Below are 219,973 nucleotides of genomic sequence, written 5' to 3'. Positions count from 1 at the left end.
TGAGTAGAAAAGGATCACGAACGCAGCGTGACAAAGTGGGGATACTCTGTGCTCTTTTACTGTCAGAGATGAGGATGTACATTCGCAAAGAACAGAGGTGTTTAGCAAAAGTTTCCCAATTTTCCCTCAATCTTTAAGGCAGTTACATAAGTGACCACTGGAGCTCGATATCATTTTTTTTCATGCTGATGTGAATTTTGATATTCAACATTTCCAAACCTTTTTTTTTATTTATCAAAGGAAGCAAATATTCTCAAATGTTGTCTAAACCAGGCAGCAAGCTCTGAGTCTGAAAAGTGAAGCCAATGCTGAAGTGCCTTAAACTTGCATTCTTTCTAACAGCCAGCAGGGGGCGACTCCTCTGGTTGCAAAAAGAAGTCTGATTGTATAGAAGTCTATGAGAAAATGACCCTACTTCTCACTTGAGTTGTTACCTCAGTAAACATTGTAAACATGAGTTTATTGTCTCAATCTCTAGGTTCAAGTCTTCTTCAATACAGCATGATGTTCATTTAGTAAATTATGGTCCCATTTAGAGTCAAATAGACCATAAAGCAGGGGATGCTTTAGGGCGGGGCTACCTTGTGATTGACAGGTTGCTACCACGGCGTTGTCTGGTCTGGGAGTTGTCTGTGTTTTCGTCTTAGAACTTTAACCCTTTCACAGAGTGTTTTCAGTTCATGAAAGTCAATTATAACATTTTTGGTTGCCTAAAAATGACTTATTTAGCGTTCGGTTGTACTTAGCTCCACCCTCTCGTGTCACTTCTGGTTGCAAAATACCTAGATGGCGACATCCAAAAACAAAGATGGCGACAACCAAAATGCCGAACCCAAGGTTTCAAAATGCCACTCCACAAACAGTGGGTGACATTACGGTGACTACGTCTACGTCTTAGACTACGTCTTATATACAGTCTATGGTAAAAACACAAGAAGCTATAGAGCTGGGCGACTGGAAGAAAATATCTAATTGAGATTTTTCTGACCAATGATGTAATTATTTTTAATGAATTTAAGCCAAGGTCTGTATACGTAATCTACATCATATTAAACCTAACTCTACTGGTGACCATAGTCATTATAGTCAGTGAAATGAATGGTTGCTGTTCGAGAATTGCACTCTTTTCAATAGCACTCATAAATAATTAATCATTGCCCTGAATTTGAGTTGATACATGATAAAGTTATAACGCACTTCAGACACATTTCAGTTTGTATCAAAAGATGTTTGATACTCAGCCATAGCGACCACGAAAAAATACATCTTTTAAAGGTGATCAGCTTTTATGATAAATACAACCTGGATCTCAACAGTGGTACAGTATGTGTCTTATACGGTTTCATAAAAATAAAGACAAACTGTATTGTCAAAAACAAACAAATGTGAAAAATAATGGATCAAAATGTAAAGAAGAAAAAGAAGATAAAACGCCCTGAGCTACAGCTGTTTAGTGAAACTATGAGTCTTTAATGTTTCACCTGGTCCAGGAGAGAATCCCCCACAAGAACATGAATCAAAGCTCCTGTTACTAGAAGAAGATTACACAGAAAACATGTGAGAGTTTGTGCAGCATGCAGGTTGTTTACCTGAATCATATCATCAAGTCTAAAGACTGGAGGCATAACCTCCCTCTCTCTAATGTGGGATTTCAGCTTTACTTTGCCCTCAGCCTTTCTATTGTAGCAATTTAACTTCTAACAAAAAGACACAGGTTGGATGTGTGATCCATGTGGAAGATAAACAAGGATTAAAACCAGTTCATTTTAGAGATGTACAGTAGCTGCTTGTTATTGTGGATGATGGATTAAACAGATGGACGTGATGGTGGAACAGAAAATAGAAAAAGGACAAGAGAGAGAAACAGAGAAGCAGATATACAGAGAGAGACATTATAAAACTGGAACATGTGAGTAGCTGCATGTTACCTTCGACCTAATACAACTATCCTAACACCCTTAATATACAGCGGCATGATGGTGTCAGATTCAGGCTTGATTCATTGAGATAGAGAGAATTCATTAATTGTTAATAGATCTCATATGAAATATATTGCACAACTGAAACAGCAAAAAAATGACACACAGAAACTAGAAAAGGGTGATGGAAAACATGAACTGCTAATAAATGCATAATAAAGTATGAATTAATCTTTATTAAGGTCAGTAAAGGTTTAACAATGATATAATAGGTAAGGTAGTTAAACTCAATAAATGTTTGTAATGCTATAAACAATCAAAAGAAACTCATAAGGCTTTTATTAACATTATTAAGCAGTCTATAAACTAGAGCTGTCAAAGTTAACGTGACAATGACGAGTTAACGCAAATTTGTTTTAACGTCACTAATTTCTTTAACGCATTAACGCAACTTGCGATTTTTAGATTTTAGCGGGCTCAGTTTTAAAGTGAGAGTGAAGATACTGATATTATATGTAACTCGAAAACATAAGGAATGCATTGGTCGCCATGTCATACTTGCTTGTCGCGAAGGAGGCTAAATAATGCTCCAAACTTACGCTAAATTTTGTCGAGGAAAAACTTGCCATCTCAAAGGGGTCCCTTGACCTCTGACCTCATGATATGTGAATGAAAATGGGTTCTACGGGTACCCACGAGTCTCCCCTTTACAGACATGCCCACTTTATGATAATCACAAGCAGTTTGGGGCAAGTCATAATCAAGTCAGCACACTGACACACTGACAGCTGTTGTTGCCTGTTGGGCTGCAGTTTGCCATGTTATGATTTGAGCATATTGTTTTATGCTAAATGCAGTACCTGTGAGGGTTTCTGGACAATATTTGTCATTGTTTTGTGTTGTTTATTGATTTCCAATAACAAATACAAAAATACATTTGCATAAAGCAGCATATTTGCCCACTCCCATGTTGACAAGAGTATAAAATACTTGACAAATCTCCCTTTAAGGTACATTTTGAACAGATAAAAAATGTGCAATTAATTTGCGATTAATTGCGATTAACTATGAACATGCGATTAATCACAATTAAATATTTTAATCAATTGACAGCCCTACTATAAACTCGTAAGAAGTTTTTATTAAGTGCTTATAACTGTCTTATAATCTTACAATAAACGTGTTTATAATGCTATAGTCTTATTAATACATATTAATGTTAATAAGCATCTCATAAGGATTTATAAGGGCCTTATTAACTATTAACTAACGCCTATTACGGAACCTTAATATAAAGCGTTACCAGGCTGTTTTGTTACATATATAAGCATGTATCCATAGGATGTTCATAATGATAATAAAAATGTGTAATGTGTGATACTGAATAATATAAAAACGTTTTTTAGCGTATTTTTGTTTTAATAATTTCTACGCCTCCGCGCTGGCGATAGCCCTCACTATAGGCATCATGTTTTCAGTCTGTTTATTCTTGTGATATCTAAGGACGCCTTGAGGGAATTTCTTTAAGCACAAATGTCCAATAGGACTCAAGGATAAACAGATTTTTGTGGTCAAGGGTCACTGTGACTCACAAAACACATTTTTGGCCATAACTCAAGAGTTCATCTGCTAATTATGACAATTTCACACAAATATCTAGCATGATAAAATGATGAAGTGACGACATTTTGGACAGAAATGGATGCAAACTGCAATTCGACTGGTTAGTGGAGACATATAACTGTGAAGCGGTAATTCTAGTTAATTAATATTCCTAAAATTCATTCAAAAGAGATGATGGATGCAATACGCTTAAAACATTTGTGTTCAAACTACACACACAACACATACATGTAAATGATATGCACACGGAGCACATGCATCAGCTGAATTTCTTCAGACATTTAATAACAACATGTGCACAAAACCTAATTAAAATAAAACTCCTCACAAACAGACAAATGTTACCACACACAACAAACCGGCGCATTGCTTTCTGTTCAAATGTACATACTAAATAAGATATGGGGGAAAATGAACCCATTTCCCCTCTTGTTACTTTTAAATGCAAATTGGGTCCTTCATTAAAATGTGTGGCTAAACTTCATTAGCAGCAGATATTGATTTTCAGGCAGCGACGATCTGATAGGCCCTATAGGCAAGTGAAGGTACAAAGGTTTGTCTAAATGCTAACTGGTAGTATGTGGCTCGGGGGCTAGTTGGAGTTCTTGCTCTGAGAGCTATAGAACATCTGGAGAGGTAACATTTACATAAGCTTCTCTTTGTACATGGGAACCTTCATTAACATCACGCTGCTTTGAACTCAGGATGAGATGGTAATACAGACGAAACAGAAGTTAAGCAGAGAGGCGCTGTGTTGGATTGTTGCAGCCATGTGCTGTTTTCTCTCATGGTGTTTCCTGTTTTTGCACAATATTTCAGGAAAAGTGCAAGAGCTTCTGGGTAATCCCACAATAACACAAACTTTCTAGAAATTAATATCAAGATTTTACACATTGCATTGATGAGGACTGCACAAAATCCAATTGCAAAAGACCTGTTATCACGACCCACTGATTTTGGCTACAAGTGGCTCATTCAGTCTCTTTTAGCCACAAATCAGTGGGTCATGATCAATATTGTTGCAGGTGACTAATGTGAACGTCAGGCTCCACTGTACACTGTAAAATGTCATGATCAGTAGATAAATATTTAAAAATTGAATAATGGCATTTCATTGAGAGAGCGTTCCTATTGGCTGTGCTCCGGTCATGTGAACGGTATTTGGTGTTCCTTCAACAGATTTTACAATGGCGGCATCGTCACTAACTTTCTCATTTTACAGCTAAACCGTGCACTACAAGACGATTCTGAAAACATAAGAGTCAAGAAATAGACATTAACGTAACAGAATATTGATTCATATTTGATCAGCGCTGCCTAGTTTGACCGTTTGGTCGGAGTTTGCGAGTGATTGACAGCCGGCTCTCATAGACAACAGATGGACAGCAGATCTCAGATCAGCTCTTACTGCTTCTTTTCCTCCGGTCTGTGAAATCTTGCAGATGCCGTTAGGAGCACCGGAGGACACAGAGGCACATGATTTTTTTTAGGTTACGTGTTTCATGTACTACTGTCACGATCTAGCGACCGTATTATAAAAATAACCTTTTTTAATCACATTTACTCCAATCTCGCCTACATCAGCTTTAATACCGTCCATAAACCAGCTAGTTGCTACCTGTGTCTGTTGTCCGTTTGGTGCTACGCAGATAGCGTCCAGTGGGTTTATCAGAGCTTTTCACTGAAAACAGCAGCTGCTGGAAATGACGTTAATGAGAGTGAACCAAAAGTTGCCGGCTGCAAAAACCAAAACAATGAACTGAAAGACGCTAAAACGTTCCACAGAGCTTTGAAGAACTGCAGAGTTGGGTGATAATTCTCTGTTGGTTTATGAGTGACCTCTTTCACATCATAGTTATTCAGGATTAGGTTATGTTAGGATTTGGCGGCATCTAGTGATGTGGTTGCAGATTGCAACCAACTGAGTACCTCTCTGCTCACTTCTCCCTTTCCAAGACCGAAAACATAGTTATAAATATTATATTCCATCTCTGCTAATAGATCCCCGAAATGTTACACAATGTCCCTTTAATATCAACGTATTGATTAGAGCAGCTTTAAGTTCTCAGTGCCCTGACATCCATCAGCCTCCAAACACACAAATCATATTAACCTGAGGTCATTAAGAGTAAACTCTCATTCTAAAGCAAACTTATATTTTCAAGTTGAATAAGATTTTTTTTACCGCTGTAAAATAAAATGCAGCATCTTGGCATGATAGGAGGTTCACATGATCACAAATTCACCTTCCCTGCTCTCACACAGCTGGATCGTCTTCTTGCTATCCTCCGTCTCTTACCCGCTCTTCTATTTTCCACCACCCCTCCTCTCTCTGGTAAACCCGGGTCTCCACCATAGACTCTCTGTTAATTCAATCTCATTATTTTCCCAAACATGGTCATACTGTGTGGCTCCCCCTCAATCACTGGCCGGCCTAACCCCCTGATCTCTGGCAAATGGGGGCCCAGTCGTGTGCCACTCCTCTCACCGTACGCGGCACACAAAGGGCCATGACCCAAATTGCGGGGGATTAGGCCCTAATCTGTTTTTACTCTGCAGAAAAATGGATGGCTTGGATAGAGACTGGAGGAAAAGAAGGAGGCGGAGAAGGAGGCGAGGAAGGGGGGAGGTTTTTATAGGATAGGTATAGAAGCATTAGGAGCACCCCCAGTTGGGAAAACATCTGCTCTTCATCATCTGGGCGCTCATCTGGTCCACAGCTCTATGTGTGTGTGTGTGTGTGTGTGTGTGTGTTTGGAGGTTGTGGTCGGTGGGCAGAGACTAACATGGCCTGCTTTACATTTTTAAAAAGCAACACACGAGGCGTCTCCTACAATCACGTAGAGTGTAAATTATTGAAATTATCCCCTGTGTCAGTGGTCCAAGACAAGCTCAACATGATACACAGAAACACGATGTGGCTCTACCTGTCAGGCCCCCGAACACTCTTGTAAACAACTGTAATTCTCTGCAAAGCAAGCACAAGTACAGTGTGTCTGTGTGTAATTTATTTATCATTTATCTTTCCGCCTCCCAACAGGCGGTTGGAGGTGAGAAATGTTGTATGTTTACCCCTCTGCGAACATACACTCAGGCCTCATATGCACTTACACACACACTTACTGTCTCAAACACAATTGTCAGAGCTATGACTGACTTTCCATTACAGATTACGCCAAATCTTTCCTGACTTTCACCCAGGAAGACAGCAGTTAAAAGTCACCGTTCACTTATAATAATTTACATCTGTAGCTAAATAATAAAACAAACAGAGTCATTTTAAGCCAAAAGGCGAATCGAGGCCTTTAGAGCCTCGATTCGGATGAGGAAAAACGTCCCGAAAAATATCCTTTAACTGGGAAACCTGCAGACATGCAGTAGGTGTTGTGTGTACAGAATAAATCAAAATAGGAAAATTAGAATATGGAAAATCAGGTTTACAAAATTATAGATACATTGTGAAGAATATGATCCGAGAGGATGCTGAGCAACATGCAGGTGCTGCCAAACTGACCAAAGAGGACAGACTGCACAAACACACACGAGACAAAACAAATCCATCTTTTAGTGATGTTGCCTTGACTCCCACACTTAAGCAATTAATTAATAAGATCTCAGTTGTAAAGAAACTACATTATCTTTTAATAGGAGACATTTTCTTTTCTCGTTATCAACTACCGATATATTCTCCAGTCAACATCTCAGACGTGAACAGTGAGCAGATACAAAGCCAGGTGTCTTTAAGACAAAAGACGTTGAAGAGAAGTTGATCAGCATCATAGCAGATGAAGGTGAAAACAAGCTACTGGTCATATGAGTTCATTACGTGTAGACTATATATCGCATGCTACGCTGTCCTGCCCGAGCAGGAGAGTCAAGCTTAACCAGCCCCGGGGAGCAGGATTATGAAGAACAACCATCTGATTTCTTCCTCCTCCTCCTCCGACCCCCTGCCTTTCCCCAAAACCTCCCATCTCATCACCGCCCCTCACTCACCCCAGCCTCCTCTCGCTCGTATGATTAAGGGTCAAGCGTGCCACCTCGTCTCCAGGCCATCATTAAAGGGGCGACAGAAAGGAGAAAGAGAGAGAGGGAGAAAGACACCCTGGCACACGGGGCTAATGAAAGCCATGAATCACAGTGTGGTCTTTAAAGAACATATTAGTGGCATCATTAACTCTGCACAAAGGCCAGAGCCGGGGTGAACAGACAGGTCGCTCTACCAGCAAAGCCTGCTGCCCCACCCCCTGCCACCCGGCCCTACCGCTCTGCCTTTCATATCCCCTAGAGCCGCCCCTCATTAGGGAGGCACCCATACTGCCACATACGGTACGGCTCTCAGGCCTCCACTATTTCCCCAGACGGATTTGAGAGATCTAAGGTGCAACATGAAATAAATGACACGGTAACAACTGGCTCAGCTTAATTATTAGTAAAACCCCCAAACAAAAGGAGGTGTCGACACATGAGTCAGTGGCAAAATGTGCTTTCAGAGTATCCTGGAACAAACTCCAAAAACATCTACTTCTGTACGAGCAAACAGCAGACATATTTTTGATGGACACGCTCCTCTTAACCTGCCACTTCCTGTTTGAACAAAAACAACTCTCCCTCTAGACGCCCTGCAGCGGGGGCCTGTGGGTACTCCTCACGGGCAGTGACCTTTTCACACAGCCTCGGGACAAAGTGGGTCTCCCAGCTCACCCTGGAGCAACACCCACCACCACCACCACCACTTTCCCTCCACATGCCCCCCTTCCTCATCGCCCCTTCAGATACCCAGGACCTGGTGGTGTTGCTGGTAGAGGCTGGAGCCCCTCAGTACCCTCCATCAGAGGTGTGTGTGGAGCCCCCATGCTCAGGCAGTCGGCCCAGGCCTCATTAGGAGCTCCATGATGAAATGAGCTGAAAGGCCCCAGCCTCAGCCAGCACCATCCAGCAATCACAGCAGCCTGAACTGGCAAGGCTCATCTCACGGCCCCATAGGCGTTAAATCATGGATAACCCTCTCGTTTCTCTCGCTATCTAACTATCCGCACCCCCTAACTTGCTCTCTGTCTCACTCAGACTATGTACGGTTTCGCCTCTTCTTTCTGTTACTCCGACAATGCCCCCTATCCCCCCATCCCTTCCCCTCTGTCTATTACTGCTACTCACAGACCACACTGTACTTTACTGCTTCACTCACTGGAGGCATCAAAGTTTAACACCTACAACTTACAGCTGTCACTCACATCTCATCTCTCACTTTCTAGATTTCCATGTTTCTCTGCCGGATTGTTTCTCCAAGTTTTTCATCATGCGTTATAATCGGAATACTTTTTTTTTTCTTTCTCTTTATTCCAAGTCTGTCCTTTCTTGACCTATCTCTTTGACTCACTCTGACTCTTTTCTTCCACTCTTTTGTTTCAACTCTTTTTGCATACTTTACTATATTAGGGGGGGAATCGATACAGCACAGTATCGCAATATTTTGCATGGCAATATTGTATCGATACACAGATGTCAAGTATTGATCTTTTCTAATATAAACTATTAACCTGTTAACAATCTGATGGCCTGCTGGCGGGCCCAGTCACTTTTCTTTGTTTCAGAGGTTGTAGGAGTGAAGATACTGGTACCATAGGAAACTAGAAAAACCTCTAGTACTCAAGTATCGTGATAATATCGCATCGTAGCGCCTCAGGTGATTCCCAGCCCGACTAACTAACTAACTAACTAACAAATTAACTATGTATCTACCTATCTATTTATATAAATATCTACCTACCTACCTATCCGTCTACCCGTCTATCCATCTATCTATCCATCTATCCATCTATCCATCTATCCATCTATCTATCTATCTATCTATCTATCTATCTATCTATCTATCTATCTGCCTGGCCCTAAAGATGCTGTTCCTGCTTTGAAATTATAATGATAACTCCCTCAGCTGAACTGTACTGGTGACATGCAGGCGTTAGTGCCTGGAGGTATGTAGGTACGAAGCGCAGTCTGCTCTGCATGCATCGCTGAAAGAATCAAAGCAACGGCTCGCTGGGAACCAGAGCGTTTGACGACCTATCAGAGTAAAGGGGAATGATTTTACAGGACTAAAAAGGACAGCGAAGACACCTGTGACAGAGATATTAGTGCCTCGTTCTCTGTCCGCAGAGCTGTTAGTAAAAAATCTAAACATTTCAGTGACTCAGTTGTGAGCGGCGAAGGCATCCCATGCAATCCAAAACGGAGTATCTCCAGAGGAGTAGAATGCCAGGAGCAGGTGATAGCGAGCATTATACAGCCTTTCTTGAATATATGTTTGAATAATTGAAAGCCACTTAGTCCCATTTGAATGGTTGAGTGTTGTGGATCAACTACACCTATGGAGGAACGAGGTCAGTATGGCTAGCAGGGACAGGCATTTATGCTAAGGCCTCTAATATATTCATGAAATGTGAGCGTATGAATTTTTCTGAAGTCCTCACGTAAGTCACAACACACACAGAGCCATGGATAATTAAGGATTGTCGCAATGCTTTATTTCTGCAGGCAAAACATCGCTCCCCCGCCCTCGACTCCGCACCTTGTATTAAAAGCATAATTCTATGATAAAGCTAGTTTAGGGAAACCTAATGTTATATTAAAGCGGAGTTAATCAATGCAAGGCGAACCTTCTTACCATATATTATTATGCGCTACAGAATGCTTTAATGTGCAAAAAAGACGTTTTTTGTTGGCCAAGAGTAGACATTATATTACTACAGGTTAATAAAACTTTGGATTTCTTAATTTTTCATAGTGGTTAGTGCATATATGTAAATATTTAATGAGGTCTTTATGCTCCAGATATTCCAACAAAAAGGTTAATAAGCTCTAAGATGGAGGATAGGGTATATAATCGCTGGTCTGTCCTACAGAGAGAGGAGGAATGGCGAAGCAGGAATAAAGGACGCCAAGAAAAAAGAGAGCGGGAAGAGAAACGACACTTAACCTGCATTATGAAGTGAGAAATATATATATGAATAATTGTTGGCTTTATTAATCTTACAGTGTGTTATAAAGGTATGTTTGTTGATAATGAAGAATGTAGGGCTGCAACTGATGATCATTTTCATTATTAATCATGTCAGTTATTTTTTTGATTAATAAATACAACATGTTTACTATAAAAGGTAAAAAAACATATTGAAAAATAAATCATTACATTTTCCCATCTTCAAGTCTCATTTCAAACTAAAAGAATTTACAGTGTTATAAAATAGAGAAAATCTGCAAATCCTCACATTAGAGAAACGGACGTTTGTGCATTATAAACAACGTAATAATTTATTAAAATAGTTGAATATTATTAATTCTATGTCAATCGATCCGTTGGCAGCCTTGAGTTCTGAGAAGTGAGGCCAATGCGGACGTGCTTTAAACTTGCATTCTTTCTAATGCGGGACGCAGTCTACATGAGAATGAAGCCGATTCCTCCCTCCCGACAATCATGAGCAAAGCCCTGATTTTTTGATGGTTCGAAAGATTATTTCTCCAGATATTCGTGTGGTGTGAGGTATGTTAAGAGTGTTTGTTACGTCCCCTGATCGCCTCGGAAGTCCATCCTGGTTGCATCGATTTCAAATAGTAAATATTAAACCTTTTCAATATTTACGATCGGATATCCTTTTGTGTGTGGGGAACCCTGAGGACAGCCAATGATGCTGTCACGTGGGAAAGAACGATAGCCAATTGGGAAGCAAGCTGACCAAAGAAGGAAGGACAACAACCGCCATCATGGCGATTCTTGGCGGCGTTGGCAAATGCAAACGCAAAGCATAAAGTAGTAGTTAGATGGACTTGTTGATTTGTGGCAACAACACAAGTGTTTATTTAACGTGTCTCCATGATTTCATCCATCCATCCTTTGTCATTTTTCTAGTACAAAGTAATTTAAAAACTAATATCGCTAATTCTTCCTGCCCGTTGTCCGCCATGTTTGTTCACACTAAAGTCGCGTTTCTTTGCGTTTGTAAGATCTCCGGTTCTGAGAGTCGGGACTCTTGCTGTTCATGAATGGAATCTGTCAGTGTGTGGTGTGCTGTTCTGGCCAAATTGTTGCTCTCCACGCACTATAGGAACAAAACTGATTTTTCAATTCATGAAAGTTAATTGAAACATTTTTGGTCGCCTGAAAATGTCATATTCAGATTTCAGTTATACTTAGCTCCACCCTCTCGTATCACTTCTAGTTGCAAAATACCAAGATCGTATTCAAAACTGTAGCCCACAAACCAATGAGTGACGTCATGGTTACTATGTCCACTTCTTATGCAATCGATTAAAATCGACTACGCCTTACAATGATGTCACATAAATGGTATATAACTGCAAGCTTCTTTTTATAGTACTCCATTAACAGACAAATCTGTTGTTAACCAGTAATACTTCTATCAGTAATAGATAGCAGCATAATAAAATTAATATGATAAAGAGAGTAACTGACATTGACTGCTCTACGTGTGACTTTGGCATTTAATTTTTACTAACATACAAGCACCTTATAAAATAAAATCTACATATTGACATCAGCCTAGAGCTGGGAAACCCAAATGTCACTTCCATTTAACTCATCTTCCACCATTATGGTGCGTTGAAAGCCCTGTCCCATCCAAAGCATATAGCTCTTCCCTTAATTAACACACACACACACACACACTGTGGTGTGTTGCAATATCAAATTAATATTTCAGTGCCTGCTTCGTTTTATGGCCGCTACCATTTGAATAGGCCTTAATAGAGTGACAAGACATTCCCACCGACCACTGTCCCATGAAAAATGCACAAGCCACTTAAAACCAATGGCCAGTCACAAGAAGACACTTGGCCCCCGAAGACAAACCATGACTTCTTTCCTGATGAGGGGAAAGCAGGCATATTTTCAGCGCCTGCTGTGGAAACTAATGCCTTCCCCTGCACACACATCTGTTATGAAGATTGGATGAAATGGTTTGATAGTGAAACATTAGCTTCTTTTAAATCTCACGCCTGGTGAGCATTCTTCAAATGTAACGCAGAGTTAATAATTAAAGTGCCCCATTCGCCATAATATTAATCGTCAGAACCATCTGATAGTCTTCTTGCCCAAAAAAAAAGAGCCTTTGACTCAGAGGTTGCTTTAACATATTTGAACTGAACATTTGGCTTCAGATGAGCTCATTATGAATAGAGATACTATATGGAATAGGAAAGGAGAGCTTTTAGAGCCTTAAAATAATCAATAGATCAGAAAGAAAGCAGAGCTTAAAGGTCAAAAGACTTCATCTGAGGTAGCTGAAGGTCAGTTTATTCACTTACTAATGTATGATGAGAGCTACTGAATGCTGTTGACCTCATTGAGATGAATCTGTCTCAAAGTGCTGCTTCATAATATTTAAAGTTCCCGAGACACTCATACAATCAGCATTAAAGAAACATGTTTCTGACTTGTGCACCTTTCCCTCTCTTTGACCCTTTCAGTATAGTATACTGCAGCACACTGATATTACAGTATAGAAGAGAGGATCACGCTTTACTGTCCCTCTGCATCTCTCTTTGTCTCTTTGATTAGCCAGCATTACCCCAGTGTGATTATGAGACGTCAGTGAATACAACAGTGTTTACAGGGATGTAATATTATTAAGGCGTGCAGCGAATCCAGCCCTTCTAACTGTGCAAACTGCTGAAATATTAAAACAAAGTAGAGTCAAATAACATCTGGGGAGGTCTGGAGAGAGAGAGAGAGAGAGAGAGAGAGAGAGAGAGAGAGAGAGAGAGAGAGAAATGTTATTGACTGTACTGGACTGATTAGGTAACAAAGCAACTGTCAGTATACATATTTTCCCTCTATATGGTGTTATAAATATGGACCAAAATACATGGAAATTGGTAAAGATGTTACCGTATGGGCCTCATGCAGGAAACGATATAAGAACAGGTTTCCTCTTATTTTTGTATGTCTCCATGATTTGTTCTTATTGTCTATATGTTAGTACCCCTTGATTTCTGGGATTCTACAATGTTTGCTTAATTTTGTTCTTCTCTTAGGTAAGAAAACATTTTACGAGTGGTCAAGAGCACTATTACCAAGATAAGAAAAAACAAAAATGTTGTCCACAAGGATATAATAGTTTTGAATTTCCTATTATTTTTGATTTCATTTTAGTTTTCGGAGTATATTTGCTAGTTTTAGTTTAGTTTCAGTTTTCCAGAAAGGTTTAGTTAGTTTCGTTTTTATATATTTAGTGTTAGTTTTGCAGTAGTTTTAGTTTGTTATTAATACATGGTTGGAGTACGGTGTAGGAATGGCCATAATGCAATTTGTCCAACGCAAGGAAACATACGTTTTAAAATTCAGGAACATAAAAAAATGCATATCATATAATCAAATTCAGATTATTGTATGTTTTAGAGTAATTATAATGGTTGGATTATTAAATTTGTGGGCTAAAGAAATACTATTGGTTCATTGATCCCAATTAAGACTATAAAACCCTTGGATGTTATTACATGTGTTCAGCTTCTGAATAGCATACATACTGCTCTTCAATGCTTTTTGATTTTCCTGTAACGTCAGTACTGACGCTCTGGACAATCACGTTTACTTTGTTTAAATATATTTAACAGTACCTCAGTTTCACTACTGCTGACGTTCTTCTTCTTTCAGTCTTTTTTTAGTGGCATCTCTCCAATTCTTGTGAATGTGCCAAAGTATTTGCACACAGCACAACACCTGCCCTTATATAGTGTTTAGGAGGTGTTATCTGTGTTAATAATAAACAATCTGCCACACGTCTCCACTTTATGATCAAGTAGGATTCATCATTCAGCACACCTGGGTAAGAGCAGATCTGGATGGTTAAGAACATTTGGTGCATCTGGAGTTGACTTCTCTTATTTTTTTTTCTCTTAACAGGAAATTAAGAGAAAATATGAGCAAAATTTGAGCCCCAATATGACACGGCAAATACAGGCAATAATTATACTGATGATATATGAGATGACAAACTATCCACATGCTTATGCACACTATAGGAACTGATGCCTCCACCGTCAGACTATCATAAAGATTTGATTACATAGAACCAAGTGAAATACAGACTAGATACAAACTGGTCTGTTTCTGGTCTATCTTAAAACTAACATATGAAATGAGAAGACGTAAAATTACATGGAACATCGTTATTTGCTTTGTAGATGACATTTCATCCTGGCCTCTTACGTATTAAAGACACATTAAAATGGGCTGCCAGTTGTGTTTTGAGTAATGAAAATAAAGTCACTTTTAGTGGCAAACGGAACTGAAATATGTTCAAAAACAGAAAATGACCTACATGAATGAACGGGTTCTTGAAGGAAGATCGTGATTGAGCCAAAAAGGATCTGTTGCTCAAAGATTTTCTTGAATCGGAATTTATTCAATGAAAGATCTGCACTGCTGTCTCTCTCTGAGAGAACCAAGTGTCAAGACATTTCCTGCACCATTAACTTAAACTTTTTGATCGAGTACATCGAAGGAAAACTTTAGGAAAAGCAAACTAGTAACCATCTTCATTATCTGTTTCAAAATTCAACATATAAACAGAGAATATAAAGCACTACTGTGAGGACCAAGAGAAAAATAAATTTAGTTTAAAACGTTTCCATTGAGGACTGGTTGTATTTTTGTAGCACTGTATCAGAATCTGACTGCTATTTTTGTACAAACTCTCTATGAAAACATATCCAACAATATAGCCTATATTTATAGTTAAGTTAATATACACAGTATATAGTGATAATGAATCTGAATAACTATCGTATATAGGTAATTAATTCCATAGATATGTCCTGACACTATTTAAATGAGGGCTGTCACAATATCAGATTTTCACTACATGGTTATTGTGGCCAAAAGAATTCAGTAAAATCCATCTTTCACTTTGTTTATTGTGTATTTTATCTCTGTTTTGGAAAATGAAATACACTTTAATTATGAGTGTGGGAGGTGCAGATAGAGTCTGTAAACATTTAAGAGGCGCTGGATTATTTACATCATATGTGTATTATTAACATGATATCAATGTTTTATTTTTCTAAATATCACGATCATTGTCAATACCGGTTTATCGCGACACCCCTAATTTAAATATATATTTCTTATTTCTGATCCGGACTGCTTTAACATGTAACATGTTGCAAATTATATTAAAATTTAAAAAAAGAAATGTGAAAAACAACATTGCCCATAGCAGAAAATCTGCATAAGCAAAATTTGCCCACATCAGCATCATGAAGATATGACAGCAAAATATGCCAATATACTGGATTTTATATCACAATTCATGCACAGAATTGTGCAGCATGCCTGACACAAAGGAGATTTTAAGTATGAAATGTTTCTCTGAAAATAAATGATGATGATGATTGAGGGAATCGCGGGAGGAACAGAGGAAGAGATGAAAGGAATCTGGAATGACAGGACGAGACAGGAGAGGAACAGGACCCCACGCGATGGGGGGCTTGAGAGGCCGTCTACAGCGCTGCCTGATTGACACACAATCGCAGCGCTACTGCCAGGGCCCCTCCCAGAGTTCGGAGAAACAGAACACAATACGCTCCGACTATGAGCAGACAAATACACCTGTTCAGACGCTCAAAATGACAGGTAGAAATACACAGAAAGACATAAACACACACAGGCATACGGCGAGGAAGAAAGGTATTCCATGGCATGTCATGTCTGAATCAAAGGTAGCTGAGGTATTTATCCATGTATCTGCAACAGGAAAGAAGAGCTAAAACTAACAGATAGCTTTTTAAAGGAATAAATAACCGTCTGAAGGAGAAGATTAAAGTAGATGCTGGTTTATAATTAGCCGGCTGGCCCACAGCTAGGAATCACTAGTACATCTTTGCCACTGGTGATAGAGTGTGTGTGTCACAGGGTTGACCGGGGGAAGGATTGAGCAACCTGTCACCCATAATTCACACATTAACTGTACAGTGAGGCTGAACATGGACTGTGTACACCCTCACAGTCTCTATCTCAGTGGTCCACTCGCAAAAATACAAATACACATCTCGCTTTTGCACACACACAGATATTTTGGGGTAAACAAAGATAACAACAGTCTTTTTTAAATATATGTTTTACCTGTTTCTAATCATTTATTATTAAATTTATGTTTGAATAATGAAATTCTTTGTTCTGAGAGTGTATTTTTCAGGGCCCTGAAACAATAGACATTTGTTTTTGGGAAAACTGTAGTAGGCTTATGCACACTAAATACTACAAAGATTTTTAAGCCATATTTGAGGCGTTTTTCCTTTTGGCCAATATCAGCACGCTTGGCTTATTTATTTCAGGACGAAGAGGACATTTTAATATATATAAGACCACAACTAACAGAGAAAATGAAACTGCAGATGACCTTTTGGCCTTTTGGAACAGCTGCTGAGCGTCCAACCTCGTCCATCGCAGCCAACATCGCACTGCTGATCCTGACACCTGTCAGCTGGACGGAACACTCCTTCAACACCTGAACATCGGTGGGATCAGAGGACGAGCCTGTCCAATGGGACTTTTTTCGGACTATTGGTGTTTCTGAATAACAATGGACCGTCCCCTTCTCAATACACAATAATATATGACAAACACCACTACCTCAACAACCAAATGAAGGACAATATATGGCTTGAGATCGCCCAGCAGCTGGGATACGATGAAGATGGTAATGAAGCTGATATGCACTTGCTAACGTTATATGTTGGTCGCGGAACGAGGCTAGCCACAACAGCTAATGTGAGTGTTAGTATCACATTTGGGGTCGGATTAGTTTATGTATTGTGTAGTTAACATTAGCCCCTTAGACATTCTCTGCTGGATAGGTTTTTGTTGTGTGGCGTAGACACGGCACTTTTTAGGAGGAAACTCATTGCAAAAATGGAACACAACAATGCGGATAATTCGCACCAGACACAGTGTGCTTAGTTGTCATTTCCTTAGCTATTTCTCCATCATTCATGATGTCGACCCACGCTCTCTTTTACAGTACTGTCATATGAACAACGTTTTAACCATAATCTCTGCTGTGTTAAAACGTCTCTGCCATCCTGCTATTGTTACAGCCATGTCTGGACTTGAGAGACTGACACGTCCATTAAGCCAGCCACTTGACTGAGTCTGTCAACATGGTGACATTTAACCAGTGACAGTCTTGGGCTTGTGGGAGATGGTGTTTGTAAAATATATAAACAATTTATTCACTGTCCCACTTTGCTGAGGAATATGAAGAAACTGTGTTATTGGGTAAAATCAGTTTTTGCACATATTCTACATAAAAACACCAATTTATTGGCCTAAGGTTTTTTATTATATATAGCTTCTAACTTAGATTTATTGCATGTTTTTTGTACTTATTGATGCTCTGCGCTTCTTATTTGTTTCTATTGTTTATAACTTTCAAATTAACATTTTTTTTTTTTTTTGGTCTGTCCTTTTTGTACACCAAATTTCCTCCCTGAGGATCAACCCAACATTATTTCATATAATCGTATCTTAAATACTGCTAAAAACAGTTATATTAAAGGTGCAGTGTGTAGGATCTGGCGGTATCCAGCAGTGAGGTTGCAGATTGCAACCAACTGAAACTTCTCTTGTGTGCCAAGCGTGTAGAAGAACAATGCTGGCTGACGTGAATGGTCCTCTCTGGAGCCAGTGTTTGGTTTGTCCGTTCTGGGCTACTGTAGAAACATGGCGGTCGGCTCCGGTTGGCTCATTCGAAGGTAACGAAAACACAACGACTCTTATTTTTAGGTGATTACACACTAAAGAAAACATACTTATTAATATCATATTCCATTTCTAATTACAAATACATTAATACAAACATGAACATACAGCACCACAAGTCAACAGGTTGCATCCTTTGCATTCAGGAGACAAAAGGAGTTGGAGGCCTCGGCATGTAGACAGGAAGTCACTGTCACACCCCTACCCTTGTTTTACTACTGTCATGGGAGAAGCCTAATGTAATCATCTTTCAGTCCGGACCTGATAATGAGCATAACCTCTCTCTTTTCATTCACATCAGGTCAGCTCTGTGTTGACACACTCACGCACACTGGCACCCATTAAGGCTCCCAAAGGTCCATGACGACTCCTTTGTCTCTAATGGAGGAGTCGACAAACAATCTGGGAGCGCGGGAGGCTCACAGAAAACACTGATGGAAATGCAAGAAAGCGGCGAGAGTGAGAAGAGCGGGAGAGAGGGGAGACAGAAAGACAACAACTGACATCTCAGGGAATTTCACAGGGATGGCTAATCCAATGTGATCAGCGGAAGATTTTAATATTTAAATAGCTAGCAACGCACCAGAAGTTTCTAATTAAATTATAACTCATGCTTGAAAAGCAAAAGTGCATGTGTTGTGGGAGCTTAAATAATTCAGCCCGCCCTATATCTCGTCTTTCTGCTAACCCGGAGACAAATGGCACTTGCTAGGGCTTTTAGACAGGGGGCTGGCACTGTCAGAAACATGAACAACATCAGCTTGTAAAGGGCCTCACCCATCAGGGCCCAAATCCAAACTGACTGGCCTCACTACTGAACAACGTTTCTAACCTAGGAATTAATTTGGTTAATTAATTCATTATTAATTACCTTAAAGGCCACACAACATTGGCACATTGTAAAAAGATGACAGGAAAAAAAAGCCTCTTCCTAATGAACCGGGGATGTTAATGAGGCACCAGACAACTATGTTCTGGCTCCTCTCACTATATCATCCTACCTGCTTGCTCTTATTACAAGTTTCCAGCGAAAAAAAGTATCAGAAAAGAGTTTATTAATTAATACACTCTTGAAGGATATATGAGACGCTCACAATATCCACGAGAAGCGTAAAATATTTAGGGTGGTAACATTCATATTAATGGCAAAATTACACATACATCTCAGAAATTAAATTAGAATTCGACCCAACATTGATGGCAGAGTCATGTCAAGCATATAAATGTACTTATGGCTCGAGGTTAGAATATCTCTGTTCATTCATTATTTTTTTTTTTTTACATCCACCAGGTATCTTCGCTTTTGGCTACTCGGCCCTCGCGGCGTAATTCCAGAAAAGAATTACATTTTTGATGGGAACTAATTAGGCAGGCCTTTACCTGAAATTCTTCCAGACTGTTGCGTGTTCCTGAGTTGGGATGATGGTGGTATAACTTATTAAGGGGCGCCAACTGTTCTAACTTCTGCTTAGGAACAGAGGGAGAGTTGAGAGCGCAGAGGTCTGTTTCACAGAGCTTGTACTTTGCACAACAGAACAGAAGAGACTCTCATAAACAAACTCCAAAGAGACAGAAAGTCAATCACTCCACAAAAAGCCCATCAGTCTTTTCACATACAGTATACTAGACCCTGAAGTCATAGTCTCTCGCTCTGTCCTGCGAGGGAAAGTCAGTGTTCCAACCCCTAACTCATCAAATACCGCCGTTTGGTAAGTGCCCTTCGGCATTGGAAACTAACGCACGGAGGCACCCTTTATCAACATTATGTGATGAACTGGGTTTTCAACTAACTCCGATGTAAACCCACCCGCAGCGTTATTCGACTGTCGGAGCAAGCAACATGGGAGTGGCGGTGGATGGGTCAAACACAAGACTTTCAACCAGGAGACCGTTGTTTGTGTCTCCTGTGAAACTAAAAGTAGTGCTTACTTATTTTGTCACGTCAGTCTTTAGTCACGTGAGTCGTTAGTATCGTCAGTCCTGTGAGTCACGTAAGTCGTTTAGTATTGTCATTTCCATGAGTCACGTGAGTCGTTAGTATCGTCAGCTTTCTGAGTCACTAGTAACCTAAGTCGTTAATATCGTCAGTCCCGTGAGTCGTTAGTATCGTCAGCCTTGTGAGTCACTCGTAACATAAGTCCTTAGTATCGTCAGTCCCGTGAGTCACATGAGTCGGCAGTCACGTGAGTTGTTAGTGTCGTCAGTCCCATGAGTTGTTAGTTACGTGAGTCGCTAGCCATGTGAGTCGTTAGTATCATCAGTACCATGAGTCATGTGAGTCGTTTAATATCGTCAGCCCCATAAGTCGCTAGTCACGTGAATTGTTTAGTATCATCAGTCCCATGAGTCACGTTAGTTACGTTTGTCGTTAGTATCGTCAGCCCCGTGAGTCGTTAGTATTGTCAGCCCTGTGAGCCACGTGAGTTGCTAGTCAGTGACGTTAACGTCAACCACGACCATTTCCTACAGTAAACCTAACTAAGTGGTTGTGTTGCCTAAACCTAAATCCCTCTGAAAATAGAAGTTTATTTTGAAAGGACACTATGCATGTAACGAGCGTACATTGACACACCGTCCCTGGTCAGTCCAAAAGTAACGTAAGAGGGGTACCCCGTGCGTCGGTCTCTGATGCCGAGGGGCACTGACCAAGCGGAGGTATTTGACGAGTTGGGAGTGAGAATGTGTTGAGCGTTCATATATACCACGCATATGAGACAGCCAGAGAATTACAATACAGATACTGAAGCACACATCCGAGAGAATAACAGTCCCTGCTGTGATTACGGCATTTGATGGCGAGTACACCTTAGACGTTTTGCTGAGTATTTTTTTTTTTTGCTTTACCTGTTCCTTTTTTTCCCTTTATTACCATGTGAGTGCACACACAGACACAGACACAGACACAACTGGCAGAGGATGGTAAAGTGGTAAAGAGAGTGTGGGTGAGGCAGGCAGTATCGTGATCTGAGATGATGAAATAAAACAGTCTGGCTGCTCCGCCGTCTCTTCTCTTGCAGTTGGCAGTTGTAGAAAAAAGCCGCAGAGGATTTCAGGTAGGAGGCAAGACGCAGACATGAGAGATGTGTCAGCTCCGATACAGTTCAACACAAAGGAGACCAAACACCGCAAACTACCAACACAAATTTGTGTCTTGTCCTCAACAACAAGAACAGAAGTGGAGGGTTGATTCCAGACTTGGCTGTAGGAAGGAGGGGTGGCGGCGGCAGCGGCGGCGGTGGAGGGTGAGCTAAACTTGGGGATGTTTATTCTACAACTTGGCGAGCACTTTGAGAACATGGAACAAAGAAGTGTGGTTCTGTTCTTTTGTGCTCGAAGTTCATACAGCCTATGGCCTCAAGTCTTCTCAAGTCCCCTGTCATGACTGATGCGAGCCAGTCAAGACGTATAATTCAGATAGCAGCTACAAGAAAGCAGCAGAGTCCACCCCAGGGGTCTCTCTGTCTCTGACACACACACACACACACACATACTGTATATATGTATGCATGACTTTGTGAGCAGCCCCTTTATGATTGCCGTTAAGTTTGTAATTGTTCTGATCATAAAGAAATACCTTTCAAGAAGCTTCTGTTTCAGACTCGCAGCCTGATTAAAGAATGCATGATACTTCAGTGACAAGACTGTATTATTAATTCATTGCAAACAGTGGAATTTGGGTGTGTTACTTTGAAAAATGTTCAAAACTGGCGGCCTGTAATAAAAGCACTGAGAGAAATTCCAACTCATTAACATTTAATCACAAAATTCTCTTTCATATGAAATACCCAATATAGGCTGTCAGAATCAATCAGGTGTCCAGAAAAAAGGAGATGACATGCCAAAAGGATGGGGAATATGTCAATTGTGGCACTCACTGTTTCTTCTGGCTGTCATATTGCCAGCGCTGCCTTTAAGCCGACGCTGTTAGGAAATGTGGCTCCGCAGTGGAGAAGAAGAAGAAAAAAAAAAAAACAGGCTTCTGTTGCAGAACCGTTCCCTGACAGGAGCCAGCACTGGAGGTTGTGTCATCTCTTGGTGTGGGAGAGGTGTTCAAAGCCAAGGCTTCTGGGTAATGGGGTTCTCTGGGGCGATAGGGGATCTAGAGGAACTCTTCACTCATAATTTTATAATTGGCCTGCCGTCCCGGGGATCCATGCCAGTACTCTTGCCTACACCTTCAACTTAACTCTTTGAAAGCCTGAGGTTCATGGCCCTCGTGTAAAGACCGGTTGCAGGGATGCAGAACAAGGATCAGACCAGATTTCCCAGGATGCTTTTGGAGCAAGGTAGAGGCAGAGAGCTGCTAAGCTCAGAGAACAAAGTTTAAAGTTTAAGACAGTGACTACTTTCACATGCACTAATATTCCACTATTATTCACAATTTGATACGGGACATAAAAACAGCATATTCCGTTTACATATTCTGAATTAGGCCTTGTTCCGAATGGAGCATTTTCTGATTAAGACATGTGGGATATGCTGATATTATTCAGGTTTTAGGAGCATTCTTTGGACATGTATACAGCATATTTGGATTATGCATCTCAATTGTTTTTTTTACGGCAGCTTGCGACACATGGCCTCTTGCCTGTTTGCGGTCAGCTCTGTGCGTTGTACACAAACCAATTATCCGACAGTTTGCAGAGATGCATGCCCAAAAGAAAAGAAGGAGAAACACACCTACTTTGAAACATTATGAAATACTTGGATAGCAACAGGTTTTGGGATATGCCCAAATATCGCAACGCCGGCATTTTGAAGAAGGTGGTTGACCGAATGAAAGAGGGAGGCTGTTTTTGCACGGTCGAACAAGTCCGCCACCGGTTACGTTAATCAGAGTATGCACGGCTGTATGTGAACGGGAATATTAATGGAATATTAATTTTCATTAGCCGGGTACACAGCTTAGTAGGAATATTGTCTTTTTCGAAATAAGGGCAAAAAAAGTTTAATTATCATTCACACTTATGAAATGTTAATGAAAACAACATCAAGTAAAGGATGGAAAGGCTACAAACTGAAGAGCAATGAGAAAACTATCTTCTACAATAAACTTATTTTTTAGCTTTTCACTATGTTAGTTAGTTAATGTCTAAGTCTGTGTCACAGCAAACATTTGGCCTATCCAACATGGGATTATAGAACGCTGTTGTGTGTCAAACATTAAAAATATAGCAGGCCATTTTCAAGTAGCACATACCTGTATATGAAGCCAAATAAAAGACACCACTCACAATATACATACGGCTACAAAAAGAAAGGAACCACTTTTTACACCCATATCATTTTATAGGCTTTGACCTGCGACATCTGTTCTATTAAATACACAGTATTGCCATGTCTGCAGTGATATACAGTCTCACCGTATAGCATGATTCAACACTTGAAATATTATTTGTTTGGAGGATCACTTTTTCACAACAACGCTTCGGATTCACTGACCTCCGTCTGACTTCTCTCAGAATATGAACATGTTCTTTTACATGTCAATCATCTAAATATTTATGATTTAGGATAAAAACTGCAACATTATTGTATTACTGTATCGCAAAATATCACAGGAGTTTAAAAAAATTGGTTCAAAGTATGACATGTTGAAGTCCAGCATGATTGAACATGATTTAGGACATTAGTATACTTATTTTAGTATATATTTTAGCACAAGGCATTTATTTAATGCCATAAATGATATAGCTTCAATTGTATTTATTTTCTAAAAATGAATTTCTTCTTCTGCAAAAGAAGAGCTGCAGTGTAGGTTTTCCTCTCAGCCAGAAACTGGAATACGAGTTAATTAAACCGAGACCCACCAGCTTCAACATTAGAAGTAAGCTCAGCAGCATTTGTGCTTTTGTCATTACTTTTTCACTTTTCCAAAGCATCTTGGAAATGTTGTGGCACGTTGCCCCAGATAACATTCAAAGAGACAGTATAAAGCTTGTTTATGTGTGTCCATACAAATAAATGGCAAACAATACAATATTTGGCTGTAAATTATACCTTCACACACAGCAAGTTAAATGAGTGATAGCGTAACTGAGATTCAGGATTCATGGTAACTCCCTTTATAATTAGTGGCTTCTACATTAACTTCCAAATGCTCATTTTTGAAGAACCAGCAAGACATTTCATTCTCAAGTAAAAAAAGCAACTGGAAAAGGATTGCTGCTGTCTTTTTATGAAAATGTGATTTTAGTTTTTGGTTGAAGATAGATGTTGACAGAGGTCACACACCATTTACTGGTTTGCATCAAGTTTGGTGGAAAGGAAGCATCTGGAATCTTAGCGATACTTTCAGCAAATGTGATGATTGATGGAGAAATATTTTGCAGCCTTCAGTATCCGTCCCCACGGTGTTGCCACCTCCTGTGATTTTATGTTTTGACTTCATTGCCTTCATGTCATTTTGACAGACACGTCACTGCCTCTGGAGGGCACGGTAAGTACTGTGTCTGTGACACTATCAAAATGGAAAAGAGAAATTCAAACTGGAGGGTCTAGAGGGACAAAGGAGTGAAATTTCCTTCTTGCCTCTTGCGGTGCCAATTTATGTCTTCCTGTCCAACAGCAGCTATGTTTAAGTTGACAATGCAGTTCTGTGTCAATTGTGATTATTTCCCTTGTTGAGTATTGCAGAGCTTCAACCCAAAGAGCTAGGATAGATTTAAACACAGAAGGGAACACTTAAATATTGAAATGATAAAGTTGGGGAAGTTGTTGAATCCCTCATCACTTTAGCTCAGGTCTGTGTACATATAACTGATTTTCTACGTTTATGAGCAAATAATCACACGTTTCCTCGTGTTCTACGTGCACTTCAGTGTTTTGAGTGATTTAAAACAGACCTTTTCAGTATTTTCTTCTTCTGTGGACATCCATCCACCTGCATATCCTTAATAGGGTTGAGGGGGGCTGGTGCCTATCATACTATTTCAACGTTTAATTTTTCAAATCAACATTTATTCTCTCATACTGTCTAAGTTGTTTTACTAATTCTGTAAGACTTTGAGCTTTTCCTTTAAATGAACAGTGTGTTAAAAAGTATTATCATTATTATTATTATTGATCACACCTGTTTTTTTTACCTGTAGGATATTTTAGTGTCTTTTCTGGCCACCTACGGCCATGACGTAAAAAACCTCCCACGAATGTCCCTCTCTAGAGCCATCTGGAGCAGAACCAGTGTGTAGTGTGTGTGTGTGTGTGTAAGTGGGAAGTGAGTGGTGAAGCAAGAGAGAGAGAGCTGCAGCGACGGGATCGAGTAACATTATCGACTCCGGCCCAAACAGGAAAAGTTAACAGAGTTTGGTTTGTCCGTTCTGGGCTACTGTAGAAACATGGCGGTGCAACATGGCGGACTCCGTGGAGAGGACCCGCTCCCTATGTAGATATGAAGGACTGATTCTAAGCTAACGAAAACACAACGATTCTTATTTTCAGGTGATAATACACTAAAGAAAACATATTTATTAATATTTTATTCCATTTCTGATCCGCCTAATTGTTACACATTGGTCCTTTAAACGCTGCATGAAGCAGCAGACAGCAGGATGTTGATTCTCAATGAGATCTAGCAACCATTACATCCATTTGATTCAGTGTTAATATTGACAATATTGCTTACCAACGCTATGAATTCCTCCCAACACCTGTACACTTTCGTGCCTTGGTTTTTCCATCCTGTAGCAATCCTGATAAAATGCATTCAAGAAATTAAAAAGAAAATAAAAAAATCCTGAACAGACATTTCCTGAGCTAAGGACAGACATTTTTATTGTGAAACTAAAATACATGGATTCAAGCTTGTGTCAACAATCATCCACCCTGCTGAAGTTCCCTTGAGCAAGACAATGAAATAACAGCATACACTGGTTACACTGCTGTGTAGCTGACTGCGCACTCTGAACTCCCTTTGGAAGAATAAACGATTTCCCCACGGGGATCAATAATTATTATTATTTAACTAGACGAGCTTGGACAGATTGTAAACAAGGCTGTAACACAGACTGTACTCCTGTAGCCCAACCTCAGTACTAACCTACTTGACCTCAGTGAGAACTTCAGCAGCAGGATCATGCAGCACAGAGAGGCTATAGGTTAGTAGACCCTAGAGCTATGTGAGGGTGCTATTACAACTGTATGGGCTGTTGATCTCTAATGGCTGTGTGCTGGGCTGTAATGGTGCTTGGAGAGAGTGGAAAGGAGAAAATAAGAAGAGGTAATCTCAGAAAATGCTGACCTCTGAGCCACAAAAAGTAGGTGGGAAGTGTTAACGGCTCCTTGGCACTACTCCGAGGTTTTCTTTATAACCTTTGGCCTCTTCTCTCTGTAGACTCTGGAGAGCAGACCTCCTCTTATCCACCTCCTGTACTTACTACCGCCTTTTCACTGCCCTTATTTCAGGGTTAAATGAAACCAAAGATAAAGCTTTTTCAGACACGCTCTCTGTCTTCCTCTGACCAGAGGCTTAATTTTTTGGCCCGGTAATTTTGTTTGTGCGTGTGTACGTGTCTCTGTCTGACACATAGCCTGGAAAAAGTACTGAAATTTAAGTAGAAAGACAAGTTTCATTTAAAATTTCTAATATCTGAAGATTTCTGGTTTCAAATTATCAATCATTAAAGGAGTGTGTGTAACATTTAGGATTGAATATAATATCAATAAGTATGTTTTCTTTAGTGTATAATCATCTGAAAATAAGAATAGTTGTGTTTTCGATACCTTAGAATGAACCGTTTATATCTACATACAGAGCCGACCGCCATGTTTCTACAGTAACCCAGAACGGACAAACCAAACACTGGCTCTAGAGAGGGCCATTCGTGTTTTTACGTTTTCGTGTCGGCCACTGTAGTTCTCCTACTTGCACATGGTTTGAGTTGGTTGCAATCTGTAACCTCACCGCTAGATGCCGCCAGATTATACACACTGCACCTTTAATTTTGTTTTTCTTAACTGCAAATTTCAGATTTTTAGAAAACAGAAATATTTGCGTAAGGGTGACACAAACTAAAAATTACACTCTAAATATACCTTCTTACTTCTGGCCTAGAAATTACAAGAAGTAAATGCAGATGTGGATAAATATAAAGCAGAGGTAAAATAAATGTAAAAGTTATGCCGCACTAAAATGAGTTTAGGGCTGGGTGATATGGCCAAAATATTTTATCACTATATAATTCATTTCATATCTCGATAACGATATACAGTATATCACAATATAGCACGTTTTCTGGTAAGTTAAAAATAGTCTACAACCACATGGTGAAGTCTCTTTTTGTATACTCCTGTGTGAATTAAATACTTGACAAATGAAAATTATTTTCTCATTTAATTAAGAACTTTAAAGCAAAATTAACTTAAACAGTTTCGAGTGAAATTATTGAGAAAAAATAAATAAATATTTCCATCCATACACCGTTTGCTGAGTGGTAATGTTAAGGGTGATGTAAAAACAAAAACACAATCTTCAAATGATATTCCCTCAGAAAAAAGAGAAATTTGAGTTAGTATGAGCTTCTTATTATCAATTTTAATGACGTAATTGTGTATCATGATATTTCTATACATGATTTCATCACGATTTGATTCCATTGAAAGACAATAAATTATCATATTGAATTATTGCCCAGCCCTAAATGAGGTTGACTTAAAGAAAAAGGGTTATGGGCTGCCAAAGTTAACGCGATAATAACGCATATTCGTTTAAACGCCACTAATTTCTTTAACGCATTAACTTGCAATTTCTAGGTTGTAGCAGGCTCAGTTTTAAAGCTAGAGTGAAGATACCGGCATCATATGAATACCAGTACCATTTTCATATGATACCAGCATCTTAAGGAATCCATTGATACCAACCATATCATACGAGCTTGTCGAAGGAAGACTCTAAATAACGCTAAACAATGCTCCAAACTTACATTCAATTTTAGTGAGGAAAAACTGGCATGGTCATTTTCAAAGGGGTCCCTTGACCTCTGACCTCAAGATATGTGAATGAAAATGGGTTCTCTGGGTACTCACGAGTCTCCCCTTTACAGACATGCCCACTTTATGATAATCACATGCAGTTTGGGGCAAGTCATAGTCAAGTCAGCACACTGACACACTGACAGCTGTTGTTGCCTGTTGGGCTGCAGTTTGACATGTTATAATTTGAGCATATTTTTTATGCTAAATGCAGTACCTGTGAGAGTTTCTGGACAATATGTGTCATTGTTTTGTGTTGTTAAGTGATTTGTAATAATAAATATATAAATACATTTGCATAAAGCAGCATATTTGCCCACTACCATGTTGATAAGAGTATTAAATACTTGACAGATCTCCCTTTAAGGTACATTTTGAACAGATGAAAAATGTGCAATTCATTTGCGATTAATTGCGATTAACTATGAACAATCATGCGATTAATTGTGATTAATATGTTAATCGTTTGACAGCCCTAGTTATATAATATTATAATGTATATAAAGGCCTTTTTTTATCAGGAAAGACACAAAGTATCAGGCTATTTGGCTGAAGAGGACAAATGACAGATGTCAGCTCTAAAGTTGGTGTTACCTTGTCACCAATATGTCGTGACCCACTCCCTCCCCTCTGCGCCTCCATCACACCCCTCCAGCCATTAACGCAGTTAGAGCCCGGCCAGGGGAATACGCCTGCATTAGTACAGACAAGTCTGCTGGTGTGATATTGATGGTTGTCACTGCCATCGGTTGTTTGGACCGTGACAGGACGGTCACACAGGAACATTTTCAGAGCAGTGGAATCACATGATACTCTACTACTACTGTACTATAGTATATTAACCCTTTGCACGGGATCTGATGTTACAATCTTTTCTTTAACAGCAGTAAAGCAGAGACAAAATGAAGATATCTACATGCACAATATAAAACCAATCAGGACCACACACACACATACACACACACACACACTCACACACACACACATGCTCTCACAGACCTCCTGATTAAGACTGACTCAGTGCTTGCACACCTCATCAACCCTCAGCGACAACTCCCCGGAGAAAACAGGCCTCATTATGCCAGAAAAAAAACAATGACACTCAGTGGTAGCCGTGACTCTTTTGCTAATGGACGAGCCGAGCGGTGAAGAAGTAGGCAGATCTGGATCTATGGGTAACGGCTCGTACCGGGAGTGCACGAGCATGAAACCTGATGTGATAGCGTGCCTCGTGGGCAAGTATTATTCCAACTGTATATCATTAGCAGGGTGCGTTTTCTAATTAGCAATAGGGCAGAATAATGAATACAGCTCCATTAATCAAAAGGTAATATATGTAAAAGTACTGTTTTATGGCCGTAGGGGAAGAGCGTGAAAGGTAGGAGAGAAAACACAAAAATGAGATGGAATGTGAAAACAGCTATCATTGCCTCGCTGAGAAGAACATTGCTTTTCATATTCATTTACACACACCCTTTTATGCAATTTACGGTGCTTGCTCTTTGGATCCCAAATACAGCGGATTGGAAGTAGGGAGAGTCAAATGAGAAGGGAAATTTGAGTCAGCATAAGCTCTTCTCCTCTATTTAAATCACCGTATAGCACCAATTTGTGTTACATTATAATTCAGGAGGTGCAGTTAGTGTATCATTCGTCGGTAGGCCGGGTGTCTTCACCCGTTTAGAAGTCACCAAACTGTCAGAGGTAAGAAAAAGGGATTTTGACGGAGCTGGAAGGTTCAGCTGTCAGCTTATGTCAAGAAAAATATGAACAATGGTGACGACCTGATCATATCAATCACGTTATATTCATTGCTGCTCACAGTCACAAAGAGGGATACTTAGGTCAAAGGCCGGTGGGCGGTGCTTGGTTTTGGCTCGACTGATGTCAACATGGCAAACGTTCTAATTCTACAGCTAAACAGTACACTACAAGATGTTTCTGAAAACATTTGAGGTGAGAAATTCAAAGGCATTACAGTAACAGAATATTGATTCATATTCGTTCAGGACTGCCTAGTTTGACAGTTTGATCGGAGTTCGCGAGTTTCGCGAGAAGTGACTTGCTGCTCTGGCTCTGATTGGTTGTTTTTCTTCGGACGCATTGAAATTTTGCAAATGCCATTAGGAGCACTAGGAAAAGAAAACACGAGAAACACGATTTATTTTACATGTTATTTATCTCATGCACTACTATAGGATATTGTGATGGTCATTTTTCTGATATCTTAAAATCACTGCATGTCATATTAATAGAGAATAGAAAATAATAGTTTTAAATGATAGTTGCAGCCTTACTCCTGCCTTAGCAAGACTAGCTGTTTCTCTCTGTTTTCCAAAATAACTTTTTATCATATTTGCTCAAAGTTATCGACTGCAGCTTTAAAAGATATTACTGGTGCTAATTTATGTTTTCCTTATTGGTAGGAGAGGCCATGAAAAAAGTAAACCAACAATTAATTAGTTGCACTTCTTTTTCTCTCTCTTTTTTTTACTGTTAATTTCAGATGTCATTGTTTAATTTGATTTAGAGAATCTGTTCTGGACAAATCAACTCTTCATAATTAAGAAACAACAATTCAAATCCTTTACATTCACAATATGACAAAGTAAAGCATTACATTAAAAGTCTTCCATTCAAGTAAATACGTATTACTAATTACTAAGGCTGTGTATTGGCAAGAATCTGGCGATACGATATGTATCAGGATACAGGTTACTATTCAATATATTGCGATTTTTTTTAATCTATTCTTAGGAAAACTGTCAGTATAAAGAACACACCAAAATATGCATAAAATCACAAGAACCAATACAGCATCACAAAACATAATATCGCCATACTCGAGTGTATCAATATTTTCTTACGCACCTACTAATTACATGTATCCAGTTATGAAAAGCAAGGTATTACTCTAAAGAATGGCTCCCCGATAGCCCAGAGTGTTAAAATGTTGACTGATTAACATAAAAAGCAATATTTTAGTGCTGCAAACAGGGACAAAGATTCAATATGAAACCCTTTTTATTTTTTTTATCTTGCTCAGGCTCAGCTAACAAAGCATTTGTTTGTCTCAGAACTTTCTGACCTCCCCATACTATCCGGACTCAACCCCACACCCATTAGTTTCTACTGATGATGTAAATCTGTAAAAATTGGTTATATAGTTTCAATAAAAAAAATAAAAAAGAAGAAAAAAAAGACTAAGTAATTTCCTAAAACAGCTGGGCACTGTGGTTTTCAGGAAACGTTACTCAACCAAGAGTCAATGGTGCATTTTCTGGGGACTATTTTCAGTGGTGGATTAATACACATTTGGTGTGCGAGTGAGTATTTACAGCAGCAGGATGGTGAAAGTGGGATTGAGTAAAAAAAAGATACAGTACTCAACAATGGAGGTCCATAGCACAGACACAATTCATTGTTGATTTTGGTCTTTTCATTGACTTTGTTGACAGTCAGAAAAATAAAGAATATCACCAGTACGATCCTTTAAGTTGAGGATTTGCATACCATTTAAAAAATGTATTTTTCTTTTTCCAGTTCAAATAAAAAAATCCAAATCTGAATAAATCCACCAAAAAAAAAAGACGTAACGGTCAGAATAACACACTACTGATAATACATATCACCCTTGACTGAACAAAAGAGAAGAAATAAATGTTGGAGACGGAAAAATAACACAGAAATTATTAATCATCGCACTAGTGTTATTTATCTTCTGGTCCCTCAGGAGAGGGAAATCTGTGCAGATGCACTGCAAATGAGGTGTGATTTTTAGGGATGGAGGAGAAAGTGAGAGAGATAAAATTGAGGCAGAGGGATAAAAGGAGGAAAAGATGGAGAGAAAAATAGCGAGATAAAAGATGATCTTGGTGCCTCTTCAAGAACTGTTTGAGGAAGCATTTAAGTGATCTGATATTTCTGCTGCCACAACACTCCCGGCTACTTTGCGCTGAATCTCCAACTCGAGCCTTTTTTCATACATTTGCACCTCGCAATCCAAAGTGAGCAAAGCCATCTCCTTGTGACAGCAGCCCGGGCTTTTAAATGCATCCTAAGATATAAATAAACTTTGCTGAGCGAAAGCTGCAAATGCATTTATCCATCCCTACAAAAAAAAAATATAAAGATGAATCGTGAAGTCTTTCTGAGAGGAGAAAATAGAAATGTCATTAAATTCCTCTGAAATATAGATCACTTCTCACAGCGAGAGACACTTGGCACGCTGGAAGTCAAGCTTATTCACCTCAACTTGAAATAATTTGATAAAGTTCTCTGTATGATTTTAGGTTTAGATGCTGAACTTATTACGACTGAGATTTAAGTAAAACTTTAATAGAAATATAAAAGCTTGCTATTTGGACACATTTTCAATTCACCCAAAGGAAAACAAAACATTAATACACACTTATTCAAATATTACAAATTATTTAAATGTTACATATGTCTTTATTTTTGTCTTATAGCTGTTTTAATTGGCAAAAAATAGGCCTAAAACGTAAAAGAAATAATGTTTACAAGGCCTGCTCTTACAGCCACATCCTTTCTGAAATCGTTGAAATCAACCAGAAATAAAAAAATATGAAAGAGAAATTATAAGAAGCGTAAAATGCTGTAAAATAATCAAACTTTGTCCACGTTTGTAGACTTCAATGAACAGAGAAGGAGTTCAAATTTCAGAAAGGGGGGGAAAAAAAGAGAGTTTGTTCCTGACATGCATAAGATTCCCTGTGATTTGACGTGTTGTCTCAACCATGATTTGTTGCCACTCCCCAGAGAGCGGAGTTAAAAGACTCGGAGTGACTTGAGGAAGACGTACACTTTAATCACGTTAGCGAAGTTTCATGAAAATTTCAGCTCAAGACGCCAACATCTGCTTTCCATTATTAATCACTGTTGTCACCACAAAGAAGATCCCAGCGACATGATACACTTGACTTCTGAAGTTACTTACTTTTGACTGTAACACAGGTATTACTGTCACACACACAGATTGTACATGCACACGCTTTCTTGCACGCACACACAAACATATAGAAGCAGGATTGGTACGGGGGAGAACACACATGCACAAATACACACAATTAAGTGAAAGATATATGGAAAATGGTTGAAAACAGGCCGTATTAAAGGAGTAAATTGGACTGAGAGAGACTGACGACTTAGTGAGACAGGCATAATAAAAGAGAAAGAGATCAGCTGGCTTTTTTGCATTCTTCTCTTCACTTAAACATCATGCTCCTCCCTGCACTTAAAAGGCCTTGTGTGTCTATTTCCCTATTCTATCTTATCTTATGGCATTTACCTCCTAACGAGGGTGAGGATATCAGCAATATCAAAGTAGCACTTTTGTCATGTTGCATTAGAGAACCTCCCCATCTACCTGCTTACACACCTCTGATCAGCGATTGTTTGCAGAGATACCGAGTGAAAGACAACTATTTATGTATAAAAGAGAGCGCAGCCTGACGTCTACTTGGCAGCTGATCATTCTTAAGCAGCTCACCACCTCCTAACCACCTGCATCTCTTTTCATTCTGCCTTCTTCTTTTTTTTTTTTTACTTTGCTCAGGCTGTCTTTCACTCGTCTCTTCATGTGGACTGGGTTATCCGATCAGACTGTGAAACAAGCCAGCGAAGGGACGCCTGACAGCGCCAATTAGAGAGGACAGAACAGCGAGCCCTTTCTACACACATTACTGCAAATAAGTCTTTTGTGTACAAGGAATTGCAGTAAAAAAAAAAAAAAAAGCGTGGACAGGCTTCACTGGCTATTTTGCAAACACAATGAGCTTCGCCGCTTGTTGTGATGCCGAAACATGACAGATTTGCTTTGCACTTTGCATGAGGAATTTATTCGGATAGAAGATAATTCAATTTTAAACAGAAGTAAAACAAGTGCACGATGTAGGTACACAGATATGAATTAGTGTTATGGATGTAAAAAATAAACTCGCAGAATAGTGGACTGAATTATCTTTTTAGTATCATGCAGCCAAACTTCAGCTATATTTTTCAGCATTTCCAAATTTTCTTACTTGACGTAAAGTACTGTTCAAGAGCCACCGCACTAGAGTTGCAACGATTAATCGATTAGTTGTCAACTATTAAATTAATCGCCATCTATTTTGATAATCGATTAAACTGTTTGAGTAATTTTTTAAGAATAAAAGTAAAAATCCTCTAATTGCAGCTTCTTAAATGTGAATATTTTCTGGTTTCTTTACTCCTCTATGACAATACAATTTTGAATTGAATTTTTGATTTTTTTTGGAGTTGTGGACAAAACAAGACATTTGAGGACATCATCTTGGGTGTTGGGAAACACTGATTAACATTTTTCACAATTCTTTTACATTTTATAGACCAAACAACTAATCGATTAATCGAGAAAATAATCAACAATGAAAACAATCATTAGTCGCAGCCCTACACTGCACTAAAATGAATGGAAAATAATTACAATATTTGTCAAACAATAAAACAATAAACTCTGGCCTGACCTAAAAGCACCTCTCAAGAAAGATTTGTCAGTGACAAATGTGCTACAGCTTTCACCCATGAAGTGTTTGGAAAAAGAAACTGCTATATATTTAACTGTAAAACCCCAAAGTTTCAGAGTTATCAGAGTCTCAGAGTGAAGTTTCATACCCGCTCTCTGCAGTTCTATCTTAACCTGGTGATGAAGGATTATCAGTGGATGCTCATTTCAGCAAGTACAATGCTACATCACCACCAGATGGCGCTTTAGCCCTTTAGATCTCTCTTACTTCCTCATGCAAAAAGACACACACAGAAACACACACAGCATGTATGAATGAATAGATTAGGCCCCATGTAAACAGGCTGCATCTACAATAACATTAGATTCATATGAGAAGCTCTGTGGGTGATGTTACTGGACCTCCCATTCATTTATCTATAAGGATGCATGTAGTTGTTAATGAATGCATATTACAATTATTAGTATTCTGTCAAATATTTAGCATTATTTATTGGGTTTGGTGTAGACTTCAATGCATAGCTATGTTTGGTGTAAAGCTATGTATACTTCTGCTTTAATGTCTGTCTGTGCAGCAACATTAACAAATTATATTCTTAGTCGAAATCAATTTAAACCTTGTTCATAAATATAATATGTTATTTTTAAGGTACAGGTGTAATAAATAAATGGTCTAAAAATGGTTAATTTGATTCCATTGTATTTCTTTTTGTGCTGGAGTAATTCAAAACAAGTATATATGAGAGCGCACACACACACAGACACATGAACACACACAGCAACACCTCACTTGCAGCTTTTCATGACAGCACATTAGACTACAGCGAACCGAGGTGCAGTGCAGCGAGAGCACAAAGCACGCCGAGGCAGTCGGGGTTCAAGGAAACAATGCGAGATCGATATGCACGCGCCTCTCTGCCTCTCCGAGGTGTGCGGGGCCTGAATGCCCGGCGGTGCTGCTCTCCTAACACGGGCTTCATTACCACGCTGCAACACGGGGTCTCTTATCAGATACAATAAGAGAGGGAATGAAGTGAGACAACGGGGAGAGAAACACTGGGGAAGGCCACTGAAAGGCAAGGCTGATCCCCTTTCAACGTCCACACAAGGAGAGCAGTGTTTTATCTTAATCTAAATGATGTCAGAGCAGCCGGGCTCACATGGAGACACACAAAAAATAAACTACCACACATATGCAGGAACAGACAAAACACATAATGTCATATTTAGAACAACGTGACTCAAAGAAAGTGGATAAAAAAAGGTAGAATTGTTGTATAAGTAGCTGTCTGATTCCAGTTTGTGCTTCAGCGTTGCTACACTGACTGGCTGACTGAAGGACTGATGGTCTGTGGGCAAGACCTGCCTCAGCCCTTCACGCTCCCTTGCTCATCGCTCAGCCACCCAGGGAGCTGTGTCCTTCATGGGACCTCCACCTCACACTGCCCTGATAGCGCCTCTCTACCTTGCTGCCTCTCCACGCTCCCACCTCTGCATCCGCGGAGGGAAAAAAGGACTGGCCTCGCTAATTGGTGATCAGGGGATGGGTGTCGCACCGGGGGGTCGCCTCGTGATGATGGGGAGGCCAAAGGGGTTGGGGTAAATGTGAGGGGAGCAGGCAGTGGCTGAAAGGTTGAAGCTGAATGTGGATGATAAGTCGGAAAAGAGGAGACACATGAGTGCACACACCTTTAGATGAATGATTACTGGGTAATTCACATGTTTAGTTGATGCTTTTACAGGTTTGATCCTGTTGATTGATGGACACTGGCTAATTGCTGCAGTCTTTCAGAAGAACTGATCAAAAAACATAAACACTACACCTGACCTCCCCGTGCACCTCCTCGGTTGTTTAGCTTGCCTTCGCCTGTACTGCAGGTAGAATAAACATTTGAATAGCGCAGGACAGCGGAGAAATGAAAACCCTCCTGTGTCCACGCTTCAAATGAACAAACAGCTGTGTTGCTGCTGGAGCCGACCAGAGGCATCGAGCCGTGTGGCCAGCCCCCTGCCCTTTCCCTGTTGCCTTGGCTGGCTGTAAACAGACTGAGAGGCAGGGAGGTCGAGGCACGCTGCCTGGGAGCCAGGGCTCCACCGAGGCACGCTAATTACAACAATAATGGAGCCTGATCGCAGGTCCTCGCAGGCCACGTCTCCCAGTAAACTACCTCTATGTATACTCGCTACCGATGTTGCTTTTTCCTGTTGTTTGAGATTAGCACGTAGCTGTTCTCTGCACCCCACTAGGGGGATGCCTGGGCTGGTTAGAGCATGTTAAAAAGGCCCCCAGCTCCGGCTCAGGCAGCAGGCTCTGGCCTAGCATAGTTAGTCCTAATGAGCAGGCGTTAGCGTAAACATGCGTTAATGCTGTGGGGAAACAGGCAGGGTCGGGTCAGGGAAGTGATGTTACCGGTAGGGTGGCTAGCACACCAGAGCTGGGATCCTGATTAGTGCTCATAAATAATGCAGCAGGCGAGGCTGGATGGAGAACGGGATTGGCTGCAGCGGGGTGAAGCTGCATAACGATGACAGCGAACCTGTGTGAGGTCGCAGCGAGTCAGACTCTGCTGGTAAAGCTTATGATTCAACCAGAACCGCACCAGCTGTAAAACAACTTCCCGTTTACTTTGTGTCATCGTTGAGATTGTGTTCCTTGATGGTATTAACCTTAACGTGCATGCCTGTTCGCTTAGATGACATATGCCACTGCAGAGCGGATCATTAACCCGTCCGTGGCAGGGATGTGGAGCGTAATGTGGAGGACACGGCTGCAGGCTACTGCCAGTAGGGCTTCACACTTGCCTATGTGTCAGTTTGAGAGGCAGTGAGGGACAGAGGTCAGAGGTCAAATCCATTACGGAGGATTGAGAGGGAGTTTCTGTTTGACGGTGACATGTCATATGTTGCTATGGGAACGTGGGGTATGAACTCTGCCCTCTGTGAACTTCAGCTGAGACCAGAGGAGAGAGTGAGACTCAGGGGCAACGCAAGTCCATTAAACCATGAATCAATCGAGACACAAGGAAGAATGACAGATGGGTTCATTATTCAACTACTGGATAAAAATTAAGTGATTAAATAAATTTTGAAAAATCAAAAAGATGCTTCCTGATTCTGTTACATCTCCACATAGCTCAGTTTTGAACGTCAGCACAGTTCACAGTTGAATATCAACACTTCAACAGTGAGCGGAAAGGAAATTCGGGGCAACTATTTGGCACAATCACAAAATCAAACAGTGCATATATTAATGTTTGTTTGTGACAACATCTCAACATTAAACAATAACAAATAAAGTTGAACACAAGTTTCACAACAACAACAAAAAGACAAGAATCAAACTGAAGAAGTTGCAGTTTGTTACAATTAGTTATTTTTGATAATGGTGCTTTGTTTCAGTAGTAGGGCTTGCAACTAACAATTATTTTCATTGTCGATTAATCTGTCGATTATCTTCTCAATTAATCGATTAGTTCAGTCTATAAAATGTCAGAAAATGGTCAATCAGTGTTTCCCGAAGCCCAAGATGATGTCCTCAAATGTCTTGTTTTGTCCACAACCCAAAGATATTCAGTTTACTATCATAGTAAAGAAACCAGAAAATATTCACGTTCAAGAAGCTGGAATCAGAGAATTTAGACTTTTTTTATCTGAAAAAATGACACAAACCGATTAATAGATTACCAAAATAATTGCCGATTAACTTAATAGTTGATAACTAATCAATGAATTGATTAATTGTTGCAGCTCTATTGTTGCATGTGATTATGACACATTGTCCTGAATTCATAAATGTGTTGCCATCCTTTATCCTGTGATTTGTTGTGGAATGTGTCATCCGAGTATTAATTCATCCCTGAACACTATATATTTTACATTAAAAACACTACCTGCTACCATATTATGATGAGATGTAATTGTAATTGTGTTTCTGTGCTCATCCTACGCTCACTTGTGTTATTTAAACAGGTGTGTTTTAAGTCTGAAATAGTTGTTCAGCTGTGAGTGACACAGCAGAGGCAGCAGGGGTCCAGAACCAGCATTTATGCCGTGTTAAACTTGACAAATTCAGGTGCAAATCACAGAGAGCTGAAAAAAACATGAACATACAGAAGTGTCTTTGGTGTCACTCAAAGGTTTTTTTAGGGGACACAAACAAGTGAGAGCCCTGCAGCTCTTTATTCCTATAATGGAGCACAATAACTGTGACTGGGCTGAAGGGCTACATGACTAAATTTACAATGACTGTGACTATAATCATTTTATAATAATTTTGCGGTTATGGAACAGGTTTTGTGCTAAATACAAGATATTAAAGTTAGAACAAGACTTGGTCGTCATTATTTACTGAAAATATTGACCTAATATTTTTACTTACTTAATACTTTACTAATATTTACCTACTGTATTAACCTAGCACAATGGCTAAACAATGTCATGTGATTGATGATATGTAAGGTCTGTCTGGTAGTTAGCTTGACTAAAAGCCCTGACACACCCAGGCCGTCGGTGAGCGTCTGTCGTCCCTAGTTTTTGCGTTGTGTACTGCACCGTTGGAACTAGTCGGCCCTTGTCTGCGGCTTTTCGGGCGATTTAGCATGTTGAATTGTCGGCGGAGAAAGTCGGTGAGAGAAATCACTCTGATTGTCTGTTCAGCTTGAGCGAATCAGTGCAAGAGAAGAGAAACGGAAGTGAGGAAAGCAAGCCAACGAGTAAAGTCAAGAGTAAAAACACAGAAGGCTCTTCTCATTTTTCATCTTCATCTCATCTGATCGTTCCAGTACACGGATATTTTGACAACGACATTGTCATCTGGGATGGAGCTAAGTGGTGAATGAGAGTGCTATGAAAATAGTCGTCAAACGCTGCTTTGTTTCATGTACTTATCATAACAACAGCTTGTATGTCCTCCGTCCTCGGTCTTCCGGTTTCCCTTTTTGAATGACGAACACAGACTACTGCTACCTGCTGGTAGGGAGAGTTATTTCATCTCATGCAGGCACAGAACGTACAGTACGTGGTAGTTGGCCATCGGCTGTAGTCTTTGCGGTGTGTTTGAGTGCAACTTTTTGGCCAAGACAAAGGCGACGCAACAGCCGGCCTTCGTTGTCGCTAGTTCTGTGATGTCGGTTTGGTGTGTCTGGGCCTTAATAGCAGGTCATAGCGGGTTTATTTGGTACTCAGTTGTGGTGAAGGGTGTGGTAACACCATAACCTCTATTTGCTCGCACTTGTCAATTTGTGAGCAGTTTGAACTCAACCCTAACCTTAACTATAATGCGATAATAAGACTTAAACTGCACGTCTAAGAGTATCCATGACCGGGAAATCATTTTGTAGCTTTAATCAGTCCAAAAGCTCCTTTATGTCGCCCTTGAAAAGCACAACTACCAGCAAACCTCAGGACAAAACCATGCAACTAGGTTTGCTGCTATAGGACAAACCGTTTTAGATGGTTTGTTTCTGTCAAGATTTTTTTCACATGTATAATAATTGTTAAGGCTTTCTCTTTTTTAGTGATTCATCAGCAAACCCCCATACAGACACATACAATACTTGAGAGGCCTCATGTGCAGGCAACTCCAGTATTTTTTACACATTAGTCTGCATGTTCTGCACTATATTCAAGTTCTTTATGATGGCAAAGGCAGTTATACACATGACCCTAGTCTGTTATCGACAATTAGAGCTTAGCCCGACCTACTATGCTGAAAACCAAACATTTATCCTCATCTCCCATATGAATTTAGCACTGTGGAAATATTACACATGGTAAGACTCACAGATTAGTGGATCACATCAGACGCAAGGCCAAACAGATCACCAGGGATTTGATAAAACAAGATGTTCTCAAATGAAGCTTCACTGAAATCTGGGAAAGCAGTAAGGTGAGACCAAACAAACACCCCAGGACTTGGATACCTGATCAATTAGTCCCCAGGAATCCACAGCTAACCCACTGTGCTTCTATTTATTGTGAAGGTGCACAGGAACCAAAAAGAGTAGAATGAAGAACTTGTAAGAAATCATATTAATATTTCAAAAAGTGGAAAATTGGAAAACCAAACCAGGAATTAGCAGTCAAAAACACAAGCCAAACTGGAGCGGGAAAACACAAGGTCGGTCCATTACAGTTTTTGGCTGCAACAACCGTATCACACACACAGTCACATGCACACACTTGCACATACAGACACACACACACTCTCATATACACCATTCCCTTTCCACACACAATGATGGCTCAGAGTCAAGTCCAGACGAGGGCATGCATCTGAAACCAAGAGTGAATCCATATTACATGTGTAGTGTGCTGTCTGTCTGGGTCCAGGTCATCAATTATGAATAGAAATATACAGCCTCCACAGCCCGGGCCCTGGTGTCTCACCACTTGTAAAGGATTTCTTAAAAGGGGGACAGACACACAGGTTTGTCATTCAGATGCATGCCCAGGACTTAAGAGACAGATACAGAGAAGGTTTCCTTTTCTCTTACACTTCCCGCCGGGGGAGCTTTATTCTGCTTTCATTTAGGACATTCCCTGTTGCGCTGAACTTAAGTGAGGCATCAGAAACTTGTACTGTAAAATACTAACAGCTACAGTATTGAGAGTGAAGTCAGACATACATAATAATGTCATGATACAGGCCTGCATGGCTTATAGGCCTCAATCCGGTCTGGTTACAATTGTTTTCTGTCCCAGTGACAGAAAAATCATGACCATCCTCTAATGTCACTCCAACATGAAATACAACAACGTATTCTCATACAATGGTTCCTATGCAACCTGCAAAAAGTTATCCCTCATTTTTCGTGCGTTTTCCTACGAATGTCCCGCGTCAATTTCCGCTCCAGTCTATTCAAAATAAACTTCCATCTTAACAGGAAACAACTTGGTTAAGTTTAGGCAACGAAACTATTTAGTTAGGTATAGAAGAAGAAGATTGTGGTTAGTTACGCCACACTGAAAGTGGCGTAACTAAAAGACGGAAGATCCATGACAAAAACTACTTACTGTGCGTTACAATACCCATTCTACCATATTCATTTATGCCAGAAAAAGATTTAGTGTGTCCCAAATACATAGTAATAATACCAAGGGCTGTCAAAGTTAACGCGGTAATAACGCGTTAACACAAATTAGTTTGAACGCCATTAATCTCTTCAGCGCATTAATGCAACCTGCGATTTTTAAGTTGGCGCAGGCTCAGTTTTAAAGCTAGAGTGAAGATACTGCATCATTTGAAACTAGAAAACCTAAATAATTCATTGTCATACTAGCTTGTCACGAAGGAGGCTAAATAACGCTCCGAACTTGAAAACTGAAAAAGGGTTCTACGGGTACCCACGAGTCTCCCCTTTACAGACATGCCCACTTTATGATAATCACATGTAGTTTGGGGCAAGCCAGCATGCTTTTCTGGCTATTCTGACCCGCAATCCTCTGTGCAGCAGATATCTGAGCAAGAGAGTCAAAGTTCAAGGCGCAATGTTATGACGAAGTAGTATGTCCCAATTGAATGCATGCTGTATGCAACAGTATGTACTTTGTAAGGGCAGCTGTAGTATGTACTAAAAGGAAAAAGAAAAAATATGCGATCTGGAACGTAGCCTTAGTTAGGTTTAGGAAAAGGTCGTGGTAGTGGCGTAACTTAAGTATGGAAGTTACGTGACAAATAAATCAACGTTGACTTCTGGTTTCACACGGGACATGAACACCGGTCTCCTGGGTGAAAGTCTGTGTTTTTTGACCCACCCATCCACCGCGACTCCCTCCTTACGTGGCATTCGCCGCTCTTTATACTCGTTCACAATTACCTGGATTACATACAAAATAGATTTTGTGGGATATATACGAATTACAGTGCATTTACTTTTCGTAGGTATACCAACGAACGGTGTATGAGAACAGCCTGAATACAAAAACCTGTTACGCGTGTTCTTGTTGCTCTGTAGCTGTTCAGAGGAAAAAACAACAACAAAACAACACAATGGTACATCATATCTACTGACTGCATAATGTTGCTCCTGTGGAGAAGTCATTAATCATAACTAAACATCCCAAAATCTTCTAAGAATTAAACAAAACATCCCACCTTTGTGCGTGTTTATGTATAAATCTAACACACTCTGCTACAATGCAGCCGGCATGGAATTACAGAGCACATGTAGCTGGCAAAACAAATTTGCAATTCTCCTTGTCTATTCCCAAACCCCCAGTGTACTGCTCATGCCCTCTAGAGACAGAACAAACAGCGGTTAAGATGTTTAAAAGGCTTTGCTTTCTTAGATACCTGTGCAGCTGAATACCAATAGACTGCTCTTACATTAAGGGGGTGTGGTGACAAGGTACTACATTCAGAGCTAGTGGGGAAATGCTAACTCCACTGGTTTCCTCAAGGGCAAAAATGTGCTTAATGCCTTCGCGTGATGTTGTGTGAAGGCGTGTCTTGTGCATGTGTGGCTCATTTTGTCAGCCTGTTTAGTCTCTGAGCTGAGGCATAAACACTGAGGCCCCACAAGTGTGCTATAGTGTGTGCTGTAGTCCTTTGGACTGGTGGGACACATCCCACTGATTTCTAAAAGGTCACTGTCATTATTGTTGCTTAGCAACCTCGTATGGGGAGCCATAGGTGTACACTGTACAGTAATTGTGGATGCTGAGACGCAGAAGATCAGGGCACAACAAGATGAGTGTATGATGAACGAGATAGATGACATTGATCTATTATGTTAAACACACGCTGCTGAGTGTATTTTGTGTCGAAGTATGTTTCCATCTGCCTGTTTTTTTTTACGGGTTTTCAGAATTTGTGTTAAAAAAAAAAAAAAACAGGCATTAAAGGAACCTCCCATGAACAAAGGAAGACAAAAAACTAAAAATGTAAACAGTTTTTCACTTGGCTGAAGTGGACAAAAAGAAGAAAAAGAAGCTGTGAAAAAGCGTGAGAGAAAAAGTTTTTTTCAAATAAATGATGATGTTGCAGAACCTGCTTCTGCTTCACTGAGGATTGTTTTTAGGCACTAGTGTGTAGATGTAGCATCTGTGTATTGTTGCAGACCACTGTTTTATGCTTCTTACACCAAAAGGCTACAAAACTACAAAAAAATAAAATAAAAATGGCACAAAAGAAAGGAAAAAATGCATGTGCGGGCACACAGAGGAAACATATTATGAAGTAAGTTCATGAAGATAACACAACTGCTATATGAGGTGGGAAGCAGCAATGAAACATCCTACAGTTACTGGAGCTATTTATAGTTTAAGTTCAAATTTTCATTATATCAAACAACAATATTTGTGATACTGTTTCCCTTACATGTTTGCATCATAAGCTAGTTGATATATTGGCATTCTGTTATTACCTCTCTTTATGGTAGTTTTCCCTTTTACCAACAACGTTACTGAGTTTTCTATTGTTGCACACACTCGACACGTAACCAAGTATCCTGACAAATTATGTCCATATTGGATGATATTGATGTGACCATCATGTAGGGATGCAGGAAGTAAGGGTGTGGAGGTCGGGGTGATGGTGGATGGGTGAGTAGCACGAGTTTAACACAGGAGACCAGAATCTGTGTTCCATCACAGAGCTGCAAATCACATTTGCCTTTTATTAACTGTAACCACGATCTTCCTCTAACCTTAACCGAAGGTTTTAGTTCCTTAGTACCTTAACTGAAGTTTATTTGTCACAACAATGATCCTTCCCCTACCATACCGTAGTTGACATGCGCAGATATTGTAGAAAGCAAGATTCTTTTCAAATGGACATAAAAGACATTATTATATCACCCTCTTTGAATGTTATCAGCCGATTGAATGGGTGTTATCAGTGGTTATCAGGCTCTTAGATATGGGTTAGAAGGTACACCTACTAGTAGGTTTAGAAGGCTGTTATCATCTATTCACATGTTTGATCACCGATACGAATACGAGAAGACGAAGTTAGGCGCCGACCTCTAGTGGCTGTAGTAATTATGACGAACAGAGGACGGGAGCAGGAGGAAGTCAGGTAACGTAATATAGAGTGACAAAGTCTGCTGTCTAGGGAGGCTGTCGGGGTGGATGGATTGGTCAAACCAACACAGTTGAACAGTGAACACAGTGAAAGTAACGTAACTTAACGTACGTAACGTAACTTAACTTACGCACGTATGTAAGTAACAAACATACTTATTTAAACAAAAACCATGATCTTTTCCTGAACCTAACCAAGTAGGGTTTTTTTTTTGTTTCAATTCACAAAGTTAACCACGTGTTAAAAACTGACTGTTTGGCTTTCACAACATGCGGGTAGGTGCAGTTTGCCCCATCTGAAGCATTACAATGATAGCGATAACAACTGAAAGTGGACATTCAATGGGCTGATAACATTTTAAATGTGTGATTATATTGAACTCAATCTTTGGTTTTGCAGAATCTTCAATATTGACGTTCTTGTCTGGCGATAGGGTTGGGACGTAATGCAAAAGACAAAAACCAGGCCATACGCACATGTCCCATAATGTGGACAACACCTTATCATGAGTTCAGTATTACCGAATCAGTCTTCTTCTTTATTAAAACAATGTGACCGTTTCCTGTCAGCTCTCTACTCTCACTACCTAATACAGTTAATTTAACATTTGCACTGCACTAACAGATTGAGTGTACTTTGTTAAGGATGTGGACTTTTTTCACTGGATGTTTTTGCATCTTGTACGATGATGTCCACCTGGGCCCAGATGGAACTTGGTCAGAGTTATTATACAATGATAAAGCCAGTGTAAGGTATGTACAGAGCCCAGTATAGAGGCAGAGTGATCTCTGAGTCATGTCCCATTTGTGGAGGTTGATGGATTTCCCCCTTGCTCGGCTCCCTCAGCTCAGTGGGGAGAACGCAGGGCTGATAAGGTGATTTATCTGCACCTTTCCACCTCCTGTAATGGATGGCACATCCACCTTTCCCTGAAACTTCATCATCTCACAGCTGCACCCCCTCTCTCACCAAGAAGTGTGAGAGAGAAATGAAACAGACATGCTACACACATAAAAAAGGAAAACAGACTAACCAGATAGCGACTTCTTTTCCACACTTTCTCATTAAGGTTAGGAGAGTGTGGGAACATGACACTTAGCACTGTGAAGCCACTAAATCACTCGCCAACGTCAAGCAGAACCAAAATATTGGATAGGTCTCGGCTTCAGTTCATTGCTACCGGTGCTTTGATTGATTCTTTAATTCCTTCATCTGGCCTCGGTCCTTTGGGCTCCTGCTCTGTGTTTTCATTGCATAGCTACAAGGGCAGGTGAGTTTCTATAACACCTAAACCACAAAATAGCTCAGTGTCTTTCAAAACAACTCACATGACTTATGCAAAAATTATTCAGTGTTTTCTGATCTGCCACATAATTTATGTTGAACCTATTAATCTTGCTATGAAGCTACGAGGAGGAGCTACACAGCAGTAGTGTATTTAGCTATGTTGTGAAGCAGCGGTTACAAAACGTTTCGACCTGCGTCTAAAAAACTGTACTCCTGTTCTCTCATCACAGGTTGCATATGTCTACAGGTGGTAAACAAAATTGTTATTCTTCCTTGTCAGATGTAAAATTATGGAATGATTCAGACAAAAAGCAAAGAAAAAAAGTCAAATGATTTAGTAAATTTTGTGTAGCAGAAAGTTTTTTTTTTTTTACTGCTTTTCTATCCTGTGTATCATCTCACAACCCCTCTCATGCAACCCCTTGAGAGGTCCCTATTCCCATGTTGCAGAGAAGTTGAGTTTGAAAAGTTTCGATGACACAATTTGGGTTGCGAGCTGTTAATCCAAGATGACTAAAACTGCCATTTTATGCAAAGGAGAAAGCTATGAACTTCCCAAAGCCACCTTTAAAGCCAGGAGGGGCTGAGTATTTGATACTTAATGATATATTTTTTATTAGAGTACTCTTAAAGTGACTAAACGTATTTGGTTTGGGTTCAACGGAAGATGGTGGTCAGGTTATGGTCAGGGAGAAATGTTGTTTGACACAAACTTCAGTCTCTGTTGGTGTGAAATTGATGTGCTTTGTACATCCATCCATCCACTCTGAGCTCCTGTAACTGTGACTGTACAACAGCTTCATCCTACTTTATGCTACTTACTGAATGTTTTTTTTAATAAAGGTCCACTTTGGAGAACAGTAATTATTCTGATTTAGCTTATTAGCAAAATGTGTTGTATTAAGCGTTAGAACCAGGTGGCAACTGCCGGGTCTGAAAAGTGAAGCCAATATGGAAGTACCATAAACTTACATTCAGCCAGCCAGCCAGCCAGCAGGGGGCGACTCCTCTGGTTGCAAAAAGAAGTCTGATTGTATAGAAATCTATGAGAAAATGAGCCTACTTCTCACTTGATTTATTACCTCAGTAAACATTGTAAACATGAGTTTATGGTCTCAATCATTAGTTTGGTCACATTTAGAGTAAAACAGAAGATAAAACAGGGTATGCTTTAGGGTGTGGCTACCTTGTGATTGACAGGTCACTACCTCGGCGTTGTCCGGTCTGGGAGTTGTCCGTGTTTTCATTTAACAACTTTAACCCTATCACAGTGTGTTTTCAGTTCATGAAAATTTTGGTCGCCTAAAAATGTCTTATTCAGCGTTTGGTTGTACTTAGCTCCACCCTCTTGTGTTACTTCAGGTTGTAAAAAAACTAAATGGCAACGGCCAAAAATCAAGATGCCAAACTTGAGGCTTCAAAACAGCAGTCCACAAACCAATGGGTGACGTCACGGTGACTACATCCACTTCTTATATACAGTCTATTGTTAAAACATATTACCTATGCTGTAAACCTTTCTAATGAGGACAGTCTCCCCTCTATGCAAGTATAAACGTATCTCCAGCATGTTTAATGTGTAACTATAAACTATAAAATAACATTAAAGTGCTATTTCTGAGCCTTTAACATCAATCTGGAGGCAGCACAGCATCTCCACAGGGAGACGAGCCAATGACTCCCTGCTGATATCCAACCTGAAGAAGCCATTTGAATGAATTGGAAAACTTTTTCAACTCTACAACAGTCCAGATTATATTCAATTATTAAAACATTATTAAAACAATTATTAAACTATTATTATTGTTTTGACTTGGCCTGCTGAATAATTCTACACCTGCACCTGCGCTTTCAAAAAGGGCACCAAGTTACCAACTTTACTGATAACTGCTTTGAGGTGTTTTAAAAACTCATAAAAGTGATGACTGCCACATTTTCTTCTAAAAGCTCACATATTCTGATAATTGACTCTTGAGTAACATGACTCACCAGCATTGATGATAAATACATTTTGATGTAGTTAACGTCTTTTTCATGTAATGTTTAAATTATTTTGTCCTTGCCCTTTCCACACATAACAACCCCAATACTTAATGGATCTAACGTTTAACAAACACAATCCAACCCCACTAATGGAGCCAGTGACGGTATCATTCTGTATCTGAAGCTGTATCTGTATTCTCCTCTGTAAACAGCTCCCCAGCTTTCCTTAAACATAATTATGATTTTTACACCACAGAGAGGACATTAATTAACCTTGGTGGTCAGCAATAGAAACACAGCAGCGTGCCGCTGGTTTCTGCTTCGGCGCCTCAGGCCGCTGGCTGACTCACCTATGTTTTAACAGTAGCGAGGAAAGAGGGCGGAGGGATGAGGAGGAGGAGGGAGACAATCAATAGCAGATCAAAGTGTTTTAGCTTACCTTGGGCTGCAGAGAGAGAGAGAGGCGTTGTAATCAGCAAAGACACTGTTTACTCGCCAAGCCTTCCCAAGGCGGAGGGGAGGACTCAAGGCGCTGGGTTTGGCAAGTTGTGGTTCTTTCAACAACCTATCTGAAATGAGAAAGAGGAAATAGGAGAAAAACAACGAGCTGGTTTATGCTATGGCCTTTCACAGACCAGTACGGCATTTTCCACATTTTAAAAGATGTATCTAACATGTTTACTTGATTAAAATGTAGAGTCTTGCATGCTATGTTATTCACAATGTTATACTTTATCCATCTTAAAAAGCTGCTGCTACCTGAAATTGAAATGCCAATTGAGTCTACAGCCATGCTAGCAGCTCTGTGAGGCTGTACAGCAGTGCTTTGAGCTAAATGATAACATGAGAGCATGCTCACAATAACAATGTTAGCATGCTGATGTTAAGAATGTGTGATGTTTCATTTCTACCATCTTAGTTTAGTGTGCTTAGTGTGCATGCTAACATTTGCTATACAAGGATTTAACACAAAGTATTAATAGTAACAAATAGTTGTGACCCCATGGTTGCGCTACATTTAATGTCATGGGATCGCCAAAGTGAAAACAATTCATCCTAAGGGACATGAATGGGTGTACCAAATTGCATGGCAATACATCCATTTCACTAAAAACCACAAATATCAACCTCATTGAGGTGCTAGAGGTAAAGTCAGAGGATCAATAACGTCATTAAATTCATCCTCTGAAAAACATAATTGTCTGTACCGAATCTTGTGTCAATCCTATCGAATAGATGTTCAGATGTTTCACAGGATAAATGAAAGCTTTGACCTGCTGGTGGTGCTAAATGAAGGCAGGGGATCATCAAAGTCGTTAGGATTCATCCTCTGTAGTGCATGAATGTCTGTACAGAATGTCATGGCAAGTGGTGGACTGACCGACTATATTGAAACTGTTCATTGCATTTATGAAAAGGGATGTGTGTGGTTTGTATGAGGCAGCGTTACAGAGTCGGAGGTCAGAATTTTACCAGTTGAAATTTCCAACTTTCGACCTCCAAGCGTTCCAGATGCACAACGCCAAACGTAAACAAAAACCATGGCTGGCCATGACAAAGTGATGTTTCTCTGGCATGTGTATCCCCAATTGTACTCTCAGCAGTGCAGCCTCCACATTGTTTTGGGGGCATTTTCTTTTAACATTTTTCCGAATAACTTTTGTGTGGAGAAGATAACTTTCAGAGATTGTTTACTGTAATCAGCTATCTAATAACATCGGCAAGATATTTTGACATAAATTTACATGCATAGCAGGTTTTACTAAATGATAGTATGTTATTATCTTTAAAGGCAAATATACGCTGCCTTTTAGTTGATGGTATACCACGCTCTTCCACTGTTGTGTGACGTCAGGCAGCTGGTTCTTCATGAAGTCGGGGTAGACGGATTTGCCCCGAGTTTACAAGTAGGAACTCCGACTTTTTCTAGTAGGAGGTTGGGATTTTTTTCCAACTTGTCTGGAACACAGCATTAATTCATTTGAAATTACATCCAGGACACAGGACCATATTGACCATGTAACCTCAATTTCGAAATCAATACGTCATTAGGCTCCATCAAATCTGGAAGACGTGGTGTTCCTTTGTGGTCCTCACTAACTTACATTCCATTGTGAGCCAATCAGTTCTTTAATGGTGCATTTAAGAACTCCTCACAAACTCATGAACCTCATAAATATCATGTAACCATTTTGTATTTCAAGTAATTTGTGTTCAGGTGGTCATCAGTCACTGGTAAATACATAAAATGAACTAAATGGAATGGAAAAGCCAGAATGTAAATGAACCAAAGTTATGACGTATGTTGAGACCAACGTGTTATATTCATTTGTTCATTTGAGTGAAACTCTGAGATTTTTTGCTTTTACAAGTTCACAGAGACCACCTCATTGTAGCACACATGAATTATTTGGGGTCTCTGTGAGGCTAGAAGAGGTCTGAAGGAGCAGTAGCTTCACTGTTGCTTTCAGGCACTCAAAGCTGAAGTGGGCGAGTTTGGGGCAAATATGATTTAAAAAAAGTTATTTTTATAAAACGGTCACTATATCCTGACAGTAGTACATGAAACAGGTAACCTGAAAAAAAAACATGTGCCTCCGGTGCTCCTAACGGCATCTGCAAGATTTCACATACTGGAGGAAAACAACCAGTCAGAGCTGATCTGAGGTCCGCTGTCCAGCAACCATCTCTAAGAGCCGGCTGTCAATCACTCGCGAACTCCGACCAAACGGTCAAACTAGGCAGCGCTGATCAAATTTAAATCAATATTCTGTTACTGTAATGCCTATTTCTTGCCTCAAATGCTTTCAGAAACATCTTGTAGTGTACAGTTTAGCTGTAAAATGAAACAGTTTGTGATGCCGCAGCCATGTTGAGATCTCTTGGGGATAGCAAGCACTGCTCACATGACGGGAGCACAGCCAATAGGAACGCTCTCTCTCTAAAGTGGCCTGTGATTGGTCAAAGTCTTCCGTCACGGAATAGATTTTTTAAAGCCTGAAAACAGAGCCATGATTAGATGCAGAGGTCTAGTTTTCTCTCAGAACACTTGAATTACAATACGCTGAAAGATTATAATGGAATTTCTGCCCAATGATGCCAAAAAGTTGTTGCCTACTGCAGCTTTAAGGCCCTAACACACAAAGCCGATGGTCGTCTGTCGGACAGTTTAAAGCCATTGGTGAGCGTCTGTTGGCTGAGTTTTTTCGGTGTGTCTCGTACTGTCGGCTCTTGCGTGCCCGTGTTGGAAGTTTTTCTGCCGAGTCAGCATGTTGAATCCGCGGCAGAGCCGGCAGAGCTCGTCGGTGAGAGAAATCACTCTGATTGGCGGTTCAGCTTCAGTGCATGAGAGGAGACGTGACGAAAGCAGGAAAAAGAGTAAAGTCAAGGCGAATAACACAGACGGCTCTTGTCATTTTTCATCTTCATCTCATCTGATCATTCCAATACACGGATATTTTCACAACGACATGGCCATCTGGAATGAAGCTGAGCGGTGAGTGAGAGTGGTGTGAAAATGGTCGGCAAACGTTGCTTTATTTCACGTACGTATCATAACAACGGCTTTTATATCCACCGTCCTCATTCTTCTGGTTTCCCTTTTTGAATGACGAATACAGACTACCGCCACCTGCTGGTGTGGAGAGTTATTTCATCTCATGCAAGTGCAGAACTGCGGTATGTTCGATTGCAACTTTTTGGCCAAGACAAAGGCGACGTGAGGCGACTCAACTGGTGGCCTTCGTCGCCGCTAGTTCTGGATGTTGGCTTGGTGTGTCCCCAGTTGACCTGGCCCAGTCCCACTGTCCACCTCTATGCCTTAAGCACTGAATGAACCTTTGCAGACATTAATTAACATCACCTGTGTGTTCAGTGAAAATGGTAAACTACATATTTCATTCATGTAAGCAGTTTAATAAAAATCAGATTAGTAGTAGTACTACTCAGATTAATAGCCTACTTGTTATTAGTATGCGTGATTAAATGCGATGAAAACAAATCATTTTTGAATTCATGTTTGAATCTCTCACACAAGTGAGAATCATCTGGGTATTGTCATACAACATAATTCAACTTGTCAGTTTTTCATCATTAGCATATAGTCTATTAGTTAAGGTCTGTTGTTTATCTTTTAAAATGGCGAAGGCGGGACCGGAAGAGAGAGCGCAAGGAAGCAAAAGTCAGCCACTGAGAGGTCACATCCTAGCGATCCACTGCTGGCTGAGTGACATTGACCCATGACACCAACCTCCCTCCACTGCCACATCCTCCAAGCTGTAAAAAGCATGTCTGAAACCAGGGGGGTGGTGGCAGAGAGGGAGTGAAATGGGAGCGAGGAGGAGGTGGAGGAGGAGGGGTGTTATGCTGAGTGTCCATGGAGGAAAGAACCAAAGTGCTAAGATTTGTGAATGAATTAAGGGATTGATTCCTGTTTTTGAGAGTTTCATCATAAGCGGAAACTGTTAAATTGTCTGGTTTCTTATTGTCATTTTTAACTTGTGTCCTCCTCTGGTCACCAGTGTTGCACCATCTCTTCCCTCTCTCTCTTTCCAAGCTGAAGTGACCACACACCACACGTGTCACAGGCCTACCAGACGGGGGAAACCTGCAGTGATTTAGCAAACAAGCGCTCAATCAATGGTGCAGTGAAGCGCGTAACACATGCCAGTCAAAACCTATTACGTTCAAACAGCCCTCTTCAACTTCCACTCCACTGGTCCGACCCTTGGGCTGCTAGCCGAAGAGACCGGCCAGAGGACAGTCACAGTGTTATGAAGTCATACACTTATGACATTTTTTTGATTGTTTGCCAGTGATTAGGGCTCATTCATTTAAATTTTTAAACTATAAAAAACAAGAATCTGGTAATGTATCCGGCGTAATTTGACACGTGTGAAAATCAGTACGAAATATCACATTTTGCTTGAATATAACAATGTAAGCATAATGAATAATAGGGCAAAGTGCTTGCAGAAGAATGAATTTCAACCCTACCGGGTACAATTGTCTTTTTAGCTTCTTAAATATTTTTTAAATGTTTGTTTTTTACTATTATTTTTAAATCTATCTCATCCTTTGTAATGATAAATGTTTTGTATGACATTGATAAAGGCCACAAGCCGAAACGCGTTGGTCTTATAATAAAATGTTTTTTCATACTGCATTTTTAGGGACGCTAATGTTTCCTTATTGTACAGTATATGTTGTTTTAGTCCATACTAGGGGTGTCGCGATATACCGGTAGTGATGATAACCCAGATATTTTAAAAAGAAAATATTACAATGGTTCGTATGATATCTTACGAAAAATCATTCCTCATTATTTGTACATTTTCCTACAAATGTCCAACATCACATGATGCACGTGTCAATTCCACTAGTTACATGCAGACAGTATTTTCAAAATAAACTTCTGTGTTCATAGGAAACTAATTAGTTAGGTTTAGGAATAGATCGTGGTCTGGGTTAAAATAAATACGGAAGTGGTGTAACTTAAGTACAGAAGTTACGTGACAAATACATCAACGCTGACTTCTGGTTTCACACAGAGTACGAAAACCTGTCTCATGGGCGAAAGTCTGGTGTTTTCTGACCCACCCGTCCACCCTGATCTCCTCCCAACGTGGCGTTTGTTGCTCTTCATCCTGTTTCACGATTACATGGTTTACATACAAATTGATTTTGTGGGTTATATACGAATTACAGTGCATTACAGTACTTTTCATAATATGAGAACAGCCTGAATATTGATATCATATTACTAATGCACATATGATGATATCGTGTTGGCAGATGTTAGGACTTGTGGATATAATTTGATTATGATATTATTATATTTGATATTACTATTTTTTTTTAAATTTTCTATAGATATCACAATAATATCGTTATTGTTATTATTTTGGGCACAATAAAACATAGTGAAAATTTGATATTGTGACAGTCCTAGTAAACACCACGTAATCAGTCTCGAGTCAATAACAACCAGAATCTGAGAAAACCAAGACAGATGAGCCTCAATTACCAATGCTCTATACAAGTGTTTCCAATATTTTAATCTCCTCACACTTATCTTATCCATTGGGGAGTCTGGATCCCCAAGTCGGGAACGATGACTCTACACAGAAGAGGAGTGGACACGTTATCGAGATCCCAATATAAAATGTATTTTAGGAATATATCCCAGTGAAACCCAGCTGACTGTTTCTTCAGTTAAAAAGAGCTAGCCTACAACTAATAGCGCCAGAAAATGGGTGGTGATGTACTCGGTTCTCTGGTCTCACTGTTGCTTTTTGTCTGCAAATAGTGAAGATCCTGACATCACCTTGTGATTTACACACATGCATGTACTCGTGCACTTGTGCAAAAACACACCCACCCACACACACACACACAAGAAGGATTTGAAACACACACACACACACAGACACACAAGTTTACACAGACACAGACACACACACAAGAGGCAGGCTGCGAGCAAGCCGGGTTTTTGTGTAGCGCCACATGCGAATGAGGCTAAAAGAAGTGAAATGAACCCTTTGAGTCAAAGAGGAGCTCGGGGCGTGCTGCAGGCAGAGAGCTCAGTCAGAGAGGGAGCTTGGCAGGCAAATGTGCCTTCTGTTGACAGCTTCCACTGAACATCTAATGGCGAGAGATGGGGGCCCGCAACCGCTTTCTTCCACGCCATTGGTTTCCCATTTCATTGCATTTAGTAGGGCGCCTCTCAGCGCATTTGTAAATATGTCAAGTCACCATTCATATTTTACAGTTATTAGCATTGTCTCTCCATTTTTGTTTTGTTTGAGCAATGGTGTTTTTCTTCTTTTTCTTTCCAAGGAAAGTTCTTTGTTTCAGCTCTTTTTCTGTTTCAGAGTTGGAGAACAGGACGAGGCACTGATGCCTTGGAGACTGGGTAGTTTTTTTGGAGAAGGGGTTTATGTATTCTTTATGATGTGATATACAGCCCGGGAGAGGGAACATTGGATAAGAACATACCAATGCCAGGCTACGTTCTCAGCATGATATGAGGATGAAAATGATATGAGAATATCTGAGCACTTGCTCTCTTTCTGTCAATACCTGAGGCTGCTATTGTATCTCATTGGGTTATCAAGGTTTTCAAGGTGATCTTGAACAATATGCTTAAAAAACAAACAAACAAACAGCAACAACAGAAATGACAGACATGTTTAGGGTCAGAGCTGTATGATGTAATACTCACAAAAGATTATATAGAAGATTAATGATGTAATTTCCATTGAAACAAATACAAAAACAAAACTAATTGAAATACTTTAACTTTAAAACTTTAGTATTTTTCGTGAAAGAGGTTGCTCATGATGAACCCACAGCAGTTCCCCTCAGCTCTACAAAGATTTTTAGTGTCTTTCAGTTCATTATTTTGTTTTTATGGCTAGTAACTTCTCTAGCCACAGCTGAAACAATAAAGTTGTTGTTTATACTGCAAGTGTTTGTATAGTTTTTACACTTTAGGGATGCCATTGTTTCTTTATTTCACAGTACTTGTGCAGTGCATGCCTATCCAGAACAGGCCAGCTATATATTTATTGTGCTGTTTATATGAAAACTATTGATTTATGCTACTATTCTTACTTGTTGTACCCCAAAATAATTGCAAAAAGACCTTCAAAGCACTTAAAAAATATACAACTCAACTGTTTACTACTGACTGTGTTCTTCTACTTCAGAGGAAAACTTTGTAACACTACATTTACCTGACAGAGAAATGATACTGGTTATGTTGCAGATTCAGATTTGATTAAAATAATATATCAATTAAAATATGATGCATTATTATTCATTAAACTATCCAGCATCATATAAGAACTGAAAGCTCCACCTTGAACAGATGTTAAGTAAATTTAAGTACATTGTGCTAATAATGCCTCTTTTTCACTCTTCAATTGAAGTAGAAATATTCTAATGTAGGTCTTTTAATGTGCGGTATTAATAGTTTTACTATTAATGGTTAATAGTTTTGGATATACTTTTAAAAAGTTTTGGGGTACTTCTTTTACCACTGCCAATACCAACAATAATACAACACAAGAGAGAGGGTGAAAAGTAAAGCTAGACGATGTTTGCTTGGAGCCCCAAATCACTGAATCCGCTCCTGTAAAACACACCCAGGTCGTGGTTACTCGCGTTCACAAACATTGGTGAAATACACTTAGTGGAGGTCATTTCCAAATAGGTGTATTCGTTACTTGCTTTCACATAACCACTGCTGCTGTAAAGCACAGCATGGATTTAATTAGCGGAGATATTTTGCTGGCGGTAACGTTATTAGTGTTATATGTTAGTATCAAGTCCGCACCGGGGAAATACAGTCTTACTCACGGGAAAAAACACACCCAAGTCGCGACTTACTCATGGTCACTCCGGTGAAATACACACTGGTTCGATTCTACTTCCAGTTGGCTATCCGCTTGTGTTGACTCCAGGGAAGTGAAGAAAAGTCAGGTTGTAGCGTTAGTATACCCAGCATCCATGTAACGTAGTGTCAAAAAGGGCTCCGTACTACATAGTAGTTGCAACACGGCTTTAACCAGCAAATCTATTTTGCTAATTGTAAAATTGTTGCACAACATAAGTCGTGCTTGCTATGTGTGCACAACAATAATATAAGTTTGCTACGCAACTGGATATTCAGCCATCATTGTTTCAATGTCATTTAAATCCCCTCTTGCTGCTGTAGAGGGCAACAATATTCAGAAACAATTCTCAGCTTTAGAGGACTTTAAAGGACTTAAAAACAGTCAGTTTCACTGTGTGTGTGCATGGTAAAGAATGACATCATTACGTGGAGGTGCCTTACACTCAGCTCTTGTCCTCTGTCTCACAACCTTTAGAAGAAAGGCCACATCTCTGGCTATATTCCAATTAATATTTCCCCCTCTATGCTGCACATACATACATCACCTTGATGTGCCCACTGCTTTGAATGCACTGAAGGAAATGAAGCAAGAAAGTACTTTTCTTAATGCTTGGAAATGATAAACATGTTGCTCCTTGGCTATCTAATTTGCTGTGATGGCATTAATCAGTGTTGCACGGCGGGCGACGGCAAAGCGGAAAGGACAAAATGAACCAGGACATTAGTCAACGAGAAGAATGATGCATTAGCTGTTCACTCATAAAGTCATTGAGTGGGGAAATTAGACAAAGGGCTTATTGTTCACATGACTTAGACTCCCTGTGTAAGTATTAAACTACAGGACAGAACGAGGTGCAAAGACACAGGATTTAGATGCTCTGACAAATGGTCTTGTTTACTAGTGGTGCACGTCATACAATGAGACAAAAACTCCTTCTCTTACCTCGTATTCTTATTAAACAGTGTGGGAGACTTTTGGGCTTATTCAGCACTGAGCTGATTTCTGTTCAAAGCACTGAATTGATGTTAAAGTTATTCTTTTAATTAGGAAAATTCTGTAAGCATTACAGACAAATTGAATATTATCTACTTCTGTTTCTGTTACATACACTTATAAGCCAATTACAAAATCTTAGAAATCAAGGTTAACTAATGGGTTTAGATTTATTATAACGTTCTATCAAATATAAACCTACATTGTATCATTATCTACAGGGTTGCCAACCTTTGGTGAATTTTTAAATTAATGAAGAGATTTGTTTTTGCCTTGACAATTCATCAAACTATAGTTAACATATTCTTACCATGGATGAAAAAAAATGACTCACCACAGTTAGACAGCAGCCTATCTCAGACTTCATCACCAGGTGGGTTGGACTTTATATGGCATCCTCCCGATGTCGGAATAGTTGGAAGTGGGATCCCTCAGTTCATGTTACTGTGTAAAGACATTAAAACTGTCAGGACAGTGACTCTATCTTTTAAAAACATTAGTATAAGCATGTCATATTATAAACCTATACTTTAGATAACGTAAAGCTACTATGAGGAACTTAAATTTTGTGTTGATTTTGGCAGTCCCTGTGGACAAAAGCGGTAGTGTGTCCGAGCACCAGAGTCCTGGTTCTGGTTATGAAATTGAGTTTCATAACCCGTTAAAAGTTCCTCACAATAACTTTAATGATCCAAAATGTAATGTTAGGTTCAATGTAGATTTAAAAAAATATATAAAGTGGAAAAATATAATGGACAATGGAATAAAATGGAAAATTGACAGTAGAATATGAAAATATTTCATCACACAGCAATTGTAGTTTTTTAAATTGTTACAAAGCAACTTAATCTATTAGTCAGATGGTATATATAACCGTTTAATTTATCTAACAAGCAAAATATTCATAGTTGCCTTGAAACAGTGATCACTTCACAGCCAAGGGGCACATGCCAGTTTAATCATTTACATTTAGCAAAACCTATACATTTTTTTCAGATATATAACGTATCCTATTGGACAAAGTATCAACTAACCAAACAATATATGAATTTTAAGGAGCACATATGACCCTGCTGTATATGCCATCTTATGTATTGTGAAGCATTCAGTTATCATTAAATTGTGTGGTTGGATTGGTGGTCATTCTTTTGCTTTTTAGCGACAGTATATTTAAATAGTAATTCAATCCTGTCTGAGATTTGACCTGCAACCGTTGCACGTTCTCCAACCACTTTAAATAATTATGCAGTTTTTCAGACTGATACCACAGAAATTTGACCTCTTTAGAACTCTGTACTTCATACCGTATTATTTTTAAAACCCACGAACAGAAGTGGCGATTATCACACATATCTTAAAGCTGACATATTCAGCTTATCACTATATTTTGTTTTTTTAAATTGTTTTTAATTTAGTTTATTGGTCCTTCAAACTTTGATTACTATACCTTGATTAAGATAATGCTTTCTTTCAGTAATATAACACAAACATGTCACTGAAACTCTTTCAAATCTGATTACTAACACCTAATTGTTCCTATTATACATAAAGTGTTACTGCCGAACTGTAAAGATGAAGTTCCAGAGGCAGAAAGTTGCAGAAAGTCAGCAAGAAAAACAGGCGTTTAAAAAGACAGAGGAGGAAGAGGAGCAGACATACAGGAAGAAGTGGTGGGGTAAACAGAGAAAGAGATACTGTACAGATTGGTGGATGGACAGAACGGTTGGAGGAGGAGTAAGGAGGTTGAGTGGGGGGACGGAGCCAGACCTCTAACAAGTGATTATACTGAACCCCCCTCTCTCCTCTCCCTCTTTCTCTCCCCCTCAGGGCATGGGGACAAGAGAGCAGCAGGCTGGCAGTGTCTGCATGTGTGTGTGTGCATGTATGTGTGTGTGTGTGTTTACGTGTATATATGTGTGTGTGTGTGCACCCTGCCTGTTTCAGCATATTGTGCCCTCAAACACAAAAAGATGATTAGTGGGATTTTCTGTGGGCTGAACAGCATGCCTTTAAGACTGAGACAGCTGGTAAAGGATGTTCAAGATGAAATGGTCCTGGGGTCTCCTCGCAGCCATTCCACTTGAAGAAAGGACGGAAAATAAAAACGGTTTCTGGCCAACTAACAGTGGCTCTATTCATTCGCAGTGTTACATATTCCAATGAAGTCCGCTCGCCCAGGTAGCTGAGCGTTATGGCTGTGATGGACAGGTTGGGATAAATGTAAACATCTCTCCATTTCCCCTCACTTTCTCCATCCCAAACACACACCGTCACACACACACACACTAAGGTGTCCCTTTGGCCCGGAGGTTAAACAAACATATTGACTTTAATCAAACTAAACATATAAACTGGGGCTTATATTAAAACAAGGGGCGAACCTCTGCATTCCCTCAAAGCTCATATAAATCCAACCAACAATATCTATTTATTCCTTTATGCAATATGCCTTTAATAAACATAGTGTCAGAGGGAAACCAAATCATCCGCGGCTGAGAGCATGTAAGAAAATCAATTAAAATGAAGTCACGGAGCTGGCTGCCCAATTGTCTGTGGCAGTTATTTGATATAATATGGTTAATACTACTGGCTGGGTAAATTAACACAATTTTGCCATAGTAGGCTGTGTGTGTGTGTGTTAGTGTGTGTGTGTGGGGGGAGGTTTGAGGGAGGGCACTGGGCTCCCAAGGGACCTCTGGGAGTCAGAGTGATACAACACTTGAAGTAAACAATAGCAGTGGCTGACCACAGAGGACCTCAGATGCTCACTGAATCTACCAGGATGTAATTAAAGCCCGGACAAATTTGCACTTGTTCTACACGTGCGCTTTGGTTGAATGATTAATCGTTTTAAAATGACAAGAGCCACAATTTTAATGGTACTTTTACCACAATAAACAGCGTTTGAACAAGCTGTAGCAGGTGAAAGGTTGCAGCTGAATTTACTAGTTCAACGTTTTGGGGAAATACGCATATTCACTTTCTAGTGGGGAGTTAGATGAGAAGATCATTACCAATTTTGCCCATTAAATATAAAGCTCAAGCTCAAGAAAGGTAAAATAAGTCAATGTTGACTTATTTTACCTTTCTTTTGTTACGTAACTTCCGTACTTAACAAAGTAACATAACCAACATACTTATTTTAACCCAAACCACAATCTTTTCCTGAACCTAACCAAGTAGTTTTGTTGCCTAAACAGGTTCTGCACTGCAGGGGCTTCCGCAGGCGCACTGATTGCTTGTGTTGCTGGACATTCGTAGGAAAAACACAAAAAAAAAGAAAAATAACTAAGGAAGATATAAAGATATCATACAAACCGTTGTATGAGGAAACGTTGTAAAGCTACAGCCAACAGTCGGTTTGCTTGGCTTAGCACAAAGACTGGAACCAGGGAGAAACAGCTAGCCTGTCAGGCCACCAGCGGAGACTCCAGGAAGTTACTGTTCCCAGCCAAGAAGTAGTCCAGCACATAAACCCGTGGAAAACAGAAAAGTCTTGATGTTACATTTGAGTTTAAGTACGAAACATAGTTTAAGTATCATTAGGGAGCACAATATCCCTGTCAGTGTTGTTGTAAATAATCTTATCGTATTATTATTACTAAAAACATGCAAGCAGAATCCTAATGATGTAGCTGGTCAGGGTGGCACTCATTTGAACTTCTTTATATACTGTTAGGCAGTTTAATTCTTAACAATGTATAATTTTTTAAACTCATCATAGGTTGTCTGTGTAAAATCTGAAGTAACTAATGACCATATCTGTCAGATAAATATGGTGGAGTAAAAAATACAATATTTACCTTTTTGTAGTTGAGTCGAGGTATAAAGTCTAGCATAAAATGGAAGTACCTCAAAATTGTACTTAAGTACTGTACTTCAGTAAGTGTACTTGTGTACCACTGGTAACATTAAGTATTGAATATTGTACAAAATGTCATAGAACAACAATATACACATAACACACTCCAAAACCAGCTATTTGTCAACTATATAAGGGTTATCAATTATTATTACACGGCTTTGTTGAATACTCGATTCTGATTGGTCAATCACAGTGTTCTACGGTCTGTTATTTCTTTATGGCAGACCGTTGATATGTATAACAGACTGTTGCTATGGGCGCAGTTCTGATGTTGGACTCTGGCGGACCATTTTTGTGTCAAATTATTGAGTAGCTGTGTAATAAGCGGGATAATGTACAGCTAGCGGGTCATTATTATGAAATAAACCCCTTCAGGGTGATGCGGGTGGACCCCGACACAAACCCCGTCTGGGTTTATTTATTTATTTATTTTTTTAATGTAATGATTGAATACTGTGAATAGTGTATATGTAATGTTAAGTATAGGCTACCGCTTATGCAATATCTTAATAATTGTGAGCTATGTTGGTAAGTTTTATAGAAAACTAGGCAAGTTCACTTAGAAGTTGACTTCTCTCTATGTGACTGGTTTGGACCCTGGATGACCTCAAAAACAAGCAACTGCTTAATTTTATCTGATTCTATTCATGTACAAACAATATAAGATGCTGGATATGCTTGATACAAATATAGAAAAAAAAGTACACCATCATTTTGTAGAAAATAATCACAATTTGATTCCTAATCACAATAAAAAAAACATCACAATTAGACACTCTACTCGAATCGTTAAGCCCTAAAATGCGCACAATGTTTCTATTTCTGTTTTTATTCTCCTTTTTCTGCTTCCATGTCGCTCTCTTTTCACTTTCCTTCCTTCCATTTCATATTTCATATTTACCCGTAATAACTGTCCATCTTATTCTCTCTCTCAGTCCTGAACCACATGGCTGGCCATTGTTGGTGGTGCATTGTACTGTGATGCATGGACTTCAGTGGATCGTTTGTATGGTGTCGCAGAGCGATTGATTCTGGAGGTGGTGGAGGGGTGGAGAGGGAGGCGGGTAGAAGGGCGGCGGCCCGGCCCCCCACGGCCTGCTGGGAGAAGGAGTTGGAACCAGGCGCTGAGCTGGAGGGCAGTACTGAGGGTCACAACACATTGTTCTCCCCTCTCAACCCGTCTGGTAGCTGTCACACACTTGTAATGGATGGTGAAAGAAAGACTGCGAAGAAAAGAAAAGGGGGAGGAAGTGGAAAAAAAGAGCAGTTGAGGTACTTTTGGATTTTTTGTCTGTGACTGTGACAAATGAGGGATCAATCAGGCCTTCAGACAATAGAAACAAGATGATACCAGTGCATCTGTTTTCAGGAAGGTGTGACGCAGAAATAGTAGTTTTTCTTCACCTTTTTTAGCTGGATTTGTATTTACTTTTTGTACAAGTAGTTGAAAATTGAAATCAAGCTTTGAATCAAATTTGAAATCATCCTTTATCCCATTACAACAAATCCTGCATACTTTACAATATTGCAAACTATTTTCAAAAGCATACAGTGTAAGTTTTACTCCAGCTGTTGCTTTCCATTTCTTTAGTCAGTTTAAAAATCACAATTTAGAGACTTAAAACCTGCTTGAGATAGACAATCTCACTGCAAATATCAGATTAACTTTATTTTTCAAAGAGCAGCAATGCAGCGGAGAGTAGGAACTGCTTTGAAAAGCCTTTCTTTGTGAGTTCAGGTGTTTGAGACATGAGAGTTGTCTGTTGATCTGCAACCTTTATAACGCAAGATGGAACCAAATTGGCATTATTGGTTGATTATGTGCGAATGCAAGATGTTTGGCAGTCATCTCTCTGAAAATTGTAAAAAATCACAAACCTAATTAAAAGAATGACAATATTGGACAATTCTGCAAAACTTCGGATTACGTTCAACGACAACATGTTTTTAAGACTAATAGCATGGTTTTTAAAATTCTCACTTGGTGGTCACTATGGTTAAGGTATGGTTAGAGTTAAGCAACTAAAACACTTTGGGAAACACCATGGTTATTAATAATATAAAAGGCATTAATTGCATATCTGTGACAGGGCACAAAGTCCGGTCTCCTGCATGAAAGTCAGATGTACTACACACTCATCAACGTATCCTCATACAGCGATTCGTATGATATCTTACGAAAAGTTATTCCTCATTTTTCGTGTGTTTTCCTACGAATGTCCAGCAACGTGTGTCAATTTCCGCTCTTCACAGGAAACAACTTAGTTAGGTTTAGGCAAAAAAAAAAACTACTTAGTTAGCTTTAGGAAAAGGTTGTTGTTTGGGTTAAAATAACTGCATTACTTTCCGTAGGTATAGCTACGAACGTTGTAGGAGAATAGCCTCCACTCATCCACCAGCCTGACTTCCACACTTTCTGGCTCACTACACATCAGACACGGCGCTTCTTGCATTTTGACTAAATGTTGGCACTGGATATAAATCGTGAGGTGTGAAAATGTCCAACACAGTTGATGATATCTCTAGGGATACTGGACTAAAACATCCTGATCATTATCACTTTCATTACCACACTCCATGTAGATATAACACCTGTATGAATAAGTTGGTCTCAAGCTGGTAACTGCAAGTTGACTTTTCTATAGATGTAAACTGAAACCAATGGCAACCCAGAAGGAAATCAGCTAAAAAAAAAAAAGGTGGACTGTACCAGCTGAGAGCGAGTGTTGTAGTACGACAACAGTCCTTTTCCTGTGGATCAAAAGGTGATGAAGGCTGAACAACCACTGACAGATCTGAAGGTCCTGAGAGTATCCCTGACACAACACGTCTCATCAGCAGCCCCAAAATGAAGACATGGAACAGGACACAGGATGACAGAAGCTCCCTTGGTATGTGTGTTAGTGTGTGACCGTGTACATGTGTGTGTGTTTGTGCGTGGGGTAACTTTGGCTCTCCGGACCTTGCAGCTGTGGCACATCGCCGAGCCAGTGTTTCCCGTCAACATCAAGGAGCTCATGGGTGTGTTCAACATGCAAATGATAGCAGATCAGTGAGGCCTACACTCTCCTGTGAGCCGCCGAACAAAAACAAAATCCCTACAGCACAGCCATTTCATAGAATGACAATATCTGTCAGATTATGTGACACGACTCACTGACATACATCACATGGCTCGGTGTGTAAATATTACAAGTCCAGCTCTCTCTTCCCTTCCTCTTTCACGTGGCGATGTTCACTGGGCGTTTTCTGAGGTCCATTTGAAAGGGGGCATACAACACAAAGGCAATGAGGCTTAATTAAGACACTTTAGCGAGCGATCACAGTGGGCAGATGGCTTTCTGTAGTGGATCCAAGCTCAACCACGGGACACTGTGAAGTTGAAAAGAACTGCCAAAGGGGGCACTGCAAGTGGGCTTCCCTCCTCACTAGCCATACGGGTGGAGGGTCGCGGGAAGGATGGAAATACAAGATATGTGGGTGAGAAGGGTGAAGTGTGAAAAGGACGACCACCCTGCCTTGTTTTATTAAAGGAAAATGTATCCTTAAGGGGAGGTGTGTTAAGGATTGAAGAAAATAAAAGAGTCCTGGACGTGAGGAAGGACCAGTTTGATGCTCTTTTTGTCTGACCTCGTGATGCTGTGGGATTTCTGTTGAGAATAGGCATCCGTGTAGACAGGGTTTCCACGCACAATGTCTCTCTCAGCCCTGTAAGACAGCATGGCATGTCTCATTTCTAGCTCAGCGTGTTTGTCAATCCTCAGCTGGCCCTGCTCCAGCAGCAGGCAGATCAGAGGATTATGTAAGCTGGAGGGGCCTTGAGCTAAGTGTGCTGAGAGTTACTCAGAGGTGTGATTTGACAACGTACGTGCCAAACCATCGCCCAGCCCTCAATACATGCAATAGATGTTAGTGATCACATATCCAGAGGGGTAGAGCGAGCAGAAAGAAAGCAAACCAATATTTTTTGTTGTGTTTACTCTCAGCGCTCTTCTTCTTTTTCTTCTCCTGTGTTGCCGTTTCATTTATGGGAGTCGAAGGGAGGCGGGATGAATGGAAGACGGATAGAAACAGGTAAAAAGCGATTCATCTTCAAGGAAACTGAGCTGAGACGGAAAAGAATAGGGTTATGGAGTGATAAAATAGTGTAGATGGCTAGTGGCTATTCTTTATTCACAATCTACTGTTAGAACAAGACTAAATTGTCAGAGCAAGGATCAAACAGGTGAATCAAATTATTTGGAAAATATGTAAACGTAAGTGTAATAAAGTGTGTTTTGCATACATGATTATTTAAACCATGATATTGTAGCTCTATTTTAGTTTACATGATCAGTTTTACTAACTAAGGAACTATGTTTTAACCATTTATTACATACACATGTTAGTTTGGCCTCTGCTCACGTGATGCTGAACAAGTTTGACACCGACTGCCTCTGAGCTCAAGAACCCACCCGGCAGAGCCTGAGATACACAACATCTGATAAACATGAACACATATTTAACACAAATAATCACCTACACCTAAATGCTGATTCAGGAGGGGTCTGAGGAGGTGGAGGCAGTTGCATTGCTGAAAGCAGGAAGTAGTAGAAGTAGACAATGCAGATTTCAGCATTGGTGTCCATATAGAGCGGCAAATGTTTGTATGGACTGCCTCATGTTAGAGGTAGGACCAGGGCCATGCAGAATTTTAGAGGTCATGATGTATGTCTAAATTCCCCTAAACAACCCAACCTAAGAAATTATCAGACTAGACTAAAAAAAAAGGAAAACTTATCCTTGAAAAAAATCAGAACATTTAACATTTTATTCATTTATTTAATTTTTCTATCATATCTGCCTACATTATGGTTAACATGGTGCTTCTCTACACTGGTACAGGTATAATATGTAACAGGTGGACACTAGATCCCAGTGTTGTAGTCAAGACCACCTAAACCGAGGCCAAGTCAGACCAGAGTATATCGAGACCGAGACAAGACCAAGACTTTGAGGGGTTGAGACCAAGTCAAGACCAAGGCAGGACGAGGTTCAGTCAAGACCAAGACCAGACCAGCGCGAGTCCCATTCTGCATGACACACTTATGATAAAATGTAGAACATGCAAACCATGAGCACTCCTTAAATTGATCTGAAAGATCCACGTTCCCACACCCACAGATAACAAATTAAGATTATTTTTCATTCACCTGATTTATTCCCATATATCTATAGCAATTTAGTGATATTTTGTGGTTTTTCAATAAATCCCTGAGTCCTGTTGGTCTGAGATCAAGACAAGACTGGATAAATCGATTCTGAACGAGGCCGAGACATTCAAAAAGTGGTCTTGGACCAAGATCGATCTTGAGTACAACAGTAAAAGGTATTTCGGCCTTATAACAGTCACAATTTAAGATATTTAGACTAACAAATGTCAGAATTAGCCTTAAAAAAATCCCAACACGTGCAGTATGTGTGGAAAAGTAGAAAATGTTTACTCCTTTTGATGTCATGTCACCAACCTAATTCCAAGAAATATTAGTGGGTACATGACCTCCGTGTGCTCAATGGTAGCTACAAGTAGGACACTGGACAGCATGTGGAGATATGACAGGATGATATATGGAACAAGTGATTATGAAACTGCTGGAACTACTTATTACTAGCAGTATTATATCACATATTTGATTAGAGAGTTTGCGTCAATGGCGAAAAATCAACAGAGTGACCCTCAGACAGGTGTTTGGTGAATATTTCAACTGATAATCCTTGTAAATATTAGAGCTAATATGATTACTCGATTAAACAAAAATGAATCTTCAACTATTTTGATAACTGATTCATTGTTAAAAACATTCACCAACAACTGTTTGCTGATGTTTGACAGACTTAATGATTAATCAACTAATCAAGAAAATAATTGACAGATTAATCAATAATGAAAATAATCGTTGAGCCCTAGAAAACATAGACATGCATTCACAGGCACTGCTAACTAACCTTTTATCAGAAAACATTAACAACATATTAATCCAAATAAATTCATCAAATAAAAACTATAGTGTTTATTTACATCACAGATTTCTCCTTTAAGGCCTTAATGCATCAATTGATAGAGTTAGCTGTGTAACATTATGTATAACCATTGTGTTTTCCACCGGTGAAGGTTGATGAGCATCTGAGTGATCAATCAAAACAAACCATATATATTGTGCATATGCATATGTGTATGTCGGTACATTGTTTGTTGATGCAGAATGACTGCTATGACTTGAAACTCTCCCTTGAAGCTTCTGTGGTGACAAGCCCCTGAGCTGCAGATGAATGGATGAACATGGGCATCGGCAGCCCTGCCAGCGTGGTGCCCGGGCCTTTGAAACAGCCAAGGTAAACGTATGCAGCGTGCTATTTTCATCCCTCCGTGCGCCTGTCAACCTAAATCTGCCTCTCCGACTGGTCATTTTTATCACTTGCCAAAACTGCCAACTGGTGGTAAACTTTTAAGTTAGTTTTTAAATTTCATTTCCCTAGAGTCAAACCGAACAGGAGTCAGCCAGAATTTGCAATGAATTGCCCAGGGGCAAAAATGTTTTGTTTTTTCCCCTGCACCCACTCGCAGAGAAAAGAAAACAAATACACTGGAAAAAAAAAAAAAAAAAGAATAGGCGAAGAGTCGTACACAGACAGCAAGGCGAGCCGAGCCTACAGACATCCAAAGACACAAACACATACAGTGCATACTACAGTTCTTTCACACACAAAAAAACCTCACGTAATGCTGTATCTTTCGACCCAGCTATCTACCTATCTGTCTGTATGTCTGTCTGTGCAGGAAGAGTCAGGCAGCCGTAATGGCAAGGCAGCACTTGTTAGAGAGGTAATATCAGGGTATAAATAAATCCTCTGTATCACAGATGGGGGAAAGAAAGAGAGTGAGCATAAAGAGAGCCATCCATCAGTCTCCCGGGGGAGCGGGACAAATTAAAGCCCATAAAAGGGCCTCATTACTGGGGGCAGCTCTCCTGTCTCAGCCTCCCTCATCCTTCCACATCACCTCTCCAGCTCTCTCATTCTCCTTCTATTTCTCTCTCTCTCACACACACACACACACACACACACATACACATAGATACACACACACACACACACAAAACACCATAACCACCACTATCAGGGGGAAATTATACACATAAAACACTAAGGAATCCAGTGCTGCTGCTAATATGTCCATATGACAATGTCCACGGGCACTCGCTGATTCATTCCACACTATCGTGGCAAGCACATACACACACACACACGTACACACACACACACACTTTCTTTGCATATTGTATTTTAATTGATTGTTATAGCAGGTGATGAAACCACTTTATGACTGTTTTCGTGCTTGGTGGTTAGAGCACCTTTTGATCATTCGGACTTACGAGGGCTTATACATTTGCATTTTAATTATTTTTTACTTAGTGTTGTGGAAAGGTGCAAAACACAGAGCACTTTATACCTACAGGAAGACTCAATGAAAGGGCCGTTTTCACATATACTACACTTGTATAACATCTCGTTCAGGACTGAGCCCGGTTCATGAGCCCATAATGCTGCTGTTGCCACGTGAAAACCTCATAACATGGCGAGTTTTCAGGTTGTAATCAGCTGGAGGATTACATTGTTCTCAATCGGATTAAGAAATCCTCACTTCAAAACTAAAACTGAAACAATGATTGTAAAATGATACAGTACATCTATAACTAAGGCTGTTCCCCATAAGCTGAGATTTTGGTGATGCAAAGTTTCACTGAAGTGCGATTAGTTATTGAACCATGAGCTGATGCATGACCTTGAATTTTCTCACTAAAATTGACCCTGTCTCCTCAAACTTACATCCATCTACAACTACAGTGCAATTTGCATCAGATTTGAACACGTTTTGCTGGCAACATAATGCAGCTGAAACAAATAGAATAATATATTAATCCATTTCAGTCATTTATTAAGCAAAAATGCCACCAACCACTGGTGGGATATGTGTGAAGATATGCTGCTTTTCTAACTTTTACATAATTGTTAATTGAATATGTTTGGGTTGTATCTTTGGCTTAGAAAACTATAATAATAGAGGATAATTTCCTCTAGTTAAAATAATCATTAGACACAAAGACCCAAACCTGGATTAAGTTCCGTGTTGTTTTACTGTAATATGCTGTACTTCATTTGTTTTCCTACAACATCCACTCCTGGCAACTAAAGCATGATTAACATTTGTATTTCAAGTGCTTACTTTGGAAGATATTGCAGTCTTGGTTGAATAAAGACAAAGTCAATGTAGTCTCAGCATGCAGCATGCGTTGATTTTTTCAATATTTAACGAAAACCACAATCACTCCTTAACCTTAAATGTGCCCTGTGCAGCTTCCTTGTAAACAACCATTCAGCATCTCTCACCAAAATGAACTGTGTAAATTCTTGAAGAAAATAAACTATTTTAAAACCGTCATTATTTACATGAGCTGCCAGTCTTCTGCTTCTTTGCTGCTTTTGCTTGCAAATGTATGTTTTTAGTGCATTACTACAATCAACATAGATCAGAGTGAAAGCACTATGGGTGGGAATGTCTGTAGTACCAACGCATGGGTACCAGCTCACGGAGACATTGCTCTATAAGCACTACTAGTTGTCAGTAAGTCATAGTTTAGTGTAGTTTCTTGAAATAAATGTTTTAGAAGCCTTAACGTAAAAACACATTGGACGCATGACGAATGCTTTGTGCGCCCAATCATCCACCCGACCATGTCAAACATAGGTAAAGCAAATTATTACTACATCTGCATTAGGGGTAGGGGGAAAAAAAATCATCACAGCATAGTATCGTGATATTTTGTGTGTCGATATTGTATAGATCTTTTATTATATAAACTATTAAAACCACTTAACAATGGCCCGGCCGCTATTCTGTTTTTCAGAGGATGTAGCAGAATCAGTCTTAAAGTTAGTGTAACGATACTTGTATCATATGAAACTAAAAAAACTCAGGTATCGATTGATACCGACCATGTCACTACCTTCTGGAAGAATGCAAAATAACGCTCCAAAGTTACTCTAAATCATGGCGAGGAAAAACTGGCATGGCCATTTTCAAATGGGTCCCTTGACCTCTGACCTCAAGACGTGTGAATGAAAACTCGGAGATGAACAGAGTGAAAACTATCTTATTAGATAAAACAGATGTTGACAAACTGAATAATTTGCAGTAGAAAAAAGGTAATAAATTGTAACATATCGCAATACTCATATCGCAAAATGTTTAAAATTGCAATAAGATTGTATGGTGACTTAAGTATTGTGATAATATTGTATGGTGAGGCCTTTGATGATTCCCACCCCTAATATGCATATATTTTTTTTTTAGGAGACAACATTACTAAAATATATCTGGATGTAGAAAAAGCCAAAGTAGAAAAGTTTTGCTCCATGGCATACTGTAGAATTACAAACCACCAGCACCCGCCGCCACACAAACACAGAGACGAGGACAAGGATGAAGAAGAAAAGAGCGACCTGTAATGAGAGCGATAAGCAGGGAGGCTGAGGAAAGCAGCTCTGGGACCCTTAGCACAACCAAAGCCCCATCGGCTCTCTTTCCCTCCACAACAACACCACCACCACCAATCCCTTGTTTTCTCCCTCAGAAATTAGCCTACAGACTAAGTACAGAGTTATGCGCCGCTTCTTATTTCATTACAGGCCCCGTGTAAATAAAAGAAATTTGCCATCAATACGGGCGAAAGTATCTACTGAATCCCATGAAATCCCTGACATGAATTATTGACAATCTAATGGGACTAAGGGAATGGTGCTGGAGTTGAAGCCTGAGAGCAACCATGGTGAGGAGAAGCTTTAATATAATATCTATTTCTGTGTCTGTGTGACGTGTAGCACCCCCGCCCCCCCGCCCCCGCCGAACCTCCACCCACCCTATACACAATCATAAGCATACACCCAGCGCCAGCACTGCCTAATCCAGCTCGCCGTAAATTTAAATCACCCCAGGTTGAGTTAACAGCTGGCCAGGCGGACTTTGAGGGCACAATTAAAAACGTTGAGTGAAACTCAGTGCCTGTTTACTCTGAGAAACCTTGTCAAATTACACTTTGACATCTCGTATTACGGCAGCGTGAAATGAGAAGGGTTGATAGGATCTAAATCAGAGAAAGCTAGATGAGATGGTACGGCTCTTGAGGGGATTCATTCCAGCATTCACCCGCGGAGACGCTAGAAAGAGGCCTGTGTAACATCTCACTTTATTTTCCTCAACGCAATGTGAGGCCCCACTTTCTACTTTTGTCTTTCAGCTCAAATTCGCACACAAACTGCATACTCAATGATTATTTGCATTAAATTATTAATATGCCAATGGTAACTGTGCTGGGCTTTGGAGTCGGTGCAACCAGCGCACATTCTTTCAAGATGAACATGGCAAGAAGGAACTTCAGAGCTGGTAGCCCTCATTTAAATCAAGTAAGAAAAGAAGACACTATTGATTCCATGCTCTCTCCCGCACATTGGTTTGGCTTGCCTTCCAAAACATTATTTTTTTGCAAAGGGGGGTCCCCATAGAGCTCAAAACAAAGAGGACAGACGTGTTTGAGGGTAATACTCTTGTGCACAGCGTGAGGCATGCACTAACAAGAAGGAGCAGACTGGAAAAAAACAGATGTTGCAAACTTCATCCACAGTTGCGAAGCTTCTACCTATGTGGCCGCACAATCAGGGACATACTATAAACAATTCAAACAATGACAGGACAGACATATCTGAATATACGCCGTACACAGATGTCTCGCCGAGAACCTCCCGATTTGGTTACAAACTTCAGGTAATTAAAAAAAACAACTTCCACCCATCAACATGGCAGTGTTTGTGATTTAACCCCTTCAGAATTCAACACTTTTCAAAAACAATCCGCGTTCATTTCTCCATCATCTTCACAATAATGTAAACAGCCGAGTTTGAAGGTATATGGTACAAGACAAAGCAGAGTCTGACTCGCTCGGCTCACGATCAGTAGAAAGACACAAACTCTGGAGTCTAATTGATGGTGCTGCTGTGACTGCTGCCCTTCAGAGAACAAGAGCTTATTATTCGCCCGTTGATGATTTGACACAGTTTGATCTGCACATACCCAATTGCAGGGCTTCTGCATCAGGGTTTGTTTACGGGTTGACTGATCAAAGGGCCCCCGCATGCCTCTTTGTTTGTTTCATGTACGCGTACAGAAGGACAGTTTGGCTTTTATTACCGTAGTGTGAAAATTGTAATTTTTGAGTCCATTTGATAAAACACTGAATAGATTTATAAAATACCTATAGCTGCGTGAGAGGCCTGACCTTGACTTCAAATGAGAAAAGCAAGTTTACGCATTGAACTGAGGAATCATAGAAGCTCTAGACCTGGTGTCCATGTGTGTTTATCAAAAAAAATTCAAGTTTGGGTTAGAAAAAATTAAATCCACTACTGCAGGAGCTGATGTAGAGATAATGGCTAATGAAGAAACACACGTTACAACTCAGGTCTTATTTTTATAGCTTTGTTTCTATCGGTTATGACACCTTTGTAGTTACCAAGTAAATTGCTAAGATCTGGAAACATGGTGACAGGATGAGATGGGGCAAGAAACACCAGAGACAGGTTGTAAACAAGCCAACAGTTCGGTCAGATTAACTAAATAACTTCTAATATCTTTTTTACACCCAAATTAGCGTGTATAAGCAGGTTTTTTTCAAGCAAACCCACTAAAAATAGTCAATAAACTCATTTTCCATTGCCAGTCATGGATGTATAAATTGCCAGTAGACAAGTATGCCTTTCTGTTTTTTCTCTGGTGTGTCACGTTCAACGTCACAAACGTGCCAGAGAGCAGGTTAGTAAACGATAAAAATGTTATGGCGGTACTTCTTTTTTATGTCTGTTACTTTCAGCCTCTATTTCAAACTCTCAAACCAGAGCTGGTGATTGTTGGAATAGTGGAAAGATTAACAAAGACTTTTGTCGAGTTGGAATGAAGTGTGTTTTACGACCATCAGCGAGGTAAAATAACTGTTTCTGTCAAAAGAGTCTGGTGGTTTTGAGGAAAGCATATTAATTGTGTTTTTTGTACGTTAATAAATTAGAATAGTTGTCCAAATCCCTGATGATTTTATTTATTATATATTCACTTCAACGTGCATCACATTAGCTAAAATTAGAGTGTCACCGGGGTGTCATGTTTCCATCACTGCTGATCGGAGCAAAAGCCGATAAAATAGTTATTTGTCTCAGGAATTAATGCCGATTGTAACCTTTTCCACTAAAAACAAAAACAAGTGTTAGTGTTTTTTTTGTCCAGTGGGAAAGGGGCTTAACAGACAGTTTGGGTGATGATTTCACCATTCACCTTCATTTTCTCTTCTGTTTAAAACCCGTCTGACTGCTCATGTTTCTTGCAAAGCCTCTTCCCCATATCTCAGCAATGTACTTGTTGGGTACAATGTTATCATAGCCAATAGGAATGACGGCCAAACTGCAAAAATAAGATCCAAGTTGTATTAAAGCATAATTATCACACCAAGCACGGATTTTAGTCCGAAAAATTTGCACAGAAATTTATAAACTGATTTTGTGAGTTCTTATGAAGGCTGGCACACCCATGTGGAACATTTGTGCAGAGGGAAAAATATTCAGACGGACTTTGATTTCAGTAGATTTCTGCCTGCTGAAATATATATTTGACCAATGAAATCCTTTGTTCCAACTGATCGCCGTCATTCTGCATAATAATTAGCCTCAAGCTTCTGTTTGTTGCATGGAGAGTGTGTATTTTCGGGGCTTTGGAACAATGGGCATTTGTTTTCGGGGTAACGAACCGCGGACAAATGGGCTTTTTGTTTTGGTCCAATGAGCCATTTTTCGGACTATTGGTGTTTCGGAATAACAATGGGCCGTCCCCTTCTCAACACCCAATAATGTACGACAAATACTACTACCTCAATAAGCAAATAAAGGATAATATATGGCTTGAGATCAGCAGCTGGGATACGATGAGGACAGTAATGTAACGTTAGCTGATAAGCATCTGCTAATGTTATATGTTGGATGCAGAATGGGACTAGCCACAACAGCTGATGTTTGCATCAAATTTGGGGTCCGACTGGTTTATGTATTGTGTAGTTAACGTTAGCCCCTTAGACATTGTCTTTCTGGATAGGTTTTTGTTGTGTGGAGTGGACACGGCACTATTTAGGGGGGAACTCATTTGGCCTCAATGACAAAAATGGAACACGGCAACGCGGATAATTCGCACCGGACCCGTTGTACATATGTCAATGTAGAAAATTTGGATGCAGATTTTCCGTATCACAATTTTGCATCGCACTGGTGAGAAACGGCTGAAAACTGAAAACTGGTCACAAATACAATCATTTTGAAATAAGTCTTAATAATGTCCCACAACAGCTGACCACTGTGGATTTCACTGTAGACCATTCATTGATCAAACAGGAGTGAAGAGTGTATTTGTTGGGGACTATTTTCAGGTATCCATTAGTTGCTCTAGTGAGTGTTTACGGTGGCTGTACGGTGTATGTGGCATCAACTCAAAATAAATGAAAGAATACATTTCATGTAATGAAAGAACATGTAACCCAGTACAACAATGTGTATCACTGATGTGTTTTTAATAGTTTTTGGACACCAACGGAGGTCTATGTCACAAAGGAATAAGCTGTATCAGGCTTTGGCTACACAGCCAAATTATTTTTAGGATTTGTCCATAATCACACACAAACAACAAACAAACAAGCATGCTTGAACAAAGGAGCAGACAAACTGTCAGTTTCTGTCTGAGACATACACACACACACACACACACACACACACACACACAGACACTGTACATTCACAGTACGGTACTGCATGAATACTGCATGTACAGTATGTTTAAAACACATACGGTTTACAGAGGATCACAACCTACAGATGCTTCCTGTTGGCAGGGCTTTGGGGAACTGCAGTGGCATGATTTGTACAACTGGCACTTCATAAAGCATTTACCAGTCAACATTTGTGTGAACTGTATATTCACAGGGAGAAAACACTTGATAGACGGGGAGAAGGGTTAGAGGATGATGAAGGAGCAGAGGGCAAAAGATCCCGGCTCAGCCGCTGACAGCTGGCACAACTGCGTCTGTGTACAGGTAGGTTATGTGTGTGCATTTATTCATACATATATCTTATGGGTTGCGGTTGCAGCCGTGTGTGTGTGTCTGTGTGTGTGTGTGTGTGTGTGTGTGTGTATGTGTGTGTCCTGGTCCAGGTCATTAGAGGCAGCTTGCTGTGCCCTGATTTGTGCACTCACAGTATGTGAACACAGCAAGGGATCGATTAGTACCTTGTGTGGCATTTCACACAGGTCTCATCTCTCTGCCTTCATTTCCTACTGCCACTGGATCAAATCTACAACATATATGGTGTGTGTGTGTGTGTGTTGAAAAGAGAGAGAGAGAGAGAGAGAGAGAGAGAGAGAGAGAGAGAGAGAGATAGCAGTGACCTTTTGTTGTGCTACAAACCAGTTGAGATGCAACCAGCTGGTGTGACTGCCAGACATAAATAATATCATTTTGCCCAAGTAAGATGATAATCTTCGCACAACATTAAAATCTTTTCATAACTCAAAATGTTTAATAGTAATGTACATATTGGTAGAGATAAAGATGTGTCATTATGTTTGTAGTGTTGCTGCCTTTGGCTATCACGTAAACACTAATAGTTTTCTGCCAGCAACTTTTCCAAAACACATTTAACTAAAAAATCTCCGTACCTTTAATCAGATCCTCTTTGACAGGCGATGTCAACAGGAATAAGTGTGAATAATTGTTGCCACAGCATGGTGGTTTAAGTAATTTACATTATTGTACAATTTTAATTATGTTATTTCTTCTTTTGCAAAACTTCTGATACAGAAATTAATGAGGCCACTGGGCAAAAGCGTACCGCACACATATAATATCTTCTAAGGATTTAATTGCTCACATTAATTAGTAAATCAAAAACCAGAGAGCTAAAAAGCCCTAATAACTAGATATTAAAATCGTTGTCAGGATTTCTGATCTGCCGACCCTCTGGTTAAGGAATGTTTGACTTAAGGCAACTAAAACTACTTGGTTAAGCTATGGACAAAATCAGTCATTTTCAGTTAACCCCATGTTGGCCAGTTAAGGGGCCAGTATATGTCATCAGAAGTGCTTGTCGGATAGTTGAAACCATCCGACACCCCCCACCTTTAGGACATCAGAATTGGGGGAGCTGTGTCCAACCGTTTCTGTAACTTTCCAAAATCGACAATCCGACATTTAAAGGAACAGTGTGTAGCATTTAGGGGAATCTATTGGCAGAAATGGAATATAATATTAATAAGTATGTTTTCTTTAGTGTATAATCACCTGAAAATAAGAATTGTTGTGTTTTTGTTACCTTAGAATGAGCCGTTTATACCTACATATGGAGCGAGATTTCTCCACGGAGCCGGCCGCCATGTTTCTACAGTAGCCCAGAACGGACATACCAAACATTGGCTCTAGATAGGGACATTCACGTTTTTGCGTTGGCCATCGTAGTTCTCCTACACGCTTGGCAAACGGCAGACGTTTCAGTTGGGTGCACTCTTGACCTCACCGCTTGATGCCGCCAAATCCTACACACTGCACCTTTAAGCCTACTTCACACAGGTATTGGTCAGCAGTTTGCACCTGACTTCCGATGAGATCGGAAAACACATCGTACAAACCAGTAGGGCTGTCCTCGACCAAAGAAATTCTTAGTCTAACACTCATACGATTTTGTCGACTAATCGAATAGTTGATTTAATCGACAGATCTGGAGTTTCTCCACAAAGAATCACACAAAAGCTCCACTTTAAATCTTGTGTTTACCAGAGATGTGCTCATAAGTTTCTTGTAAATATAATTCAGCATGAAAAAAGCATAAAAAGTGACTAACTGACTAAAGAAATCTTAATCAACAAAGTCCAAAATGACAGATTAGTCGACTAATTAACTAAGAGGGGGCAGCCCAACAAACCAGTTCTGTTAGAGCATAACCCGACCCTCAAGTGTCAAGTACTTCGCTATATACCCACCATCAACTCCAACTTCCTCCAGCAGACATTTGGCTCAGTTTTAATAGAGAGGGCAGTTATCAAATGCACCCAGGACTTTACACACTGCACTTATCATGCCCCATCCCACCAACTGTAGTCCAAGATTTCCATCTCATTTGTTACATTACATATGTAAAGTAGATGGCACAACGTCTGATCACCGTGTAACAAATGACAATAGCTTGTAGACAAGGATGATGTTGAGCACACAGCACAGATGAAGTGGGTACTTCAGGAGGTAAGAGGCAAGAGGAAATCAAGTGTGTCTGCTCAATTAACATCCACTGGTCTATTTACATACACACATCCAAAGTGAGTGGCCCTTAACACGGCAAGGTGCTCAGGAGGCTGCTGGAAGCAGCGAGGGTGGAAAGCTGAAATCAGCACCACATGCACAAAAAGAAAATCTGGCTGAAACTACACAAGAAACAGAACATGTCTTTTAATGAAGCAACCGTGGTCCTCGGTCATAATTTTCAAAGAAGCAGCCAAGATTAAAGTCAAAGGAGTCTCCCAATGGCTTCAAGTCTGCACTGCTTTGAAAAATACCCCCAGTGTACAAAGCACCCCCCCCTCCCCTTCCTCCCCCCTTTTTTCGCCCACCCCATCTTTCTCTCTTTCACACTCTTCTTGCTCTATGTTTCTCTTTCTTTTCTCCTCTTTTCAAATAACTGGAGCTGCACTTTAGCCACCAATTCTCGCCCCTGATCCCATCATTAAAAAGGCTCAGGCAGAACAAGGGCTTTTTACGTGTGTGTGTGTGTGTGTGTGTGTGTGTGTGTAAGACAGAGGCAGAGAGAGACAGACCGAGACAGGCTGACAGACCTGGGCCTGCCAAGCGACGCGGCGCTCACTCTTTAAGTGCAACAGACACCTCCTCTCCGACTACAGAACTAACACTATGCCACGCGCACGCACAATAGGATGAATAATTGATCGGCCTGGGGCTTCACGTGTTAAGAACAGAGGAGGCGTGCCAGTAGCGTTTTCACTTCAAATTTGTATTGTCTTTAGTCTCCGCCAGCCATCTACATTTCTAACACCTGCCTCAGTCAGATGTGCGCTGGTGCACTAGCCCCGGAACTATCTTTCATCTCGTACACACTGTTACTGGAAGAAGAGGAAAAAACACACACTTTCAAGAGATCATTATCTAGTAGGGAAACCAGGACACAAGTTCGATAGCTTCCCTCTTTCCTCCCGCCTCCACCAGCGGTAACCTTTGTTAGATCATTTCAACACCTGCAATGTTTTTCAAAACAGAATAGAGGCTTCGCACTTGCAGGTTAACTGTAAAAAAAAAAAAAAATCTACTAATGTTAAATGTACTGTAGAGTAAAAATAACACTTAACAGAAAATAAACACACATCAAAAAGGCCCAAAATGCCTGAAATGTCATTGCATGTGCACTTTTGAAATAGCTTTAGTATGGTATTACCCAGTATTAGCCAGTTAATACTGTGAGTTGACACACAAAGTCTTGTAGAAAGCTGTACACAGGCCTCTCTGAGCTCATTATACAGGAGAAAAATATTATTTGGTGGCATTGGATTAAGTCAGAATTATTTTGTGGACTCTTATTTACACATCATGCACATACTGTATAATGTAACTCTGTCTACAGGAAGGTCCTCTCTGGAGCCATTTGGTGTGAGTGGTGAAGCAAGAGAGGGAGAGCGTCGGCTACGGGAGCGAGTAACGTTATCGACTCCGGCCCAAGCAGGAAAAGTTATCAGAGTTTGGTTTGTTCGTTCTGGGCTACTGTAGAAACATGGCGGTGTAACATGGCGGACTCTGTGGAGAGGATCCGCTCCCTATGTAGATATGAACGGCTCAGTGATTCTTATTATCAAGTGATTATACACTAAAGAAAACATACTATTCCATTTCTGCCAATAGATCTCCCTAATTGTTACACACTGACCAATTAAACAGTTTTAAACACGTGGTTAACGTTGTATATTGAAACAAAAAAGCACAACACTACTTAGTTAGGTTTTGGCAACAAAACTCCTTGGTTACATTTAGTAAAAAAAACATCATAGTTTGGTTTAATATGACTACATCATTGAAACAAAACAAAACAAAAATGCAACAAAACTACGGTTTTTCATTCGGTTTTGGCAACGAAAATAAGTCAATGCTGACTTTTAGTTTCACAAGGGACACGAATAGTAGTCTCCTGGGGGAAAGTCCTGCGTTTGTTGGACCCATTCTCCACCCCTCCCAAACCCGTCAGCAGTAGACTTTCTTACTTGTTATACTCATTATTATACCACGTAACTTTCATTAACGGTCACTTGATCTACTGCGCCATCTGCTCTACGTGCCGCTCGTTTTAGGCCTACTGCGGCCTTTCACGGACTATTATAAATGTATTTGTGATACATAAAAGACAAACATAATCCACAATAAAAGACGTTTCCCTCCAAAAGTAATTGAGAATGCAGTTTAGTTGTATGGGAAAATCATTTTTAGGATACAGGGCTATATATTGAGATACATACAGTGCTGTTTGTTTGGCTCTTATTGTCAGAAAAAAAAGTTACTTTGCGACACAATTTTCCTGATGACATTTTTTTTCCACTTTAAATAAAGACACACTAAGACTTGGAAATAAAAGACTAGAGCTTGACTATGGTCTCTAGAGGTTAAATCATACCAGATAAGTAACATTTGCTGATTTGAAGCAAGGAAATAATACAATGTATAAACATATCCTGAATAAACATCTGGAGCTACAGCAAATGAGCATCCTGTTTAACATCTGAGCACACTGACATGTTTACTGCCTTTGTGCAGAACCTAGGGAAGTGAGTTCATCAAAAAAACGTGTTGTGAAAAAGAAAACCGACAACACAACCTGATGCTTTTGACTTTCATGCTTCCCCTCCACGTTTTTTTTTACCCTTGCCGAAAAGAGGAAATCCCTGAGTAAGTAATGAGTCAAATCTTCCGTCCATATGCATTATACATTAAGCAATTAAAAATTCTAAAATCTTCACTGTGTCAAACCAACAAGGGGTCATTTGGTTTTTGAGGAAGTGGTCCATCCTCTTCTCTTGTCTCCTGAATAACCAAATCATCTGCGTTTCACAGTCGACCTTTTTGAACTCTTTGAAAGCGCATTTTTCTTTCAACTCCTTATTTTTCATTTCCTCCGTCTCTATGCAGAGAGTTTAAATTTCCTCTCGATTTCTAGATGGTATATACTCAAGAATATATTTTATCCTTCCCAAAACTGCTTCCTTGGTGCTCACTTTTCTACATTGTATATGACACATTTCAAGTTTAACTTTTAAAGGGATAGTTCAGATCTTTTGAAGTGGGGTTGTATGGGGTTCATACGGTAGATGACGGTCGGTGCGCCCCCAGTTTGGAGAAACAAACAGGAGTTACCGCACGGGAACAAAGTAATGTACTGCAGTGGACGGGGCTGGCAGCAAAACTTATTTTAGCTACCTAAAAAAATCAATATCAGTTTAAGTGTACGCTATATTGAGAATATTTTCACAGGTTTACCTTGTTGTTACAGCTTTATCTAAGTCTATATTTCCGACAGGGAACTGAAGCTGTTATGCTCTCGCCAAAATCACACCAGACTCCATTGAAAAAAACCTGTAATTTTACCTTGCAGAACACAGAGTTGCTGGAGGTAAAATGTTATTTTGTTATTACTGTTATTTTTCAATGGAGTTTGGTTGCTTCGGCGAGAGCATAGATAACGGCTTCAGTTCCCTGTCGGAAATATAGACTTAGATATAGCTGTCTTATGACAAGGTAAACCGGGGAAATATTCTCAATATAGCAGTACATTGCTTTGCTTTCGTGCGGTAAATCCTGTCTGCTTCTCCAAGCTGGGGGCGTGCCAACCGTCATCTACTGTAGGTAATACACTGACTATGGATAAATACCTCATACAACCCCACTTCAAAACACCCAAACTATTTAAAATGTTAGTAACATCCTAATCCTAATGTTCTGAGATATTGAATAGTGAGGATATGATGTGTATCTAGCAAAAGAAATACTTTGCATCATGAGAAAAATTCAGAGAAGATCCAAACCAAAAGATCATAACCTCTAACTCAAAAAGAGACCTTATGAACTTAAAGTCACAAAAGGATAAAAGCATCTTTGGTTAATACATTATGAGATGCTAAAGCATAGTTTGACATCTTGGGAAATGCTAGTTTAGCTGAGCATAAAGACTGGAAACAGAGGGAACAGCTAGCCTGCGCTCTCAAAAGTTAATAAAATACTCCTACCAGAACCTATAAAGCTCACTAATTAACATTTTGTTAGTTTAATCTTTACAAAAACCAAAGTGTAAAAACAAAAAGTTGTGGTTTTACAGGGTTTATTCGGGGACTTTTTTATTCGCGAAGCGTAAGGACTTCCAAGTGTCTTGTGGTTTCGATGTTTTCATGTCTAACTATTCCTTTAACCTGAAGGTACGTTGGAGAACATGAAGTTTTTTCTGAAAGTGTCTAACAAGTTCCATCGCTGCCTCGACTTGCCTGCCAAGCTGTTCATAACTATGTAATGTCCTCATGCATTATAAAAACCTGGCCACGATTGAAAACAGCACAGTCAAAAACAACAAGTGATTAAAGATCCTGAAGTTGACTGAAGAGGAACGGAGATGGCTTGACCTTAAACATACTTGGGTTCCCTGGTGGACACGAGAACCAACTCCCTCCCCAGTAAACAGTCCTGTAATATTAAACACAGAGGACGTCAAAGGGCTCTAATGTTTGCTCCTCTCTGCTGTGGATTGGGATGTTTTGCCCAGGGTCGGCTTCTCACCATTATGACATCACTCAGGACCCGAGCAGGAGACTATCAAAGGCGCCGCGGCGGTGTATCATATTCATCAATGGAAAATATTCATATGCATATACACCCTTGCCACCCTGGAAGGGAAGCGTCTCCTTTTTAAAGGCCGCAATCCACTGGCAACACATGAGAAGTTACAAAACATCAAATGAGGCGCTGGGAAAAGAAAATTAAAAATACAAAAACGCTGGGGCGAAAAAGGAGACGTTAAAAGAAGAGGAAATTCTTTAAAAGAGTAATGATTGAGCAGCGCCTGATTAATCATCGATGGCGTTCTCGGGTAACTGTCCAACATTACTTTTGATTTAGCGTGCTGGGCGATCAATAGAAAGAGCTCCGGGGGGCGTTTCTAATTAAGGTAATTCATGGTCTGGCTGATATGGGTAAATTACAAATTGCTTTGCACGTGTAGATACACATCATGTGCAACTCTCATCAATTAAGTTCAGTTTGCCAGTTTTATGTTTCCTGTATCAGGAACTTCATCTGCAGTGCAGAATTGTGATCTAACTATATACTAGTCAGTCCAGTATGTCTAGATTGTTAATCTATAAAAGACAAGTGAATGATTATGACTTGGCTGACTTTACACTTGTTCTGATTAAACCACAGAAGTTTAAAGCTTAACGTTTAAAGAATAAGTTTATGTTTGAGTTATTGGTCGCTGTAATCATTCCTTCGGTCCATGAAGAGATCCCCTCCTAATGTTTTTATAAGTAATATAATATTACTATAATATATAATATAAATATAAGGGAAAATCTACAGCTCCTCGGTGAGATGTTTGGAAGACAAAAGGAGACAATTTAATGACCTCTTGATTGAACTAACTAAGTCCAGCACAAAGTCGGACCTGCAAGAGCATCAGCTGGGTGGACTGGAGGGTCGTCAGACACAACACACCCCCAACTTGTCAAATACCGCCGTTTGGTCACTATCTCAATCAGAGACCAACCCATCTGGCGTTACTTTTGGACGTGTCAATATACGTTTGTTACATGCATACTATCCATTCAAAATAAGCTTCAGTTTTCACAGGAAGTTAGGTTTAAGCAAAACAACCATTTATTTAGGTTTCCTGTGGGAAACGGTCGTGTTTGACGTTAACGACATGGAGGGCTCCCACAGAGCTGTGTCCTGGATGGCTGCACTGAGAGAGCCAATCCGTTTGGACCGCCCCGCGTCTATGAAGCTGGTTAAAAGAGAGACATTCTTCTGCATTTTATCAGAAAGCCGGCAAATATCGTCCTTCAGGTCAATGACCTTTGTGTTTGTTTTGAGCAGTACTCACAGAGCATATTTGGCTTAGTTGTTTGGTTAGATTAGAAACTAGGCTAAAAAGAGCCTGGCTAAGCAAGTAGCCGGAACAGAAGCAAAGTGTAATCTAATAGGAAAGCAAAAGGTAAAAGACTAGTAAAACTTCTAAGATCAATTCCGACTAATGGGTCAGCACGTTAAAATATAAGTTAAAAAACACAGACAACGTTAAAAACAAGGAGGGGATCTCCTCACAGCCACACAGTATGGACAGAAGGAATGATTAAAGAGACCAATAACAATGTACATATTGTAATGTGAGTGTAGTTTTAAGACGGACAAATGTGAATCTGTTAAATTGTAACATACTGCAGTAGAGAAACCTTGTGTCAATCTCATTGTGAGAGTGAGAGAAGGTGTGTTTGTGTGTCAAGGTGTTAAGGGGCCCAGTCCTGCAGGTCTGGGACATCACTCCTGAAAAGCCCGTCTTTTTATTGGCAGCTCTTCCAAAAACAAGATTTAATGGAAACGGCGGATGTTGAACCAACTGAGGATCAAAGAGGCTTGACAGCAAGCGGATAATTCTTCACCAGAGAAACAAAACCTCATGAATCCATCGGTCAAGAGAGGGAAAAATATATGTTTGTCTCTCCTACAGGATAGCACATGTGGAAAATTACTACTCTACACCTAACTACTAGTGCTTCTGCATAATGTCCTTTTCTCTGTCTTTTAGTAAAGAAAGAGAATTTCAAGAATTTCATGATGCAAGCATTCGATTTAACATGTTGTTGGCTAAAATAAAGGTGCAGGGGAGTCTGGAGAGGTGATGAAATATAGATGTCTGAGTTCAGGGTGAGCGGGCTGGTTTGTGTGTGAAGCGTGCTCTTTATTTTCAGAGTGCAAAGACAGCTGCATTCAACATCTGTAAGATAAGGCAGTAAACACCAGTTCACCACCGCAGCAGCGACACACTAATTCAAAGCAGTCGTGTTTGTCCACCGCCACTCCACAACAAAATGACGTCAATTGAATAACTGCAAATCTTGCTGTTTAGTGTATAATCGGGAAGCGTCTTGTGTTACCACAGGCCTCCGAGCCATTATTAAACCCGAAAGACTTTACTGTGATGGGGCCGCGGTGCAGCGCAAGGCATCAAAAAAACAAGGTGCCACGTTCTCAAACACAGAGGTAGGTTAAGTGGCAAAGAACGGCAGAAAACGACAGTCATTTCAGAACACCGCTGCTGTGCTGCATGCTTATGCCAGCAGAAATGGCTTAAATACACCCCCATGAATATGCGATTTCTGTATGAAGAATTTGACAACAAAGGGCCCACCACATCATTTTTGATGAGGCTAGATTGTGCGTGTGTGTGTGTGTGTGTGTGTGTGTACAGATCGGCAGGTTTCTGTCCTACTTATATATATATGATTATGTTCAATTAGAGAAGTGCAGAAAAATGGTGTAACAGCTGATTTGCTTGTTTTTTTACGTGATGCAATGGTATAGTCAGTAAATTTGTCACAGCATTATTAAGAAAATACATAAATGAAAGAACAAAAAGAAAAACATCTTTTCCGTTTCTGAGCAATAGTGGCTATACAAAAATTGGTGGACCTTTAATGTCATTTAATGTATATAAGTATATATATTATAGATATATAATTATATATAATGTATACATATAATGTATACAATACATACATTATGAGACTTATGATACACATTTTGTCAATCAAGATGAACACTATGGTATCACTGTCTAATACACCCTTTATAAAGGGTTTATTAGTTGTAACTGATGGTTTTATAAATCATTTACCAATGCTTTACAGATCAGTTGTAAGCCAATACGAAGAACAGTTATGGTAAATGGTAAATGGACTTCCAACCACTCAAAGCGCTCTACACTACTTGTCAGTATTCACCCATTCACACACACATTCATACACTGATGGCAGAGGCTACTAAGGTGCCAACTTTGCCCATCAGGATCTAATCTAAATACTCATTCACACACCGATGGCTATCCCGGGTTAAGTGTCTTGCTCAAGGACACATCGACATGTGACCCGGAGCAGCCGGGGATCGAACCACCGACCTTCCAACTGGTGGACAACCTGCTCTACACTCTGAGCCACAGCCGCTCGGTTATGGGGTTGATAGGTTGTGGTTGGTTTGGTTTATCCTCCTTCAGCATGACACAATAGCCCGCTCCATTGGACCATTTACCTTCTGAAAATATGCTGCTGAGCCTTTGGACAATAATTCAATTTATTAATAAGATATTACCATTTATAACTCAAGACTTGATACATTATTACAACCCTTAATCAATGACTTAATAACTTTTCTTGCGGCTCGTTTAAAAGTGAGAAAATGTATTAATGACGTTATTAACGAGTCAAAAGCCAGAAAGATCTTTCACAACCTGGCAAACCCAACGTTGTTTCTTCTTACTGGCTGATAAATTGGTAAATGATTTGTTAACATTAATAAAGCAAATTAGTTACAAAAGAGTAAGCTTTTATAATGGTTGACTAAAGGCTTTACACATCGGCAGCGTTTTTTTGTGCATCACGTCAATATATTTTTTCCAAATGTTGTTTTTGTCAAGAGTACTTTCACACAGAACGCTTTCGCAGGCATCAACCAAGCAGGTTGTGCTGAACAGATTGAGTTGCGCCTATATTTATGAAACAATAACACGGAGGCTCCGTAGTCCGAACCAAGACGGCAAACATTATTCCTTTCAACCTTGACAAAGGAAATTAAATATATAAGTAAACATAAAGTTAGCATTGTACAGCTTCAAAATGAATTATTAAATGTTAACAATTACGTGCAGTTACAAACTGTAACCTTTGTATCTAAGGCAGTTTAGGCTTTTTCTGCCTACTTCAGATTTGGGTTTGACAAAATAGAGAACTCAGGCCTACAAGGATACAGATTATTTTGATTTGTTTAATTACTGGTTACACCCCTGCTACGTTTTAAGATCTACAATTGTTCTGATCTGTAAACGTAAGCCTATGATTAGATTTTAAATTTTACATATGATGAGCCAAAATTGCATTTGTGCCGGCCATTTGTTTAGAACAGCTGAAACAGCCAATGAGTGATGACGCGTTTAGGTCTCTGTGACTGATGTGGTTAATGTGACTAAAGCAGTGACATGATGAGGGATGAGGGTGACCCAGGAGAATTATAGGAAGAAACTCATGTCGTGAATTTTCTACCTCACTCCAACGCAGACCTACTGGAATATGACTACGATGTGCTAGATATTGTAAAAAGAAAAGAAGAAAAAAATGTTTTAAGATGATCACATTTCAAACCATTATACTGCTTACATTTATTCAAACTGGCAATTTTAACACACCAGGTTGTGCCACATTTCATAAAGTTGATTGCTAATATCATTCTTTTTTGCAATATTATTTCCAAAAGACTTTTTTTCCCCACATCATCTAACCCAAATTACTCCACAAAATCTCTCCGTGCTTCTCCCTGAACTTCATTTCTACATTTATACTATACTTTGACTTTTTTCTTACTTTAATTTTACAGTTCACTTCCTCTCCAAAGCCCTGGTAAAATAGCTCTCCTTATGACTTAAGCAGAATTGACAATTAGCCTGCTAGCTGGAGCAGAGGTCTCTGCAGTGGGTCCCTGATGGTACTGTACGGCAGATGAAGAGATTGAACCACCACCATCAATGGCTGCCTGTCTGAGATTGGCTGCTGTAATTGGTACCCTCTCTGTAACACTCACATTCCATCACACTTTATTAACGCCCGTCACCCAGTCAAAAGCTAATCTTTTATTCTGTTTTCCAATTATTGTAAAGTGGCGGGCTTTAAATGAGGAGGAGGAGATAATGAAATTAACTTCCTAACTTAGAGCAATTCTCTATGGCACAATGATCAGATATTCTCTTGGTCTGGGAAATGTATGCTAATTTTATGCATCTATCATTAGTTATTACCATTGCAGCAACATAAAACACAGTTTTCTTGAACAATTAGACTTAAAATGGTGCATTTTAATCAGTCAGGGGAGACTTGCATGCATATTAAAACGGCTGTAATTGAAAACCCTGAACTTTTGACACTTCTTGAAACAAGTGTTTGACAGCAGTGACAGTTTGTTTACATCCTGCTGCGTCTGTGCTCACTTTCAAAGATTCGTTCGTAATACCTGGGAGCATCCGTGGGGAATACTCCAGGGCTTTTCTTCCTCTGCTTGTCTATTGTTGGTGCTTCAACATTATTTTTTCTTGTCATGAGTAAAATATCACACATTTTAAGCGTTCTGTTTGTTTGATTTTTTTCTTATTCTCATTTTTGGGATCAGGAAAACGATAGTTCGGTCTTTGTTAATGAAACAATCAAGTATGCTGAAACCTTATGTCAGGCTTGCAAAGAATAATTTATACTGCCACAAACACTTAATAACAATAAAGACATACAAGACAAAGCTCTGGGAAAGCCATTCACATAGCAGAATCAGGCCAGATGAATAAATGGGGCTTTTAAATGATGCAATTTCGGAGCAAATCTGTTTTGTTTCTACTTTTCTGGTAATTTGTGCTGCCAAATTACTTGCATGTTAATGGATAACGAAAAACTGTACACGTGTACCTCCCCTTCTACCAGAAATTTAAAATCATCCCAATGCCACTGAAGCACGACTTTTAGGATAAGAGGATCATGTGTTCAATCTGTCTCCTGACAGATGAATATTATGTTTAAGGTACGGCTGTCAAAGTTAACGTGATAATAACATGTTTATGCAAATTCCTTTTAACGCCACTAACTTCTTTAACGCATTAACACAACTTGCAATTTTTAGGTTGTAGCGAGTGAAGATACTGGTATCATATGAAACCAGAAAACCCTCTTATACTAGGAGGGTTAAATAACGCTCCAACTGTGCACTAAATTCTTGCGAGGAAAAACTGGCATGGCCATTTTCAAAGGGGTCCCTTGACCTCTCACCTCAAGATATGTGAATGAAAATGGGTTCTATGGGTACCCACAAGTCTCCCCTTTACAGACATGCCCACTTTATGATAATCACATGCAGTTTTGGGCAAGTCATAGTCAAGTCAGTACACTGACAAACTGACAGCTGTTGTTGCCTGTTGGGCTGCAGTTTGTCATGTTATGATTTGAGCATATTTTTTATGCTAAATGCAGTACCTGTGAGGGTTTCTGGACAATATTTATCATTGTGTTGTGTTTTTTAATTGATTTCCAATAACAAATATATACATACATTTGCATAAAAAAGCATATCTTGCCCACCCCATGTTGATAAGGGTATTAAATACTTGACAAATCTCCCTTTAAGGTCCATTTTGAACAGATAAAAAATGTGTGATTGACCCACGATTAATTAATAATATATTTTTTTCCAAGCAGAGAACAAACTAATGTATATTTGGTAGTAGCAGCTCTGTTGCACTGCAAATTAATTTGGCTTTGCTTAAACTAATGAATCTAACACTCAATAAGCAACCCCCTCCCCTCTCTGCTCTGCTACAGGCCCACAGCTCCGAGGCCCCCAGACGAGCTACCATCCCCATCCGGCTCATCAGTCACCCTGGGCAGTCTCTCCCCTAACGGGACCCCCTGATGCCCAGTAATGGCTGTTTGATGACCCTCATAAAAGGAGTCAATGTATTGATGGAGCCCTTTGAGGACAGACCTAATTTGTATGAGGATCAATTCAGCCAATTCATAAGAAAAGAACCAGCGGACGGAGGGTGTGTGTGTGTGTGTGTGTGTGTGTGTGTGTGTGTGTGTGGGTGGGAGGGATCAAGACTTCAAAACATAACATTACACCTGTGACCTCGCAGCTCCGGCTGTGTGCTCGCGTTGACACACACAATTTGTTTTAATGATAGTCTGTCGTGTTGTTATTAAATAATTGAATCCCTCTCAGATCAGATTACCATGTAAAGGACGGCACATTATATTACGTGTGTCACTGTCATGCACGGTGCTTTGTGTCATCAATTTTTATGAGAGGGCTACATGCATATATGGGTGATCTATTCGGGGGGTATTATGAAGCTCCAAAACCACGGGCCAAGTCATTTGGTTTTGTTGTAAGCTGAATTCAAGCAAATAAAGTGCTCACAGATAATTACTGTATCTATCAAAATGGCAGAACAAGCATTTAGTGCATTCGTCTACAGATAAATGAAACAGGAAGGCCTCACCAGAAGAGAGCAGCTGGGTGAGAAGAGGAGTGACTACGAGGAGAAAGAAGAATGTTAAATACTCTTTCATGCTTTAGAAATAAAGAAATCTATGCTTAAATGCAGTAAATTTCAAAGCTCAAACCAAATCCCACACAACAGACAAGATGAATTCATTTCCCAGAGTCAAAGAGGGCTCTGAACTATAAGAGACAGTAGCTCTAATCAGGTGTATAGCTGGAGTGATCCTCCAGATATTGCTCTCAGAATAATCAGTGTGTCTAATCAGGTGTATAGCTGAGGTGATCCTCCAGATATTGCTCTCTGAATAATCAGCGTCTGGGTGAAGCCCTGCTGCCCTGGCCTCTGCTTACCTAATGAGACCCCATGCCCGTGATTTCTCAGCGTGCTTCGGCTCGCCAGACCACTCCTGCTCCACCCAGGGAAAAGAAGAAGAAGACGAGGAGGAGGAGGAGGAGGAGGGGGCGATGAATCCAAACGGAGGAGCCCCCACCTCCTCCTCTCCCTCCCATATCATTTGCATGTGCAGAATCAGGATGATATCCACAGAGAGGCAGTCAGGAGGGAGAGCTGGAGAACAAAAAAAAGAAAGAGTAGGCAGGGAGAAGAGGTGTGCTCTTTGACCACGAGCACCTCCAGAATCAGGTCAGCTTTTCTCTCTCTTCATCTTCAGGAAAAAAAAAAATGATAAATGAAATTAGCCACCAAAGAGTTCCCGTCTTCTGAGAAGCGATGAGGGTGGGGGTGGCAGGTGGCAGGTGAAGTAATAGGGAAGACAAAAAAAAAAAAAAATAGGCAAAAGAGAAAAAGCAGAGCGGTAGGGGCGGAGGGACTGAGGGAAGATGGGAGTTTTTTTGAATGGAATCCAATGGCAGGTCCTGATGGTGAGGAGAGGAGAGAGTGGAGAGCCCCAGTGTCTGCAGCTCCAAAAGAGGATGTGATGAGACTGCATGGCTAATGAAGCAGCGCTCCTCTCCGGCTCCACAGAGAGCCCAGCCTTTTCTTATTCCCATTCATCATTAATTCAACAACGTTGATAATTTCATTAGGTTTTTTTTTTTTTCCCGCGCATTTTCCAGGGCCTTTATCAATAAATGATGGGCAATGGACCAGGGGCTGCCCCTGCTTAGCTAAACACACACTTCTCTCTCTCCATATCTTTTTGCCTTTTTCCTTCTCTTTCATACCAGCAAATGTGAATTAGTACAGTATAAAAGAAAGTGAAAAATTGGGGGACCTTGCCTCAAATTCAGTATAAGCTACAAGCTCCTGTCTTCAGTAGTCCAAGCATTTAAATCCAGAGTTAAGGTGGGTGACAGCTCTTCTATAGGACTTTTTAATGAAGACATTTTGACAGGACACAGAGGGAAAAACACAAGTGTAAATAATAAAATGAATGATGGCTGAATTCCATTTAGCTGCTTCAGTTTCAGTGTCCTGGTATTGTGCGTGCTGGCTCACTGTCACACTGTCATGACTTACTGGGACATTTGAATATAACGGAGCCATCATTATAGCGCTTTAACTACTAAGACCAGTCAAAATGTGTGCTGTGAAAAAAGGCCCATTGTTGTCTACTGGTTGGCTGCAGAACAACTCATCTACTCATCTCAACAGAAGTCACTGGGACGAAGGTCTGTATTTTACAGAAATATCATTTCAGTATTATTTAGCAATATACAAAATTCATGATAACTAATTTCATTCTTCTAATATCGCCTATTTTTAAATGAGCATCCTATTAAAAGTGGTATTCACATGAATTTAAGTGCATAAAAATGCATGTACATATAATCTGATGAACAGAGGCATCTCACGAACTCAAACTATTTAAAGTGTGTTTACTATAGTACAGGGTACAGTACAGGGTTTTTGAGGCATATTTGAATTTAAGAAATGAGATAACGATATATTAAATATAGTAATAAGTTGATAGTAAATCTTTTTATACGTATAACGTAAGCAAACAATCTTGATAATCTTGCCGACATATACTGATACCATGTATATCTGCAATAAGTTAATATTGGCGAATGTATTGGCCTAGTATGTTTTTTCTTAACCATGTAAAATAAAATATTAACCATATATACTGTATATATAAATATATTTTATTTTTTATTTTTTATTTATTCATTAATTAATTATTAGGTGGTGAGTCCTGTAGCTATGGATCTCATCTGATCCAAAGTTTAAAAAACAAACCAAAATCCCAGGTTTCAAACAGGCCAGGATAAAGTTAACACAACTTGTTCTGTCTGCTTTTCTCAGTAGTTGTTGTTTTCATTTTTTATTTCTGTGTTTGCCCTTTGTTTCCCATTAACACTTTTAAAAAACCAAGGAACATTTCAAAAGAGAATCTTTTTATTAAAAAAAAAAAAAAAGGCCTCAAAGATCAAAGATTAATTTAATGAGGCGTTGTACGTGACTAAAATTGGGAGAAAAAAAATGGAGAGGGTGCATTCTGGGACCAATTGTCCTGGGATCTAACATATGGCACTTGCAGTGACACAGGGGGCATCTCAGGTAAATAAACCAGTATCTGGCACGCTACAGTAGAGTCTGCCTTGGCACGGTTGTAGTGACATAGGGAGCTTGGCCAGGGTATGCATGTATGCACACACACTCAAAACACACACACACTCACACTGAGCTAGATCGGGGGCTCTGAGGGGCTGGATCCAGGGATTACTCTAACCACATTTATTTATTAACTCTCAATTAAGTATGGGTGTCCCAGGGCTTAAAGTGGCTTAGTGAGCAAGTGGGACCCCAAGCACATTTTGATGACAGTCAAGGCCCCTGATCTCAGTTCACTCCATTTTGCTGATTAAATATAAGCTTTTCATCTGTGGATACAATGCTATTAATTAAATCATTAGACGAGTGATTCACTTATGAGCAAAGGGAGCAGTGAAAAGAGAGACTCACACGAGTAGCTCGCTGCAATAACTACTGAAATATTCATTATAAAAAAAAAGATTGCCTAAATTCATTGACAAGGATTACATGTGTAGAGACCCTTTCCCTTCCTTCATTGGGCCAACCCCCTTCAGCATGGGCACACAGTCCCTTTTTGATCACTAGATAAAGGGATCGAACAAATGCAGGAATCACACACACTAGTATAATGGGCGTGCGCTGCTTAACACACACACACACACACACACACAAAGTTGCGATGAGCCTATTAAGAATGTTGCATTTTAAACAGTTCTTTAATGAAATATGACCACGGAGTTGTAATAGCTTGCTCGGGGGAAGTAGGATCACTGTAAATGAAGATGGTAAAAACAGAGCTGCGTTTTCTGTTTCCCCGCTGAATTACAAACCAAACATGATGCAAAGTGTCCGTATTTGTAGTGCATCCCTCGGCTGATTAAGGGCCCGTTCACACACAGTCGCAGGAGAAATGCATCTGAAATCCATGCATTTCAACTGCAGAATGCGACTCATAGCGTTCAGCAAGGGGCGGCGAACACACACAGGTGAATGCATTTTTTCAAGTAGCAAAAAAAGTTGAATATAGCTCAACTTTTGAAGAGGCATTGAATATTAAACCACAATGGGCAACCAATGAGTGATAAACCATGGGAAAGACAGATTTGCGTTCCTGTATATATGGTCGCAACTCATCTTTCTTTCTCCCCATCTTCATTTAGCGCCTTGCATTTCTCTGTCAATACGAGGGCCCTTCTACTGACTAACAGCCTTAACTGACAGCATTCGAAGAATATTTTATCAAAGATATGTGTTCCCAAGGTCAAGAATGAATCTTCATGCTCATGACTTCACTGAAGGCAGAAGGAGCATGAAGGGCTGAGAAACAGACGCATTATGCAAAAGTGGCCCAAATATCAACACGCTCTCACTCCCAACTTGTCAAATACGGCAGCTTGGTCAGTGGCCCATACGCTTCAAAGTAATTTAATAAGTAGGCTACGTATCCAAGGTAGTAAACCATTACGTAACTTTACATAACCTACGTCACATAGTTAAGTATGATACGTTACGTAAGAAATGTTATGTAATGCAATGTAATTTAAATTAGTTGACTTTTGGTTTCACACAGGACACAAACACCGGTCCTGTGTTTTGGAAGTTTTGGACTTTATCACGCTTTACACTACGTAATTCCTTCTTTACACCCACCATAATGAAAACCATGTAGAGCACCATAGTTTGACGCCAAGCGCCAATGACCAAGCTGCCATATTTGACGAGGTGGTAGTGACAATTGTCTGCAAGTATTCACCCCGTAAGCCTTAATAACTTAATGAAAGAGTAAAGTTCAATACTGCCACGAAAACAGATGATGTACAAATACTACTAAATTGCTTGCTGTAAAGAAAATAACATTGGCAGTGTATTTTAAGAGTAAAGGGGTTTTCCCTTTCACTTCACTACGGTTTGAATTTTTGTAGATTCAGAATCTAGTGGCAATTGGAGGAATTGCAACTACGTACTGGCTTCAGCGTTTACGGTTTTACGATTATAAAAACAATACCTCTAAAAACATTTAGGATTTGGTTTTCACATCAGTAAAATGCCATTTTATATCTGGTTGATTTACTTAAGGTTTAATGGAAATTATTTTACCTCACAATGTAATATACAGTATATCCATCCCTATGCCTACTATTTAATTATACAATATACATATGATAATGTCCTAATTTTTATATCAAATTCATGCATCTTGAAATCACTGAATAGATGGATTAGGAGTGCACCAGCAAGTAATAGAAAGGTATTTGTGTGAGGTGGAGAAAGGGTTTTGTGGGAGGCAGCACTAGAGGCTGATAACCACAGACAGCTACAGCACTCTGTGAGGTGTAATATAAAACAAAGCTGCAGGTTCTTCTTTACTGTAAGACACCTCTTTCACCTCTCGCTGACATGAGAGCGCAGGAGTTGGGAGAGGAGTTGGCTTTGATAGATGGACAGGCAGAGTGAAAGAGATACAGAGAGGCAATGGAAAAAATTGGGAGAAGGAAAGAGATAAAGAATTAAAGAGAGAGAAGGAGAAAGGCTTGTCTTTCAGGAGCCGATGTTCGGGGAGGCCTGTCGGAGGAGGTGAGGGCTGTCGAGCAGATAGAGGCAGACTGAACGAGCAGGTGGAGTGCTGCCAGACAGAGCAGGTCAGAGCTTCAGTGCTGCCACCCAGGAAGCTAAAGGCCAGACAATCAGCATGGCATGGACCACAGCTGTGTGATGTTATGATGGCTGAGCAACTGCAAAGATCCTGACAATACAGTGTGCCTCTTTGTGTTGGCAGCAAACAGTATTAGAGTTTATGTTCTTGATGGGGGAAAAAAACAGTATGACATAGAGAAGAAACCTCATCCAAGTCTACATGTGTCTGTGCCAGATGCACTCAGTAACATGCCTCTTGTTAAAAGGTTCACAAAGATTACTAAGAAACATTTTCACACATGGTTTCTGGCCGTGTAGATACGTTTGGTTTTATTTGTCCAGGTTTTGAGATAGCCCACTCTCTGAGATCACTGCAACCCTAGCAGCTCTCTGTGGTTATACTGTACTGCAGTATACTGTATTAGTTAAGTACTGCACAAAGTTTTGACCTGGTGATGTCACTAAAATCATGAAAAGTTAAGGATTCACCAACAATATTACAATACATCCATTGGAGGACATGAATGTCTGTACAAAATGTCTTGGCAATCCATCCAATGGTTGTCAATACATTTTACTCAAAACGTCAGTAGGCTTCATCCTCTGAAGATCCTCTGAAATATTTGCACAAAATGTCATGCCAATCAATCCAATCATTAAAGATATTTCAGTCTGGACCAAACAGGTCCCAACGACTAACAAACCGTCGCCATCCCTAAAGCTCCACTGCTAGTATGGCTAAAAATTCAACTGCAACATGTCTATCCAGAAAAAAAGATATCCTGGTCATACCTGATAATCAGTCCCATATGGTCTTGCGGTTAGGATTACTGGTTTTCACCCAGGCGGCCTGGGCTCAACTCCCGGTATGGGAACAGCAGTTTTAGGACACGTTGAAAATGAGATAAGGTGTTATCCAGTAATTGTCAGGATATTTTATTCAAAACCTCAATTCTGAAACTCATGGTGGTGCTAGAGGGAAAGCCAGAGAATCACTAAAGTCAGAAGGCTTCATCCTCTGAGGACAATGAATGTCTGCACAAAATGTCATGCCAATCCATCCAATCATCAAAGATATTTCAGTCTGGACCCAATCTGATTTCATCGGAAGATGTATAAATAACACAACTTTTCGCGTGTCATTTGTATGACACGCAGCAAAACTATGGTAACATCCACGGTTAGGTTCAGGCAACAAAACACCTTAGTTAGGTTTAGGGAAAATGTCATGGTTGGGCTTAAATTAGCACGTAAACTAAGTAAAATAAGTAAGGAAACAAAGTAACATAACTACTGAAAACACATCATAAACGTCACTACAAAACATGTGACTATCATAACTTACAAAACAAAACAACGGTTTTGAACATCGGTCTCCTGCTTGAAAGTCCTGTGTTTGTTGGACCCATCCACCTCCCCTCTATCGTAAGCAGTCTTTCTCACTTTTTATTCTACGTCACTAGCTCTGAGCATAGCATATTTATGCGGATGTGTTCACACTTGACTCAGTACTGACTACATGCCGTACAAAATGACACACCAAAAGCAAGAATGGCGTTCTTATTGCACGCTAAACGCCTTGCAATTTATCGTGTCATCCATACGCCTTTTCGTGCGACCAGGCTGCTGGACCAAAGAGGTCTGAATGACTAACAAACCGACATTGCCATTCCTAGAGCTCCACCGCTAGTATGGCTAAAAATTGAACCACAACATGTATTTATCCTGGTCATTCTAGATAATCAGTCCCACATGGTCTAGCGGTTATGATTCTTGGTTTTCACCACTGCGACTCCCGGTATGGGAACGGCAGTATTATGGACCCCTTGAAAATGTAACCATCTATAAGGTGTTATCCTTCAATTCTGATACACAGAAATCTTGGTAGCACCACAAATTAAAAATGGCATAAAAACCAAACACCTTCATCTCTAGATACCACTAGAGATAAGAGAAGTGCAAATCAATCCATAAACATACAAAACCAAGAACAAACATCACGACTGAAGGATGCAGTGTTAACGCAAGAATGAACATTATCAACTGATTGCACAATGTTATGTGCGAGAATCTAAAAACGACAATACATTTGAAACTAATGTCTGGTTCACGGCTGCAAGGGAAACCAATGGCAGGGGTACAAAAGCAGATGAGAAGGATGCTCCTCCCGTCTAGATAGAGTTGTGTGGTTTGAGCATCTGCCAGTTCACCACCCATAGGGGAGTGTCGGTGGGCTCTTCAAACACCCTGCGTGGGTCCTCCTCCTTTTGATGCTCCTGGAGAGGGAGAGGACAGGGGGAACAGGAGACACTCCTCCACACACGCTGCTGAGCTCTACTGGACCAGATGGGGGGAAAAATGTAGGAAATAAAGAGGGAGAGGAAACTGGAAAATAAAGAAATGCAGCAGAAATAGAAATGCACAGAATCAGCTGGTGTAAATGCGAAGCAGAAAGAGGAAATGGGAAATCAAAGCCACAAAGAGAAACTTGGATGATCAGTGTCTAGATTGTTGTCTAAAAACATGCAGGTCAGGTGAACCGAGAACTGTAGCTACTGTAAATTGCTTAAAGGTGAAAATTTGAGCATTAATGTGTGTGTGTGTGTCTTTGGTTACCCTGCAATTGACCCTGTGATTGACTGCAGATTTGTCCAGTATTCATTCATCATCTACATACATGACATTCAAGGTACCATATCTGTCCACGCCCCGCTTTTCATGACAACAGTTTGCCCTGATACACCTTCTGGTACACTTATGCTTTTGTAGAAGAGGACCAGCTCTCTTAGTCGTAACAGTGAAAAAATGAGAGAGAAAATAACCGTCAAGTAAAAATGTCATTTTGTGGTTTTACGTAGGCTTATGTGTGGGATTATTTCTTGGCTGAGAGCCCTGACATCGTGGAGACTTGTCACCATGAGGTTGCCAGGTATTAGGGATGCAAAATATATACTGTATATCGATCCGATAAATTATCAGCCCATAATGGGAAATTAATAATATTATTTATTATTCCGATAATTAAATTATAGCCGATAAATACAGCCGATAAATCAAAGCCAAATTGATTGTTTGCTCGCGGTCAGAAACACAGTGAAATACACTCTGGTTCACGGGAAAAAACACACAATCCGCCCAACGTTACTCGTGGTCTGAAACATATCCAGCAGATGCATTACCTCTGGGCGTATTAGTCGCTTGACTTAACCACCATTGTTATAAAGTAGAGCATGGATTTATTTTTTTGCCGCCAGTAATAAGTTAGTATGGCAAAAATGTACACAATTTGGCAGAGTGGCACTTTTCACTCTGGCTCGCCGACTCCAGGGAAGTGAAGGAGAGCTTAGCCAGTATCCAGCATCCCTGTAAAGGTCCACTGCAGACGACTAGCTAGTCTCGCTAGATAGAGCATTTGAGATCATCAGTAAGTTGGTTCCATCAATGTGAAGCTGCAGCATAATACTCTTGGACTTTGTGTTATACTTGACATCTTTGTAGTTATGCATGATTTAATGTCCTCCTTTTCATAAAGTCAAATAAACTAAATAGCTAAATAAAACTTGCAGCATTTGCAATTTACAATAGGGTCATTTTGCCAATACTGCAAAGCATAAGAGCAAAGCATAGACACACACACAAACCCATACAGCAGGATCAGAGGGAAAGCATCACAGGAAGGGAGCAGTAAGGGGGAGTGAATAGCTTCTATAACTTAGAGGTTTTTCTCTGTGTTTTATTGGCTGCCGAGAACAGACCCATACTCAGCAGTTTTATATCTTGGAGGTGTCTTCTGGATAGGTTTAAGGCAAAACCTCTGTGTGTGTGTGTGTGTGTGTGTGTGTGTGTGTGTGAGGGTGGTTGGTTGGTCTTAATCTCTAGTTCTATTCAGAAATCACAACATATAATACAAAAAAATGCACACAGACACCCACACAATCCTATTTGGACGATTGGGAGATCAAAAATGATTCCTCAAAGGAGAATTTTTTGGGTAATTGACAGGATGCTTGTAAAAAAAAACACAGAGAGAACCATAAATAAATGAAAACATGAGGCTTTTGTGTGGTTTTGGGTGAGCATCTGGTATCAAACATACTCACACCTTGCGGATAAAAGCCATGACAGAAAAATTACAGCAACAATCAGTTAAAGCCTGTACAAGAGGAAAAGCTGTTTCTCACCGGTCTCCAACGGCTACCGTTTGACTGACAGGTGTAGGTGAGAGGTAAGCTATGGAGACCAGCAGTCAAATGGACAATGGAAGTAGTCTCACCTGCGCTGACGTACAGATAAAAACATCTTACGCTGTGTGATGTTCAAAGACAGAGGACTGAGGAGCAGTCATGTTGAAATGGTTCAAAAGTGTTTCTGAATTATTGAAGAGCTCCGGGTCTTTTGATGACGTGTGAACGAACCAATGAGCTTCATAATCAGGTGAGGAAGAATTATCTAGTTTAAAAAACACCAAAAATCCACATGGATAGATTTGAGATGTTAATCAGTATAAAAAACTAGAAGTCCTCGTCTTCACATGTTACTATCTGAACATATAACACAAAACACAACACTGATGATATAATATCCACAGCAGCTGAACCAGCCCAGCTGACTGGAGCTACACCACCATTCGAGCTAAGGGCGTTGTGAGGGATGGATACTGGGAGGCAGACATGAATCATATGTCTGGGAATTATGTCCCCAACATTTAATATAGTGGGAGTGTATTTCTCTCCACAGCCATGTGGTCCCAGCAAGGCCTAGACGGGGAAAACAAATCTGTAATGGGCGCACAATTGAATCAGGTGTCTGGTCCTCTTAAGGAAATTAAGTTGTCGCCGGAGCGGGGCCACTTAATGAGAGGCAGGCTTGCGGACAGTGACGAATGGATGGTGACACTGGCGAGAGTGTGAGGCCGCCACAATATCTGCATTTGGACTGGTGATGATTTTTCATCCGTGAACCCCCCACCATTCTGTTTCTCTCTCTCTCTCTCTCAAACACACACATATACACACCGCCTCGCCTCCCTCCACCCTCCCATTTAGGCTACATCGGGGACACATTTGCTCCCTGTGTGATACTAGCCATTTATTTGCACATATATTCATGGAAATGATGACAGCTAATAAAGAGGGGAATCTTCTCTCCATGTGTTTTTACTTCATGGTTCATCTTGATGGTGGCCATTATGTGATTTTGATAGATGTCTCTCCATAGTCACAGTCACTGGCAGCAGAACATACACAGCATGCCCTCCAGTGTGAATGCAGAGATATACAATACTATTAAGTTGCCAGGGAACCCCATTTTAATAGAGAGGTACTGTAATGTTTATTTTTATTACATGATTTGATTTGGTCCATTATTATACATTCGTAAATGAATGCACCAAGGATCTTATCTACTCAACCTTTGCTCATAAAATATTCATGGACAATTATGACTCAGTAATAATATAATTTGAAACAGATGCTGTATAAAAAGTGCCATTGTAATTTAGGTTCATTTAAAGTTATACTCAAAAACCCCCAAAACTATTTTAGTATCAAATACTCTGCAGGATTAAAAGGTCATAAAATGTCACAAATAATGGATTCCAATAGTGACAAGTTACCAGTGGTGGAAGTATTCATTTACTAAGAGTACTACACAGATTTAGCATTGCACTTCTATAACATTGTCAGACTCACGATGCTACCCTGTCTCCTACAGAATTACGTTCCCATACAACTAAACTGCATTCTCAATTACGTTTCGAGGGAGACGTATTTCCTTCCAGATTACGGTTGCAGTTTTAAACAGTTTTAAACACGTGGTTAACGTTGTCAATTGAGACAAAACAAAACAATAAATGCAACAACACTACTTAGTTAGTTTTACGCAACAAGACTTTAGTAAAAAAACATTATGGTTTGTCTTTAAATTACTATGTTTGTTACGTTATTTAACATAAGTTAATGTTGACTTTTAGTTTCACACAAGACACGAACAGCGGCCTCCTGAGGGAAAGTCTAGTAGTTTTGTGACACAACCCTCCCGCCAACCCGTACAGTGGACTTTCTCACTTGTTATCCTCGTTATTATACCACGTAACTTTCATTTACGGTTGTTCGATGTACTACGTCACCTGATATGCGCATCACTCGTTGCACTACATCAGTTGCTGCGACCTTCCGCAGACTTACAAACGTATTTGTGAACGTCAAAGACAAATTCGCAACACAATACGTTTCCCTCCAAACGTAATGGAGAATGCAGTTTTAATTGAACATACATTTTAGAAGACGGGGCTGTACGATACACAGTTGTTGTTTTTTTACAGCAGGACCAGAGATATCGTCCTTTTTATTCCACGCATTCTTCTTCTTTGTTAAAATCTGGCACCTACATTACCCACAATGCAACTTGACTGCCAACAGATCAGCCAGCGATACGGGTGTTTTATGCTGCAATGTGGCTTAGAGCTCCTGGCGTCAAGCAGAGATGAGGAGCGGCTCTAGTTCTAGTAGTTATTGTTGTCATGATGCAACCTACAGCGTTGCCCAATCATTTAAAAGCTGATTGTAAGTTTTATGTAAAATTTGAATCCTCAATATAACTTGTAACTACAGTACAGCCAACAAAGAGTACAATATTAAGTAATTAGTAATAAGTGGTAAAAAAAATGGAAATACTCAAATACCTCAAAAGTAAATGTACTTTGTTACTTGCCATAACTGCACATTACGAAATACAAAAAAAAATAGTTTAGTATATATCAAACTGGTCATACACACTCAAATTGCTGCTGCAGTAGTGTAAACAGACATTTTTTCTGTCTGACTGGAGACTGGAAAACACCAACAAAATTGATAGACAACAGAAAAGTAGATTATGTTGCAGGAGTGAGACATTTCTACGGATGTTTTTATGATTTTTCTTGGTCACATTGGAATCCAATTAAAAGCAACTCAAAGCTGAAGACGACAGACTTTCCACCCTACAAGTTTTGACTGTTTGACACTCAGATCTTACATGGATCGTCACTGCACATACTCTGATCATCTGTGTAGATACAGTAAGAAGTAGATTTGTTCTTCCCCTTGCACTCGTGAACTATTAAAATGCAGACCGATATGCAACTTGTGAGTGAAAAGCTCAGCAATCTGTCACCTAAATGGATTATCCTGACGTCAGAGATATTGCCACTAAACATGGAGACATGGAAATTTCTGCTGTGGCAAAGTGGCCTTGAGAGGAGGAGTCGTTCTCGTTCCCATGGGTTGCTCCATCAATGTCTTCAATCCCGTCTTAAATGGATGTGAAGGGGAGCATTTCAATGGGTTTGATCCCTCAATGCTGCCATGCCAATGATCAAGTGCTCATTTGTTTCTGACAAAAAACAAGAAAACTGCCATCTCGATCCCCTGCGATGCTTGAGGAATATTACGAAGCATTTCCTTTTGTGTTTGACCTCCCCCATTATTTTCAGCACCTACATGAAGCATCTACAATGCTAATTCAGTAACATAATCTACGCATGGCACAAACAGGCAAGACCAATAGGCTCTCCATGTTGAGTAATTCCCTTTGATAACTGACCCGACATGGTCTACTGTATGCATAATGACGGTACTTGGAAACAGCTGTAGTGTGTTGACGATCAATGTCTGTCCTTTCAACACAGTAATTGTGAGGCCAGAGAATGGCTGAGTAGCCAAGGCTACTGCTGCAGGATGGCCACTGGAGTGAGTGGCCACTCCTGTATGCCTTTTAAAGTTACACTCCATCCACCCGGACAAGACTTAGATTTAGTTGTGTGGATGGAGGCAGCGCTGCAACAAAAAAAATCATTGCGGAGTGTGGTAGAATTGTAGGATTCGATGAGGCTTCAACACCCCTCCTCTCTCGCTCCATCTCTCCCAGCTGACTCGGTATGAATAATTGACCCCATAGTCTGGGCCCCTGCTCATTACTGGGGGAAGTGTCGGCCTGGTTTGTGATGCTATGAGGGAGGGTGCGGGCGCCCACCGTCCGCAAGCCTGGCTTGGTTTTCCCCTCTACCTCTGACCACACACTAGTTCTTCATCTTTAATGGCCTGTGCCGTGATCGGACATCCAGCCTCTCCAACCTTCCAGCCTTGCCCACTTCATCAAGCAGGTGAACGGGTTGGCTGTAACACATCTACTGCCAGAGAGGAGTTTTTCAAGAATTCTTAAGAATTCTCTTGTGAATTTAAGGAGTTTTGGGCAGGATTATCAAAGGGTGCAAGAGGTAGATGGGGGGCTGCGAAACACTGACATCCAGGAAAGTTCTGGGAAAGTTTGCAGGTACACACTCAAACTAGAAGAAAACTCATGGTCTTAAGGTGAGTACTCTACTTGCAATGGAGACATGACTCTTTTGATATGGAAGTTGGGAAAGTCATCCAAAGAAAAGTTGCGAGGGGCAAAGCCGTGCATCGACTAAGATACAAATGCCCAACAAATTCACAGAACTTAAATCTTCACGTCAGACAAAAGAAAAGTGTGGCTTCATTGTTGTTTAGTTGCTGTGTTAATAAAAACAACATGTGAACACACAAACTGGTTGTCTGCACACATGAACACAGTATCGTATATGTGAGATACAAGCAGATCTAGTGTGCTTTAGTTACTGCTCATAGGCTACGGAAATTCTTAGGACGCCATGACGACCCATTTCTCCTGCAGTACAGTGAATCTGACACATCCGTATCCACATACTGTAGGTGGGACAGATAAGGCTCGGTGAGCGAAGCCACCGAACGCTGGCGAGGAAAACAATAGCTGACGAGACGCCCCCCAATACATCAATCAGACAAGTCTGTCAGCTCAGCTCCCTGCAGAGAGATCCATGGGAAGCAAAAGAGGGACCACACAAAACACAGAGCCTGCAAATGAGAAGCCACAGTATGGATCGCTGTGTGTGATGAGCAGCCAAACTAGACTGAGACAAGGGATGGATGAGGAACATGTGTGGGTCACGTCTACAAGGACAGTTAAATAGTGTGTGGGCGAGTATGAATAAAATAGAGACATAAACTATGCTAATTTCTAATTGTATGGTAATTATGCTTGCTGAGTATTTGATTTTTGCAACTGAATTCCAGTGTTTAATATCTTTAGTACTTAGTGATTATTGTTTGAGATTTCTAGAGCTTAATTTACTTCAAAAACCCTTTTGGCAACAATTGCAAGCAAGTTGCTGCCAGTAGTATTTCCTTTCTGTCATAGAAGCATCTTTCAAGCAGTATATGCCTCAGCAACCACACGGTATTATGGCATGTACTATATTAAAAAAACTTTACAGTGATAACATTGTCCACACCATAAAAACAACAAATATTAAATATGACCTATATTTTCTAATAACTGACCTCTTGCAGTCGTGAGAGTTGTTAGTTTCCTTTCTAGGTGGCAAAGGTGGAAGAAGTAGCACGATGTTTTTATGCCACTGTAAAACCTCTCAGGGAGGAGGTTGGGGTGGATGGTTGGGTCATCGGGAGACAGCGTCAGTCAACTTTCTTTTAACCATGACCCAAACCAAGTAGGCTATAGGGTAGAATAAATATAATTAATAAAACATTATTTAAAAGTTGTTTTGAATCTGCTCTATTGATTTACAGAATATGATTTTACATGACACACGTTGCCAGAAGAATGAAATGTTCAGACGAAGGCTGTGATATGTGTATATAATAAAATAATTAGGCTGTGATATGTGTATATAATAAAATAATTAGGCTGTGATATGTGTATATAATAAAATAATTAGGCTGTGATATGTGTATATAATAAAATAATTATTCAACTACAGCAAGTTTTGTTTTGAAGCTTTTTGGCCATTATCTATAGGAATAATAATGGTCCAAAATGATGTAAAATTGCATAGTTTTAGGTCAAAAACTAATTTTCTTGGGGGAGGACCCCCAAACCCCCACCCCGAAATAATACTAGTTCTTTGCCTGTGATGTTTGTGTGTTTTTAATTGAAAAAATTGATCTTCTTGTGTTGCCACTGTGCACATAGGACTACTTGGCTCAATAACCTAACTTTGTCTTGACTTATTGTTGACGTGTAGTCGTATAATGATGAGTTTAATATTCTGTTTACTCATAAGGAGGGCACTACATTTAATATTTGTCGCTGTCCATTGATGGGGGGCTTCAGAATTAAAGTTATCATATTGTGAAGGGAGGGGAGGACCCTAATCTTCCCCAAACCAAGTAGTTTTGGTTGCCTAAAGTTAAAGGTACTACGTGGAGTTTCTGACCACTAGTAACGCTATTGAGCAATGTTTTATGGGTCCCTGTTTTGTTATTATATGTGTGACGTCATACACAAAACAAAATGAGGACGAAGAGGTTTACTGAATGTACAGTAGAGCATGCATACAGTGGCTTCCTACACACTTCTTGAAAACTAACCCTTTTTTTGTTACTGTGCATGACGGCAGACAGCCACACTCACTGTCGCACACACTCTATGGTGTCGTACACAGTACACACTGTAAACAATACACTATGCGTGATCGTTGGTGGCGGTTAAGTGCCAAGAAATGCAGAATGTGCCATTAAAGGCAAGGAAGAAGAAGACCCAGAGGGAGAAAACATGAATTTAAATAAAGCAGGTTTCAAATTCTTCCAAAAGGATTCAGCTCTGCAAATGTTTTATCGGGGAAAAAAAGGAATTCAACACATTTATTAGTCCTCAAGGATACACATACTATGGCTTCGATGAGAAACTGATAGGAAGCGTGTTTACAAAAAAGTCCACAGGGTCCTTTTAACCCAATGTTAACCGTAGAGGTAATGGATCAGAAAATGCTCATACATATGAGTCAGTCAGGTATTTTGTCATTTACATATGAGGACTTATTGTTCAAGAACGCTACAGGTAGCAGAAAAAAAACAATTAAAACCATTGTAAAATATAATTTTGCTGCAATTTTAGACAAACTGGAATGAAAATTGAGTTCTGGGAGCTCTGATGCAGCAACAAATGTACGTCATTTCAGGGTATATTCTATCATTTTGCTTAAGTGTTCAGTAAGAACTTTACAAAGTCATTATACTCATAATATAACTTACTCAATGACCACTTTCCCATGTGATTAGAGATTGGCACATCCTGGAAATGGCCAGTCCCATCAGGACAGATACAATACGTTTCTCTGTAGGATGAAGGTGATGAATTGCTTTCCATTTATCACCATTTTTTTCCATCTTAGAGCTTAAAACAGGCCTCTATGACAGGAAAATTGCATTAACAATATAAAACAGCTACCAAATGTTAGCTCTCAGGGCATTTTGTATATATTCTGTATTCACATTATGTTTCCAGCAAAATGTCGTTAAAGAGACATCATTTCTATGGTTCCCGGCGACTATGAATGCTATATAGGCCTTCTTTATGTTCATATTAAGCTTCTTTTGATTTCAAGTCAACAGCAGGTGTCTAATACTGAGTGTGGACAAACATACAACCGTGCAAACAAACGGCACCAATGCATAGCTCAAAAAATCACCGAATTCATTTCCAAGCATCACACCCAAAATTCTGAGCACGCTCAGTGCAAAGTGTGTGAGTGGCACAAGTTTCAGTCCACAGAAACAAAGAAGAAGAGAGAGGTGTCTTACCCACAATGTGGATGAAGGAGATTATCAGAGCTGTTCCTGGTTGTTTCATTGGTCGCAGGCAGCCAAGGATTCTAGAGGAGAATAACGCAGAGCTGTCATTGTGTTTTCGGGGAGGGGGAGAGCAGCGAGAGAGATTGTTTGAACTGGGAGTAAACGCTGTGAAAATGGTGGAGCTGGCATATTTACACCCAGGGTCTGCACAGGGGGATTACATGCAACGTTTTTATGTCACCCATTTGACAGCATCATCTCATGGAGGTTTTGAAGGCTCCCCCTCATTAGTTGCTGGGCTGGGGCTGCATTTAACACAGCTTTGAGTTTATAAAGACAATGGCTGCCAAACCTCGAGGCCTTTAACAAATAACAAAGGAGAGGGTAACAATCAAAGTGCCCCTGTTCCCTTTTGCCAAACTTGAGTGAAAAGTCACCTGCTTGTAAAAAAAAAAAAAAAAAAAAAAAAGACATGACAACTTGAGAGATCTAAATGGATATAAGTGAAAAGTTAAGTCAATCTAATTGTGCCTCAGAGGGCTTGATAAGTATCTGGAGTAAAGGCATGCCACTGATATATGCAGCTCCAAAATTAAACTGGTTTATCAATTTTCATTCCCCTGACGGTTGCATTTATACTGGTCAAGAAATTGTATCCCAATTAGCCCATGATGAAAATAAATAATTATATGAAAGTGAAAAAACAGTGAAAAATAAAAACAACAAATCCCATTAATACTTCAGAAATATGTAATATGTGTTTCCAGAACAAACTGCACTCCAACCGACTTTGTTTCTATTTTTGTTGAGTAAAATCACATTTGACATCTTTGATTTGATGCTGAAGTAATGCTAGGAATGCACTGATACCGATATCAGGCCGATACGTACTCAAATAGCTGCATTGGGTATCGGTGACAATGGGGCAAATCTAATCAATTCAATGCTATGTTTATATACTATATACATTATATACTGGAATTTTAATTCCAGAGTTTTGACCAATTTGTGGCGGCATTGAAAAAGGTTTACACTTGAATTGTAATTCCTGTTAATTTTGAAGATTTTTTACCAAGTTGCAATTCAGTTCATTTATATCTACGTATTTATTTGTTACATTTTGTTTTACAAAGTTAGGGGACTGAAAAAGTCGGATCAGTGAATCCTTAAATAATGGAAAGTATTTTTGAGGATATCAGGGACTCAGAATATTTTATGTTATATTATATTTTAAGACAAGACTGTATAAGAAAACAATGATAACAAAAATATAAAAAATAAGCTGCAGATGTCTATAAAATGTAAAAGAAAAAGAAAAGAAAAAAGAGATAATTAGTGAAAATGCCCTTCAAATGGTTTATTTTGTTCGACCAACAGTCCAAAATCCATAATCAATTACTTTTCAAGCAAAAATGACAAAAATGTTCTGGTTCCAGCTTCTCAAAAGTGAGGATTTACCATCGTTCTCTGTTTTGATCAGGCAAAACAAGACACTTGGAGATGTTTCCTAGAACTCCTGGAAACTGGAGTGGCCAATTTATTTACAACCCTTTGACATTTTATTGACTAAACAATTGAATGAGAAGATAATCAGCAGATTATTTGACAATGAAAATAATCATTAGTTGCAGCCCTAATCAATTTACAATGGTCTAAAACTGTGAAAAGCAGCGGCGAAGTGCAACTCGCCAAAATAATTACATTTTTCTGTGATCGGGAAGCGCGTGTTCATGTGCTTCAGGCGGGAAGAAATTATTTGTAACTTAGGTCAACATGTCACAGGAGTCACAGGACTCTGTATACTGATTGGCTGCGGGTATTCTCTTCTCAGTTTCCCGCCAAAAGTTGAACTATTCCCAACTTTTAGTTTGCCTGCACTTCACGGCAGAATGAAACGGCCGTAGCTCGCTGAGCTCAGAGCAGCCGCCGCAGCTGTAATGCATGGCAGCTCGCCACAGGCGGCACTTTCCATCGTAAATGTTTGGAGTTTATACTACTGAAAATTATATAAATGATCAATCGCTTATCACAACATTTGACGATAAATATTATGTCAATGGACTAGTTGATTAATGATCTAATTGTTTTAGCTCAGTCAATATAAAATGGATGTAGCCTGAATCCATCACATCTTCAAATGGTAGTGTTACGAGATACAGTATATAGTTCATTTTTTTAAATAAGTTCACGCAGTCAGATCTTGATATAAGAGAAGCCAGAAAAACAATGATTCAAGATATTTTGTTTGATGCTCTGGAAGGAAATCAGATAAAAACACAGCTTAAAGGGCTTCTCCATTTACTCTTTGTCTTTCTCTGCCTTCTCCTCAGAAGCAGCACAACAACCTGCTTGTGTTACAAACTCTCTTGCTCTGACGTTTAGTCACAGCAAAGTATTTACCCACCAATTACCCATAGATACACCCTTCCTCTCGTTACAGCTGGGGCCCCGTAGAAGAGGAACAAACAATAACAACAGTGAAGGCTCCTCAGCAAAAAGAGACACATTATAATCCGGGCAGACGTGAGGAAGAGGGGTGTGGGGAAGAGCTCGTATTGATGGAGACGAAATTGAACTTGATTAAAAAGCAAACAAAACAAACCCCCTACACAACACAAACACTCCACACACTTTGTGAATGGGCCCACACAAAGCTAATACGGAGCAACCCGAGCACTCCTGAGGAGGCGAGATGAAAAAGGCGAGTGTTTAAAAGGAGAGATCTTCCTCTGCTTTGGCTGACGTTTTTACACAATTATGTGCAGGATCCAAAGCAGTGCAACCGGCGTTTCTCCTTCTCGACAAGTCACAAGAAGTTTTCTCTTTCTCTCACTTCTCTTTTAGCTTTTGTGTCAAGTTGATTAAATCAGTGTGACATAGATCTGCAACATTAAGCCTTCTGGCAGAACAGTGTCATCATTTTTCCTGACACTGACTTAACCAGCTCTCCATCAATTAATATTAAGGCTGTCACACATTAATGCCCCTAAATGACACGCAGACACCAACTGAGGCTCTTATGTAGCATTTATGACACCTTAAAATACGAGTTTGATTGAATGTTTTCACTGACATTAGAGCTCACCTAATTGCTTTATTTACATTATGAACTATACATTAAACTGAATCTCCTCTTAGTCTCATATTGATTCCTACAGGATGATTAAAAGCATCACACACCGTGGCGTGTTCGGTGGGAGCCGTTATATTTACAGGTGGATGTGTCACGGGCTCATAATGAAAGAGTCCATGCAATAAAAGTACAATAAAATACATGGCATGTATGAGATATAATGCTATGGGCAATTAAATTCAGCTGCATAAAAAAGGACCACACAGCCCTTATACATATTCACTCTCCCACTGAAATCCATAGGAATTGCTAAGTCATCCTCCGTGTCTCAGAGGCATTGGCGTACAATGGCACTTTTATCATATGCTTATCAGTGGTGGCCCCTCTCTCATAGTGCTCGATCTTTTGGCCCCTCAATCACGGAGCATATTACTCCTCTGTCAGAGCAAAGCACTTCCTAACGACAGGGAGGCCAGCTGGGACTGAGGAGAGGGCAGGAGGCACACACATTAACATAATAATCCAACCGCACTCCCACAGGCCCCGGGGCCAGACAGCATATTAGGTAGGCCCCCCTCGTGAAGGTCCTTGCAGGAAATAAAGCTGCTTTACGCTGAGCCTGTCAACCTGTGGTGAAGGCTAGGCTTTACCTGTGCTAATTGTTCAGGCTGATCTCATATACTGTTCGTAACTATACTGTACCTACGAAAAATAATGCACTGTAATTCGTATATATCCCACAAAATCAGTTTTTATGTATTCCACATATTTGTCAACCAGGAGATATGAATAGCAGCAAATGCCACGTAGGGAGGAGTTTGGGGGGAATGGATGGGTTCAAAAATACCAGACTTCCACCCAGGAGACCGATGTTCCTGTTCCGTGTGATTTGTTGCCTAATCCTAACCAAGTCGATCTTTTCCTAAGCCTAACTAAGTAGTTTTGTTGCCTAATCCTAACCAAGTCGATCTTTTTTAAACCTAACGAAATAGTTTTGTTGCCTAATCCTAACCAAGTCGATCTTTTCCCAAACCTAACTAAATAGTTTTGTTGCCTAATCCTAACCAAGTCAATATTTTACTAAGCCTAACTAAGTAGTTTTCTTGCCTAATCCTAACTAAATCAATCTTTCCTAAACCTAACTAAGTAGTTTTGTTGCCTAATCCTAACTAAGTCAATCTTTTACTAAGCCTAAGTAGTTTTGTTGCTTAATCCTAACCAAGTCGATCTTTTCCTAAACCTAACTAAGTAGTTTTGTTGCCTAATCCTAACCAAGTCGATCTTTTCTTAAACCTAACTAAGTAGTTTTCTTGCCTAATCTTAACTAAGTGAATCTTTTCCTAAGCCTAACTACAATAAGTAGTTTTGTTGCCCAAACCTAAGGAAGTTGTTTCCTGTCAAGACGGAAGTTTATTTTGAAACGACTGTATGTATATATTTTCCTACGAATGTCCAGCAACACGTGAAGATTTTCCGCTCGTTACATTGCGGAAATCTACATGTGTTGCTGGACATTCGTAGGGAAACGAACAAAAAAGGAGGAATAACTTTTTTTTGTAAAATATCATATGAACCGTTGTATGAGGATATGTTGAATTGTTGACTGAAAAAAAATGCTGTTAATATAGCACCATATGTGTAAATCTTGTTAAATGCTCGAAAGGGCTAAGTGTTGGGTAATGTGAGGTAAAACTTAACCTAGTTCTGAATATCTCACGATGGATTAAAGAGAATAAGTAAGGCTGTTTCTTTCTCTCTCTCTCTGAGCGCACTTGCTTTGTTGCCTTCTACATCACATTGCAACACAACATAACCCAGTAGCCTGACACATATTTCTGAGTGTAGGAAGCATCTCCTCGCCTCCTCATATTTATTGAAGTGAAATACGAAGAGACATAGGCTTTGAGGACAAGAGAGAGACCGAGAGGGGAGAGAATAAGGGGGCTGGGTGTTGGTTCCGCAGCCTTCCCTGTGGCATAAACTGAAGAGCGTTAGCAGCATGCACTGAGGCCTGTGATCCTTTGCACTGGGGTCCCATGGTACCTTGTGTGGCCTGCACATCTCTAACCACAAGAGACACTTGCCATCATCGCGTCAAAGCCGTCGTAATAAAGCCATGCGGCTATAACACGCTGCTTACGCCTGGAGACACAACAACAAAAAAGCCAATACACTAGCAACAAGAAAAAAAAAAAAAAGAGACTCAAGTTCAGCAATTCGGAGAAACTTCAGCTTCTGCCACTGGTGGAAAATAAAAAAAGTTCATATGGAGAAGAGAGCAAGTAATGTATTAGGAAACCAGCAGCAAAGAGCCATGTGGAGCATTTTTCATTGGGAAGGCTGTCTGGCACAGCCCGACTGTCAGAGCACCTCTAATGTGAATGTCCCACTGACTGCTACTGTAAGGCTGTCAGTCGCTGGTTGGGGTCCTCGACTGAAGACTCTCACTAGCAGTTCGCACACAGTAACACCTCAGTGGCGAGAGGAGAGGCAGGCAAGGAGGAAGAGAGGAGTGAGGAGAAAAAGGGATCTCCACAAATCATTTTGATCAAGAGACAAGGTAGCAGCGAGGTAGACCTCCCCCAGCCCCCGCCCCACGAGGAGACAACTCTCTAATTGGTGGAAAGGGCAGCCTGTCCGTGGCCGCGTGCACCCTCAGATCTCTCCCAGGACAGCCGAGGCAACGTGCCAATTACTGCCAATTGTTGGCCTGTGGTTGAGATGTGGACAGTTGTCCGCATGGAATAAGAGTGAAGGCCCGGCAAACGCTCCTGCTGATGCTGATATCAGACAACAGCAGGATAATATCGTACCGTTAGCCCACAAACTTTCATAAAACAAGCTATTACTATCATTTTTAATACATTCTGTTTGACTCATCATGGGGAAAAACTCCAAAATATTGAATACAATCCTTTCAACACCTGCAGCCATGTGGAGTGTGAGCCATGCGCCTTTAACACCACCTGACGGAGAGTCTGCTCTTTTAACAGCCCAAATATAGCTCGTGTTTAGTGAGGCCAGAACACCATTATGGGGGTCCTTTCAGCGGAAGTTGAGCATATACTACTTCATCCATTATCCATTAGCCGCTCATCATGGTATAGGTCAGAGCTGGAGCACAACCCCTCCCAGCAGTCAGACAGCAGCAGAGAATAGCAGGCCTTTACAGCCCCGCTCACCCACAGCTCATAACAAGGAAGTGTAGCAGAGAGGAGGGAAAACAGTCATAATTCTTGTTCAACTAAAAATCACTATAATGCTCTTTAATTGTGTAGGCAAAAATCTTTTCAAAAGAGCATGGTAATTTTACCCTGTTAAATTATTCAGCGCACATTAATAACGGTCGGGGCCGGGGTGGATGAGAGCGGCTGTTTTAGGAGTGATGAGCTGCCGGAGCTGGGAGACAGGATCTCACTAAGGCAGTTTTAAGCCTCGTTTTAAAAGTTACATTCTCCAAGTAAACGACATTAAAAAATGACCCAAAGTAACCCTGAAAGGTACCGGGACTGGATGTGGGTGCAGGGCCTTAAATGCTCTCACAAAAGATGACTTTCTGTAGAACAACTTTCCAGTGAGACGCAATGAAGATATGGACATAAATTGATTATTTAATAACAACCGATGAATATTTTTGGTTCATTTTTGCTGTTGGCATGTTTTAACCAGCAGGTTCAATGGAACATTAAAGATAGACTTGTGTAAAGGTTGTTTAGCATCTCTTGTCTAAAATGTGGATATACAGTGAGCAGTACGGGTTGAGGGAAAAAAAACCATACAGCATAGTATTGCGATATTTTGCGTGGCAATATTGAATGGATACACGGACGTCAAGTATCGATCTTTTATTATATTTCGGACGGCCGCTATTCTGTATTTCAGAGGTAGTAATGAGCTCAGTCTTAAAAGCTAGAGGAATCGATTGGTACCAACCATGGCATGTTAGCTTTTTCGGGCAGAACGCTAAATAACGCTCCAAATTTACGCTAAATTTTGGCGAGGAAAAGCTGGCATGGCCGTGTTCAAAGGGGTCCCTTGACCTCTGACTTCAAGATATGTGAATGAAAACTCTGACATGAACAGAGTGAAAACTGTATCTTATTAGATAAAACAGATGGTGACAAACTGCATAATTTGCAGTTGAAAAAAGATAATAAATCGCAATATATCTTATTGCAATACTCAGCATATCGTAAAATGTTTAAAATTGCAATGAGATCATATCGTGATAATATCGTCTCGTGGGGTAGAAATATAAAAAAGGTGATCGCCTCGGGAAAGCAAGGTAATCAAGAATTACATATCTCCATTAAAAGCCAATAAACAATAAAACCTCAATATGGCGCTTTTTTGCTACTTAATCGTCTGTGCACTTCAAACAGTGTGAGCCACAGTAGAATAACACATGCAAAGAGAAGAGGTCACAACCAAGATCTGATGAAGGGCAGTGTTCACTATGGGCTTTAAGGGATTCCAGCCAGCAGATAGCACATTCAAGAGAGCGATGCAAATGAGAATTTGCATGAACCATGCACCAGCAAAGGTAATATACATAATTGGGGGAAGGGGTGGCGGGGTTTGAGAGGGGGGGATCTCCATCAAATACGGACATGAAGCAACACTTTCTATACTTAATAATTAATGCAATACAGTGCATACACACCCACATTGCATGGGATGCATATCATCCATCCGTTGAACAATGACTTTTAAGTGCACTAGAACATAGTGAGCCTGACAAAATATGCACAAATGTGTGCGAGATGAAATACGCCTCATCCCCCCGTAAAGATGAAAAAAAGGCAACAAACGCCGTCCCAAAGCAGAGAGAGCTTAACTATTCTTCTCAGTTCAAAGTCAGGGGTCTACTCTAAATATTTGTGTATTAAACATAACACATATAAGATGGAATAAATGGAGGACTGTAACAGAAGTGCAGGGCCTGCAGGAGAAAACAACATGGAACTGCAATGCTTCTTAATGTCAGTCTGACTAGCACAAACAACCACGGTGAAAAACAAGCCAAGGCTTCAAATCTTGTAGGAAGAATAAATCTAGTGAGAGTCAGATGTAGGGCTGCACAATTAATCGGTTATTAATCACGATTGCGATTTTGGCTTCCCACAATTAAATGAACATGATCGACAGCAATATCGACCTTTACAATGCTCCACTCATAGAAAATGCAGCTGCATATCAAATCAAGCGCTTCCCAAACTAAAAGCCAGCCACCAGGGGGCGATTAAGATGTTTTAGCTTCACTTTTAGAATATTTTATTGTTCAACACAGGCCATTTCGGTAGAATATGACAATAGAATTAAAATAATTTTGTTTTCCGGTAGTCGCTTTCAGTTCAGAATGGTGGAAACGTAGCTTTGCTGCTGGGTGCTGTTGTTGCAATGGGTCGAACAATTGACCTTCACTGCTTGGCAATATACGATCTTTGCTGTCACGCCGCAGCGTGCGCACCCTGCCGCGTCAGCCTGTGAAAAGCTTTCCTCAATGTTGTGGCTGCAGTCCAGAATAGAAAAATAATATGCTGTATATTAATTGTTTGGGCTGTCAAAACAAAAATGCACTGAATTCAGGTGAAGAAGAACCTTATTTTAAGTCTTGTTTTGATGCAAAGATTTGTACATTAGAGGGAATGTAGCACAACAATAAAGTGAAAGCAGTCTGTGAATGAATAATAGTGATAAATAATCGTGATCTCAATATTGACCAAAATAATCGTGATTATCATTTTGGCCATAATCGTGCAGCTTTAGTCAGATGATTAGTGGCTACAATTTGTAATTGTACTGAAAATGCTGGTGTAACTTTTAGGTCAAAATTAAAAAAATAAAAGAGCCAAGAATTAAACCGCTAATGACGTTTACACCTCAGTTGAATCAGTTCAACGTCACCACTTAAAGCTTTCGAGGTATGCATCAAGGGCCAGTCTACGGAGGCACCATGCAGCATGATTAATTCAAAATACGCTGACTCTTACACTGTTTGTTTGTTTATTGAGGCAAGTCAGGGGGTGTTCGGAGCCTCAGAACTGCATTTAAAGCTGATCTGGCTCCTTCAGACAGCGCTGCATCCGACTTCCTGTTGTCGACTCGCAGTTGCCACAGAAAAAATTGCTGCTGCAGCCTTAGACAACCTACAGCACTTTGTATGCCGAAAGAAAAGAGTTAATTAGAAATACAAATTCTCCCAGATTGTTATTAATGGGAACTGTAGAGTAAGCAACACATATTTTGTGCCCATAAGTAATTCTCAGGTATCTTTGATCTGTGGCCCACAGCGGATGCTGCTGCGCGCCGCTGTCTGGCTTCTGGGACTCTGCCAGCGCCAGACATCTGGCTACTTTGTTATCATTGGCTGATCTGCTCCCGGGAGGCCACTCTTGTGACACCAGGCAGAGAGTGTCCTGGCAAGGAAAATTATCAGCACATTTTGAGTGGATTAGAGTTCCAAAGTGGTCTTCAAATCTCTACAGGGGTCTGGTGAGCCACGCTCTACTGGGGGTTCCTCAGGGCTCTGTTTTGACAACACTGTCGATTTGAAAGGCAGCGAGGGTACGGCTCCCACTGTTGCATCACAGGTTTCAGGCAACATCTTAGGAAGTGGAAAAAAGCCCCCCAATTATGATCTGTCAGATGTAGAAGCACCAAAGACTTCCCTTGATTAGTGCGGAGATTCTGAGTAGCAGCAAATGTTTGTACGAGAGTGCTGTATGTCGTTTATACTCTAGTGTCATATCTGGCAGAAAATGTATTAAGCCTGCATTCGTTTTTACCGACTAATGCAGTTTTGTTGTTCTTCAGATTCTGCAGCTATGAAATTTTCAGTCACGTTCATAATACCTTTGCCTTGAGCTTTTTTTTTTTTTTAACTCTAAGGGAGTTAAATATGACTCCATCTCAAAGGTTGTGTCTGACAATCCGTCATACAAAACACTTGTTTAGAGGTCAAAGAAGAGAATGCTGCCTAAGCACCGGCTTAGTGGAGGGGAAAAAAAGCCATGATGTGACAATCTGAACCTTATTCACGGGATTGATTGAGGTATCGTGTCTTCTCCCTTTTTTCTCTTGGCGTTTCCATTTGTGAATACAAAGCTGCGGTGACCCATAAATATTACATGGTGTGGAGATGCAAAGCAGGAATTAATGACTGGTGTGTGTGTGTGTGTGTGTGTGTGAGAGACAGAGAGAGAGAGAGAGAGAGAGAGAGAGAGAGAGAGAGAGAGAGAGAGAGCGTGTGTATGGCAGGTCCCTATGGGATTCTGCTTAGACAGGCGGGCATGGTGAGGGTGTGGTCTCTCTTTCTCTCTCTCTCTCTCTCTCTCTCTCTCTGACTCTCTCTCGCTCTCTCTCACACACACACACACACACACACACACACACACACATTGCAGACTGTATTTCCTCTCCACGTCTCTACTGGGCTGCATGAATTTTGGCCAGTATGCTAACCTGCCTGTCAGTTGCTCTGTGGTCGCCCAGTGTTCAGCATTGTTTTCACTTAGTTACTCACTAAACTCTCACCAGTTATTCTGCACAGAAAGACTCCAGACTCATGCTTCAAAAGGATCGTTGGCTTAGAAATAACTGGAGCCCAAATGATTAGTTGGTTAATCAATTATTTCATTATTTTATTATTATTATTTTAGATTATTTTAGCTTCTGATTCCTGTATGTTTTGTGTCTGTTATTGTCGTTTAGTGTGTTTTTCATTGGGATGTTATCTCTCCTCAGTTTGTACTCGTATATGAAACTTTTTACTTGCTGCTCATCTTGTCCAGGACTTCCTGGCAGAAGAGATATTGCATCTCAATGGGACCTTTCGGATTAAATAACGGAGAAATACAAACTAAATAAATAAATAAACATGAACAGAAACTTTTGATAACTTACAGTATAATCATTTCAGACATTTAAAAATAAGGACATTTTCCCCTATTTTTTTTGACATTTTCTGATGAATCAGTTGATCTGAAAAATAATTGAGAGGTAAACTGATGATGAAAAATAATCGTTGCCCTGGTATTGATTATTACAATTCCACTGCACAAAGTTCTAACATCTAATGTGTCTCGAAAGTAACTGAATTAGTAGATTAATCGATTAGCTGAGCATAGGGCTGGGCAAAATGACCAAAATCTTCTTTCACGATATAGACATTTCATATCTCAATAATGGTATATATCACGATATAGCATTTTTTCTGGTTATTCAATAAATAAATAGTCTATATGAAATAACCACATGGTAAAGCCTATTTTGTATATACTCCTGTGTGGATTTAATACTTGACAAATGAAAAGTAATGAGTATTTTCTCATTTTAAGGACTTGAGTGTGAAATGAACAAAACAGTTTTAAGTGAAATTGTATAGAAAAAATAAATAAATAAAGGCTTATAGCCTATATCACATAGAAACGATAAAGAAAAACATATAAAATAGACATTTTTATATCGTTTTGACAATATATATCATCATATTGCCCAGCCCTAGCTGAGCAACAGAAAATTAATCGGCAACTATTTTGATAACTGATTAATCGGTTATGTCATTTTCATGTAAAAAATCAGGGCTGCTCCCTCTTAGTCGATTAGTCAACTAATCGGTTGTTTTGGGCTTAGTCGACTAAGATTTCTTTAGTCGATGAGTTGTTTTTTATGCTTTTTTCATGCTGAATGACTTATTTCCAAGAAACTTATGAGCACATTTCTGGTAAACACAAGATTTAAAGTGATGCTTTTGTGTGATTCTTTGTGGAGAAACTCAGTTTCACAGATCAATTAGTTGACAAAATCTTATGAGTGTTAGTCGACTAAGAATTTCTTTGGTCAAGGAGCCCTAATGAAAATGAACAAACATTGTCTGGTTCCAGCTTCTCAATTATGAGCATTTTATGTGATAGTAAACTGAATATTTTTGGACTGTTGTATGGACAAAAGGAGCAATCTGGAGACATCACCTTGGGACTTTTGGGAATTTTGAGGAGAATTTTTGACTTAAAAATATAACTGGCAGTTAAATTAATATTGAAAGTAATAATTAGTCGCAGCCCTGCTCTTGCAAAAACAAAAACATACACACCGTGTATTAATTTGCTCCCAATAAGCACATAGTTTGTTGTTCAACAGCATGACTCAAATTGTGGACCGAGCTCTGACTGCATCCCAAACACTGTCGTAAAACAAAGCCAACATGTGATCAGGGCACTCTGAGGTGATGACAAAGTAGTTATTTGAGGTTACAAGAAAGAGACAGACAAGAAGAAAAGTACAAAGAGAGAGAGAGAAAGAGAGAGAGAGGGAGAGACTGAGATCGGCTTTTCCTCTCTGCTTAGCATGATGAATCGGTTGAGGAGGGGCCACTTGACACCTGTCACCTAACCAGCCAGGCACAATTACCTCCAGGGGGAGGACGCGGGACTTGCTAGGGAGTTGTGCATAGCTCCCAGTGAAATAGACGAGCGTTTGAAGATCATTAGTGTTACAGGCCCTGTCTTCGTGGCCCTGTCCAACCTCCTGAATGGCTCGCTTTGATCACCGTGCTGCGTTTTTGTCAATAGTATGGGTACACCGCATAAATTATAAAGTTATACACACAAAGTCAGCAGGTAAAATGTCACACTCAATTTCTGTTTCGGCCACAGATGGGGCGGCTGATTGCAGGTAATGAGCGTCATCGCCGCCCTGCAGCCAATGATGTGCGGTGGCCGAGCTCTCGTGATGCTATCATGTTCAGGCCAATGGCTTCGCAGAATGGCACTCACATGTTTCAAGGAAGAAATTCAATGTGAAGCTTAGAGCTGTCACAATATCAGATTTTCACTACACGATTATCATGGCCAAAAGAGTATGAATCGCGTTACCTACTCGGCAAATGAATTACACTCATAATACAAGTGTAACAAAGTGGAGAGAGAGTCTGTAATCATAGCTGTAAATATAAAATGATTGAAGAAGCGCTGGATTATTTACACAATGTTATCATATGTGTATTATTAACATGATATCAAAATTTCATTTTTTTAAATCATGGTAATCGTCAATACCGGTACATCGTTCTAAATTAATATATAGTGTGTTCAAATATATCCTGCGCTTGTCTAAATGTGACTTTAGATTTCTGTGATTGAGAATTTAGGCTGATGTCACTGTTATGTATAACATTTGTGTATTTCTAATGAACAAAATTGAAGACTTTTTTTGGGTGACTAAAAGCATCTTTCACAGTTTGACAGCGTGGGGCAGGTAAATGTGACACATTTTAAATAATCTGACGCTGTTTAAGAGGAGGTTACACTGGTAAGGTTTTTAAGCCTTTAAATAAAATATAAACTACTGTAAATTTGGATTTGTGATAAATAATAAATGCTGCATATTTTCCATATATATGTAGAACTCTTCAGAAATGTATGCGAACGTAAAATTGACTTGAAATCAGAATTGGAAATTTCGAGAGACAATCCATAACTTAGCACAAAAACTGAATTCTTTATAGAAAAAAAACCTAATGTATAGGTTGAAGGACAGATTATTGAAGATTTCACAGATGACAAACATTCAGATGTGTCACACAGCTGCAGCAGCGTGCCCTCTTTAAGTATTGTGTTTGGCAGTGCACTGCAGTGGTTCCAGCGAAGAAAAAAATGATCATTATAGCTGATGAGGCAAGGGCTTCGAATGATGACAGTGTGACAGCAGAGAGCTTTTTAATTTGTCGGATCAGATTGTGACATGCTCCATCACAGGACGGAGGAAATCTTTTCATTTGTGCAGAAGAAAGGGGGAAAGGAGGTCAATTAGCATCAACCATTAGACAACCCAGTGACAAGCAATATATTACGGCGCGGGACAGTCAAACTAATGAGAGAGGCAGAAGAAACGTTCATTCAGGTTGGACAGAATTCCGCAATCATCCTGCTACATTAATCACTTGTATAGCACCTGACGTACGCATTCTTTATAGTCACACGCTCCAGAGGTGTAACTCCTCGTATACGCTGCCTTCCTCGCTATCGTTTGTTGTCATATGAGGTCAGGTTTACTCAAAGGAACGTCTGTCATGTCAAACGTTATCCTACACAACCATGTGCATCAGCGCTACATCAGCTGCACGCAGTTTACACCAATTCATGCTTTACTACGTAGTCAAAATTTTAAAGTTTTATTCCCGTCATTCAAGGTTGATCAGTCAAATCTGGAGGACATTTTATCAGACCACATTGTTTTAAAGATCACAAAGGCTTCCACCAATATGATCTTTGCCAAAAGCAGCGTGAGAGGGGATCTCATTTTATCAGAAGAGACAATCTCAAAGCGAGTAATTTTTTTTCCCCTTTGCCAGGCAGGCTTTATTTGACTGGCTGTCAGGTATAACTCTCTCGATATTGATCTGAAGTACCTAAAGGTATGTGACATCATTATGAGGCTTGACCTTATCATCTGCTGCCCTGCAGCCAATAGGCAGGGCTGGGACAGAATCTAATGCCTCCCCTCCACCCCCCGTCAAAGGTTGGTACCTGGTGCGTAATAGGGAAATTGGTGGTGGTGTTATTTGTTTTCCTGACCTCATGACACACCTCACTCTCAAGACCTCTAATCAGTCATGGCCTGAGGTTGGCTTCGCTACTAGACCAGGTTAGCTGGCTTTGCTGTTGGTTATCATACTGTAGTCCATATAAGCAATGATATTGGCAATATGGTACGGAGAATATATGGACAAATTGTCTGTGTCTAGCCAGCAACAACCAAACAGAGATGATCGGCATTATCACCAGACTCAATCATGGATGTATTAAAAGAACTGGATCCAGCGTTGGAGGCGGGGCTCCATTCATTGAGAGTTGCTCATTGGCGCATGAAGCCTAAATGGCTCGACTTCCGTCTGGAAAAGTACCCGAATCTTGGGCAACTGGGACATGAGCAGTAGCATCCGCTTGGTCACATGACTCGGTCATGGGGTCACGGCGTGGCGCTCCAGGTTCGTTCTGTGTCTCACTCACATGAACGGAGGAAGGGAAATAACTCTGGATTCAGCTATTAGTGCGTTTTACAACTTTAAAAATGTAATTTTTTTAATAAGGGCTGTTAGAGTGTTCGTACTGGGATGTTGATTCACTTCAAAATAAATTATCCGCTGAGTTACAGACATCTCTTTCCCAATGGAAGTCTGGGAAAAAGTATTTTTGGGCCCAACGGCATCACGTGACTGACACGGAAGTTGCAGTATCGCCGTTTGGCCACTACGAAAGTCCGGATCGTCGACCGGCGCACTTCCTGGGGGCTTGGACTCAATGCTGATATTGGGTGATTGTACAAAACCCTGAATTACATTCAATGCCAACATTTTTTATAGATGCAATGTGCAATGCCTAGCCTACTGATCCAAAGCTTAGGGGGCCACATTTTACCTCTACTACTGGATCCATACAATGATGTTTTTACAGTCATCAAATACTTAAAAAAAAAAAGCCAAATAATAACTAGGGCAAGAATACGCAAAATTCAAACTGCTATCTTATAATCTTCACATGTGGGTCGGCCTATAGTTAAGCCATCTTTGTGCTTGCGGTGCCACTAACCGAGGGCTGTATGTATGTATCCGTGTACGCTTTGATAGTTTGTTAATTGGACTTAATACAAAATGGCAGAAACGAGAAAACAACCCGCACCATCATCTCGTCCTCCCTGTGGCCAGGAGACCACCCACCGAGAGGAGAGCCGTCGGGTCCAGGAGACGGACCCCCAGTCAGCTGCTGCAGCAACTTGAATTCAGCCACTGCAGACCCCGGCCCGGGAGTCACAGCGGGTCACCTGTGTAACGGCAGCAACAGAAAGTTTGCTGATCCGTCAGGTAGTCGGGGTAATCCCCTGGCATCAGACCCCTGGAGCTGATCGGTTTGCACTGGCTAAATTCGAGCTAACTGATAACTGGGGGTCCGTCTCCTGGAGCTGCCGCACATGGATGCATTATCGAGAAGCCCTCGGGGTAGTTCTACTATTCGTGCTCTCATGCTGGACTGAGCTGGACACACTGCTACGTTCACAGCTAACAACCCCACACTCATTGCAGGCACACACACAGACACTTGTCGGTTATCGGTTAAGAACATTTTTCAAAATGAGCATCCCTAGTTTAGGTTCACCGCTCTCATCAGCATCGTTAGCAGCAAGCGGCTGTTTTCAGCGCGACAGCTCTGATAAACCCACTGTGCGCTCCCTGCAGAGGGCCAAATGGCAGACAGAGTAACCTTGCTACTAACTGGTGGGACAGTGGCACATTTAGACACTAAGGAGCCTAAGATTTCCCTCGGGAGTTGGTGGAGACCAAAACAGAGCTAAATGAAGAGGGAATATTGGACTTATATTTGTCAGGTGAACACAAAAATGACTCCAAATGAATGGTAAAATTGCTCTCAAGTGTAAACAGGCAACTTTTGCCATATAACTTTATAAGGTGATAATATATCAATGTTGTATTTATATCTTGTTTCACTGCCCCCTAGTGGCCTAAAAAATAAATAAATAAATATATGCCGAGGGCATATAAAGTTATATGGCAACTTTTGCCATATAACTTTATAAGGTGATAATATATTAATGTTGTATTTATATCTTGTTTCACTGCCCCCTAGTGGCCAAAAAAAAATATTTAAAAAAAAAAATATATATATATATATATATATATATATTATGCCGCTTTAAGATTAGGGAAACATCACAGGTTTTAAAAAATAAAAGAAAGCTACCATTAATTGTTGGACTGCAAAGACACGCAAACTCTATTCTTCTGCATGATGATGGAGTTCACTATACGCCCATCCTCAAGGCTTCTAGGCTGAGGTATTCCAACTCAGAGGTGCTAAAATTTTACTTTTATGAAGCAATTTAATGGTTGCAAATTGTGGCATAAGGGGTGTTGTTCGATTATTAGGATTATTATTTGTTGTTTGATTATTGCATGCCTTTTCCAGGTCTAATATATATATATATATATATAAATAGGCCTAATATAGGCCTAATATATCATCATAATCTGCCTTAACACAATGCTCAACCATTTCAGGTCTTATTAACTATTTTAGGAAAAGTGTCTCTAAATAAAATGTCACAGACAAACAAGCAGTTCTGTATCAGTCGATAAAAGGTAATTAGTGTATCCTGAGAACTGTTAATGCTTTTATTTAGCCCCACGCAGAGATCAAATAGAAAACCGTCTCACAGTTTGTATACCAGTTGAGCTGCAATCCAAGTGCAGTTTTTTGAAACATCTTTCATTATCTCGAGTGGTGAGCCACTTGTTCCCTCTGAGCGTCTGCAGTACAGTGTGTGACATTTAGTAAATCCTGAAGGCTTCTACCTTTTGTTGTATGCATTTAAACAACACATTAAAGCCACAATGTTCCTTGTGGAACCTGTCACATTTCCCAGGTAAAGCAGATGAATAAATAAAGTGTAGCTGTTAGTGGCTGAAACAGTCCCCCCCCACCCTTTCTTTGTGTGATTTGCTGTTGCCTTGAGTTAGATCCTGATCTCTTTGTAGACCATCTCCCAACAAGCATTGACCTTCTGCTCCGACATGTAAAGAGCTCCACGAGATCAGAAGAGGGAGGGGGAAGCTGTGAATAAAGGCATCACCACTGCGAGCAGCCAAGAGACTTCATCCACTTCACTCCACACTTCTCTCCCTCTCCCTCTCCTCTCCTCTGCCTCTCAGTGCAGCTTCGTCTCTGTGCTCAGTCGAGGAGCCGGAGATACCTCGTTGGCGGCACAAAGGAGCGGCTCTGTAATAAAAACAGCTGTCTCTGGTGGTCTCGGTGTAATTGGGATTGTTAACGTGGAGAGCTCCTGAGGGAGGCTGAGAAGAGTATGTCTTTGTGTAAAGCACACAGACACCTCTGCAGCACTCCTTGATTCGGATGTAAGTAAGAGAGCGAGGAGGAGGAAAAAAAGCAAACAAGTCACCTGAGTTATATCAAGCCTCGCTTGCATGTGCGCTCTCTATTTTACTTGGGCTTTACTTTTATTTTTAGACAGTGCCGGTTTATTTATACGTAGTAAAAGCTCCTTGAAGTGAGAGAAATCTTTTTTTCTTGCACAATTCTACTGAGGGTTTATGTTTTTTAAAGGCAAAGTGTGACTGCACCTTCCAGTGTTGAGACAAGTGTATGATATTACCTCCAATTACTGATGACACAAATTGAGGCCAAAAATATTGTTAAAGTGGAAGGGCATTTAGCAGACGATACAGTATAACATTTTAAAAAGTGACAACAAAACCAAGTAAATAAAAATGTGATAGGGTAGCACGCCCATGATTTCAAAATCAAGGAGGACAAAATACTAGCATTACATTTGTTTAAATGGCTCACATCACACCAATTGAATAAGTGAAATGCTTTGTCGTCCTTGATTTTGAAATCTGGGATGTGCTACCCTATCACATTTTTATGCTTATTGGACTCTGGGTCTATAGCACTCCACTGTGAATCCCATTGTTGAACCTCCTTTATCAAAATAAAAACCAGCACAATCTCAAGAGTGTGATGTTCCTCATTTTGGAGGCTTTTTTTATATATTTATATATTTGTTATACAGTAAAATAATTCGGAAGTGCCTTTGTGATAAATGTATTTGGCTTTCCTCAATAACACCTTGCCATTAGTTAGACTTATTTATTTATTTTTGCTAATAAATCATTTAAAATACTAATTTAAAATGTGCATATAATGTCTTAAACAAAAAAATAAATAATTAATCATAACAAAAATAAATCTACATTGTATGTTATTTAAAACCATTTCTATATTAGCCAAAAGCAGGTGTGTGATTCTTCCTGAAATATCCAGGATTTCCCACTTAATTGTGTTTCTGTTTGCCATGGCAGACCCTTCAAAGGTGATCCTGTTAACCACTCTGACAAACTGTCCTCCCTCAAAAACGTGAGAAAAGCTGCTGGCACAGATAGTAAAAGCCTTTAGGTATATACCACAGCGAACACACTCAGGAAAAGTGTTGAAAATGTACTTCAAAGTCAATTGCTCGGGAGCAGCTCCGGCTGATTTATTTGACTTAAGATGTACTTTTTGTGTGTGTGTGTGTGTGTGTGTGTGTGTGTGTGTGTGTGTGTGTGTGTGTGTGTTTCATTGTGGATGAAAATTTCATACACCAATTTAGAGGTGGTGAAATATAAATGATTTCTTTAAAGTTTCATCATAAATCAGTCTGTCGGTATATGTGAGCAGACACTGATTGCTCCTTGATGTCTCCTGAGCCTGATCTCTGGTGTCTCCATGGTGTCTCCTGGTGACTGGAGGTGGCTCCAGCAGCGCCTGTTGGCCAACATCCTCCTGCAGCTGGATGGCTCTCATGCAATGTAAAAAAAAACGCCATGCATGCAGCAACCAAGCCAGACAGGCTTTCTGTCGCATTAAATGTCTGCGTGCGTCAAAACAACAAGAAAACGAGAACTGACATGGCGACGTATTGAGGAGAGCGCGTCTAAAGCCACGTTAACGCGTCTAACACCGGGAGCTCCATGCGCAGGCTGCGGCCACATACCGAGGAGGCGACGTGGAGCCTATAATTAAGATCATAACACCATATTTAATAATATATCTAGTGAAACCAATCTTTAACTTTAGAGCGATTTGTATTATTAACACATTTAAGGTTATTAAGGGGTCAACCCAACTGTCTGTCAAAGACATTGATCAGTGCTTCATACAAGATGTCACACCTTCCTCTCTGTGTGTGTGTGTGTGTGGTTGTGCGTGTGTGTTTGCGCGCTATGAGTGTGTGTGTGTGTGTGCGCGCGCTGAGTGTGGTTGTGTGTGTGTGTGTGCGTGTGGAAAGAGAGAGAGGTGTTTTGAAAAATTAGAGCCATATAGGAAAAAAATATATATATGTTTTCCATACCATAATATTTTCTAAGCTCGGTCATCATAACAATTATCTCATATAGGACTTGACCATATTAAACCAATCAGACACCACCTTGTTAATTACAACCTGATTACATGTTTTAATTACGTTACTGATGATGTGGCTCAATTAGAGGAGAGATAAGATAATAACCTGCTATGACGAGCATAAAGATTTGCAATTAAATTATTTTAAATATCCATTTTTTTTATCGTTAAGTGACTATACTGACATTTTTTTGCATGCAGAAAACAATACAAAATAGTACAAAATATGTTGTAATTTTCTCACTAAGTTTAGTCATTTATTTCTGGTATTTTTCCACAAGTTTCTTCAACATTAATAAAAAATCGTCACATGCAACAAAGGAGGAGAAATTGCAGGCGATGATGTGAAACATTTGCTATATAGGATATAGATTTAAATAATAATCTGAACAGTTGTCAATCATTTTAGATTATTTTAGTTTTAATTGTATTTTTTTTTTTTTTTACCGTAGGTGTTATAATAAAAAATAATTTTAAGATAATAACTTATATTGTGCCCTCTGTGTTGTGGAGCTGTCCATGGTATTCATGAGAGATTATTTGGCACAAGCGGAAATCTATTTCCAATATTCAGCAATAAAATATTTTTCAGGGGTGCAATAAATCGGAATAAAAAAAAAAAACAGTGTGAACTTCATATGAAGACGTGGTGGTGGTAACAAGGTGTTGGTGGTAAAGAAGTAGTCATTTTGAAATAAAATGCCTTGTCGCACACTGCCCATGCGCAGAGTCCCCAGCGGCGGAGCAGTGTGGCTAATGAAGAATAATAAATCATGAAAGGGTTTTTCAGGTACAGCTGGAGAGAGTGTGTGTGTGTGTGAGAGAGAGACTACAGAGCTGTAGAGAGAGAGAGAAAGGATGTGTGTGTGCATGTGTGTGTGAGAGAGAGAGAGTGAGAGAGAGAGAGAGAGAGAGAGAGAGAGAGAGAGAGAGAGAGAGGAAGAGGAGGAGAGAGACTCAGTCTGCCCTTCGCTTCAGAGCTGAGGCAGTTCGTGTCCCCGCAGCATTCAACCTAGTCGAAGAGGTGTAACAGCACAGAGACTGTCACCGACATTACTTCTCACTTACGGTCATTTTCAGGACGGAAACTTTTCACAAAAAAAACCCAAAGCAGGTCAACAACAACGAAAGAAAGCGACTTGAAGTATTTTGGAAAATCCTAGGAGAACGGAAAAGAAACTTTTTTTTGTTTTCCTTTTTTTTTCCTCTCTCTTCTCTGGCGTCGTCTATGAGGAGTTCTGTTGGTGCCACCAACCAACAAAAAAAAAAATCCAAGGCAAAAAAAAAAATTCTATAATACAAGGTGGAGCAGGAGAATTGTTTTTTTTTTTTTTTTTTTTTTTTTTAAACAATTGCTCCACAACAGGAAAAAAAAACCAGGTATACTAGCTGCTCTCAGTTGCGCATGGCTCGTCGGTGCCTCTCATAATAATAAATAGATGTGATAACTCCACTGTTGGACCGTCTTCTTCTTTTCTGACTACACTTTTTATTCGACAGTGACTTGAGATTCCTTCGAAGCAGCTGAAGCAATTGGGCTTCTTCAAAACTCACCGAACCGAGGAGGGCGGAGTCTTAACTTATTTAAAAGGAACTTGCCTCGGCTCGAAACGCCCGCAAATATGATGATGATGTCTCTGAACAGCAAGCAGCCTTTCGCTATGGCTCACGCCAGCTTGCCCGAGCCCAAGTACTCGTTGCACTCCTCGTCGTCCAACTCCAACAACGCGCCGTCGTCCTCGTGCTCGTCCTCCCGACACAGCAACACCATCAGCAGCAGCTCGGAGGCGATGCGCAGAGCCTGTCTCCCAACCCCACCGGTACGTATTCTGCATAATCACTTGCTTAAAGGCACACATTTTTTGACAGCCCACTTTTTTTTTTTTTTTTTTTTTTTTTTGCTTGATGTTTTTTTCATGTCTGCACAGCAAATCACCCAACACCTCCATATTTTTTTTTTCCCTCCTCTCCTCTGCACAACTTATGTATTCAGTTGGCTTTGCCTTTATGCGTATTAATTTTTATGACCTGGGATGTTGCATGTGTCTTGTTTTGTGTGTGTGCTCCTTTTTTTGGGGGGATTTTTTTTCTCTCATTCTGGAAATGTTTTAAAAACCAGGAGGAGTGGTGGAGGATAATTCCCTTGCTGACAGCTATGTGTGCTTTCTATTTGCAATTGCAGAGCAATATATTCGGAGGCTTGGATGAGAGTTTGTTGGCCCGAGCTGAAGCTCTAGCTGCGGTGGATATAGCCTCGCAGACCAAGAGCCACCACCACCCTCCACACCACAGCCCCTTCAAGCCGGACGCCACCTACCACACCATGAACACTCTGCCCTGCACCTCGTCTTCCTCCTCCTCTTCCGCGCAGCCTATCTCTCATTCCTCCGCATTATCCGGCCACCACCATCACCACCACCATCACCACCACCACCAGCCGCACCAGACGCTGGAGAGCGACCTGCTGGACCACATCACTCCGGGTCTGGCACTAGGAGCCATGGCGGGCCCGGATGGCTCCGCGGCCGCACACCCTGCACACATGGCCGGCATGAACCACATGCACCAGGCGGCCATCAACATGGCTCATGCACACGGGCTGCAGCAGCACATGGGCATGAGCGACGTGGACGCAGATCCCAGGGACTTGGAAGCGTTTGCAGAGAGGTTTAAGCAGAGACGGATCAAATTGGGTGTCACCCAGGCGGATGTAGGGTCAGCTTTAGCCAGCCTCAAGATCCCCGGTGTGGGCTCCCTCAGCCAGAGCACCATCTGCAGATTTGAATCCCTCACTCTCTCTCACAACAACATGATCGCCTTGAAGCCCATCCTGCAAGCGTGGCTGGAGGAAGCGGAGAAATCGCACAGGGAGAAACTTAATAAACCCGAGTTGTTCAACGGCGCGGAGAAAAAGAGGAAGCGCACGTCGATAGCCGCGCCGGAGAAGAGGTCACTGGAGGCCTATTTTGCCATTCAGCCTCGTCCATCCTCGGAGAAAATCGCAGCCATCGCAGAGAAGCTGGATCTGAAAAAGAACGTGGTGCGCGTCTGGTTTTGCAATCAGAGGCAGAAACAGAAACGAATGAAATACTCTGCATGCGTCTAAAAACAAAACAAAAACTACACCCAAAAAGACTTGGAGACAATTTGTATCATATTTCCTATCTCACACACCTTTTTTTTCCAATCATCGATGACTTTGAACTTCGAAATATTCCTTAAAAAAAAAATGGACTGAAAAAGAAACTCCCCCATGCACACAAGTCACACAAGTCTTTTGACTCAAGCTGAGAAGGAGAGATGTTGGAGGAGTCCAGTAAAGAAAGCATCGTTTGACAGACAGAGCAAGTAAGAGACCACATGTTTCCACACTTCACCTTTCTAATGTCAACGCAGCAGCAGGACTCTATATAAGCTTTCATTTGTATTCATGATTTCAAAAATGAGGACTTTATATAGTTTGCAGAAAAACACCCCCAATGAAAATAGCATTATTTAAACTCAAAGCACTTCTTGGTTGGTGTTTATATTTTTGGCTTATATAGGATAAGCTATTTTTTTTCCACACTTCACCTTTCTAATGTCAACGCAGCAGCAGGACTCTGTATAATAAGCTTTCATTTGTATTCATGATTTCAAAAATGAGGATTATATATAGTTTGCAGAAAACACCCCCAAACGAAAAAATAGCATTATTTACACTCAAAGCACTTCTTGGTTGGTGTTTTTATATTTTTGGCTTATATAGGATAAGCTATTTTTTTTTTCCTCCGAGTTTATATAACGATGCAGTCAAGACATTTTATTCAGGGTCCATGAGGAGGATTAAGAGGATAACAACACTATTATCTTGGAAAGCTAATATTAATATTACTGCCAAATAATCCCTCTGTAAATTAATAATTTACTTGTCACACACTTCATTTTGTGTCTAAATGTGTAATTAATTCCACTTATTTTGTTATACATGTGCAAGTGAAAGGGATCTGTTTTCAAGATGCCCAAGGGTTTGGATTAAGGTAGGGTTGTTTATTATTATTATTATGATTATTATTATTATGATTATTATTAGGCCTCAGTATATGTGGAAATATCGAAATAGTGACTCACGTGTAAGGATTTCATAGAATGAAATGAAATGAAAAAAATATGATTTCTTGCCCGGCTGCAATAAGTTTACAATCCAGCGTGGGCCGGTGTCTTATGAACTATTTATTGAGTGAGGTCATGTTTACTTCATTATATATTTATTGGGATTCCCCCCACCACCTCCTCGGTTTGCTTGAGAAAATCAAATCCTGACAGCAAGTTAAGAAACGTGTTGTTCTGGTTTTAAAAGGGAAACGACTGTGGAATAGAACAGTCACAAATTTATTTCTAAATTCTAAATTCTACATTCTAAATTCTAACATTTGAGATGGTACAATCGAGATATATATGAGATAGTATTCTCTTTTTAAAAATGATTTTATGTATGTTTTCTGCTATTTATTTGTATAAATATACGCGCATCATTATGAAGTCGTTGCTTGTTAAAAAAAATCACCTTGTTTAAGTAATGTTTTTTCTTGAAGACAAAAATGAAAAACAGCTTCATGGAAGTATACGTGTATACAATGTAAATATTTCATTGGAACCAGTCGATGCACATAAATATATCCGTACAGGTTTTTGCTGTATTGCTGTTTTAGCTGAGGTAACTTATTTCTGTAATGTATGTTGCTTTTTTGGGTTCCTGGTTAAAATTATTCTATTAATTTATTATACATCCATGTAATTTTAATTTATTTAATTATTGAACTGCAATATGTGTTTCATTAAAGAACAAACTTTAACATTTAATTGGACGTTTTTCCATGACTACACTGTGTAATGTGGCTCACCCAGACATATTAATATTCTTTTATTTATTCATCTATTTATTTATTGATGAGGGAGGCTGGGAACGGTTTAGCTGTGGGGCTGCACAGCTTTTAAATAGACATTTTTGTGGATTCTTTTTGGCTTTATTTGACTACAAATATGGCCATTTTGATTTTTAAAAAGGTGACTTTTGCAGTTACCAAAAAGGTGTTGGGTTTGATCTTGCACACTGCCATGAGCCCTGTTGCCCATGAGCAAGATACAACCACAAACACACCCACAATCTGCTCTCCCACTGTCTGGGTAATATTAGAGATGAATAACTATAAATGTAAAATGTAATTATAATAGCTATTTTGCCTCAATACCATCCTCCTCCAGGCCTCATAATAAAGCAGGGCCTTATAAAGGAGCCCCCTTTTCCATCAATGTTAAAGACACACGTGGCTCCTCTGCTCACTTTGCTGCCAGCTTATGCAGCTCACTGTTGCCTTACCTGAGAGCAAATGCTAATATTCTATTAGAGTCTAATCAGGGGGTCTGTGGAGAGCTGGATGGGTCCCTGGAGCTCAGACTTGCCAGATGTCAGCCAGCCAGAAAAACAGCTCGCCTGCCAACGTGCCCCTCTCTATTTAAATACACACTCAAACATGCTTCATGGGCTTTGAAGAGAAACCTTTGGTTGGAAGTTATGGTTATAGATATGAGGAGGAGGAGGGTAAAAAAGAAGAAGAAGAAGGGAGCATTTTGAATGTCATGTCCATAGCAGAGTGGCTGTTTTTTGGGAGGCTGACTGGTTGGTTGGTTGAGAGCTGAGCAAGTGTTTCAGCACCATGGACAGAGACCTGGGAGGCTGCAGCAGCCAGACATTAGCATTCCTCAAACCTGTTCACACACCTTTACACTGATTATTTACAGCACCTGGAATACATCTGCATGGGATTATTTTTGGGGGTAATTTAAAATTAGGGGAAGAAAGGTGCCATATAAAAAAGTATTAATTTTAAAGAAAAAAAATAACAGTCAATTAGAAGTTTTTTTTTTTATATATTCAAGGTTGTTTTCATATATGCAATCCACTGTTTGTAATTTCAACAGTCTATAAACCAACTTTTAAGTAGATGAGCTCTATAGACAAACCCATCAAGTACACTATAGAGAAAACAACCCCAACATTCAAAACCAAAACAAAACCAAGAAAAGAAGTAATAATAATAATAATAATAATAATAATGACAAAAAGAAAGAGTAGAGTACAAACAACAAAGCAAACAAAAAAAATAATTAGAAGTTTTTAACTTCTATCAAGTCTTTTTATATATTTTTTTATAATATAATCATGAAATATTATCAGCACTTCCTTTTCTAAAAGTGTCACATGACAATCAATTAACTTCAAATATTTTTTAAAAATATTCTCAATTAATTCCACCTATATCCTGCCTCAATATTTATCCAGCTTGAAACCCTTTTAATAAAAATGGCAATAAACTGGAGAAAAGACGACGCCTCCATAAACCAAACATGCTCAGCCCGCCATCCTCGTGACAAATTAAGAGTATCAAAACGAGCCTTATTAATGAGACAGCGGTGATGGTTCATCAATTAAAAGATGCTCCTGGTGAGTGCTTCTAATTTCCCCTAAATGAGCCATTCACTTAATACGTTAATAAGAGCGAATTATTAAATTACACATCGAATTATGAAAACCCAGATAATTATGAGGAGCGAGTTAAGTAGTCATTAAGCTCTCCCTGTTAATTACCGCTGGTCAGGGAGGGCTGCCGAGTGGTGAGGGTCTCATCGGGAATTGAAATTAACTTTATGCAGTGAGCATCGCTGCTGCAGACACACACACACACACACACACACACACACACAGAGAGAGAGAGAGAGAGAGAGAGAGAGAGAGAGAGAGAAGCAGACAGACATACAGACAGCAGCAGCTTCTCCACCAACCAGACTGCCTGCTTTCACTTTCACATATTGAGAGAAAATCGATCTGGATTCTTTGATAGTGAATCAATGTGGCCCTGCATGCTCTGAAAACACACATATAAGGCCTGAGCAGCACAATGAAAGAAAATCGAAGGTCTTTTTCTTTTATATATATATATATATATATATATATGATAAATATATGAAGCAAACAGTTTACTTTAAAGGTCCCATATTGTAAAAAAAAGTGAGATATTCACGTTGTTTTATTGTAAAGCAGGCTTAAATCCTATATAAATACTATGAAAGTATCGAAACACTCAATCCACAGGGAAATACACACAGCCTGTATTCAGAAACTCTGCAGTTGAAACAAGCTGTCAGGATTTTTGCTCATTTGTGATGTCACTAATATACAATATTTAGACCCTTGACACAATTTTAAACATAAACATTCTAAATGTGTCCCAGTTTATTTCCTGGTTGCAGTGTATGTAAATAACATCAGCTGACAGGAAGTACACATGGACCCAAGCTGTTATCTAGCAATGCATTTCCATTGCAGTTCCATCAAAATACGCTAAAACGGAGCGTTTCCGACAGAGGGTAAATACAGGTATATTCAGACAGACAGTATGAGGAAAATAAAGGTTTTTTTTAACATTACAGCATGTAAACATGTTCTAGTAGAAACACAAAATACAAGTATGAACCTGAAATTTAGCATGATATGGGACCTTTAAAGCCACACATGTGCTCCCATGCATCGTGCTGCTCCATCCATATACATTGAAACGTATACATAATAACACCATGGGAGCTTTCTACAAAACGAAAAGGGCAGCCCTGTTTCCTTTTGTTATAATTACGCCCTCTGTTTTATTTTTTCTCTTTTTCCCCCCTGAACATTTCCCCCCTCTTTCACAGGGATACTGATGAAAATTTAATGAGGCCAGGGACTGTCGGAGCTCCGCCTGGGGACCCGAGAGTAGAATATTTTAACTGTACATTTACGCCAAGTGTCTGCCTTCAAAGACGCGCCTCATGCTCTCGGATTAGACGGAGAGTGTGTAAAGCCATGAATTGAAACGCGCTATAATACAACAAGCCCCTTTATTTATCATCTGTTGGCTCTGTGTCTGTCTGCACCGACACTAGATTGTGCAACACCCCGTCAGATGATGGCTGCATGCGTGGATGTGTTAAAGCCTGCGATCGCCATTTGATACTGTCGCCAATCAGTTGTTGTTGATGTAATATTAATCAGCCATCAATGGCCATTAGTTTGTTAAGTGTTTTCCCACAAACCAATCGATGCATGGAGCAGCTCTGGATGGCTAGAGGAGGAGAGATTTTTTGGTGGGATACTTTTTTTGATGTAGGATGCAAAAAGGAGGCAAAGCCACACTGGATCTGCCAATGAAACAGCTCCATCTCTCTCTCTCTCTCTCTCTCTCTCCTCTCGCGCTCTCTAATAGAATCGCACGCGCGTAACAGCCACGCGTGCACTCATAATAAAACATAAACATGAGAGTTGATGCCATGCATGCAGGGGTACAGCATATATACTTCTTGTTCAAATACAGTATTTCACCAACGAAAAACATTTAAAATCCTCGCTTTTTTATGCTGATTGAAGACCGAGTCGTTTTTTTAATGAAACCACATGACTGTGTTATTATTATTATCACATGGGTTCATACAGGATACATGTGAAGTTTGAGTCTGAACTGGAAAAATGAAAAGTTTTGGTGATTCCGTTGCCATACTCATTTACGCACGTTACTTTATAAAAATTCTGAAAATTGTAATTTAATGCTGAGGTTAAAAAGGTGAAAGATTTGGGGTTTTTTTCTGCTATGTGTTGCAAAAAAAAAGATAAACGAATATTGTCCAGAAATATAACTTATTAATGCGTTTATGTGAGGAAAAAGAAAACAATAGTTTTTAGAAAAAGGCCTATAACCTTTAATTTGAAATGTAACAGAATAAATTCTGCAAACATTTGAAAATGTCCAGACACGCAGAATAATAACGTCCTTATTAAAAATGTATGACATCGATGTATTCACAGTGCTTTCATTTTGAGTTGTGAAATTTAACATCGCGTATTTTTTTCAATGCAAGAAATAAAAAATAAAAAAATCAAGTTTTTTCAGGTGCACGTAGCCTGCATCAAATCAAAACTTTAACATACCGAAAAAAAATATAATTTACCGAAATTTTGAAATTTTCATTATGATTCAGAAAATAAGGAATTACTAAATAAATAAATAAATAAAAAAGACCCTGTTAATTTCATGCCATTGGAAACGTTCGCAGCCTTCATAAGTGAAATAGCTCAGGGGCGTGATTAGAGGGGGGGAGCTGAGAGGCCACATCACCCCTGACATGTGGCTGCCACCAAAATAATGATTTGGATGCATAACCAAGTTTCTACCTTTTCCCCGGAGCCTTTTCATTCATTTCGTACATTTGTTATAAATAGAAGAGTCAAATTTTGTTTAATTTCTATAAAAAGCCAGCATTATAATTCTTGGTTTTGGTAGATTATTTATTGTCTGTACAGTTGATGTCATTTTGTGAATTTGTAAATTTTATTTTTCAACGTGAATCTAAATGAATATTCAAATGCTTTTTGCTTGAGGGGGAATACGGTCTACAACCCGGCTAGACTGTTGCAACACAGCTATCTCCAACATGGCAAAGGTGTGTTTTAGACTTTATCAAGGACACATTATGTGTGTTCAGTAAATTTAGTTATTTGGATGCCAGTGGGGTTTATCAATATAGATAATAGTAAATAATTCAACATTAAGTCCAGTCCAGAGAATGGGACTGGGACCAGTTGTGCTGCGAATTATAGCTTTTTTGGATGAAGTTTATTATGAAATTATGATTATTGTGAAAAATAAAACTGACCTCTCTCCCCACCACCAATATTAATAACCTTTTGCAATACTTTTTCTCACAGCTAGGGGAGTGTGAGTGAGGAACACATTGTACTGTTACACTAGTGTCCATGTAGGCAAGAGGAACAAATGCCTTTCAAGGAGAAATATTTTGCAGACATAATTTTATTCGTATATTTACTGAATTTGTCATTTGGTGCTTGTGCTTGCGTGTTGTTTAGACTTACAAACAGAAAATGCCTGTCCATGAAAATAAAGAATTAAGTCAGATGACGTCTCTTGACTTCTCAGACGGAGGAACAAGAAGGTTGGTTCAGTTCAGAAAAGTCCAAAACATCTTTGCATAATTTAAACTTTTTTTGCTCTTTCCACGCTTACTGTTTAACTTAATGGACCAGACCATTTTAAATCAGAACCAGCAGTTAATTATTCAAAGAGGGCAAGACGATCAACTTTACAAGAATTTGCATAGTGACAACCAAATACTCATCAAAATAAAAATAATTCAGATGATTTAATCATGTGATTCCCATTTCTTTTTTACCATAACACATTCCTTATTATTTAACATTTTTAAAATATTGTATTGATTAATAAACAGTATTCACTGAAGTTTTAATGACTAAAAAGTCTTAAAATTATCTAAAGGATCATTTGAATAATAAATGATAAAGTTTTAAACAGTTTTCTGTTATTTTCACATTCTGCAAAAGCCAAAAACAGTGTATGTACTGTTCCACTTTATACTTTATATCACAAATTCACACCGTGCTAAAAAAACTTGCAGCATCACAGAAACACCGGTTACCTTAAGACTGCAAAAACAAGATAAAGCAGGATAATCTCATATAAGATAAATATGATTAAATTGTGTTTTTATAAATGATAAAATTAAACTCCATTGTGAATTACTTGGTACAGAATTGAAACATCTATTTGGCCTTGTTTATTAAAGCATACTGTGTGTCAAAAATATTTATGTTAAAGATATTTTATATTATAAAATTAAATAAAATATTATGAAAAATCCCAATGAATGTGTCCTATTAACAGCAATATAACATCTTCAGTCACTCAGACAGGATATTCAATCTGAATGCTGTTTCCTGTAGAAAGATTACATGGGCGTATACACCAGGACCTTTGACATCAGAATGACAGATCTTAATCTGTGGATTCTTCATAATGTGTATGAATATTAACTAAATGTGTTCATCATTTAATTCAGCCATGTGTACTCGGTTATGTATTATGACCTAATGTGTAAATTGATGGCATCAAAGTGCCTTCAGCCATCAAATATTTAACAACATGGGATACACGTTTATGAACAGCGAGGTCTCCTCCTTGCATTCCCCTTTTCACCAGATCTTCCTTCTCACAACCACCGAGTGTTCAGACTCGCTCTCGTTCTCAGAGGCTGTTTTGGTGTTCCGAATGAGTAAGTTGTAGACCTCGTAGAGATTGGACCTTAATGAGAAGGTGGTAGAGCTGTCTAGTGGATGTGTGTTCATTGGGTTTTGACAGCCGTGCTCTGTTGCAGATCTATTAATCATACCCACAAGGAGTGCTACTCCCTCTCTCTCTCACTCACTCACTCTCTCAGTTTTCAGTTTATACAGAACAGAATCATTTACATAAAGTCCTTAAGGCAAATAACTGTTGGGGGCTCTAATTTATATCTGATCGAAAATTAGCCGTCATTATGCGCACCATTAGCTGCGTCTTTAATGTGCTTCTAAGCACCATTTGTCAAGCAGCTTGTTAATATCCTTCAAGTCTTTAAAGTTGAGAGCTCATTAAAGACTGCTGTGGCTGCTCTGGATGCTGTTTCATGAAATTCGGTGGGAAGGGACGGATCATTTAAAAGTTTTTTTGCATTGACATTGTCCAAAAATAAAAAAAAAAAGAGCAGATGATATACAGCATGAGCATCCTGCTTCACGTATTAGAAAACTGAAAGACAAAATGCTCAGTTTTAGAGTAAGAAAATGAATTTAGGCAAAAGTCTAATTGAATATTTGTTTACAATACGATCACAGCAGCAGAAATATCTATAAAACTGCTTATTATCAGGAAAACAAATTCTCTTTTGACCGTGTAAGACTTTAAAGTGAAAATAAATTGTTTTCACAATTGATAGTCAAATAGACCTGCATGTAAACCCTGCACTGAGAAGGCTTTCCATAGTTGTCTTGCCCACAGCCCATAACAGGAGACCCTCACAGGCCCAATCTTTGCCTATGGGTAATGGGAGTTATGCTGCTTTATTATTGGTTAAAACTCCAGTGTCCTTAGTCTTTTTTCCTCCCTCCAGTATAACAGATTCCTCCAGGCTAAAGCAATAAAGAGAGTAATTAGAATGCTAAAGACAGATGTAAATAAAGGGAATGAGACAGTGGTGAGGGATGAGGCGTCTAGGTCACACACTCTCATCAAAAACCCAGTTGGTAGCAAATGACACAACGTTCAGTGCCAGAGGCCTGGGGCTACGACTGCAAACCAGAGGACATAATGGACTAAATTATGGCCTCAATGGCTATGCATCTCAAAGCACCAATAAGGACACACACACTCACACGACACACACTCACACGACACATATACACACACAATCTCAAACACCAAACACAAACACAGATCTACTGTATGATCGGATTAAATCTATCTAAAGCATTACGTGATGCAATGATTTAGAAAGACGGGGTCGAGACCCACAGGTGGGTCGAAGGAGATTTTATTTTGGTCGCCAAATAAATTAGCAGAATTTCTTCCAGTCTTTTATTTTAACATTTATATCTGCAGTTCACTTTTGAGCCACATGAGGGAGCCTGGATGTTCGTATTGTTCTGATAATTGTAGCCTGCTTATTACATTGAATCTAATAAGGCGAATATTTCGAAGCTTTGACCGTTGCCACGGTAATCGACCTCAAAATCGGTATTCGAATGCTTCGTTTTTTAATCGAAGTACGTTATAATTAGCGATGCACCGATGCCGATACTGATTCAAATAGCTGGATCGGGTATCGGTGACAATGAAGCAGATCTATTAAATTCAATTCTATGTTTATATACTATATACTGTACATCATATACTGGCATTTTAACTCCTGTTTAAGCTTTGACCAATTTGTTGCCGCATTAAAAAGGTTTACATTTGTATTGTAATCCCTGTTAATTTTGAACAAAATTTCGCCAAGTTGCTGGTGTACGATTTGTTATTTTAATGATAAATAACAATTCACTAAATTTATATCTATCTAATTATTTGTTACATTTCGTTTTACAAAGTTAAGAAAGCAATATTTAAGTCAAGCCTGATGTTGCCTTACACATAAAAGAAGGATCCCAGTCACTTCCACACAGTGAGGCATACAGCTTATTAATTAAACACTGGTATCAGATCGGTACTCGGTATCGGCCGATACCTAATGCCCTGGTATCGCTGTCTGTATCGGGACTGAAAAAGTGCAATCGGTGCATCCCTAGTAATAATAAAGTATAAATCCCCAATAGTCCATGAAATAAGGAATTATTCTTTATTTATATTCAACATTAAATATTATTATTAGTTATTCTCATATAGATATCGCTGTTTGTTATATGTAGAGGTGCATGTGTGTAACCACGGCCGCAAAGCTTCAAATACCTTTGAATATTTCTCACCGAAGCTTCGACGACCCTAGAATCTAAAATGAAAAGCTAGCTTAGAGGAAAAAAACGACACCTAAATGTATATTTGTTTAACTGATGAGAGGAAATTAAAATAATGAGATAGCCTGTTAACTCCACCTAAATGTATTTATTTGGTCTCATTTATAAAGTATTTAACATGTGTATTATGTTTTCAATAACACGTCCATAAAACAAAGTTGTGATTTATCAAACGTATGTCTTCGAAATAGCTGGTTTATCTATTCAAAATAATATAAGGTGATGCGGAAATGGCAGTAAATTGGTCAGAAATGTTCATTTACGCCCAAATTCGCTCACGATTTATAGATAAGGCCTATTGTGAATTGGGTCGTGATGGTTTGTCATTTTTAAAAGGTGGGTCCCCTGAAATAGAGCTTTGGAAGCACTGATGTAAAGTATGCATATTATACGGTATATCATATAACAATATGCTCTTATTATTCAGTGCTCAGTCACACCCTCAGAGAAACAGTGTAAACTGACCCCCATCGATAGTCCACTTAGGTTATGAACTTCCATTTTTGAAGCTTCTGTCCGGCAAAATGTACTTTTTGTAAAAACAAAGTATTTGCAATTTTGCTCTGACACAGTTTGAGGCTTTAATTTGATTTGTGGTTTACTTGTTTGTTTATTCAATTTATTCAGAGAAACACAATTTGGAAAATAAAATGATCAGTATTATTTTGGATGAATAGGAGGAGGAGATGTGTCAGAGTGTGTGGAGGCAGACACGAGCAAACATCAACACTAAACACTATACACTTGAGATTACATGCATGGAGAGGGGGTTGGGCTAATTAAAATATTTGCATTATTAAAAATACATTAAGTACCAGAATGCTATCATATTTAACAACATGAGACATGAATAAATTAGCCAACTTTTGCTGATAAAATAATGGGCTTCAAGGGGAATTCCTGTAAGTCACCGACACAACGATCAGGTCGGCAAAGCCGCAAGAATATTGAATATCCAAATGAATCATTATTAATCATTAAACTTAAATCATGTCAAGTCCCTGTGGTTGGCGTGAACTCCACACAGAGTTTTACAATACGGATACCGAGGCTAGAGAGGACAAAAATCACAGACACTCAGTCTCCCATTAGACTGTTTTACACACTTTGGATCTCGCCTCGTTAATGAGACGCTCTATAAGTTTCCCAAGCTTCCCACACACGGTGCTTTATGTCTGTTCATCTCTCTTTTATGTGCCTCAGTTTGTGTGAGCCACAAATCACTACACCACGCTCTGCACATTATGCAGAGACGCATACTGTACATGGATGTATTGTAGCGCGGGATATCAACGTTACAGATTTATGATACGCTTTGTTAAAAGCCAGATGGTGGTAATTGCTATTAGCTCTGCTACCTTGCTCTCCTTGTATAGGCTCCTGTTCTGCTCTTGTCGACTCTATCATACTTCCAGAATTTAAAGTTGTAAATTCAAATGCTTAGAGAGCGCTGGGTGATATGGATAAAATATCTTATCTCTAATCTACTTAAGTTTAAGGTTTAAGGAAAGATCGTGGTTTGGGTTAAAATAACACCGGAAGTGCCGTAACTTAAGTACGGAAGTTACATGAAAAAGAAATCAACGTCGACTTCTGGTTTCACACGGGGTATGATCACCAGTCTCCTGGGCGACAGTCCGGTGTTTAAAGACCGGCCCATCCACCCTGATCTTCTCCCTACGCAGTGTTTGTCGCTCTTTATACTTCCTTGTTCACAATCCAAGGATATGAATTTATTTCATGGGATATACAGTATATGAATTATGGTGCATTACTTTTCGTAGGTATAGCTATGAACAATTTATGAGAACAGCCTGTCATGGTACAGATCATTTTATCATTATGGTACGTTTTCTGGAAATTCAATTGAGAAACCTTTTAGAAATAAAATAACCACATGATCTATTTTTTTTGGGCTCATCCAGTAAATTAAATACCTGACAAATCAAGGTGCTTCATCAAATTGATGAAAAACCATGTAAATTCAACATTGTCATAAAACAGTCCTGCTCACTGAGTTGCAACGTTTCCCCAACCAGAGATATTAAATTGATAGATGCTTCAGTATAAATGGTACGGAAAGATCTCTGATGGTTGACCAACTATGAAACAAACTATGGTCTCCGTATCTACCAATTTGGGTGAAGTATAGAAAAAAATTATAAAAATATTTTTTTAAGCGGTGTTCATTTAGGCAGAAGAATACAGAGGAGGAAATCTGTGTCATACATCTAAGTAAGACACTAAAGGCCTAAACAATACGTGAATAACAAAAACATGGAACGCAGAACAGTTACATAAATAATTAATTAATAGACATACAGTATATGTACAATCCTGTCTACTTAGAATAAAACAATATTTCACCCACTCAGGTCTTACAGAAAATCTCCAATCTTCTCCTGTCTTTCTGATTTTGCTGGATCATTTGTGTGTACTAAAACCATAATTGCAGTATTTCTGACAGCACTTGAAGGCAGCATTTAAAGGCATTATCCAGGGTACAGATTGTTAGCTGCCAATCATGCTGGAAATGAGCCACCAGACACATTTCAGCCAGACATTCCCATCTACGGACTGCTACCAAAATGCCACGGACTTCGTACAAATATGGAGCAACTCTAGAAAGGACAGCGTTTCCTGGACATAATTGTAGATTTCTTTATTTTACTGAAATTATTACCCATATATAATGTGTCAAAAATGACAATGTTTCTGCTTGACCATCAAGTCCCCATTACAGGCAGTATGTCAAATGTTGTAATGGAAATGAGAGGTATATTGCATTTTTATTGCCTATGACAAAAGTTACATGATCTTGCCATGCAAATTCTTTGTTGGAAGTAATGTCTCAGCAAAGCAAGTTGATGCCACCCGCTATATTAGATTACACTGTGCTGTTGAAATGTGTGCTTCTGAGGTGCCTTTGCAAAAGGTTGATTACTGTGCATATATTTCACCTGCCGCTCTGGGCTATTATTGCTCGAGATACAGACTATAGTCAGCACCCTGATGGAGCAATCCTAAATGGTCAACGTCCCTAGTAAAACCATATAAAGTGATTCAATGCGAACATAAAGAAATGTTAACGATCGTCAAAGACCTTTGTGTTGGATGGCTTTCCTTCCAGTTAGTCTCTCTTTCTCACTCTCTGCTGTCCTTTTTATTCCCGTCTCACTTTCCGTGACCGTGTGCAGATTGCACTTTTTCTGAGAACATTTTGAGGAAAGCAATAACTCTGAAACTGACTAAAAGAATAAGAATCAGCCCCCAAAAATAACCATGTTGCTGAAAACCTAAAAAAAAATATATTCCATCGTCATGTTTCTTTAAAAATGCTAATATGGATGGTGAGCTTTGCCGGGTAGATGCCTGTGTATCTCAGTGGCTGTGCTGTGAAATGTGGCAGACAGACATAGTTTCTGACCTCTATATAGCAGTGTGGAAGGACCTCAACAGCTGTAAACAACACTGCAATCAGTGTCCCATCTGCTCCCATGTCCCACTTGTGTGGATGCCTTTTTGCCATTTCTTTCACCCTCTGCCAAGTGGCTGCCTCAGGACATCTAACCCAGAGAAAAGAGCTCATTTACCCAAGGAGGAAAGAAGCAAACTAGATTTCTGAGTGCGTTTGCTGACAGGGAAACTTGGTTGTGGCAGAACTGAACAGAGTTAGACGGATTATAATGTGCAAAATATGCCATTTTACAAAAACAACAGTTCATCAAACTGCACTAAAACGTCACTTCTGTGATAAATTAAAGGGGGCATATTGTGAAAAAACTCACTTTTTCAGTGCTTGTGTACATACATTTGGGTATCTGGAGTGCCTACCAACCCACAAACTGTGAAATAAAACAACCCAGTCGGTTCTTTGTGGGCTGCGTGGATCAGAAAACATGCGATTCAACAAGCCATTCAGATTTGGCTCCCCTTCCTATGTCACATGCAGGCTCATTAAGAATATATCGCCCACAGCTTAAAGAGACAGGCGCTAAAACGGAGCTTTTCAGATAGAGGGTGAATACAGGTATGTTCAGACAGACACTATGAGAAAAATAATGTTTTTTTTTTTAACATTAAAGCATATAAACATGTTCCAGTAGAAACCCAAAACACAAGTATGAACCTGAAAATGAGCATGAGATGTCCCCCTTAACATGGAAATAATCAGTGATCATCTAAGACCGAGCTGCTAACCAGCTATCACAGCAGCTTTTATGTGTGGATTTAACCTCCATTAACCCCTGTTCAGGCTAATGATGCTTCACCGGGATTTCATGAAGTGGATACTTGAGCTACACCCACTCCAAAGGTAAGTGGTGTGACTAATGTTTTGTATCAGTAATAAAAACCCACTCAGTGAATCTACACATTTACAATGATAGTGATCATTTTCTAGAAAATACTGATTATAAGACTATTTACGTCTTTATGCATTTTTGTACGCAGATAGATTAACTAATTTCAAACCCTGAGTTTTTGACCACTGGTCGCGCTAAGGAGCAATGTTTATATGAGTGGGGTTTTTTTATGTCGTGCATTCAGACGCACATGTACTGTATGGGTGCAAGTTAGTGGGCAAAGCAATACACATTCCTGCCAATGGTTGCAAACTATTCCACTGATCTGCAGTTGGTGGAGGGAAGGAAGCCACAAAGAACCAAAGCAATGAGCCAGCAAAGACTGTGAAGAAGACGACTGCTTACAAGCAAACATCGATGTGCGATGCAAGAAGAAAAAAATATATAATTTACGAATGTTTTATGAAAAGGAAAATCCATTCATCACATTTTTTTGGGCTTTAAAGAGTAACTTAACACCCCCTGAAAATCTTGTTTTCACTGACCTCCAGTGGTTTAACTTCTCACCTTGCTGCAGTGATATAGCAACACGTTCTCATCACATGCTGCCACTGTGTCACACCCCTTGGCGTCACTTTAGGTTTTGGCATCAAAACCACTATAGTTAGGTTTAAGAAAAAACTACATAGTTGGGCTTAAAACTACTACGGTTGTACAGTGAAAATGAAACTCATTGTTGTGAAAACGGGAAGAACGAACAGCTAATTGTAACGAGAAAGTGAAAATGAAAGCACGGGACATGAACAGCGGTCTCATGGATGAAAGCCTTGTGTTTGTTGGACCCATCCACCCCCCCACCCCCTCACACCGGCCCGGTGTTTCTCTTTTGTTTTTTTAAACCACATCACAACACATCCGGCGCACTTTCCCTGAGCGTTTACTGTTGCCGTTAAAGGAAAGCCCGGCGCGTTGCATCGGTGTGGTATCACACGCCGACTGCCGTGACACTAATCGGTATTTGACGCCAGAATGAGAATGGATTGGACGTAAAGGTGTACTTTAGGACCCCATGATATCACTGCTGGGTCTGGTCACAGGTCCAACATAGCACACTTATGACCTCACCCAAACACACCACTCAGAGATGCTGGGTGTGATCGGAGATGAAACAAAATAGAAACTTTCAACCGGAGAGGGCGGTGAACAAGCCTGGTGTGAGTTACTCTTTAAGGATACACACAATACGTTCTGGTGTCAAACACAGATTTTTCTAGCACAATCTATGTACATTGTTGGAATCAGATCTGTTCATATTAAATCAACTACAGTAAATAACGCTTGTCATGTTTTCTTATTCGCCTTCTTTTAGTTCTTTAGTTAAAGCCTTCAGTGCCTGCTATGAAGCTTAAATACATGCATAGACTGTAAATGGGTAAAACATATTTGATAAGGATTTAACACATTATTGTGCTCATGATGTTGAGATTAATTAAATATTTCCAAATATTTGGGTGCTTAAAGAAGCTTTTTATTTATAATTGTTTACTTTTTGTTATTTAATAACACTTCACAAGAACAATACCAAGATACAATGGCGAAATTACAAAGACCGAGACCCAGAGAGTGCATGCTGATATTTCTAGAGTACTATTGGTCTTGATATGGATGTAAGAGTGATATGAAAGCAGGGCATAAAAGGGTAAAAGAAAGTTGGTTTAGGTAGGTTGGGGGGATTCAACAGTGAAAAGAGGAGTGAAAATGTAATTTTACAGGAATGACTCCATGTCAGGGATGTCACAAGAACCGGAACTTCGGTACCAAGTCGATGCCAAAATTCTAAAAAAGTTACGGTACTCTTTTTCTACAGTACCGAAGGTACCGTACGATGCCTGTAATGGTCATTGGAAGGGATGTGACAGTGAGGAAAATTGATTTTTTTTTTTTGTTTTTTTTACCGTGGTATCAAATTTAGTATCGAGAATCGTGGAAATTCACTGGTATTGGTATCGACTGCTAGATTTCTGGTACCATGACATCCCTACTCCATGTTCATCTATTTTGTCAAGTTTCTTGTAACTTTAAGGAGAGTTGGTGTGATGGGGACAGATATGGGAAAGGGGAGGAGAGACATCGATGAGCAGTAAAGGCCTGAAGGACAAGTAGGATAGCAAGAGCAAGGAAAAGTGGGTGTGGAGAGAAGACCATATAATAATAATAATAATAATAGGAGCAGTAATATTATCATTAATACCACCATCATCACCACCCCTACCTTTAGCAAAAATAGCAATAATAACAAACAAAAAAAAATCAAAAACAATATAGGAAGTCATATAATAATTTGGAGCTCATCCAATCAGATGATTCATCAGTTAGTTGAACAAAACCTTATTCAACAACCATTTAGATAACCGGTCAAACAAACCAGTAATTAAGAGAACTGATAAGGGGCTCTGGGAAACTGCGATGGGCACTTTTAACTATTCAGTGAGGATTGTATGTAAACGTGTATGGGTAGGGTGTTCCATACAGACAGGCTTGTGTCTCACACAGCTTTCTGGACTAATAACTTTTTGATATCTCGTTCATTACAGCTCCAGTATCGAGTGAATGTTGACCATGGTAGCCAATAAAATTAGGCCCAGGTAAAAATAAATATGAACGTCCCATTCTTGGCTAAACATCAGGTAATGCAGCCACAAAACCCGTTGTGCGGTTCGAGGGATAAATGATGCATGATGATGAAGATGATCAAGAACACACGCTGCCCTTGTCAGCTCGATGCAGAGAGGTCATCGTGCCCCAATCAACCTGCCTTTCTCTGCTCTCCAAATAATTGCCTTATGTTTCTATAATGAAAGTATAACATCTTTACAAGCTCTTCATTCAGGGGTGGGCTAAGGCAAACTTTGTATTCTGTATGCATAATCCATGTATAAATATGCCTCACACCAGAGCCCTGTGTGTTATGTGATTTGAGTGGGGGTCAGAGCCACTTGTATTCCTGTGGGTGGGATTGTGGAATTGCAGGAGATTTGATTGGAGCATTATCCCTACACGAGGGCCCTCCAGAACTCCTATCTGTTGTTCCCCCTACTCATTTACTTTATCAGTGCACTGCTGTAATATACATAATTCAGACAACCGGGGAATGTCTTTGGGCTCCGAACCACCTGCTGGCTTTTATTAGCTAATTAATGGTGATTTATCAGAGCTGCTAATTTGAGTGGGGCCGCTTGCCTGCAGGAGTCTCCGAACACCGTATGAATTCTGATGGTAATTATGCTTATTTGATGGGCAGTTTGCTAAAACAAAAAGTTCTGTCTTTTCTGCCCCACAGGGATGGAATTTCTGCTCTTACGAAAGACGACCTTGTGTGATTTTTTTTTCTCTGTCTCATTAAGGTCTCACACACAGTTCATTTTAATACTTAAATTCAAAACAGCTTTTTTTACCTTTTTACCTGTAGATGTGTGTCCTTGGGAAGGTCTTTTTTGATGTCCTTATGTTTCAAGTATATTTACTGTTCAAGGACCACAAATTCACCTAAGGTTTGAGACTGGATATTTGGACAGCCTTATGGGAGAATATTAATATCAATATGCCCAATTTACTTGTACCGATGTGTTTTAAAAAATACTGCAAACATTTCTGATGCATTTCACATTTGAACACATTTCATGTACTCGCTTTTGTTTGCTGTCAATATAAACGTGACAATGGTAAAAGGTACGGTCAACCATGCGTGAATGCAGGCGAGTGACCATCGTCAGCCGAGGCGATATTTGTCTGAAAGTCCACACAAATTCAAAGATGCAAATCTGTTACACAACCGTAAGTGAATGCTTTTTCGCCCCTTCACTCACATAGAATGGAAGTGAACGGGAGGCGAATGTTAGTTTAGCCCATGTGTGACCGTGCCTTAAAGGTTCAAATAAACCACTGTCTCAATGAAAAAAGATATGCAAAAAAGGAGACATGGATATGATTGTTAAAATTTGTGAGGCAATGTGGGTTTTCAGAAGTCAGGAGGCTTCTCTTCTTGTGGGTGACGGTTGATTGACAGTAAGCAAAGAATAACTGTGCATGCAATGATATGCAAACAAAGGTTCTACAGTGTGAAGGACTGTCAAGCAGGTAATTGTCAAGTTTGTTGCTCATGTCAAGCAAAAATAAACTGCAAAAAACTGGTTTCTCAGAAAACCCAAAAGTCCTGATACCCCGTTTAATGATGGGTTTGCCCTTCTGTGTGTCTTTTCCCTAAAGTCAATGTCATCTTTTAATCCTAGTCACTAAAAATTTGTAAAACCATAATCGTCATAAAGTGGTGCAGGAATGAGTCCTAAAACTCCAGGTAAAAACCAGGTAATGAGTACTTTACTCATTTTAGCACTTCCGGTTCCCTCGTCTCAAAGTCAATGGGTTTCTGAATGTTTTTTTTGTTAGATGCCTAAAATGAGTTCTGAGATTAACACAAGCTGAAGAGATTTCAACATTTTGTTCTATGATATAAAATATGTCAGTAAATATCCTACTCGTGAATTTTGAAGCTTTTATATGTCTTAAAAAAGTCGGTTGCTAACAAGCGGCTAAATGAGACTACAAAACGTCATCACGCCGCCTCGTACGCCTTTACAGTCTCGTTGTGTATACGCACGTTCATGCAATCATGGTGTAGTTTGGCTATAGCCTAACGTTAGCTTTTTACTTCTGCCGATTGCATTTACACAAATCATTAAAGTGGTGTTAATTTGTGGAGATTATTTTGCGGAACAATAATGCAATAATCCAAAACCCAATTGATAAATCCCATTGGCTTTTTGTCGAGGGAACCCAGGGCAATGCTAACTTCCCGGTTGGCCTACAAAAATACGTCATCCCTGCACCACTCTATTGCTTTGTGCCAGGGTTATTGCAGGTTGAACTTTTGTCAGAAGCCTGTTCTTTATTAAAAAGGTCACAGTCCTCTCTGAAGACTTCTCCCATGAATCCAAAGTGAAAAACCCATTAACGTGATAAACTGGTGTTTTCTTTTCATCAGTGTGTCCTCTGCTAGTTTTCTTGTTTTCCTTCAAAATTGACACACATACCTAGAAGCAAAGCTAAAGAGCTATTTTTTTGTTTTGTTTTGGTTTTAACACAGGTTTACGGTCTTACTCTGTCTTATGGATAAATGTGTTTCCCAATAATAAATCATTTTAGTGTTTCAATGCTAGTATGTAGAGCGCACTTGGTCCGGTACAGTCCTGATATTTCCTGCTTTACCATACAATGATTTTACAGTCACTGTATCAATCTGCAACCAAATCCCAAACAATCATTGGCAATAGGCCTGTCACAATATCAGATTTTCACTACACAATTATCTTGGCGAAAAAGAATAATAACGATATTATCGCGATCTCTGTAGAAAACTTCAAATTAATAATAATAATGGTATCAGTCAAATTCATCTTTAACTTTGTTTACTGTGTGTTTTGTCTCTTTTTTGGCAAATGAAATACACTCAAAATACAAGTGTAGTGAGGTGGAGAAACCAAGCGCACATAAAGAAGAATTACACTAATAGATAGTGAAAGGGCAACCAGATGGACTGATAAACAAAAAAATCCACAAGGCCTAACATCTGCTATCAATACAATGTCAACTGAAACAAAATCACTTGCGGGGAGCAGGGGACAGAGAGTTTGTGTGTGAGACCACAGGCTGACAACTAACCACTCTGACTGTGATCTGATGTCCACTAACCATGTCCTTAAATACACTTTTTTTCCCCTCTTTGTCTCTCATTTCTTTGACACTGCCTAACAAATAACCAGCCAAGAGAAAATAATGTCAAGTCCGACTCCATGATAGCTTTAACAACACAACTAAGACCTTAAAGTAACATTTCCCTTTTCAGGGTTGGCAAACTTAATACAACTTACTCTCTCTGCCATGGCGGAATCTGCAGGATGATGGAGGCGAAGGTGGGTGCTCCCTTTTGTGGTTACTGTTGATCGGCACATCCTGCAGGCTGGGGTGTCTAACAACTCGCTGTATTTTTTACGGAATCCAAAAGACTCTCACATACTGCAAGCTGACTTTTTTTCGGGTGCGGGTATAGAGTCTCTTGCTCTCGTCTATCATCTCCTCCGACATGATTTTGCGCGGCAGTAGTAGCCACACACTGTGGTGGTAGCTACACATACACATATTATAATATATGTATATTATTAACATTATATCAATATTAAAATGTTTAAATATTACGGTTATTGTCAATACCGCTATAACCCTAACTGGAAACGTACATTATTACTACTATGAAGTATAAAATATAATTTACCCTGTACAGGTTGCCCCAGGTTGGTAACAATACCTACTGGGACCTTGCAGGTTTCAGTGGTGTAATATCTATGCAGATGACTTTGGAAATATTTATGGTTTTGGTGTTTGACTGATCAATAGGCATTTTTGGACCGGAGGAACTTAGTTCCATGAATCCCACTTTTTATTGTGTACGCACCGCAAGAACTAGAAACCATTATAGTGCTTAGAACGCCATTTCAGAGTAGGTAGTCTCCCTGCAAAAACCACGAGTGACATAAGTTTACGATGATTGGTCGAACAGTCAATTCAGCATCCGCAACCACCAATTTTAAAAACCCGTTAGCCGTGTAAACAACAGACAACACAAAACACAGACAACAGCTCGTAAAAAAATAGCTCGTGAAATAAATTGAAGAAAACACGGACAAATGGGCCAACTGAAGTTTACTCGTTCAGGAGCACACACCCACTGAGCCAAAGAATGAGTGAGAGATGATACTCAGCGAGTTAACCCAGTAGCACAAAGCACACCCACTGAGCCGTAGAACGATAGCCTGAAGCTCAAACTGTATTTTCGTGACAGCTATTTTGCTTGTGTTTGTATGATTGTGGCATATAACAGAAATGTTGTATTTATTCTTATATCACTAAAAACGGTAAAAGAGCTTGTGAAACATAGCGAACTAGCCGCTCACCAAATCTCCCAGCTGGAGTTGTGTGCGTGCAGCGCTGGCCGGCTTACGTCACTTCAGCATTCCTATTGGCGGTGCAAATGCAAAAAATGAAAAAAGCCCTTGAAGGTATGTAGTTCTTGAGGGGGCTCCCAAGTGGGCATTTCCTCTCAGTGAGTCCCTAGAACTGTTTGGTTGAAAAATGACAAATGCCTGGCTAGATCATTAGCACAGCTAACTAGCTGCATTGCTAAAAATACAAAGTATTGTGCTTGATTATTGAGGAAGAGATCAGTTACATTACTGTAGGTGGATGAAATAACGGAAATAAGGAATGGGTAAGGTAAGTGAATATCAACAAATTAAAATGTTATGTTCCTCAGCAATAGCCTGTATCAGTCTCTACATACTAGTTCATCCCTACAGTAATGTTTTACTGACTTGTGTTTTACGTGGCTTATTTTGTAAGAAGGAGGTAAGGGGATCACCAACATCATTAGGATTCATCCTCTGGGGACCAAAAATACCTGTACAAAATGTCATGGCAATCCATCAAATAGTTGAGATATTGGTAAAGTGGTGGACCGACAGTCTGACATTGACATGCCACTAGCCAGCATGGCTAAAGATTAAGGTGTAAAGGGCCAGTTTGGAATTGCTGTACGTCTAATGATACAGATTGCACATTAAATACAGATGTTTAAGTAAACTTGAATCAGAATTTAATCACACTCCTTTTCTTCATAAACACATCTTTGAACAGTGAGAATGCCAAAAATATCTGATCCAAAAATGAGCTATTCTTTTCTAGAGAACGCTTCATTTCGTACGATTCAAAGCATTTGACAAGATCTTGTCACATCAACAAAGATCCAATGTGTAAGGTTGCCGATTGATGTTTTCTGCCCTATGCATGCATATCCTTGGGGGAATGCTGTAGACTCTCTCCGTCTTTGCTACAGCAGGTTAAATCCCAACAGGCACATGGGAGGTATAGAAGCATAAAACACTATGTCAAGTCATTTGGCATGTCTGAAATTAGAATGTAAAAGAAGAAGAAAAAAACTAGGGTTAAGATATATCTGCCAGCGAACACCTTCTCCTGATCTTTTCATCCCAATTCAAATAAAATTCAAAACTGCAGGTAAATGGTAATATCACACAAGCAAGCAACGACGCCTCCAGCAACATGCTCCATTAAAAGAGTTTGCCGCGCAAGGTGCTGCAGCTCTCTCTGCACTGAAGTGAAGTGTTTGCTCAGTGGGAATTGAACAGGAATTCTGAAAACACACTTTAATGTTGAAAATCTCACAACACCCTCTTAACACACGGGGTTTTCAAGACGATACACATGTAAGAGTAACCTATTATGTGTCAGTCATGGTGTTAAAGAGTATCATTTGTACATACATCAAAGAACAATTATACACAGCCAACCTCATTTTGTAACCAGAGGTGGATCTTTAGTGGTAAATAACTCCTGTTGATCGTATTCATTTGACACAGCTTGGAGAGTCAATTAAGATGCCAGTCAAGATCTCTACATCAAAAGGTGGGACATGTCTATGTAATTCCAGCAATGACCCAGAGAGGTCACAGTGTGTGTGTTTGTGTGTCTGTTTCTGTTTGTGTGTACACAATGGACCTGTGGTAGAGGCCTCGGCCTCTCTGGGGAGCGAACCTTCAGTATAAAAACACGCTATTCACAGGGATCTCAGCAATTGTACCACAAGGAGAAAAGGACCAATCCTTCCCCCTTCACCGCAACACACACACACACACACACACACACACACACACACATTGAGACTCAGACTAGGTTTGATGGGGGAAATGGAAATAAGCGCCTCTGTGCCCATGAATGCTATCATTTCATTCCTCTACTCCGAATGCTCCAGGGATCTCTGAGAAGGAGTCGGTGCAATAAGTTCACTTTGCTGAATTAATGCTGTAATTCTTTATCAGGAGAGCCTTGGCATTACCTTGAACCGGGCTGGTTTTATGCAAAATGGTTTCAAGCCTAGTTTTTTTTAAAATGATGGTCCTAATTTGTTGGCTCACTTTAAATTATTAATCTCTTTTATATTCAAGTAGTTATTACGTGTCATAACTGTGTATCTATGGGGTGAAATTTAATAGCATCTGCTGGACCTTAGGAAAGGAGCCAGTGCAGAAAAGCTATTAAATATTGATAATTAGCTAAATATTTGCCTTGGCACCTGCATTGAGCCACCGAGCTAATTGGCATGGGAACATCTGCAGTGGTCACAGAAGACACACAATGAATGAGATGTTCGCACAGAAACTCACTGACAGAGGCGAACAAATCAGTTAGAAAAGAAAGATGGGACTGTGACATCCAGAGTTTTAGACTGGTGGCTGCTAACATCTGATTATCCTCCCATTTTGAAAGTGATCAAAAAATACCAAAAAATTTCCTCTAACTTTGGGTAAAGTTGTCTCTCCGGAGGCTGATGAAATGAGTCCCGTTTAGGGCTGGATATCAAACCTCAGTGCTTTCTTGGTAACAACCAAAATGTGTCCATACCACTGAGTATCAAAAACTGTCATGTAGAAAAAGCTGACATTGAATGCTTCCTCAGATTGGTACACTTATTATTATTCTTCCAATACATATTGTATTTTCTGAGCCAGAGCTCTTTTACAGCTGCTTGTGCTAGACAACACTCAACTGTTGATACGTTTGCCTTCTTTTGTTAAGTGAACGAAGGGTTTTATAGAGAAACATGTCTATATTTCTTAAATATTGTTTTTGCATCAGTACCAAAACTCAGTTACAGTATTGACACTGGTATTGAAAATGTCAAACAATAACCAGCTTTTGTACTGTCTGGATAAGGGCTGTCAAAAATCTAGTTGGGACTTTAGATTTGTTGTTGTGGTACCATCTCTGTAAAGGTCTTTGCACACCAAGTCCATATTTTTTGTATGTGTTTTTTTAATCTGTCATACAATAAAAATAGTTATGCACAGAAACCTTACACACTGAGTCCGATGCCCAACCTGCCCCAATCTATCTTTAAATTCTGCTCTCTGTATTCTTTTATTCCTTTATCGTAAAGTGCTTTGTGCTGGGAGACGGTGTGAATGTTTATCATGCCATTTTGGATGATGACATTTGCACGGACGGTGGCTCTGAGTGGTCAAACAACCCTCTTTGGTTTTTGATGGATACGAAAAAACGCAGAAAATCAAACCTCTTCCGAAATCTTAAATGACGGACGAAAGTTTCAGGGTCAGTGTGTAAATGTGATTGACACAACGTGAGGATTGTATGTATTTTTAAACGTGCAACAATTTCGGACAAAAAATACAGACTTGTTGTGCAAAGGCCTTAAGGAAGTTGCATTTAAAAAGTCAGAAAAACAACCTCATTTTCATCCAACATTTATCCATGTACGATGTAAAATCCAAAATGCTTCCACACATTACTTCTCAGATGTTTTGGTATCATAATTGACTCACTAGTTTACTACATTTTGCATTAACAAAGAGAACAACAGTTTACAAGGAGTTGAGTACAGAGCACAGCGCTTATACACTAAGAATAGTTCATTCTTGACTGTGAGATGCGGTTTAGATTGAAAAGCTAGTACGAGTAGCTACGAGTTGTTATTGTGAATTACAGATCAAATAATAATTTTGCCATGTTTGAATTGCAATATGAACGTCGAGAAGCTAAGGATAAGACCATGCCAAAAGAGAGATGGCAGTCGATGTAAATGTCATACAAAGGGACTTCTGAAGAGATGGTACACACAAGAAAGGAATGAAAATCAGCGATATGCATCCATCCACCCATCCATCCATCCATCCATCCATCCATCCGTCAGTCCGTCAGACATACCACTGAACCATCTGCCAGCCTCCCCCATCCCTGGCTGAACCCCCACAGCCACCAGCCAGGAGGAGGCTCTCTCCCGGGGCCTGATGTGCTAATGTGAACCTTTGTGGTGCTGAGCTAAGTGGATAGCTAGATGGTTGAACTGCATCTGTAGCTTATAGCTGTGACATACTGCTTGGATATCACAAAGTAAAAAACTGTTAAAATGAATCAAGCATGAATTCATCTTGTATTGAGGTGATGTAAATAACCTCAATTCTGAAGACAAATAATTCCTATGTATATTATTATGGTCATACAAAAGGATTCACTAAAGCTAATGTATATTTAAAAATCTTCTGATTTGATTTTTTGAAAAACCTTTTGTTTTAACCTTAAGAACAGATCTGAAACCCTGCAACAGTGCTCTGCATGGCGTCCCCTGCAAAATTCAATTAGACATAATGTTGCACTGCAATCTATTCATTTGAGGCACCCAGTGAGGCAGCCAGTGGGAGTGTATTGATTGGAGTGTGTCATGTGTGGAAGCGAGAGAGGGGTGGCCACAGTTTTTTGCTTAATGGACTGAAATAAAAGAGGCGGGAAGGGGCTTTAATTAGGGAACAGTGGCAGGGGCATCTAGTTTCCCCTCCCACTAGTTACCCTGCACCCCCTCCGCAGAACACACTCATCCACCCATGCATTTTCACATGTAGATGCTCACAAACACACATACATACAGTACAACTGCACTAGCTATGCATTCACATATACAACAACAAACACACCAGCTCTATCACCCGTGCGCACACACACACACACACACACACACACACTGAGACACACAGGAGGAGGGCAGAGGAGAATGGAGGGGGTGATGGAGGAAAGGATGAAAAAAAAACAGAGGGAGTGCTGGGCTCCCGGGGTCTCAGCTGCTGCTAGGGTGCTGCCTGCTCCTCGCAATGAGTTGCAACTGTCAGTTTATTTTATCTCAGGCTTTTCATCATCGCACAGAGCCTGGTTGGAGGAAGCCACCTGAGAGTCTTAGGAATTTGTTGGCTACAAGTCATTAGCAAAGACTGCTGAGATGTGCCGGGGCCAGAGATGTGCGCGGGGTACTGCTGCAGACAAGTGTGTCCCTTTAACCCTTGATAGGCTGATTGGCACGGCAGCTCGGCTTTGATGGCTGGATAATTACATGCAGCCTGGATGACACAGGGCAGGTCATAGAAGCTGAGCGGTGCAGGTAAAGAAAGGAACAAGGAAAAAGGGAGATGGTTTAAAATGAAGGCATGTGGAGAAGATTAAAAAGGTGAAAGCATGGCTCTTTCTTTCCCACACAGTTTCAATCTATTATAGCTAAAGAATTGCTGTATAGACTGCAGGTAAATCTCTTAACAGATAGTGAACGTCTTGGTGGGGTAGTGGATCTGTTTCACTTGGCTGCACACCCGCAGAGAGATGGACATGACTTAAACAGATAAGCAGTTAAGTAGGTTATTAGGTAGGTGGATGGGCAGGTGGATGCTGCTTTACAGGATAATTGCAACTTTGGTCATATTTTCATAGTTTTGGCTATTAGTTAATATATCTGGGAACACGATAACATTACTATAACAAAGTCAGATGAGGCAAGAAAAAAGTGGTTAAAGCGGCAGTAAGCAGAATGTTTACAAATTCCATAATAACCTTTCAGCATATTGTAATTCAAGTGTTCTGAGAGATAACTAGACTTCTGCACCTCCTTATGGCTCTGTTTTCAGGCTTTAAAAAATCTAGGCCGTGATGGGAGATTTGTCCAATCAAAGGTAATTTCAGAGGGAGAGCGTTCCTATTGGCTGTTCATTCAACGGAGGCAGCAAACTCCGATCAAACGGTCAAACTAGGCAGCGCTGATCAAATATGAATCAATATTCTGTTACTGTAATGCCTAATTCTTGCGTAAAATGTTTTCAGAAACATCTTGTAGTGTACTGTTTAGCTGTAAAATGAGAAAGTTTGCTCCAGCTGGTGGGCGGTGCTTGGTATTTCCTCAACGGATCTCAACATGGCTGCCGGATCACAAACTCAAAAGGCCACCAGAGGACACAGAGGCACATGATTTTTTTTTCAGATTACCTGAAAAACTAGTTTGCCTGACATGCTGTCCGATCACATCTAAAGGCAAGCGTTTAAAGCTCTGTCAAACAGCCACACTTGGAAAAGCTGACCGTCATAGAAAGGGGAGGAAGGTGATAACTCTTCAAATGGGATTAACGTCACACTTTCGGACAGTCTCCCCTCAAATGCATTAATAGTGTTGAACATGTTTGTCCACATGAAAAGTGCCAAAAACAGAGAGCTTGAGAAAGAGGCTCAAACCACGATTAGTTTCCCACCTCCACACCTGGCCAATCACAGTGTGAAGTGGGTGTGCTTTTCGAGTTGTCGGTTTCAGAAGGTTACAAAAATTGTAAAATTGTAAAATATTGATGTCGGAACGGTGTGGGGAGACAGGGTTTCAGACATGTAGGCTTGGACTGGCAATCTGGCAATTCTGGCAAAAGATGGGCCCCAAGGCCACCATCAGGAATATGGGAAATAATCAAATGAAATCAAAACAGACAGAGCGGAGTTGAATGAATATATGAATGAAGTGGATAATAAAGGACCGAAAAAGCAAAAAGGTGGAGCGGAAAAGGTCAGAGAGAAAAAGAAAAAAAAATGTCAAGGCTGATGCTGCAAAATGTTTTAAGATAAGACATTTAGGCTATTATTCAAAAATAACATTATTGCCGATAAAATCCAAACACAAAATCCTGCAAGCTATAGCAGTGATAACATTAACAGTCTCCCAGCACCAAATGAAGAAAAGAATCTGGACAGATGGGAACGGTCCAGATGAAAAATGCCAGAGCCGAATTTTGTACCAGTCTGACCCTGCCAACAAGTGCTTGTGTTGAAGCATAATGACGCCTTTTGACAGGATCAGTCAGGTAGTAAATAAGTCCATAGTTTAGCCAGTAAAGGTAAAACCAAAACTGAGCTCGCCTGATTTGTTGGTTATATTACTGCACCGGAAAACTGCAACTACCTCAAGTACGGTAGGTTGAAGCTCAACCAAGAAGGGTCCTGTGATGGATATTTACAGAGCACAGCTTGGATAATAATTTTACTGTTTACTGCATTTGTTTTCTTTTCCTAATAAGTTTCTTGATCTGTATGATTGTCTGACAGCTTATGTTTCTTGCCCAGATGGATGTCCTATTAGCAATCTTGCTATGGTCCTCCCAGATCTCAGCAATTAACTTGGTAGGTATAATGTTATTATTAACGATAGGACAGATGACCCAAACTATAAAAATAAGACGCTAGTTGTAATAAACCAGAATTATCCTATAATAAATGAAATGGCAGCAATAGGTAGGCTGTAAAGAGCAGCGCTAATGTGTTCTGTGACCGCTGACTTCATGAATGAGTTTGGATCACTGAACATGTCATTTCCACTTCGCCTACATGCCGGCCGGCTGCAGATACAGTGAAATGTTTGGACATGTCGGTGCAGTGGCACCGGCAGGATTCGATTCTATAGTACTGCCTGCCCGCTTATAGGCTACAGCACCTTACGTCTAGGTTTCCACATGCACACATTCGCATTCCACTCAGTGAGCGAGTGAGCGAGCAAGAGAGAGATATTGATTCATGTTTTTTTTTTGCACCAACGTTACTGATACAAAACCACCATAAAACTCTGATTACCGTACCCATTTCAAAGACCAGCCAACAGGCCTGAAAAACAACAACAGCCAGCTAAATAATAGGCTACAATATAGCCAGAAGCGCCTTAATATTACTTTAGGCCCTGAGGCTACGGACGTTTTGGAGGCCCTTCCCTCCCTTCACAATATGCCACGGCAACATTAATTCAGCACCTTCCGTCAATGGACAGCGACACATAGTAAACAGAGTGCCCTCCTAATCAGTAAACACAATATGAAACTCATCAATATAACAATTGTCAAGACAAAGCTTTGTGATCACAATATGCCACAGCAACACAAATTCAACACCATTCCAAAACAATATGAAGTAGGGCTGTACTCAGTCGTTTGAAGCTTCATTCATAACGTTGACTTTTGAATTCTAAATTAATATTCGAATGTCGCTTTTTTTGCATGTCTTTAAATTGTGTTTAAACACGGTATTTCTGTGCAATTGCAGAAGGCTAAACCAGGGGTCTTCAACCTTTTTTCCTCTTAGAGTTATTTGACAAAATGAAAGAGGCCGTGAGCTACTCATAGCACCTAGTTGTACATCGCCAATAGCAGATATCATTTCTGTCTTACTTTTATGGTCCTTCAACGTTTCAGCCACCACCAGTCATCGCCTCTATTACAATGTCGCCCTAGGCGAAGGACTTTTTGGTAAGGATGTGCGCCACCAAACAAAGCCTCTGTTGCTGTATTGGCCTTGAAAGTCAGTTTGGTAAACAGAGACTGTTGTCTTTTAAGCTTTGTTTTCAGCTCCATTACCTTCTCTGTTTATAGACTGCTACCGGCCGGAAAGATTGGATAGAAATTTAAACAGGTTGACAAAGTGAATTTGTCTTATCAAATTTATGTACGTACTTTTTGAACCTTTAGCAAACCACTCAGAAATGGGTAGCGAGCTACAGGCAGCGTTGGAAAGTCTAAAAGTCAAAATTCAGATATAATAAGATAGATATAATAATTTCCAAAATTCACAACATGTTTTATCTAACAACATACTCTGCTTCAATCCATAGGCCTATTTGTTGGCGTTTAGCCTTTCAAAAACGATATTTTCAGTGCCAGCCCGTGCCTTAAGGCGCCATTGTGCGTAGGATTGTTTCCAACTCCTGTGATCCAAACTTTTCCAATAACTCCAGAGCGTTGTAAATGGTGAATGGTAAATGGACTTGCATTTATATAGCGCTTTTCTAGTCTTCCATCCACTCAAAGCGCTTTACACTACATGTCAGCATTCACACATTCACACACTGATGGCAGAGGCTGCCATGTAAGGTGCCACCCTGCCCATCAGGATCTAATCTAAATACTCATTCACACACCGATGCCACAGCCTTCAGGAGCAATTTGGGGTTAAGTTTGTTGCTCAAGGACACTTCAATGTGACCGGAGGAGCCGGGGATCAAACCGCCGTTGTAAAGTCAAAAAATACCCCAATCACCAGCCTTCAACTGTATTTACGTCTAACTGCTTGAAAAATGCATCTCAAGCACATTATTAAAGGGCGGTCCATTATTAAGTTATTAAGTCCATTATTTTGGGGAGTTTGGAGGTTTTTTATATCATTCTGTAGCTTCCCAGTGGTGTTCCTTATGTATTCAAATCCGAACATTCAAATTTTTGTCAAAATATGTATGTTTTAGCGTCAAAATGCTAATTTCCCAAGCCCTTCTAAAAAACCTTTTCCCACGTGACCTGACGTAGGTTTCTGCATGGTGACGCTGCTATATGTACAGTATACTGTATACATCCTTGCACTCAGTGTATTAACGTCACCTACAGTAACTTAGATGGTCGGCATGCTCCCAGTTTGGAGAGGCAGACAGGAGTACCGGCACGGAAGCTAAGCAATGTACTGCTGTGTGGGCGCCACAAACAAACTAACCGATTGATGCAGAGGTAGACCAGCAACTCCCGAGACTGTTTTTGTGAATGGAGTCTGGTCTGGTGGCTTTGAGGACAGCAATATAACAGCTTCAGTTCCCTGTCAGAAAGGGTTGTCTGATGGCGAGGTAAAGAGGTGAAAATATTTTAAATATAGCGTTCACTGATATTGATTCTTTTAGGTGGCTAAATTACATTTTTCTTCTGTTGTCACAATTTTATTTTCAAGATAAAATGTTAAAAAAAAAATCATTAAAAAAAAAATGTACGCATGCTACATACAGGATTACGACTTCCGGTGCCACTGTGTCTGTGTGACCACTGTGTGCCAAGCTATCAGTAGCCTATTGGGTTTTTTTCTGTGTAGGATTCCACCACAGATTTACATTTATTTATACAGGGTACCAGCTCATCTCAGATGCCACAATGCCTTGGTCAAAGAGAGCAAAGTCTCTGTAGCTTCTTTTATGCTGACTTGAAAGAGTACATGTCCAAGTGGGAACACAGTATTAAATATGGATTCTGTTTGGGTCCCACTTCAGTTGCCTCCTCGCCCCCACCAAACTCCCAACCAGTGTCAATGTCTCCATGTATGAATCCGAGTAAGTGGATGTTTTTGTAATGCGAAGGCTCCAGAGTGGAGGGAGGCTTACCTTGGAAATGCTGTATGATTACCCAACAAACACAAACAGTGGTTGTAACCTTGACCACACAGAATTATTCTTTGGAATGGATGAAGGGTGAGGAGCAGTAAAATGTGAAATTCCAGAGGGTGTCTCTGTGTGTGTCTAACCTTGTGAAAACACAGAGACGTGAGTTTGATAGAGTTATTACACATCTGTGCTTCTACCATTTGTGTGCAGCTGAATCTATTACCGCGAGAGAGACAGGGCTAACCTGAGATTCTGCTGGGACATTTCATCACCTCGGTGTCACGGGTCAGGCAATTGCATTAGCCACTGTTAGCTTTTCATTACTAAAATACAAACTTTAAAGATGTCTTTTTGCTTTTCTTAACAGAACAATGTTTACTCTAGCGATGATTAGAGTGTTATTATTTCTTCTGTGCCTCTGAAAATGTAATTTTAGAGGCTGAAGAGAGAGAGAGTATTTTGGCTTGGTGAGCCTGCTTTTGTTCCAACAACGTGCAGCCAGTTTATTGTGGTTATAAGCATTCAGGAAAATAATTAGCCGAGCACATGTTGTGTATATTAACTACAAGGCTCCTCCGTCTGCTCTCTGGAGTCTTATTTTCTCTTAATGTACGGTAGTTCAAAGAAACAGGGCTGCGCTCTATACTGTATGGTGGTGATGTATCTTCACTCTCACATCAGTCAACAACTGGTGTATTTCATCATCGCAGCAATCGGTAAACACTTCTCATGTTGAGATCAGGCTATCAGCACATTGTTAGCTCAGTGTGTATGTTGCTTTACATTGTTAAAGCCATTTAGCTGACATTATTTATCTTTTCCCCCACATCAGGAGCGAGTGATCACTTTCAAGGTGTGTCATATATCCATCAGGGAGGGGATATAAGACGCTGGTTATCACTGCTAGACCTCCCCTGACAACTGTCCAATTATGTATATCACACTCGGCCTACTGTTTGCACTAGAAGTAATCAATAAAGGATGTGGCTGAGTGCTCATACATTTTGGTGGAACCAAATGCATGAAAACTTAATCATTCGCTCAGGCTGGCGGGGAATCAAATATCGGTAGGGAACAAGTAGGCAGTGGTTGTTCGCGAGGGGAGGGACTGATTAGTGATTGTAGCACCAAGTTTGATGGGGTGTGGTGGGGGGGGGTGAGGAGGGGTTCTCTCTTGACGCGGCAAATGGAATGGGTGACAGGTGGAAATGGGGATGAAAAGGCGGTCCTCCGTTTCATGAATAAATGTAAACACAGCGCCATGCAATTACCACGGCTGGTCATCTCTTTTAGGTTGGGGTGGGGGTAAACGTGCAGCTACATCCCTACAGGTCCAATCTAATGAAAACGCGCAGGTTACTGGGGCGTTTAATTGTATATACGGTAAAGCTAAGAGTGAGGACTGTAGGGGCTTGTTGCGGATGAAAGCCCAACCCTACAACTGGAAAATTTGATTCAGTTTAAACATAGCGTTTCGTTTATTGATCCGCTGTGGAAGGTGAGATCATCACAGGAACACGACCTGAACAGATGGATTCATTTGAACATGTCATGAGAACACATGGGTCTTGTTGCTCCGCAGCCCAAAATTACATTTCTAATGGCAGTGATCAGATAAGTATTTTGGCTTCACATGTATCTAAGAAGTTCACTGTCTGTCATTCTGTATTTTGTAACAACAGATATGTTCAATAGATGATGACATATTCACTTACATAAAAGTTATATAAAACCTTAAATAGTCTAGATCGACACCAGACTCTAATATGATTCAGACCTAATGCGTCTTTTTAACAATTACATGAGAAAAGTTGTTAAATACATTTAATGTATTTTCTATTCAAGCAGCAATCACACAAGTTCTAATCTGTATCCTGTTTTTAACAAATCTTATGTAATCATCTCCATGCATATGCATATCTATTTGGTATTAACACTTTTCCACCACAGAAGAGGCAGGTCAAAGCATACCACAGTTATATCTTTTCTATTACCAAGGTTAATCAATAATTCATGGGTCACAATAGCAGTCAGGCAGAGGAGGGTGGAGGGGGGGGGGACACCCTGAGATCCTCTCCCTAAGCAGGATCCCCCTCAAAAACAGGAAGAGGAAATCAGAGCCTAAAACCACTCTGTGCAGAAAAAAAAATCATCACACTGCTTCCCTCACACCCACCCACCGCTTTGGCAAAAGGCAGACCATAATCACGATCATCATCACTGACACTACGGCGCCCGTTCAGGCATTCCTTAGTGAGGCGATAACCTTTTCTTTCCCCTCTTTCCCTGCGCCGGTCTCTGAGTAGTACTCACACCATCACTTAGAGCATTAATCAAAAAGCATGTGCCTAATGGCTCCTGACAGGCAGCGCCCATAATGGGCTGCAGTCCAAGCCTGCATCTTCCTCACGCATCTGGTAACACTAACAGCAGCAGCCCGAGTACAGCTGCCTGCGTGGCCACCGCTAGATTGTTAATGACAGTGGGTGATACGGTCTCACTCACCATAAAACACTTAGGGCCCTGAGATGTTACCACATCATGCATGAAGAAAGCTTTTTGATAGTATGCTAATCTCAGCCATTACTGTGGGATGATTTACAATCACTTAAACAGCACATGAGCCGGCTGTAGAGACACTGGCTGGCTGGCTGGCTGGCTGGCTGGGATAATAAAGACGCTGGCGCGTGTTGATCATTAGAGAGCTCTCTCTCTTTCTCTCCCTTTGTGTGTGTGTGGAAGCATGCACTCTGGATGCAGTGGCATTTGGCTTAATTAGTAAGCGGTTTTAACATGAAAGAGACAAAAGACAAAAGGGAGAAAGCGTGTTGTGCTTCTTAGTGGTGCAGCATTGTTTACTACCTGTATACAGTATGTGCTGACGGTAATGCATTAACAAAGAATTGTGAGGTGGAACAAAAAAAATGTAAACATTATTAAAATGCCAATAAATTCTGTTTTTATTTGACTTGAAGGTCAAATAGACAAATGCTTCAAAGAACTACTATCCCTCTTTCTCCAAATAAGGCTTTTTCATAAATGTATTATCAGTGAAGTATGATGGAATAACCAAAGAGGTGCAATCAATTTAAAACCTTTAACAAAGAATGAAGCCTTTAGAAATTAATACTACTGCACATGCTGGAAGTTCATGACAAATTCCAGAGGTCAGGTTTTCAGTTCAATCACGTCACAAACCATGTTTACTATTAGGCCTTAAATTTTGTCAAAACAGATAAATTTGACTCAGCTGCAACTTAATATCATTTCAGCTAATAATGAATAGGATTTGATATTTTTGTTTAGGAATTAAAGTGCTCATGAACAAGTTTTTAATAAATGAAATAGAGTGGATCAAGTTAAATCTTTATTTGAAGTATTGAAACACCACGAGATAGAATTGTGTCTTGCCACACCACAATAAACAACAAATATGGGCAAGGACACATTGGGTAGCCTGTAGGGCTGCAACTAACGATTACTTTCATCGTCGATTAATCTGTCGATTATTCTCGATTTAATCGATTAGTTGTTTGGTCTTTAAAATGTGAAAAATGCCGATCAGTGTTTCCCAAAGCCCAAGATGACGTCCTCAAATGTCTTGTTTTGTCCACAACTCAAAGATATTCAGTTTACTGTCATGGAGGAGTAAAGAAACCAGGAAATATTCACATTTAAGAAGCAGGAATCAGAGAATTATTACTTCTTTTCTTTACTCAAACCGATTAATCGATTATCAAAATAGTTGCAGATTAATTTAATAGTTGACAACTAATTTCTTCATTGATTAATCGTTGCAGCTCTAATCCTCCTAGTCCTCAAAGGGGATGAGTTTTTCACTGGAATGCTACTGAATGACTATTGTTTGCCAGGGCGCCCGATTAATGTATTTATGTATGATCAATGTAATTATAACAGTAATCTTTTATTTATATCGTGACAGAAAAAAAGTTATTTTGATCCTAAAAATAAATTAATATCCAAAGATGTTTTTATAATTCACAGAGCAGCCTGTGTTCAAACACTAATATGTCCTCCAATAAACATGACAACATGCTGGTTTCACCAGCGTTTTGCTGTGTTTGACAATTTATGTTACCAGGCGACATGCCATTCAGCAACCTGCTGCCAGTGTGTGTAACACCTAGTTTTTCGATTGCTTTTTCTACATGTAAAGCTAGGAAATTGCATCAATATTTCATAGGAGGCAGCATTTTCTTGTGCACAGATTCAATGGGCAAGGAGATAAACAGTGGGGTATTAATAATGCAGTGCGGTGACACTGACCTTATTTTGTGCCTTTCAACCTGCGCTGATATTTTGATGCACAGTGCCCCGCTACTCTCTAGCACACAGGAGGTTTTCACGCTCTTTGTTCAAAGCCTGGAAAAAAAAAGACACTTCCTGTTTGACAGAGGTTACATCACTGCCTAAACCACCTAAAGATATTAACGAAAATGCTGGGGCTACAGTACAGTACGTGCTGTTTTTTTGGATACACTGTGGAAATACATATCTTCATTTTCACAGAAACAATGTGAATGCTAAGTGTCGGTTTGACAACTGGTGTTGACAGCTGAGCAGATGCCTTGAAGGTGAACTGTGAGCGGCTTTGACAGGGGACTAAAAAGGCAGCGCAGCAACCTCTTCTTCACTGCAGTATGGGGAAGATACTAAGCAGCCAAGAAAAAAGCCTGTTAGTCCAACTTCGGGTCACCTGTACAAATAAACATGTCTAAGAATGAATTTGAAAGGAAAGATCCAATATGGCTCATGAGGTGCACAAGGAATTTTATGCTTTGTAGATATAACGTAGGGCACGGCCATAATTCAACATGATAATTTATCGTCTTTCAATGGATTCATATTGTGATGAAATCATATATCGAGATATCATGACACACAATGACGTCGTCTAAATTGATAATAACAAGCACATACTAACTCCAATTTCTCAGAAAACACGATCACTTTGCACTAAAGTTCTTAATAGAATGAGAAAATACTCATTTGTCAAGTATTTAATTCACACAGGAGTATACAAACAGGCTTTACCATGTGGTTATTTCATATAGACTATTTATTGAATTACCAGAAAACATGCAATATTGTGATATATATCGTTATTGAGATATGAAATGACCTATATCGGGATAGAAGATTTTGGCCATTTCGCCCAGCCTTAATATAACGTGTCAAATTTTGAACGCAGTGCCAATATGGGAAAGACATGAAGCATAATCAACAAACGAAAAAATGTAAACTAAACAACATTGAAGGGTGTACAAAATGTATAAAAAAATTCATATTTCTTGTCATAATAATGATATCAAGTTCTCGAGAATAATTCAATATTGGCGTTTATCAACTTTCTGCAGAATCATGGCATACCGTGAATTATACAAGAATGATATTGGGGAACAATTACTATTATTAATATAATTATATTGATATCTCCCGGCTCTAGGCGATGCATTCCTTCTTATGGACAAGTACAAAAACCCTGGCATTTATACTGTAATAGGAAACAAAGTGTACTTAAACTGTATGATTTTTAATTTTTTTTTAAATGCAATAAACTGCCTGTACTGACATATCTATGCTTTTTATTACTCAGTTACATTTTAACAATTCCTTCAATGTTTAAAGTAAATAACTTCATGAAAGACTACAATCTAACTAAAAACAATATCTGTAAAACAAATAGATTATCCTGTTATCAGACACAACAATGAGAGAGATTAAAGTGTAATATGACATTAAGCATGTCATGCTAAAACTGAAATTCATCCCTGACAGTACTGGAACATTTTGTGGAACAACTTGAGCCTACAGGTCATACATCACACTGATCCTTATTTAGCACCACTGCTGCCTATTTCCCCCGTTTCCATCTATTACTTAAATACGATGCCAGTGTTACATATTCAGCCAGAAGATATCCATTTAAAATCTATAATTCATGTGTTAAACATTTTATTTGGCATGTTTTAAAAATAAATAACCTAAAAGTGTTTTTAAATATCTCTCTGACCCCTGAGACTGTGTGTGTGTACATGTCTATGTGTGTGTGTGTGCATGTGGGTGTATGTGTGGTCTCTACATGAGCTTGTTCTCTCAATCATTAGTGGTTTTAGCAGCGGTCATTTCTCTATGCAGAACAGAAACACTTGTCCCATGTTGCTTTTCGAGACAAGCCATCTGAGTGCATGTGTGTGTTTGGCCTCTGGTTCACACATTTACAAAAGGTGACAAACAATGACTAAGCCCTATCTGCCAGGAGCTTTTACCATGAGTGTTATAACAACCAGTAATAAGTGTAAATAATGAATGGCCCATATCTTACCATGAGGGGGCCTCGGCAGCACTGCTAAACTATTTAAGGTGCCTTGTTGATGGGAGTTATTTTTTGCTGTGGGGTTGTAGAAATTCTCTGGCTTCCCAGTAGAGTTTTGGCCTGACAATAAACAACAGTTTAATACTTTATCTAATCCCTGCCAGGAGGTGAGTCCAACAGCAAGCTCTTGCAGATGTTCACATCCAATAATCTATCCATAATTGATGAAACAGGGAGGTCAGATGTAATGGTTGCTGCCATTCCAGCAACAAATAAATGGTTATTGACAAAACAAGCCAGTGTGGCACTGAGTGGGCTGTGAGATGACAGGCATGGGGCGGAGAGGAGAGGAGAGGAGAGGAGAGGCGTGGAGACGGAGAGGGAGGCAGGAGGAGAGGGAGGCTGAACTCTGGACCGCTGCTCCTCAGACGGGCCAGCCGGGGCCAGACAGAGGCCCAGAGAGAGGAGGATGATCCCCTGGTGGAAGGTCGTGGACACACCCCCGAGGAGCCGTCAGGAGAGCGTAAACAGGAGGAGAATGAGAGCGGGAAAAGAGGGGGGCGGACAACGAAGAGGGGGTAGGGGGGGGCAAGCGGCATGGCGAGGTGAGTGCAACTGCATGGAGTGTGCTGAGTGCAGTGGGCCAGCTGTCCGCTCTTCTTTCATCTCTGGGCTTTATGTCAGATACAATCTACCTGGCTGTCAAGCCTCGGCAACCATCTCACAGCCCTCTCTCCTTCTTCCTCCCTCTCACCTTCCATAACTAACCACCCCCCCCCCACCCTCTCTCTCATCTCTCTGGTGGCTGCACAGAGGCGTCCACCTCTGTGTCCTCTTATTCTTCTGGCTAAATCTCTGAATGGTCTGCAGCACGCTTTATTCACTGACTTCAAAGTCTCTGTCTTTTAAAAACATAAAGCAAGTGCATTTTCCACAAACAACTGGACATTTTGCAAAAACAAAAAGATAATGAAATGCAAAATGTATTCTCTAAAATTGATTTTGGATGCATTAGCTCCTAGGCTAAATCATATCTGCACTATTTTGCAATATTGTGTAGGGGTGTAGAAAAATAACGAAAGTATCGAGTATTGCGATATTATGTCATGTGATACTGTTTTGATTCTCAAAAACACTGTATTTATTTTTAATTAATAGTTTACATGCAAAGATGAACTCAGTCAATACTTTATTTCATTTGCAATGATGTTGGATGTTACAGGGACTGTGATGAATGCAAATGCAGATCCCACTGTTCTGATTGCACAAAAAAAACGTTCCCTTTTTTTACTTAGATTATCATTTTATGCATATGGTGGTGTGTTCTTTATACTATGCAATTGCAATATATCACCTTGCTTACAATATCGCAATTTATTGAATCTTAACGCCTATATCATGATACGTATCATATTGCCAGATTCTTGCCAATACACAATACATAATCCAACAATTTCAAAATGTAATATCTTCTCTACCAGAGTGTATTTTTAAATGTTGCATCCAAAGATGGAGCGCATGAATGCTCATGAAACAGAAAATAATAATCAACAGATTGTGCTCAAACTTACGCATGAATTATATTGATATGAATAAGATAACCCTATGGGTTAATAGTGTGATTTATGTTCAAGTTTAGAATAGCGGTGGTTCAAGTTTTAAAATAGTGTCTCTTATAAGAGATTCTTTAATTCATCTAAGAATCTCAGTTAATGATGGACGTGGGTGGAGAACTGTGGGTTCTCGCTGGCACTTAACTGGAGTTAACTCACTAAACAAAAGCCGCTCTTCTTTTAAGCCTCATTTGGCTCCGTGTTGCACAACAGCACACGCGACGAGGAAAAATGCTTCGAAGAATTACTGAGAAAGCAGAGGACAACATGCTTTTTAGTGCTGGAGAAAAAAAAAAAAGGCAATTTTTAACTCCAGCAGAGGGGTAGTGACTCTCCCTCGTAGAGTTCCCTTCTCCACCGCTTAATTACTGCGTGCGATCATGAATATTTCAGGCATATGCTTTCCCACTTTGTCACTGGAGTTCAGAACTAAGAGAAACAAGTTCATATGCATATTAATAGGGGGTTTGTGGGTGGAGGGGGACAGGAGGACTAAGGGTTGCCAGTGTGCTGGTGACAGCAGGAGGAAATGGCACTCATTCCCCAGCAGCTGCTCTTTTTAGATCCCCCTCAGAGGGAACTGCCCGAGGAGGGCCTCCGCCACAAAGGGGATAAAGGAGATGAGGGCTCTTGATGGAAAACAGGCAAACAACCACTGGGACCCCCATCCTACCCCCCGCCCCCCCCTTCAAACGCTAATGCTAGTGCGCACTCACACACGCGCACACACAGAAACCCTTGGCCCACACTTAGCCGACCCCCAGGAGTTGTCAGGACCTCTTTAGCATTTTCCGCGGTGGCTGCTAAACTGTGCATTAGCACCAGGCTAACGGGAGCGCTCTAATGAAAGACTGAGACTGTAAAGAGAGATTTTTTTTTTTTTCTCGCTATGTATAATGACAAATGGGATGCAGTCCTGAGGGAGGGGGGGGAATGAGCTGAGGCCCTGGAAGCATCTGAGGCCCCTATCGGTTGAAGAGGGCTGTACTATTAAAATGACAATATAAATGTAAATCCTAAGTAATAATTCTTAAAAATGGCTGATGCGACCCTCCCCCGGATCACGTGCGTCACTGCACTAACATGGTCTAGGGGCAGCATTAAACGTTGTCTAATTGAATTTATGGACCTTTAAACACCACTTAGCACCCAGTAGAGCATAATGATATGCTTTATTTAACATATCTAAACAAAGACGATTACAGCATTGTGCAGGTTTAATGGTGCACAAAGTGTTCTCTTTCCACTTGATAAAGAGGCCCATTTGCACGTCTTGCTACCAAAAACCCTCTGCAAATAAAAGCCCCCTCAAAAAGTTGATTTTTTTTTGCTGCATGTAGGACAACTCTTGATTAATTTGAACTCTGTCAAGTCTGCGTGGAGATATCAGGGAACTTTCAATGGCAAGTTCAAAGGGAGCGCTAATTAGATTGACCTTTTCCTGTCATAATTAGCATGCCCCATTCAACCTCCCCTGCAATTTACCAGCGCGAACAAAAGAGGTAACACCCAAGCTGCGTTTCTGGATAGAAAACATTCTCCTAATTGATGTTTTCAATAAACAATACACGACACCGTGTTTTGTTCCACAGGCCCCCTTCATTTGCACAATTCTTAAGACGGACGCAGATCTGAAATACACACACACACACACACACAGTAGTGCTGTACTCGACTTGGGCAAGTGTCTTAAAAATGTGAGACTGGAGCACAAAGACGAGGCATGCAGGGTGAGGCAATTAGAGCACTGGCAGCTATATCACTTCCTCTAACATGTCAGAGGTACTAAATGTGATTTATAGTGGGAGTTCCTGCTGGGCACTCTTAAAGGGGAAAGAGAGGCATTCAAGAGGAGTGCAATAATAAGGGTAATAAGGGCTTAATATTACTATCTAAACAAATGGCTTTTTTTCCTCTTTCGTTGATTTTTTTGAGAGGCAGAAAAATAAATTCACCGTAGCCAAAGATAACACAACCGTAATACATTCTGCTTGCGCACAAATGTGTGTTAAGTAATCTTACAACTGCAAAGCCCCTTGCTTAGGGTACTCAAAGTATTATTAACCATTTATCTGCAGCCAGGGTGAGCCAACGATAGCCTATGGACAGGATTAGAGTACAAGTCTAATGCTTATATCTGCAAACCCATCAGAATGACTGCCACAGCTACAATAAACCCTTGTGATCTGTTTCAGATCTTGTTCCACTTTCCCATCAGTCGTCATCACAGCCGCTATAATTCCCTTTCTTAGTGCCAAGATTTTGCTGTCTTTTTTTCCCCTTTAGATAGAAGGCACAAAGAGAACAGGACAGAGAGGGGTGGCTTTTGTTTTGGTACCTCTGTGTCTTCCCCCACTCTTTTCTCTTTTTCTTCCCTTCCCTCTGTGGGGCTCTGGTGTGATTATTACACTTTCAGTGGAGGATTTAACCACGGGCCAGTTGGGCCATCGCCTCGGGGAGGTCCCGATTTCAATGCGTGTGTGCTACTTTTCCCCCCAGTTTATTGCCTTGCCTTTTATTCTGCCAGACAGTCCCACTGACATCAGGGGGCTCTTAGAATAACTTGCCCGAGGCGATCAGATCCCTGAACCTTAAATCAGCCACCGTATACTGGTATAGGTTCCTGATCTGAAAATGAGCTAGTGCTAATAGATAAAGATAACTCATATGATGTTGAGGATGAAACCATTTTTTTTTTTTTACTGTTTTAATATTTGCGTAGTCTGTCGACCAAGGAAGTGTCCATGTGCTCACCATTAACAACCTTTAGCTGAGACGATAAAACAAATTGTGATTAAAAAACGTGATTGTGACACTTTGATATTTGGCTGAGCATTGCACCACTCCATTTTGTACTTTAGGTACCACCATGCCATCAGATTTATCAAGACACCTATATCCAATCCATATAATTGCAACCTGTATCAGCAATTAGCATCTTACCATAGCTTCACAATTATCGCTACTCCTCACACCGACCAAAATGTGCATTATCCTGAAACATTTCACACGAATATCATCCACAAGTCTCACCTCTAACATCTTTTGCAGACCACAGTGAGAAAAACCTATCGTGGTTTGGATCTGTAGGGAGGATAGCAGCTAAAATCAATCTGTGACAGTTTTTTTTGTCTGCTAAATGGTCTATATGAGAATTTAGGCATAATTAGCTCTTGGCTAAAGTCAACAGGGACCCTCTTTTGTATTGATGGTCTTGGCCTCTCTCTCCTCTGGTCAGTATAGACTGTGTGTGGATCAATGTGACAAGTCAAGTGCAGGTCAAGCTTATGCAGAAAATTCAGACAATGAATAAACTATGATGAAATGAAAGGAGATCAATATTCTTTTGTGCTGCGTGAATAAATGGCACTTGTATCCAACATTACCAAGCTGATGAGAAATGAATAATAATAATAATAATAATGCACTAGTATTAGACTACCCGACAGTGAAATTCGGAATAGTGGAGTCTTAAAGGTGCTAAATGTGAGATTGGAAATATTTTTATTGCCTCTGCGTGGTTCTCAACATGGCGACAGTTGAGCCGCCGGCTTGCAGCTAACGGTGCTAACATCGAAACGGGGAAAACAACTTCAAGGCCGCAGCCAGAGCTAACAGTGTTTACCTGAGGGGGAACCGGAGGGTGGTGCTACTCTTCTGCGACGAATCCGACAGTCGGGACGGCGTTATCAGCTGTAACCGCCGTATGAGAGCAGTGCAGAGCAGCGGCCGTGAGCTAGCCAGTGCGGCACGCTCACATGCACGAACATGCATTAAAAGCGCGCGCGGCCAGCCGACTATGTCAACAAAGCAAGGAGAAGCTCGGATTCCACACACAAACACACACACACAGAGGGAGAGCGACTTCATTCTCTGCTCAGGTAGACATTACTCCTCTATATTTTTACATAGCAAATAGTTGTTTGCTGCTATATTAATGCTCTGAATATCATGTAGAGCACATTTAAAAATGAATATATTCAATGTCATATACAGTATTCACAATTGTATGGCCCAAAGGTTTTCGTAGAAGCTAGTGGGAAAAAGTGCAATGCTGTTTTACATTAGAGCAGCAGTGAATCCCAAACTACAGTATATCTCTTCTGAACACTCAAAATAAAGTAATGTACAAAGCATAGGGTTGTAACGGTATGAGATTTTCACGGTGCAATAACCATCTTAGAAAATATCACAGTTTCACGGTAAATGGTATTACACTACTATTTTAGTAGTAGTAGTAGTAGTTTTATCAGTTACCCTTCAAGGAATGAGAACAGAATGATAATAAACAGAATTATAAACCTGATAAAAAACATAGCATTAAACTATAATGTTATATAACTGAAGCATGTTAGTTTACATGTTAGCAGCACTATAGCATGTCTTTAACTACTAAATGAAAAATAACATCAGCTCTGAGCTTCTAAAATAATGTCCTATGATTATTAACAATTAACATATACTGTTACCAGACTGCTCCCGCCTGTATCTTTAACTCACACACTCACTTATGTCAGTTTTTTTTCAATACTGTAGATTAGCAAATGTACACGGTATGATAACAGTCAACTTCCATACCACGGTATACCTTAACTTTAATTAATCACATTTGTTTTTCTTATTTAAAAAAAAACAAAACGCATTCTTTAAAAGAAAAGGTAGACACATAATCAATCAAATAAAAAAAAAAAAAAACACACCATAGCGAAAATGCAAACCAAGACATGATTAATTCACGCCACTGAGTAAACACTTAATAATTTCTTAATGTAGGACTGTCAAAGGACCTGATTTGTTGGAGGCTGATATGTACATAATTAAGACATACTGTAATTTCTGTCCTTTGGGTGCGTGTGCTTGCATGTGTGTATGTGCTTCAGCGTATGAATGACAGCTCCAGGAACCCGTGTAGTGGGTAAATGTTGCAGAAGGCCAGAGTCTCAGGAGTGAGATCCGTGGATCTGTGATCTCTGATCTGTGCGGGAACTCAGCAGGACACTACCACTGACTCCGCTATCGTATCAGCCCTAGACATAAACTCACATTTGCTGGGCTCCCCTGTCTCCTGCTAGAAGAGGTTTAGCATGTCTAAAATTGATGGCTCGCCCCTCCTGGTAGAGGTGTATCAGGAGTCAGAGCTCTAATAAGAAGTAATTGTGCCCTTGCTTTAGCCTGGCACCCTACGAGGGATACAGATCAACAGAACAGCTGGAACTTAGAGATTGTTAAAAACAGACACGGTTGCTTGGGGTTTATTTGTAGATGGGCTCCAATTTGAAATAAAAAGCATTGCTGATTTCTTGCGAGGCTATAAGAGGCGTCTTCATAGAAGCCACAGCTTTTAAATGCAGTTGGAACTAAGCAGCTGAAGCTATGCGTGAAAAGGAATGCATAGATATAGCTTAAAAACAAGAAAAATGCTTTAAACTAAAAAAGAGCAAACATTGAATCATTGTTAAAACGATGTTAAGTTAAATTCATTAATATTGAAGCCGGGGCTTTGTTGAGACGGTTTTAAGTCAGATCGTATCAGCCTTTAAGATCTGACTTTAAGATTTTATATGCAGTTTATGCAAGCAAAATGGGCCACCGCCACATCGCGCTCCCGCCTCACTCTTTATTGAAAGCTTTTTTAAAAACGACTGATAAAAGCCAAGGGCATCTTTAAGAATTGACACACTCTTTAAAACATACATCTCATGAAAAAGACTTAAAGAGGGCCAGTTGCAAATTTAATATAACTTTGGGGGATGCAGCAGTGAAATACCATCAGTGTGCACGCAGCGGCTGCTCACAAAGTAACTGCCTGGGTCTGAGAGAATACTACGCTCACATCACATCTAAAAGCCAAACACACTGGCAGACAGAGGCGAGGCAGACAAGGCTGATGAAGAGTGAGGAGAAAAGGCAGGCTCAATTGAGCTGGAGAGATATACCCCTATTTCACCTTTTTGCATCACTTGCTTTTGTACTATATGTCCATTCAGACACAAGCCTTTTATGGCATGAAAGCAAAGGTTTGATGAGTTCATCTAAGTAAATAAGCAAAAAAGAGAATGGAAAAAAAAAAGTTTCATGACATGTCTGAATCCTCCAACACCCTCTATAACCCAAAAAACAAAGAAACCTGGACCAAAGAGCTCTCAGTATTCAGAACAATACAAGTCAAGAGCTCCGAACACATGAGAAACTTAAGTGTAATTCTGTTCACTTCTATTTTGATGCACTTTTTTTTTTTACCCCCATAAATATTTGATGAAATGGGTCCAAACCAAAGCTATATAACACTCCTGCATAACTGATGCTCACCGTGAGCCATCAACATTAGGGGCATGATTGAGTGCATTCAAATGAATTAAAACTGCACATTGATTACTTGATGGAATAAATGGGGTCCTTCCCACCGCATTCGCCCGTCATTCTTCAGCTCCGCTTACATGCAATAGATCCCAGAGAAAGCAGCATTGGCGAGACAGAAGGGACGGGTAAGACCTTGGCAAATGCTCGCTTTGACTTCCCATATATTTTAAAATGATGTGTTGATTTGATCTCTGTGGGAAGTTAATTAGGTTCATAGATTGCTCCAGGTATTCTTCAGGTAATTCGGAGTGTCATGATCTCTAGACAAAAAAAAACTCCGCTCCAAACACACTGCTGCATTATTAGGAGTAGCTAATTATTTTTACTGTGTCAGGGGTGTGCGTTTTTTGCCGGTAGTAACACAGTGAAAAGGAATAATAATTGGAAAATCTAATAAGATGAGGCTAGCAGACACAAAGAGCCTAGCCTACATTGTAAAAAGTTAATGCAATTTACAGAAGTTGCTGTGATCCTCTGAGGCTGACGTTCACACTTCAACCCCACAAGAACCCGTGCTCTTGCTTCAAATCATCATTATTAGCTGCCATTGGCCAGTAAAGACATTTTTTTTCAGTAGTGCCCTCTCCATTTTAACATTCATACTGTCAATCAGGACTACAAAGGCGTGAAGTATAACGACAAACGATGCCACTGATATTGAATTGCAATTAATGGAAGTGCAAAAAAAAATCCAAGTGTTTCTGCAGCAGCTCTGCTCTCACAAAACCGAGGTAGTAGCTTGAGGATGAGCCTTAGGCGTCTCCCAGCTGTCAAAGTTGGGAGGATACACAACGAGGCCACTCATTTTCCGCTGAACAAGTTGTTCAGCTCAGAGCAGGTACAGGACCTGCAGGGTGGTTTGCATATTGGAACAGTGAAGGTTGAGAGAAGTAGAACCTCTCATTAAAACCTTCAGATATCATTAGTTCCTCTATCAACACTTTACACCAGCCAGCTCCTCTCCATCTCCTCTGCAGCTTTTCCCTCTGTGGAACAGCTGTCTTAAGAATAGCGAAACCTAACATAAACATGAATAAATAACTTTCCCATCTAATCACTCGCTTGAAAAGATTCATTCACACTCCCACCTTTCAGCCATATTTTATTTAAACAAAGGACATCAATCCTTGAATCATAAATAAAGGGGCCGCTCCATGCCAATTGTTTTAAAATGTTAAGCTAGAACTAAAACCTCATAATGAAGCTGATCCGCAGAGACCAAGGTCAAAAGTAAAAATCATTTTGGTAATCCGATGTACAACAGTTCCCTTACACGGTGGCATAATTAACTTGAATATATTAATTCTTTAGCACATTGCTTATTGAATTATACATCCTCAATTTGCCTTCGACAATACAGTGTATTGAGCAATGATGGTGAATAAGGAGTAGTAGATAAGACCTGTTGGCATATCTGGAGCCCCTGAGCATGAATTATTATCTCCGTCTCACTGAAGGACATTGTGTTGGGTTCAGGGAAATCACGAACCTCTCCTGAATAGGCCTATTTGTCTGAGTAAGCTGTAATTGCTTTCTCAGGACATGGGGAAAAATTTCAATATTTTAAGTAACATCGAGGCTGTAGGAATTGAACGGACTACCAAAGAGAAAGTTGTGCACAATGCTCTCCATACGATTATAAATGCCTGATCAATGTGTGTGTTCAACACCAGTTGTGTTGAGTGATGAGCAGCAAACACAAATGACAAAATGTAACTGTGGTCATTGTTAGCAAACTCAGACTATATTTATTTGACTTTTCAAAAGGGTGTAATTAAATCATAGTCTACCCAGTTTTTGAGATTTACAACTATGCACAACAGGTCCTGTGCAAATTATCTGTGTTGCCGTGTTCCATTTTCGTCAATGAGGCCCAATGAGTTTCCTCCCAAATAGAGCTAGTGTCCACTTCACACAACAGAGAACGTCTAACTACACAATACACAAACTAATGGGACCCCAAACGTGACGCTAGCTGTTGTGGCTAGCCCCATTCCGTGACCAACATAACATAGCATTGGCAAGTGCATATCAGCTACATTACAATCTTCATTGTATCCCAGCTGCTGGGCGATCTCAAGTCATATATTGTCCTTCATTTGGTTGTTGAGGTAGTAGTGTTTGTCGTATATTATTGGGGTTGAGAAGAGGATGGCCCATTGTTATTCAGAAACACCAATTATCCGAAAAATGCCCCATTGGACCGAAAAAAGCCCATTAACAGTCAGTTACCCCGAAAACAAACCCCTGTTGTTCTAAAGCGTTCCGAAAATACACATTCTCCGTGCAACAAACAGAAGTGCGTGGCTAATTGTTATGCAGAATGACAGCGATATTTTTCATGACATCAGTTGCAACAAAGGACTTCATTGGTCAAACATATATTTCTGCAGCTGGAGATCCGCTGAAGTCAAGGTCCATTTGAATATTTTTTTCCCCCGAACGAATGTTCCGCTGGAATGTGAAAGCATTTATAAGAACTCAAAGAACAAAATCAGTTTTTATAAATGTCCATGCAAATTATTCGGATGAAAATCTGTGGTTGGTGTGAAACAGCTTTTATTCTTTAATACTGTCAGTTATCAATACACAGTAAAATGTGCCAGAAGTTGAGCCACATGACCAGCGACACCTCTCTCCAGCCCTGACCTAACTTAACCCTAAGCCGCCATTAACTCCTACTCACCCAAGCAAAGAGCATACACTTGGTGGATTCACTCAGCCTTTTATTTAATTTGCCCGATGGCTGGTATGAAAACTTTTCTGTAATTATGTCCCTTGGCTTGTCTTACGAAATAAAGGAAGATGGTATCAAAATTAATTTGTGTGTGAGTGTAAAAGGCAATTCTAAAAGGTCATCAGTTGGGCACCCTGTCAATAACTGGTGTTTCATAGAGTTGGGCCCACAACATCGAGAAGGCTCAGCAGTATGTTCCAGTGTCCCAGAACAATGTATCTTCATACAACGGTTCGTATGATACTTACAAAGGGTTATTCCTCATTTTTAGTGCGTTTTCCTACGGGTGTCCAGCAACACATGACGTGATGTGATGCACATGTTAAATTCCGCTCAAGTCTTTTTAAAATAAACTTTTGTTAGGCAAAAAAAATACTTAGTTACACTGTAAAAAAAAAAAAAGTGTAAAATAACGGGATTTTCCGGCAGCAGGGGCGCCAGAAAATGTCTGTTAAAAAACTGAAAAATACTGTCCGTTAATTAACATAAATAAACTTTATTACTGTAATATTACAAGAAATATTTTACTTTTAACATATATTTATTGTTAGAATAGTCATACACCGTAAATCTAAGACCATTTACATCTAAATCACGAATGAAACATGTAATTTTACGTTGCAAAAGCACAAATTTACATTAACTCTCAGAAGTTTTGCAAAAAAATCTGTATTTTTACAAGAAATATTTTTAGAATTCTATTAAATCCTTTTCTTCTAACATAAATTAATTGTTAAAATAGAGTCATAAACATCTAAAAAACAGAATAATTATCTTTAAAAATGATCAAGAAAAGCTTAAATACAGATAATTACGATGGTGATTACAAAAAATACTGTAAATCTAAGACCATTTACATATAAATCACAAATGAAACATGTAATTTAAAAAAAAAAAATTCTGTCATTTTGAAATACAGACAAAAAATTTAAAAAATGTTTGTTTTTTTACAGTGTAGGTTTAAGAAAATTTCATGGTTTGGGTTAAAATAACTTTGGAAGTGGCATACGTTAAGTATGGAAGATAGGTTACGACTTGTGGTTTCACACAGGGTACTAACACCGGTCTCCTGAGCAAATGTTTGGTGTTTTTTGACCCACCCATCCACCCCGACCTCCTCCTATACACGGCATTTGTCTTCATACTTCCTGCTTCATGATTACGTGGATTATATAAGAATTGATTTTGTGGTATATATACAAATTACAGTGCATTACTTTTCATTGATATAGCAACGAATAGTGTACGAGAACAGCCTGAACAGAACCACGCTGCTATCAAATGCAGCATGCTGCTCATCCCACCAAGCAGCAGCCAAATAATCACCTTCAGCAACAAAGCCTCCACTACAATCTACCACATCACGTTATGCTAACAATATGTCAGACTAAATAGCATTGAGCCACCAGATGTACCAAACAACCTTTGAAATAAACTAGCTCGCTAAGCTAACTAGCACGCTGCTCAAGCCAGCATATAGCCAATCTTCTACAGCTACTCCACTTTGGCAAATCGACACACCATACACACTTCTGTCGATAGCATTACAAGTTAACATTATGTACTAACTGAAGCAAGATTGAAATATTTTTCGTTTGAAGTGCCCTGCATTTAACCCACAATCCCGTCTGTTTTCAGCGCTATAGCCGAACACCAGTTTGACAAAGGCGGCGACACTGTAAAACTTTCCCATTGTCTTGTCAGTCATGCCTGAAGAACTCAACATTCACATCTCTTATTCTCATTTTTTTGATCCACAAAAAAATGGCAAAGATTCTTTTATATTCAAATGAGAACATTAACATTAGACATCCGGCATCACACAGTCCCTCTCTGTTAGCATCTCATTTGAATATCTCATATCTTCAAGACACAGCTCAGTTAGAGTCATCTGGGCTTTTGTCCCCAGCACGGGACACCACAGGCAAGTCAGAGAGGTGTCACACATCCAGCCTAGTAATTTGTCATGAAAGAACCCTTTCCTGGGATGAAGGTAACGAGCTGTCAAGGTTATAATGGCTAGCATAAACATAGCTAATTAATTAGCAACCAGGTGAGGCAGGGTAAGGCCACACTGCTGAGAGAATCCATAATTAGCTAATATGTTACATATACTGCTCAGAATATATTGTTAGGAAGGCAAAACAATTATGTTGATGTGAATATCAACAAGGAGAGACTGATAAGGAGTCTCTCAGTGGCACCTGTAACAACCTCAAAGAGAGCATGCATTATAAATACAAAAGACAAGCCATTCTCTATTAGAGATGAAGACCAAAAGGCACTCAGACAATAACATGTCAGCATGTGCACACCAACTCCCTCAGACGTCTCAAAAATGCCAAACAAAATGAAAATGGCATGCATCGGCTCAGAAACTTGCCGCCGAGTGAAAACTTTCGACAATGCTTTTTTCTCAGAGGACCGAGAGGTCTCTTTTTAGACTTTGATAGTAAATTGCAGCTAATCCATATATGGTGTTCAGTGGGAGGAGAAAGGTCTTTTATTGTGTCAGGTTTGTAATATCATTCTGATATTGTAATTAGTGAATGGAAATAGAGATCAAGCATTGCTGTAGTTGTGTAGTTTAGCCTGAGCCAAACAAAAGCTGGGTTGGGAGCTAACATGAGAGGTAAACATAAACAGTCTGACAGGCTACCTATATCTATAGGTAGCTTCAAAGTGTGGTATCTCAGGTTTGCAGAATTGTGGTGTAATTACCACTAATTTTCATAAATATTGGGGAAGCTGAAGACACACAGCATACCAATTCCTCTGCCCCAGGCTGTATTTCTAAAATTTGCTTTATTTGATTAATGATGAGCAAAGTTGGAAATCCCTTCATACGGCAATGAATACTTACTATATACTTGAGACTAGAGATTGTGGAATAGGCCTGTTTATAAATGCAGGTTGCATAACCTAGTTGACCCAGTCAAATTAAATTCTGTGTTTTGAGAGATTTGTATTGGACTTAGCGATGTCATGATACCAGAAATTTAGCAGTCAATACCAATACCAGTGAAATTCCACAATTCTCAATACCAATTTCGATACCAAGGTAAAAAAAAATAAAAATAAAACAATAAATCCCATGTACTTCAATATACACTCCTTTATTATCGTTTGCATACTGTTTTTTGTTATGAAGTTAAACAGGTCATAATTCCCTCTCTATTATCTATCTTATATTGCTGTGAACACATCTCCTTCAACAGCTGTATATATATATATATATATATTCAGGTTTCTCGCCAAAAACAACATTTTTTTTGAACACATCATGATAACATTAGAATTTACTTTTGCTCATTTTTACTGAATAGAGCCTGAACATCCTGTAAGCATAATGTAAATCAATGGCACCTCCCGTGTTGAAATCGGCAGGACGAGAGCTAGTTAACGTTAGCTGTTAGCTGCCGGTAAGCAGCATAGTCCTGCACGGAGCTAACAGCTAAATGTTAAGTAGCTCTCCTTCTGCCGATTTCAACTCTGATTTTTTGTTCGCAATGTAGCATTAGGCTACAGTTTACTGCATCCCAAACACATTGTCTATCGTCCCTGGGACGAAGGGATGCAGTTAGTCTCGAGCCCTGACGGTACCTGCGGTACTGTAGAAAAACAAGTACCGTGACGTTTTCAAAATTTTGGCATCGACTTGGTACCGAAGTATCGGTTGATATCAATTGGACTAAACCTGTAATGCTACAATCACGATAATTCAATGTGAATTTACAATATATTGCAATGTATGTGAATCAGGGTTTGTATGTTGGGATTGTATGTTGGGCATATTATAAAGCCCTCTGAGATAAATTTGTTATAAAATAAAATAAATAAAGCAGATATATTGTTATCCTATATTAAACCATATTGAAATAAGGCAATGTGGGGTGTGTGGGTCAATGAAGGATGTGACATGATGTCAGATGAGTAATGGGGAGACAAGGGAAAGACACATGGACCATTACTATCGCACTGTTAGCAAGCGATGACTCTCAGGACACTTGTGCCGTGATGGTTTGAGACGGTCCTCTCAAGAACGACAGCGGCAGGGACGTCAGATCAGAAAACGTCTTCAATGTGTCGCTGTTGGCTATTTCATCATGGTTGAGTAGTGGCCACCCATACAAGCTAGTTTTGCACGCAAGTATATTGTAGAAAATCACCTGTGTCCAACTATACTTCCCTGGAGTCAATGAGCGTTGAGCGGTTCTCTTTGCAAGCAGCACTTCTGGGGGCCGAGCAATCGGCCCCGCTCTAAACGGGCACGCCCACTGACAATTTAGCAAACGGGCACACGTTCCGAATGTCCACACCCCAAACGGGCACTGCAATAGTTAACATAATTTGCCACCAGAAATCTATGTGATTATGTGTACAGCACAAAATATAATCAAATGTTAAGTTCCTGTTTCGGCTGAATGGGAACCATTTTAAATCGTAAACTGAGAAGCATCACAGCTTTTATCTCCAACTCTAGCTGTTCATGTTACTGGTATCTAAAACATGAGTGGTTAAGATGCTTTACACATGTTCTGCGGTGTTTCTTAGCTGACGCTGCTGGTTAAAATTCTGAATCACACAAGTGCAAGTGAGCAGCAAAAGGAGGAAGGCCTTGCAGTCAGGAATGTTGAAGGGAAAGCACATTTGGAAGGAGATATGGCTACTCAGCATTATATTTTTGAGCCATAGGAAAGCCACAATGCACAATGTTTCATCCTATAGATTACTGCATGTACAAATCAATTCACAGTTTATATGGAAAATATCAAAATAAAACCCCACTCTATAGCTCTATTTAATAAATACTGAAACACAATGAATACATATTCAGATTAATATTGGGCCTGAAAATGGTATTATCTCCTTCATAATTTCTAAATGTGTAATGTTTGAGTGCAAACAAGAAACTGTGGATTCACTAATGTGTTCAGGTTCATGTCAGTCACTACCATAAACGGAGTATCTCATTTTGTTGATATCTCTGAGTAACACCGTAACCACCACTAGTCTTTATATTACAGGAATGCAAACCGTCTGGTTCAGTCCAGAGAATGGTACGCTCCGCTCTGACAGTGGAGACTTGTGTACCTGCCAGCAGACAAATGGACAGTCTGTTTCTCTCCATGTTCAGGTCCTGAGAGCTTACAGTGATGTTACACTGGACACGTAAACCAGTTGCCAGATTATAACTATTCAGGTTTCAATAATGTTTTGGCCTTTTCACTGACAATACTTGTTATATTGTATACTACAGAAAACATTGTCTTATTATTTGACACTTAAGAATAAATGCTTTGTGATTAGAGCTGCAACGATAAATTGATTAATCGATTCGTTTTCAACTATTTGGCAACTGTTTTCATAATCAATTAATCAGCTTGAGAAAAAAATCTAAGAAAAAAAAGTCAAAATTCTCTGATTCCAGCTTCTTAAATGTGAATATTTTCTGGTTTCTTTACTCCTCTATGACAGTAAACTGAATATCTTTGAGTTGTGGACAAAATAAGACGTCATATTGGTCTTTGGGAAACACCAATCAACATTTTTCACTGTTTTCTGACATTTTATAGACCAAACAACTAGTCGATTAATCAAGAAAATAATCGACAAATTAATCAACAATGAAATATATCGTTAGTTGCAGCCCTATTCGCGATTATTTAAATTTTTAAAATTACCTCACATCTGTTGTATAAAGATTTTGTTTTTGTTGTATCCGAGAGGGAAGAAAGACCAAGTTAATATGTAGATTTCTGAATGCAAAATGCTTAATTGTACTGACATTGTATCCCTGCATCATAAAGGATTTTATATGTTTTAAACATATACTGTATATATTTTCCAGACTAACGTCTCCATTTTCTACAAGTCTGACACAGTGATAAGAAAGAGAAGGTGATTCTCTCCACAACTTTCTGTTAGATACTGTTCAATCCCAGTGTGATCTGTCTCTTTAAAATAGCTGTAGATATTTGATAATAAGCCAAGATTGAATTTATTCTGAAAATAAAAAACAGCTACAGCTTTCAACAAGTTATCACTGAGAGTATTTTATCAGAGAGGCTCAGCAGATTTAGTGGAAGTTTCAGCAGCCCTGACTTTAATTTCCCTTAGCATTGCAGATGCCATGGATGAAACCATTTCCATTTCTCTACCCTCAGGCTCCTAATGGTGCTGCTGTGGTTCCTGCTGCTAAGGGGTAGCTGCCACCACCCCCCTCATTTACCTGCTCGGTGGTGCGGCCCGAGCCTCGGTCAGGAAGTGCTGAAGCTGATCCAGCTTATCGGGCTGGCTCCTCCGGGGGCTTCTGCCACCATATGGCTGACCCAGGCCCTGCAGCCTCCCCAGGGGTGACGCGTGCCTGGATCAGAGTAACGATTTGGAGTATACGGCGCTCCACGTTACCCCTCTATCCCCAGCATGACTACACAGATGTTGTTTCAGCAAATTCCTGAAAATGGGAACTATAGCAGGGAGATGAAAAAGAAGCTGGGGTACTGGAATCATGAGGTTAAATTGGATTCACCAACCTATAAACATGCCTTATATCAGTTAGACAGGTTTTCTTCTCCAAACACAACAACTGCACAGTTTGGCAGGAGGACAGAATGACTCTACCTGTGGCCACAATGCTCACAGCAGCACGTTGGATATGCACTTTCCAGCTGTTTCACTTTTCCAGGCAGTGCCCTGACATTTTAAATACGCTTTCACCAGTGGTTTCAATGGTCCTGCGCTAATATTTGCATGCCTTTTGTCCCCAAAGGCAACAAAAGAGGATAGAGAAGAGGTAGAGGGGGAAAAAAGTCAACAGTTTCTACACCAGCCAAAGCTGTATCTAAATGTGTCTTACATCTCTGCACCCTGCTAGGCCCCCCCACCCCTCTCATCGCTCGTTCCTCTCGCCTCCTGGAGGGCAGAGTGATTGAGGGGCGCTACCCCTTCCTTTTATCCTGCAAGCGAAGGCCTGCCTCTCTCCGTAGTCAAAAACATCAACTGTGGAGGTGTAGTAAAGACGAGGAAAGCGAAGGGGAGGGATGTGAAGTGTCACATATTCCCCTACAGCACAATGAGCCATGCACAGGTTAGATGCAAGGATATGGAAAGTCATTATTTGCAGGCCTAAAGGGATGTAGTTGTTATATGGGCCAGATGGCATATCAACAACAGGCAAAAAAGGACAACCTATTACAATCCTCTGTAGTATAGTGGTTTGCTATCAAAGACCTACAAAGGCCTTGTTGTGGCTACCTTGTTATCTAATTTGTGTATGTTTATTTATGTGCCATGTGCGTTGGGTTGCCCGTGGGAGTATGAAGATGTCATTTACATGTTTGAGTACAGCGGGGCTGCTTATAAAGTGAATATGTGTTTGAACAAATAGTGTTGCAAAAGAAGCTGAAGTAACTGAAGGGAAAATGCATTCTTTTGAAGTTTTATTTATTATTTGTAAAATTAAAAAACATAATTAACTACTTAAACTCAATACAACCACTAATATTGGGTATTTAACTTTTACATAGTGTAATTTTAGATCATCTTGTTTTTTTTGTTTTTGTTTTTGCCTGATTGAATAGGTTGGTCAATATGAAAAACAGTGTAACAAACAGCATGCAAGTATCAAAAAATAGGGATTTGAACTGAAGCAATGCAAACTTATACACGAATTAATCCTCAAAATGAATGCATGATATAATAAACGAAATATTTAACAATCAGTGACAAGAGGAGCAAAACATAGGACTGCACCTAGAAGCTACCTATTACTCCCAACAAGGCAGAGAGCCACTCCACAGTCAGTATATCAGACAATAAGACATCATGAATACAATTACAGCCCAAATGTACCAGTGCAGAGACGAAAACAGACTCGAGACAGTTAAAAGCTATCAAAGAACAAAGGAGACAGCACATAGAGGAACATCAGGTTTCGGTTATTGCTGGGTTATTGCTGGCTTTGGAGGCAAGAAGCAATTATCAGCGAGAACATCAGTAAAAGCATGGGGCTGTTGACATAAAAATGTCCACTTCAGTATTGCTGTGCAGCTCATTCCAGTTACTGGGAACAGTAAATTGTAATGAGGAGAGCCTGATGGAGGCGTTAGCTCTGGGGACTGTTAACTGACGGGCAAATCGGGTATTATAACTGACAGATGAGATTTGTAGCACGCTTAGGTTTGTAATCTAATCTCTGCTGTCATCCAATGACACTATCAGGAGTTGTTTTATCGTCAATGTATAGGAAAATCACTTTGTATACTCATAATATAGTTGCTTGAACATTTACACTCAGAAGGGTTTTGTTTTATGAGTGTGTGAACTCGGCCAATGTCTGTCTGTAAAGTTGGTCGCCGTAATTGTAAGTGGAGCAACACTGGATATCACCATCACTTTTTGTTTCACGTTTTTGGTGAAATTTGCTTTAAAAAAGAATCCTTTAATCTAACTTTCCAAGCTCAAAAAGGTTGTCAGTTCATTATTTACATATCTTGTCTGTATATGCAACATATATTTCTATTTAATATTTCAAGATATGCGACGAAGTATTCATGATCTATTTGTATATTTGATAATTCAATCTGAAGAGATGCATACAGAAATCATAATAAGGTCTTTAAATGGTCCTATTCGGTTTAACAAACACAACAGAAAGTCAAGGAATGTACTGTATATGGAAAGTTAAATTACTTTCTAATTACCAGTGTTTTTGTCACTGTGGCCTCTGGTTCTGTACTAGTGAAAGAGATGGTGATGATTGTTATGTTTGCAGTTACAACAGTGCCATGCTGCAGGCAGGACCAGCACCGTGCAGCGTTTATATGGTTTGCAGGGACACCTATTGGCTAAATGTGAAAACTACACTGTGTGTGTTGCAGATGCACACGATATGAAAATGTCCCAGCCATCAAGAGTGCATTGCTTTTAATTTGTGTAGTTCATTAACGTTGAATAACAAACAAGATTTGTCATACATAATGGATAACAATTAAAGTGCACGGCATACTCTCCCTCCTTTCCTTAAAACAGTAAAAAAAAAAAAGGGGGCTCGAGTTTTTCACGACTTTTAATACACAGTGCAGTCACATACTGAGCAGTCAAGTCAGCCTGTTAGGAATAAAAAAAAAAAAACAGTGCTTCCTTAGGACATACTAATGAATCATGTATAAAAGATAATCATTATTGGTTTATAAACGCTAGCGTCTCACAAGCCACAAGCACACAGCTCAGTCCCAGGATATGCAACAACTAGTAATATTGTAATTAAAACTAGAAACATGGCTGAAATTCTCCGACTTCAGACAACAAAATATCACAACAACATCACTCAACTACATGAAAAGCACAAGAAACCTCTGCAGGTCGGCTATTCAAAATGTCCAAGAACACGTGAATTTATTGTAGCTTTTTAAATAGAGACGTGGGGATCATATTATTATTTTATTCATCACTTTTGTATTTTTAAGGATACTTTTAATGAAATATCAAAAACACCTTTGTTTTTAAATTAGTGAATAGTGTTTGAATCATTCCCGCGTATTGGGGAATATGGGTTTTTGTTTTTGTTATATGTTACTTTGTGCTCATCTTAACGGAGTTATAAAAATAATATGGTGGAGAAACTACAAGTGAAACAAAAGAAGAGCAGAAAAGAATGTTAAAAGATATGCCTTTAATGTTGCACTCATTTAGCTCCTGCTCATTTCCACGGCGCTCAACAGGTGTCGTTTGCTGCAGTAAGTCCTACTTAACGGCAAAAAGACTTCCCTCTTGATTCAGCTTCACCTTTCATGGACCAGCTACCTTTGAAAGAGTGAGTGTATACAATAAATAGAATAATTCATGATTTTGTCATTAAAAATGAAAAGTTTCTTTTCCTCGTACTTGGGATGTGTTTTGAAATTATACATAATGGACCGTGGATGTTCAGAAGTTTTCCAAACCTCCTCTAGCTACGTTGGGAGACGTACAAGAGTCCCCCCTTGTGTTTCACAGGAGAGGGGTACCGGGGCTTTAATTATGTGCAGAGCTCGGATCATTAGCATGGAAGGGGGGGTGCAGTGTGGAGCGTCCTCGTCTCCAGTCAAGGCACCGTGCTCTAAGTCGACCACCCCCTCCTTCCTCCTCCCCCTCCTCCTCCTCCTCCTCCTCCTCTCATGTAACAAACGAGCCCCGGCCTTGTTACCGAGGCACAGGTTAACAAGCACAGGCACAGCGAGTTCATGCTGATGAGCTGTAAATACATGTAGGAGAATATCAGCGGCAGTTCATTCAAATAATAGCGGTAGCTAAATTAATGTGAAATATAGTTTACAGTTTTTAGATATATCCTTAAGTTTAAATTTCCCAAAACACGTCTTGTCGTGATCCTATATGATCAATCCCACTAAAGAAACCTCGCTCTATACGGCTGCTCTGCTGGAAACAATCCAAGTATTACCATGACACAGATACACGTAACGCTCGCGCACATTCATCCCAACCCAGTTCTAAACTTTCTCAATTATTCATTAATATGAAATTGTGTTTGTCTCAAGTGGAACAGCGTGATTTCCTCCTGCGACATACAGGCATTGTTTGGCCCCTCTCCAGGGCCACTGTCACTCCTTTGCCAATTTCTCCGTTGACACATATTGTTCAGGAATCCCATTTCCCTCCTGATAGTTTGGAGAGCCCTGATTTGTCCTAATCCTGAGACCATTTGTAATACAGAAGACTGGGATAAATAATAAATTGTGTATGACAGAGTCAAAGGAACAAAAAAAATGGAGCTCGCGAAACAAATGGTTTGCTTTATGGTCGGGAAAGAAAATCTTTCTTTATGGTCGCATTATCAAATCATGATATGTATATTCACTGTTGAAATGAATTATAATAAGCGGAATGTGGGATAAAATACGGAGAACAAAAATAAGGCTGCTATCTGCGGTGACGGCTTCATAATTGTGTCGCTCTGAGGCTGCTCACTGAAAATGTAGAATTTAGTATATTGGTGAAAATCATGTGGCACTTGTGGCTACAACTGCATCTCAATCGTACTCTGTGGGCATCGTGTGCAATTTGAACGTGCGAGCTATCCGTCTTAAAATTAATGTCAATATATATGAAAATATTAATCGGGAATATTACCTATATTTGATGGCACACATGATTAAGCTTTTAAACACATTTTAATTTGTGTTGCTATTAAAACTTTGAAAATTGACGATCAAGAATGTTTGATGAAAAAGTAAAAAATATGTTAAAAATGACTGAAAATTAATTCTACTATAAATGTTTAAACAGTGCTTTTTAATGTGTTTGTCATAAGCAATATAGATTAATTTGTTTTTGGTGATGTGATTTACATTAGTGTAAATAAAATAACATTAAGCTGTAAATATGTGTATGAAACTGCAGACCCTGAATAAAGCTTTCTCTCAGAGCTGTGCTGAGGTGTTTATTGTTTTACTGCAACTACAGTAATATAATCTGATTTAACAAAAAATACTGTTTAAAAAAAAACAAGATTATATACAGCCTTCTTTATTTTGACCAGAATTTAATATGGGGAATTATGTAAATATTAAATCATTAAATAACATTATTAAAACATAGTAATTTAGATATTGATCACAGACTCTTCCATGACATGCCTTCCATTAATCTGGTAGTCAAATAAATCAATTATAATCATGTAGCTAATTTACTGTGATGTCATACTTGCACATGTCCAACCTTAAGAAATATAAAATGACCTCTTCCACAATTTCCCAGTGGCATTTCTTTTCCATGAATGCTGCATGCCGAGGATGAATTCATACATAATTTGGAAACGCTCTTGTCGTGTGATCTTCTGTAAGCACTGTTCATTCAAATCCTGCAAAAGGCTACTGGATAACTTTAATAAAAGATCAGTGATGATGCTACAGTAAAGACTCATAAAACAACACTCATCCATTTTAATGCTCAGAAATTTCCATTTCGCTTCCCTTTGTATCCGAGATTCATTTTGCAGAAACTAAATTAGTTTGAATAGTATAATTTGTAAATATATGTTAATTAACCCCTTTTCTTCATCTCGTATGTTAAGAGAGAGCAGAGCCAAATGAAATTCAAACTTACCTGTAAGGCAGACTAAGGACCAGTCTATGAATTAAGGCAAATAAAAACACTCCTGCACAGTTTACTTTTTTGCCCACTCAGTTGTTTTTAGCTAGGCGAGGGTCTTAATTGCATTGTCGTTAGTGTGTCTAATAACCGCCACGGGACATTTGGGTTTATGAACCTATGCGGGCTTCTACTGTGTGTAAAACCTGCAGTAGGAAAACCACAGGAAAAGGATGCCCACCACTGCTCCTTAATTTAAGGAGAGATTAATAAAGTAGTTGCTAGACTTGCAGTTTGTTCTCCCTAAGGGTTGTATTAATAATCTTAGAGATACAGAGTTCATCTGTGGAGATCTGCCCTTGTAAAAGACCGACAAAACTTAAAAGGCTTGTCTTAAAAGATCACTGATGAGCTGCTGTTACGTGTCGTCTATAATTTACTGTTAGTTTCATGCAGATTAAATGTTAAAAGAGAGTCTGTCTTTACAGTATAAAATACTGTACTGGTGGACTAAACCGCCAACAAAACGTGCTGTAGAAGAGAGACCAGGAAGGAAGGGATGTTAAGGCAAACTAGTTCTATATTAAGATGTATAACAGTAGTGGGTGGTGAATGAGGAAGAATAGGAAAGAGGAGAAGAAGCAACGACGGTTTGAAATACGGAGACATCCCGCAGTTATGCTTTCACCATGTTACCCCTGGAAAGGCGCAAAACACTTACTTGAAAATAATGATAAATCACTCCAAACAGCACACAACTATCAAGATTTTAAAGTATTATTATTTCCTATGCAAAGTATAGCTCAGTGCTCTTCCTCAGTTACACAAATCCTTCTAACTAGAGACCACTGATTTTCTATATCCAGCCAAAGTCTGGAAGGGTAAACTCCACAGTCTACTATCTAGGAAATGATGGCACTATTAAGCACTGACGGTCATTTGTTTGACAATACTGAATAAACGGTATGTGGCTTATTTGAAAATCCTTCTTATATCCCTTTCTCTGAGTTATTGCTTTACTTTCATTGCAGTCATACAATGCTCTTTTATACAGTATGTGACTAAATGTGTGCATTCACACTAACAAACATATATTAAATAGAAATAATGCTTAACAGACTCAATGATTGACCTGAAGTTGACAAGGGATCACTCTAAAATCCACTGCATTGTTTGCAGTAGCAAACCTTAAATTCCTCAAAAATCTGCCTAAAATATTTTGAATTAGAGCTGGGCAATATGGTCAAAATCTTTTATCCCGATATAGGTAATTCCATATCTCGATAACGATATATATCACGATATAGCATGTTTTCTGGTGATTTAATAAATAGTCTATATGAAATGAACACATAGTACAGCCTGTTTCAATATACTCCTGTGTGAATTAATTACTTGACAAATGAAAAATTATTTTCTAATTTTATTAAGAACTTTAGTGAAAAATTAACATAACAATGTCAAGTGAAATTATAGAGAGAAAATAAATTAAATACAGAAAGCTAGATAGAAACGGTATAGTATAATATATATACCATAGACATTTTTATATTGTTTTGACGATATTGTTATATTGTTATATCGTCAGCCCTATTTTAGATAATACCTGGTCTGGGTTTAGCACGGACAAATAAACAGAATGAGGAATGATTTTTATATCTACAGTAAATGACTCAATTGTTCATTGATAAGCTGATTAGACACTGAAAACAAAATTAACTGCCGACAATATTGAATAATGAATTAACCCCATTTATCAAGTGAAATGTTGAAACATTAGCTGGTTATAACCTCTGCTGGTCAGACAAAATAAGTAATTCTAACTTTGTACTTTGGACACTTAGGAAGTGAATTTATTATAAAACTAAATTATTAATCCATAATAATAACCATTAGGGATTGCTTGATAATAAAATGTATTATTAGATGCAGCTCTAATGAATTGTGTCAGAATCTTGCTCATCTTCTGTTAGACAATGCACTGTTGTCTAAAATACTACAATCAGTTCATCATCAAACTCTTAAATTGATGACAGTAAATGTCTTTAAATATGATGAGAAATGCAAACATTGATTAAATATACATTTCAACAGGTATAATGAAGGTGTTTTTCTAGTGTTGCATCCATGAATGAATATGGTTTTGGGTATAATCATATTCAGGTTTATTCAGAAACACTCTAGGCCCTTTGCTGCAAGCAATCCCAGTCCCAAATATTCATCAGTTTATAATTCATCAATTCAATTCCCAAAATCAGACAGACACTATGTTCAAATAGTGTTCAGACTATCTATTCAAATTGATCGTGTTTTAGAAATCAAATGTGGCTCATTGGTGCAGTATTCACGCAGTGTTTGTCTCTGAAGCATGACTGGTTTTCATTTACAGGATGTGAAAAACACTTGAATAGTGCAAGAGGTGTGTACTCTCAGAGAGGAAATGGTTTCTTATTGATACTGGAAGTCAGTATAATCATCCCCTGAACGCAGCTCAGGGCTTTTTAAAAATAACAAATGTTATTTTCTATATTTAAAAAAAACAAGTCACATCTTGTCAGAGAAGTTGTTTGAGTTGTTGATGGGGCATGACTTTATATTTATGTTTAATGCACTGCACAGGATTTGGCCTCCAATTCTTTTACAGGTATTGGCTGGATAACATACCGGTAGCATTCATATTTTTGGGTTGTTTTTTTTACTTTTTGTTCGTAAAAAATTACTCAACCCAATTAATCTATTATCAAAATAGTTGGCGATTAATTTAATAGTTGACAATTAATCGATTAATTGTAGCAGCTGTATGAGAACCAAATAAGTTTTATGAAACTTTAGCACCATATTTTCAGTGAGTATGAACACTGCACGCAAAGCAAAGACGTATTTGCTGGCATTAATTTACAGTATGCAACATTTAAAGACACTTTTTTATGTCTTCCTTTCTCACAACAAGTTCCAAATTTTTTTACAATGATTTTATAACAATGATTCTTACAGCCTAATTGTCATTTATTTACATCTAGAAATAATCTAATTGTGTGCTGCATTTTTTTTGGGATATTGTATATGAATCGCTTCTTTTTCAATTAAGAGAAAAACAAACGACTAAATTTCATAAGTACAAGGATCATCCATTATTCATGGTAATGAAACCACAGCCTTGCATTGCACTCTTGACCACCTGTTGGGACCTCGTACTAAATATTTCACTGCTTTTCTCCCTTTTTACTCCTTCTTCTGTGGCCCTTTGATGTTTTTGTTCCACATTCGTTCCTCCTTTTTCATCCTCTCTGGAATAGCTGCGGAATAATCCTACAGTTTTCGCCTTTCATGCCTGAAACTTTGCATTGCATTTTAACATTTGTCTGGAGAAGATCCTTTTCCTTCTGTGTGAAAGATCATCTTTAATAAAAGTGGAGGGCTGAGAAGAGCTGTAAATCTGTACTAACCACACAGCGCTGAGGTCTCTGGGAGACTGATTAGCATCTGGGAGCCGGTGCATGGCTTCTTAATAATGAGAAGAATTGCTGGTTGGCTGCCATGTGACTCGGCTCGGCCTTGATGCCATTTCCCTGGTCGGTAAGGAAATACTACAGCCTACATTTTCTGTGTCCATCATGGCGGGCATCCATTCAAAGAACTTTGCACTTGAAAGGTTTGTTAATTTCTAACAATCTCGTCACCAGAGCGGAGTTGTGACTGCGTCTCCCTTCAGATTCGAGGACGCTCCTGTTTGGCCGCAACTCTGGTGCAACATTGGCATCATATCCAACATATCCAAAGCATACATTAAGAAAAGTGTCTCTCTGCTTCCCATTTGAAAGTATCAGAAATAATCATTCACATTCTCCGCTTCTTTAACAACAAATCTATGGCAAAATTAGAACTGGCTAAGCAAATTATTAAGAAATTACATTTTTAAGTCATGGACAGTGTACATCCAACTACAGAAGACATACAATAGTTAAGTTAAAGTGCTGCAGCTTTATAGTAACGGAATGAAATAACTGTAGTTTTCATTGATTCAATTCAGGAATTAAAAACGTAATAATTATAATAAAGTCCTACCGACTGATAATATTTCTGCTCCCAATTACTTTTTCTCTAGAATCTGACTTTCATTTTCATAAATTTAGGGTATGAATTAAACTACTAACTAAATTGATGTACGATGATGAATATAGAGTGAGAAAAAATTACATTTATATAGTAAATTGACACTTTTTATGTGTAGAAATAGAAAGCATTAGAGTAACTGCACACTTACATGTGTTTTTTAACCTGTAAACTAAATGATATGAGTGTGCTGTGATGAAATACATCAATGCTGGGGTTTATATTGACATTTCTTTCCAAATTTATAAAAATTGGCATTTTATGGGTTGAAAATGTCATCATCTACCATTTTAAATCAGCCCCAATCTTGCAAGGCCAATGCTGGGATAGAGTTGACCGTTGAACGTCATGAAATATATAAAAAAAGAATGTTAACATCCTCTGATCAGACTCCCCTCCTCGCCTCTCCCCACAGCGTCTATTGTTTTTATTTTTTCCGTAACCACTGTCTAACATTACAATCACAGCACAAGTCTGTTTTCTGTGGAATGAAAATGTAGCCCTCAGCACATTACAAAATCTGGTGAATCAGTGTCAATGTCTGACTTTCTGGCGATAGCAAAATGCTTTCCCATGCCGTGACACGAGTGTGTGGCCCCTAAGTTGTTAAATTTTACCAATTTGGTAAAAGGAGTTAGCTAGCTAACCTTGCTAATTCCACCTTGCTTTCCTGCTAAACAGAAAATGAGCGGAACTGCGAGCTTGGTCGCTGGGTGGTCCCTCCTTCCCGCCACTAGGACACTACTTCGCTGGGAGGAGAGCGGACAGCCGCTCCGGAGATGGAGGCGTTAGTTTTTGCGCTGGCAAAATTTTAGTTGCAACAGTCGCAACGGTCCGTCTCCGAAGCTGGCATCCACTCTCCTCCCGGCGAAGTAGTGTCCTAGTGGCGGGGAGTGAGGTGTAGGGGCTGTGGGGTGCGCTAGCTAGCTAATTCTGGTCTCATTTGTGGTCTGTTAACAGTAAATTCTTCAAATTCAGTGCCCGATATCCAAGCTACTGTAGCAGTCATATTTGTCGACGCTGCTACGATGCTTTAGGTTTATCACTAAGTCCCTTACCTACTTTAGCATTTTCAAACTTATGCAGTGGGTGGACTTATGCATAATTTATACTTCTGTGGAAAAGCGTGCGTAGAGCTTCCACAGAGCCGTAGAGATGGTTTGCATAGCTCGCAGCGATGCGCACCTCCTGAAAAATGTCACGCCACAAAAGTTTGATTGGACAACAGAGCCGGGGTGTATTAAGAGGACACACACACCACCTCCTCATTTTGTTCTCTCTTTTTCTCCATATCAATTCTAGGCACAGGAGCTCCTACTCATCATCCAACTCTTAGCTTTTTTTTCCCAGCCATGGAGTTGTGTTAGGCCAAACTTATATGTAACTATTGAATCACACCTAAGGATTTGAAAAAGGCAGGTCCAAGTCAAAAAGAAATACATGTTATGAGCAATCTGCCGAAGTATTATATATGCCTGGCGCGCGCGAGAGGTGCACAGAACGCATAGGCGCACAGCCGCAGGAGTATGAATCAGGCATTAGGCTCAGACCTGGGGTTGAAGTTTTAATACCCACATCTGCTAAGTGAAACATCACTGCCTCACATGCAGTCAGTGTGGAGCTGAGAGCAACTAAAGTGAGGTCAGAAAGGCCAACATTGTCCTATTTGGTGTTTTTTAGAGACCAACATTTTAATTTGACAGGTAAATGAGGTGGATATGTCCCAGGGCGAGTCTTAATGCTGCCTTCCTGTTCTGTCATCCCAAACAGGAGAAAACCCCAGCAACATCAATGTAGACAAATATATAAACTGACATTGTAGAAATGTATGACAGTTGCACTCAGTCTACTACTACAACCAGCTGAAAGTAACTACTGAGAAAAAGAAAATATAGGGTTTTTTTAGAAAACAAAGCCCCTGATGGAACTGCCTATAACTTACTCACAAACTCACACATTCACATTTAGTAAGTTGCAGATGCCCCACCACATTGCCACATGTCCATCAACACTACTGTATAGAAAGTAATAGGAGCACCAGTTTAGCCCTGCAGATATAAACATGTTGATGTCACCATTTACATGCAAAGAAAGTTAACAAGATGTCCACAGCAGACATGTAAGCTATGATTTTCAGTTGTTTGTCTTGTGTCTTTCTGGCGGTACATACAGTATGCTCCGTGCTGCCCCCTACACTTTCTCAACAGTGAGCCAAAGTGTTGTTTAGACTTCAAATCTATGTTCACCAATTAACTGTCCTAACAACATTGATTGTGCACTGGGGTGTGAGCACTGTCACTCATGAGTGCACAGCAGTACTGTGGCTGAACAAGATTGATTTATTTTGTTCTTAATAAGGTGCATAGTATACTTAAAAATAATAATTCAAAAGAGCAGATGTTTGATAAGAAAAGGATTTGCTGAAGTCTTGGAGGTCTTGACTCCCATCTTAAAGCAATGAATATGATGATGCGGTGTAGGGCTGAACAATTTTGAAAAGATATCTAATTGTGGTTATTTTTACTGACACTGCTAATAATAATAAATTAAAATTGATAATTTTTACATCGTTATTCTCATTTTCATTGCAAAACATATTAAAATAATTATGGTGTGATTTTTTTGAGGATCTGTACCAAACAAATATGTTTTCTTAAGTCTCTAGAATATGATGTGTAGGCCAGGACATCTCTGCAACATTGACAATATTCAATTTAAAATGCCATTTTGACACACATTTTGCCTTTAAAAAATTTTGTACCTAGTGTGATTTGAAAATTGCATTAGGCCATATTGCGATTTTGATAAAATGTTGATTAATTGTGCAGCCCTAATGCAGTGCCATGGCTCCTTTGATTTCAAATTAGAGGTGTAAGACATACATGGTGTCTGAACAAGTGAAAATATCTGAACAAGTCAACAGTTGCACATTTTGCTGATATACACTTTTGTTTTTGCATAAATTAATGACTGTTAGATTACACATTATTTTTCTACTGAATGCTATTTAAGGAGCTGTTCCTACATTGTTACTATGTTGGCTGTGAATACATTTGTGGCCACTCATTTTCTAATTGTCTTGTAATCATTACTATATATTCCTTTATTGTTTAACATAAGCATCAAGTGATACAAAATATTATATATAGATACACACACACAGAGTATATACAGTATATATTTCTACTATGGGGATGACTGTGATGGCGATGTATTGTAACATATTCTTGATGAAATCCTTTAGTCTTCTGCCCTGGTGTCAGGTTTGACTCGATGATGTGGTATATCCATGATTTTTTTTCTTTTTTTGTCTATTCCCTGGACAAAAAAGGAAAAGATCTAAACCTTTTCTTTTCCACTGAATTTACATCTTCTGCTCATTTCTCCTGCTTTCTTACCAAGAGAATTCTAATGAAGGGCAGAGTCAGATATCTACAGGGATACAAGAGGACCTGGAGACAGGAGAGAATGCAGCCACTGATGGCAAGAAATTTCCATAAAAGTACAATCAGGTTGGAATTTTAAAAGTGAATGTTTAAGTAGTCTAAGAGATGGGCTTTGATTCACACTCTGATCAAACCCGAGACATCTCATTCAGAGAATAATGATTTTTCCCCCTTAATTTTTCTCTGTTTCTGTCTCATCTGTGAGCTTACAGGTAGAGAAAAGCCCAATGGTATTGTTTTCCCTCCAGTACTTGAGCACAGGAGCCTTTCTTCTGTCGGATTAGTCATGGCCAAAAAGAATGGCAAATGTAGATATGCCACGTTATTAGAGGTTGGCTACACAGTGCAGATTCAGGCCCAATCCATTCAATGCATTTCATGTTCCCTCCAAACACTGGATTGCAAGTAAATAAATATATATATTTTATCTATTTTTTTCATTTGAAATGTGGAAGAAAACAGTTTTCCTTTTGTGCATACGTCCCTATACATATGAGGATGTGACTGAATATTCAATATCTATTGTTGTTGTTCGCAGGAAAGATGGCCAATACAGTCGAGCTTCCATGTGGGAAAAGCAGCTATTTGGGCCACGGTTTTAACCGGGCACCCTCAGTAACTCTCCGTTATTATAATAAGAAGAAACAGAAAGCAAAAGAGCACATTTACACAAATACTGTAAGTTTTAAAGTACCATTATCTGAGTATTTCCATTCAGTGGGGCTCTTTTTTAACCAATAATTCAAATGGAAATGGAAACTATTTTTGCTCCTTTGTGCTTCTTTGAGTTACTCTTTGCAGAATACATTTTTTGTACATCAAATGCACAATAAGTTCATGAGGCATCAAAGGTCAAGTCACCCAGCGGAAAGGAGGAACAGCGCTACAGTAGATCAACTGATCCACCAGCTGCTTCAACAAAACCCTCTCAGGAACTGCAATGAAATTGTGACATTATACAAAATTGGAGGATATTTCCACTTTAAGTAATCATATTCCACTGTTAAACACTGAGACTTAGGCTGTTTCACTTTATCATTAAATTACAGAACTTCTACTGTTAATATGGAATGAATGTCTACTTATCTATTTAGCAGGGTTGTGAATTGGCAAGAATCTGGTGATACGATACGTACCACGATACAGGGGTTATGATTCAATATATTGGGATATATTGCGATACTGTAAGCAAGGTGATATATATTGAGATTTTTCAAATCAAATTTTAGGAAAACTGTCATAGTATAAAGTATAAATACATCACCATATGCTTTTCTATGTAATCATAACAGTTGGATCTGCATTTGCATTTATCACAGTCCCTGTAACATCCAACATCGTCGCACTACTTTGAGAGGGAACATACACTGAGTTGGTGCATATCTTTGCCAGTGAAATAAAGTATTGACTTAATTTAAATTGGGTTAATTGAGTTAATTTTGCATGCATACTGTTAATCAAAAAACAATACAGTGATTTTGAGAATTGATATAGTATCACAAAACATAATATCGCGATACTCAATATTTTCTTACACCCTTACTAATTAGTGGGTGTTGTCTGTTTTTCGAAAAACTAAATACCAGAGATTTACTCATAAAACAAATGTAGTAAAGTGCATATTTTAGACCCATCCGCTTTCCAAATTGTCCACTAAGAAGCCATACTGCAAAGCTTAGTGTGTTCAACTACATTGGTCCTACATTTCTCTCCCCAGTAGCGTTGATAAAGTAAAGGAAACTTTGTTTAAACTATGAGGTCTGTAGTTCACATAGTGTAGGTCTATACATTTTCAGTTTCAAATGCAATCTGTCAGACATGCGTGTTTTTGCTGCAAGCTATTACTCTTTCATGGCCCCTTTTTGGAGAGAAGGTTCCTGACCAATTATTTTCAGACAGATGCAGGGATGCAGAATGACTAGAAGCATCAGGTTTTTTTTTCAGATGATGCCTAAGGTAAGGGGAGAATGGCCAGAGGCTAAGGCAGCCCTCTGGGGACACAGAGGGCTTATAAACTGTAAAACTGACATCTCTTATCTATTACTTTTGCTAAGTAAACCTTTAAAAACCTTGACAGTCCTCTACATGCTTTCCCCAACCTGTATATATTTAGCATTTAATGAATTTGAAGTCATTTTTGAAGTATCGACTGTGTATAATCTTGTGAATAATCACGGATCCAAGGATGAATAAAAGCGTGCAAATTTAGTGCACCTCCTCATCTGCAAGCTTTCATATTTTTTTTAACACACCTTATGTTACTTTTATGTAGTACAACTTTCCAAAATCAATACACTGTACACTTTCAGGATGAAATATGTTTTATCATATCAATATACACTTCCTTCACAAGCCAGTTTTCACCATGCCCATCATAGCCTGGCCAGAAAAGACTGGTTGTGCAGTTGAAGTGAGTTTGTTGATGTGGTGTCGTTGGCAGCACGTAAAAAAAGAAAAGAAGAAAAAAAAAAAAAGCCACTCTTATTGCCGCCATGCAGGTTCCCTTGATGATAAGCCCTCGCAAACCAAAGAACGCCTTGCAGGGTGCCTCCAGAAATGTTCCTTCAGTCACCGGGAAGCCCGTCACTGTTTGAATGCTGTCACCTCCACTTAGTGGCAGGCAAAGCAACAGTCTGCCTGTAGCTTCCTCCTAACCTTCCACAGAAGGCACATCTCTAATGTAAATATTACCAAACTACATCATGCTTTATATTTGCCAACATAAGGTAAAAGATTACTAAGAGATTAATAATTCTGACTTTTTTTGCTATAGTCTTCAGATACTCATGTTGCTTGACAATTAGTGGTATCAGTTTTATATATTTTTTACCGTTACGTTTTTTTGCGCTTTACGTTTTTAAACTTTAAACCTTACCCTGAAACATTTGCCAAGTCAGCAGAATTTTCATATCACAATAAATGTCGGTTTTGGTACCGATTAATATTACATAACAGCAGCAGAAAGACAGCTAATGATGAAGTTTTTATATTAAATTGTTTAACCATTTTGTCTGGCTCAGTGTAGATGTTTTCGGCAGCAGCACAGGACTCTGTAGAAGGGCTGGATGATATGGCCAAAAATATTAGACTTGTAACCATGGTAACCCGTGCCAACCTCATGTGACCAAAACAACGTTTTTTGACAATCAAAGTCTGAATTCATGTAAAATAAATATATTACGATTTCAGTAGTGAAATCTTATACTTATAGTTAAATTGAAGCATTTTTGATGTTACAGAGCTGTCCGTCAACGTCTGTTATGAACGTTGTCTTCAATGCCGCAATTGCATTGTAGGATATTTATGCCATCGTAGTGTCCAGCATTGCATACTGTAATATTTCAATGCAGTTTGCGTATAAATAGCATGTTAGTATGGAATTTCGGACGCAACCACAGATCTTCCAGATACAACTTTAAAGGCACAGTCACACGTGTGAAATAACATTCACCTCCCGTTCACTTTCATTGTATGCGAGCGAAGGGGTGAAAAAAACATTCGCTTCTGGTAGCGAAGCAAATTTGCGTCTTCAGGTTTTTCAGAGCTTTTTTGCTACAACGGCAGCCTGGTAGAAATGGGGTTACTGAGAACTGTGAGACTGAACCATAGAGTGAATGTGCAGGCTGTAAAAACCAAATTAGCTACGAGAGGCTAACAAGTTCCATACTCTAGACCTGATGAGTTGGTTCGTCACTAAGAGCAACCCCTTACACATTACATGAAGTAATTCTATGCAAAAAATATTGATTAATGGAGCTATAAATACCAGAAAATAAAGAAAGAGGCTAAACTATGATACACTGTGTCACCATTTTAGATGTTCAACTCAAACGCTGGCTTTAGATCAGTCTGCCAGGGTCAAATGTAAATAGATTTATAGTTCAAAGTGATATGCAACATCAAAAAAAATCAATGTTTTTAAGGTCATTCTTATATCTAGGACTAGAGTTGTCATTAGGGCATCATTAATTATTCAGCACACCCCAAGGTATACACAGAATGTCTTGAGCAAAACTAAAGCACAAAAACAGGACAATACCATTCTCCCAGTAGCCAGAATGAAGGACTGAATTTCATTTGCCAGTTCACTTCTAATTTGGACGACCATCAATCATTGTTTGGAGGACGAAACAGTTCCCCAGTTTGTCCACTTACATCTGCTGTCCTTCTTTTCTTTTTGTCTTTTCAGTTACAAGCAGTAATAATCCAAATGGAGCTAAATAGACTTCAGCAATTCAAATTGACCTCTGGTACTCAGGAGACAATCTCTAATCAATATTACTGCTCTGGGTGCCTCTGGTAATGCTTGCAGGGTCTAGGTATTATGATTAGCATCCATGAGAATACTGCAGCACAATGAGAGAGGACATACATCATAATGGGTACTGTTCATAAAGCACACCAGGCCTCTGCATGATGTAGCTGCAATGCCATGAAGCATTTCAGTTATATCCAATACTGTACTGCATCTTATCCAAGCGTCATTTACACCGAACTCCCTCTCGATTCAAGCAAAATACTGTCAGTCGAAACATTAGGGCTGGGACTAGGAATGCAAATTTTGTATTTATTTTCTAACCGATAACCGACTCCAACCAATCGTTAACCGATTATTAACCGATAACCGACAAGATTATTGCGTCACATGCAGATGTGCGCCAGCTGTGCAAAACAGACAACTGAGTCCCCAGTTCGGAGAGCTATCAGCCATGGTGCTGCGTGTACTGTCGTGGACACATGCAGCCACTTTCCCAGTAAGTCAACACCACACCATTTAGTTTAGCTGCGAGGTTGACAGCGGTGTGTCTGCCTGCCATAACGATAGCGAGTGTCCGACAGACCGTGTCAGTTTGGTTTGTGCTACGTTAGCAGCTGTAGCCTTGCTGGTGGCTTCGTGCCCGCCGTTGTCACACACATACGGTCTATCAGCGTGGTGTAACGTTAGCGAGTGTTTGACAGACCGTGTGTGTGTGTGTCGGTGGCGTTATAGCTGTGAACGTAGCGACACTCTGTAGGTGCACTGGATTCTAGTGTAATGGTCAGTGATATCCTATTACCACCACTAGGGATGTCACAATAGCACAAATTTAGTAGTCGATACCAATATCAGTGAAATTACACGATTCACGATACCAATTCGATACCAAAAAATAAAAGTGAAACAATAAATCACACGTACTTCAACATACACTCCTTTATAACCGTTTGCATACTGGTTTTTGCTAGAAAGTTAAACAGGTCATAATTCCCTCTTTGTTATCTATTTTATATTGCTGTGAAAACATCTCCTTCAAACAACTGGATTTATTCAAGTTTCTCGGCAAAAACTACATTTTACAAGATTACATTTGAACACATCATGATCACATTAGAATTTACCGTCGCCTAATACTCAGTTTCACTGAATAGAGCCTAAATGTAATCAGTTGCACCTCCCGTTAAGGTTAGTTGTTAACTCTGTGCAGGACTGAGCTGCTTACCGGCTGCTAACCGCTAACAATAACTAGCTCTCGTCCTGCCGATTTCAAAAGGGATTTGTTGTTTACAATGTAGCATTATCAGGGAAAAAATATGGTGCATCCCCTGGACACAACAGTGAGATTACTGCATCTCATTTTCTATCGTCCCTGGGACGAGGAAACAACATTAGTCTCGAGCCCTGACGGTACGTATGGTACAGTTGTAAAACGAGTACAGTCACATTTTCAGAATTTTGGTATTAACTTAGTACCAAAGTATCGGTTGTCGTGACATCCCTAACCACCAACCCCGCAAATATATCAATAATGTTTAAACTTAACGTAAACTATACAGTGATGTTTACTTATTAAAAAAAAAATATTTAAAAATATTGGAGAGAGATTTTACATAGTAATATTCATCTCTTCATTCTCTTCATGTACTACAAGACAAGTGCTAATACCCACTTTTGAAGGTTACTGAAAAATGTTCATGAGTAACAGAAATCAAGATAAATCTTGTTTTTGCTGACCTCCACTGGTTAAGTTTTCAACTTTCTGAACTGATACAGAAATCTGCGCAGGGTGTGGTCAGTGCAACCTGACATCAATGTTAGGTGTGGTTACAGGTACAATGGAGCACACTTCTGTCTACACCGAAACATCCTTGGTTGGTGTAACAGATGGGAAACTGTCAACCAGAAGAGATTAATAAAACAATGCTTTTCAGCCAGGCTTGGACATTGATAAATATTGATTAAATCTAAATCTCTATTATTGTAATTATTACTATTTTTATTATTATTAATTCACTGAATACTAATGTACCCTATAAACTGTATACTTTGCCAACTTCCAAGTGTATATACAGTACTGTAACAAGTGTCTTGGGGGTGGATTATTTGGACAGATAATTCAACATACCGAGTCGCATTTTATGATCAGTACATCCTGTAAAAACACAATTTAATTAGTATGCAACTCTTTGGGGAAATCACAGAGGGGACATTCCAGAGGTGGTGAGTCTGAACACACAAGGGATGTCTGCAACAATCCCTGGTGTAAACCTCAGCAGACACAGCATAATACTCTTTGTTTTAAAATGAGTCAGAGCTTGAAAACTAATTAGCTCACGTAAAAACGCCTACAGAGGAGCAGAAGTGGATTGTCATTGAGTAGAAGGCTCATCCTGGCATTTTGTTGATAAAGCAACAACATTCTCAGTCTAGAAAATAAACACGTTAAACTACATAACTAAAGTTACCCTATATTATGGCACAACACACCTCATTTCTGTCCTCTCTTTCTAGCTGTCCATCATTATTTCTACACAGAGGAGTTGCAGTCTCCACTAAAACTCAAAACCAAGGCGCAGTGATGGGCAGCACAACCTCCTGTCAGTCAACAGAATGAACTCTACAGCACTGAAGATGTATAGGTCCAAGTCCAAACTTTCCAGTATAATCCATTGAACAGTTGATATTGCAATTCAGTTCATGTGACGTTATGTTTCCAAGTCTTAGTTCAAGTCAGTCTGAAGTTAAACTTTACTTTTTCTTTCATCTGGACCAAGGGAACCAAACTACATGTCTGAAAGCAACCCAAGATAAACAAACATATTTTGTTTGGTAAAAAAAAAAACACATTTGAGGGTGACATTGTAATTACAGGTTAAGCATTTATTGGCAAGAGATTCAAAAAAGATGTTAAAATGATTGAAGTTTGTCATCCGTAGTGTATGTGAGAAGAGAGTCCAGCATGGAAACACAGCCCTTAACAAAGCTGGACAGTATGTCCGAGTTTCACCGAGTATGGACAGCTCCATCAATATTTAGCGTATCCACCACCTCACCTCTTCGACAGATAAAAGCAAGCAGAGGCCAGAGTACAAGGAGACGCCACCTCTCCCAGTGATGCTAATTATCCCTGTTTGCTATCCGGCTAGCTCTCAGGCATTCTGATAGGATTTACTTGACAAAATAAATAAATTATTATCATAAAAGTGTAATGCCACCTCCTTGACCTTTCCCCACACTCAGGCCATGTTAGCAAAGGTATAGTGAAGCAAAGATCGTTGGAATCTTTTGTTCTTATGTTAGATACTTTCTCACTCTTAAACCATTCTCGATATTTGCCATCAGGGAAATCCTTGTGTGTGTTCCTCACTGAGATTTTACCCGCTGCCTCTTGTTACCCTCTCTGTCTTTAATGACAGTTAACAGAGATAAGATATATTTAATATAAATATACAAGATATAACGCAGTATATACACGGTATATACAGTACCAGACAACTTGGCTGGAGGCTTATGAGTATTTACACAACACAGCACTGTCTAGATGGTACTATTGTAACCTCCAATAACTCCTTTTTGGCCACTTGGGGGCAGCGGAAACAAGCTATAAATACAACACTGACATAATGTGTTGTTGTTGTTATTATGTTGATATGCCAAACTTGCTGGCAAACAGTTGCTTATATTTACACATCCTGCAGATACAGAGTAGCTTTAGCATTCATTTAGAGTCGTGTTTGTGTCCACCTGATGAATGGAAGTCCAATATTCACTCTCCTTTGAGCTCTGTTTTTGGTCTCCAACAATTTAGCTGATAAATACTCTGTGTGTACACTGTGTTCACCAGCTAGTTGCTAACTTTATCTGCCGTTTGGTGCTGGGCTGGTAGCATAGAGTCAGTTTTTAGAGCTTTTTTGCTGAAATAGCTGAGAGCGGTGAGAGTGAAAGTAGTAAAATGTGAGTCATGAGACCATTGAGCTATTAGACATTGAAAAGCTTCGTAGAGCCAAGAGGAGAGTTGTCACATACTAGTAGTCATGTGATCCATTGTTAAAGGTGCTCAATGCGAAACTCAGAGCATATGTATTGCCTCCACGAGGCTCGCAACATGGCGACAGCTGAGCTGGTGGCTCACAGCTAACGGTGCTAACAGTGCAAACAACAGCAACAGTGCTGACAAAGATAACAGTGTTAACCTTGGAGGGAACCAGAGGGTGGGTGCTACGCTTCCATGATGACACCATCGATCGGGACACTGTTATCAGCTGTAACTGCCGTATAAGTACAGTGCAGAGCGGCGGCCATGAGCTTGCCAGTGGGGCCTGCACTGGCATGCACTAAAAGGCACGCAACACAATGGCGCAGATGGGACTGAACGAAGATTAAAATCTGTTACAACCTATTTGATTACAAGCCATAATGTTGTTAGAGATATTTTAGATTTCTTGAAAGTCGTAAAGTATCCACATCATCCCCACATATATCTAAACGTATGCCTTGAACACAAAATACACCATGGCGCATGGAGGCCTGAAACAAATAGCCGCTTGACTTTCTACAGCAAACTACCAAATCAAATTTCACATGCAACATGTTAGTACTCACAAGTTGGTGGAAGGTCACCCCGAGGATGTGTAGGCAGCTCAAGCGATGGAAAGATGGAAGACTAGGCGATGAATAGCAGGAGATATGGAGTCCTCCCAGGGTCTTCTTGATCCTTTGTTTAATGAACACAAATGTTCGTCCCCTTATTACAGTTGAATTGGCTGAGTAACACATCCTTGTGGTGTTGTAGCACGCTGACCATCTTCTATTGTAAGTAATAAACCTATAATGGGTAAGTACCTCATACACACTTCAAACACCAGATTATCCTTTTAAAGCAGGTGATTAATATTTGATCAGCGTTGCCTAGTTTGACCGTTTGGTCGAAGTTCACGAGTGATTGAAAGCCAACTCTCATAGACGGCAGTCGGACAGCAGACCTCAGATCAGCTCTGACTGCTTGTTTTTCTCCGGTCTGTGAAATCTTGCAGATGCCGTTAGGAGCACCGGAGGACACAGAGGCACATGATTTTTTTCAGATTACCTGTTTCCTGTGTCAGGATATAGCGACCGTTTTATAAAAATAACTTTTTTAATCATATTTTCTCCAATCTCGCCTACTTCAGCTTTAAGGGGAGAGCTTCCACTCACTAACCACATAACTTGTGAAGTGACCCTCCGGCCGCGGTCGGGAGGCTGAAGCAGGAAAAACCAACTCTAGGATCAGCAGTGATTCATGGAGAGACCTTCGTCTGGTCAGCTAACATTACTGCCAAGCAGGTGAAATATAGAGTGATATAGTGGTTTTAGCTGACGTGTGTTGCCTCACTGTTTTGAGCGATGCCCGTTCATGTCTATGTAGTGCAATCCCGACGCTGACTTTCGTGTACTTAACGGCCACAGGTGTCGCTGTTAACAAGCATTTCTGATTCTTACAAACAGTCCCTTTAATCAGCCTCTATGGCAAACATGCTGCTTCATTGACCATATTATGGCAGCAATTATATAACACTTAGTTTAGGTTGCTCAATTAGTTAGTTAAACTTCAACCTCAGTACAGTTTTCAATCTCTCTTGTGAACTATGTGGGCTCCCAACCTTTAACAAGTTCAACCCAAACAACAGCTCTTACATCACCACTCCACCACATGTTTCATTCCTCACATCCCAACATGTAGTCATGCTTACTGAATGTAATGACATATAATAATATCTTATGGCTAGCTTAGCTTAGCTAGCTCCCAGAGTACACACTAATAATAGCTAGTTAAATATTGAGTATGCAGGACCAGGGACGACTTCAGGTCCTCAATGTAACATCTCTAGTTAACAGTTAACTTAAGTTACATCTAGCCAAGTTATGACTGTGAGCACACACTACATCACTGTGACGTCAGACCTGTGGGTGTTATGCTAACGACGTAAACAGCTAATGCTAACGGTATTAGCATTTAGCATAGAATAGCATTTTGTTTAACTACCTTTTTATGCATCGTTTTCCCTCCTCATCCCCACAGGTGAGTTTCTGCTGCTTCTTCTTCTTCTTCTGCTTCTTCCTCCTTCTACTCCTCCTCTTGTTCTTCTTCTTCTTCTTCTACTTCTTCTTCTTCCTTCTTCTCCTCCTCTTCTTCTTCTTCTTCTTCTTCTTCTTCTTCTTCTGCTTCTTCCTCCTTCTACTCCTCCTCTTCTTCTTCTTCTTCTTCTTCTTGTTCTTCTTCTGCTTCTTCTTCTGCTGCTGCTTCTTCTTCTGTTCTTCTTCTTCCTTGTTCTACTTCTTCTTCTTCTTTCTTCTGCTCCTCCTCTGGTTCTTCTTCTTCTTCTTCTTCTTCTTCTTCCTTCTTCTTCTTTCTTCTGCTCCTCCTCTGGTTCTTCTTCTTCCTTCTTCTTCTTCTGCTTCTTCTGCTTCTTCTGCTTCTTCTTCTTCTGCTTCTTCTGCTTCTTCTGCTTCTGCTTCTTCTTCTTCTTCTTCTGCTTCTTCTGCTTCTTCTGCTTCTTCTTCTGCTTCTTCTGCTTCTTCCTTCTTCTTCTTCTGCTTCTTCTGCTTCTTCTGCTTCTTCTTCTGTTCTTCTTCTTCTTCTGCTTCTTCTGCTTCTGCTTCTTCTTCTGCTGCTGCTTCTTCTTCTGTTCTTCTTCTTGCTTGTTCTACTTCTTCTTCTTCTTTCTTCTGCTCCTCCTCTGGTTCTTCTTCTTCTTCTTCTTCTTCTTCTTCCTTCTTCTTCTTTCTTCTGCTCCTCCTCTGGTTCTTCTTCTTCCTTCTTCTTCTTCTGCTTCTTCTGCTTCTTCTGCTTCTTCTTCTTCTGCTTCTTCTTCTGCTTCTTCTGCTTCTTCCTTCTTCTTCTTCTGCTTCTTCTGCTTCTTCTGCTTCTGCTTCTTCTTCTTCTTCTTCTGCTTCTTCTTCTCCTCCTCTTCTTCTTCTGCTTCTGCTTCTTCTGCTTCTTCTTCTTCTGCTTCTTCTGCTTCTTCTTCTGCTTCTTCTGCTTCTTCTGCTTCTGCTTCTTCTGCTTCTGCTTCTGCTTCTTCTGCTTCTTCTTCTTCTGCTTCTTCTGCTTCTTCTGCTTCTGCTTCTTCTGCTTCTGCTTCTTCTGCTTCTGCTTCTGCTTCTTCTGCTGCTGCTTCTTCTTCTTCTGCTTCTTCTGCTTCTTCTGCTGCTGCTTCTTCTTCTTCTGCTTCTTCTTCTCCTCCTCTTCTTCTGCTTCTTCTGCTTCTGCTTCTTCTTCTTCTTCTTCTGCTTCTTCTTCTCCTCCTCTTCTTCTTCTGCTTCTGCTTCTTCTGCTTCTTCTTCTTCTGCTTCTTCTGCTTCTTCTGCTTCTTCTTCTTCTTCTTCTGCTTCTTCTTCTCCTCCTCTTCTTCTTCTGCTTCTGCTTCTTCTTCTGCTTCTTCTTCTGCTTCTTCTGCTTCTTCTGCTTCTGCTTCTTCTGCTTCTGCTTCTGCTTCTTCTGCTTCTTCTTCTTCTGCTTCTTCTGCTTCTTCTGCTGCTGCTTCTTCTTCTTCTGCTTCTTCTGCTTCTTCTGCTTCTGCTTCTGCTTCTTCTGCTGCTGCTTCTTCTTCTGTTCTTCTTCTTCCTTCTTCTTCTTCTTCTTCTTCTTCTGCTTCTTCTCCTCTTCTTCTTCTTCTGCTTCTTCTGCTTCTGCTTCTTCTGCTTCTTCTGCTTCTGCTTCTTCTGCTTCTTCTTCTTCTGCTGCTGCTTCTTCTTCTGTTCTTCTTCCTTCTGCTTCTTCTTCTCCTCCTCTTCTTCTGCTTCTTCGTCTGCTTCTTCTTCTTCTTCTTCTTCTGCTTCTTCTTCTCCTCCTCTTTTTCTTCTTCTTCTTCTTCTACTTTATTAATGATGGCAATAAAAATGGATTAACAGTAACATTTTACCCACCAACAACAAGAACATATCTGTGATTTTTCAGAGTTGAAATAATGTTTTAATTAGCATCACTTTATTAATACACTAATTTAATACAAAACCACACCAGAATAATTGCCCCAGCTCCAAAATACCTACTTTGCCCATGAGGATAATTAACTGAAAATTTTAAAACAACTTGTCACTACAGTATTGCCATGACTGTATTAAAATCTTATTGTTATGGAAAAAATTGAAAATCATTGCTAAAATTTGAAATTGCAGTTACATACTTTTGCTAATGTGTTATGAAATATTTAGAGCTACCACATATTATGTCCATGCACTTCTGCAAAATGTGATGCTTCTACTGTACCACTTTCAAGACAGAAGCTAATGGTTTCAAATAGAGTTTTTTTTCACTTGCTTTGGCTCATTTTTTGAAACTTAACTTTCTCTAAACTGTGCAATTCTCACAACTGTTTCGTGGGATATCACAACTATCTTGCATACCTGCAAGTAACTCACCCAAAGCACTTCATTAATGCTTCAAAACTTAGTTATTGTGTCAGTAAATTGGCCAACAACACCAAAATTAAACTAGTAAGAATGTCAGTTGTGTTGAGTTGAATGCTGTTGTGTATGGCACTGCAGCTTTTTAGATTCCCACTTCAACAATAGGTGAAAGTTTACTCTGAAAAGTCAATACAGTACAATATACACAGAAACAGGATATGTGCATGTGTGTTTATACAGTTAATATATTGAATATAAACAGTATATTGAATTGAGCCTAAGCGAGTGAGAAAAACTGTAAACAATAATACTAGTGTAAGATTAGATTTATTTTTGTAAAGATTTATTTTATACAGTATACATATGGTATTCTGCTCCTTAAGTTAGATCTGGAACTATATAATATGTCACACCTTACTTGCTTGTAAGGTGAGGGATGATTAAGATTGGCGGAGTGATGTGATGTAAGAAGTGATGTGCCACCTTTAAGTTATCGGTGTTCAATTGTCCTACGCTTGAGTTGAGGCATTAAAGTGGATCCTGTTGCACAGACGAAGCTCTCCTCGTGCTCTTGCTTTACCCACAGCCCTACAGTAGTTTAATTCAGTAACAAATACATTTATAGTTAAGGCAGCAAGAAGCCTGCCTTACACTAGTAGTAGTGTTTGCTTTGGACAAACATTGCAGCATGTAAATAGTCCAGTTGCTTTGATGGGAAACAGGTGTTTTAAAATTGAACTGAATCACGACTATGAACTGTTCGGCCTAGCTGCGCTATAACACACAGATGGGATGGTCAACAAACACAACACTTTGGCAGAGACAGAGGGGGGAAACTCGCCTCACTGACTGGGACTGTGCAGTTTGCCTATAGGCCACAGGACAGCCAGCTAGAAAGCGAGCTTTTTCCGCCTGTCTGTCACTCTCTTTTTCTCTGGCTCAGAGGCTCACTTTATTGTCTCTGTCAGTTGAGAGCCGGTGGTTTGCCTCCACTCTCTGTCACCCCTCTGTCAGGCCCTGACCGATAAAGCTAGCACCGGCGCCAATCTCCCTTCTTCAGCTCCGTTGGCTGTTCCTGGACTCCATTCCACCACTAATTAGCTCTTCAGAGATTTCTCTTCATGGAAGTAGGGGGGCTGGGGCGGCGGGGTGGGTTGGGGGGCTTGAGGGGCGGGGTGGGGTAAGGAGAGACGAGGCAGGAGGATGTATCCGGGGGAGCAAGTTCTTATTGGATATCATTGGCTGCAATGACAGTGTACTGATTCTTGTACTGACAGACCAAAGCATAGATAGATAGATAGATAGATAGATAGATAGATAGATAGAAAGATAGATAGATAGATAGATAGATAGATAGATAGATAGATAGCATAACCTGCAAAATGTCTTGGTCAAATGGTGCAGAGGTGTCTGACTAATGTCCCGCCTCTGCCGGGCCGACATGACCACTGCAGGTCCTCAGGTGATTAACATGTTGGCAGGGGTTCCTACATGAAAAGACCCCTGTTTCTTTGTCTTCTAGTGTGTAAATATTGTGCTCGCGGAATATGAAAGTAGTGCAACTATAAGGTACAAAAACATAGGGAAAAAAGATCAAGAGTGGGTCTCACATCAAGGAGGACCCTGAGGATGTCTTTGTTGTCAACTTCAGAAGGGGGAAGAGAGGAGCAGAGGAGGAAACTGGCAGAAGGGGGAAAGATGCCAGAGAGAGCTCAAAGGATTCGGTCTGGGCAAGGTGATCGGTATTCCTCGGCAGTCTGCCTTCTGGCTCAGATCAGTGGGAGTAAGCTGGCAGCCAAGCCAGAGGGCATAACAGCACAAACACACCTTCAGCACTACACTGCTAGAGGCTTGGCTTCACAATCTGGAGGGGCGGGAGTTGGAGTGGAGAGACAGAGGAAAGAGAAGGAGAAAATAAATACACTGTAATTATCCTCAAATCGTCAACCCGCTGACATCCATTGTAAATATGTGCATGTGTGCACTCCTGTAGAAGCCGTAGTGCATCACCTCATCTGTTGCGTCAAAACAGAAGTTTATTAAATGAGATTCAGCCAGAGGGTTATGTGTGGTGAAGGTACTGAGGTCACCAGTCAGGCAGACTCATCCTCAGGCCAGCGATGTCGTCTCTACTCACATCATCACCTCTCCCTTGGATGGAATCCAAAAACCCTCAACATGTGACGAGAGGAGAGACTGCGCCCCTCTTCAAGGATTTCCTGCCGCCACGCTGGGACACAAGCATGACACACTCCTTGCGTTAGACACCTACATGGCCCTCGCTGATGTTCTGTTACAGCTCTGACTAAAGGTCTAAACAGGTACCTGATGGGTGGGCAGAACTGGGCAGGGTACACCAATGAAGTGCTCACACACGCACAAAGTGTTGTGACAGGTACCAGATGTCCTGGCAAAGGCCAGCTGTCTCCACGGACAGCCACTTCCCACACACACAAGCACATGCACACACACACACACATTGCATTTGGCGTGTCCGAAAGCATCCGTGTGGTCTGACGCGCAGTAAGTGGATATCACACGAATGCCCTGCTACACACATTTAGCTTCATACAAGCAAAACAAATGTCTCCCTATATTTTGAAGGTTTTGACCACCTGATGATGAAAAAATTAAAAACAATATTTGCCCACGAGTCGATTACAATGTTTTGTTTCTTGATATCATAACTAACACCCTCATAAAGACATGACAACGGAGTGTTCTCTTGGCAATTCAGAGCTGACACAATCACTTAGAAGTCAATTATGATTATTCTTAGACATTTCAACCCAGTCTCTCAGGAAGGCGTATAAATGGCACGACATTACACAGAAATTCTGCGTGTCGTGAGGACACATTTTATCCATTTTGTGTGTCATTTGTATGCCGCTTTTCACGTCATTTGTACGCCACGCAACAAAACTACGGTGACGTCTGCAGTTACGTTGCGGCAACAAAACCACTTAGTTAGGTTTAGGAAAAACATCATGGTTGGGCTTAAAATAAGTAGAAATACGTAAGGAAACAACGTAACATAAGTACGTAAAATACGTCACAAACGTTACTAAACAACCGGTCTCGAATGCCGGTCTCGAATGCCGGTCTCGAACGCCAGTCTCCTGGTTTTAATATTGATTCATATTTGATCAGTGCTGCCTAGTTTGACCGTTTGGTCCGAGTTCGCGAGTGATTGACAGCCGGCTCTCATAGACAGCAGATGGACAGCAGATCTCAGGTCAGCTCTGACTGTTTCTTTTCCTCCAGTCTGTGAAATCTTGCAGATGCCGTTAGGAGCACCGGAGGACACCAGAGGACACCGGCACACAGAAGATCATGATTTTTTTCAGGTTACCTGTTTCGTGTACTACTGTCAGGATATAGCGACCGTTTTTTAAAAATATTTTTTTTTAATCATATTTGCTCCAATCTTGCCTACTTCAGCTTTAAGTCCTCCTAAAGACTATTGGGTACAGAAAAAGTTACTTTATAAAATCACTATGTCCATGTTTAGGTACTTCGATTTCATATATTGTCTGGTTCTGTATATCAAATCAAGTCAAGTCAAGTCAATTTTATTTGTATATCCCAAAATCACAAATCACAAATTTGCCTCAGGGGGCTTTAAAATCTGAACAGAATATGACATCTCTGTCCTTTACAGTACGACCTTCTCATCGGATGAGGAAAAACAGTAACAGCAAGCATGCAAAGCATTGATTATTCTGAGTAACAAATGAAATGTCCCTTATAGCCACAATTGCGGTGAGAATTTATTGTTATATTGTTAACACAAAAAGATATGAATGAATAGACTGAATGTTTCTGTATTGACTTTTAACTTGTGTTACGTATTTTGACCACAGACGTGAGACAAACTTGGTTTAAGTTAATGTTGAATTCTAAATCTCATCCTTCACTATTTATGCCATATATAATTATATGAAGTCAGACCTTGAGTTTCCGTAAGGACTGCTGGTAGAGAAACTAATTTAAAAGATATGAATACATTTTTGATGTGCTAAATCCAATACACCCTTAATGATGAATAATCTTCATTATTATTCTATATCTCAGATAATGCAGTGTTATAATTGATCGATGATAACCTTCGGTAATTTCCGTGGAGATTTTTAAGAGCACCACTCTTCAAGGCTGCAGCGAAGAGGAAACTAAAAGTATCATCTGATGTTGTCTGGACTCAAATTGCCATTCTGCTTGTGCTTTTCAACCTCATGAACAGATCATAACTGAGCACTCTCCTCTGGATGGAAAAGAGAGAAGTCCTTGCTGTTTTAAGGTTTTTAGTGGAATCTTAATGTGTGTTTTTCCCTCCACTGAACAACCCTTGTATTTCCCGCTGCACAAGGTCAACACATTCACATGGCCAGGGATGGAATTAAATAAATAACTGCAAGAAACAATTAGCGATGCATCAATAGTCGGATCAATAGTGATGTTGGTAATTATCACTTCTGGGATAGGGGAGATGCTCTTTCCTTATTGATGCTCTCTAATTCACGGGTATAACCTGAGGGCCTGCAGAATAAATCAAAACACATCAAGGTAAACCACATTCCCAATTCCTTTATGACAGATGTGAATAAATATTGTTAAAATATTAAAAACCAGAACTTGGCTTGCATGAACACGATGTTATGGTCATCATGAACTCATTTATATTTTGACTGCAGCTTTGATTATCGTCTTTATGCTTCAACAGTCAGTGGTGATTTATGCTCATTAAAGGAGGTGAAAACAATAATCTGATATTTGAGGAAAAGGCTAACATATTTTATTTAACAAAATAGAAAGTAATATCTCTGTTAAATTAGCTAATAATATATTTTATGTGTTGTTGTTGTTGTTGTTGAATCAATATTTCTCATATCAAATCTTATTAATTGGAAACCACAAATTGTTTGTTTGCAATTTAATCCATATTTATTTAATCTCCCCTCGGATTATTTGTTCCCGCTCAGGCATGATGTCTAATGAAATGTGACACTTTATTTAATTTCAGGCAGTTTGTTTTAGGCTGAATGAAAAAGCAGATGCCAAATTATCTGTGACCCATGCAGCCACTTTCTTGAGCCAATTACAGTCTATCACATTAACCCCTATCACAGTATGTGTACACTGCTCTACACCAGAACAGAACGCCACGCTCCCAGAGCGTTTAACCAATCACTTATACGCTACATCTAATTAATAGTGTGTTTCACAGAACTAAGCTTCAATTAAAGTGCAGCCCTGGAAGGCTGGAAGGCTGGAAAGAATTGAAAAAGTCTTGTTAAATTATCAGTCTGGCAGCAAAGAATTCAGATAATGCCGGGGTCAAATAGCAAAATAAAAAAAACTGAAGTAATGAGCATAACTTCTGTTTAGAGATGAAAGGGTTTATTAGTATATTTCAACATTGTCAAACATTATTTCTGTGTTTGTCTTTTGAGTATATGACACCAGAACATATCCGCATGGGGGAACATGAAAATTTAACATCACGATTATCCTGGCCAAAATAATTGTGATTCACAATGTTATCCCGATAATCATCAAAATATGCTAAAAATGGCACTAAAACGTTCTGTAAAGAAACAAATATTTTTATTACATCACTGATAGGACAGCCATTCTCGTAAAAAACAATCTTAAATAAGGTAATCAAAAATCAAAAGGTTAAATTATTTGATCAATACAATGTCAGTCTCAAAACACAAAGATACTCACCTATCACATGAGACAGAGAAAGGCAACAAATTCTCCCATTTGACAAGCTGGAAATAGAGAATCTTTGGCATTTTTAGTGCTGCAACTAACGATTATTTTCATTGTCGATTAATCTGTTGATTATTTCCTCAATTAATCGATTAGTTATTTGATATGTAAAATATCAGAAAATGGTGAAAAATGTTGATTAGTGTCTCCTGTAGCGGGCTCAGTTTTAAAACTAGAAAAAACCTAAGGTATGCATTTGTACCAACCATGTCATGTTAGCTTGCTGCAAAGGAGGCTAAATAACGCTACAAAGTTATTCTAAATTTTGGTGAGGAAAAACTGGCATGGCCATTTTTAAAAGGGTCCCTTGACCTCTGACCTCAAGATATGTGGATAAAAATGGGTTCTATGACAATATGTGTCATGGTTTTGTGTTGTTAATTGATTCCCAATAATGAATATATACATACATTTGCATAAATCAAGCATATTTGCCCACTCCCATGTTCAGAAGAGTATTAAATACTTGACAAATCCCTTTAAGGTAGATTTTGAACAGATACAAAAATGTGTGATTATTTGTGAACAACTATGGACAATCATGTGATTAATCACAATTAAATATTTGAATCGATTGACAGTATTAACTATTGACAAAATGGACTTAAAAAGGTGCAGAAAATAGTGAAGCCGTGCATTTGCGATGAAAATACGATTCCCCTTCATCCCACATTGCCTCTGTTGATGTGTCTTGTCCTCCTTACAGCCTGCTCTATATAAGACTCTGGTGCGATCCCTGACCATCAGCTCTCCCAAGAGAGACCTTGCTACCATTTATTCCCAGTTAAACCAGAATAAGTTGGCTCAGGTTTTCAGCTCTAGGCCTAATTCTAGTTTTGTCCTAGCTTACCTCTGAGCTCTCCCAAGAACCAGACTCTCTCTCTCCAGACACACAGGAGGAGAACATTGTGAGCCTGTGCACCATCTGAGCCTGGGCCCCTCAGGCCCCCCGCTGTATCAATAATGCAGACGTGACCACACTGATTGGAGGAGACAACTGGTGTTTAGAAGGAGCAAACCCAAAAGAGTGCTCTGTCTCCTCACACCAGTTAGCTCTGCTCTCTGTTTGCCACTGATTTAGATGTACAACTGCTGGAATGATTGCTCGGCTTTGTGCAAGAGCTTTGCCGCCATGGACGTGTACGGGCATAGGCATACATACACACACACACACACACACACAGACACACACACACACCTAAGTACATGCACACACTCAGTCACCCAGGTGAGGGAAGGCACACACAACACCCAGCCTTGTTGATGGGTCCATTGATTTTTGAAGGCCTCGCTCTTTTTTCCTCCTTTTTCTTTGATTATTAATTCACAGAAGCAAAAGAGAACTGCCCGGTGCTTTTAAATCTTAACTGCTCACTGAAGCTCCAGCTATGGGGAAGATGTGCCCTACAGTGGCTGTACGTATGTGTTTGAGACGGGCAATTAGTAACAAAGAGGTTGTTTCATTCCTTTCTGTTTTTTATTATTGTAACAGCATTAATTCTTCTCCTGGTTGGACATATTACTCTATATATACAGTATATATTATATATATATATATATATATATATATATATATATATATATACATATATATATATATATGTATATATATATTAGAGAAGATTAATTAGAGGACACACATTTAGTCAAATTCTATATCTATAGGATACATCCGCAGTAAAAATGACTTCCTCAACAGTTTGAAATATCCCAATTACCCCAAGTCCAGTGTGATGATGAAATCACAGTGTAAGTGCTGGTGCTGGTGCTGGTGCTGCTGCTGCGTGGCCGAAGGGTAAGAAGTGCTGGTGTTAGCCGAGCTGATCAACTGGGCTCGGAGGAATTACAATTTTCTCCAGCTAAAGGGGTTTTGAAAGTTTTAAATGGGCTTTTTTTATGTGAAGAGAATACAGTTTAATATTGTATTTTTAGCTATTTCTTTTGTTTATGTGTGGAAATACCTTTACTTAAGAACACACTATGTCAAATAAATGTACACATAGATGCAAGAGTCTGTTTCTGGTCATTTCTCTGCTGATGTGCAAACCTTTTATAATCAAGTGTCCAGTTTGTCATTTCCAAAATTATTCACTAGAGGGAGCAAATACAAAGCTGTTCAGTGTTTCCACACTCAGAAGACAAAAGTGGACAAAACGCACTGTTAGTATTCACTTATATATCTATTAGCAATTTCTGTCTGAAATCAAATATTGTGTAGAGCAAACAATTTCAAACTCTGTCTATTATAGAAAGGTACATACTCTGCATTCATGTCCAATACTTTCCTTTAGACAAATTGTTTGTGCTGAGAGACTGTGGCACTTTGAAAACTTTTCATTTTGGATGAAGAACATTCACAAATTTCAGACGTGGGAGGGTAACAAGGTTTCTTCCAAAAAGCAGAGCCACTGAATGTTTGTGCCTCTCAAAGATGATTTCGCAGAGGGAAACGCAAGTTCAATACTGCATGCTGGTTTCTTTTTGATCACTTGACTTAGCCGTGTTTGTTTGTCCGATGTTGTGATGCCGCTGATCAGTGAAGACAGATTAATGAATCATAAAAAGACACGTTAGAAGTGTCTTCTCTGAGGGACACATCCAGTCATCTGCGGAGAAAACTCGTAATGCATTTTTCACTTTTTCGCTGCATAATTAGACATATTGATGAATATTAACAATTAAGTCTTTCAAACGTCTTATTTTATCTGACGCCAGATAAAGACGGCTGCTCTTAGTGAATTAAATCCTGAGATGCTCCTCGTCGAAACATCTAACATTTACCCAGAAGGCTGTGCTCTGCTTGCTCCATGCTAGTTGCTCTGGGCTCCCTATACGCCTGCATCCCTCAACTAACACCCACCCTTCCACTCTTCCTTTTTTCACCCCTCCACAGTTTTTTTTTCTTCTTTTTGCTTGTTTGATATATTTCTTTCCACCCCACCACCACCACCACCACCATATTCAAAGACTTATACAATATACATGCTCCATCTGGTCAAACTTGGTGAACTTAAATATACCTGTCAAGTGCAACTTTAAAGTTTCCCCCGCAACCTCTACTAAGTCTCGCCCAATCCACCAAGGCTTTAATTAAAAAGCAGCCCCAGTTCCAGGATGTGCTTCTAAATGAGGGAGTTTGTGCTGGCAGACGAGGAGCCGGGGTCTTGCAGTGGGACCCGGCTTGTGGCTTTCATCACTTCCACTCCACAGCTCTGAAGTTCCGGAGAGGCATCTGTCTGACTTGAATTGGAGAGATGGAGAGATGCACAGAGAGAGAAATTTAGACAGAGGAGAAATTGAAGAAGCAAGACAGGAAGGGGGAGGAAGAAGGGGAGGAAGAGGG

General features: G+C 39.7%; 1 protein-coding gene, 1 long non-coding RNA gene and 1 pseudogene across 3 annotated transcripts; 1 reads left to right on the top strand and 2 right to left on the bottom strand.

The window, feature by feature from the left end:
- Positions 1-30,367: 30,367 nt before the first annotated feature.
- On the bottom strand, positions 30,368-208,657 carry LOC119485667. 2 transcript variants are annotated; one of them, XR_005206328.1, is made up of 11 exons: positions 208,490-208,657; positions 207,070-207,181; positions 165,798-165,893; positions 106,622-106,692; positions 62,245-62,566; positions 60,797-60,919; positions 57,813-57,922; positions 48,526-48,655; positions 47,302-47,307; positions 37,557-37,560; positions 30,368-30,419 (listed from the first exon to the last, which is right to left on the bottom strand). It is a non-coding gene; the product is annotated as an uncharacterized LOC119485667 (long non-coding RNA). The 2 variants fall into 2 exon arrangements; XR_005206329.1 differs by lacking the exon at positions 165,798-165,893.
- On the top strand, positions 126,512-131,503 carry pou4f2 (POU class 4 homeobox 2). The gene is made up of 2 exons (XM_037765402.1): positions 126,512-128,484; positions 128,847-131,503. The coding sequence occupies exons 1-2, from the start codon at positions 128,287-128,289 to the stop codon at positions 129,768-129,770; spliced, it is 1,122 nt and encodes a 373-aa protein (XP_037621330.1). The 5' UTR covers positions 126,512-128,286; the 3' UTR covers positions 129,771-131,503.
- Positions 208,658-208,950: 293 nt separating the features above from the next.
- Positions 208,951-209,903, bottom strand: LOC119485666 (annotated as a pseudogene).
- Between the last annotated feature and the right edge of the window lie 10,070 nt (positions 209,904-219,973).

This window comes from Sebastes umbrosus, chromosome 3 (genome assembly GCF_015220745.1).
Source record: "Sebastes umbrosus isolate fSebUmb1 chromosome 3, fSebUmb1.pri, whole genome shotgun sequence".
Classification (NCBI taxonomy): Eukaryota; Metazoa; Chordata; class Actinopteri; order Perciformes; family Sebastidae; genus Sebastes; species Sebastes umbrosus.
The sequence above is the reverse complement of the archived record's forward strand: the minus strand, read 5'-3'. Positions and strand labels throughout refer to the sequence as shown.

Bases quoted from the DNA above. Each gene is read 5' to 3' on its own strand.
- pou4f2 (XM_037765402.1), top strand. From the start codon at position 128,287: ATGATGATGATGTCTCTGAACAGCAAGCAGCCTTTCGCTATGGCTCAC. The intron at 128,485-128,846 runs GTACGTATTCTG...TTGCAATTGCAG, and splicing joins CCTGTCTCCCAACCCCACCG to AGCAATATATTCGGAGGCTT.